Source organism: Mastigoproctus giganteus, chromosome 6, assembly GCF_048544385.1.
Source record: "Mastigoproctus giganteus isolate SK-2022 chromosome 6, ASM4854438v1, whole genome shotgun sequence".
Classification (NCBI taxonomy): domain Eukaryota; kingdom Metazoa; phylum Arthropoda; class Arachnida; order Uropygi; family Thelyphonidae; genus Mastigoproctus; species Mastigoproctus giganteus.
This window is the reverse complement of record NC_143580.1, coordinates 193,107,123-193,395,480: the sequence shown is the minus strand read 5'-3', so window position 1 is coordinate 193,395,480 and position 288,358 is coordinate 193,107,123. Positions and strand designations below refer to the sequence as shown.

General features: G+C 36.2%; 3 protein-coding genes across 4 annotated transcripts in view; 1 reads left to right on the top strand and 2 right to left on the bottom strand.

Annotated features, from left to right (window-relative positions):
- The window catches only part of Past1 (putative achaete scute target 1), a 17,306-nt gene extending 2,912 nt beyond the window's left edge, over positions 1-14,394 (bottom strand). The window contains exon 1 of the mRNA XM_090375585.1: positions 13,370-14,394. Within this exon, the coding sequence (XP_090231711.1) occupies positions 13,370-14,284 (915 nt within the window). The 5' untranslated portion in view covers positions 14,285-14,394. The remainder of the gene's footprint in view (positions 1-13,369) is intronic.
- Positions 14,395-24,614: 10,220 nt separating this feature from the next.
- LOC150084841 (protein yippee-like 5) lies at positions 24,615-56,998 on the top strand. 2 transcript variants are annotated; one of them, XM_090375584.1, is made up of 3 exons: positions 24,615-24,807; positions 48,816-48,984; positions 56,495-56,998. In XM_090375584.1, the coding sequence occupies exons 2-3, from the start codon at positions 48,824-48,826 to the stop codon at positions 56,691-56,693; spliced, it is 360 nt and encodes a 119-aa protein (XP_090231710.1). In that variant the 5' UTR covers positions 24,615-24,807; positions 48,816-48,823; the 3' UTR covers positions 56,694-56,998. The 2 variants fall into 2 exon arrangements, with proteins under 2 accessions (XP_090231710.1, XP_090231709.1); XM_090375583.1 differs by having other exon boundaries at positions 24,616-24,807; positions 48,811-48,984; positions 56,495-56,997.
- Positions 56,999-105,742: 48,744 nt separating this feature from the next.
- On the bottom strand, positions 105,743-271,522 carry LOC150084840 (uncharacterized). Its single transcript, XM_090376367.1, has 14 exons — positions 270,970-271,522; positions 181,151-181,818; positions 158,315-158,415; positions 157,200-157,316; positions 154,067-154,124; positions 148,898-148,990; positions 147,127-147,288; positions 146,488-146,643; positions 140,512-140,607; positions 140,113-140,242; positions 137,220-137,345; positions 132,367-132,437; positions 123,910-124,086; positions 105,743-108,355 (listed from the first exon to the last, which is right to left on the bottom strand). Exons 1-14 carry the CDS (start codon positions 271,115-271,117, stop codon positions 105,857-105,859), a joined length of 4,602 nt encoding a protein of 1,533 aa, XP_090232493.1. The 5' UTR covers positions 271,118-271,522; the 3' UTR covers positions 105,743-105,856.
- Positions 271,523-288,358: the final 16,836 nt, after the last annotated feature.

Sequence of the window (288,358 nt, the reverse complement as noted above, 5' to 3'; positions counted from 1 at the left end):
AGCAGAAGAATCCTTTTTGCGAGATATAAGACAAGACTGAGTTTTAGAAGGGTTGAAATCAACTAAGTTGTCTTTGCCCCACTGGAGAATTACCTGAAGATCGGCATTTAAGGAATTAGTAGCAGATTTTCGAGAAGTTGAAGCTGATTGAGCAGAACAAGGTTTCTCAAAATGGAAAGTGGAATGCGATCTGCTATCATTGGCAAAACTATGGATAGGATTTCCAGTCAATGGAAGAAGGTCATTAATATAGAAGAGGAAAAGAGTGGAGGAAAGAACTGAACCTTGGGGGGCACCGGCATTAGTGGAGAAGTTAGAAGACAGAGAGCCATCTACCATCACCCTCAGTGAGCGATCAGAGAGAAAACTGGATAACCAATTACTAAAAACAGTTGGCAAACCATAAGATGGAAGCTTGTTTAGAAGACCTTTATGCCAAACACGATCAAAAGCCATTGAGATGTCAAGAGCAACTATTTGTGTTTCACCGAACCTTTCCAGTGAATTAGTCCATAAATGGGTAACATAAGCCAGAATATCACCCAGTGGATTGACACTGATGGAATCCATACTAGCGATCGTTGATCAGACGGAAGGTTTCTAGGTAGTTTAAGAGTTGGCGGTTAATTGATTTCTCCATTACTTTAGAAAGAGTAGAAGTAATTGCAATGGGATGATAATTGGATGGGAGGGATTTGTCACCCTTTTTTAGGAAATGGCTGGATATGAGTAAATTTCTAAGTAGAAGGAAAAACACCTTTGGAATAAGAAAGTGAAAAAAGGTGGCAAAGAATGGGAGTAAGTTCAGGAACACAGGTTTTGAGAACAAGTGGAGAAATACCATCAGGACCTGGAGCTTTCTTAGCATCAAGATTCATCAAAATCCTTCTGATATCCTTTTGACGGAAGACCACAGGAGGCATTGAATGGAGCATCTTGGGAATGGTGGGAGGTGTTTTACCAAGATCATTAATACATGAGCAGGAAGAAAAATGGGATACTAGCAGGTCAGCTTTATCCTTGGCTGAAGTGACAACAAAACCATCTAATTTGGACAGAGGTGGGAGCAGAGATGGGCAAAAGTTGCGGCCAATGGCTTTGGCAAGAGACCAGAATGCTCGGCTACCATTAGGGCAAGAAGCAAGTTTTATACTCTTAGCCTGTTCAAACTCTAGTTTGGACTGATTAATAACTGCTTTACAATTGTTGCGAGCTTTGGTATAGGCAGAAAATGAAACTGAAGAATTAGAAACAAGCCAATTATGATATGCAACATTCTTCTCTTGAATAGCCTTAGCACATTTATTGGAAAACCAAGGTTTAGATAAAGGACGAGATTTTAAAGTGGAGTGTGGGATAAAGGATTCCATTCCCGCAAGAATAATTTCACTGACACGATCTGAGCAAATGTTTACATCAGAAGTTTTGAAACAGTAATCCGACCAAGGAAAAGAAGAAAAGAAATCTCACAGGTCATCCCATTTTGCATTCTTGTAATGCCAAACAACACGAGGTTGGTAATAGCCATGAGATAAAGGCTCCATTAGAGAATAGACAATCACCAAGTTGTGATCTGAGGTGCCTGAAGGACCACACTTTGACCATGTACTTAGGATTGTTTGTGAGAAAAAGAACAAGCATGTTGGCTGTATGGTTAGGATTGTCTGGTATTCTTGTAGATGGTATAAATGAACAATCTGTGCTAGGCCATTAGTAATTGCAAAAGCCTCAGCATCTCAACCAGCTGGGTCGGTGTGACTAGAAAACGGAAGCCAGCTGGAGTTGTGAACATTAAAATCACCAAGGAAAATTACCTCACTGTTAGGAAAGTTGGAATGGAGAAAGTCAAATTGCAAAGAGAGGAAGTCAAAGAGCTCCAAGTGATTAGTGGAGTTGGGAGAATGGTAGAGACAACAGATGAATTTTACACAATGAGGTAGAGAGATTTTAAGCCAGAGAAGATCAAAGAGAGGAGATTCCAAATTGCCAAGTCTCTGACAGGGAATATCAGAACGGAAAGATGCACAAGTACCACCTTTGAGGCGAAAGGAATCATACAGCAAATAATTTGGGCATCTGAGATGAGCAGTAGTTGAATCAACCGATAACTGAAATTCTATCAGAAAAAGTACATAGGGTTTGGCAGACTGCAAGTGGAAATGGACATCACTGAGATTAGAATTGAGACGACGGAAATTTGTGAAATGAATTACGAAGTGCTTGGGAGGTTTAGATCTTTTCGCAGATAAGCTTGCTCTATTAGTTTGACAATTCATGGTGTATTCAATAGTAAGAAAAAGTGAGTGGGACATGCTGTATGAAGAAATGAAATTTTTGGATATGGCGTACACGTTGTAAGAATATAGCCAAATCCTTGACATAAAATAGCCTCGACAATGCTCCCCGTATACACACTACTAGGACTCCCTCCAGTCACTATCTGGCAGAGTAGAGGTAGCAAGATTATACACTAGCTGATCCGGAAGCCTCCTAGAGAGTTACCAATAGGTTCGGTCCGGTGTACTAACAAGCGGCCGGCCTGCGAACACCGTTTTAGAGCTGTACCCTCGAAATGTAAGGAATATTGGATCTCGCCACGACATTCATCATAATCTCAAAAGTCATAAATCATCATACTGCATGATGGAAGAAATAGGGAAGGGTTGACTGAAACTTAGCTCTAGGGCCTAAACATGGGTTCCACCACTTCAAGCCTCCAATAAGCAAAGTAGTGGTATTTCACCGGTTGATGAGAGTCATTTACTACCTAGTACTGCCTGGTAACATAGAGGGGCGGCGTTCCTCCATGTGGTGTGGGCGCCACACCTCAAACCCCTGCTTACGTTGGTTCACACCTGGGTGGTCACCCACCATGTACTTGTGCATGGAGGTTATACCTAGGATTACGAACAGTCCCACCATTGTGAAGGTGCAAGCAGAAGATTTGGCTGTCACAGACCGTCCGGATTTCACCGAAATTGGGCACTTGAGTTGAGTGTCACCCGAATATCAGTTCCATCAGCGTTTTAGACTCTCAGGTAGCAAGTACAGCTTGTCTGGCATATCTGAGAGAATGTCGGTGACAACCTCAAGGACCATGTAACATCAGCAAAAAAAAAAAAAAAAAAAACAATTTCATATATATGCATTCCTTCTACATGTTTGTCCAGTTCCTCCTTGAATTTATTTAAGCTATCAACTTCCACAATGCCAGATGGAAGTTTGTTCCAGCAATTAACCACCCGCTCGGTAAAGGCAAATTTCAGCATATCTATTCTACAACTGTCTTTATGTCCCCTCAGGTTCGTAATCTGAACAAGCGAAAGAATCCCATCAGAATTCAGCGTGCTCAACCCATTCAAGGCCGTATACATCTCAATGAGATCACCTCACAGGTGCCTAGTCTCCAGCCACTGCAATTTGCAGAACTTAAGCCTTTCTTGGTAAGAGGACCCATTCGTTCCCTTCACCAATCTTGTTGCCCTTCTCTGTACATGCTCAAGCAACTCTACATCCTTCCTAAAATGAGGCCTCCAGACCTGTATGCAGTACTCAAGGCATGGCCTGACCATTGCCCTATACAAAGGGATAATCACCTCCTTTTCCCTGCTAGCAAAATTCCTGTATATCATTGACAATACCCCATGACCTGCTCTTGCAGCCTGTCTGCATTGCTCAGAAAACTTCATATCTGACTGCACAATTACTCCCAGGTCTTTTTCCTTTTCTACCACCCTAAGTGTAGTACCACACAGTTGGTACATTTCTCTGGGGTTACTTCTACTCATATGCAGTACTTTGCATTTGTCAATGTTAAACTTCAGTTGCCACTTCTCAGCCCATTTGCCCAAATTTTCTAGATCCTGTTGCAGCAGCACACTGCCATTACTGTCATTATCAACCCTGCCAACCTTCGTATCATCTGCAAACTTCAACATTAAGCCTGATATACCTTTATCAATATCATTGATAAATATACAAAACAGCAGTGGGCAGAACACCGAACCCTGTGGGACTCCACTAATAACATTAGTCCATGAAGAGCAGTGCCCATTGATTACCACTTTGTCTTCTCCCACTCAACCATCCTCTTATCCATTGTAGCAACTTACCCTTAATACCATTCTGCTCCAATTTGTACAGTAGTCTTACATGTGCAACAGTGTCAAAAGCTTTCCTGAAATCCAAATATATGACATCAAAATTATTTTTTGCATCCAGTTCCTTTGTAACCACATCATAATATCCAATCATATTTGTCAGACAAGACTTTCCCTTAACAAACTCGTGCTGTTTCTGAATTATTGCTGTAGTCATCTAGATGATCCTGCAATGCATCTTTAACCAGTGACTCCATTATTTTACCTGGAACAGAAGTTAAACTAAGCGGTCTGTAATTACTCGTGTCACCCTTCAATCCCCTTTTGTGAATTTGGGATACATTTGCACATCTCCAGTACTTTGTATTTATCAATGTTAAACCTCAATTGCCATTTCTCAGCCCAACTGCCTAATTTTTCTATATCTTGTTGCAGTAGCATACTGTCACTAACTTTGTATCATCTGCAAACTTAGACATTAAGCCTGATATACCTTTATCAATATCATTAATAAATATAGAAAGCAGAAATGGGTCCAGCACTGAACCCTGTAGGACTCCAGTGATAACTTTAGTCCATGAAGAGCAGTGACCATTTACAACAACTGAGTTTGCCCAGCCAACCATCTCTTTATCCATAGAAGTAACTTGCCCTTAATGCCACATTGCTCCAATTTGTACAGTAGTCTATTATGTGCAACAGTTTCAAAAACTTTCCTGAAATCCATGTATAGGATATTAAAATTATTTTTTGCATTCAGTTCCTTTGTTACTGCATCATAATCCAATCGAATTGGTCAGACAAGATTATCCCTCGACAAAACCATTCCGTGACTGATACTTCTATTGATCACAAAAAGAGAAAAAAAATTGTGATAATTTAAGAAAAAAAAAAATGAAACCTGCCTAATATGCAATGCATACATTAATTTGTTTTTTTTTAGTAAGCACTTGTGCGTCAGTAGTCTAATGTAAGCAATAAAATAATATTTCCCAAAACCTGTTTTAGAGGGATAATCCTCTAAAACATGGGTGCATCACTGTCCAGAAAATACAGGGGGTCATAAAAGATTTGTATTCACCCAGAAAGTTGTGATAGAAGGTTTTATCAAGCACCATGCATTATATTTTTTTCAACATAGTCACCACACAATATGGCACATTTTTGCTGCCTCTAAATACACTTCTGCAGGCCAGTTTTCTTGAAGTCCTGTAGCTATCCTTCAAACCACAACACTCAGCAGCAGAAATCACCTCAGCATCAGGAGCAGAGTGTTTTCCACAAAGAAAGGACTTCAGGGAAGAAAAGAGGAAGGAATCTGAGGGTGCAAGGTTGGAAGAATAAGCAGGACATGGCAATATTTCAAACCCACATTTGTGGGAGCACCTCGGCTTTCCCCATCTTTTTTTCTGTTATAGCAGCACATAGCTTTATGAGGAGGTTGCAATAGCATTTCACTGTCACAGTACAGCCCTTTTGAAGGTAGGTAATCTGTTAATATTACACTACACTGATCCCAAAAAAACTGACAACATTACCTTGCACCTTTGCCTTTTGGAATGGTGATTTTGCATACTTTTACTGTTTTGACATTTGTTTAGTTTCAGAAAAATAGTGATGGATATTTGATGACTAACCATGGAAAAAATTCCTTTTGCTTTTCCTAGCACAGTGATGTTTCATGTATCTTTTCCTTCTTCTGGTAAGGGATCAGAAGTCTGGGAACCCATCTGGCAGACACTTGACTCATGCATCTGTCAATGGATAATGTTCTCCACAGACCCTACTCTAATTTGGGACTCTGCAGCCAGTTCTTTGATGCCTGAATTTTTGCTATTAATGTCTCAATTTTTGCAACATTTTCTTCTGTTACAGCAGTTTCGGGATGCCATGGGATTCCTTCATCATGCACTGAGGTTCTTCCACATTTGAGTTGTTTATGCCAATGTGCAACAACACTGTAACCTGGGCAGTCTCCTTTATAAACAGTGATTCTTTCTTTATGGACTGTTTTGATGTTTCCCCTTTCAGAAAGAGGAACTGAATCACTGATCTGTATTCAACTTTATCCACTGTGAACTAAATTCAGCACTGCAAAGAAAAAAAAAATGAATTGTCAGACTGAAATCAAAATTTAGGTGGCTGCTATAAAGATTTCAAGGTATCAACCGAAAAATATTATCTTTCTATCATAACTACTTCTGGGTGAATACAAATCTTTTTTGAACTCTCTTTATTGATAATCTTAATGGTTCAATGCACTCTTGCCAGTTCCTTCAAAATTACTGGCTATATGCCATCAACTTTAGGAATCTTACTTGCTCTTACATTCAAAGTTTTTATGATAAACAATTACTGTAATTTCAATATCACTAACTGCATAGTGCTCAGCTTCATTTGCATAGTTTCTACTTTCTGGATAGAAAAAAAAAACTTTAAAGATCAATGAAAAGTACCTGTCCATCAGCTAGGTTACCTTGTGACTTTTCTATATCCATTACACAAGCGTCCAATTTAACCTTTTCTTCATTTTATTCAGATACATGAAAATCTCCCCTGTTCTTTGTCACTTACCCAATGATTTCTAACAATCAGCCTTTGCCAACCTAACTCTTTCTGTGGCACTATTACTGATCAGCATATAGATGTTGCAATCTTCAATACTTTTGATTGTTCTACAAGTCAACCACACGACCCTTTCTGTTCAATTAAACTGGCCAGCTCAGCTCTTATTTATCCATCCCAGTATCCAACTCGTGCTGTATTTTCTTAATGGTATATATGAATTAGTGGCTTTTGAGAGTGAATACTTTAAAAGTATTCCACAATTTTCCCCATATTTAGTATTAATAGTGGCAAATCATGCAAGAATGCAAGCTTATACAGCATAATCAAAAAAAAAAAAACTTCCCACATCATCTGTCCAACCCTCTAATAATGTTTAGTTCCTCCTTAAATTTATTCAAATTACCAGTTTCCATAGCACTAGATGGAAGTTTGTTCCAACAATCAACTACCCATTGGCTAAAGCAAATTTCTGCACATCAATTCTGCAACCATCTTTACTCAATTTAAATTGATGCCTCCTCACATGTTATCTAATTGAGGTCTTTAAGGCTTTGAATGTACAGAGTACGCTAAATACTTATCAGTGCATCCTCTTGTTTAGAGGACACTTATGAGGGGAGGCAGGTGGCTAGTTTCTAGATACTGCAATTTGCTGTGTACTGAAGCCATTCCTGACAAAAGTACCCCTTTGTTCCCTTCACTAATCTTGTTGCCCTTCCCTGCACCCATTCCAACATCCTTCCTAAAATGAGACATCCAGAACTGTATACAGTATTCAAGATGTGGCCTAACCACTGCCTTACACAATGTAATTTGAATAAATTTAAGGAGCATTCCTGTTTAGAGGCTCCTGCATTACTTCTTTAACCAGAGACACCATCATTTTCCCTAGTAGAACAGAAGTCAAACCTTACAGGTCTATAATTACTCACTTCACCCTTTGATCCCTTTCTGAAAATTGGGCAATGGGGGGGAGGGTGCTTTGTTTGTTTGGTTTGGTTTTTAATGGCGCATTGGGGGAGGGTGCATTTGCATATCTCCAGTCCATAGGGAGTTTCCCCGAATCCAATGTGCTCTTATAATTATGGCTAAAGATTTGCTAATCTCTTTTGTTGCCTATCAATATAACTGGATAAATCTCATCCACCCCAAGTACCTTATTTACATTTAACTTCATTTCTCCTCTACTTTCCTCTCAGTTATCACAAAATCATTCAGCTCCCTATAATTTGATTTACTTCTGGCACCCTCTGAAAAATTCCCCACATGTGAATGTAGATGCACAATATCTGTTCAGTTTATCAGCAACCTGGACATGATCAGCTGTTATACCATTCATATATAGCATCTAAGGACAAATGTAATTTATCCCTTTGCTTCTAGGGTAAAGAAGTCTTTGCTATTTTTCTTTGCCAGAGACTTCTTGTACTCTGCCTTGGGTTGCTTAACCCACTTTGACTCAATTGCAGAATAGTTAACCAATCTGCCCAGTTAACAGAAGAAGCCAGCCATGTAGCATCTTAAACTGTCATAGTCCACTTTCCTGAAATGAAAACCCATGCCTTTAAAAACTGCTCCTCTTTCTTTATCACCAAGCTTAGAACTTTTGAGATTGTTCCCTGCTAAGAATCGCTGTATTGTCAATCCTGTGATGCTGTCTGAATCATGGGTGATGTTCAGATCTAAAATTATTCTTGCCTGTAATACCTTCTCTAACAAGCTGATGCAAATAACAGTTGTCTAGTTAAATTAAAATTTTCACTGATTTAGTCTGCTGTCACATGTTCCAATCAATAAGGGCAAATTGAAATCACCCAGAAGGCATTCATGGATTTCACACATTGCCCATCCCATCTGTACATAGAGGCTCTTGTCATATTCTCTATTTTCTGATCTGTAGAATACCTCACTCATTGCTTTCGCTTATCTTACACCATACAGAATTTATTCTGACATGTGTAAATTTTGAATATGAGAATGCTTTTGTTGCACTCAAGTATTACAGTTAAAAGTAAACAAGGCACCCAGTGCTGATGGAATCCATCTAATTTAACCCCAGGGGCTCACATTTGGTGAGTATGGGCTTGGCACACCCAGGGTCCTGAGCTGGATATCATCATTCTTCTCTTTCTTGGTGATTCCTTTCTACCACTCTCTCTCTCTCAGGGTAACTTGGGAATTTTTTTTTTTTTTTTTTTGACTGGTGTAGCATAAGCCTCAGGCTTCCTTGCACCATATAGCTAATAATAATAATAATAATAATAATAATAATTACATAAAAAGTAGCAGTGGAAGAGATAATCAAACCTTTAGTCATAATAATGAGCGAATCCTCAGATTTAGGGAAAGTCTCTTCAGAGTGAACGTATGAAAATGTCTATCCTATTCACAAATATGGTTCAAAGGGTGAAATGAGCAACTACAGACCCGTATGTGTGATTTCTATGCCAGGAAAAAATTATGCAGTCCTTAATTAAGGATGCAGTACTGGATTATCTGGACAGGAATAGAATTAAAGCAAAATCACAGGATGACTTTGTTAAGGGGAAATCATTGATTAATTAGATATGATAGGTTGTTACTAATAATTTTTGTCATTTATTTAAATTTCAGTTAAACTCTTAATATCAGTCCCATGAAAGATTACTGTATAAACTGGAGTAGTGTGGCATTAAGGGAAAGTTACTATTATGATAAGGGATAGCTAAGTGGACACAAATGACAGTAGTTATAAATGGCCACTTTTTCAGATTTGTATAGAACATAGGGACCACAGTCATTTGAAGTGGCTTATTCTGCTTTGAAATTGTCACCGAAATGCTGCAAGTATGGTGGTCATTGAAATCATGTGATTTTCACCTGAGGTAATGGGACACCACTGGTAGCCTGTTTTTTCTCATTTGTTTAACTTTATTTTCTCTGCAATTTATTCTGTTTTACCCATGATATATTTTTGGAGATGGTCTTTTCATCACATTTTTGTCTCTCAGTTTTTTTTTTTTCCCTGCACATTTAACTTCAAATGCTATTTTGAAATACCAAATGTTATTTCAAAATAGCATTTGTTTCTTTCTAAGTGAAATGCAGTTTTTTGCAGATCCCCATAGTAAATCAAACTCAATTTGTGGCAATTTTCATTAACCTATTTTAAGCAAGACAGTTCTTCAACAGGCCTCTTAATAATATCTTGTAGCTTCTAATCATTTTCAAGCAGTATAAATTTGTTTTACCAAGTATAACCATTAAGTAGTCCCTAGGCAGGGATCACGATTCAAGTAGTTAAGTTAATGAATATAATCTAGTTAAATGACTGTTTTAGGAAATTCAGATAGACCCAAGTTTCAGTTAACTTCATCTCTCCCCTATCTCAATTCTTTCAGTTGATATCTTTGTTGACTTCTTTAAAATTTTATTGTAATTTTTTTTAAAACTGGTTCTAGTAATCCTGTCTTATTTGATCTATTTTGCAACATGCATGCAGTGCCAGCCACAAACATGTTCATCTGTTTCTGTCGAACAGGGCCTGCACTCAAATGGTCTAAATAATATCATCTGCATCTTTTCCGCATTTCTGTCAATGAGCCTACCGCCATCTCAATGTCTAGTTACACACATTATCATCACTCCAAGAGTGCTGGCGCAAGTCAACTTGAAAATTGCTAGAAGCAGAGCATATACTTCATTCTCAATGTGTATATGTTTCGTATGATGTCGAATGTAGGATGTTATTTAAAAATGTAATTATGTTATACTCACTTTCAATAACTATATTGTTTTTGAGATTGATTTTAATAAGCCCCATTACAGTGGCATTGAATGAAAGATCCCATTCCAAGCTAAAAATAGTTAAAAATTATTTAAGGTAGTCCATTTCCCAGGAAAAACTAACTCCAATATCAATTATTTTCCTCGAAAATGATGTAGGGAAAAAAATTGGTTATGACGACATCATTAATGACTTTGCAGCCAAAAGGGCTAGAAATATTTTGTTATTATCTAAATAATGTTTGTATGCTTTAATTATTTAATTAAAGCACATCTAAATTAAAGCAATAATTTAATTATTGCTTTAATAATATGTAAATGTGTGTGATTATTGGTTATTATTATTATTTATTCATGTTCCTATTTTTATGAGATGACTGCAATTGTTAAGCAATATTGTTGATTAATGTATTAAATATTATTCGTATTTAAAATTTTTGTTCAGCACAATATAAAATAATTTAATTATTTCTTGGTTACTGTAAAATAAGAAAAATTAAAAAAATCACTATTACAAAAACACACCATATAAGCTTTGCATAGGACCCCATGGCCCGCAAGTAATTCTTGAACAGGGCCCCACAAATTTGGGGCTGGACCTGCATACATGCTGTGACGTAAGTACCCAAGGAACAGGATCCCATGTACAGTAACCTTGTTTTCATCATAAAATTTTTAATCTAAGAAGTGTAGTGTCATATTTATATACAAATTAGGACCTATGCCTACAAGAGACCAGTGCAGCATTTTATATTAATACTTTGCCAATTTTTTATTACTATATCAACAATATAGCAATAAATCTATAGTTCTTGAAGGACTATTTCCATCTGCAAGTATGTTGTTTGCTTTAACAGTGCACCTGCGCTCAGGAGCAAAAGTCGTTCTTTTCTTAAGTATTTTTATGTGTTTTTCAAAAAACCAACATTGTTATATTTTGGTTTTTTGATGTTATCAAAGACAAAACCCCATTCTTCATTTATAACAGCCTTGAAATGTAAATATGTGGTTTAGAGTATTTTTTAATTTTTAGCCACAGTTTAAAAGTATTGAGATATTAATAAAACATAGTCATTGAATTAATATTAGCTTATAATTTTTTTTGCCTCTTAAATCTAGTTGTAAGCAATACAGATCCCATTTTTATCCGTTTATCTGATAATTTATTTAGAGGTACTTCATACCACCCCAACAATTTATTTTAATGTAAAATGTTAAAACAAGTGATGTTTCTTTTAACTTTGTTTCCTTATCCAAATTTAAACACATATAGGTTGATATTTTTATTTGTTTCCTAATTCAAATTTAAAGTTCCCACAATACTACTTTTTTTTTTTTTTTTTTTTTAATGCTGTGCTTGTAGTTTCACTGCCTTCAAATATCTCTTGTATTGTTATCAGCAATTTATTTTATATAAAATTTTGATGGTCTCAGTATTAACAAATCTAGATTTACACCTTTAATATCAGCTGATACAATTCTCTTCTCTAATGTGAGTTTTTAATTGTTTGATGTAGTTTTTGGTTTTAGACAAACTTCAAGATAATAAAGATAAGATAAGATGGACTTTTTGCAACAATCACACATTAATTTGGCTTTTAAAAATTATTTTAAAATCAATACTACAATTTCTCATAAAAAGTGAAATCCTACCCAAACTCCTCAAATAAAAGTTTTAGCACAAATGCCAATTGCACAACAAATTCTTTATGAGTATCTGATAAGGCAATTAAGATATTTTAATATTTCTCATAAAAAGTTTAGGAAGTTATTATTACTATTAGCCATATGATGCGAGAGAGAGAGAGAAATCACCAAGAAAAGAAGAATGATGATATAAAGCTCAGGACCCTGGGTTTGCCAAACCCATACTCACCAGATGTGAGCCCCTGGAGTTTTCTTATTCTCATTTGTATCAAGTGATATCCATAACTACTAAGCCCCAGAGCAAATCTCATTACAGATAATTATTCCACCTGTACCATATATTTTGTAAGACAATGTGTAGTGAATGTCTAAATTCACCACTGATACCCCTCTTCCCTTCAGTGCTAGTTACAATGGAAACTAATCCCAATCATTCTTGAAATAGCATGTACAAATTTCAGAAAGTTTTACATTACTCCAGTATTAATCTATACTGATTTACTTCTTTTTTGTGTAAAATAATTTCATATTTACATTCATATATCATTGTTGATGAAATTATCAACATGATTTTGTTTGGTTTCCAATAAGGAGAAATTTAAATTTAAAAAAGTAATTAATTAACATTAACTATTCAATTTAATGAGTTAAACTGGGTAGGATTTTTTTTTTTTTTTTTGCTTGTTTGTTATTGTTCATTAATTTGACAAACCAAAAACTGCAAAACTGAGTTTTCGATATATTGTACATATCCCTAATACTATTTAATCCATTACGAAACTTGAGGCATTTAGTTAACAAATATTTTGATTATTCCACTCAGTTTGAGCCACGCTAAACAGGAAACCTTATGTCAGACGGTAATGAATTCCACATGTCAGCCCTTTAAAAAAAATGAAAAGGATTCAAGGATCAGATTTCAAAATAAGTCATATGGAAAGTTAAAAAAAAAAAAAAAATTACAACCACTGTTCTGGGGAAAATATTCTGGGATGTACAGAGATGAATATCACACGGTGCTGTGTATGTCAATAAAACCACGTATACAATCCAGTATTTTTAATAAATTACTTTTCTGACAGCTAACTTTTTTTTTTTTTTTTTGATTGAAGCTCTATATTTTTAAGCTGGCGTTCTTGCATCATTTGCCACTACTAATACTATCTCCCATTAATCAACAGTTCGATTAATGGGATAAACCGAGGATTATTTCAACTGACTCCCATTTCTTTTAAATTCTTAGTAACTAACACATATACAACTTGACCTTAAAAAGAGCTTTTACTTACTTTTGCTAACCTTGCCCTTTTAATTAGATCATTTAGCTTCCTAAGTGCTGCATTCCTTGGTAAACTTTGCAAGTCGTGGAATAAATCCTGTTCTTCTGCCTCAAACAGTTTTCTGTTGATATCAAAAGACAATGGCTTGTCCCAAAATGATCCTATATACACCCGTGCAACTTCAGGGGTGTTTAATACTTTACCTAAAGACCACATCAGTGCTCCGTACACTCTCATCAACTGCTGATGGTCCACCATATCGGCCTTATTCAAAACAATACGAATTTTGTCGTCATGACCTCGTAAGGCTTCAATACTGCGCCGAAATTCATCAGATATGTCAAGTTTATGAGCGTCAAATAGCAGAATAATTCTGTCAACTCTTTCGGCAAACCATTCAAGCACACCGGTAAAATCATACCCTCTGTCTACCCTTTGTTTTTCTCCGGAGAGTATACCTGGAGTGTCTACGACAGTTATACTTTGTAATACTGCAGAATTCACGGTAGAACACTGAAATCTATTAAGAAAAGCATTACCGAACTTAGACAACGGTCGAAACTGCCTCTTTGGATCTACAACGAGGGCGTTTCCTGGAATCACACCTTCTTGTTCACTAAACATTACAGCGATGAACCGATCTGTTGTTGGTTCCGGACCTATTCGAATACCTGGGAAATCTCTTTCAAGCAAATATCTAATGAAAGTAGTCTTGCCTGTAGAGTACTGGCCTACTAACAAAATCATCGGTTTGGCATCAAAGTCGGGATCATCAAGGGGTGGAGAATGGAAGTCGTGGAATAAATAATGTTCCTCCAACGGTAAAATTTTAACCTTATATATCTTTTTGAGTCCTTCAACGACACTATTGTAAATTTCCGGTTGTTTTTTTCGATTTTCATCTCTACTTAACCAACTGAACATTTTGTATTTAACCCTATACACTAATAATTTTGAACTAACGAGAAATGAATTGCCTAGGCCGAAACAAGCTAAAGGTTTATTCTCCGAACACCGGAGTAGAGTGCCCGTTGTAAGATATGACGGTTTTCCTGTTTATGTGAAATCAAACATAGCGCCATCTATAGAAAGGGAAAATGTCCTCTCACTTCTGAAAACGAGATCAAGAACTGTACCAATTTATTTCAAACAGTATAAAAACTTGGACTAGACAAGTCATTAATTATATAAAAATATCTGTTTCTATTTACAAAACATGGACGAAGAAATACAGCGATCAAAGCATACGGCAAATACCCTAACATAATATAAGTTTTAGAATGCTATCAATAAATTTAAATGGCAAGTTTTTAGTGAAAATAGTAAACAGATATTGAATTTTAAGTGTTATCAAGTGTAAAAAAACAAAAGAAATACTGTATAGGGCCATTTCGAGCAGCACAGTGGTTATAATCCCTCTCCCGACCAGTTAAAAAAAAAGCCTGCGTTCGAGTCCCGCCAATCACGCAAGAAATTTTTGCCCCTTTTTCACAGTGACTTGTACCAAGTGTGACGGGAATACAAATGCATCAATGTTTAAAAGAATATCAAGTAAATAACTATATATAATAAGCAGCTTAACAATTTATAAACCTTACAATCACTATTGTGCTATTTCATTAGGCACCTCTTCAAAACAATGCAACAACCCTCATTAACTTCACCATGTCTGTCACTAATTACACACCAATTGACTGAATGAATTCTATTATAAAAAAAAAATTAACATTAGAGGGACATCAGTGAGAAAATTATCATACTGCCACTGCGAGGACTCTGTGGGTCAGGCGATTCAATGGCTGGATTTGGTTCATTGTTAACTATCACGTGAGGCTATTCCACGATCTGGCCATTTATAGCTTCGCCTCAACTGAACAAGAGTGAGCTGCATTATGTAACCCACTCTTCCATTTTTGTAAATACTGACACGAGCTTATTTGCATACTGTAGCGCGCTTCTTGATTAGACCGGGGTTCGAGCCCGTGACCACCAAATACGGAGGATGCGGAAAAGTCAGGGAATGACCACCATATATCCCAGGAGCAATATGGCCTCAGTTGCTATTGCTCCTGAAAACCAAATAACAAAAAAAAAAAAAAAAAAAAAGCATACTGTAGATGGCATCACTGAACAGAAACATGATAGATTACGCCATAAGCTTCGCAGTTGAGAAGTCTGCTGTCTGATTGTATGCTGAATATGTTGAAAGTACAGCAACTAGATGTTTCATTATCCCGACAGAGATGAGAAAAGAATTAAATAGGCCTGTTTTTTAGTAGTTACATGAAAATTTTATGCAATTTTAGAAGGATGTTTTACGGTGATTTTCCATGAAATAAATATAAAGGTTATTTAAAACTCGTAACACCGTAAAACCATATCAAAATGGACATCATGCAAAAACGGATGATAACCATGTATGCAGTGATTATCATCAGTTACTGATCGAATCTGTTTGCAACACTGTATGTCAACGCGAAACCATCTGGCAGTTTTTTTAAGATGGCGGAATCCTTGCAGTCATGCACTGAGATAGAAATAAGATATGGTATATAATCCAATTTTTGACTGCAGAAGAAATAAAGCGGTCTAATTTATCGCAGAATATTGGCTCAGTAAGGTGAAGCGTGCATTAGTTAACGGCAAGTCAGCAAGTGTATGGATAATTTTAGGAGGTAATGAAAGTGTTAAGGATTCTCCTCAACGAGGGGAAATACATCGTGTCGTTACGCCAAAAGTCAGAGAGGTATTGGAAGAACGTATAAGCGAAAAGCTTTCTTCTTTAGTACTGTAGCAGTACTATAGAAGAGATTACCATGGCGGGTTGCTTCAACTCACACTATCGTCAGCGAGGAACTGCACTTTTGAGAAGTGTATGCTCGATGGATTCTCGACATATAACATCACAAATCAAAGAACAGCGGCTTAATGTGTGTTCTGTGTTGCTTAGACGGTATGAATGGAAATAAAACCCCTTCATAGTACCTGGAGATTAATTTCGGGAAGCAAAAACAGTGGGCAATGCTAAATACTATGATGCGCTTCTAACCAAGTGAACCCACCGATTTCAATGAAACGTAATGATTTGCTGTCTTCGGGTGTGTGTGCTGTAGCATGATAACCGCAGTTCTTACATCACCCATTCTGCAGTAAATAAGAAAGAAATGATGAAGTTTGAACCATTTATCCCATTCTCTCATCTCATACCCCAAAAAATTACCAGAATGAGCTGCATGTGATTATCAGTTTTTTTGGCAACTAAAAGATATATTAAAAGGACATCACTTCTTCAGATACGAACGGACCTAGCAAGTGGTACACAAATCGCTCCAACTCCAAACAAAGAACTTTTCTCGAGATATCCAGTTTTTAGTATATCGAAGGAACAGTGACTACGATGAAGATTAACATCCTTGTTTTTTGTGAAATACAACTTTTATTTAACATTTACGATTTTCATTTTAATGACCTTTTGAATGTAGTAAAAACATTCTCAAACAGACCCAGTGCCCATGTAACATAAAATTTTCATTTTATGTTACAATTTTCATTTTATGTTACATGGGCACCCTTAAGTGGCACTTACTCAATTTTATTAGAATTTCAGCTTTATTAAAATTATATAAAGAAAGCAATCAAATAATATGTATTGTATATCGATTCACAGTCCAGTCACAACTGACAAGAATTTGTAATGCATAACAGCATATTAAAAAAAGATATAGACTCGGGAGCATTGAGACGTTTGCTCCATTGAACGGGCAATGGAGCAAACACACAGGCCCATCATCCCCCTGAAGGGCCTGGAAACTCTGTTCCAGTCCCAGATAAAAAAAAAAAAAACTATTGTATTAGGCTACACGAATATTTAAATTCATATGCCATGCTATGTGTCTTATGTCTGCTAATTGCGTGTGTTCTATGATCGATTTGTCTGTTTTGCTGGCGAAAAACCTCAGTTACCGGGGGAAAATCCTCGCTATCTATGCCTGGACAGACTAACTCAGTCACTGAGTGAAAAAAGCCCATAAACGTTCCTTGCGTCATCGCGGACGGGATTCAAACCCGGGTATTTTCCGCCCGGTGTGAGGACGGTGACGATACCACTGTGCTACCGCGCAGACCCAGTTCCAGGTAGCCTTATTTGCCCTTCTAACCTACCCTCTCTTGTCACTTCTGTATAGTATCATGCATCCTTGTGGGTAGCACAGTTGGTAAAATCGCAGTGCCCCCACACCGGATGGTAAAGAACTGAGTTCAAGTCCCGTCGAGGATATTAGTAATTTTTATGGCCCTTTTCACAACGCGGTTGAGTTAGTCGGTCTCAGGCGGGGGTGGCATAGTTTTTTGGGTAAGATGAATGTACATTCAGGGTGATCCTAGTGTGACACTTTTTTCGTCTTAATACCATTAGGAACATCTGGTAGGTAAACATTTATTTAAATTTGACCTGAATGGTACTGCTCACAAAGCCACTTTATGTCATTTGATATTTTACCAATTTGCATTATTTGTTAAGAATATTCGAGGTACCACCAACTTGTTGATGAGACAGAAGCACACGAAGAAATTTCTAAAGTAAAGAAATATTTTACAATACACTAAGTAGCCATTTTATTAGAAAGAACAATCTAATAGCAAGTAGACTCAAAAGATGGATTCGTCTTTACAAGGGCTTAACGTATCGAAAACATGCTACAAGGACGTTGTTTCATGTTGACGCAATTGCTTTTCACAGTTATTGAAATTTGGGTGGTTGTAGACCTGTGCTCTGAAGAGCTTGTTCTACTTCACACCACTGATGTTAAATTAAATTATGATGCCTGGGGAGGCCACCACACTAAGCTGAATTCACTCTCATGTTCCAGGAACCAACTGTGTACCATTCTGACATGGCTCATTATCCAGTTAGAAGAACCCATTCACAGATGGATATATTGTAGCCATGAAGGTAGGCACTTTGTCATAAATAATTTCCAGATAATTTGTGGTATCCAAATGTTGCTCCACTGGTAACAAGAGTCCAATAAACAATATGAAAACGTTCCCACATCATTACCTGCCACAATGGACATGAATTCATTCTGTTATTGCCATATTCTCTTCCCCCACATCGGGATGAAACTGCAGGAAACAGGATTGTCAGAACGATTGGTATACTCAGGTCTACTTTAGCCGTACCTACACTTGTTTTTGGCTAGTAGGTGTGGAACACGGTTCTGTTGTCAGCTGCGATATTCTGTTCGTTATAAGAACCGATGACTTGTGAATTCTGAAATGTCGCTTTCGTCATCATTGTTTTACTGAATTGTTATACTATGATTGACTGTAACCTTTCAATTACTCTGCATAAAAAGTCTTCTCGCTCTACATTGACCTCTCAGGTCAACAAGCTTTTTCCGACTACAGATCTCTGACTGGATTTTATTTGGTTATTGGAGTACTTTCCGCGCATTCAACACAAAATAATGCATAGGAACTCCAGCAGGATTACAGTTTACAAGATACTCATATCAGAACGGCTTGCATCGACTACGGTACCACATTCAAACTGAATTGAATCTTTCGTCTTTTTGCACATATTCCAAAATTTACCATTATAATATACTAGTACTGATCAAAAAATATCAAGACCGATGCATATCTCCAATAGCTCAAATGAAGTCCAATAGCACTTTCAGGTGTTGTTGCAGCTTATTGCTTCAGTTGTTCATGCTGTGTTTGAAGTGAGAGAGAGAGATTTTGTGTTGCGACACACTTAACTCAGTCTGAGAGCACAAAACGACGTTTAAGCATTAAATTTGTGTTAAAATTAAGAGTTGCAACCATGAGTTGTGTCCTGGGTTTTTGAGTGGTTCCATTGTTCAAAAATTTATTATTGAAAGAAACGAGCAGTCTGGATTCCATTCAAGCAGTAGAAACAATTATTAGCTTAAGTTGCATAATTTGGTATAAGATAAAAGAAGATTGAATATTCATGAAATAGATAAATTGGTAAGCACAGCTCTAGGCACAAAAGGCTCTTCCACGTTTTGGACTGGTCTAGATTTTCAAAGCTTTTTGTTTAGTTTTGAAAACATAGCACTTAAGTCTATAGTTGTACAACCAAAGTATTTATTAAGGTCATCCGTAATTGATTACATCTACCCATGTGTTTTGTGTGTTCTCTGGTCGATTTGTCTGTTTTGCTGGACGATAAACCCAAGTTTCTGAGGAAAAAAACTTGCTGTCTACACTCTAGACCGACTAACTCAGCCACGGAGTGAAAAAAGCTTTGCGTCATCGACGGGATTCGAACCCGGGCTGTTTCCACCCGGTGTGGGGAAGACGGTGGCGACACCGCTGTGCTACCCACGCAGACTTTATAGTTGTACATGATGTTTATATTCCTAAAATTATATGTTTTATTAGTTTTACTTATGTTTTTTATAAAAAAAAATCTTTTAAATTCTAATCGCCATCCCCACACAGAGATTATTCCTAGTCTCACAGTTATTTTGTACTTAATCCATATACAATTCAGTAGCAAAAATATCTTGACACATCATTTATTATGATACCAGTCAAGATATTTTTAATGAAAATTTGAAATGAAAAGGTCAGCCAGTTTCGTTTCATAACTGCTAATAGAGATGGAGAAACTAAATATAGCAGTTTTAGCTAAAAAGCGTGCCACAGGTGAAATAGTCTCCATAGATAAAAGATATTTCTCCTTGTGACTTATTTTTATTTCTCAAATTTGGAAATGAAAAAAAAAAACTTTGAAACACAGTTTTTTTTTTTTAAACTTAGAAATGTAGAAATAATTAAATAAAATGCTTTATATCTCCTTTGGGGGATTCCAAAAATGGAGTTCGAGATGTGCTTCCAACATAGATAGCAATGAAATAAGTGCACATGCTGAAGGAACATTTTGAAGAGTTCAACTTCTATTAATTTCCCAAAATAATTAAATTTTACGTTGCTTATGAACAGTTTAACATTGACAAATGTAAAGTACTGCATATGGGTAGTAGCAATTGTGTGGTACTACACTTAGAGTGGCAGAAAATGAAAAAGAACTGGGAGTGATTGTGCGTCAGATATGAAGTTTTCTGAGCAATGCAGACTGGTTGCCAGAGCAGGCCATGGAGTATTGTCAATGATATACAGGAATTTTGCTAACAGGGAAAAGGAGATGGTTATCCCATTGTATAAGGCCACGCCTTGGGTAATGCATACAGGGCTGGAAACCTCATTTTATGAAGGATGTAGAGTTGCTTGAGCGAGTACAGAGAAGGGCAATAAGATTGGTGAGTGGAACGAAGTAGTCCTCTTACCAAGGAAGGCTTAAGTTCTGCAAATTTCAGCCTCTAGATACTAGGCACCTGCGAGGTGATCTGATTGAGATGTATAAGGCATTGAATGGGTTGAGCACGCTGAATTCTGATAGAATTCTTCCGCTTGCTCGGTTTACGAATCTGAGGGGGTTTAAATTCAAATTGAGGAGAGAGAGATGTACGGAAATTTGCCTTTAGCCAGCGGGTGGTTAATTGCTGGAAGAAACTTCCATCTGTCATTGTGGAAATTTTGCTGATGCTACATAAGCTCATACGCTTGCTTTCTTGCGTCACATGCCTCTATTATTACTACTACATACAAATACATACATACATACAGGAATATATACAAATTAATGGGCGACATGGAAGCCTATGATAGATATAAGTTGGTCTGTAACCAAGTCACAAAGGAGATTAGGCAGGCAAAGGCAGACTACGAAAAATCTTTGGCAAAGGATGCAAAGAAAAACAGAAAAGAGTTCTTTACCTATTTAAACTCAAAAAGGAAAGGGATGAATCAGATTGGTCCACTGGATATTGATGGTTCAACAGTTGAGGATTTTGCTCAGGTGGCTAACAATCTAAACGAGTATTTTGCATCTACATTCACGCATGAGGAGTTATTCAGGAAGGAGAATGACGTAGGTAAAGTAGACATTGGCAGTGAGCTAGATGATTTTGTAATAAATGAGAGGAAAGTGGAGGAGAGATTGTTGAGGATAAACATAAAAAAGGCACCTGGGGTGGATGGGATCTATCCAGTTATATTAAAGGAGGCAGCAAAGGAAGTAAGTAAACCCCTAGCCATAATTATGAGAGCTTCTTTGGACTCAGGGGAGGTACCCATAGACTGGAGATGTGCAAATGTAACCCCAATTCACAAAGGAGGATCAAAGGCTGACACTAGTAATCATAGACCTATTAGTTTAACTTCTGTTCCAGGAAAATTAATGGAGGCACTGGTTAAAGAAGCACTGCAGGATCATCTAGACAAGAATTCAGTTATAGCTCAGACGCAGCATGGTTTTGTTAAGGGCAGGTCTTGCCTGACCAATTTGATTGGATACTATGATGTAGTCACAAAAGCCCTGGATGCAGGGAATAACTTTGATATTATATACTTGGATCTTAGAAAGGCTTTTGATACTGTTGCACATGGAAGACTGCTGCACAAATTGGAGCAGTGTGGCATTGGAGGCAAATTGCTGCTATGGATAAGGGGATGGTTGAGTGGCAGAAGACAGAGAGTGGTAATCAATGGACACTGCTCAACATGGACTAATGTTATTAGTGGAGTTCCTCAGGGTTCAGTGTTGGGTCCGTTGTTGTTTTCGGTGTTTATGAATGATATTGATGATGGTATATCAAGTTTAATGTCCAAGTTTGCAGATGATACAAATGTTGGCAGGGTTGTTAAGGATACTACTGACGCTATGCTGCTGCAACAGGATCTGGAAAGGTTGAACAGATGGGCTGAGAGGTGGCAAATGAAGATTAACATTGACAAATGTAAAGTACTACATATGGGAAACAGTAACCCCAGAGCAACGTATCAACTCTGCGGTACCACACTGACAGTGGTGGAGAATGAAAAGGACCTGGGGGTAATTGTGCAGGCAGATATGAAGTTCTCTGAGCAGTGCAGACGAGCTGCAAGAGTAGCTCATGGTGTCTTGTCAATGATATACAGCAATTTTTCCAGCAAGGATAAGAAGGGTGATTATCCCCTTGTATAAGGCAATGGTCAGACCATACTTTGAGTTCTGTATACAGGTCTGGAGGCCTCATTTTAAGAAGGATGTAGAGCTGTTGGAACGAGTGCAGAGAAGGGCAACAAGATTAGTGAATGGAACAAAGGGTTGCTCTTACGAAGAAAGGCTTAAGTTTTGCAAATTACAGAGTCTGGAGACTAGGCACCGGCTAGGTGATCTGATAGAGGTGTATAAGGCTTTGAATGGTTTGAGCATGCTCAATGCCAATGTGATTCTTCCTCTAGCTCAGAAAAATCACCTCAGAGGGCATAAATTCAAATTGAGGAAGGACGGATGTCGGATAGATGTGCGGAAATTTGCCTTTGGCCAGCGGGTGGTTGGTTGGTGGAACAGACTTCCATCATTTGTTGTTGAAGTTGATAGCCTAAACAAATTTAAGGCTCAACTGGACAGGTATTTCGAACGAACGGAGGGGTGAAATGGGAGTGGTGTGTTTTTTTTTTTGGCTGATGCTGCATAAGCTTGCTTTCTTGCATCATATGCCTCTACTAATGCTAATGCTAATGCTACTACTACTACCACCACCGGAAGGGCATTTCAACGTTCATTCAGAGCCGTCATAACCATTAGTATGCCATCTATCCATTCATCCATCCAATGAAACTTAAAATCCATAATGTTTAAAACGAATATCATCATTCTGTGGCTTCGACTGATGCATTGATAAAAATAAAGAAAGAAAGACAAAAACATTATGCACTAAAATTACGCGACCAGAAGTTGAAATACCCACTGTGTGTGGGCGACTAACTGCACTACGGTTTGAAAAAAGTCCATAAAGGTTCCTTGCATTATTTATAGGGTTCTGGTTCACGTCTTTTCTACGGTATATGAGAGTATGGTGATTATAATCAATGTGCTACCTGTCAGAGCTATTCACTTATATAATATCAGTTTCCATAAGTTCCTGTCAGAAATAATTTCTCACAGAGACGTTTCGATTGTTCTTCAATTCAGTCTCCTGTGCAACGATACATTTTTATTGGTTCAAGGATGCTGCTTTGAAAGAAATGTTATTTAAAACTTATTTTTAGCGGAAACTACAATGGGACACTTTTGCATGTGCTATACTTCATAAGCTAATGGTAGGCTCGCTATTTGAGACTGAATAGTGACTGATCTGCTCCAGCCGTTTATAGGTAAGGTCTTATCTTTTCAATTTTATTCATTTGACACAGGTCAAGAAGGTTAAAATCAAGGTAAAGCTCCATAACGTTAAATACAATTTTCACAAGGAATGTAAATTGACTTTTTTGTTTCCTGAATTGGTAATAATTTAATTTTTAATATTATTGTTATTATCGGGTAGGTGCAGAAATGTGATCAGCAGTTAATTGTCTAATAATACTTCCTTGTCTGCCAATAAATCTTCCCAAGTTTCTGGGGAGATTTATTTACTTGATCCCCTCCCCTATTATCATTCAAATTCTTTTACTAATCATTTGAACCTTGAACGTTTCCATAACCCCTTTTATCTGTGGGAAGTGTGGTGGACTTGCGTTCTGTAGAAAGCACTGGCCAAGGGAGTGTAGTCGCAGCAAGGACGAAACCATCCCTTGGAACAATCGTGTCGCTTATGCCTGTCGTGAGAATAAAAGTTTAGAGGCTACTAGATCTGTAAGTTCAAATAAATAAAGCTACTTATTTAGTTTGCATTTGTAATCATGTCCTTTATTATTATTATATTTATATGTAAAAATATTTTAGAAAAACACAAATGATAGTCTCCTACACAGAAAGTTATCTCCAATAAATCAAATTGGAGAAATAATATTGATCAATTAATTACGTGTATTTTTACTATCTCGTTGCACGTGTATTGAGTATAGGAGAATGTTTTTAAAAAGGTTCGAGTAGGAATTTCTGGATTGCCCAAGATCGCAACCTTCCTTCTCGAATATTTAACTGTATGGGTAGAAAGGGTCGGTTGGCTATCCTAAATTACCTGGATTATAGAAAATTTTACTCGCGATAATATAAACAAATTTCTAAACTGTTACTCCCCCCCCCCCTCACTTCTCCCTCTGTTTCACCTTTCGTCTTTTAAACAAATGCGATCTCACTGTACACGTGTGCAAGATCTCGTCACCATAGGTGTCTCCCAAGTCGAACCAAAACATTCTTACAAAGCAAGGACATTGTAGAAATTTAACAACAACAAACTTTGAGAGCTTCGTGTTGTTGTTGGTTTTTAAAGGTTTAGGTTGTTGTCTCTTGAAGTCAGCAATAGAATTTGTTTGCAGGTTATAGAGTGAACATCAAACGTATAGAAATTTTCTGCCATAACTTGAGAGATTAGTAGTTTCGTATTAAAAAACCGTAACAAAACCAAGACTGCTGTTTTTGAATAAAGGTATGATTATACATATTCTATATTTCTTAACATATGGAATGTCTTGTAGTGATATGAGCTTTATAATATTAAAGAAACTTAGAATGCAAAAAAAGAGAGGCGATTGTTAAAAATGACATTAAAATCGATTGAGTGTTTGTTCTAATAAGAGAGGAATATTAATGTCGCTCACATTAAGGATTTAAATGTATTTAAACTGGCCATTTCATGGGTCTGTGGTTCCTAGGTGATGGCGAAGCCTGTTTACAAAAACAGGCTAGTTTGTTTTTCATGTTTTATGCGTGCATATTAAGTGCGAAGTCGAGACAAGTTATGACCAGCTATTTTTGTAGACCATATAACGCTGCAGAGCTAAGCTCCGTCTGAGAACATAGAAAAAGAAAGACTGTAAACCAAATGTTTAGTTTCAACAGAGAGAGGAGGGTGGACGAGTGGATTAGGAAGGTGCTACCTTTTGTAATTGACATAAGAACATTCGGTCGAGATTCAGTATCGGGTACACCTTCTAGACTGCTAGGGATACTGCGTTATTAATTTCGAAACATGCACGAAAAACAAACACATTCTTTTATAATGGTCATTTTTTTAAAGTTTAGTGAAATATTATTCAGTTGAAACAATTCAATTTGCAATATAGCAATTTTTGAAATAATTTATTTGAAATAATAAATGTGAAATTTAAAACTGATTAAATAATGTTGTGGCAGTGTCTACTTTGCTTGTGTAGATATATTTATTATTATTATTTTTTGGGACTTCAGAGTTGCATTACTATTATGGTATGAATGCAATGACCTTCAAATCAGTCTTCTTACCAAATATCTCTTGACATTGCAAAAATTTTTTAGATGTGAGGAAATGTTCCAAAATAAACACATATTTTCCTCTTGCAGATGAAAAAAAAACCTTGTTATGTACTGTACTAATATATATATTATATTATATTATATTATATTATATTGCACATCAAATAGTACTGTCACACTGACTAATACTACCTTTTGTCACCTCTCTAAAAATGTCTGACTCCATATCTGATGACATTGTTTTGTCACCATAGTTACTTAAGTACATGCTCTTGACCAATGGGTTGTGTATATATGTTAAATAAATGGATGAAACTATACAAGGGAAGTAAGTACCACAAAATAGTTATGTAGGATCAAATTTGTGATTGCAGTTATTAATTTTGGTATCCACATCTCTAAAAAGATGGGAATTTTTTAAAACTGTTTTTAGTTATGTCCAGCAATTCAATCTAATATAGCCTTAGTTTTCATATTTTAATATCTGTTTGGTATTTTTGAACTGGATAAATTTAATAAGGACCATTTCTGGAGAAATAATATTTTTAATATACTAAAATAACAGCAGTTGCAAATTGCTAGTCTGCAAACATGCAAAATTTGGATCAGTACTAGAATTTTGACCACAGGCATACTTGTCACTTCTGTCTTTAGAAAAACTCACAGTAGCAGTTTATATCCTCTGTACGCTATATCAGTAATTGCATTATCTGTTTACTTACGATTTGAAAATTGAAAGATACAAAAACAGTACCAAAGAAATGAATTAAGATTCTGTAAGTGTGGCTGTATTTTGATATGATGTGGTCCTAAGCCAAGGCCCCAGCACTGTCTGTAAGTTTTTTATTTTTCTTTGTAAAATAACTGACAGTTTTCATGTTCCTCCTGTCAGATTGGAGGAGCATGACAATTAGCAATTATATATAAATCCTTGTTTACAAACATGAACATTTTCGGCATCAATTATTAGCAATTAATCATATCAAAAGTCAAACATTTGTTTCTTCAGCTTGAATCATTGTTTGTAAAACATCCTATTTGTCACAAAAAATAAGCTTCAGCCTTTTAGTAATAGCATTGCATGTTTTTCAATTGCAATTTTTTTTACAGCGTGATTATAAAGTTTTAAATGGTTGTAAATAATTTTACTGTACAATAATAAGTGGATTTATCAGTGCAAACAAAGATGCTAAACGGCTTCCACAAACATGAGGCATTGTGTGCAGAAATAACTAGAGGGTGCTACCATTTCCATACAGTAGTACGGGCACCAAGATTGTAAGTAAAGCATGAATCACGTGCACAGTTGCTCAATGTGTCATCCTTGTTTCTGTGTACTGTGCTGCAATCTAAGGCACACTGTTATGCAGCATCTTAGTCTGAATCAATAACGCCGTGGCATTTGGCCATTTCCATATCAAAAGCTATGGAGATTGTCTTGTGGTATATTCTCTCCGTATATCCTCAAAGGCAAAAATTGTGTAGGGTAAATTCCATTGATCAGGCCACAAATGTCCATAATCATGGCTCATAATCTGATCCTCACCAAAAGTTGAGAGAAGAAACTCCAGATGTGTCCTAGTCTGTGTGACAACACACTGTTCTACACAAATATTATGCTTGCAAAGGTGTGGTACAACAAACTCCTTCAAAGGATGCATATACCATTCACAACAAGTGTATTGCTGCTTGTGCAGAGCTATCAGCACCATGGTAGGTGTGGATAGCTATCTCAAATGTGTTCTGGTCAGAGACAAGTGGATCATGTCTGACCAGAACACATTTGAACAGCCACTTATCTTCATCTGTAATTTTAGAGAGCATCCAGTTTGCATAATTGTAATGTTTCAGAATGTCTGGCACTGTTAATGCCTGTAGACATTGGATCTTGTATGACCAAATGATGTGGTGTGATGGGAAGGGAATTTAAAATTCAGATTATTTTAATGGCACTGGAGCTTACAGTTTGTATGTGTGTGTTCTAGGACTGATTTGCATATTGTGCAGGCTGAGATCTGCTAATTATAGCCTTGATTGAAGAGGACTTTAGAAATTTCTCTAGTTTTTAATGGAAATGAACCCAGACCTCATCAACAAACAAGAGGCAGATGGTGATGTTTCCATTACTTGATGCTTGCCATGGAGGACTATGAAGAGAAACAAATAGAATCTTATGCACTATGCTGATAGATATCCAGAGCAGAGTCCTCTATGGTAGCTTGGTTGGTATGATACCTTGCCATCTGCCACTTGTTCAGAGAGATTCTTTCAGTTTCTACTGATGACTGGAGGAATTTCTAAAATCCTCTTCAATTGAGAGTGTAGTTGGTCAGTTTCAAGCAAAAGGAATTAAGTTTTTCTCCCCTGGAGTTCTGGATTTTTCAGCCTGCACAACATGCAAATCATCCTATGAATATACACTTCTACAGACAAAAAACATTGTACAGATATGAGCCCCAGCTCCAGTGCCATTAAAACAATAATTTGAATTACGTCCGAAAGCAGCACACTTTGCTATCTATGAGGGCACTGCTCTGAGATATTGATTGCTTCAATCACTGTAAATCCAAGCAAGACCAAAATGGTGCTGGACCTCAGGCTGCCCCGCAAGTTAGTCTGTGGGGTACAACTCCCCATTGTCACACAGACCACTGTGCTTGGGGTGGTTCTTGATCATAAATTAAGCTTTCACCCCTCCACCTCACCCATCTCAGCCTCCAAGATGAAAAGATTTTCAGGTGTAATCATCAAAATCACCAGGAATGAATGGGGCCTGTCCAAGCAGTTGCTTCAGTTACTATAAAGCAGTCTTCCTTCCGATCATGTTGTATGCTGCAGGTGTTTGGTTCCACTGAGCTAGATTGGTAAAAATGATAAGCCAATTACTCTATACAATGGACAGTGCACCTGGCATACCCATAGGGTATGCAGGACAGTATCCACTGCTGCCATCCAGGTCTTAGCTAGGACCCTTCCACTGGACCTGTATGTAACCTTCCATGGCCTGACCTTTAGAATCAAGAAGAAAATTCTTACCAAGATCTTGGACATTAAGCTAAACTTGGACACTGACCCTAAGGCAGAGAGAACATGCTGTTATAATCATATGATAAACATCGGGCAGACAAGATGGGACACTTCCACCAAGGGAGCAGTTACAAGGAGATTCACTGGATGTGACTTTCCCATCCTCTAAGTCAGCCCAGAAGTGGCTGTCTCTAACTCTTGAGACATCATTCCTAGTCACTGGGCATGGCTCACTGAATGAGAAGCTCTTCCAACTCTGCCTAATACCCATAGAAGTTTGCTACTGTGGGGCCAAGGAGAATTGGTTCCACCTTCTCTTCGAGTGCACTCTCTACGAGGACCTGAGGCAAGAGCTAGCAAATACCATCCCTGTCACTGAAAGCCAACTGGACATTCTGCTACAGACACCAGAGAACCTTCTGGCTGCCTTCCAGAACTCAACACAAGTATTCACGTGTAGGAGAGCCTCCTACAGGACAACACAGGCTATGACTGGGGATCCCGAGAGAACAGTTAAAAATTTTATTTTATTTTTATTTTTTATTTATTATTATTTTTTTATATTTTTCTCATTTTCTCTTCGTGCTCTGCACTAGCATATTTTTTTCCCCCTGCTCTCCTCTAGTGTAGCATCTCTCTCTTTTTTATTACACCATGTGATTTTTTTTTTTTTTTTTTTTTTTTTTTCCCTCTTGAATGGGCCTCCAGAGGAACCTAGCTCATCTTCTCATGGTGTGAACAAGTACCCAGAATCATCTCTACAGGTTACTGATGCTTCTGGATAGCCAAGCAGCCAGAAAAGAACAACAACAGAACACGCACACATAATACACACAAACCTATGTCACTTGCATATGTGGCCCATTTGTAGTGATACTGTTCTTCACAGAGATAAGAGGCAGAGTTGAACAGACGTTCTAGGCACCACCCTTTACCAAAACATATATCCAATCACTATCCTCCCACACAGTGTGAAAAGGCCTGGGTTCGAATCCACAACAATGGTATAAGGAACTTCTTATGGGCTTTTTTGCAATATGACAGAGTCGGTCAGTTTCAGGCAAGGGTAGCAAGTTCAACCCCCCCCCCCCAAACACTCCCCCCTAGCAAAATAGGCAACCTGACCAGAGAAACTTGCAGTTTACAGATAAAATACACTTAGGTGTTATGACATACTGTTTGGATAATCTGTAACTTAAATGTTTCTATTTACAGTTTAATTATAGTAGTAGTAGTAGTGGCATTGCGATGCAAGAAAGCAAGTGTTATGAGCTTATGTAGCATCAGCCAAAAAAAAATCATACCATTCCCTCCAAATGCCTGTCCAGTCCTCCTTAATATATATACTCAGAACAGCATGAAGGTTAATGTATCTTGCAGTCCTACATTAACATTCTGATGCCAGCTGTTGAGTGATCTCTGCTACCTGTGCTACACTTGTTACTAGTGTTGGATTTCTACTTCACAGCTGATCTACAACACTTCTGTAGTTTCAAATCAGCAGACAAGTGCCAGAAGAGTTGAATGTATATGACCCTTCTGTAAAAGTTTTCTGAAAGAGTAACAGCATCATAATACCATTGCTGTACTTTACTGGGAATGGTAAAACAGCTTTATTAGGGGGACTCTCTTGTCTTTTAAGATTGTTGATAGACCTGAAAATCTGTTTGTTTCCTGGATGTTTGTTTAGATTGCAGATGCATTTATAGTTACAGATATCCTGTTACACATGCAGTGCATCTTTCATGGCAGTTTAATCAGTATGATTCATTGCAATCTGTAATTCATCTGAAGAGTTCTGGGTTTGAACCCCTTTTATGACATTGGAAGAATTTCTAAAGTCCTCTTCATTCAAGGATGTAGTTAGATGATCTCAAGCAGAGGGAGTAGGCCCCCATGGATTATTCTGGGATTTTCAGCCTATACAGCATTCAAATCAGCACAAAAACACACTTCTACAGACAAAATACACATATACAGGTATGAGAAACAAGCTACCATCACAAAGATAACACAGTAGCCAATGTATGTAGTGCATTACAAAAAAAGTATAATTTTTCATCAATTTTTTTTATGAAGACCCCAAGCACGAGAGGTATTGGAATCTATTGTACAGCTGAAACCCATCATAACACGATGCAATTGTGGTTCCCATTTTTAGTCACTGAACATATTGGATTCCTTGTGAACACGTGGTGAAATTTTCAGTTTAACATGAATCCACGATACGCATTATCCTTTGATTTCTGTAAGAACAATAATAACTGACTTGTAACTTTACAGCAAAGTGTTTGAATATATATTCACATCAATTGCCAACTGTCAATTTTTTTTTTGTTTCTCAAATTAAGTTGTATATTTTTAATATATAAATTTAAAGAAATGTGTGAAACTTCAAAAAACGGAAGAAGTTTACTATATAAGAAAAAAATTACTCCTTGATAGAATCAAGTCCAGGGTTCAGCAAATGCAAGTGGCTAGAGACCTTGGAGTGAATGAATCTACAGTGTGTGGATGGAAGAAAGAAGAGGAGAAACTTCATGATGTACCTAGCCAAGTCTGTGGAAACGAGCGATGGACTGCAACGAAAATGCTTGCAGCAACCTCAAGATGAACAGTTGGATAAAGCTGTGTTCCAGTGGTTTTTTTCAAGGATGATCTGAAGGCACACCTCTATCTGGACCCCATCTGCAAACCCAAGCTAAAAAATTCCACAATGATCTTCGTGGAAATGAGTCCACAGCATTCACTGCAAGTAATGGATGGCTTACACATTTTAAAAAGTGGCATGGAATAATAACTGCTATACCAGGTGAGATGTTCTGCTGATGATTAAGCTGTATGCTCTTACCCTGCCCAGCTTCTGAAAATAATTGAAGATGGTGGCTATACTGCAGAACAGGTATATAACTGTGATGAGACTGGATGTTTATAAAATGTTACCCAATTCCACTCTGACTTTTAGAACAATGCTCAAAGGACACAAGGCTTCAAGAAAATGAAAGACAATCACTGTACTTTTCTGTGTAAACCAAACAGGAAATCACAAACTGAAGCCACTTTGCATAGGAAAGTTTAAATCACCACCATGGCCTCTATGCCATTTGCCTATGACTTCAGCAAGAATGCATGGATGACTTCCAGCATTTTTGAAAACTAGTTTCATAAGCAATTTGTACTTGATGTATATAAACACTTATGGCAACAAGAGGTGGATACCAAAGCTCTCTCGCAGCTGGATAACTGCCCTACGTATCCTCCTGCTGATAATGTAATAAGCAGCGATGGTAAAATCTGAATGAGCTACTTACCAAAAAACACCACATCAAAGATATAGCCTCTGGATCAAGAGATTATATTAATGTTTAAATGAACTTCCGTAAGACTTTAATACAGCAAATAATCAATAGTGAAGATTGTTACCTCATTTTAAAAGAAGCTGAACTTTTTTACATTGGTGGCGAAGCCTGGGAAACTGAAGAAATGGTGTATTTCAAAATGTTGGAGAAACATATTGGGTGCAAGTCTGATATCAGATAACTCCCAATTAGCCAGTGACAGTGATGAAGAGAATGACTTTGAGGACTTTATAGTGGAAAATGTTGCTGCTGACGAGTTCTTTAGCATTAGCAAGGGCACATGATGCAAGAAGCAAGCTTATATAACATCAGCCAAAAAAACACCCTTATTTCACCCATCCAATCGCTCCAAATTTTTGTCAAGTTCTCCCTTGAATCTGTTTAAGCTATCAACTTCTACGACAGATGGAAGTTTGTTCCAGCAATCAACCACCTGCTGGCTAAAGGCAAACTTCCGCACATCTATCCTACAACTGTCTTTCCTCAATTCGAATTTATGCCCTATCAGGCGATTTATTCTGAGCAAGAGGAAGAATCCCATCCGCATTGAGCATGCTCAAACCATTCAACGCTTTATACACCTCAATCAGATCACCTTACGGGTGCCTAGTCTCCAGACATTGTAATTTGCAAAACTTAAGCCTTTCTTCGTAAGAGCAACCCTTTGTTCCATTCACTAATCTTGTTGCCCTTCTCTGCACTCATTCCAACAGCTCTACATCCTTCTTAAAATGAGGCCTCCAGACCTGTATACAGAACTCAAGGTATGGTCTGACCATTGCCTTATACAAGGGGATAATCACCCTCCTTATCCTTGCTGGAAAAATTCCTGTATATCATTGACAAGACAACATGAGCTACTCTTGCAGACCATCTGCACTGCTCAGAAAACTTCATATCTGCCTGCGCAATTACCCCCAGGTCCTTTTCATTCTCTACCACTGTCAGTGTGGCACCACAGAGTTGATATGTTACTCTGGGATTACCACTTCCCATATGTAGTACTTTACATTTATCAATGTTAAAACTTCATTTGCCATCTCTCAACCCATCTGCTCAACGTTTCTAGATCCTGTTACAGCAGTGTACTGTCATTAGTGTTATTAACAACCCTGCCAACCTTTGTATCGTCTGTAAACTTGGACATTAAGCCTGATATACCATCATCAGTATCATTTATAAATACAGAAAACAATGGACCCAACACTGAACCCTGAGGGACTCCACGAAAAGCAGTGTCCATTGATTACCACTCTGTCTTCTCCCACTCAACCATCCCTTTATCCATAGCAGCAATTTCCTCCAGTGCCACACTGCTCCAATTTGTGCAGCAGTCTTCCATGTGCAACAGTATCAAAGGCTTTTCTAAGATCCAAATATATGATATCAAAGTTATTCTTTGCATCCAGTTCCTTTGTGACTACATCATAGTATCCAATCAAATTAGTCAGACAAGACTTCCCCTTAACAAACCCATGCTGTGTCCGAGCTATAACTGAAGTCTTGTCTAGATGATCCTGCAATGCTTCTTTAGCCAGTACCTCCATTAATTTACCTGGAACAGAAGTTAAACTAACAGGTCTGTAATGATCTGTCTCCCTTTGATCCTCCTTTGTGGGTTGGGGTCACATTTGCACATCTCCAGTCCATGGGTACCTCCCCTGAGTCCAGGGAAGCTCTCATAATTATGGCTAAGGGTTTGCTTACTTCCTCTGCTGCCTCCTTTAATATAACTGGATAGATTCCATCCGCCCCAGGTGCCTTTCTTGTGTTTATCTTCAACAATTTCTCTTCGACTTTACTCAAGTTATTACAAGATTATATAGCTTACTGCCAAGTTTAATACACCTCTGGCATTCCCCTCCCTGAATAACTCCTCATGTGTGAATGTCGATGCAAAATGTTCATTTAGTTTGTTAGCTACCTGAGCAGGATCATCAAGTGGACCAATTTGATTCATCTCTTTCCTTCTAGAGTTTATATAAGTAAAGAACTCTTTGCATCCGTTTCCAAAGATTTTTCGTAATCTGCCTATGCCTAACCTCCTTTGTAACTTGGTTACAGACCAGCTTATATGTATCATAGGCTTCTGTGTCACATGTAAATTTATATGTATCCCATACATTTTTCTTCTCTGTCACATGTCTAATTAATTCATCTGACATCCATTTAGGCCTAAATCTTGAACAATGTTTCTTTGTTGGTATGAAAAGCCTAATAGCTTCCAAGATTAATTCTTTGAATGCTTCCCATTTTGAATATGCTGTTGGTAACAACGTCAGTTCGTTCCACCGTCTAGAATTTAAATACTGTCTCAGACCACCGTAGTCACCTTTATGAAATCAAAAACCCTTCCCTTTACCCTTTATGGTAGTTACCTCTTTGAGTAAATCCCACTTCAGCACACTGCGATCACTGCCACCTAGTGGTTCCTTTATCTTCAGATTCTTGTTGCACGAAGAATCACTACTGATAATCAGATCAAGAGTATTACTTCCTCTAGTTGCCTCTCAAACATGCTGCTGTAGAAAACAATCATGCAGAAAGGTCATGGAATGACCACCGCAATATGGAGCAATATGGCCTTAGTTGCTAATGCTCCTAAAAAAAAAAAACCAAATAAATTATAAAACAATAAAACAATCATCTAATAAATCCACAAAAGCCTTGCTAGTATGTGAGTGACCAATCCACACATTCCAGTCAGTATCCAGGAAATTAAAATCCCCCATTATAAGACACTCTAATTTACTGGCCCGCTCTATTTCTCTGCACAATTCCTCATTATACTCATCAGATTCATTAGGCCTATAACACACACCTACTCATTTTTCCTTTCCCAGTGCTTATGTCACACCAAACAGACTCAACATTGCATTGTCCACCCACATGAATTGGATGCACTTCCTTAGATTTTGTTTCTTAACTAACAGCATAACCCCTCCTTCCTTCTTGTCCTGTCTATCCTTTCTGTACACATTGTACTCCCCAAATTCCAGTTCTGCACTGCTTATGTCTCTGATATCCCAACAATATCTGCCTTTGATGTCTTGACTAGCACTTCAAGCTCATTGAATTTATTAACTATACTCCTAGCATTGGTGTACATGCAAGTATACATGCACCTGTTTCTACTCTTAGTTACCCTAACACAGCCCATGTATTTACATGTTCACTATGACTCCCAGTAGTCCTGGAAATTCCCATTGCCTTGCTTTCCAGGCTGCTGCTCAATTGCATTTCAATAGAAGTAGTGCAAGAATCACTTTTACCTCTGCTAGCGGCTACTGTTAATCTATTAGTCCGTGTATCCCCTCAAGCTAGCAGTTTTCCGACCCACCTAACTCTGCCTCTATAGCATCAGCAAATATTCTTGCACTCTTTCTATTTAAGTGTATCCAATCCCTGTAGAAATATTCTCCTGTTAACAAGCACAGACCAGGCTGAGAAAAATTCTACCCCTTGAGCCTTGCACAATCTTGTAAAGATACACTAATGAAGGCCTGACAGAAGATGTGGCCAATGCCGAGCAAATACTGGCACAGTTCGTTGACAGAGAGAAAGATGAGCCACAGTAGAATGTTGGATAGATGGGAACAACTGTATTACATATGAGCATGACTGACTCAGAAATAATCAAAACCATTACTGGCGAAAGACATGATACAGATGCAACCGAAGATGAGGAGCCAGAGCCATGACCTAAGATCGTGGATGCACTTGCTGGTTTGCAAACTGGACTTAAATTCCTTCAAACAGAAAAGGTAGATTCCCTTTCAATTTTACTGTTAAAAAGAAACAGAGATGCAATGAAACAGTCAACCTTTGATGCAGTTTTTTTAAGAAATGGAAGACTTGAAAGTAACGATTAAAATGTGCAAAAGTTTGTTCACTAACGTCTACTTAGTAGTTGAAAGAACACAGAGTGCAGTATGTTTTCTATTTTCTCCCAAATTTTTGACTGTTTGTTCATTTAAAAACACGAATATAATGGTCAATGCGACCACGTCTAAAAGCAATTTTTGTGAGTATTGATTTGTTTTTGTGACAAAAGGTGTGCGTTTATCATATGTATGTATATTTAAAACACGAATATTGGTTTTTTAATTCTTTATTGTACAGTGAATTAATAAAAGTTTGAAACAACACAATACGTAGTATTGCAATTATTGCACAAAAGACTAGCAAAATTGATAGTATGTATGAAGTTTGAATGCCGAAAAATGGCTAGAATTTTCTAATGCAATCCCACTTATATTGCAATGTGATTCTTTGGACTATGAGAATCACATTATGATGGTTTCACCTGTACTTAGTACCGTGCATGGGAGGAAGGTTGAGAAGATGAAAGAAGATACTTGTTGATATTAGACTTGAATTTCTGTAGATTGTAATTTTTAAGAAATACTTGCGAATGGAGTTTGTTCCAGAAAACGGAAGTTGAATGAATAAATGAGGAAGAAGAAAAGTTGGTTCTGTGAATTTGAAGTTGGACAGTAAAAGGATGTTGACTGGTTTCAGTATGTGTTCGGACTGGTTTGGAAGAGAGAGTAGGAATTATAGAAGCCATTTCAGAAGATTATTTGGTTTTTAGGAGCATTAGCAACTAAGGCCATGTTGCTCCAGGGATATGCGGTGGTCATTCCCTGACCTTTCTGCATCCTCCGTATTTGGTGGTCATGGGCTGTAGCTCAAATCTAATCAAGAACCGTGTGCTATGCACTGCTGCTCCTGCCCACCTGGCTACGGAGGCACCTATTTCAGAATAACAGTGTCTGTGGAAGTGTCTATAGAAAAGGCATGTAGCAGAAACAGAACATCTGTGAAATAAGAGTAGACTGTGTTAGAGATGAGTCATTAATTAACCTAACTGTCCTCTTTTGAATGGAATCTAAAAGCCTGAGGCTTTGGGATATTGCCCCACATGCGAGGACAATATTCCATGCTAGGGCAGATTTACAATTTGTACAAAATGAACAGCTGTTTGGAAGAAAAGTAATGCCAAAAGCAAAAAAGAAAACTTAGTTTTTTAGATGTGGAGGAAGCAATATTTGTAATGTGCTTATGCAAGAGAGATTAGAAGCCAGGGTAATCCAGGGTAATCCCCAGTAGAGAGAGAGAGAGATGATCTTGCCTACAAATCGGTGTCATCGAAGATGAGCATAGGAGCAGAAGACTCCTTTTTGCGATATATAAGATGGTACAGAGTTTTAGAAGGATTGAAACTGCCTAGGTTATCTTTGTCCCACTGGAGAATTACCTGGAGATCAGCATTTAAGGAATTTGTAGTGGATATTTGAGAAGTTGAAGCTGTTTGTGCAGGGCAGGGTTTCTCCAACTGGAAGGTGGAATGCAATGTGATCTTATCAGCAGAACTATGGATAGGATTTCCGGTCAATGGAAGGTCATTAATATATAAGAGGAAAAGAGTAGGAGAAAGAACTGAACCTTGGGGAACACCAGCATTAGTGGTGAAGTTAGAAGGCAGAGCATTCCCTACCACCACCTGCAGTGAACGGTCAGACTGAAAACTGGATACCTAATTACAAAAAACCATTGGTAAACCATAAAATGGTTTGCTTATTTAGTCCTTTATGCCAAACATGATCAAAAGCCTTAGAAATGTCAAGAGCAACTGCTTGAGTTTTACCAAACTTTTCCATTGAATTTGTCCATAGATGGATAACATAAGCCAGAATTTTACCAGTGGATCAACACTGATGGAAACCATAGCGAACATTGATCAGATGGAAGGTTTCAGATAGTTTAAGAGATGGCGGTTAATTGATTTCCCCATTATTTTAGAAAGAGAAGTAAGTGCAATGGGACGATAACTGGATGGGAGGGATTTGTCACTCTTTTTAGGAACTGGCTGGATGTGAGCATATTTCCAAGCAGAAGGAAAAACACCAGTGGAATAAAAGTGTAAAAAGCGACACAGAATGGAAGAAAGCTCGGGAGCACAGGTTTTGAGAATGAGTGGAGAAATACTATCCAGAGTCATGGAGCTTTTATAGCATCAAGATTGATCAAAATCCTTTTGACAGAAGGGCACAGGAGGCATTGAATGGAGTGTACTGGGAATGGTAGGTGGTTTACAAAGATTAAGAAATATTGTTCAAGCTTTAGGCCTAAATGGTTGTCAAATGAACTAATGAGACTTGTAACAGAGAAGAAAAATGCATGGGATGCATATAAATTATCAAGCGACTCAGAAGCCTATGGCAGATATAAGCTAGTCAGTAATCAGGTGACAAAGGAGGTTCGGCAGGCGAAGGCAGATTACGAGAAATCCTTGGCAAAAAATGCTAAGAAAAACAGCAAGGATTTCTTTACTTATATAAACTCTAAAAGGAAGGGGATGAATCTGATTGGTCCACTTGACATCGATGGTTTGACTGTTGCTGATCCTGCTCAGATAGCAAACAAACTGAATGAGTATTTTGCATCTACATTCACACGTGAGGAATTATTAAGGTTTGAAAATGGCAGAAGGTTATCAAATTGTAGCAGGGTGCTTAATGATTTTGTAATAACTGAGAGCAAAGTGGAAGAGAAATTGTTGAAGTTAAACGTAAGAAAAGCACCTGGGGTGGATGGGATCTATCCAGTTATATTAAAGGAGGCAGCGAAGCAACTAAGCAAACCCTTAGCCATAATTATGAGAGCATCCTTGGACTCGGGAGGTTCCCACGGACTGGAGATGTGCAAATGTATCCCCAATTCACAAAGGGGGATCAAAGGGTGACACGAGTAATTACAGACCAGTTAGTTTAACTTCTATTCCGGGTAAAATAATGGAGTCGCTGGTTAAAGATGCATTGCAGGATCATCTAGACAAGACTGCAGCAATAATTCAGACACAGCATGGGTTTGTTAAGGGAAAGTCTTGTCTGACAAATTTGATAGGATATTATGATGTGGTTACAAAGGAACTGGATGCAAAAAATAATTTTGATATCATATATTTGGATTTCAGAAAAGCTTTTGACACTGTTGCGCATGGAAGACTATTGTACAAATTGGAGCAGAATGGTATTAAGGGTAAGTTGCTACAATGGATAAATGGATGGTTAAGTGCGAGAAGACAGAGGGTGGTAATCAATGGGTGCTGCTCTTCGTGGACTAATGTTATTAGTGTAGTCTCACAGGGTTCGGTGTTAGGTCTACTGTTGTTTTGTATATTTATCAACGATATTGATGAAGGTATATCAGGCTTAATGTCGAAGTTTGCAGATGATACAAAGGTTGGCAGGGTTGTTAATGACAGTAATGGCAGTGTGCTACTGCAACAGGATCTAGATAATTTGGGCAGATGGGCTAAGAAGTGGCAACTGAAGTTTAACCTTGACAAATGCAAAGTACTGCATATGGGTAGAAGTAACCCCAGAGAAACGTACCAACTGTGTGGTACTACACTTAAGGTGGTAGAAAATGAAAAAGGCCTGGGAGTAATTGTGCAGGCAGATATGAAGTTTTCTGAGCAATGCAGACAGGCTGCCAGGGCAGGTCATGGGGTTTTGTCAATGATATATAGGAATTTTGCTAGCAGGGAAAAGGAGGTGATTATCCCTCTGTATAAGGCAATGGGCAGGCCATGTCTTGAGTACTGCGTACAGGTCTGGAGGCCTCATTTTAGGAAGGATGTAGATTTACTTGAGCGTGTACAGAGAAGGGCAACAAGATTGGTGAGGGGATGAAGGGATCCTCTTACCAAGAGAGGCTTAAGTTCTGCAAATTGCAGTGGCTGGAGACTAGGCACCTGCGCGTTGATCTGATTGAGGTATATAAAGCCTTGAATGGGTTGATCTGAATTCTGATGGGATCCTTCCACTTGTTCAGATTACGAACCTAAGGGAGCATAAATTCAAATTAAGAAAAGACATGTAGAGTAGATGTGCGGAAATTTGCCTTTAACCAGCGGGTGGTTAATTGCTGGAACAAACTTCCATCTGTTGTTGTGGAAGTTGATAGGTTGAATAAATTTAAGGAGGAACTGGACAGGCATTTGGAGAGAATGGTGTGTTTTTCTTTTTTTTTTTTGTTGGCTGATGCTGCATAAGCTCATACATTTGCTTTCTTGCATCACATGCCACTACTACTACTACTACTATTATCAATACATGAGTTAAGAAAAAAAAGTAGGATGCTAGCAGGTCAGCTTTATCTTTAGCTGAAGTGGCAATAGAACCATCTGGTTTTGAGAAAGGTAGGAACAGAGATGGGCAAAAGTGTGGCCAATAGCTTTGGCAAGAGACCAGAATGCTGGACTGCCATTATGGCAAGAAGCAAATTTTCTACTCTTAGCCTGTTTGAAATCTAGTTTGGACGATTAATAACTGCTTTACAATTGTTGCAAGCTTTGATGTAGGCAGAAAATGAACCTGGAGATTTGGATATAAGCCAATTGCAGTATACAACATTCTTATCTTAAACAACCTTAGCACATTTATTGGAAAACCACAGTTTAGATAAAGGATGAGATTTTAAGGTGGAGTGTGGAATAAAGAATTTCTTCCCTACAAGAATAATTTCACTGACATGATCTGAGCAAACATTGATATCAGAAGATTTGAAACAGTAATCCAACCAAAGAAAAGAAGAAAATAAATCTCGCAGGCCATCCCATTTGGCATTCTTGTAATGCCAAATAACAGGAGGTCGAGAATGGCCATGAGAGAAAGGCTCCAGTGGAGAAGAGACCATCACTAAGTTGTGATCTGAGGTGCCTAGAAGGCCACTCACCTCAACCATGTACTTACAAGGGTTGTTTGTGATAAAAGATAAAGCATTGTTGACTGTGTAGTTAAGATTATCTGGTATTCTGGTAGGTAAATGAACCAACTGTGTGAGGTATTAGTAATTGCAAAAGCCTTGACCAGCTAGAGTTGTGAACATTAAAATCATCAAGGAAAATTACTTCACTGTTAAGGAAGTGGGACTGGAGAAAGTCAAGTTTCAAAGAGAGGAAGGCAAAGAGTGCCAAGTTTTTAATTTATAAAAAAGAGAGAGGCAGAGGCAAAAAGCAATGACTTTTTTGCATGAACTGAGAAAATTTAATTTTTGCACATCACAACATTGACCATTCTTTTCTCCAACCAGCACATGGCAACAAACATGCATCCAGTGCCTCAGCTATGATATGCAGTATATGGATAGCCTATGTGGTATGTATGAAAAAAATAAATAATAATTGCTGGATGTCTGTTGCTCTGATTTTAATGAAATTTTGTGAATTTGAAAAAAGTAGCCTGAAAGCTGATTCACTTTACTTTGCAGATAGATCACCTTCATTTTCTTCAGTGAGAGCTGCTTAATGCATAAAAAAAAATTAGCTTATTAGTTTTAAAAAAATCTTGAGTTATCTATATAGCTGAGGTAGTGGGAGTTTTGTGACAGCATGCTGATTGGAGAAATGAATAGGCAGTATAGCAGATGTAATGAAAAGAATTTTCAGTTTAAGCACAATCTATTTGATCAGTTGCTCTTCTTTTGAACAGTATTTTTCTTATTAATTTAACTGAATATATAAATAATGAATTATTATAATTTTATTAAAATTCAGGATGAATTTTTGTTGATGTATGCATTGAAGTGAAAAAACTTGTAATAATTAATTGGTGAAAAGTTAATTATAGTGTTTATTTTTCACTACTATTAACCATGGAAAAATTTTCTTTTAATGATAAAAAAGTGTAGTGTAACATGTACATTACTTAACTTTTCTCTTGCCAATTGCACTAGTCCAAAATGCCAGAGTTTGTTTGGTATAAGTAGTATCAAAAATATTTCATATTTCCTTAAACTATGGAATTCTGTGCCAATGAAAAGTATTTAATTTATTGATATACTGAAAGCAAAGTTATGAACCTGGTACTTTCCAAACTATACAAATAGCATTTCAGAATTCAACTGAGGAATTCTGTCATCGGGTCAAAAGGTGGATGTAGTATTTTGAGTAGAGTTTTCTCTATTAAAAATTTGTTACATATAACAAATAATGAAAATATTATCTCCATTAATGTTCTAAACAATAATCAAGACAATACACAGTTTTTGAAAGTGTAAATCATGACAATACTATATATATAGTACAGTTTATTTTAGTGCGGTGTGTGTAATTTGTTGTTCCAACCCTTGGCCCACATGCGGTACCAGAATACTATAGGTGTCTATGCCTTTTGTGTCTGGAGTTGTCATAAAAAAAAAAAAAAAAAAATGTTTCTTTAGTTGTTAGCATATTTCCATACATAAGCACCTGTTGTCTTCACCATGTCCATCTATCTATCTGTCTGTCTATATATAATGGCTTGTCTAACCATTGCAAAATTTATTAAAATTGCACAAATATGGAAAAAAAATTCAAAGATTAAACGTGGTTTTTAATGCAGTACTGTATTGTTAGTTGTAGACAGCTTGTGCATGTATTGCTATGATTCTGATTGTGGTGATGTGTGTGAAATATGGGGGTGGGGATTAAACTGAATAGCTACATTTAGAGAATTTATAACCATAGAATTTTATTAAATTTTATATGAAGTTTTTTATATTTTAGTAATTAATTGATAAAATGATAATTACATTTACTTTTCACTTCTGTAATCACAGAAAAAAAAAAATTTAACATGCCTGAAATGTAACATGCTGCATACTTTACCTAGCTTTTGTAGCCAAGTCTGTTTTAGAAAAATAAGTCTTGAACAAGCAATAAATTATATAATTGAATTAGTTCTAAGATTGATTTCTGAACCTTAGCCACAATTCTCTTCACCTCATTGACAGAGTGCATTAGTTTGCTATGTTGTTTCTACATTTGTATTTCATAAATATTATTTATCTAACTGAAATTGCCCATTTAGTTGTATACTGTTATTACTGTCATTGGTGTTTTTTTTTTTTTTTTTGAATCTTTGTTAGTCAAAAGTCATTTAAGGTGATTTTTGTATTGCAATTTAATGAATATCTGGGTGTCTTTTTGTGAATATATGTAGGCATTATCCTGGATTAAAAAATGCATAGTAATAATTGTGACAACTTGTTCATTATAATATTTTCTGATTTGTATTTTTAAGATTTAATTTCTTTTCTGACCTAAATCTTTCTTCATTAATTAAATTTAATTTACATCCATCATTGTTTTGTATTCTATTTGTTACATTCTTTGAATCTGCTCATAAATATTGGGTTTCAAATAATTAATTCATACATAATTCTATTTTTCTTGAAAAATAGATTTACCAAAAGAAATTTATAAATACCAAAGCACGGTAATGTCAAGACAGTGTGCATGTTTTGCATGGTCTTTTGTGAATTTACTGATGAATTAGACTAATGAAGGTGAATTGGTAATAGTTACTCTGTTACACAGTATATCTTAGAGTATTCTTGCCAGTCATGTAGATTACTTTCTAAATTCTCAGAGGAAGCTTGCAGAATTGCATAAAATTTCATCTATTCAAACAGTTTTGCTATGAAAAATGTGAAAAATGTTTCACCAATATGACAGAAAATTGGAATGTGTGTGTGTTGGTAGATTGAGGGGAAGAGAATAAGAAATGAGCTAGCAAAATGGGAATTGGAACTACAGAGGGTACAAGAAAAAATAAAAAGTACTTAATGCTGAAAGTCTTATGATTTCAATGTCTTTGTCAGTGGTCAACCGTCGAAACCACTGGAAAAACAGTAAGAAGCGAGGCCCCGTGTTTCTTACATGGAATATATGTAGAACATGGTAGAATCGGTAAAGCAATTTCAAATCTAGCGGAAGCAGGGGTAAAGCATACACATTTCGTGGCTGACCTGACAGAGGTGGAAAGCAAAAAAAAGGTTAAAATCAAAAGGGAATAACTTACTGAAATTGAGATGGTATACAGACTGAGGAAAGTGTCCGTACTTTAGAGGTGTGAAGCCAAAAGGTTTATTCAAAGTACTGTATTGTATATCATAACGACCCAATGTGTCAGAAATCAGAGACAGTAAATTAAACAAAATTAAAAATTACAAATTTATGTTGAGAAATTGGCATTAAACATGAAATAGTACATTCCAGGATAGAAAAGAAATAATAAGCTTACAAAGTAGTGGTAAATAATTGCTAAACTTGTTTTTTTTTTTTTTTTTTTGTAGGTGAGAAAAATGTGTTATAGTAGAAAAATAGCATCACAATATTGTGTTCGGTTAACTAATGGCTAATGAGAAATAAAAATATAGAGTAGCAGGAAAGTGAAAAGAGATCAGAATAATAAGAGGGAAATAGGTGAGCTCAGGCAATCTGGTATTGCATTTCCTGAACATAGTTCTGGGAGTATACTTAATGTGTTTAAGTCAGTTATGTATAAAAAGTTAAAGCTAAATTAAGATTAAATTAATATTTAAAAACCTACACTCCTTTGGTAGCCAGTCTGTGGGTACAAATTTGCTAGACTGTAAGAGGCTGGGAGTATAATCTGTACAATATGTACAAGCCTGTTAGCAGTAGAAAATCAGCTTGCTACCAACTTATATATCCATTATGGTTGTTGGGTTCATTCTGTGAAAATTAAGTGTCCCTAGTCCATAAACCATATAAATATATTATAATACTCCTCTTCAACTTCTTATAAATACTATGTGTATATGTATATGCACCTGAACTTTCTATTTGTGACTTATGTATGTCATTTTCAGTTACTACATTCTTCTTAATTTTTTTTTTTTTTTTCCCCCTGTTTGTATGTTCCTTATGCCTATTTATAAGTAATTTTTACATAGTTGCTGTAGGAAATGTACTGTTTTGTATATTTGTGAATAAAGAAATTGTTAAGATTAAAAAAATTATTTGATTGATTGTTTTTGGTTATAATAAAAAAAAATTTTTTACACACACACCCCAGGAACCAATGCAACTAAAGAGTTGAAGTTTAATATATTATGGTAGTTAATGTTAAAAGGCAACAATTATAACTGTACTCTATATAAATATAAAGAACATTGTCTTTTTAATTATGAAGCCACTTGATAGCATCCTTCAACTCATTTTACCATGTCTGAGTGCAGTGCATTCAGGCAGGGCCGTTTTAAGAACTCTCATGCCCGCTGGCAAATTTCCAAATGTGGCCCATATTAGGTTTAAATTTTGTTTTAATTTTTTTCTAGGTCTCTCTTAGTTGCATTCCTAACCCTACATATTAAAAGAGCATACTGGAAACTATGCTCCATCACCATGCGATAAGCTTTGCACGGAGTGTAGCGACACTTAAAAAAAAAAAAAAAAAAAATATATATATATATTATTAATTTATAATCATAAGGGAGAATTAAATTTTAAATTATTTTTCTAAATATTAATATTTTTGGCACTTTAAACTATTTAAAGAAAGCCAAAAACATTATTCGTATATATCATTATGTTCAATGTTTGCTGTGCTTTCCACCACAGTGTAACATATGGGACAGAGGTCTTTTAAAAAATTATTTAAGATCAACAAGTAAGGCCCCCCTGGTGTCTGCTGGGTGTGCCCATGCTTTAAAATGACCCAGCATTCAGAGCCTTTCTTTCTAGCTGGCCTTGTAACATACCTCTCAAAGATTTGTTAATGCTTCTCATTAGCACATCTTTCTAATTCACTTTAGTCAGCTCCCATACAATCTAATTTTCCCAATTTTTTTTTTAAAAGAATATCTTGTTCAGAATATTTTTGTCTTTGAGATTAGGCTGTCACTGAATCATTTCTGTCAGTTCCTTTTAGTCCAGATATTTAGCACTGCATTAGGTCTAGAATGTTTTCACGAAAATGAATTGGTTTTAGCCCATTTCTGCTCTTAGCTGTGCTGTGCATTTGAAGAGAAGCCATTGACCACACTCAGATTCAGCATTCTGTGTTAACACAAAGATATTCTAGGGATTTAAATCTGTGCTCTGTGCTTGCCAGCTTGTTATGGCTCTGGGAATAATGTTAATCCATCAGTTGCTGTTGATTTTGAAAGGTTAAATGAAGTGTATTAGTGCACAGTAACTAGCAATTTATGTGGCATCTAGTAATCAAATCTTCTTTACACTCTAAGCTTTGCTTTTGACTTGTACTAACTGTTGCTGATATATGCTGCTTCCGCTTTGCTGACTAGCCAGACTTACTTCATTAAGTATCAGAAGGGTGTCCAATGCTTCTGAGAGTATAGCCATATATACATGTAATGGCCAATAAATTATGACCACCCAGTCTTGTGTGGAGCTACCTTTTTTGCTTTTGGGGAATGAAGATGACAAGATTCCAAAAGATACAGATACTTATAGCCATGCTGACTATGGAGCATCCATAATTGTTAACTGGTGAACAGTCAGCAAGTTGAACAGCTCATTCCAATTTGTCCCACAAATGCACATTTGGATTCAGGTCTAGTGAATTTGAAGGCCAGTAGGTATGATTATTGGATCAACATTTTTATTAATTTGCTTTTTTCAATTACTGTCTTACCACTTTTCACATTTTAACTGCTGATCTAACTGTGTGTGTGTGTGTGTGTGTGTGTGTGTGTGTGTGTGTGTGTGTGTGTGTGTGTGTGTGTGTGGTGAAAAGTAGCACAGTTCATGTTCCTGATGGAACAAGCTATCTTGACTGGGAAAAGTGATTAGCATAATTGGATGTAAATGATCTGCAGGCATGTTCTGATTAATGTTCAGCATTCAAATGCTATTCCAAACATACCAGAGGTCTTGGAGCATACCAGCAGAACACTTCTCAGACCATTGTACAACTACCTTTAGCTTGGATACCTGCACACTCCATCCATTGCCTTAATTTTTTCCTAAATGTAGAACTTGCCATTAGCCTTATATAAATGCTACACTGTTTTTTATAAACAAGACTCTTGTAACTAAACAGACTTTTTTTTTTTTTTTTTTTTCCTAGTTTTCTGCTGCATTGTTGGCATTCTTTACCCCATGATAGCTGCAGTTTTTGGTGCCAAGCAGTGAGGAAGAGTGGCAAGTTAGTCATATGTTATACACCTTAGTTGTCAGGTTTAAACACTTTCCTCATAAAAATCTGCCTAGAAATCCCCACCTGTACTTGGACAGTCATAGTCCAAAGAGTTATTTGTTGGCTTGCACCAGACTTTGTACTGTGTCCACCACCATAGCATTACTGCCCACTACCATCCATGGTTCAAAGGCAGAGATGCCATTGTTTTTCCTGAACTCCACTCTGCTTATCCCTTCCCCACTGCAGGTCATGAACAGCCCACTAAATGTGCTCCTAAAGGGAGAGCTACATGGATCTTTCAGATATTCAACACTACATCTAGAATATTTTCAGGAAAATGGGGCGCCTCCGTAGCCAGGTGGGAAGGAGCAGCAGTGCGTAGCACACGCTTCTTGATTAAACCGGGGTTCGAGCCCGTCACCACCAAATACGGAGGATGCGGAAAGGTCAGGGAATGACCACTGCATATTCCCGGAGCAATATGGCTTTAGTTGCTAATGCTCCTAAAACAACAAACAATAAACAATTCAGGAAAATGGATTGGTCTGCCACTGTCCCCCCCCCCTTAGAAAAACCCAGACAGCTGTTGATTTAATGTATCCTTAACTTCCACTTTTTGGCATTTTCATGTCAATTAGTGAAAGTAGTAGATAGGCTTGCTGAATGACATTTCATAAAAATGTCAAAGGAAAATTTGGCACAAAAAAAACTGATTTTGGAAACAGAGGCAGATTATGGTAAGAAATATTAATTTAAAATATTAATGGAACTAAATTGAAACTTTAATCTACAATGTAACTTAAATTTTTTTTTTTGAGGAAATATCTTTCACATCTAAACAACTAAGGGGGGAGGGGGTTGAAAGATTGTTTCAGAGCATGAGGGGGGACTTTCCGAACTGCTAACTTTGAATGCTCCACTGTTGCTGAACATTACTGGGTTGAGCAACATAATCTTGATCCCCGACATGACATTGAGATCATAGATTATTCATGTGATTATCACCAGCACTCGTGGCATGAGGCACTGAACATGGTCAACTGTAATAGTATTATGAACCATAATAGGGAGTACATATGCACCCCATATGGAGTCTACCATTCTGCAGCGCAATGAGCACTGGCATTCGTCACATTTACGTAATCTGCATTACTGACACCAGATTCATGATCATGCCTGATCAACTCCTTACTTCCTAACATATATATACATGCAGTACACCATTCACTGACTAGCTGAAGGGACACCTCTCCCCAAAAGCTACTATTTTATTTTGTTTTATATATTGTATTTTATTGCTTTTTACTTATATATATATATATTTTTTTTATGCCTTTATTTTAATGCTTTTATTTTATATTTATTTTATGTATATATTTTACTTATCTTAAAGTTTGGCTAAAATCAGTTTTTTGGTCATTGATAGAAAGTATACAGTGATGGACTGTCCAGGTCAAAACTGGACACCTGGCAACCATATATGCTACCTAAAGAGTTGGAGACAGATTTCTCTTTTGAAAATCTGTTTAATTTCACTGCTTGCCCATTCTTTACACAAACAGTTAATTATACATGTTTCACAAGACTTAATTCTTGAATGCAGACAGCTGGCACACAAATTTTATTTTAATTTCTCTTGCACAGCCCATTTTCTACTTGTAGGATTGGTAGTCCATTCTTTGGTTAGCCAGTATAATTTATATAACTTGGATGCTTTTACTTTTCAGAGGGCCATGGGCATATAAACAATATGAAGAGCATTCATTGTAGGTTTTGTATATACTTTTAGTTTATAAATATATGAAGATCTTCGATATATGTGCTTTTTTTATTTTGTACTCATTTTATTAGAATAGTTGCTGCCATGGGTAGGATATTTCTTGACCATATTGGTGGATCTCGTTTATTTTCATGTGCCAGCTGCGACACCATTCTTACAAACAGGAATGAGCTAATTAGCACTCGGTTTACTGGAGCTACAGGACGCGCTTTTCTTTTCAACAGAGTTGTGAATCTGAATTACAGGTATGCTTATTTTTAGTATTTATAATTTGAATATGAATTATGTATTACTAATACTTTCCAACAGGTAGTACTAATCTTGCCTGATACATTTCAGTCCATTTCAACCACAGTAGTATATTTTAACTGTAAAGTTGATAATAAATTCATCTCTTCTACATCTCAAGTAGAATAAAATTGAATAAGGTTTAAATTGTTTCTGCTTTTATTTTAGCATTAGAAGAGGCATATGATGCAAGAAAGCAAGCTTATACAGCATCAGCCAAAAAAAAAAAAAAAACTTCCCATTTCACCCATCTATTCGCCCCAAATGTTTGTCTAGTTCTGCCTTGAATTTATTTAAACTGTCAACTTCTGTGACAGATGAAAGTTTGTTCCAGCAGTCAATCACCTTCTGGCTAAAGGCAAAGGCAAATTTCCCCACATCTATTCTACAACTGTCTTTAGGCATCTCAGTAGCCAGGTGGGAAGAAGCAGCAGTGTGTAGCACACGCTTCTTGATTAGACAGGGGTTCGAGCCCGTCACCACCAAATACGGAGGGTGCGGAAAGGTCAGGGAAGGACCACCGCATATCCCAGAGCAATATGGCCTTAGTTGCTAATGCTCCTAAAAAAAAAAAAAAAAAAAAAAAAAAAAACAAATAACTATCTTTCCTCAATTTGAATTTATGTCCCCTGAAGCAATTAATCTGGGCAAGAGAAAGAATCCTATCAGCATTGAGCATGCTCAAACCATTGAAGGCCTGGCACCTCCAAGTGGGCAGGAGCAGCAGTGCGTAGCACACTCTTCTTGATTAGACTGGGGTTAGTCTATGACCACCAAATACTGAGGATGCGGAAAGGTCAGGGAATTACCACCGCATATCACCGGAGCAATATGGCCTTAGTTGCTAATGCTCCTAAAAACCAAATAACAACAAAACATTCAAGGCCTTATACACTTCAGTCAGATCACCTAGACCTCCAGACACTGTAATTTGCAAAACTTAAGTCTTTTTCCTAAAAGCAACCCTTTGTTCCATTCACTAATCTTGTTGCCCTTCTCTGTACTCGTTCCAGCGGCTCTACATCCTTCCTAAAATGTGGCCTACAGAGCTGTATACAGTACTCATGGAGTGGCCTGACCATTGCTTTATACAAGCAGATAATCACATCCTTTTCCCTGCTAGAAAAATTCCTGTATATCATTGACAAGACACCATGAGCTACTCTTGCAGACCATCTTCAATGCTCAGAAAACTTCATATCTGACTGCACAATTACCCCCAGCTCCTTTTCATTCTTTACCACTCTGTGTAGTACCACACAGTTGATATGTTACTCTGGGATTACTGCTACCCATATGCAGTACTTTACATTTGTCAATGTTAAACTTCATTTGCCACCTCTCAGCCCATCTGTTCAACCTTTCCAGATCCTGTTGCAGCAGCATAGCGTCAGTAGTGTCCTTAACGACCCTGCCAACCTTTGTATCATCTGCAAACTTAGACATTAAACTTGATATCCCATCATCAATATCATTCATAAACACCGAAAACAACAATGGACCCAACACTGAACCTTGAGGAACTCCACTAATAACATTAGTCCACGTTGAGCAGTGTCCATTAATTACCACTCTCTGTCTTCTGCCACTCAACCATCCCTTTATCCATAGCAGCAATTTGCCTCCAGTGCCACACTGCTCCAATTTGTGCAGCAGTCTTCCATGTGCAACAGTATCAAAAGCCTTTCTAAGATCCAAATATATAATATCAAAGTTATTCCCTGCATCCAGTTCTTTTGTGACTACATCATAGTATCCAATCAAATTGGTCAGGCAAGACCTGCCCTTAACAAAACCATGCTGCGTCTGAGCTATAACTGAATTCTTGTCTAGATGATTTGCAGTGTAATAATTTCATTTTCAAGTAATATTTTCTCCATGTGAAAAATCTGTGTGGTTTTTTTTTTTTTTTTTTTTTCTGCAATTTGTTTCGTATCTAAGTTGACATTAAATGGATAAGAAATATATTGAACAATGTCTTCAATTGTTTTAAAATCACCGAATCTGGTTTCAAAATCATCCACAACTTTCTCACTGTTAAATTCAAAAACAGGATATTTTTGCAAATGATCTTGCATATTTGCAAAATGATCGTGTGTGTATATGTGTGTGTATATATATATATATATATATATATATATATATATATATATATCTGATAATTAAAATAAATATGATATTTAAAATAAAAACATCAGCCAGTAGTACGGCAATAATGCAGAGCGAAACGAAACGTAAAATAATAAAAAATAAACAAACAGGGAAGGGAAAGTAGCGGTAGTAGGACAAAAGGTAGTCGATAATTCCCTGTATAATTTAGTCATTAAACCCAATTAATAAAACATGATATAAATTTAAAATAATGCCAATTATACATAATTTAGCGGAACCCCCTCGAAAGGTACCATTTCCAAAAGACGTGAAATATCACCAAAAAAGGGTTAAAGAAACTACCAAAAAACTAAAATATCAAAATAATAGACTGACCATCATGCCCCATATCGACAGAGGACCACGAGGCCAATAATGGTCATGGAATCGCTGCATTTCAATCGTCATACAAATCATCGCAAAGGCGGAAATATCGAAGAACCAAACCACACCTCCATTCTCCGATAGATCAACCAATGCAGAGGATTTGCATGGCGGTGGTCCTTATGCAGCGAAAAATCATCATAGAATCCTGGGTGGTTCGGTTCTTCGATATTTCCGCCTTTGCGATGATTTGTATGACGATTGAAATGCAGCGATTCCATGACCATTATTGGCCTCGTGGTCCTCTGTCGATATGGGGCATGATGGTCAGTCTATTATTTTGATATTTTAGTTTTTTGGTAGTTTCTTTAACCCTTTTTTGGTGATATTTCACGTCTTTTGGAAATGGTACCTTTCGAGGGGGTTCCGCTAAATTATGTATAATTGGCATTATTTTAAATTTATATCATGTTTTATTAATTGGGTTTAATGACTAAATTATACAGGGAATTATCGACTACCTTTTGTCCTACTACCGCTACTTTCCCTTCCCTGTTTGTTTATTATTTTACGTTTCGTTTCGCTCTGCATTATTGCCGTACTACTGGCTGATGTTTTTATTTTAAATATCATATTTATTTTAATTATCAGATATAATTAGGCATCATGTGGAGGATGTGCATTTGCTGCCTCTAATGATAGCTACATAGCCATATTTATTTATTTTTATCACTTTTGCCCAACTTTTATCTCACATAATATATATATATATATTTTTTTTTTTTTTTTTTTTTTTTTTCCTTTGATATCCTTAGCCATTGCCAAAAATTGATATTTATATGCAGAAATACTACTAATCATGTCACCCACATTTTTATTTTTTCCTTGTAATTCCAAATTCAGATTACTTAATTTACTGGTAAAATTTACAAAAAAGCCAGATCACACAACCACTCTGTATCTTGTAGCTGCTGATAATCATCTCCCCTTTGATCAACTTTTTTTTTTTTTTTTTTTTAATTTCATTCAGCAAATTTCAAAATCTCTGTAGAAACGTACTCGTGACTTGGCCAGCTCACATCTGTGTGTAATATCAGATCTGGTTCATTTTCGTAGAGTTTCATTTTGAAAAGTCTCCTTTGAAGAGATTGTTCCCGGATGGAATTCGCGATTTTGAAAGCTGTCATAACACTTTTAGTATTTAATCTTTCGCTGGCTAACACTTGTTGGTGGATGATATGGTGGTAACTCGAGAAATCTGGTAATTCATTCTTTTGGCACAATGTGATGAATCCGTTAAGATGCCCCCGTCATCGCTTTAGCTCCATCTGTTGTTATTGATAAGAGTTTAAATAGTGGTAATTTAATTTTTTCAATAAAATTTTTGAATGTGTTAAATATATCAAGACCTCTGGTTCTTTCTTTTAACGAAACTATACCCAGCAGTTCTAGTGGCAGAATCATCAAAAACCATACGAATAAAAACAAGCAATTGAGCTGTATCACTGACATTTGTAGATTCATTCAGTTATAAAGAAAAGGACAGACACACAATTAGCAATATGAGCACGCAATTGTTCGCTCACAATTTTACTTATTTTTACGATGCGTCTCATCACAGTGTTTAGAGATAATTGCAGATCTTGAACACCACTTTTAATTTCATTTTTGTTCTTAAAATTTTCAAAAAATTTTTATGCATTTTTCTAAAAATGCAGCTTTGATGAATTGACCATCAGAAAATGGTTTGCATGTTTTTTGCAAGATGATTCACTTTATATGATGCTACAGTTACTGCTTTAGATCGTAAATTAATGGTCACGATTAAATTTTGTTGTGCGAATAATCTGGATTTAAGTTCTCTTAATTTATTTTTTCTAAGGTCACTATTAGGCTGAAAATCTGATTAATATTACCATGGAGTGCATTGAAGTGCCTTTCTAAATTTCCTTTACTGGGTATAGCCACAGAAACATTACAAATCAAACAACAACATTTTTCTTTTATCATTACAAAAAAGTATTCTAGTTTCCATTCTTAATGAAAATGATACATTTTATTCTTTTTCGTAGTATTCATTTTAAATCAAAGGGTATTAAATTAATGGTATAAGTACTGTCCGGTTATTAATATTAAGTAAGCTAAATAAGAATTCGATACATACACTATGCTCTCCACAACGTAACTGCGTGAATTTTCACTAGACAAGCCTAGCAGCTGAGCAGCAACAAGAGTAATCACGTGGTTCGACGGATTTGTAATAAGCATATGTAGTGGGGCGCATAATAAGATTTAGATTTTGACTAATCCATTTTTTATATATATTAAAATTCGTCCTGATTGACCAAAATTAAAGCCACGATCAACTTGTTGGCCACCCCTGTTCTAAGACATAGGTGCAATATGGCGGTTGCTGCCAATGCACCAATAAATTAAACAATGAAAAAATTCTGAGAAAAAATTAATATACTGTCTTTCTTTAATAATAACTGGTTACTTTTAAAGATTTTCTGATTTAAAGTCTAGAAACACCGTATCAATGCCATAGTTTAAGACAATGGTGCACAACCTTGCAATTGTAATAGCTGTACAGTTCTTCTTTCCCTCCCAAAAACTTACTTTTTCCTTACAATACATTGTAAAAAGAATATTAATGTTTGTAATTATTTCGGTAAAAATAATAATTAATACCCAAGATCAAGTTTCATACTGAGTTATTTGCTTATTTTTTCTGTGGTATAAAAATAAATGCATGTGTTTGAAGATTTTTGTAATGATTGAGAAAAAATCGACAAGAAAACCAGATGCAATAAGAATCTGCAAGATTAGTGTGGAGTACAAAAAAAAAAAAAAAAAAAGTTGGATGGGGTTGTGGATTAAAAAAAAAAAAAAAAGTTGGCTAAGGTAAAAGAAAGACAAAATGAGAACTATGGGAAATTTACTGGACAAACTGGTTTGCAGCTACCACAGTTTCTCCCTGCATTTTCGGTAAACAGACTGTGTGTGTTATTGGTAGTGGCAGTAAAAGTCGAACGATATATTGATTGACAAGTAGGCATGACAGAAAATGTAATGATTAATTTTTTCTCATTATTAAAAATAGATTATTGGAGTTTTGAGTGCTTTCACGATTGAAAAAAAAAACCGCATTACTGATTTTTTTTTTTTTTTTTTTTTTTTTTTTTCCTTCTATGTTTTTAAGGTTATGTTAGGAAAAGAGGAAATGGTTTACTGGTTTTGGCAAAATTCAAAACAGGGTGCACACTCCAGACTATTGCCATTTTTTAAAATTTTTGGCTGGTTAAAAAAAAAGTTAGATTGTTATGCTGGAGTGCGCACCCTCTTCTGAAGTTTACCACAGTTTCTTTATTTTTCATTATATTTCCTAACCTGACTTTAAATGTTATGTTAGGAAATAATAGGAAAAGAATGATTCTTTATATATATGCATATCATAACGTCAATCAATCACTTAACTCTGATGTTATTGTCTGTTGTGTTCAGGCACCAATCAGTGTATTGTCTGTTATGCCTTCATTCTACTGCCACTACCGATAACATGCACCATCTGTTTACCGAGAATGCAGGGAGAAACTGTAGTAGTCGCAAACCAGGTTGTCCGGTATGTTTCCTGTAATTTGTCGTGGTTCTCGTGTTGGCTTTCTTTACCTTTGCCAAAAAGTTATGCACTGCTGGTTTGACATTGTAGTACACGATATGGGTATTAAATAGTTTTGTAAGCTGCATGCATTCTAAAAAAATCATAACTTAAATTGGAATGGAAATTTTATTTTCTCAACCATCCCCTGACCTGAAAACATTTTTCAAAAAACTGAATATGACATACACGTGTACTTAAATCCTCAAGAGGTGGGCAGCTTGTAGGCTTCAATGCATTATTTCTGTAAATTGCATCTATTCTGAGTGGGTTTTTTTTTTTTTTTTTTTTTTTTTTATGAAAACACCAGGTTTTCCTTTGGGGAAAAAAATGTAAAAATCTATTGAGACTGACCTCTCCTGAGACTAATTTGGCTACAGCTTGAAAGAGGTTTATAAAAATTGTGCCCTCCTGTCTTGACAGGATTGGAACCAAGTACTTTTCCATGCTCTGTGAAAGGCTAGCAGCCATAACCACTGTGCTACTGTGATTAAAAATTGAGCTGCAAAATTTTATTTAAAAATATTACGTGTTAATTTTGTTTCTTCGTTTGTTTAAATGATTAAATACAATTTATCCAGTACCTTGGAGCTTCTACCAGATTTCTTTGATCTACTCCATGGGTGGTCTTATGTCCTCTTCCACTGACATAATTAAAAGTGATTTCCAACATTTTTTTTTTTTTGGGTTATAGTTGATTGTAATAGATTTTTAATTAGAAAACATTCTTTTGTGATTCACTTGAGTTTAAGCCAATCTCAGTAAATATTTGTAAGCAATATATAATTTGTGTGTGCAGCAGAATGAAAATTATACTTGTATATTATTTACACTGTTGCACTGTAATTATATCTTCAGCCTTAATTAAGTTTAGTAACATTAAGCATAGTTATGAAGTAAAATCCCAAAAATTGTCAAATGTTTTGTATTATAAGTGGCTGGAATATTTTATCACCAACCCTGTAACCATTATAAAATTAAAATATAATTTTTGTAAAAGCAGTAGCTGCTTATTCTATTTTGTTTTTTGTAGCTTAGGTGGCCAAGCATTCATTTTCATAACCAAAATTTTAGAAGCCTATATATCTTTTTTTTTTTTTTTCTTCTGTTCAAGGAAAAAGTGTGTAAATAAATTTTAATTATATTTATTATTATATTATATTTTTGGTCAGTTAGAACACTGTTGCCTCTCTAAATAAAGATTAAGAATTAAGTTCTTGTGTTAATTTTTATTCTTACTTGGATTTAGCAGTCTCATTATGAAACTTTACAAAGCATACATTTTTTTTTTCTTAATGTTTAAATTACATACAAAACATTTTTAAACTTTTTAGCGAGGTTCAAGATCGTGTTATGCTGACTGGAAGACACATGGTGCGTGACGTTTCCTGCAAAAATTGTGATACCAAATTGGGTTGGATGTATGAGTTTGCTAAGGAAGAAAATCAGCGGTACAAGGAGGGACGAGTGATCTTGGAGAGGGCACTTGTTACAGAAAGTGATAGGATTGATGAACCAAATGGAGAAGATTGATAGCAACATTTTGATGTTTTGGGGGATTTGCTACAACTGGCAATTAAGTATACTGACAAATGAATTTGTCATCCTACTATTAATAGTTGTTTTCATTATTCTGATGGATGGATTTCTGTCACCTCACTATTAATAGGTTATGCAGGTGTTCCAGATTGTGTAAAGGGTATTTGCCTTGCCCTCACTAAATGCTGTTGTTGCGTGCATTATAGAGCAGTGTGGCAGTTTCTTTGGAAAAATCTAAATTATCTGATTAGGAAATTGCATTCAGATTTTATTTAAACTATACAAAAAAAAAAAATTACATTTAAATTTTTTAAGTATATTAATAATAAAGAAAGAAGCTATTTTTGGTACTTAGAAGTTATGACTAATTTTTTAAATAAAGGATTAGATCTGATAATCTGAGAGTTCAAAAAAATACTATAGTTTTTAATAATTACGAGGCACTTATTTGTTTGTGTATATTTCTTGTGCCGAATTTACATTGTTGATATTGTTTTTATATGAAGATGCTATATCAAGTTATGAAATCCCTCCTTTTTATCTCCATATTTGATAGTAGTGCAGATAAGGTTAGTAGTATTGCACATCTCATTAAAATTGCTTGATTAAATGGATAACTACTAAAGAATTATTTTGAAACTTTACTTTTTTTTTAGTTTTTGTGAGGTTAATTGTCTTGTGTCCCTGCACATTGCACTAAATAAAACTAAGCTTTAATCTCCCTAGCTGCATTACAAATATGGTGTATATTGCTTTTGATTTCATATTTGGGAAATATATCATAGTATTTGTTTTGTTTGTAACAAAGTTGTTAAATTCTATAACTGTGTCACATTTTAGTACATGTTTATGTATGTGTGTGTATGTTCATCTTGAAGTGGTGGAACTATTCTCTGTGCGTCCGAGTGCACAAGTGATTGTCTGTCACTAGATATATTATTTTAAAAACAAACTCAAAGGCAAAATGACTCGCATTCAGAGTTATTTTTTTTTTTTATTGCACAGAAAACTCTCTGTGAGATTATTATTGCAGTCCTCCTTATAAATGGCCATTGGTATAGCAAAACAAAAAAAAAAGGTAATTGCACTGTTGAATTAAATTTTTAAGCAAAATTTATTAATCCTCGTTTAAAGATTTGTGCAATATTCATTTATTTTCCAACAAGGGATTACAAATTGGTATTTTATTACTGTTGAAGAAACAAAGTAATGTGGTTTAGATGTTCATATGAACATTTCAGTTAGAAAATTATTTAATAAATTTTGAATGAATTATAAAATTGGAACTCAATTTTATTGTGATATTGCCAGAGATTAACTCATTTCATATGTCAAATGTCCCAACAGATGTTTAAAATTTATTTAGAAACAAATTTCTTAGAATTCTTATTGCGATGCAGATTTATTGCAAAAAACATTCTGTTAGGCTTTTGAGACTTTAAATGGTTCTAATGAAATTCTAATATGATATAAATCATTTATGTGAAGACTTTTTTTTTTTTTTTTTTTTTTTTTTTTGGAACATGATGAAAAACAAGAGTATCATTTCAGGAACTACTATGGTTATTTGGCAGTACTTCTTGATTATATACTTGTATAATAAATTTTTAAATTGCTATGGAATATATTAAGTGGTCTTTTCTCCTGTTAAAAGTGACTTGTGTAAATTATTTTATCAGTGAATTTGGTAATTTTTGATATTCTACCCTAGTATTGAAAAAGCTTAAAGCTATAGGTATTTTAACTTATTGTGCATCTCTTTGCTTCAATTCATCATTTCATGTCCATAGTGGGATGTGTATTTCAGAACTGTAAAACAGATCTTATTTCTGAAGACAATTAAAATTATTCTCATAGACAACTTTTAGTGAAAAACATGTTTTTTTTTTTTTGGGGGGGTACACAAAATATAATAGCATTTAATTTTCCATATACAATTATTTGTATTAGTGAAGGGACAGTTTCCAATGGATAGTCAATTTTTCTCTGTTACATTATAACAAAATACTAGTTTCCTCCTAAGTAATTTTTACATATACTAACTTCTCTCTAAATATAGATAACCACCAATTTTGAAATTTGTTGCAGTTCCCGACATGAACAAATGGTTGATTTTACTTCTCTTTCAGCCACCATATTAAGTTAATATCTAGTTTATAATCTTTACCTGAAATTACGAGAAAAAAAGTAGAGTAGGTAATCACTGTTTTCACCCACAACTAATTTTGCAATTTTATAGAAATCATTTTATATACTCTTAAAGACTTTTTTTTTTTTTTTTAGGACACTTCATAATTCAATATTTTTTACATTATTATGGTGAAATTTTATTGAGGAAAAGTTGCAAATAGTGAAATTATATAAAAAAAAAAATTAAAATATTAGTATTATAATTCCCTATAGGAAGCAAGGCTCATACAATACCAGTCAAGAAAACAAAAAATTCATTTGCCCATTGCTTCCAATAATTTGTCCAAACCTTCGTTAAATTTATTCAGCCTTCCCACCTCTATAACATTAGGTGGAATTTTATTTATTCCAACAATTGATTAGTATTAATAAGGCCCAAATGATGCAAGTAAGTAAACTTTTTCTGAATCAAATTAAAAAAAAAAACACTTTGGCTGAATGAAAATTTCTGCACATCTCTTTTGTAGCCATGCTTAATTTATGCTCCTTAGTGTTTTTCACCCCAGTTTGCTTAATCCTTTTAAAGCAGCCTTATACACTTCAGTTAAGTCATCCCACAGATGCCTAGTTTTGAGAGACTGCAATTTAGTCTTCTTTGGTAAGAATATCCTTTTGTGGCCCTCATTATCTTGTTGCCCTTCTCTGTGCCCTTTCCAACATCTCCACATCCTTTCTAAGTTAGACTTCTAGACCTGCATGCAGAATTCCTGATGAGGCCTAACCATTGCCTTATACAGTGAGATAATCACCTTGTCCTTGCTTGTCCTTGTCAAAATTCCTGATTGAACCCTATAAAACTGTCTCAGCAGCTTGTTTGCAATGCTGCAGACTGTACAGTTTGTAATTGTACAGACTGTACAACTACCCTTAGATCTCTTTCAGACTCTGCAACATTGTAATAGAATAACAAAAATGTATTATTGTTAAAGCTCAGTTGCCATTTTATAGCCCACCTGTTTGTATCTAGATCCTCTTGAAGTATCATATTCTGATCACTATCTTTAACCACTGTGCCCAACTTTGTATCATCAGCAAACTTAGACATCAAACATGAAATATCTACATCAGTGTCATTAATAAAAATTTAAAAACAGTAAAAGGCCCTATGCCAACCACTGTGGACTCTTCACATCAGTGTATGTGAAGGACAGTGGCCATTAATAGCCACTTTGTCTTCTGCTACTTACCCATTCCTTTATCCAATAGTATTAACTTTCCTCTAATGTCACATTGCTCCAATTTATATAATTGTATATGTGGTACAGTATCAAAGGCTTTACTGAAATCTGAGTAGATGATATCAATTATTTTTTACATCCAGTTCCTTTGTGACTACCTCATAATGGTTAATCAGATTTGTGAGGCATGATCTTCCTTTGACAAACTCGTGCTATGATTCCACTCCATCAAGATATTCTTACATTATTTCTTTAATTAATGATTCCATTATTTTACTTGGCACAGAGGTTAAACTGACAAGTCTATAGTTATCCATTTCACACTTTGAACTATACTTGTGAATAGGGGATACAGTTTGCACATGTCCAGTCTACAGTACTTATTCTGAATTTAAGGTTGTTCTCGTTATTATGGACAAAGGTTTAGCTACCTCTTTTGCAGCTTGTCTTAATATAATTGGGTAGATTCTATCAGCCCAGGTGCTCTGTTCACTTTTAGCTATGGCAGTTTCTCTACAACCTCACTTTCTGTTATTATGAATTCATTTAATTCTAAGTCAGTATACGATAAACTTTTAACCTCATCTTTAAAAATATTCATGTGTGAATGTAGATGCAAAATATTTATTCAGTCATAACATCCATATCCAGTGGACCAATATGATTCATTCCTTTTCTTATAGTGTTAATGTATGCAAAGAATTCCTTACTGACTTTCTCTACACTCTTAGCCAACGACTTTTCATAATCTGCCTTAGCCTGCTTAACAACCCACCTCCCCCTGCCAAATTAATTGGTTGCACCTGCCAAATTACTCGGTTTCTGTATCCCTTGAAAATTTATAATTGTCCCATGAAAAATTTTTTTTCTCTCTTCTCTGCTACTAAGCTCGTCAGTTCATCTGATGTATATTTTCATCTAAATATTAACCAATATCTTTTAGTATAAAATAACTAATGGCTTAAAGATTATCTCTCTAAATGCTTCCCATTTGGCATTTACATTTTTTAACAACATTAGTTGGTCCCACTGGAATCTCCTCTGCAAAACAAAATTCCTTCTCTCTACCATTGACAATAGTTATTTCTTTTAATAAATCTCTTTAAAACGTATGTAATGGTCACTGCCACCTTAAATTTAAGGATTCTTAATGTGATGAATCACTGTTGATAACCAGATCACTAACATTGCTTTCTCTTGTTGCTTCTCTGACATGCTGCATAAAAATCAGTCATCCAACAATTGATATCTAGGAACGTATCCCTCATGATAAGACATTCTGATTTGCTGGTTAATTCTGCTTTTCTGTATAGTTGTTCATTATACTGATGACAATCACTGGGCCTTTGACAGGCTCCCAACTCTCATTTTTGTTTTCTCATTGTTTATGTCACACGACTGACTCAGTATTACACTGGTAAGTTGTGTCTACTGGTTGTACTGTTTTAGTCTATATGTTTCTTGAGAGAGAGCATAATTTCTCCATCCTACATTGTCTCAAATTCTGCATCCCAAAATAAGAGTGACAACATGTTTCTGTTATACATATAATGTCAGCATTTATTTTAGACTTTTCAAATTCATTTTTATTTTGTTGAACAACTTATAAAGATGAAATGTAAAAGGCAATGTTAATCCAGTATTTTCAAGATTGACAGTTTACTTAAAAATAAAAACAATTATTACACATAAAGCTAATATTGGTAGTCTAAGTGAAGCCATTTTAAGAGGTCTAAGTTGATTTGGGCAGAGTTCAGTAATTTAAAAATAAGAACCTGCATAAGGATCTTAATATACTGGATTCAAGCCTTTACTTACAGATTACTTCAGGCCCCCCCCCCCAACTAAGATGATGTTAACAGACATATGAAATTTAATTTACAAGAAAGTTTCATGCAATGGGTAAAAACAGCAATTTTCTTGACCAAATTGTTTTGTCTGAGGCAGTTTTTTTCAAATTAAGTAGATATATTAATTACCACAATTGTGTGTATTGGATGGATGACAATCCTGGTGTTCAAATTTAAAAAAATTAAATCTCTAAAGTTTGTTGTCTGGGGAGATATTATTTAAGGGAAATGGCAGAATTGGCATCTAATCATGTTAAATGATTTTATCTATCCATAATTTCAAGGAAAAGATGTTTATAATGTGTAGGACTGTTACTCATTATTCTCTTTGTGTGTGTTTGTATGTACACTCGGTGATCACTGGATTATGACCACCTACCTGATACTCTATTGGACCACCGTTAATATGGATAACAGCCACTATTCACCTAGGCATTGACTCCACTAGATATTGGAAGCAATGCTGCCTGCAAGGCTTTCCAGTGTCAGAATAGATGATGGTTGAATGTCCATATGCCTCACTTCCATTTCAAAACAAATTAAAGGTGTTCAGTTTGGTCGAGGTTAGGCAAATGTGGAAGCCAATCAAGATAGGTGATATCTTCACTGTGTTCCTCGAGCCACTCATGCATACTGAAGGCCCAATGACATGGTGCTTTATAGTCTTGGAAAAATGCAACATGGCAGGGTGAAAGTAGGCTCCTAAGAGCTGCTGGTAGACCTTAACAGTGAAATGTTGGTCCATATGCACTAGTTCTCTTGCCAGCAAAACATGCTCCATATTAAGCAACCACCGTCACCTGCCTGCATAGTGGACACTATGCACTGTTGGTCCATGGACTCTTGTTGCTTATACCACACGTGAAGGCATCTCTCAGCATGTTGCACCAGGTATTTAGAAGAAGAAGAATTCTTTATTATATACAGAAAGCACATTGCTGTATACAACTCCCTTCACGGCTACAAGCCAGGGGTTACTGGCTTGTAGCCGTGAAGGGAGTTTGTACTTATCTGACCAGCACACTTGTTTTTCAGTCCTCCAAAGCCCAACTGGCATGTTGTTTGTTTACACCACAGCATTCACCATCGACGATTATCAGCAGTGAGGAGAGTGTCTCTTGCTTTGCCTACTGCAGAACTCCATACAACTGAGTGTGACTCGTCATAATTTCAGATATTTTCCTTGCCGCTGATCATCATCGATGGTGAATGCTGTTGTGTCAAGAACATTCCAGTTGGACACTGTGCCAAGATGTGCCATTTCGGATATGGAGGCACCCAATACACGAGCCCCCACAATCATTCCCTTTTGAAACTCTGTGATATCTTTTACTATGTCCCTACCTGCTATTTTTATCACTTTGGCTTGCACGACCAGGTGTGAATTACCACTGCTCTAGCATCCAAAGCTCTTCAGCTTTTTATACTGTGAACAATGCAGCATACCCCATTACAGATGAGTTGGTCATAATTCGGTGATCAGAGTGTATGTGTACACACTGGCTAAAAAAATGAACCTTTATTCAGTATCAAATGGGGCTGCCTCTGTTTTGAATAACAGCAAGTATGCAGCATAGCATGGATTCATTTTGGTCTAATTCTAACTGTTCTTCCAACAAAATATCGCATAGCTATGATAAAGTTGATGGAAGAGGACTTCATTGCCGAACAGCTCTTTCCAGCATATTCCACACAATTCTCAATAGGATTGAAATCAGGTGAATGTGGGAGCCAGGGAAAATGGTGGAAATCCGTTTCATGTTCTCTGGACCATTCTTATATGATTCTGTCATGATGCACTGTTGCATTGTCATCCATAAAGTGGCCATCACCTTTGGGATAAAAGTGTAACATTGCAGGGTGCAGTAGATTTGATATAATATTCAGGTACTCCCTGAATGATTTTATGTTCCATCAGTATTAATGGACCCAGTCTTTGCCAATAAAACATTCCCCATACCATGATATCACCTACAGATGGTTGGGTTGTCTTTGAGGCAAGCAAGGTCCATTGCTTCATGAGGTTGTTGCCACACTTTCTACCTACCATCAGTCCAAAAGAAAGTGTATTGTGATGTCTGACCACATGACTTCTACTGTTCAACCTTGACATTTTGCCACCACTGTGGCACCTCCGTAGCCAGGTGGGAAGGAGCAGCAGTGCGTAGCACACGCTTCTTGATTAGACCGGGATTCGAGCCTGTCACCACCAAATACGGAGGATGTGGAAAGGTCAGGGAATGACCACCACATATTCTCAGAGCAATATGGCCTTAGTTGCTAATGCTCCTAAAAACCAAAATAACAACAGCCACCATTGCAAGCAGATTTTTCTGTTTTTTCTCTGAAACAAGTGGTTTCTGAATAGGGAGGTGACTGCCAGTACCCAATTTCTTCAATTCACTGTGCATGGTATAGGTTTAAATAGGGCATTTCTGGGCTTGGTTGAATTCAGATATTGTTTGCTGCACACTGGGTGTCTTATTTTCTGTACATTCCTCCTTAGAGTAAGAAGACTTTGCTTTTGAAGTATTGTTTTTCTGCCACATTTATGCCCTTGAGATGTGGAAGAACCGCTTTCTTTCCAGTCATTAAAAACCTTTGAGATAGATGCTTTTGAGAAACCAATTAGGTCTTTCATTTCTGGAATCATGACTCCTGCTAAATGTGCACCTACAGCAGGACCTTTTTCAGAGTCTGATAGGTTGTGCATTTTCCCCATTCTGGCTTCAAATTACTGCAGTCAAACAGTCTGTGCAGTCTTTATGCTCAGTGAGTACACACTTGTGAGACGAGGGTCTAGAAGAAATGATTGATAATACCTCAAAAAATGATATTATTGTACTCCTTGGAGATTTTAATGCAAAAATTGGAAAATAAGATATTTTCAGACCAACTATAGGAAAACAAAGCCTACATGAAACCTGAAATGGACTCAGACTTATAAATTTGGCAATCTCAAAAAATATGATACTTTATAGTACAACATTCATGAGAAAGAACATAAATAAACAAACCTGGAAATCACCAGATGGTCTAACTTTTAACTGAATAGATCACATCCTAATCAATAGAAGACAATGAAATAATATTCAGTCCATAAGAAGCTACAGAGGAGCAGAGTGTCATACTGACCATTTCTTAGCCTTTTTGAAAATAAATAAGGCATTTTTCCCAAGAAGTACGAAACAAAAGGAATTTAATATAAATAAACTAAATTTAACAGAAGTTAAAAAGACCTACATAAAGAGAACTAGAACAAAAACTTAATGCTCAAGGAAATGGTATGGGTCAAGATGTAGAAGAATATTGGAATTACGTTAAAAGTAGCATCCAAGAAACAGCGGAAAATATCACTGGAATCCAAAGAAAGCAGAAAAATAACTGGTTTAACAATATCTGTGAACAAGCTGTGAATAAAAAGAAAGGTGACAGACTACAGTGGCTCCAAAATCCATTAGATATTGAAGCTGAACAAAGAGACAGCTGTAAGGAAAGAAACCAGGAAGGTAATTAGACAACAAAAAAGACAATTTAAACAAGACCAACTGAAGGAAATTAAAAATCAACACACTTCAAATAATCAAAGGAAATTCTATCAAGCAATTAAAAAATATATATATCAGGAACCCAAATGCTGACTACTATAATCAAGGACAAAAAGAACTAGATACTATGACACAATTGCTGGAAGATGGAGAGAATACTTTAGTCAACTGCTAAACTGTGAAACACCTACTTTAACCTTTGAGCAGAGCCATTTATATATTTGTGATGTAGAAACACCCATACCTACTTCGGAAGAAATGCAAGAAAACATTGAACTGTTAAAAAATAATAAAGCTCCAGGCCTGGATGGAATTGCCTCTGAATTAATTAAAAATGGAGGGAAAACTAACTAAAAAACAGTATGAATTAATCATATTAATATGGGAAAAGGAAGAAATACCAGTGGAATGGAACGACTCACTAATTCTACCAATTTATAAAAAAAGGAGATGTACAGGAATGCTATAACTACCGAGGAATATCACTATTCTCTTCATGCTACAAAATTCTGTCAAACATCCTGCTAAAAAGAATTGCCCCATTTGCTGAAGATAACATAGGTGAATACCAAGCAGAATTCCAAAGGAATAGATCTTAAAAAAAAAAAAAAAGTTAAAGTGCAGCCATTATCAACCCACTGCAGGATCGAAGCCTCCTCAACAATTCATGTTGAGGGAAATGGACCATAATCTGCCACGCTGGTCCAATGCGGGTTGGCAGATCGACTGTATTCAGCAGTCAGGGACTTGAACCCCGGTCAACTCAAAGAGCGCGTGCTACTGCACTCTTGCTCTGACCACTCCGCTACAGAGGCCTAAGAAATAGATCTACTATAGACCAAATCTTTATTTTAAGACAAATTTTGGAAAAGAAATGGGAATACCAGTACATAACCATTTTATCAATTTTAAAAAAGCCTACGATTGTATCCATAGAGAAAGCTTATGGAATATTCTAAAAGGTTTTGGTATTCCACAAAAATTGATAAATCTGAAGATGTGCATGGATGATAGTAGGGGCATTATTCTTTCTAATGGAACCAAATCAGAAGCATTCAATATCACAACAGGTTTATGACAGGGCGATGCCCTTTCGCCAACCCTTTTTAATCTTGCTTTAGAGAAATGTATCAGGGAAATAATGAGGATACAGGTAGAACAATGATCCTAGGATTTGCAGATGACTTAGATCTAGTTAGTGACAATCTGGAAAAAGTAAAAAATACATTTAAAAAATTTGGTTATTTTCTTAGTCCATCTGTTATCTTGTCTTCATGCTATGTGTCCTGCCCAAGACCATTTTAGTTCTTTAGTTTTGATAAGAATGTCCTTTACTTGAGTTTGCTGCCTAATCCATGTGTTTATCTTATCTAACAGTCTGATTCCCAATATAATTTGTTCCATTCTTCGCTGTGTAGTTCTCAGCTTCTCTTCCATTCTTTTGGTGAGTGCCCAAGTTTCACTTCCATAAGTCATGGTGGGGAGTATACATTGGTTCATTATTTTATGCTTCAGACAAATTGGGATATTGTTCCTCAGTATGTGACTATATTTCCCGAATGCTTTCCATCGAAAATTTATTCTTCTCTCGACTTCCAGCCATTTATCATTATTACAGCTGACTTGTCCCAGATAAGTATATGACTCCACCTTTTCAATTACTACTCCTTTCATCATTATATCCCTTTCTGTGGCATACTTGTTCATCATTACTTTTGTTTTAGCCATATTCATCTTTAGTCCAAAACCCTTACTAACTGTATAACTGATTAAGATTTTCCTCTAATTCTTTGGGATCATGGCTTATGAGACCACAATGTCATCTGTAAATGGTTTAGGTACTTTCCATTCATATCGACTCCTTTCTGCAACCTGTCTAATCTTCTGAAAGCTTCCTCAAGGGCAGCAGTAAACAACTTTGGAGATATTGCATCTCCTTGTTGAACTCTTTTCCCAATTTTAAATTTGCTACTATCTTTGTCTAGTCTAATAAAGGAGGTAGCGTTCTTGTATATTTTCTTCAAACTCATAATATATGGGGTATCTATGCCTTGTCTTTCCAGTGCCCGAAACATTGCCTTATGCTGTATGGAGTCAAATGCCTTTTCATAATCCACAAATGCCAGGCATAATGGTGTTTTATATTCATTTGCTTTCTCCATTAGCTGTGATATTACGTGAAGGTGATCCATAGTTGAGAATCATGTCCTAAAGCTGGCTTGCTCTTTCAGTTGATTCTCATCAAGTATTCTTTCTAATTTGTTAGCAGTGACCTTTGTGAACAACTTGTATAGATGTGGGACAACAAGCCAATTGGTCTATAATTTCTGATTTATTTCCTTTCTTATGCAGCAAAACTGATTGCATTATTCCATTCCTTAGGCGTCACACCTTTTCTAATGCATTTTGTGAAGAGACTTGCCAGTTTTTGTGTCATGTCTCTTCCCAATTTTAACAACTCTACAGTAGCTTCATCTTCTCCCAGGGTTTTCTGATTCTTAATTTTCTTCAACACATGTTCTACTTCATCAGGAAGGATATTGGGTATGTCGCATGTGTTACTAATTTGCTATCCATCTTCCCCAGTGCTGGCATCATTCCCTCGCTCTTTGTATAATTCTCTATAGTAGTCTTCTGCTATTTGAATTATGCCTTCTCTACTATTTATAAGTACACCATCGCTATTCTTCAGTTTCAGTATCATTTGTCTTTCTGTATTACTGCTCATGGCTGCTGATTTAAGTCCTTTTTTTTTTTTCCCCTTTATGCTTGTTCTACTTTTCTTGTGTTAAATCTACTTATGTCCTCTCTGAGTCTTTCTAATGTCTTTTCATAACTCAGTATACTCGATTTTCTCCTTGTCAGTGTTTATCTTGCTCTTCATTTGTCGTCTGCAGTTCATCATGACAAGTGTTTCTTGACTAATTTTTTCTTCTTTGGATTTCTTTTTACTTATAGGTTTTTTGGGTTTTATCACTTTCAGAAAGTTGTAATATTCCTTGTCAATATCTTGGTCCTGAGCAGTCTGCAGAAGCTCAAACTTGTTCTTAAGTTCCAGTGCATACTGCTTTTTCTCCTCTTCTGTTATCTCAAAGACCTTCGTATTATTTACTCGAGTCAGTTTTTTCAAGTACATCTTACCATTCTGTGATCACTTCCAACATTTACCTTCTTCAGGATGGTAACATCGTTCACGATATATCTTCTGTTAATGAGAATGAAGTTGATTTCATTAGTTGTTTATCTAGAAGACTCAATTTCTTCAACCTCTTCATCATCATCATCATCATGACTCAATGTTAGTGCATAAATCATTATAACCTTTAGCTTGTACCTCTTAGAAATCCTGAGTAGTAGTCTCGATGACACCCTTGGTGATGTAATTTTGAATTCCAAAATGTTGGTTTTTATATCTTTATGGACCAGAGAGCCAACTCCACTTTCACTTCTTTCATTGTTTCCATTGGTGTACAGCAGATTTTCACTTGATAAACTTATAAGTGATTCATTTCTTCTTGTTGTTTCAGCCAAACTGATGATATTCCAATTCACATTTTCTAATTCCACTTCCAGCTCCAATGTTCTGTCTTCACCGATGAGTGATCTTACATTGTAACAGGCCAAGTTCAGTTTCCGTGCTTGGCAGCCTGGTCATACCCAGAGATTCTTAGCACCCTATGCTTCCACTCTGATCCTCTCACTGCCGTAAGAGGGTGAGTGAAAGCCACTGGGGACTGAGGGCCATTTGTTTCGTCGTGTTGTCATGTGCTAGAGGGTTTGATCTTTTCCTCTTCATGCTGACCAGGTGTCTTGAAGAGAACCACTCTACATGTTCATTGCCACCTCTGTGACGTAACAGGGCTTACCATCGAGAAGGTGTGTATGAGTGGATTTTAGGGAGGCAGGCCAACCGGACTTCTAAATCTTCAGAAATAGAAAGATATTGGATCCATCGGTGTTTTAGACTGAGTGTCTGATAACACACACAATGCCTGTTCCCCTCTAAGCCCCCTTGAAGTGTATTAGTAAGGTTCAAGTCATCATCAGTCAAACCGATGATATTCCAATTCACGTTTTCTAATTCCTCTTCCAGCTCCAATGTCCTGTCTTCACCAATGAGTGATCTTACGTTGTAACAGGCCAAGTTCAGTTTCTGGCTTGGCGGCCTGGTCATACCCAGAGATTCTTAGCACCCTCTTTAGTTGGCAGATAGTTTTATGATGAAGATTAAACAGGAACTGAGATAATCATACTGACCAATTAGACACTGAAAGGGTACGATAAGTCACATCAAGGGGAATAGGTATATCACAAATGTGGGTAGCAACAGCTTCAAGTGAAAGTCATACTAACGGTGGGAGATGATAGGGTAAGCCATAGAGGAGAACAAGCAAATGCCATCACCCCATTGATTCATGGATCTAGTATGAAACTGGAAGTTAAAATTGTCAGCAAGAGTGCCCAAGTGACTTTCTGGTATAAGCTGCAGCTGTGCAACTGCATTAAAACTAGTCATCATTAGCAAGTTGATGCAGGAGAGCAACCTAGCTGCAACAGAGATTGATCACTAATGGAAATGAGAATTAACCCTGTGGTTGTCAGAGTGTGAATGATGTCAAAGAATCCATCAGCACATCTTTTTTTGCCTCGTGATGAATAGAGCCGCTGCAACTTAGCTGGTACTCAATGTGTCAAGTTGAAGCCAGTAGGCTCTGTCATCATAACTCAGATGGCAACACATTGTTTTATTAAACTACACAGACTAAAAGGTAACCTTTTACTCAATATAGATTTGATAATATGACCAATATAGCGATAGAACCTATTCTGAAATATTTTCCAGGTTTGTTGTCAGATTTAATTCCTGCAGGTTTTTTTGGGGGGAGGGATATTATATAAGAGGTAAATTTTAGCACTGTAAACCTAGAACTGTAGAAATATTAAAAACAGTTATAGAGAAATTACCAAAAATCAATCCAGTTGTATGTACGAATGTTCCCCAGATTGCGGCAAAAAGATTTGTTATATGTTGAGACTAATGGTTACTGTTTTGAGCATTAATCATGTTAACTTTGGATTATTATACAATATTAGTAAATGTTTTATAGATAATTTGTAGTCAACTGAGTTTTGCTGACATTAAAGTATCACATAATGTGTGTCCATCCTTTCATAAGTTTAACGTGACCAGTGAACTTTGGTAATATAGTGTATATAATCCTGACAGTAAATACTTTTAGCATTAGTAGAGGCATATAATGCAAGAAAGCAAGCTTATACAGCATCAGCCAAAAAAAAAAAAAAAACATTCACTCCAAAAACTTGTCCAGTCCTTTAATTTGCTTATGCTATAAACTTCCACAACGACACAGGAAGTTTATTAAAGCAATCAACCACCCGCTGGCTAAAGGCAAATTTCTGAATTTCTATTCTACAACTGTGTTTCCTCAATTTGAATTTATGCCCCCTCATGCATAATCTGAACAAGAGGAAGAATTGAGCTTGCTTAACCAATTCAAGGTCTTGTACATCTCAATCAGATCACCTTGCAGGTGCCTAGTCTCCAGACACTGCAATTTGAAGAACTTAAGCCTTTCTTCATAAGAGCAACCCTTTGTTCCCCTCACCAGTCTTGTTTCCCTTTGTATTCATTCCAGCAGCTCTACATCCTAAAATGAGGCCTCCAGCCCTGTATGCAATATTGAAGGTGTGGCCTAACCATCACCTTATACAAAAGGATAATCACCTCCTTATCCCTGCTAGCAAAATTCCTGTATATTATTGAAAAGACCCCATGAGCTGCTTTGGCTGCCTGTCTGCACTGCTCAGAAAACTTCATATCTGACTGCACAATTACTCACAGGTCTTTTTCATTTTCTACCACACACTTGGTACATTTCTCTTGGATTACTGCTACCCATATGGAGTACTTTGCATTTGTCAACGTTAAACTTTAGTTGCCACTTTTCAACCCATCTGCCCAACTTATCTAGATCCTGTTGCAGTAGCACACTGCCATTACTGTCATTAACAACCTTGCTAATCTTCTTATCGTCTGCAAACTTGGACATTAAGCCTGATATACCTTCATTAATATCATTGATAAATATACAAAACAAAAGTGGGTCCAACACTGAACCCTGGGGACTCCACTTATAACATTCGTCCACAAAGAGCAGTGTCCATTGATTACCACTGTCTTCTCCCACTCAACCATTCCTTTATTCATAGTAGCAACTTGTGTATAATGCCATGCCGTTTCAATTTGTACAGTAGTCTTCCATGTGCAACAGTATCAAAATCTTTCCTGAAATCCAAGTATATGATATCAGAATTATTTTTTGCATCCAGTTCCTTTGTGACCACATCAGAGAGAGTATCCAATCAAATTGGTCAGACAAGACTTTCCCTTAACAAACCGATGCTGTGTCTGAATTATTACTGCAGTCTTGTCTAGATGATCCTGCAATGCTTCTTTAACCAGTGACTCCATTATTTTCCCCTGAATTTGTCAAAATTCAGTTAGGAAGTTAAACTAACTGGTCTCTAATTACTCGTGTCACCCTTTGAATCCCCCCTTTGTGAATTTGAAATACAATTGCACATCTCTAGTCCGTGGAACCTCCCTCAGTCCAAGGATGCTCTCTTGATTGTATCCAACAAATCTTGAAAACACCAAGAATCATTCATTCTACTATGATTGCAGACAAGTTCTAAAATTAACTGAATGTTCAATTTACAGTGAGGCCCTTCTAAAAAAATTCTTGTAAATGAATGTTTTCTTTTTAATGAGAAATTTCGGTTGGATCATAGTTTTGCTGTGTACTACGGATACTTTGTGTCTCGCAGTGTTTGCCCTATAAGTTAAAATGCTGCCTGTCTATATAGCTCGCCCCTTTTGATAGAGGAAGCTAGTGCACTCCTGGTTATTGTCTAGTTTAGTCCACTTATAACATCAGTTTGTAACACTTTAAGTTTGCTTTAAAGCTAACGTGAGACAAAAATTCTAATAATATAGAAATAAATTACTAAAGAAATTTAGAAAACAAAAATACACTAATCAGTGGTGACAATAAGCATTCTAAAAAAAAAAAAAAAAAGTAATTTCAAATACAGTATTAATGTAATGACAGGCATCTGGGGCCCAAAATTATTATTATTATTATGACTAGCCATATAGTGCAAGGAAGCCTGAGGCTTATGCTGCACCAGCTAAAAAAAAAATTCCCAAGTTACCCAGAGTGTGAGAGAGATAGAAGGGAATCACCAAGAAGAGAAGAATGATGATATCCAGCTCAGGACCCTGGGTATGCCAAGCCCATACTCACCAGATGTGAGCCCCTGGGGATATGACTTCCAATTTTTTTTCACACACAAACTATTCTGTTTGTCCACTTGTAATTTTTTTCATAAAAAGGATTTTTTTTTTTACTTTTACACAGTTCCTTTTAAAAATTCAAAAAACATCAATTGAATAGGGCTAAAATGACCCTAAGCGAGGATAATGGCTCAGATAGCTGATAAACTGAATGCGTAATTTGCATCTACATTCACATGTGAGAAATTCTGTAGGGAAGTGGAGAACAGAAGCTTATTAAACTCTAATGGGGAACTTAATGATTTTGTAATAACTAAGAGCAAAGTGGTGGAGAAATTGTTGAAGTTAAACATAAAAAAGGTACCTGGGGTGGATGGGCTCTATCCAGTTATATTAAAGGAGGCAGCAAAGGAAGTAAGCAAACCGTTAGCCATAATTATGAGAGCATCCTTGGACTTAGGGGAAGTCCCCACATACTGGAGATGTGCAAATGTATCCCCAATTCACAAAGGATGACACGAGTAGTTACAGACCAATTAGTTCTGGAGAAAATAATGGAGTTGTTGGTTAAAGAAGCATTAAAGCAAGCATCTAAACAAGACTGCAGTAATAATTCAGACACAGCATGGGTTTGTTAAGGGAAAGTCTTGTCTGACAAATTTGATTGGATACCATGATGTGATTACAAATGAACTGGATGCGAAAAAAAAAAAAAAATTTTATCATATACTCGAATTTCAGTAACATTTTTGATACTGTTCCTGAAATCCAATACCATACTGCTCCAAATTTGTCACCTAGGGTGACAAATTGGAGCATTATGGTATTAAGGGCAAGTTGCTACAAGGGATAAATGGCTGATTGAGTGGTAGAAGACAGAGTGGTAATCAATGGACACTGCTTTTGGTAGACTAATGTCATTAGTGGAGTTTCCCAGTATTCGGTGTTGGGCCCACATTGTTTTGTATATTTATCAATGATATTGATGAAGGTATATCAGGCTTAATATCGAAGTTTGCAGATGATACTAAGGTTGGCAGGGTTGTTAATGACAGTGTACTACTGCAACAAGATCTAGATAAGTTGGGCAGATGGGCTGAGAGATGGCAACTAAAGTTTAACATTGACAAATGCAAAGTACTGCATATGGGTAGAAGTAAGTAGAGAAATGTAGCAAATATGTGGTACTACACTTAGGGTGGTAGAAAACAAAAAAGACCTAACAGTAATTGTGCAATCAGATATGAAGTTTTCTGAGCAGTGCAGACAGGTGGCCAGAGCAGGTCATGGGGTGTTTTCAATGATATAGAGGAATTTTGCTAGTAGGGAAAAGGTGATTATCCCTTTGTATAAGGCAATGGTCAGGACATGCCTTGAGTACTGCATACAGGACTGGAGGCCTCATTTTAGGAAGGATATAGAGTTGCTTGAGCGAGTGCAGAGAAGGGATACAAGATTGGTGAGGGGAACGAAGGGTTCCTCTTACCAAGAAAGGCTTAAGTTCTGCAAATTACAGTGTCTGGAGACTAGGCACCTGCGACGTGATCTGATTGAGGTGTATAAGACCTTGAATTGGTTGAGCAGGCTCAATTCTGATGGGATTCTTCCTCTTGCTCAGATTACAAACCTGATGGGACATAAATTCAAGGTGCTCTGTAGCCAGGTGGGCAGGAGCAGCAGTGCGTAGCACACGCTTCTTGATTAGACCGATTTCACAGGCTCGAACCGGGGTTGGTTGGAGCCCGTGACCAAATACGGAGGATGCAGAAAGGTCAGAGAATGACCACCGCATATCCTCGGAGCAATATGGCCTTAGTTGATATTGCTCCTAAGAACCAAATAACAACAATAACAACAGCATAAATTCAAATTGAGGAAAAACAGTTGTAGAATAGATATGTGGAAACTTGCATTTAGCGAGTGTGTAGTTGATTGCTGGAACAAACTTCCATCTGTCGTGAAAGTTGATAGCTTAAATAAATTCAAAGAGGAACTGGACAAACTTTTAGAGGGAATGAATGTATGAAATGGAGTTTTTTTTTTTTTTTGGCTGATGCTACATAAGCTTGCTTTCTTGCATCGCATTTCTCTACTACTACTACCTGCCAGCAGGTTAATTTAGAAAGTAAGCCTACCCCAGGTAGATATACAGGTAATTTTGGCTAATCTAATACCCTTGAGTCCCAGGGGGTGCAGGTGCCAGATTAGCCGAAAAGTCGAACTATCAAACTTTTATCACATCCACTTAAATTTTTGAGCCTATAAAATTGTCTAATTAAGAAAAATATGCTTTTTTTTGATGCACCATATAAATTAAATAGGCTCTTCAACTATTTATTGAGACATAAAGTACTAAAATAAAACAAAATCCCTCCCAAAAAAATTTAAACAAAATGATAAAAATAAGTCATTGGAACACAATTGTAGAGATAGTCTCTGCTTTGAACACTTCAAAATACTGTATTAAATGGGCACTTTGCAATGGTTATTACTTAAAAAATTAGGAATAAAAAATAAATATTAAACTTAAGTTACATATATTGCTGGCTGATCCCTTTCAAAGGATTAGCAGTCACAATATGGCCTTACAGCCCTTGTGCCATAAAACAACATATCAACCAACCAACCAAAAGATTAGCAGGCTCTTTGCAGAGAGCAGGTCTGTTTGTACCTTTCTTTTGTTGGATGAAATCTTTAATTTCAGGCTATACCAAAGCTTTCAATCTGCATTCTTCAAACTTGTACTACCCAAGTACCAGATGCATCAACTGAGCTTGATCATATGTTGAAGAGTTCCCCAAAAACTCAATGTATGTATCCAAAGCATGAGCAGCTTTGACCCAAGTAATATTTGTCTTGGCCACTGTCTTCTGTGACCAGTCCATCATCACCAATAGCCTCTGCTTGTTGGCCTTTTACAGTCTCTACTGTAATTTCATTTCAGATTCAATAGGCTGATTATTATCTACTGACAGCCTAATTCTTTCTTGAATAATTCTTTCTCTTACAGATCTTTTTCTGCACTGTCCTGAGGGGCACTTTTAATGATAGAAACAAGTGGAACAACATGTTTGGCTCTTCTCTTTTTCTGAAATCCTTCAAAGTAATCTTCATTGTTGCTATCATCAAAAAACATAGAATCCAGCCAGAGTTTATGCCAGCACCTCATCATTGTCTCTTTCTTGACATAATACAATTTGAAGATTGCATTTTTAAATATTAAAACTTTTCTGAAATGCAACCACACAAGTTCTCATTCACCAATGATTGCATAAATAACTTCCTGTAATGCATTTTTAAGATGTTGTGATGGCTGGAAGAAAAGCTGTAGTAATACCATTCACATCAAGAGAGAATCATCTGCTATATGAGCCCTGCAATTATCCAAAATGAGAACAGCCTTTGGATATTGTTCCCTCTTTTGATGCTGATGATCTCTCGTGCTGGGAACAAATGAATTCTTAAATTAGACCTTGAATATTTCTACATTCATCCAGGCAGATTTTTGGTTCTTGTAGGCCACAGGTAGACTGACTACATTTTTAAGGGAACAAGTCTTTCTGTACTTTCCAATAACAAGCAGCTTCAATTTATGAGTACTTGCTGCATTAGCACACACTAAAACTGTCACTCTGTTTTCCTTGAACCCACGAGGTAAGACTTCATTAGAACCAGGTAGTGTAGTCTTGGGTAAACACCTCCACTACAGTCCAGTTTTGTCTTCATTATAAATTTGCTCAGGTGTATATCTCTGTCCAATGTCAGATGCAAAATTCTGGACATATTCCTCTGTTGCATCATGGTCTTAGACCAACTCTCACCTGACATGACCAACTTATGGATACCATACCTCCTCTTGAATGTATTGAGCCATTATGGAATTGTTGAGCCTTCTCACATAGAGGGGAACCTTTAGCATGCTTGGCTTTGAACCACATATACACTGCTAAATGACATCACCAGCAACAGATGATTTTAAGGTCTTTCTTTGTGGCAAGACCTGTACCTTACAATTTGGCTTGGCATCATATTCTCGAAGCTTGTCTGTCTGCTTCACAATATCTAAGGCCATCATTAATCCTATGCAATATTCTTTAGCCCCTTACTTCATTTGTTCAATGACTTCCAGCTTTTGAGCAATGCTCAGAGTGTGATGCTTCCTCTTATAGGTCTGAGATAATTCAGGAGTAGAATTTTAATGATTGTCAGCCATGGTTAATAATTAAAAAAAAGTATTACTTGAGAAAGTACAAAGGAGCGCTGTTCTTAGTTAAGAAGCACGTAAAGGCCGTGCAATGTTGATTCAGTTTGGTGTTATATAAGGTGGGAAAGAAAAAAATGAGAGTAGGTGTATATTATAGGTCTAATGACCCAGATGAGTGCAAAGATCAGCTCTAAACAGAAATAGAGTGGGCTAGTAAATCAGAATGTCTTATAATTAGGGGATTTTAACTTTCCAGATAATGAGTGAAACTTGTAGGTTAGTCACTCACACACTAACCCCTGGCATGGTGCCATGAAGGGTATTGTAGAGTCGTGGTACCTGCGTGTACCAATGAACCTTACAATAAAGATCTTTTGTGGATTTGCTAGATGACTGTTTTCTACAGCAGCATATTAGAGAAGTAGAATAGAGAGTAATACTCTCGATCTGATTATCAACAGCAATTCTTCATGCATTAAGAATTTGCAGGTAAAAAAAAAGCTAGGTGGCAGTGACCACAGTGTATTTATGTGGGATTTACTTAAAGATGTAACTACCATAAAGAGTAAAAGAAAGGATTTCTGCTTTCGTAAAGGTAACTACAATGGTCTCAGACATTTTTTAAATTCTATACTGTAGGACCAACTGATATATCACCATCAGCAAATTCTAAATGGGAAGCATTCAAGGAAATAACCTTAGAAGCCATTAGGCTCTTCAATACAAACGAAGAAATACCATTCAAAGCGTAGACCTAAATGGATGTCAGATTAGCATTAGCAGAGGCATATGATGCAAGAAAGCAAGCTTATTCAGCATCAGCCAAAAAAAACCCTCTCCCATTTCACCCCTCCGTTCGTTCGAAATACCTGTCCAGTTGAGCTTTAAATTTGTTTAGGCTATCAACTTCAACAACAAGTGATGGAAGTCGGTTCCACCAACCAACCACCCGCTGGCCAAAGGCAAATTTCCGCACATCTATCCGACATCCGTCCTTCCTCAATTTGAATTTATGCCCTCTGAGGTGATTATTCTGAGAAAGATGAAGAATCCCATTGGCATTGAGCATGCTCAAACCATTCAAAGCCTTATACACCTCTATCAGATCACCTCGCCGGTGCCTAGTCTCCAGACTCTGTAATTTGCAAAACTTAAGCCTTTCTTCGTAAGAGCAACCCTTTGTTCCATTTACTAATCTTGTTGCCCTTCTCTGTACCCGTTCCAGCAGCTCTACATCCTTCTTGAAATGAGGCCTCCAGACCTGTATACAGTACTCTACGTGTGGCCTGACCATTGCCTTATACAAGGGAATAATCACCTCCTTATCCCTGCTAGAAAAATTCCTGTATATCATTGACAAGACACCATGAGCTACTCTTGCAGCTCGTCTGCACTACTCAGAGAACTTCATATCTGCCTGCACAATTACCCCCAGGTACTTTTCATTCTCCACCACTGTCAGTGTAGTACCGCAGAGTTGATACATTGCTCTGGGGTTACTGTTACCCATATGTAGTACTTTACATTTGTCAATGTTAAACTTCATTTGCCACCTCTCAGCCCATCTGTTCAACCTTTCCAGATCCTGTTGCAGCAGCATAGCGTCAGTAGTGTCCTTAACGACCCTGCCAACCTTTGTATCATCTGCAAACTTAGACATTAAACTTGATATCCCATCATCAATATCATTCATAAACACCGAAAACAACAATGGACCCAACACTGAACCTTGAGGAACTCCACTAATAACATTAGTCCACGTTGAGCAGTGTCCATTAATTACCACTCTCTGTCTTCTGCCACTCAACCATCCCTTTATCCATAGCAGCAATTTGCCTCCAGTGCCACACTGCTCCAATTTGTGCAGCAGTCTTCCATGTGCAACAGTATCAAAAGCCTTTCTAAGATCCAAATATATAATATCAAAGTTATTCCCTGCATCCAGTTCTTTTGTGACTACATCATAGTATCCAATCAAATTGGTCAGGCAAGACCTGCCCTTAACAAAACCATGCTGCGTCTGAGCTATAACTGAATTCTTGTCTAGATGATCCTGCAGTGCTTCTTTAACCAGTGCCTCCATTAATTTACCTGGAACAGAAGTTAAACTAACAGGTCTATAATTACTTGTGTCAGCCTTTGATCCTCCTTTGTGAATTGGGGTTACATTTGCACATCTCCAGTCTATGGGTACCTCCCCTGAGTCCAAAGAAGCTCTCATAATTATGGCTAGGGGTTTGCATACTTCCTTTGCTGCCTCCTTTAATATAACTGGATAGATCCCATCCACCCCAGGTGCCTTTTTTATGTTTATCCTCAACAATCTCTCCTCCACTTTCCTCTCAGTTATTACAAAATCATCCAGCTCACTGCCAATGTTTACTTTACCTACACCATTCTCCTTCCTGAATAACTCCTCATGCGTGAATGTAGATGCAAAATACTCGTTTAGATTGTTAGCCACCTGAGCAGGATCCTCAACTGTTGAACCATCAATATCCAGTGGACCAATCTGATTCATCCCTTTCCTTCTCGAGTTCAAGTATGTAAAGAACTCCTTTCTGTTTTTCTTTGCATCCTTTTCCAAGGATTTTTCGTAGTCTGCCTAATCTCCTTTGTGACTTGGTTACAGACCAACTTATATCTATCATAAGCTTCCATGTCACCCATTAATTTGTATGTATCCCATGCATTTTTCTTCTCTGCCACATGTCTCATTAGTCCATTTGACAACCATTTAAGCCTAAACCTTGAACAATATTTCTTAGTTGGTATGTAAAGCCTGGTAGCCACCAAGATTAGTTCCTTGAATGCTTCCCATTTTGAGTTTGCTGTTGGTAACATCATCAGTTGGTCCCACTGTATAGAATTTAAATACTGTCTCAGACCATCATAGTCGCCTTTACGAAAACAAAAACCCTTCCCTTTACCTCTGATGGTAGTTACCTCCTTGAGTAAATCCCACTTCAACACACTGTGATCACTGCCACCTAGTGGTTCATTTATCTGCAGGTTCTTAATGCATGAAGAATCACTACTGATAATCAGATCAAGAGTATTGCTCCCTCTTGTTGCCTCACGAACATGCTGATGTAGAAAACAATCATCCAATAAATCCACAAAAGCCTTGCTAGTGTGCGAGTGACCAACCCACAAATTCCAGTCAATATCTGGGAAATTAAAATCCCCCATTATAAGACTCTCTGATTTACTGGCCCACTCTATTTCCCTGTACAATATATTATTATACTCATCAGAGTCATTAGGCCTATAGCACACTCCTACTCTCAATTTTGATTTCCCTATGCTTATGTCACACCAAACTGACTCGACACTGCCCTGTCCATCGATGTCAACTGGCTTCACTTCCTTTGACTTTATGTGTTTCTTAATTAATAGCATAACCCCTCCTCCCCTCCTGTCCTGTCTATCCTTTCTATATACATTTTATTCCCCAAATTCCAGTTCCGCATTACTTATATCTGTGTGACACCACATCTCTGATATCCCAACAATATCTGCCTTTGATGTTTTGAGCAATACCTCAAATTCATCAAATTTATTTACCAAACTCCTAGCATTGGTGTACACGCAGGTATACATGCACCTGTTTCTATTCTTAGCTACCCTAACACAACCCATGTGTTTACTTGTAACGCAATGACTACCAGCAGTCTCTGAAATATCCTGCATCTTGTTTTTCAGACTTCTGCTCATTTGAATAGAAGCAGTGCAAGAATCACTTCCGCCTCTGCCAGTGGCTACTGTTAATCTATTAGTCCTTGTATCCCCCCCAACTAGCAGTTTTCCGACCCACCTAACACTGCCTCGACAGCATCAGCAAAAATTCTTGCACCCTTTCTATTTAAGTGTATCCCATCCCTGTAGAAGCAATCTCTCCTGTTAACAAGTACAGTCCAGGCTGAAAAAAATTCTACCCCTTGAGCCTTGCACAATCCCTCCAGGGCCGAATTGATCGACAAAGCTCTCATCATATACTCCCTCCTATCGTGTCTGGGCAGAATTGCAGACACTTTCAAGTTCAACCCTAATTCACGGCTTTTTTTCAACAGTGACCTGTACTTGCTAAGTAATTCCGCCGGTCTCCTACTCTTAATATCATTAGTGCCAACGTGTACAACTATATCACCTTTTGTGCCCTTAAAAGATGATATCCGCCCTACAACGTCATCAACCTTTGCCCCTGGCAGACATACCCTGGTCCTATTCCACCTATCCTTTTTACAAAGCATGTTCCCCGTTTCCCTGACAATAGAGTCACCAAAAACTACTAGTTCCTGTGGGACCAGCGCAGTCTGCCTAGGGGGCTGCCCCTGTGTTGCCTGATGACCAAGTGCGAGCTCTGGCATTGATGTGGGCAGCTGAGAGCTTGATGGGCCCCTCAATTTATTTCTTTCGAGGGCATCCACCCTGTCCTTCAAGGTCTCATAAAGGCCCATAACAATGCTGAGTTGTCGCCTGATTTCCTTGCACTCCTTACATCGTGCACACACAAAGACATCCCCCTTGGCAGTATCATGTCCCGTATCCGACTGCTCTGCAAACATCAAGCAAACAGTGCATTTTAATAGACTGTGATTCAGAGGGCAACTGCCCCCCTCAGTTCTCCCCTGAACTACAGCACTCCCATTAGCTTGAGCCTTTTGCTTTGCTGCTCTGGTCAGAGTCATGATTCCAATTTAATTCAATAAAATTTAAAACAAAAATTAAATCCTTAAGTTATATCCCAAAATAGTTATGTTATATATATATATATATATATATATATTTTTTTTTTTTTTTTTTTTTTTTTTTCGGTATCTAGTGTTCCCTTTATACAACTTCCGTATCACGTGTACCACTACAGTTATGTATTAATTATTTGTTACGATTAAGTCGTTATATATATTTATAGAGTTAAAAATACAATTTAATTGACAATAAAGTTTATCAAGATTAATAGATTTACTGATTAATTGACAATATTATATTATGCAGTATACTACACTAAGCTTATGCTATCGTGTAAAAATGGCGGGAAATCACGAACGGTATTTCTACGGACTCGTAAGTATTGATTAGCTTCGAAATCTCGCTATCTCAATTTAGAATAAACTAAGGATCCTGACTAGGTCTATAATCTACTTATAGAAGATAATTTGATATAACAATTGGTTAATAAATCGACTAAATTTGGTTAAAAGACCTCTCGTTCAATTTGTGACACGTGGATTTGATACCGTTACCGATACTAAGTAATATCTACGAAATCTCTGTCTAAGTTAAACTTTAAACTGATGAGATAAACTGATGAGACTTGTAACAGAGAACAAAAATGCATGGGACACAAATTATTAGGTGAAACAGAAGCGTTTGGTAGATATAAACTAGTCTACAATCATGACACAAAGGATGTTAGTCTTAACTAAGACGGATTATGAGAAATCTTTAGCATAGGATAAAAAGAAAAATCGCAAATACTTCTTTTCTTATGTAAACACTAATCACATATGTCTAATTGTTACTGATGGTTCAACTGTTGATGATCCTGCTCAGGTTGCTGACAAGATGAATAAGTATTTTGCATCTACATTCACACATGAAGAATTTATGGGAATGAATGACAGAAGTTTATCAAATTTTACCAAGGAGCTATATTATTTTGTAATAACTGAGAGGAAAGTGGAAGAAATTGTTGAAGCTAAATGTAAGAAAGGCATTAGGGTGTATGGGATCTATCCAATTATATTAAGAGAGGTAGCAAAGGAGGTAAGCAATCCAAGGTTGCTCAAATGATTATGGCAGTTGAACCATCGATAATAATTAGACCTATGTGATAGTTATACTATTGATAACAATTAGACCTACCCAAATGACGAAGTATTAGTACTTGGAATCTAAAAAGGTGGGGATGTGGGCACTAAGAATGGGGTGAATAATTAACTTTGGTCGGTTATACCTCAGTGGTGGGAAGGTCATGGTCAAGAGTGTATTACAGGATAATCTTTAGTGTTATAATATCCTAAGGGTCCCAACATGGCTTTTTAAATGAAAAATCTTGTTTGTCAATCAAACAAACTACTATGAGATGGTCACACAGAAATTTGATAATGAGAAACAATTTGGACATTATATACATGATCCAGGGAGGTTGAGACCACAAGTGATTCTTCCAACTGTGATACCTACGCCCTTGTGCGTAGCGCAGTTGGTAGAATCACTTTCCTCCCGGGGAGGGGGAAGACAAACTAGAATCCCGTCAATAGCATTGGGTATTTTTATGAGCTTTTTTGCAATGTGGCTAAGTTAGGTAGTCTCAGCCATAAGGCTAATAATAAGCTATAACATGTAGGAGGCCCTTCTCTCTTACAGTTCACCAAGACAATATTCAAAATGGATTTTTTAAGCTAATGTGAGGCCCTCGGCTGTAGCTTGTTTAGCTTAAAAATAAATCCGGCACTAATAGCATCAGCCAAAAAAAAAAAGAAAAATCCATCACGCTACAACAACAGAGATACGTCAAAAATCACCTATCAGTTACTTTGTCACTATCACAGTTAACGATATCTGTGAAAAGTCTCTGGTAACAAACGCGTGCTTGATGTTCGTTATGAGTAGGAATATGCGCTACCAGCTACCAGAATTATCACTCAGTGGTAATACAAAACGATTAACCTACAGTAGTTAGGTAGTCCTCCTGTGTAGGGTCATGGTCACGGTTACCTAGCAATTCACCGTCAGCTCCGACCTGGAACAGTTTCGATTGTCACCGAACCTGTAATTCTGACAGAGCATGCCTGGCGCTCGCTGAATTAAAAATAATGAAAAATAATAAGATCTTTCAGTATTTTTTTTATATACAGTACTTTTAATCTCTTTACAGAAAGAATTTGATAATTTTCTACATTTTCAATAGTTTTTCTATAATTTTCAATAATTTTCTACATTTTCAATAGATGCAAAATCTTGTTTGTCAATCAAACAAGCTACTATGAGATGGTCACACAGAAATTTGATAATGAGAAACAATTTGGACATTATATACATGATCCAGGGAGGTTGAGACCACAAGTGATTCTTCCAACTGTGATACCTACGCCCTTGTGCGTAGCGCAGTTGGTAGAATCACTTTCCTCCCGGGGAGGGGGAAGACAAACTAGAATCCCGTCAATAGCATTGGGTATTTTTATGAGCTTTTTTGCAATGTGGCTAAGTTAGGTAGTCTCAGCCATAAGGCTAATAATAAGCTATAACATGTAGGAGGCCCTTCTCTCTTACAGTTCACCAAGACAATATTCAAAATGGATTTTTTAAGCTAATGTGAGGCCCTCGGCTGTAGCTTGTTTAGCTTAAAAATAAATCCGGCACTAATAGCATCAGCCAAAAAAAAAAAGAAAAATCCATCACGCTACAACAACAGAGATACGTCAAAAATCACCTATCAGTTACTTTGTCACTATCACAGTTAACGATATCTGTGAAAAGTCTCTGGTAACAAACGCGTGCTTGATGTTCGTTATGAGTAGGAATATGCGCTACCAGCTACCAGAATTATCACTCAGTGGTAATACAAAACGATTAACCTACAGTAGTTAGGTAGTCCTCCTGTGTAGGGTCATGGTCACGGTTACCTAGCAATTCACCGTCAGCTCCGACCTGGAACAGTTTCGATTGTCACCGAACCTGTAATTCTGACAGAGCATGCCTGGCGCTCGCTGAATTAAAAATAATGAAAAATAATAAGATCTTTCAGTATTTTTTTTATATACAGTACTTTTAATCTCTTTACAGAAAGAATTTGATAATTTTCTACATTTTCAATAGTTTTTGTATACTTTTAACCAGTGGTGAGCTATAGTGGGCTTGCGAGAGCCCATTGTTAATCTTTTTTGAAAATTTGCGAGCCCATTGTGGAGAGACGATCATTTATTTTACAAATAAAATCCTGAATGCAATTATTGAGTATCCAGAGCTGAAACTACGGTGGGGTGAGTGAGGCCCCATTCCCAGCATTTTAATGGCTCAATCGATCAGTTATGTATTTTAAAATAGCTTCATATTTGATTTAATTACAGTCGGATTTATGTTTAATGAACTTTATAGCGAATTTTTTTGATTCCCCTTGGTAATTACATTTAAAATAGTTTCCATTGAAGAAAATTTCCATGTAACGAACGGATTAGGAGAGACAACTTTGTATGCATTGTTATCACCTCTAGCCTTTAGGTAATTAGAAAGTGAATTAAGGGTGAAAGGGACTACCGTTTCACAATGTTAATAGTGTCTGTAAAACCTATGCAGTCACATGTTTAGTCTCTAGAGCAAAGTTTCCGGCATCCCCCTCCCCCCATACTTCTCCTTCTACCCATGCACGGTACTAAGTACTATAGGTTTTGATACCTTTCGTGTTTGGGGTTTTCATAAAAAAAAAAAAAAAAATACCGAGAAGTCACACTAGCCAATATACTTTCCATAGTCAGTCAGACGATTAAGAAGATTCTCGACACGGATTATAGCCTCTGGTCAACCTGTGTTGTGGTTCCCCTTTACTCTGAAGTCTTTAAACTGAAGTTTGGAATTTGTGTACGACAGGGCAATTTCATATATCTTATTTGGTGACGCGGACGTAAAAACTGACGAATTTGAGTAAAATCACTGATAATTTGATGATTTCAAAAATGATCCACATTGATTCATTCCCTTTTCTGATTTTTGACCAAGGGTTTAATATAATTATTAAAAATAATAATTATATTAAAAATTTTAATTATTGTTATTTTCAAAATCTTTTCTTTATATCCATGTCGCTAATATATATATACAATAAATGAAAATATACTTGGTGCAAAAATCCCCACCATCCACTCTAACACTTTTGGTAAAGTTTGTGTGAACCCCCCCCCCCCCTATGAACTGTGAGCTCCAAGGAACTTTCCCGTCCTAGTTCCACCACTGATCCTATATCTGCATCTACAGCATTTTATAATTCGTCTTTGTACCTATTGTATAGCATGAGTGGCTTGATTCTAGCTTTCAAGTGATACATCCTTTTAGTGAAGCTCATAAAGTGATTAACAAGTATCTTCTGATGTCACTAACTCAGCAAAGACTAGCCCTTGCATCCTGAAGAACTTAATCTCTAGCACACTTCCTGCATTGTCTTGTGAGGGTATATTAAATTGGCTTGGTAATGCATAAAACTTGCCTGCTTACTGCCCTTGCATTAGTACTGAATTCTCTCAAATAGCATGAAATATCTTGTTCGGTTTATCCTCTTGCAGTTCTGTAGGGATTGGCATGTTGTGATTGGAACCATTCTAGATGTGCCCTGCCTGGAACAGAAAGAATGAGACAGTCACTATAGTTGCCTCAACAAGGCTCTACTGGATATATGAGAGTATTTCATATCAATAGTCTGCCTGTATCGAAGCTCTACAGATGAGAAAAACCATCTTTAGCAATGATCTCTAATTTAACGGAAAATAAAAGACACACCGCTACTCTCCCGGTCCTAGTAACCACTACAGCAGACGGTGGTGGTAGATTTATTTTTATTGCAGAGATTCTCCTCGAGCGAAGGTTTGCGAAACTTCGGTAGGGAAGAGCACTCTCGTTCTTGCTCGAAAGATTCCGTATCCTCTTTCATACTCTGGCCGAAATAGTCGGGTTCGAATGAGGGTAACATGGTTTTGTACACCTCGGTAACTCAGATTTTTGTGTCTGGTTAACAGTCAAACTGGCTAAAGGACAGACGTAATTTACAAACAAGATATACACTGAGTGATCACTGAATTATGACCACCCCTATGAAAATTGAATGCCACCTGTTGACCAGGCGAGGTACGAGAGCACGGAGTTAGTCGACCACTGATACCTTATCTATGCTGAGTAGCATAGGTAAGGTGTTAGTGGTTCAGCATGTAGTAAACTTTCGAGGTGATAGGTAAAAGGAAGGATTTATCGGACTTTGATAAAGGACAGATTGTGGGCGCTCGACGAGCTGGTGCCTCGATTTCCTAAACGGCTAAACTGGTGGGAGGGTTCGAGGGCCACCGTAGTTAAAGTGTGTCAGAATTGGCATCAAAATAGTCAAACAACGACCCGACGATAAAACTGTAAAGGTCAGCAAAAGGTTGATATTAGAGGTGAGCGCCGCGTCCGACGACTCGTACAGGCGCAGCTCTGTTGAAGAGTTGACTACCCAATACAACATGGGCCAACCCGGAACAATATCTGGCATGACCATGCGTCGCACATAGGGGCTATACCAGCAGACTACCCCTACGGCATCCTCTCCTAACTAATTTTCATCAGCGTTAAAGACTCACCTGGTGCAACCCCAGGGGCTCACATCTAGTGAGTATGGGCTTGGCACACCCAGGGTCCTGAGCTGGATATCATCATTCTTCTCTTTCTTGGTGATTCTCTTCTACTTTTGTCTCTCTCATTGTAACTCGGGAACTTTTTTTTTTCCTGGTGCAGCATAAGCCTCAGGCTTCCTTGCATCATATGACTATTAATAATAATAAAAAAAAATAAAAAAAAAAAAAAAAAACAGAGCATGCAAGTTGGACGTTAGAAAACTGGAAGGTGTGCTGGTCGGAAGAGTCACGTTATTTATTCCACACCGTGGATGGTCATGTACGGATTTAGTGTCAGCAACATGAGGCTCTTGATCCATCATGCATGGTATAAATAGTGCAGTCCGGTGGAGGCGGTTGTATGGTGTGAGGCATGTTTCACTGGCAGGAACTTGGACCCCTGGTGCATGTGGAATAACGTACAGTGGTCTCCGCTATCGTCAACTGCTTGCTGACTGTGTACACCCCGCTATGTTACACTTTTTCCCGAATGGCGATGGTGTCTTCCAAGATGACAATGCGCCGAGTCATCAGGCACTTGTTGTGCAAGAATGGTTTGAGGAACACAGTTTTGACTTCCAGCATATCGATTGGCCTCCGAACTTCTCCTGATGTCAATCCCATACAGCACTTGTGGGACACTATGGAAAAGCATATCAGGTGTCTGGATACACCAATCACCTACTTAGTATTAGTAACGGCCGCATGGTGCAAGAAAGCCTATGGCTTATGCTGCACTAGCCAAAAAAAAAAAAAAAAAAATCCGAACAAACAATGATAAAAACAAAAAATAAATAACTAAATAATAATAATTAAAAAAATAAAATAAAATATAAATAAAAAGGAAATTAAACCTATCATCCTATGCGCTTCCCTTACCCGAAAGTACTATCCAGATGACCTTTGAATTTCCCCAAACTTGCATTGCTGCCTGCATTATACACAGCTTGGTTGGCCTTGCCTCCCAAACGCTTCTGACATCTTGTTGAATCAATGCCACATCGGATAGCTGCTGTACTATACTCTCTCTCTCTCTCTCTCTCTCTCTCTATATATATATATATATATATATATATATATATACACGAGTTACTTACTCAGAAAATCAAAATCGAAAATGTTTCTTTTTTATTAAGTGACAAGTCCAATAGCAGATTAGTCAACATAATACACCACAGTTTGCCACTTGTTTAGAGTTCTGGCTTCAATTCCTGTTGACAGTGGATGGAACTTGTAAATTCCCCTTATTCAAGACTATAGTTATTATTATTATTTTTATTATTATTAGCCATATGGTGCAAGGGAAGCTTATGCTGTGCCAGCAAAAAAATTCTGAGTCACCCTGAGAGAGAGAGAGAGAGAGAGAGAGAGAGAGAGAGAGAGAGAGAGAGAGAGAGAGAGAGAGTGTAAAAAGTAGTAGGGAATCAGCAAATAAGAGAAGAATGATATCCAGCTCAGGACCCTGGGTGTACCAAGCCCATACTCACCAGATGTTGAGCCCCTGGTTAGCAAATATTGGATGGAGTAAGGGTTTACAGCTCTCACGACATGCAAATTGGAATTATTTTAACGGCAACAGGCTCTGCTGCTGTTATAACAATTTGTATTAAATGTCAAAAAGTTCGGTAAGTCCTCTTACGATGCAAAACGTTTTTTTTTTTTTTTTTTAATTTTTATGAGAATTGAAATGTGCAAAATTTCAACCATTTTGGAGGGCATATGTAGTCCACAACCATCATCAAGCGACCCTACTTATAATGCGCCCTATGCGCATTTTTGATGGGGCCCCATTGAATGGATGCATAAAGCTTGGACATTCAGTTCTGCTGCTCTAGCATCAAAATTACGTAAATAGGCAATGATGCGTTATTTGGATTTAGGACAAACGTGTTTCATACTAGGAGCAATATAGCACAATTGTACAGACTAGGGTAATAGCGTCCATATTTGCACGTACCAATGAGCAAACCTAATTTACCATGAAATGTATAAATCTGATAATGTCAATTACATTCACTACGAGTTGCCTCTGAATTGCACTCGCAATTTAAATAAAAAAACACTGCTCCAAAGGGTGAAGTATATTGCTATTTATTTTGGCATGTGTTTCAAATGGAGTATAGTCTGACTTTTGTAAAAGTGTTTTTATTTTTTATTTTTTTAAATTAAGGACACAGGGCCTCCATAATGAGACTGGTGCATTTTATAGCAAACTTAGTTTGCTCTTAACTAAATACAAACCTGTGCGAGATTTTTTGGTGCTCCCTCTCCAACTTCCTATTAAGTTTATGCATTATATTTTTACTACTGAAGAATACTTACTACTTTTTTTTTATTTTAAAAAAGAAACAATGTATGAGAGACGCTGAAGGATAGAATTAAATATATTATTTAGGAAATAAATAAATTAACCACATTTTGTAATCTTATAACGTTATTTATTATAATATAAATCGTATCAACGAATAAAATAGTATAATTATTTAATATAAAACCCAACAAATTGTTTATAATTCTGTATAAAAATCGATAAGTTACTAGTAAATACTCAAAGATTCAAAAATAGGATGACATAAATAGCTATCTACTAAATGAGTCAAAAGTAAATTGATTAAAGAGTATTAAAATGACTCAAAATAAGATTAAGAAAAATTGATCTTTTAGCATTAGCATTAGCATTAGTAGAGGCATATGATGCAAGAAAGCAAGCTTATTCAGCATCAGCCAGAAAAAAAAAAAAAAAAAAAACACCACTCCCATTTCACCCGTTCGTTCGAAATACCTGTCCAGTTAAGCCTTAAATTTGTTTAGGCTATCAACTTCAACAACAAATGATGGAAGTCGGTTCCACCAACCAACCACCCGCTGGCCAAAGGCAAATTTCCGCACATCTATCTGACATCCGACCTTCCTCAATTTGAATTTATGCCCTCTGAGGTGATTATTCGGAGCAAGAGGAAGAATCCCATTGGCATTGAGCATGCTCAAACCATTCAAAGCCTTATACACCTCTATCAGATCACCTCGCCGGTGCCTAGTCTCCAGACTGTAATTTGCAAAACTTAAGCCTTTCTTCGTAAGAGCAACCCTTTGTTCCATTCACTAATCTTGTTGCCCTTCTCTGTACCCGTTCCAGCAGCTCTACATCCTTCTTGAAATGAGGCTTCCAGACCTGTATACAGTACTCAAGATGTGGCCTAACCATTGCCTTATACAAGGGAATAATCACCTCCTTATCCCTGCTAGAAAAATTCCCGTATACCATTGACAAGACACCATGAGCTACTCTTGCAGCTCGTCTGCACTGCTCAGAGAACTTCATATCTGCCTGCACAATTACCCCCAGGTCCTTTTCATTCTCCACCACTGTCAGTGTAGTACCGCCAGAGTTGATATGTTGCTCTGGGGTTACTGTTTCCCATATGTAGTACTTTACATTTGTCAATGTTAAACTTCATTTGCCACCTCTCAGCCCATCTGTTCAACCTTTCCAGATCCTGTTGCAGCAGCATAGCGTCAGTAGTGTCCTTAACAACCCTGCCAACCTTTGTATCATCTGCAAACTTGGACATTAAACTTGATATACCATCATCAATATCATTCATAAACACCGAAAACAACAACGGACCCAACACTGAACCCTGAGGAACTCCACTAATAACATTAGTCCACGTTGAGCAGTGTCCATTGATTACCACTCTCTGTCTTCTGCCACTCAACCATCCCCTTATCCATAGCAGCAATTTGCCTCCAGTGCCACACTGCTCCAATTTGTGCAGCAGTCTTCCATGTGCAACAGTATCAAAAGCCTTTCTAAGATCCAAATATATAATATCAAAGTTATTCCCTGCATCCAGTTCTTTTGTGACTACATCATAGTATCCAATCAAATTGGTCAGGCAAGACCTGCCCTTAACAAAACGATGCTGCGTCTGGGCTATAACTGAATTCTTGTCTAGGTGATCCTGCAGTGCTTCTTTAACCAGTGCCTCCATTAATTTTCCTGGAACAGAAGTTAAACTAACAGGTCTATAATTACTTGTGTCAGCCTTTGATCCTCCTTTGTGAATTGGGGTTACATTTGCACATCTCCAGTCTATAGGTACCTCCCCTGAGTCCAAAGAAGCTCTCATAATTATGGCTAGGGGTGTGCTTACTTCCTTTGCTGCCGCCTTTAATATAACTGGATAGATCCCATCCACCCCAGGTGCCTTTTTTATGTTTATCCTCAACAATCTCTCCTCCACTTTCCTCTCAGTTATTACAAAATCATCTAGCTCACTGCCAATGTCTACTTTACCTACGTCATTCTCCTTCCTGAATAACTCCTCATGTGTGAATGTAGATGCAAAATACTCGTTTAGATTGTTAGCCACCTGAGCAGGATCCTCAACTGTTGAACCATCAATATCCAGTGGACCAATCTGATTCATCCCTTTCCTTCTTGAGTTTAAATAGGTAAAGAACACTTTTCTGTTTTTCTTTGCATCCTTTGCCAAAGATTTTTCGTAGTCTGCCTTTGCTTGTCTAATCTCCTTTGTGACTTGGTTACAGACCAACTTATATCTATCATAGGCTTCCATGTCGCCCATTAATTTGTATGTATTCCATGCATTTTTCTTCTCTGCCACATGTCTCATTAGTTCATCTGACAACCATTTAGGCCTAAACCTTGAACAATATTTCTTAGTTGGTATGTAAAGCCTGGTAGCTTCCAAGATTAGTTCCTTGAATGCTTCCCCTTTTGAGTTTGCTGTTGGTAACATCATCAGTTGGTCCCACTGTATAGAATTTAAATACTGTCTCAGACCATCATAGTCGCCTTTATGAAAACAAAAACCCTTCCCTTTACCTCTGATGGTAGTTACCTCCTTGAGTACATCCCACTTCAACACACTGTGATTACTGCCACCTAGTGGTTCATTTATCTGCAGATTCTTAATGCATGAAGAATCACTACTGATAATCAGATCAAGAGTATTGCTCCCTCTTGTTGCCTCACGAACATGCTGATGTAGAAAACAATCATCCAATAAATCCACAAAATCTTTCTCGCTCTTTTCATAGCAAAAGTTTAATAGCAATTAATTCTAATTTAATAGCTAGTGAACTCAACCTTTCTTGTGACATAGATGAAATTTAATAAAAACTTATATTAGATCAATTTTGAGAAGCTTCTCTCGCTAGTAACCACAGAAACTGTGGTTAATAAGATTCTTAAAGAAACCCATACGTTAGGATACAGACCTTCCAGCTTCATTTTCTTAATAAAATTCAAAATGTTGAGCCGAGTTGGATTATCCAGGTTCTTTATTCAAACTTCTGGATACGGCTCCCATGTGGAAACCGTTTCGACCCGTGGCCCTTACGGTCACGGGCTCCGTGGGAAACGCCAGTGGCCCGTTTCTGGTGAGTTGAGCGACACGTTTATTCATTCGAATGCACGACTGAGATGCGCATGCTTCCGAATTCCTTGAATCGGAACGTAAGATTGACTTCATATCGCGACTTTCGGAAGATCACGATTTGAGATTTATAGCAAATCAGTGAATTTGCGGGAAATTTTGCACCCCTGAACCATACAAAACTGGGCAATTTTCCCAAACCTTAACCCTTCCTGCACTATTTTTATACATATAATTCTTGCTATTTCGTTTTTTAAAAATTATATCTGTACTTTCCATCTTGAATTATGACAACCCCTATGAAAATTGAATGCCACCTGTTGACCAGGCGAGGTACGAGAGCGCGGAGTTAGTCGACCACTGATACCTTATCTATGCTGAGTAGCATAGGTAAGGTGTTAGTGGTTCAGCATGTAGTAAACTTTCGAGGTGATAGGTAAAAGGATGGATTTATCGGACTTTGATAAAGGACAGATTCTGGGTGCTCGACGAGCTGGTGTCTCGATTTCCTAAACAACAAAAGTAATGGGAATTTTCCCATTACTTTTGTTGTTTCCCCCCCTCCCCCAAATAATAAAAGCATACAGTAGAACCCGGATAAGTTTTCCAAGGGATCGGGGGTTTAGAACTTCTGACGCGGGAAAACTTCTTAAAAGGAAAATGACCAAAGGGTAGTCAATATTAACTACACACACAAAAAGAAAAAAAAATCTATGCATACATAACTAAAAGACAATTTTTAAATACTATTTCAGAATTTATAAATGGGAAACATTTTTAAATTGAGGATTTCGAATTGCTTAACATTCTGTTGAACTCCTTACCAAATACTCACTACCAGGTTGGAACAATGAGCTCCTCTGGAGTTTCAGCATACCTTAAAAGGTCACAATTACAATAAGACAGAAAAACAATCCACGAATTAATTCAGAACTATCAGAACTTAACGGCAAATGCACCACTGTGCTTCTTGTGGCCGATGCTATCCAATTAATGATATCGATGAAAACAATTGTAATATGTCACTTCCATTAAATCAAAATGTTTATACTGAAAAGGTTTTAGCGTTGAAAGCCCCAGACTACGGGAAATTCACTAATCGAACAAGTTAGTGCATAGCATCATTTTAGTTTGTAGTAAATCACCCGAGTAGATGAAATGGCATCGTTTGTTACATCTCATATTGAGAATGCCTTCTCAACGAGTTGCCGACATTGAACTACCTCGAATAAGCAACGCTTCGACAGCGGCGAATACCACCACCCCTGGGTGGTATCCGTGTAACATTAGTCTTCTCCATTGGCCAAGCGTTGCTTATTGGAGGTAGTGCAATATCGGAGCAACTCATTGTGAAGGCATTCACAATATGAGATGTAACAAAAACGATGCCATTTCACCTATTTCGGTAATTTACTACAAATTAAATGATGCTCGGCACTAACTTGTTCGATTACCAAAATGTTTAATATATTTTTTTATTAACTAGAGGGCTCCAATCCCTGCTCACCAACCCTCTCACACGCTTTTCTACGTAATATGTAGAGGTCTGATGGAGTAAGTCAAATCATTACTACATAAAAGACACACCTGTCGAAACTCACTGATCGATATCTAATCAGGAAATGATCTATGTAATTATTTACCTGTGCATTTGTAGTGCACAGCATTCTCAAGGTCGAATAAATATCACTATGTAATTATTTATCTGCGTTTATATAGGTCACTTAGGAAAAGGCCTGGTAAAAATTCAGACCTTGGATAACACTCCATACTTCGACAAAAAGTCAGGAAGAAGGCAGTGATTGGGGTGTCGCTCACTGTTTAGCCCTGCCCTCTTTCCTCCTAGGTTGACATGCCTTGGGTGTTTATCCCCACCACTTGCCGCTGTTTTCAAATCGATAACTCGTTTTCCGATTTTAAAACAGCGATATGGGGGGGATAAACACCCTACCTAAGCTAAGCAGCCCCCTCCTAGACATAAAACAATCAGAAACAAAATGTTTACAATATGCATTCACAATAATCACCCAATCACAGAACTCGATGGTACAATCACTCCATTCTACGACCACACCCACTGTACCGAGACAAGTGGTACCCAAATAATAGATTTTAGACAAAGGCCTTTTGCCTAGGGTTCCATAACGCATGAGGAATATTGTTGCATACGAAAGAGCAGGACTAAAATATTTAACTGAAATAAATAGTGAACTATTTACAATACAATATTCATTTATATACAAAAAACGTTACAAAGGAACATCAAATTGTTTGACAGTGAAGCACGTGCACAAGGTTGGTGAATGTTATGGAGGCAGTTGTCAATAATTAATTGCATTTTTAGTGATGTAATTGCCTCACCCTCTTCTCCCATTGGTTCGAATAAATATGACTAGTAGAAAAACTTTTTTAATGTATAGAAAGAAAATAAATAATTTGTATATTTAAAAATCCTATTAAGTGGGAAAACATCATTATAATAATACACTGTTTATTCTTTATCACAAACTTTTTATGCGGGGAAAACCTTTTACCTGGGAATAACACATTGCAACATATAGAATTGAAATTGAGACTTAAGAAACCAAACACAGTAGTACAGGAGAAAACTTATGCGAGAATTTCTTATACCATTCTACTGTATAAATAAAAACATTTATTTTGCATATTTATAACCCTCTGATATGTTTTAGCAAATATTTTTTGTGCTAGTTTGAAAATTTTACATATATCCCTCCTATTTAATGAAAAGTTTAGGTGTGTAAACAATGTATAAACAGGAACGCAGCGCTACTGATATAGGTGAGTGCAAATAGTCAGGCATACCAAGAATTGACAGATAGGAAGAAATTTCCTGAAAACTGAGTGATGTTCCTCGAAAACATTCAGATGTCCACAAGAACATAAGTGCATCCAGTCTATAGGAACCCTTGCAGGTAGGACACTTGGTAGAATTGCTGTTCTCCCCATATGGGTTGGAAAAGATTCCTGGTTTAAGTCCTGTCGATGACGCGAAGAATTGTTATGCTTTTTCACAAGGTCCAGGCGAGGGTAGCATGATTTTTTTTCTCCCGGAAACTTGTGTTTCATCCAGCAAAGAGAAAATCAACCGCAGAACACATGTAATTTACAAACAGTATACACGGAGCAATATGGCCTTATTGCTGATGCTCCTAAAACCCTACTGCTGTTGTTACTACTGGTAGTCTGTAGGGAGCTGCATAGCATGGCGTTTCATCCTGAGGTGCTACCCAAAGCTACACATTTGCAATATCTAGTGCCAAACATCATTTCAAGTGGTGGCTAGTCTGTTGTTCTCAAGCCATGGAGCAGTGGAAAGCATTCTTAGGGAGTGAGAAGTCACATTAAGCTTTAGGACAGAGTTGTGTAGGTGTGGAAGATACCTGGGGATCATCACCTATGCAGAATATTTGTGTATACAGAAAGAATTAAAGGAGGCAGGGCTACATATAGCATTTCAGACCATGATTGGTTGCTGTAGTGCCAAAAATGCTGAATCATACACTGCCATTTGGATAATTCCATGGTGCCTGCACTGTGGCATTTCTGTGGAAATGAATCCTCCATCCCAGCATAATAATACTCCATCCCATACAGCAAGTAGTGAAAAAATTTTGAAGAAATTAAGTTCAATTCACTTGGCTGCCTAGTCCATACCAGAATCTGAACAAACACCATTGTGGTGGCATTGCACCAGTTGATGTCATCTTCCTAGTATTTCCTGGTAACACAAGTGTGGAATTCTGTCGCTGATTGACCGGATTTTGCTGAAATTTGACTACTTGACTTAAGTGGCCAAAATATCAGTTCTATCAGTGTTTTAGACTCAGTTAGCAAGCCCTAGCTTTTCACACCTGAGAGAATATCTGTGATATCCTCAAGGACCAAACATATTTTAATAACTAGGAATAGTAATTTTATTATTGTACTTATTACTAAAACAGATTTACAAAGGTGCAGTGGCACAGCTGCTCTAGAGCCCCAGAACAACACAATTACTGTTAAGTCTAGGACTCTTGGCAAAATTTTTAGGCCTATAAAATGTGTGCCAATAGTTCAGACTAAAGAAATTTGATATTGTAATAGCAGTATAGTATCCAAATATAGAGCTGTAGTTTTTTACTAAAATTATATCTTGCACTAGAGCAGTAAAGCATATGACTGAGAACAGCAAGGATTACTTGACTGGGGGGGGGTTGAATTGAGGAAAAAAAAAACTCTAGAGGCCTTACTGCTTGCAGTATATGTTATATATGCAGAATCAATGATAGCTGCACATGGGAACCAATCTGACTAGTTTCATATGGTTGTCACAAAGATCAGATGCGGGTATTCAGGAATCTAAGAGGTGCAAATTTATAGTTTCAACTATGGCCACAGGAGATGTCGTCATGTGTTTAAGGTGGGAAGAGAGGAAATTAAGCTTGAAATTGGCATTTTGATGAGCAAATTTGAGTTTGTGTGCTCAAAAAAAATTAAACCAGGGGGACTCACAACCTACTCAGCTCCCCAAATCACCTCTAGTGCATACTCTTGTGCACCTGTCTGCATGGTGCAAAAAGCAATGGACCTACAGGAGATAGTTATGCTTGCCTATTGTTAAGAGAAATAAGGATTGCTTTATGTAATAAGAATAGGCATTCTGTATATCCTTATTACATAAAGGGTATGCCTGGTAGGAGCAAAAATATCCCTTTACAAGGAATGACAGCCAGTAGCCCCATCCAAGCATCCCTGTTGATGGCATGGCTGCCTGGTCTGATGAATTTATTTCCAGCTGCAGTATGCAGATGGACAGTGTGGCATAATCAACATGAGGCTCTAATCCCTCTGTATGAAGGAAGTTGTATAAGCCAGCAAGAGCAGCATGATCCAGAGAACGTTTGGATGCAAATATGCCCAACTCATTCAAACCCACCTCCCCAAAGAACCTTTGATCATTGCCTCAATGGAGACTCATGCAAGTCCATAATTTCTGTGTGTGTGTATCCCTTTTATGGTGACCATCTTTGCAAACCACTAAGGTCTCTTTAGAAAAGACAACACTACCACAAGGCTGCAGTGGTGTTTGTTTAGGTCAACGGGAATTCCAGAGAGTTCTCTATGCTGCCATGCTCACTCAATTTCAGCCAAATTGAACATGTGCAGAATGTCATGGAATAGGCCATTTGGCTGAATCCAGCAGTACTGAACACAGACACTGTGGAAAGCAGTGTGGTCATTGCTTGCCAGTTTAATATTGAGTATCTGATATAGGCATCAGGAAAAGAAAATGAAAATAGGAGTATTAGTAAGCCAAATGGCCAATGGTTAGTACAACCAACCATACAAATGACTATACAGAGTAGACTAGCTAATCAGAAAGTCATATATCATGGAGAATTAAATTTTCCAGATATTGATTGGAACTTTTGAGTTAGCAGCTCAATCAGCAGTAGACCATTTCTAGATTGGCTAGAGGACAGATTTCAATATTAAAGAAACAAGACGACATATTAAAGAGACAAGAGAATGCAAGCCTTGATCCAATTATCAGCAGTAATTCATTATATGTTAAGATCATCAGATAAAGCAACCACTATGTGGCAGTGGTCATTGTGTACAAATGTGAGATTTAGTCTAAGAAATTATTATGATGGTCTTAGAAAGTCATATATCATGGAGAATTAAATTTTCCAGATATTGATTGGAACTTTTGAGTTAGCAGCTCAATCAGCAGTAGACCATTTCTAGATTGGCTAGAGGACAGATTTCAATATTAAAGAAACAAGACGACATATTAAAGAGACAAGAGAATGCAAGCCTTGATCCAATTATCAGCAGTAATTCATTATATGTTAAGATCATCAGATAAAGCAACCACTATGTGGCAGTGGTCATTGTGTACAAATGTGAGATTTAGTCTAAGAAATTATTATGATGGTCTTAAGGTATTTTTAAAATTTGTTTCAGTGGCATAAACTGATGTTAGCAAATACCAAATGAAAACTGTTGTTCGGGGGGGGGGGGGGGACTAATTGTACAAGCTACTACAATTTCATACTATATTGTTCAAGGTTAAGATCAAAATGGACATCAGATGAACTGGAGTTTTTTTGTGTAAAAATATAAATGTATAAATGTAAATATATTGACATTAATTCATCTTTCTAACCCTAAGCACATGCCTTTAATTGTAGTTTAAGATTTTATACTTGAATCATAAGTTGACCTAAAAAATTTAGGTCATTTTTTCAATATTGTGACATATTTTAATAATAATATTTCGACGAAATACTAATAATTATCAAAAAAAAAAAAAATATTTGTACAAGGAAGTGGGTTTAGTTATGATTTTTTGGTGTTCAAAGGGTTCAACTTATGCACTAGCATATACAGTAAGTATAGAGCAGCGTTTCCCAAACTTTTTTAGTCATGGAACACTTTTCATCTCGCAACTTATTCACGGAACACTTTTCATCTCACAACATATTCGTGGAACACTTACAAAACAGAAGTTTAGCGGGAGCCAAAAAATGGTTGCTAATATTTTATTACATATGATGCGCTGTGAGTCAGGAGCATCTTTATTTCCAACACATATAAAGCCAAAATTCAAATAACTGTCATTATACTTTCGTTTTGGTCTTTTATTAGTTGGTTCCTATTTTTTCACTTCGAATTTTTTGGGAACAAAAGACAGCGATTGTTCATCCTCACTTTGAAGTGTGACAATATTGTGACATATTTTAATAATAATATTTCGACAAAATACTAATAGTTATAAAAAAAAAAAAAAAAAAAAAAAATTTGTACAAGGAAGTGGGTTTAGTTATGATATTGGTTCGCTTCCTCCTCTCCTTCAACCCCTGTACTCCAGACTGGTAAATCGCATACAAATGGCATACTATATCACCACATTGCTACTTTTTTGTAAATGTCATTACCTCTATGCATACTTTGCATCTCTATGCAAAGTATGCGTTTGCATCTCTAAGCCAGTGAAAATAGTGTTCCACGGTCTATTTGATTATTAGTCTATGTCAGTATATTAATAAGCGAAAAAAAATTGTGTTAAATATTATAATGATGCAAAAGTGGTGTACATTACGAATTCATTTTATTTTTTAAAATTATTAATTACAATTTTTTGCGGAACACTTGTTCACATCTCACGGAATGCAGTTTGAGAAACGCTGGTACAGAGCATCTCCCAACTTCAATATTTTCACGATATAACTCATTATTTTAAGCTCACTTTAAGGAAAACTGTACTTCTTTATGTAAAAAAAAAAAAAAAAAAAAAAAAAAAAAAGGCAAAAATTCACAAGTACACAAGTAATTTATTGCATTATCTTTACAAGTAGAGCTCATCCTCCATTTGAGCTTGATTTGTATAAAGTAGACATACCACAGTCATATTCTTTCTACAAGACATTTAGGCAAAAAAAAATCTCAATTATATGCTTTGTTACTCTTAGATAATTCTAGTAAAACCATATTTTTGAAAATGGTAATAATGTTTAAGCTTGTGTTTAGGAAGCTAGTAAAAAATAAGGTAGGCCCTCAAAAATTCTCACTAGAAACTGTAATAAATACAGGATAACGTTATAAGTTAATCTCTCCCCTCCCACCCACGATCCAACTAAAAAAATTACTCAAATTATGCTAGAATTCCAATAGGAAGGAAGTTTGAAGAATATTTTGGCATAACATTTCATTCGTTAAATACAAAGGTATTTATAGAATTTTTTTCCCTCAGTAGTTTAGCAAAGCTGGGGCAAACGTAGAAAGAAAGAAGAAAAAAATAGTAGATTAATAAAGTTAGGTATAATCAATTTTAATGCAATTATTCTACTGAATTAAGCACTAAATAGCTAATAAGAGACCATATCAATGAGATCTTTGTGTGCTAAAAACTCTTGTAATACAACTTAATATCTAAATAAGTATTGGTCTAACGAATTAAAAAATAGGACGGATCTAACTGTGAAGAAAACACATTGAATTACTAAAAGTAAATTTTATCTAAAGCAGAAAAAAGTAATTTGCATATAAAACCCTATATAAATCTCAAAGGTTTATATAGAGATAACATAAAAGCAGATTTTACAGCCAGTGTTTCAAAAGGAAAAAAATATGTAATATTTATATGACTAGTTTTCTAGCAATACTAGGTACCCACCAATGTTTGACATGATCTTGAGGGGGGGGATGCACCATTACCAAATTAGGAACTGAACCTTCTCCAGACACACACTCTCTCTCCCTCTCTAATGCAATTTATTGAGGCCTAAAAAGGGCATTTTCTTGGAGTGATTACTCTAACGTGGCAGAAAGAATACAAGTGTAGTAAAATTAATGTGAACAGCTTTTCTTTACGATTTCTTTTAATTTTCTGATTTCTATATATGTTCAAAAAATTTTAATTGTTGCATTTCATTTACCAAGAGATGTACCTTAATATGGAAAAATACTTCAAGCAGAACACACCAAATATAAGTGATACAAACGTTAAAAGAAAAACGCACAAATGTTTACTTCTGATTTATTCAAAATCACAGTGCTTTTGAATAGCAAACTTCATTCAGCATGCTTGGGAAGATGGTTCAGTCGGAATTATTTTAATAGGCATAGAAGATATTTTAGCAATACCAATATCTAATTTTTTATGATACACAAGCACAACTTTTAAGGAAAGATATTACACTTTTCCACAGATGATGTAAGGTATTAATGAATCTGGACGTATGAACTGTACAAGAATTATGATCTACTAATATTTAATCTTTTACAATCACCAATGGAATCAAAATGTTATTCAGATAAATGCTCTATGTAATGCTAACGTTTCTTCCTTGTATTTTAAGAATACTGACATTCTTTTTCAAAGGAGGTTTAGGGAATATAGGTATGGATGGATGGTGTTTACTACATGTACACCCAATAATTTTACAACTATTATGAATGAAGAGCGGAAAGTATTTTAACTTATTCCAATGAAAAATACAGCAAAGAGAGCAAAACAAAAAACTGGTAACATCATAAGGATTTAAATCTAGTGCTTATTTTAACTGTTGTATTTTCTTGAATACCGCACATCCATGAATAAGTCACACACCTCATTTTTTAAGACATGCACAATAAAGGGGGGGAAGTGAATTTTTATTTCTATCAGCAATGTGATTTATAATTTTTTGGTGTCTTGAATTATTTTCTGTCTTTTTTGCTAACTGAAAGATTGTAACCGCATGCCTTTAGTGCATATGTTCAGCAGACATACACAATAACTTACAAATTAAATTCACTAGTTAAGAATGCCAAACTTAGAAAGAACCCTGAGATGCACAAAGTGGGCTAGGCAATTTCTATCATTGGTTAAGGAAGGTGACAAATCAGTATGCCTTGTTATCCACTACTTTTCATTTCCACTGAGCTATATACAGTATTGGTCTTGTTATCTGTTTCGGTTTTATCAAAACTCACACAGTTCTAACATTGAAATGAATCACACATACTGCTAAGAAATAAGAATATTCATTTTTCAAGGAGAGAATCTAACTTTTTATGCAGCAAAACATTCCATGTTGTGTTTTAATAACTATTGGTAATAAACAAACTGTTTCTTTTATGATATGGCCAGATGGATGAATGAAAAAGCTGAAATTAAAACTATTGTAAAAATGCTGAATTTATTAAAAATACAGCATTTGCATGGTTCTAGCCTTAAGAGGAATCTCAAGCTTTGGATTAAACTCAAAAACACATTATGCAACCAAATTTTTGATTCTATTTTTATGGAAGAAAAGTACATGGGATATTCAAGAAAATATATGCAAAGAAAAAGTAAACTCATCCAAAAAAGACATGGAAAAATGTCAAGAGAGATAGGGAAAATGTATAATGAGAATTTGTGAGCCTAACTTTTTGTAATATTTTCTTTTGATAATAAACCTGCTAGGTAACTCTCAGAACAGGATAAAATTTATTCATGATTATATCAAAAAATTAAAATATATTAATAAATAAATTAACTTCTGAATGTTTCTGTACAAGCTGAAAAAAATTAGTTTATAGGGTACATTTCATTTTTTTTGTAACATTTTTAAGCACAAAGCCAAAAAACTATTTCTAATGAAAATATATTATCATTCGGATTATTTACAAAATTAACAATAGCACTAATTTTTATAGTAGATATAACCATCCAAGCTGTCAGCTAATGTTTAATAGGCTCTAAAAATATAAAAGAAGCATGTTTTCTGCTCTTTTTTTTTCCCCATTGTTAATTTAAAAAAAAAAAAAAATTTTACTATGCTAATTATACAAAATATGCAGGGCATTTTTTTTTTAAATGTTCAACTTCAGTGCAAACACATGAAAAGTTCCATATTTTTTAGCTGAAGTGTGGCACTTTGTCTTTTCTATTTGGCAGCTGTCTACAGCAGTGCTTCACAAATTTTGCCATAGTGCTACACAAATGCTACACACTGGCATTTGGAAGAACACAGCATGAAGTCAAGATTGTGGGAATGAGCAAAGATAGTGTGATGAAGGAAATTTCCATAAAATGGCAGTATTCATTAAATGCATTTAAATGTGATGATTAATGTCTCTCCCTCCAACTGTCTGATCTGAAGACTATTACACAGTCATAAGATCAGACACAGCTAAATATGGAAGCGGTGAATGACAGAAGAACATCAACTACCATAGTGCATTATGCTTACAGTGAAGTTTGTAGGAGGCAGTCACGGTATAGGCAGATTCCAATAGTTCAAAATCATATTGTTCGTTTTAGTGCAAAAATACATTGATGCCAAGTTGTACACTGCATCCTGGACAATTCTGTGGTATTCACACTTTGCATTTCTATGAAAATAGGTACTACATCCTATGTTGCTTGTAGTGTGGCGCCTCCATAGCCAGGTGGGCAGAAGCAGCAGTGCGTAGCACATGCTTCTTGATTAGACCGGGGTTCAAGCCTGTGCCCACCAAATATGGAGGATGCGGAAAGGTCAAGGAATGACCAACGCATATCCCCCAGAGCAATATGGCCTTAGTTGCTAATGCTCCTAAAAACCAAATAACAAACAGCTTGTAGTGTAAAAACCTCCTTGAGGAAAACTGAATCTAACAACATGCCTGGCCAGGTCAGAGTACAGACCTAAATAAACCAAACACATTCAGGATGAACTGGAAAGTTGGATAAGGGAATGGCCACTATTCCTCTCTTCTGCTGTTGGTTTTTTGACTTGTTGGCAACTTAGGCCATATTATGCCATTGTGTATTGTCTGTAATTCATGGATTGTATCATGAAGACTGAAAAACAGAGAATAACTTATAGGAGAACCATACTCCTTCTGCTTGAGATCAGCTAACTACAGCCCTGATTGAAGAGGCCTTCAAAAATTCCTCAAGTCTACAAGAACTTGAGGAATTTTTGTATACAACTATTATTGTATACAAAAGGCACACTACTGTACACAATACCCTTCACAGCTACAAGCCAGGGGTTAAACTTGTGTACAAGTGGTGAAATGACTATACTGCCATGGAGGACCCTCTCTTTGCAGCCAAAATTGGCAATTGCACTGAAGGAGGAATTGATACAACATTTCTGATGCCTGCTACAAGGGACTGGTTGTAAATATTCCACAAAGGATTAATGTTTGGAAACAACTCAAGTTTTGGATACTGTCCAAATACTTTTCATAGGGTAGAGTGCATGTCGATATATATACATTATTGTAATCCCATTTCATGGCACATCTGGACTCTTGCAGCAGCACTTATGTGCCATTGAGTATCAGTTGAAAAACAGTCAACTACAGTGATGATAACTTCCCAGTTTTCCAAAGTATGATCTATGGCAAAACAAAAAAGTGAACAGTCAGCTATTGCCAAATGGAAAACAAGTTTAGCTCCACAGCATCTGCTAAGAAACATACATAACACAATATCTGCACTGGAGTTGTGCAATAAAAAAAAAAAAAAGACAATCCTGTATTTTCAAATGTTTTCATCTTGAATCAAGCAAACCAAAATTTTAGGCAAAAAATTAACTAATAGTTTTATTACTGTTTAAATTAAGTTTTTTAACACATTTTGTGATGTTTCCAATTTTTTCTCATATAAATAAATGACTGTTTATAATTACAGCAATACATAGAGACTATTCCACATATTTCTGTTAATTTTATAATTCACAGATTAAAATTATATATATGCATCCTGTACATATATCAAATCAAAGTTTACATTCCAAAAATACATATACAACATGCCCAGCTTATCAAATATAAATTATGAGTTTAATATTTCTTTTAAAATTATAATAACTGATAAACAAGCTAATCAAATCAACAGTATCATTATAAAAGTATGAAATGCCTACAAAATACTAGTATTTAACAATGAATGTAAATATACACATGTATATATACCTCTATACTGTATGAAAAACTGTACCAAAAGCACCTACAATCACATGAGAAGTTGAATATAAATGGCCTGCCCTGACTAGAAACGAACCCCTACTAAACTGCATGTTCCCAAAATAGCTCATTTTAATTCTGTATAACCAACACGGAAGACAATACGAGCAACTGCTTATTTGTTTTAATAAAAAAAATTGCACCGAAATTAACTATTATGTATATATATATATATATATAGAAAAAAAAAATGCTACCATGAAGGATGAGACTGAAGCTGCCTAACTTTTTAAAAAAAAATTGGAAATATATAGATGCAATGCACTAAAGGTTAACTTGCAGTAGAGGGAAGGTATTTACAATTGTCAAATGAGATTTGGTATCTCAGTTTCCTCAAAGAACTACATACAATATATAAAATTCATTTTGTACATTAGTTGCACCTGAAGAAAAAATGTTTGTATGGCAATGTGTAAGACACTAATTCACTTTGCTATTTAGCATTGCACAACAAAGGAAATGTTTTGTAAAAATGTTATTTTCCATTTATATTTTAAGGAACCCATGATATTTTGGCACTTTGCAATTCAGCTACAAGAAGTATAAGGCACTGTACAACTGGCAGTCGGAAGTGTTAATTGTGGCTGAATATTTCAATTACTGTATTATGCCTGGTTTTCTCCTTGAAGCTTATCTACAACATGCTTAACCCAACCTTTTATCCTGGGCTGAGTTTTACCTGTTACACAGATATTTTTGACATCACCAGATTCCATAACTGTGTTCACTGTTGAGGCAGAATGTTCAGAACTAGTTTCACTCTCTTCACATTCGTGACTACCCATCTGTGAAGACTTTTCTAACTGTGTTTGGCACTGTTTAAAGTTAGTCAATCCTTCTGAAGATAGTCCTACTATGTCTTCTTTCTGAAATTTCAGATTTTCTTCTAGAATTCGCAACCTGTCAATGATTGCTCTGTCCACTCGGCGTACACAAACAAGTTCTAGGTGTGAGGAGGATGGTATTTTTTTATTAGTTGCTACAACAGAATTAGAGAGGGAATTGTTCATATTTTTGCCAAAAACTTTTTCTGTTTCGTTTCTTTTTTTTGAAGGATATTCAATAGCACTTAAGTCTGCATCTTCTGGATCACTGTATATTGCCGAATCCCTAAACATATCCTCTGCTAAAGCACTTTCAATTGCATCAAAAGTGCGTTCATAGTAGCTATCAGCTGATGATTCACTGTCATCAGACTGGCTGCCATCTGCATCATTTTCTTTTGCTGCTGTTTTAAATGCAAATTCTGCTGTTCTTGACTTATCACCATCACTGGAAGAAGTAGCATTTGATGACTCTGAAAACAGGCTATCTGGCCTCATTTCTGTACTTTTTGCACTTTTATTGTTACGCGACGGGATGCAGTTTTTTGGTATACTATACTCAGATTCATAAGGGCAAGCCATTCGTGCCCCAATAACTGAGCTTCCAGACTTATAAACAGGAACAGTGACATTGATATTTGCAAGTGATTTATTATTTTCTTTAGGTGTATCAGTCTTCTTTAATCTGTGTTTTATTACTGAAGAATACGCCTTTGCCACAGAATGTACTAATTTTGCAGTAAGAACTTTAGGGCTGAGATCTTTTTCACTTCTGATGCTAGCACGACTACTACAACGGCCTAAGAGATGTTCAGATCTAGAATTTTCACTTTCCATAGAAACATTTGAATACGAGTCTGTATGGTCTAGAGACGGGCTGTATAGTGCTTTTAATCCTGCTAATTTCGAGCTCACATTTGTTAGTACATGTTTCAGCGTTGAATATTTGGAAGCAACCTGATGATAAATCTTATGCTCAGGATGTATGGTACTTACATTTTCCATACTTACAGCAGGAGTATTGGTACATCCTGTTGTTGTATCCTGTTCATCATATTCTTCTCTACTCACTGAAAAACGGTATGAGCACTGCTTACCAGGAGAATCTTCAATATATTGTTCAAAATCATCAGAAAAGTCAGCTTGGGTTGGCTTGTCTGCAGCAATGGTAAACGGTCTTTGTTCACTATGTACCCTTACACGTTTATGGCAACTGGAGGCTTCAGTAATTAAAGCTGCACCAATATCATCAGTTGATGAGGAAGAAAGTGGCTCTTGACCCAGCTGGAAACTACGTGGAAGAGAACCACATTTTTTAGTACCACTTGCAAAATGCTCTTCTTGCATCTGAAGCCATGCAGCAGTAGCAATTGGACTTTCATCTTCTACATGTGAAGGTAGTGATGAAGATATGACTGGTGGAACACCACAGGATTTTGTACTCTGCTGTTTTACTTCTCCACTTGGAAGAGGTGATTGTTTGAACGATAACGAATGATGAAGAGAAGCAACTTTGGCTTTTGCCATTCCTGTGAAAGACTGGACCCGTCTAATTGCAGCATTCTGTTTCCACAAAGAAGACATACTACTGCTATTGCTATTACTACTACTGAGGGTCTCTGCATCCTTTAACCCTTTATTTTTTTCAGTCGATGAACTAGTGCAATACTCAACTACATTATTATCAGAATTTGATTTATGTTGTGACTCTGGTCTTCTGGCTTTGTTTGATCCTGTTTTTATACCATTATGTACATCACAGCTTCCTGTTCTGGAAAAAGTGCTTGGTGTAGAAACATCCATATTGCATTCATTCTCCTGTTTATTTGTGGCACCATCTGTCAAATTAGATGTCCCTTCCTGAGTGTGCATGTTTCGAGTAGCATGTGCATGAGCAAAAAAGAATGTGACATACTCTCCTGATAGATCATTTACTTCTTTTCTTGTTTTAGATCTCAAAGTTCTTGGAGGTGGACGGTATTCTAAGAGCCTACGAACATCAATATGATCAGTTATCTCCTCGTTTTCAGTATCAGTTGTTTCTTCAGGGAAACTCTTCCACGATTTCCAGGGAATTCGGCAATGACGCTCCCTGAAAGATGATTTGTGTGTGTGCGATCCACCTGGGGTAGCTTGTTTTGTCCTGTTCTCTAGATTTTTTGGTATGCTGCCTTCACCACCATGATGTTCAGGAGTAGAGTCTGGAAGATGAGACAAAGATTCTTTACTGGAAGATAAACATCCCACTCCTTGGCTGTTTTCTTGTTCCATATCCATGTCCTGCAACAAACAATGACTTATTAAAATGTTATTTGTACATTTGCTGATGTATAAAAAGAAACTGTTTACTGTCATACAAATTCATATATAGTGCTTGTCATATTAACATTATCCCTTTTTAATGGGATAGTGGTAATCTGACAAGATTGTAAAATTTGAAGGTAGGAATGCATTTTAGAAAATGATGGCCAACAAACATGATTACCAGTGGTTGATCTTTAAAGAGCATGTGATGATTGGGAAGAGAGAATACAATTCTGCATTATGAAAAGAATGAATCTGAAGTTGCACAGGTCAAAAAATGACTGATGAATATGTAATCAATGTATTAGCAAAAAATATGTAGGCCAAACACAAGCACCAGAAAGTAGGAATAATGGCTATTGAACATGGAACTTGAAAGCTTTTTCACAATGTGTGAGGATAGAAGTAATGCTTGTTAGTTCATAACCTCACTGCTAGGTAGTGTAGAAAATTCCAACTAGGTTCCCCATATAGCTAACAGTTCATAGTTAGTACATGTGCAGTAACATTTCTGTTTGGCAGTTCATTTACAAGTTGTTTTAAATGGAAGCACCTTTGAACACACAGCTCAAAACAACATGCAGTTATGAAGTTTCTTAAATTTTGAAAAAGGGACCACAAAAAATTTATTCCCGTACATTGAGACATTGGGCAAGCTCGAAAAAAAAAAAAAAAAAAAAAATCGAGAAAAACGAGAAAGGCCTGGCATAAAGCAATGCAGTATTGCCCAACCTTTCTCAAGACAACGTGTGAGTTCGTCACAGCCCATGCAACATTGACAAGAATTCTTTTGCTGGGATTTGAAGTTGTTCCACATCCTCCATGGCTCTAGGTGACTTTTTTTTTTTGTTCCCAAAGCTTAAAGAATATTTCCCAGATAACATATATGACTCTGACTAAGAAGTGAAAGTAGTACGATGAGATGGTTGAGCTCTCAGCTGAAAGAATTTTATTTGAATGGCTTGTTAAGCAGCAGACAAAATGTACTGAGTTAGGTGGGTTGTACGTAGAAAAATTATATATCGCATTAAAAAACTTTTTTTTTTTTTTATCTCTATTCCTTCAAACACTATGCAATAATAAGCATTACATTTCAACCAATCCACCTAGTGACCACTCTCAAGTCACTAATAGATATACCAGTAAGTATACCCTCATTTTCATGAAGGGGGGGGGTTAAAAAACAAACACAGACATAACACAAAATGTTAAACTGACACAGAAAACATATTTAAACAGTAAAGTTGCTAACATGCTGAAATTTACATTAAAACACATTTGCACAGGATATGCATATGTGATAAAGATAATTGTTGTTGCTGTTCCCACGATGATAGAATGAAGGAGTGCTGGTGGCTGTTATTGAAGTTCATTGTGAATGAAAGGTTGCACTGATAAGGTGGTGGCCTACTGTCCACTAGCTTCTTCATCTGTTGGAAAGGTGAAACTCATCTGAAGCTTTGATTTACTCTGTGTCTGACAAAATTTATCTGGGTTCCTTTGTTGCTGTTAATGGTACATTTAGCATTGAAAAGATTTCTCTTCTGTGTATTTCAGTAGAGAATATGCAAGTGTAGCCAAAGTAAAAGGAGTGACCCCTTCCCACCCATGCATGCCAATAGTTTTGGACTTATTGGCTATTCTGCAACATTTGCAGTCACTCCTGTGCTCTTGCAGCCAATAGGACAGTTGTATCCCTGACAACAGAAATTTCATCATACTAACAAACCAAGCCAAATATAAAATCCCCCCACTCATATTAATGAATATATTATTGGGAGAATCAGTCAGTTGCATAAATTTGGAGTTGTTTTGAAAAAGGTTTTGATACAAAAGATAAGAAAATGCCTACTATGAAACAGGGATTCCCTATGCTCAAGCCAGATACTTTAGTGCAGTGGTTCCCAAACTACTGAGATCTATGGACCCTTTCAAAAATCAAAAAAAAATTTATGGACCCCTTCAAAAATCAAAAAAAAAACTTTGCAGACCCCTATATATAACGTATGCATCTGTTATGTATATATGGTCGACCACTGTTTCGTGGACCCCAGTTTGGGAAAAACGCTGCTTTAGAGGAAACAAATTATTATCTTGGAACGTGATACAAACTCTACCTTGGCAGTTGTATTGCAACAATATTCTAGCTACTGATGACTTGTAAAGTCCCCCATCCTCTTTTTCTTTTTTCCCCACTAAACACCAGACAATTAGATAGAATAAGTGCTGTTGTTTTTTTTCACAAATATCTGGTTTGGGCATTGGAAACTCCTTGTCTGTTCTTAGCAGATATTTTTATATCTGCTTTGAACTTCAAGGCATCAATCAATACTATCTGAAGTCTATGCTTTGGGTCTACAAACATGTCCTGATTACTTTCAAAGCTTTCTTCAATCCATACCTAAAAATCATACTAACATCTCCTTTAAGCTTTTTTACTAGAGTACAACCACAGATTTCCTTCTTAGATATTCTGATAATCAGTCATCCAGCTTTACTCAGATTTTCCATATACAGAAACACTACTGACATAGCAAAATTTTTCTCTTTTAATTTAACCATCCTGCAGCCAAACTGTATAATGAAATCTGCCACAACCAGGGCTCCAGAGTATGCAGGTGGTGCTGATCTGTATAAAGAACTTTGTTACTGTACAAGTTCCATCAGATATAATAACTATTCTACAAGTTTTATGAAACAGATTATAGGAAAAAAAGTTTAACTTCATTTTGCTTTTCTGGATGCACCTACTGGTGAATATCATTAGAAAGTAACAAATATTAAGAAAACAAAGTATGTTTTAAATCAAGACTGAATTTTTAAGAAGTTAATAAAAGTGCTTTCAAAAATAATATATTTTTCTATAAACTGTTTATCCAAAATAATTTTTTAAATTAATTTTTCTTTACACAGAAGTAGTATTTCTTAATTAAAAAATAGAATACGTGTAAAGGAATTAAAATTCAAATTAATGTCTATTTCAATGTTAAACTAATATGATTGACAGGAGATATGTTCATTTGTTATAAAATTGGCTGCCATCACAAACGTTCACTACAGAACGTTTTTCTACAGAAAGAGCCTTTTTCACAGTGGCACGAGGGAAATTAGAGAATCCATTACAAATAAATACCATATGCAGTACTGGGAGAAGGTTTAAGAGCACTGAGTGAAAATAATTTGTACAGCTTAAACAAAAAAAATAAATGTATTTCAATCAAATTTTTATTACTCACTTATTTATTTTGCTTTATCAGAAGAAATTGGCATTCTTTTATGAATTACATATATTTTTATATTCTTAACATCAGAAAATGATTTAGAATTCTAGCATTGCACTTCTTTTATGAAAAGTGTTATTTATTTGGAGTGAAATACTGAAGTGAAGTGCATTAATGGCTTATTATGGTAAATTTAGCAGAATACTTCGATAACATTTTTAGTATGTTTCGTATTAGAAATTTACGTTAGCTAGCAATATTTCAGCAATTCTTATCTCCTGTGGGGCTAAGAATAGAAAGGAATTTGTCACAAGAAAAGGAGTAGACAGTGAACTTACTGGCATGTTTAGAGTTAAAAAAGTTAAAATGCATATGGGTAGCAGTAACCCCAGAGTAACGTACCAACTGTGTGGTACTACGCCGACAGTGGTAGAGAATGAAAAGGACCTGGGGGTATTTGTGCAGGCAGATATGAAGTTTTCTGAGTAGTGCAGACGGTCTGCAAGAGTAGCTCATGGTGTGTTGTCAATGGTCAGGCCACACCTTCAGTACTGCATACAGGTCTGGAGGCCTCATTTTAAGAAGGATGTAGAACTACTGGAGACTAGGCACCTGCAAGATGATCTGATTGAGGTGTATAAAGCCTTGAATGGTTTGAGTATGCTCAATGCGGATGGAATTCTTCTTCTTGCTCAGAATAATCGCATGAGAGGGCATAAATTCAAATTGAGAAAAGACGGTTGTAGGATAGATGTGTGGAAGTTTGTCTTTAGCCAGCGGGTGGTTGATTGCTGGAACAAACTTCCATCTATCGTTGTAGAAGTTGATAGCTTAAATAGATTCAAGGCAGAATAGACAAACATTTGGAGTGAGCGAATGGGTGAAATGAGAAAGGATTTTTTTTTTGCTGATGCTATATAAGCTTGCTTTCTTGCATCTAATGCCTCTACTAATGCTAATGTTAAATGCTTTTTGAGGCTGATTTAAGATCCACACTGCAATTGTCTTTCTGACAAGTACTATTGAAAGCCACTATAGTGATTTCTGCTGCTAGTCAGAAGGTAGATATATACCCCTGTACCTACATGAGATGTTCTTATTATCAAAGCACTTCTTTGCCTCCACCGGAGAGAAACAAACTATAGTGAATGGCATGCACCTCTGTGTCACAGCTGGATTCTAAGAAGGTTTAAAGCACTGCCCAAGCAGGAAAGGTTCGTGATGATATTTTAGACAAAGTAAAGTTAACTTTGTTGTAATATAAGATTTTTTTTTTTTTTTTTTTTTTTTTTAGAAAAATTTAGAATTCTTACTTGTATGATGATTAAATAAACATGAACTGTTTCATTTCGCAGTTGCCTTCACCTTGTTAGCAAGTTGACTATATACAGATATGCATAACTAAGGATTGGTTTACATATATACACCCAGTCAGTTTGCGAAAAATCAGAAAAGGTAGGCTTGCATGCATCTTCATTGCTTTCGTACTGCATGTGCAAGGGCATTGCAATATGAATGAGCAAACAAAGTTGCTGTGTCCATCTGCAAAACACCTTGTCACAAATTTTCAACATTGTGTCTGTTCATTTCTCAAAGTGTGACATCCTTGGCACTTATGTGATATGCCTGAACCAGTTGGTTGGCTGGTTTTGGCCTGAACCAGTGAGACTATACATATATCGATACACTTGTGTGAGGAGAAGATATGCTGCATCCTTTAATGGCTGTTTCAGAAGTTCCAAAGCAATCTCATTCTATTTTTTGATATACAGGGTGTCCACAAATGATTACCCTGATTATATTTTGTTACAAAAATTTTATTACTATTGGGAGGTTAACAAAATTTAACCAAATTGTAAGCTAATATTAAAAGTTTTTATCAATACATAAGGACTTTAAAGAACTTCAACGTGAGCGCCTCTTGTGGCACGTAGAATATCAAGGCGATATTCAATCTCTCTCCATACATGTTCTAACATCTGTGAGGCGATGCATTCGAACGCATGTGTAATCCACTCTCGTAATGTTTCAATATCTGGAACAGCTGTCGCATACACCAAGTCTTTAACATATCCCCAAAGAAAGAAATCCAGTGGGGTTATGTCTGGTGCCTTGGGGGCCATGAAATCGGTCCATCCCTGCCCATCCAACGGTTTGGAAATGTCTTATCCAAAGTGTCATGAACAACTTGAGCCCAATGAGTGGGTGCTCCATCCAGCTGTAAGATAACTGTAGGCTGCCTCTGTTCCAATTGGGATATGGCATAATTAATGAGCATGTCTAAAAACATGTTTGCACTAATCGTGTTTTCGTGAAAGAAAAAAGATCCAATAATGTAATCATGTAATAGGGTGCACACATTGATTTTGGGACTGTTACGAATATGCTCTGTTACCACATGTGGATTTTCGGATCCCCAAATATGAACATTGTGTCTTTTGACTACACCACTAACATGAAATGAGGCCTCATCCGAAAAACAAACGTTCTACAAAAACTGATTATCATCGTCAATTTTATTAAATATGAGGTTAGCAAATTCCTCACATTTACGATGATCCTTTGGTTTCAACTGCTGAAGTATCTGAACTTTGTAGGCATATAGCTTTAGATGTTTCCATAACACTTTGTGCACTGTAGACTTTGGTACTTGGAACTGCTGTGAAGCTTGTTGCATGGATTTACTAGGTGATCGCGTAAAAGCATCTTGAATTGCATCCACTGTTTCTTCAGAAACGGATGGTCTGCCAATGATTTTCCCTTTCTCAACTGACCCAGTTGCCAAAAACTTTTCCACCCACGATTTAATAAGCTTTACGTCTGGAGGATTTCTACTGTACTTGGCTCTAAACATTCTCTGCACAGTCACAGGAGATTTTGTTTCAGCTAACCAAACAACACACTGAGCTTTCTCTTGTACAGATGGCATCTTTGAATAGACGCGACAGCGCTACTAGCAGAAACAGCAATAAACTTAACTCACTGGACTTAAAACTCTATAATTGTATTGATAAAAACTTTTAATATTAGTATGCAATTTGGTTAAATTTTGTTAACCTCCCAATAGTAATAAAAGTTTGGTAACGAAATGTAACCAGGGTAATCATTTGTGGAAACCCTGTAGATTCGAGCACATATTCAGAAAACAAGTATGTACCCAAAGTAATAAGTTAATTGATGTGTGCAGTGCATTACACTTTTTTTTTTAGCATTAGTAAAGGCATATGATGCAAGAAACCAAGCTTATATAGCATCAGCCAAAAAAAAAACACCTTTCTCATTTCACCCATTCGCTCGCTCCAAATGTTTGTCTAGTTCTGCCTTGAATCTATTTAAGCTATCAACTTCTACAACGACAGATGGAAGTTTGTTCCAGCAATCAACCACCCACTGGCTAAAGGCAAACTTCCGCACATCTATCCTACAACTGCCTTTCCTCAATTTGAATTTATGCCCTCTCAGGCGATTATTCTGAGCAAGAGGAAGAATCCTATCAGCATTGAGCATGCTCAAACCATTCAAGGCTTTATATACCTCAATCAGATCACCTTGCAGGTGCCTAGTCTCCAGACACTGTAATTTGCAAAACTTAAGCCTTTCTTCGTAACAGCAACCCTTTGTTTCATTCATTAATCTTGTTGCCCTTCTTTGTATTCGTTCCAGCAGCTCTACATCCTATACTTCTTAAAGTGAAGCCTCCAGACCTGTATACAGTACTCAAGATGTGGCCTGACCATTGCCTTATATATATATATAGCCGACCGGGCTAGCCAGGTGGGTAAAGTGCCTGCCTGGCAACCCAAAGGTCACGGGTTCGAATCCCGCCTCGGGCTTGGATCAAAGTACTGCAAAAACCTTGGGAGGTGCATTATGGCCACAGAAGCTGATGTGCCAACAACTACCAAAAAAAAAAAAAAATTGCCTTATACAAGGGGACAATCACCTCCTTATCCCTGTTAGTAAAATTTCTATATATCATTGACAACACACCATGAGCTACTCTTGTAGACCGTCTGCACTACTCAGAAAACTTCATATCTGCCTGCACAATTACCCCCAGGTCCTTTTCATTCTCTACCACTGTCAGCGTAGTACCACACAGTTGATACTAACTTTGAACCTATAGCCAAAGCTATTTACCCTATTGAACTTAAACTAAATAAAGAAAACTTCACTAATCAGACAGCCAACTTCCTTGACTTCAATATTACTCTTAGCAATGCTTCACCACCATATAATATTGACATATATGATAAAAAAAATAAATTTAACTTTCATTTCATTTACCTTACCAACTGGCATTCCAATATTTCCAACAAAATACATAAAAATATAATTTGTACTCAAACTATCAGATTAGCTAACATATGTAGTAACCATCTACTGTTCACCAAAGCTCTACAACTACTTTACAACAAGCTAGTTAATAATAACATCCCTATCTATTTTGTAAAATACTGTTTCAATATATTTTCCCATTTTATCAGAAATAAATTCAGTTATAATTTACTTAGATAGTATGAATCAGAGCTGAAATACTCAATATGTTCTACGTTGATAATAATATTAGTAAATTAATAAGAGGAGTTTACCTCAATATATAGTATGTGGAACACTTCCGTATGATACCCTCCAGAAATTAAAACGGAAAAAACGAAAAAAATCGACAACTTACCGGTACATTAAAGTAAAATATAAATAATTAAAGTAAAATATAAATAATTAAATAATCAATTTAACACAATTCAAAATCAATTCAAAACAATTAAAATTCAAATTAACGCAATTAAAATAATCTAACGAAAATATTCAAAACGATTTTCCTTCCTTAATTACCCATGCTGAGTCTTTGTTGACATTTCCTATTTTCTTTTCAGGTACAATTTATATTATATGTAGAATCTGAGGAAGGAAAATCGTTTTGAATATTTTCGTTAGATTCTTTTAATTGCATTAATTTGAATTTTAATTGTTTTGAATTGATTTTGAATTGTGTTAAATTGATTATTTAATTATTTATATTTTACTTTAATTATTTATATTTTACTTTAATGTACCGGTAAGTTGTCGATTTTTTCGTTTTTTCCGTTTTAATTTCTGGAGGGTATCATACGGAAGTGTTCCACGTACTATATTGAGGTAAACTCCTCTTATTAATTTACTAATGTTATAATTTACTATAAACTGGTCAGGTTAATTGTATCTGTAAAATTGTAATATAATCTGGTGGAATTCCATTACTTGGTAAGTAATAACTATTAATGATTTCCGATATAATGATTTTCTTCGGAATGATTATTTTGTTTCTTTACTCACTAAGTTTCTACTGTTAAGTTTTCACTTTTCTCATGTATTCATTTGATAAGTTTTAATAATCCTTCAAGAAATTACTTATAATTCATTACCCATGCTGAGTCTTTGTTGACATTTCCTATTTTCTTTTCAGGTACAATTTATATTATATGTAGAATATGCTAAAATTCCTTTGGGTCCTGGATTTTTCAAGCATTTTATAACATACTATACCTTTAAAAATCCACTTCTGGATTTTCTTCTGAAATTGTATTGCTGCCTTTAGATTTTAGTGACTTGTTTTTGCTACTAATCTTTGTATAAATTACTTTATACGGTCTCCTAACTCACCACTATTTGGTCTAGATACATCCAATTATTTGTTTCCTTAGAATTGTTCTTCCTTCTTTGGATTCAACTGGTTTCATGTCCTTAGACTTATTCCAGGTCTTTCATAATTGGATTCTTAACTACACCACCATTGGATCTAAATTCAACAAGTTAATTATATCCTTGGAATTATGTCATATTCTTTAATCAATGAATTTAAACTAGTTCTTTATCCTTGGATTTATTTACCATTCTTGCAACATTGGATTTTTACTACACCCTTTCACCTTTGAATTTACACCTGAAACTACCTTTTGGTTCAACTGGTTTCATAACTATGGACTTATTTCCTGTTCTTTCATACTATACCTTTGAAAATCCACCTCTTGATTTTATACTAAAATTGTATAGCCAACTTTAGAGTTTAGTGACTTGATTTTGCCACTAATCTTTGAAAAAATTTCTTTCTACAGTCTCCTAAGTACACCACTATTAGGTCTAGAGACATCCAATTATTTGTTTCTGTGGAATTGTTTCATATACATGGACTTATTTTCTGTTCTTTCATAATTGGATTCTTAACTACACCACTTTTGTATTTAAAATCACGAAGTTATTTATATCCTTGGAATTATCTCATATTCTTTCATCAATGGACTTAAACTAGTTCTTCATCCTTAGATGTCTTTACTATTCTTTCAAAATTGGATTCTTACTATACCATTTTGGACTACAGATTAAAATTATTAATCTTTCTCTATCTCAGAACATTTTGTGATTCTTTACATAGTTCCTCCTTTCTAGGTTTATTTTTGTAATCTGTATGACTTTATACAGTAAAGTCCTACTATTCCAACTGCATTTCTTTTTCTAACAACAGAGGTCACTACTTTCCCATTTTTTATATTTCTTCACAGCTCACTATTAAATCCATTATGCTGCTATAAATTGCTTTATCATGTAGATATATTACTAATGTGATTAAGGTTTACATGCATTCATCTACTCTACTAAATATGTGCGCTTCATTTTCCCGCCTTTTTCCTTCAGCTATGTATATTTTCCCTGCCAGCTTATTTCAGCTACACATTACTTGAAAACTCCAGATATCATTCACTTTCTTATTATACTTTCGGTTTCGTTTTTTAAGTTCGTTTCCCAGCATGTTTTGAACTACTTGGAAACTCCAGGTACTGTTCACTTTGTTATTATACTTTCAATTTCTTTTTTGGTTCATTTCTCGGCATGTTTCAATTTACATATTTTTACGCCTGTCTTTTCCTTACAATACAAGCATTTTGTATTAGCTCCCTTTTACACTAATGCTTACAAAACCAGAGCCTTTACTATAAGGTTGGCCTTAACAACCCCAGCTAGCTTAGCTTAGTGTTATTTAATAACTTTTTCTTTGCTTTTTATCTTTTTCTTTCTATTTCTACCATTCTTCCCATTCGTAAAACTATTAATGTATACGAGGGTGATATGAATGTTCCTACTATCCTACTTCTATTGCTATTTTTCGTCTTTATTTATTTAAATACTCCTTTTTCCCTTCCCTATCCTCAATTTAATATCTCACCCTATACCACGTGCTTGTTCCAAATTATTGAATTATCATATTATTGGATTCCAATCTCCACAAAATTACAACTTTCAAATCCAACACAAAACACTACATATTTATATTAACCATATCTTATTCTAACTTGATCCTTATTTTACCTTAATAAATGACACTGCGTCAAGACTACCTTATCCATACTCTATTAGAAAGTGCTAATTATATTTTTGTTGCTTTTTGGCCTTTCACCTTTCTTCTACTACTATGGACAAGCATAGAAATGCAGTTCATGGTCAGGTGTAGTCCCCCAATGAAAATACCTGACCATGTATCAATATTTGCTTCAGCTGACATCAAATTCTGCACATCTGCCTTACTCATATTCGACCATTATCCAAATGTTTTTCCCTCCACATCTGATGACAGCTATACCACTTTTTATTTTTGTTTGTATTTTACTGTACTTGTTTTTTATTTTATTTGTATTTTACTGTACTAATTTTACTTTACAGTTCACCCACCTTCTATTGGCTATGTAATTCAGCCCATAATTTTCTTAATTCATCATAACTTTTAGGATATTAACATTCTTTCACCTTTCACATATCTACTACACTTCCTTTTCTACTATCCTCACCCTTCTAGTTTCTGGCCCTCTGTGTAATTTTCACATCCATTTATGCATACTTTATTCAATATATTAATACAAACATATACATATACAAGGTAGCCATAATTAAAGTATCCCTATTCAGAGCTCTCTGTAGCTCTAAGTAATAAGTGGAATGCCACCAAAATTAGTAAGTAAGCTATTCAAGGCATGGGGAGAAGGATCCAGCGGAAAAAAAAAAAAAAAAAAATTAGTTCCAAAGTCTGCCGACAGGGGATAATATGGGGCTGAAAAAGTACCAACATATACATAACTAAGACAAACCTTAAATGAAATTACAAATATTTATTTGTGCTCTTTACAAAAAAAGCAGAAACTGAATTGCACTAAAGTTTTAAATCCAAACTAAAAAATAAGATGCCTAGAGAGCAGAAAATTTGCATAAATCTCAGTTAATTTAATTTTCCCAGCAGCAGAGAGCTATAAAGGCACAACGCAAGCATCGCAAGTGTATTCTGTAAGTTTACCTTTAACAGTGCATCTCACGTGGCCTGATTGCACTTTAATTGCGAAGTTCTTCTACATTAATGGATGTAATGCATTACTGCATTACATCATGTCAAAGTCCTTTATCAGCTGTGGAAATTAGATGGACGATTAACAAATTTGAGGAAACTGGGTCCTTTGTTGTTAAGCCTGGAAGAGGAAGAAAGCCTGTTTCACCTCAGGTAGCAGAGGAAGTTGCAATGGCTATCGTCGACTGATCCATGGATACAGCTGCTGGAACTAGTAGCAGCGCATGGAGAGTAGTGAGGCAACTGGATGTCCCATATTCCACTATGTGGAAAATTCTTCAGAAACTAATCCACTATTATCATTACAAGATCAGTAGGCGCCTCCGTAGCCAGGTGGGAAGGAGCAGCAGTGCATAACACACGCTTCTTGATTAGACCGGGGTTCGAGCCCGTCGGAGGATGCGGAAAGGGCAGGGAATGACCACCGCATATCCCGGAGCAATATGGCCTTAGTTGCTAATGCTCCTAAAAACCAAACAACAAACAAGATCAGTCGCCAGCAGTAGCTGCAAAGAGATAACCTGAAAAACGAACAGCATTTGCTCTAATGTTTTTGGTCAGAATGGAAGTGAACGATGCCTGGCCATGGAACATTCTTTGGAAAGATGAGGCTCATTTTTATCTCAATGGGACTATCAACACTCAAAACTGGTGAATATGGGCTTCGGAAGCACCACATGCTATTCAACAAATCCCATTGCACTTGCCGAAAATCACCGTCTGGTGTGGTGCAACTTCAAATTTCATCCAAGGGCCATACTTGCACCCAGATTGCCCAGGACAAATTGCACCCAGCAGAAGCAACCACCTGTTCCATTGCATCAGAAAGATATCATCACATGCTGAGCAGTTTCATTATTCCTCAACTGCAGCAAAGAGGATGCCTGGATGAGACAATTTTTATGCAAGATGGGACTCCTCCTCATATCACACAACCAGTGCGGCAGCTTCTCTGGCATCGCTTTACTGCACCTGACCTTACATTGTGCGATTTTTGGCTGTGTGTCATCTCAAGGCCAATGTCTATCGAGGAAGTGTACGTAACCTGGCTGTCTTAAAGGACAACGTAATGTAGCATGTGCAGAACATTACTTCAGAGATGTTGCATTCTGCAGTTGAGCACACTATGCAATTTCTGGTCCAGAACAATGGTAATCACATCGAAAACCAACTCCACCATCAGTGACATAATCGACCATCGGAGGGTCGATTAAAATAAAAAGAAGGGTCCTTTTTATTTTTTATTATGAAATATTCCGTTTTCCAACTATTTCAACATTATTTAAATACATGTATAATTATGTCACATGATAGTATTGGGCGAATTGCTAACGCTGCGCCTGTACTGCCATCTATAGTTCATTATTCGTTTATATAAACGGGTTAAGTTTACTTTTGTCAGTAGTGTGGCTTTGCACTGGAGTGCTCATGTCTGTTCTATTTTTGATTTTTGCCGCATCAGGACTACCGCTATTCAATTCCCTGCATTGGCGGTTCGATCTGGGGATCGGTGTGGCGGACTGATCTTACGATCGATTCTCCTTTGCGGCGAGTTGTTTAGCGTTCGAAATGCAGCGATTCCCTGACCATTATTGGCCTTGTGGTCCTCTGTCGAGATGGGGCATAATGGTCAGTCTATTTTTGTTTTGTTTTATTGTAGTGGTTTAAATCTCTGTTTGGTGATATTTCACATAAATTTGGACCTGGTGCCCGTCAGAGGGGGCACCGTTAAATTTCTATTTAATTGGCTTTTAAATTTCAAAGAATTATTATTCGTACATTTAGATTTTCTAAATTAATTTAGAGTTTCTGCTGCAATATTTTTACTCTTGTTACCCCTCTCTTCCCTCCCTGCATGATTTGAATTTAGGTTTAATTTCGCCTTTTCCCTCTTGTCTTGCCGTACTGCTGGCATTATTTTATTTTAATCCTTATTCTAATTTATATGGTTATATATATATATATATATCTGTATTTCTTCAAAAGTGACATCACATTCATGAGTCTAACATAACAATAGTTATGTTACTCATGTCAGATTATTGTTAACTACGCTTAATCTATGAATTTCTTTTTTCTACACAATTTAAATAGAAAAAATAAATATTAATTTCCAATTCTATTGAACTGATTTTAATGAAATTTGGAATAGCTTGGCAAATATTTTTAAAGGCCCAAATATAAAAAACCTGTCCACTGGGTGTGTTTCCTGTTATTGATTTATTTTTTTACTTTGGAATTCTGACATTATTTGAGCATTCTGCTTTTCTGTTTAATGGGAAATATGAATAAGTGAGAACTGGACAAACCATTGGAGGGAATGAATTGGTGAAATGGGAAGTGTCTTTTTTTTGGCTGATGCTGTATAAGCTTGCTTTCTTGCATCATTTACCACTACTAATGCTAATGAAGCCCAAGCAAACTGTTTACATAGTATGATTTCCAATACCTAGCTACCTGCAAATTTTTTCCTTGAAATTTTTAAAACTGCTTAGTTGTGCTGACATCTACAACATTCTACAAAACAAACAATATCACATATAAACAAGATATATCACACATAAAACAGCCAAAAGCCTCATCATTCTAAACCTTGGGGGGGGGGGGGTTACAACTGAATCTGAGTTTCCTGGCCAGTAAATGCTAGCCGAGTGGTCAGGCGCGCGGGTGAATAAGTGCACGTGCTTTGAGTGACCTGGGTTCAAGTCTGTGACTGCTGCATACGGTGCTGTTTCTTGTATGAACCCCGGGGGCTCACATCTGGTGAGTACGGGCTTGGCAAACCCAGGGTCCTGAGCTGGATATCATCATTCTTCTCTTTCTTGGTGATGCCTTTCTACTTCTCTCTCTCTCTCTCTCTCTCTCTCTCTCTCTCTCTCTCTCTCTCTCTCTCTCTCTCTCTCTCTCTCTCTCACACACACACACACACACACAGGGGGTAACTTGGGATTTTTTTTTTTTTTTTTTGGCTGGTGCAGCATAAGCCTCAGGCTTCCTTGTACCATATGGCTAATAATAATAATAATAATAATAAAAATATCACTGTAAGCCTACAACTCTGTGGAATTCTCAAGCCACTCAAAGATCAATATAATAAACATTTTCATACTACTAAACTGTAGAAAATGTTATCCCATTATACACCTAAATTCTATGTATAAAATGTCCCTGCAGTCCCAGCTATATCCATGTACTCACATATTGCCTCATTTCTTATTTACACATGTAATACTATTGTTCCTTATAAAGTGTAAAAATTTTGCTAATTTCTGTCCCTAGCTACAAGTTTGCAATGGGACTACCTGTATTTTTGACAATAAATGATTATTTATTTATTTATTTATATTATTAATGCAATCTAATCCTGTTATCAGTAACAGAATTAAATGAAAATAAATGGCAAAAAAATGACCAAATATAACAATGATTTCATTTTTGGAATAACCTCATCAGCATGAATAGACCTCATGCTGATGGGGTCTATCATTATTATTATTAACATGCAAGTTTAGATAATACAATAATTAATCAGCATGATCCAATTGACCAGTATTTAAGTAATACTGTTTATCACTGGTTCCACAATGAAATGCCTACTGTTAAATTAGAGTGAAATTTCCCATGATCTATTTCCCAAAGTGAAGTAGCAAAGTGTATTTTTAAAATTAAGCTCCCTTGGACCAGAATATAGTTATGTAAAATTTTTAACAATTCTCTTTCTTTTAATAATGTGGACCTTGCATGATAGAAAGATAGAGAAACAAATGAAGAATTATACAGGTAAACATTTTGTAGCCTCTGTGTCATGTACTCCTATAAAATGTAAAATTAATAGATTCTAAATATGAGTACATGAAGCACAATTCTAAACACGAGTACATGGTGTACTCATAAACAAATATGTGGAGGGGGGCATAAAGGATGCTTTCAAATATGCTTACATGTTGTGCTGTTGAACTGAAGCTGGCACTGGCACTGCTATCTTTAGAACAAGATCTGTCTAGGCTTACAGTATCATCACTTGTTGGCCTACTAGTTTCTGGATGCACAGGTTCTGTGTACATGGGCAAATCTGGTTGGTCATTTAAACTTCTATTCCTTCGATTAACAGCTGGTGACTAAAAAAAAATTTTCTTATTAATTACATTCTATTTAGCATTATTAACTTTCAAATAAAAATATCTATAAAACAAGATTCTCACCTTTAATTATAAATCTCTTAAGTTACACAAGCAACCAATTATAAAAAAACTATAAACTAGAAAAAGAATGTAAAATAAAAATATTGAGTGGTACATATTTAGAGCCAGACATCCCAGATTATGCAGGACAATCCCAGATTTAAGTCATTTTTGCCACATTGCAAACTGTCCCGAATTGGACATGTAGGCCCCATAGGAAAGTGGGCTTTTTAACAAGATATCATATTTAAAAAATTATGCTGATGATTCAAAAATAAAAGAATGCCAACAGATATGACATGGGTTGAAATATTTAAACATTTTGACATACCATGCAGGAATTTGAAAAGAGTAAATGGATTTGGATTATGTTTGCAAGGAACCAATGGTGCAACAGAAAGTTTTTTCGGTAGTAAATAAATTGTGGATGTCAAAAAAAAAAAAAAAAAAAAAAAAAACACATCTGACCGTAAAAACACCGAAAGCAATACTACAAGTTAGGTGTAATTTTGCTAATTCTTGTAAAGAAGTTTATGAAGAAATAGCAAATAATAAGAATTATTAAGAAAAATCCACTCCATGGAAAAATATATTTAATTATATTATTTAATTTCTATTGTATTATTTATTAAAAGAAGTATGGATTATTATTACAGTAAACCCCCGCTATTCGCGGGGGTTACGTTCCTGAGAAATGTTGCGAATACCGAAAACGCGAATACTGAGTTATGGCTCCCATAGTAATAAAGGGGTTCCGTTCCAAAGTATGAAATATATAAGAAAAACTAGTCTAAAATTTTGTCTATGTATGTATTATATGTACCTTCGTAATATGACTATGTACATAGACAGTACATAGTGAAATGCAAGCATATGGCATCGAAATGAAAATAAGAAACAATTTAATATTAAATTGTAATATTTATTAGAAATTTCAAACAAATCTTTCAAACCAGCGCCTTTGCTTGCTAGCAAAAAAAAACATCACGCCAGTGCTATCACCAGTTTCGCTAAAGTGTTGATAAAGGAGTTTTGCCTTTTCGCGAATGATGAGTGAACTTAACGGAATTTTATTTTGAGTTCGGTCTTCTATCCACAGATTTAAAGCTTTTTCAATTTTTTATAATTTAACATCACGAGTTACAGAGCAAATTTTTGAAACAATTAGCGCGTTTTCACGGACACTACGGCGGATTTTTCTTCCGATTTCTTGATTGATCGTACCGTTGACTCGTTGATTTTATAATGTTTTGCCACTGAGGAGACACTTTCACCATTAGAAATTTTGTCTAATAACTTAATTCTATTCGCTAATGTCATCACCTTCTTTGATATTTTCACATTTCTCTTTTTATTCGTAGCCATATTTTTGTAGGGGTTAGAAAGAACTTGTCCACAATAAAGTCACTTTCTTCGTTAATACACTCGAAAAAGTTTGTTTTACACTGCAAAACGGTAGATTTATCATTTTTGTAAGCATATCAATTTATAAATTGATAAATTTATTCAATTTATAAACATATAAATTAAAAGCAAACGACGAAACCTTCCATGACAAGCGCATAACACATACTGAACAAGGATTAGCGAGAAACATCCACGCTCGCGATTTTGTCACCCCTCTCCCCCCACCCACTGAGCGCTGTTTTGACCGGGAAAGATAATTTTAGCCACGCCCATGTTTTTTATGGTGGAAAATATTCACGGCGCTTTAAAATTCACATATTTTAAGGTTTCATTTTATATTAAATCGGCGATCGCGAATCGCGAATACAGATACCGCGAATAGCGGGGGTTTACTGTATTTCACAAAAATACCTATATGTATAATATAGGTATTTCTGTAAAATAAAACAAATATATGTGGGAAAAAAAAAAACAAGGCTATATTTGTTTTATTTTTAAGAAGTGTGATATTTTATTTTATAAGTTTAGTTCAAAGAAGTATAGGTATTTAATGTATATTTTGTATATGAATATTTTTTTATAAATAAAAATTTTTTAAAAATATGTGTATACAGCCACTCCCCGATTAACGTAAGGGTTGCATTCTGCGAAACTCTACATAAGTAGGATTTTACATAAGTTGGAATTTCCCCATGCTTGTGCAGTACCCACAACTGTGGTCGCTGAATTGATTGAATCAAAAAAAAAAAAAAAAAAATGTTCGACAAACATGTGAATAGAATTATTTATTGTATTAATTAAATTTTTTATTTCATGCGCAGGAAAAATTACAAAAGCGTGCAATTTAAAAAATTTTAAAATTACAAAAAAAAGAGAGGAGATAGGCATAACACCAGCATAATATCAGCATCGTTGATGTTATGTATGCTGCTACAGAGGTTGAGGGCTGTGAAGATTTAGAAAGGGACAGCCGCTCAACCTTATGAAAGAACATATTAATAGATGACTGGATGGTGGCTTTTTTCTTTTCATCGTAGATGTCTTTGTAGTGAGGAAGCAAGCATATCATTCACCCCTCTGTTAACTTTGAAGAATCGTTTGCTGTCAGGATCCATCTTTTCAAGCCTTGCCATTGCCAATGCAATTTCGTGAAATGCCATTGCCATCTCTCTGGTGATGAAGTGTTTCAGCTCTTCATTTGGTTCATCTTGAGCTTCATCAGCATTTTCTTCTTTCAATAAATTCTTCGTTACATAATTCCTTCTCTTCTTCCTCTATCAACTCCTCCACGCCTTTGGCAACAACCTCCAACTGAAGTAGCTCTGCAACCTTTACAATCTTATCTGTAACCTCTTCATATGATTCATCTTTTTCAAACCCTTTGTAGCCTTTTACGTGCCATGGGCATATTTTCTTCCATGCGCCATTTAAACAACTTTTTAGTAATTTCTGCCCAGGCCTTATTAATGTTTAAGATGACGTGGTAAATACTGTAAGATTTCCAAAAGTCTCTTAATGTAAAATTTTTTTCACGTCTACGGCAGACAATGCCTGAGCAAAGGTTGTGCGTAAATAGTATGCTTTTAAATTCGAAATAACACCCCGATCCATAGGTTGGATGAGTGAAGTCGTGTTTGGCGGTAGAAATATGACTCTCACATTCAAATTGAAATCATCTAGTTGCGTAGGATGTCCAGGAGCATTATCTAACAGAAGCAAAATCTTGAAAGGAACGTCATTGTCTTTACAATATTCTTCAACCTCGGGAATGAAGGTTCGATCGGAAATACATGGGTAGGGTGGCTTTATTGATGCCCTTAAATGCACGAGGATTTCCAGAATAAGCAGTAAGGTACATAAGCAGTGGTATTAATTTGTAATCTTCCACTGCATTAGCCCCAAGCAAGAGTGTGGCCCTATCTTTCTTGAAGCCTTGAAACTTGCCATTGTCTTTTCCTCTTTGGCAATGTATGTTCAATCCAGCATTTTTTTCCAATACAGAGCAGTCTCATCAACGTTAAAAATTTGCTGTGTTGAATAGCTGCCTTCATCAATAATTTTTTCCAACACATCACAAAATTTCTCTGGAGCTGCAGAATCAGCACTGGCGACTTCACTGCATACTTGTTTTGGAAACCAGCACGTTGCTCGAACCTATTAAACCACCTATTGCTTGCCACAAACTTGGCTTGGGGTTTTCCGTACTTATCCTTAATACCTTCATAAATACTTCTTGCTTTTTCTTGAATGGCCATTGGTCTCAGGGGCACTTGCTTCTGAATCTGATTGTCCATCCATGTTATTAATAGCTGTTCCATCTTCGATATAGCACCTGAACACTGTTTTGTGATCACATGTTCGATATAGTACCTGAACAGTGTTCAGGTGCTTTATTGAACATGTCAAAGGATCTTAAGTTCGTTGATCCTTTGACATGTTCTTTTATATGCGCACTGCCCTTTGAAATAGTATTTACTGTTGAAGCAGCGAGACCTAATTCCCTTGCAATAGATGACAAACTTTGTCCTGCTTCGTACTTCTTAATCATTTTCATCTTCATTTCTAAATCAATTTTGTTTCACTTCCTGGCACTGCCAGCACTTGCACTTTCCATTGGCTCCTTTCCCTTCATCATTGCAATACGTAAATAGGAATGAAGAGAAGTTTTGAAATTTTGTTTTTTATAGGATTGAAGATTTCAGTGAAGGAAAACACATTTCACCATAATATCGTAACATAAAAACCAACAGAATTCCAGTTATCAGGATTATGGAAAATGCAATAAGATCAAGTTTACTACCCGTTTAAAATAGGTTGCGCTTACAAAGCGCAATAAACCGGAAAGTGCAAATTGTTTTTATTGTTTTTTGGTCATGACCTCCAGAAATGTGCTTTAGAAAAATATCACAAAGGTGTTCAAAATTGATTCTTATAACAGGAACGTATGATAACGATGAAAGTGTAGTGCAATTTCCATTATAAATATGACTTTTAGAGATAAATAGCTTAGTAATATAGCAAAATTTACTTCCAAGGACTTAGAACAAATTACAAAAAAAAAAAAAATATATATATATGTTATTGGGTTCACATTATGATATTTTCACAATACCTCCATTTATCCCTACAGAGGCAAAATACATTTCCATATTTTTTTTCAGTTTGCACCGGCCGGCAAAAACTTATGTAAAGTTGAATTTGCATAAGTCGAGTATTACTTAAGTCATGGAGTTCCTGTATTTTTGGGGTGGGGGGGGATTGTAAAATTGATGTCCTACATATTACGTAGGAGATTAAATAACATCTTAGAATAAAATGCAACTAAAAGACAAATGTAAAAATAAAAAATAAAAAAAGTTGCAGTCAATCCAGCAGCTTTCTCTAAGGTAGTAGGGGTCAAACGTTTCCTGTAATATCCTACATATTATCTGAAAAATGTATCCCATGCCACCTTTTGATAAATCCAGAAGCAACCAAAGACAAATTGAAGGAGAAAAAACACATCGCAGACAACAGTATATTTAAGAATTCTCTCACAGCATTTCTACAAAAAAGTTAAAAAAATCCCATACAATCCAATGTTAACATAAAAAGTTAAAAAATGCCATACATGCTGAACTACATATTAGTGTTACATGATTTAAAATGCTATTTATTTATTTCTTCTTGTGATCATAATTTGGCTACTGTTCTCTAAATGCTTATATTTACATCACTTCAATAATAGCACACGTGCTCTAGTATTTGTGCAAATGCATAAGGGAAAATTTCTTTGACTTGGCATTGGTATGTTTCTGTTTGTCATTTGACTATTATGAAATAGTAGGGGGAAACGATGAAAGAAAGCAAGCTTATAAGACATTAGGGGGGAAAAAAAAAAAAACTTTTCACAGCACCTGTCCATCCACTCTAACAATTTGTCTACTTTTTCCTTGAATTTATTTAAGTTACACAGCTCCACAACACATGGAAGTTTATTTGCAGGAATCAACCACCCACTGGCTGAAGGCAGTGGATGGTTGATTCCTGCAAATATATTCTGCATCCATTCTTCAATTTATACTTCCTCATGTGTGCAGTCTAAGCAAGAGAAATAATGCCATCAGCATTGAACTTGCACAAACCCTTCGAGGCCTTAAACACCTCAATCAGATCACCTTGCAGGTGCCTAGTCTCCAGACATTACAATTTGCAGAACTGAAGCCTTTCTTGGTAAGGCTACTTTTCGTTCCCTTCACTAATCTTGTTGCCCTTCTCTGAATCCATTCCAGCAGATCTACATCCTTCTTAAAATGCGATCTCCAAACCTGTATGCAATACTGAAGATGAAGCCTGACCATTGCCTTATACAATGGAATAATCACCTCCTTATCCTTGCTAGAAAAGTTCTCAATCATTGACAAAACACCGTAAGCTGTCCTGGCAGCCTGTCTGCACTGCTCAGAGAACTTCATATCTGATTGTACAATTAGCCATCCCCAGATCTTTTTCATTTTCCACTAACCTGAGTGTAGTACCACAAAGTTGATACTTTACTCTGGGATTACAGCTACCCATATGCAGCACCTTGCATTTTTCAATGTAACTTCAATTGCCATATCTCAGCCCATCTGCCTAATTTTTCTAGACCTTATTGCAGCAGCATACCTTCATTACTTTAATTTAATTGGGGGGGGGGGAGTACATCTCTGGTCCACAGTAAGCTCCCTCATATCCAAGGATGCTCTCATAATTATGGTTAAGGGTTTGCTTACCTCCTTTCCTGCCTCCCTTAATTATAATTGGATAGATCCCAACCACCCCAGGTGCCTTTTTTTAATGTTTATCCTCAACAATCTCTTCCACTTTCCTCTCGATTATCACAAAATCGTTTAGCTCGCTGTTAGATTTTGATAAACTTCTAGCATCCCCCACCCTCTCTAAAGAATTATTTGTGTGAATTAAGATGCAAAATACCTATTCAGCCTGTCAGCAACCTGAGCAGGATCATCAACAGTAAAACCATGGGCATCAAGTGGACCAATGTGATTCGGCCCCTTCCTTCTACTGTTAATATAAGTAAAGATATCTTTGCTGCTTTTCTTGGCATTCTTTGCAAGAGGCTTCTCATAATCTGCCTTGGCTTGCCTAACCTTCTTTGTGACTTCATTACAGACTACTTTATATCTACCATAGGCTTTTATACCACCTGATAATTTATATGCATCCCATGCATTTTTCTTCTCTGCCATGTGTCTCAACTTATATCCATTTAGGTCCAAGCCTTTAACTGTATTTCTTAGTTGGTATGCAAAGTCTAGTAGCTTCTGTGATTATTTCGTTGAATGCTTCCCATTTAGAATTTGTCAATGGTAACAACATTAGTTAATCCCACTGTATAGAATTTAAAAACTACCTGAGACCACTGTAGTTTCCTTTACGAAAGCAAAAATCCTTCTCCTTACCCTTGATGATATATATCTTTAAGTAAATCCCACATCAACACACTGAGATCACTGCCACCTAGCTGTTCTTTTATCTGAAAATTCTTAATGCATGAAGAAACACTGTTGATAATTGGATCAAGAGTACTGCCCTCTCTTGTTGTTTCCCTAACATGCTACTTTAGAAAACAGTCATTCAATAAATCCACAAAAGTCTTATTAGTGTGTGAGTGCCCAACCCACAAGTTTCAGTCAATATCTTCCATTATAAGACATTCTGATCTATTAGCCCATTCTATTTCTCTGTATAGTTTTTTGTTATGCTCATCACAAGTCATTAGGCCTATAACACACTCCTACTCTTATTTTTGTTTTCCCCATGCTTATTTCACACCAAACTGACTCAATATTACACTGGCCACCTATATCGGCCAGATGAGCTGCTTTAGATTCGATACACTTCTTATCTAAGAGCATAACCCTGTCAGGACGCCTCCGTAGCCAGGTGGGCAGGAGCAGCAGTGCGTAGCACACACTTCTTGATTAGACCGGGGTTCGAGCCCATGCCCGCCAAATACGGAGGATGCGGAAAGGTCAGAGAATGACCACCGCATATCCTCGGAGCAATATGGCCTTAGTTGCTAATGCTCCTAAAAACCAGATAACAACATAACCCTGTCCTGTCTGTCCTAACTAGTCCATATGCTCTGGCATCTCCTAGCCTCTTCAGCTTCACATATCTTAGTCTTACAGCATGTGAAATGTACTTTACTTTCTAGTTGTTCTTATTTGGTTTTTAGGAGCATTAGCAACTAAGGCCATATTGCTCCGGGGATATGCAGTGGTCATTCCCTGACCTTTTCGCATCCTCTGTATTTGGTGGCTCATTGGGCTCGAACCCCGGTCTAATCAAGAAGCATGTGCTATGCACTGCTGCTCCTACCCACCTGGCTACGGAGGCGCCTTTACTTTCTAGACCACTGCAACAGAAATGACTACATTTAATGGCAACCTCTATGCTATGCACGAGATGATTGTTGCTCCACCGAAACATCTTACAGAATCACAATGTGACCAGTCTGAGAACTTGTCAATTTTCTCTAATGACCAGGTGCAATAAAATACCAAGTATTTTATTGTACCTAACAGAAAATTTTCACGGCATATAGCATTTTAAATACATTCTGATTAAAAATTCACTAGCCATGAAGATTTAAATGTATACTATTTGTATCTAAAATCCAAATGGTAATTTCATTATAAGTTTAATCAAATTTTATTATTTAAAAAGCATTTGATAAATTTTTTTCAAAAAAAATAATAGCATTAAAAATGTATATATACAAAATTTTACCTTTCTGTTGGACTATAATTTCATATCACTTACTATATACTTCCAAATAAATTTATATAATTTCATTTTCAACCAGGCATTATTAGAAAGACAACTTTGACATCCTTACCTTCTTCATTCCTAAAAGAAAAAAAAGAAAAGAAAACTCATATTAAAAAAATAATAAATAACATATATGTTCTCTAAATTAATTCTTTAAACAAAGACCTTTCTCTACACATTACAGAAACCATTATTTTCATACTTTGTTATCTTTACACACATGGCAGCGTCCGTCAATTTGTAAATATTAAAATTGATAAAAATTACCCATTCAATTTCTAACTTTTTTGAAAAAAGTTATTAAACTAATTGAAAGTTAGAAATGTCCAGTTGATTCCACAAATTTTCATTATTAGAATTCCATTTAGCACATGCAATGTGTAACAAATTTACATGACTTTTTTATATTAAAATTTAAAAAAAATTCTTTTAACCATTTTTCACCAAACGATATGGAGTCTTAGTACAGTAGTTTAATAATGTAAAAAAAAGTAGTTTAGTATTGATAATTCTACATTTAGTTATAAAATTTATGGCAGGCAACACCATACGCTGTAATAATTTTCCACAAAAGGCTTCTGTTGTCTTGATATGTGCCTAAACTATTAGAATAAATTTCAGTTTTTGCTGTTTTATCTTTCAATTAAAATTTGTGAAACCAACTTTGTAGAAGCCTTCCTCATACTCTAGTTTTCTGTCAAATTGTAATAACCATTTTTTTTAGTTAACTTTTCAGCAATTAAGTGTAAAGCCCTTTACACTTGACTGAACAAAGTTTAAACTATATGAACAAAGCAAACCTTTCATTCTTTAAACATTTTCATCAGATATACAAGTTCAAAATGTTCGTTTGAAAGAATCTTGCTTGTGATAAAACCTCATTTGCCTTAGTTTAATATCTGAATTATTTTTCTTCATATTTTCCAACTTAATAAAAAAATTAAAAATTGATTCTTTCTTCGAAATGGTGATGATTCATTTTATGACACAAAAAAAATAAACAAATAAAATAATCAGCACTTTCCACTTCCATAGCTAGCAGCAGACTAATTCAATTCTTACATGAATATTGTTAATATATGATATATCCAATTACTCTGCAGAAGTCACACAATAAAAGCAGATTAACATCTTCACTGCTGACTTTTCTGATGACCTTTTTGACTTGGGATTGAAAACCACAGGATTGAAATGGGCAGACACATTTTTGGGCTTCCTTATCACTATGACTGAATCAGCCTGGGGGTGAAAGTTGCTTGAAAAAAAAAATTTTTTTTTTCTTCTGTCAAACTGAAAGAAAAAGTTCTAAAACCAGGGTGATTTGTCTGCAAGTAGATTAAAAACCTGAAGCTGCATATTTGTGCAAGGAAGCAGCAAACATGTTAACTGTTTTGTGGTTGCACCTCACTGCCTAGTAATTTTAAACCTGCCAAAGATTTATTTTAAAACAGTGATAGTAACAGATATAAAAAAAAAAAAAAGAAATACTGGGTTTTTTTGGAATTTAAGCATATTTACTGCTAATGAAAACAATTTTTATAAATTATAATACATTAGATTTTTTCAAAGCATAATGAGAGACACTAAAAAAAGTCACTTACATTAAAAATTCTGCGAATCACAACAGTACAGGAAACGTAAGCTATCTTTCCTACCCATTTCTTAAGACTATTTACTTTTTATTTCCTTGACCTTAGATTCAAGGTCAAGGTTTAAATTTAATAAGCAATGAGGAGCAACCATGTTACTCTGGTCAGAGTGTGCCAAAATATGGTACTTCAAGTAATCTTTATCATGTGTGTGTTATGTCTGTACAGTGTATGCTCATGGGCTGATTTGCAAACTGTGCAGGCTGAAAAACTCTCCCTGAGATTGGCTAACTACAACTTAGCCAATAGAGGAATTCGTAAACATCTCAATGAAGTGGATCTTTAAGAATTCCTCCAGTCTCTGATGGGATTTAATGAATCCTGATCTTTCCAAACTAGTGTCAAAAGGTGAACCCACTATACTGTTACAGAGATCATATTCAAATGTACTACATATAAACTCTTGGTTCATATTCAAAGCAAGAAAATCAAAATAGAATTGATTAAATTATATAGCATCCAGTTGTTGACAATACCATCTCTATTCTCAGGATCTGATAGAAAATTATAACTACTCTTAGAGAATGAAAATGTAAATCAACTATCATCCTCAGTTGAATGACATTATAGCTGAAGTAAACTGAACCCCCACTGACCACTTGAAAAAAGTAGTATTCAGGACTGGTTTGCAACACAGGCATTACTGAATCAGCACAAATAGGTAAAATCAAATTTACTTCTGTCACAAGTTATTCAGTGAATCACTGTGTCATCTAAAAGTAACAATAGATGCAGGTCTGATAATGATTATAAATAATTAAAAAACATTTTAATTGGAATAGCAAAGACAGAAAGCAAATAATTTTAAATACACTTTTGTATGAAATATTTTCACTGTAACAAACAAAAAATGTACTTAATCTTAGATCCTAATTTTATTTAACTTAATCTTAAGTCCAATTAATCCCAGATCAGAACATTTTATATTTCATCCAGAAAGTACAAAACTACAGTAAAACCTTGTAAATCCAGCAACGTTTGTTCTTAACTCTTGTTGGATTTTCAAAACTTAGTACTGCATAGGTCTGATGCTAGTAAAGTGCACAGATCATCAACTAATGTACAAAGTTTATATAATGTTCCAGAGCAGTGAAGTAATGTTACTGCCATGAAAACTATTCCGAGCATGTTCTAAGCCTTTAGCTATGCCAATCAAACTCGCACTATGATATGACTGGGAAGTTCAAAGGTAATCAAACTCCTCCATGATGCATCTCTTATGGCTTACTCCTAATCACGAATGAGAGCTACTGTTATTGAACTGCACATCACAAACTTTTAAAGTGAGCAGTTTAACCCCCCCCACACACACCACCACCAAGGCTCGCAATATGATGTTCAAGAAACTTTTCTCTGGCCACTCTCTTCAGCAACAAGGAGAAAGTTTCCCAAAGTGAGTAACAAACTAAATTATTTTTAAACTGCCAGCCTACAACTGAGAAAATAATGCAAAACAAAGTTAAAGCAATTTCTGTCATCACATTAAAAAAAATAATAAATAAACTTGCTCACTTTCCAAGTTTGTATAACATACAGTTTGATCAACAGTAGCTGTAAAGCAAGAATAACAAATGAGACAGATCACAAGTCTGATTCATGTTGGGGTAGTGTGCTACTTCAGGAAGTATGCAAAATTTCCTAAGGTTATATGTAATTTTAAAAAACTGAAGTGAGCACTTAAAAAGTTCCAGATTTTTAAAATTTTATAAGATTTATATGGATATGATATGTAAAGATAATAATAAAAGACAGACTGCTATGAGAATAATCTGCATAAAGAATCGTACAATACCATGCCAAAATAAAATTAGCACATTAAGGGTGGAACTGCATGGGCACCTAAGTGATTCCATCAGATTTATACTGTATGTCATCACTCAGTAATCTTAAACACCTGTGTTGTCTGCTTTGCTCCATAAAATTGGCACATATCAGTCCAACATGGCAAAGGTCATTGTGAAATTACTCTTTCTCATAGTAAGAAAATGGTATAACTTCTAGAGATCATTCTGGACATGTAAGTAGCATTATAATATGAAGAAAGAGCCCTGATGTAGGAGTTCACACAAGGGTCATCATTAGAGCCTTGGCATGGTGCACATTTGATTGTACCCCCAGTGACTGATCCATCTTTCAAGGAATGTTTCAGTCAAACAACTTTGCATGATATTAGTATGGTGAGGGGAGTTTCATCTTGCATGAGAAATATATCTTTTAGGTTAAGTTTGGATGCAATAGCTGGGACTATATTCTTTTTTAATGGACAGCTGTTGACTTGTCCAAATAACTTTCATCTATGAATGTTGGGGGGAGTGTAATGACACCTTCTGGCCAAAATCAAATTTTAGACTATAAGTTATTCCTAGTATGTCTAATTTCTTTGACAGTGTTATATGTGTACTCTCTTAGACACAAATAAATAAAATTATGTCTATTCACCTGCCCATTTAATTTGAATGTGGACTCATTAGACCAGAAAACTTTATCAAACATTCTAGGCTATTCTTAGCACTTTTATTTGAATGTTAGAAAACTGCATGGAAATTTATTCAGTTCATAAAAATCAGTTGAGAAAAGGAAAGATAACTTCTGCAAATTTCAATATGTGCTATGATCATCTTCATTAAGGGCTTACACTAATGTGGAATAATAAATCTTGAATTGTAAAAGATTTATTATCCTCGCAACATTAGTCCTGGAAATTCTGGGTTCAAAAGCATCTTCTTTTAGACTTTCTGGGACGTTTCTCCAAGCTTTTTTATATGTTATGCTCATGCTAAGTGAAGTAGGAAATGTCTGTGATCTTCCAAGGGTCTTGAAAGATCATGGCCACTTACCACTACATCAGATTTGCACATAATCATGAGAATTTTTCTTGTGTGCTTAGTTTTCTCAAACGTTTTCTTATATTGATGGGTAATCTTTGCAGCTTGATTATCTGCATTTTTCTTCAGTTGTTAGCTTGGATGTGAAACTCATTGTTGTCATTAAAACAACCAAAGAAACTATTAATACACTAATTTTTTTAAAATATTTACAATTTTAAGCCTAATATATGTTTCCTGGCTCACCCTACATAATGGGAATGTTCAATGCCTGTCCTATTCTGAGAGGATACTGTATATATAAGGCAATAGCAGCTATTTTAAACATATAAACAACAAAATACATAGGATTATTTGAACATAGTCATACCTTTCTTTATTCTGAATGCTCTATTTAAACCAATTTCTGACTTCCTCCTTTCCTGTTTTCTTTTTTCCAAATATTCTGGAGCAGAAAGTTGCCGCTTTGTTGTGCTTTTTTCTGGTGGACCTGAATCTTAAAAAATATCATGCTAATCAGTGGGTATAACAATAGTAATAGTATGGAATATTCAGATATTCTGGTACTAGGTAAAACTTCATCTATACATATTATTTAGAAATTATAATACATGATAAAGTTATTTCATAAATTATATATTATATAGCGTATCATTTGATACACTCCTTATGCTTATCATATTTTTAACTAAAAAGTACAAAAAAATCTATAAGTTATATCATAGGGGAGTTGTTACCCCTGAGTAGGCACCTATATTTCCCTAGTTCTACTGAAAAGTATGCATGGATCATGGTTTGCACACTTTTCAATATTTTTGGATAAAAGGCAAGAAATTCTTTTAAATTACAGACATATTAAAAATAATGAAGGCCAATACAATGGAAACAACGAGTATTTTTTTTCTCACAAAAGTAACAACTCAGTAACAATTTAAGTAAGACCTGAGTAATAAAATTGTTACTCAAATCTTACTATAGAATTTTTGTTATTCATCAGAACTGTTGTCATTATTCATGCTATACTTTATTATTTATACATTTTTTTCTTTTATACCTTCAATGACATACTAAACTGTTAAGTTTATTAATTACCAAAATGATTATCATCATTCAATAATTCTGTAATATTTTCTTGTGCAAGGATTTGTACATTTGCCCATACTTGAGGAATTCAGTGTTGCTGGTGTCAAAATTAAAGTAAATTAGACTAACAGTTATGAAAACGGGGAAATAAACAGAAGAATCATTTGTTTGCTATTCAAAATGACAAAAGTGAAATTTTATCGATTATACTTTAAATTGTCAATATCTCATTACCATTTAAATTATAAATAACGATAATAATCTTAGTACAGGCAACCCTTGTATAACACGGTAGTTAGGTTCCTATAAAATGTCGTGTTGTATGAAACTGTGTTATATGGGACTAAGAAAAAAGTACAAAAAGGGGGGTTATGTTCCAAAAACTAACAAAAATACACCATTCTAGATTTCTTGTATCTTCTACTCTCTTTAAAAAATCAGTAATCTGGGTTTGTTTGCTTTTGCTTGATAAATCTTTGTGAATTTCATCATATGGAACTAAGCATTTTTGAAGCTCCCTTTTGAACTTTGGTCTCCTTTCATTCAAGAATCTGCATTCAAAAAATAAAATTCTAATTGCTCGGCTAACTTTATGCCTTCCCGTATGCTTTTTAGTGTAAAATTTGGAAGTTTAGCATTTTCATCTGCACTATCATCTTCTGAATTGATTTGGTTTTACTTCTGATGCCATTTCCACCAAATCTGCTTCACCAGCCTCTTTTTCTACCAGTAACTCTTGAACGTCTTCAGTAATCATATCTTTTTTAATTTTTTTTAGGAACATAGGCAACTAAGGCCATGTTACTCTGTATATTGTCTATAAATTGTGTGTATCTTGAGGTTGATTTTCTGTTTTGCTGGAAGAAATACCCGAAGTTCTGGGAGGAAAAACCATCCTACCCTCTCCTCAGCCCGACTAACTCAGCCACGTTTTGGAAAACACCCAGAAAAATTCCTCCCATCATTGACGGGATTTGAATTCAGGTCTTTTCCACCCGGTGTGGGGGAGGAGAACGATTCTATCAACTGTGCTACCCACGAGGACTTCAGCAGTCATATCATCAAAACCTTCCCCTCCTACCAATGTAGCAGGTTCTACTATCGCACTGATTCCGTTTTTGCCAGTTCGACCATATTTCCTGAATGAACTGACTCTGGCCATCCATTTTTCCACACGCATTTAACGTTGACCATTTTACTTCCTTCAGCGATAAAGCTATGATTCTGATACAGTCCACAACTGAGAAATATTTCCATGCCTTCAGTACTTCAATAGTTCAGAATAATTTTTTTCCAAAATCCACTGTAACGATTTTCTGATGTAATGAGTTTTAAAGAAGTTGTATTAACTTAGTACAACTGTGGTGGTAGGAACATAACTTCAATGTTTGGATGACAAATCTTTTGGATGTCCTGGTGTGCTATCCAATAGTAATAAAACTTTGAAATCTAGATTTTTCCACAAGTTCAAGAAACATAAGATGAACAGCACAGAATGTAATAAGGGGATTTCCCAACAAAATAAAATACAGGGATTTCTCAATATTTTTTTTTTTACTAGCGAGTCAACAGCGGGGATTCAAAAAGAGTGGAAATTTTGAAAAATTACATCCAACATAATAGCAGGGTTTTCCCCATACAAAAGCTTAAAAATACCCCGTTATGTGAGATTTACTGAAATTCTCTAACCGTGTTATATAAGTGCAGTGTTGTGTGAGAATTTCCGCAATTTATCAATCGTGTTAGAGCGAAACTGTGTTGTAGAAGTACCATTAAATGTTATACATTTAATTTTATCACTTGTATATTTATTTAATATCTTACAAAACTTTCTGCTCTTTCTTTTAAAAGATTTACATATTCCTTCTTTCAGAAAAAGTCAAATTCATTTATTTACAAATTAAGAATTTACAGTTTAGGTGCATCCTATGTTTAACATAGAATTTATAATTCACATATTCACACTTTAATAATTGTACTGCAAAACACTTATTAAGGATAATCTTACTGTTTTATAATTATATAATTTTTCATGTTTTGCTAAAGGAAAGTTAAGCAAAATTTTCTACAATGCATATATTGTATGTAATCCAAATTTCAACCATGTTGATAAAGAAACTAAAAATATGTTAATGTCATAAAAATACAAGTGGTAAATTGATAACAGAAAAGAAACATACCATCATGCCTGTTCTGTCCAAGCTCCATGACAAGTTGCCGTGCATGGGAAGGAATGACAGCATTATAATTCTCCAAAATTACTCGTTTCAACTGAAGACACCATTCTCTCTTCTGCTCCAGACTGCGGGCCTAACAGACAGCATTACATTGTTTACATTTCCACTTCTAATCTACATTAAGTCATGATTAAATTTTTTATGATGTTTGATTTCTATCAACTTAATCACATAGCTATATCAAAACACTGATAGCAATTATATTTATTTATAAAAGAACAAGCTGTGAAAAATTATGAAGCCAGGAATTTGAGTTATATTGAAAAAATTAATACCATGCTTTAACTTTTTCGTAGCACTCATTTAAATACAAACTTTTAAACTTAATCGGATTCTTCTTACCTGGAATGTGTACTGATAACGAGGATTATCAAATGGTATCACATGAAAGCACAGTGGTTCTCCCTGAATGCTTTCTATAAGCATCAGATTTGAGCACTAAATATCAAAGAAAAACACACATATATATATAAAACACAGACACATATATATGTATAGTACTTTCAAATTACATACCAAACATTCCAGAATAAAGTCAACCTCATTTTTTATCTTGAAACTTTGTGCTTATTCATATAAGCCAAACTCCCCCATTTTTTGAAGTGTCTTTCAAATCTTGTGTAGTGGTATATTACAGTAAAATCTGCATTAAGGACTACTGTTTACTTTTTAATTATTTCTTTAAATTAAATATTTTAATCATTAAAATTCTTTTTCTGCTTTCATTTAAAAAGTTTACATTGTGATATTTTATTATACTGCACAATAAATTATAAAGAAGTAATAAACATACTTCCTTATGGAAAAGGTAATGAAGCCAAAATTTATAAACATAGATGATGCAAAGTTGCACTTCTTGATGCTATTTGTATACATGGAAGGCTTTTACTATATAACCAAGCTATTCCTCATTGCTTGTTTAGTGCTATATTGCAAACTGGTTTCTCAGAAAACAATACCACAATAACAATCTCAAAAGTTTACTTTTTGAGAACATGAAAAGTAAACCTCAATATGTAACTCCTGACAAATTCTTAGGTTTTAAAAGGTGAGCAATGATATTTGTGTATAAATATACGTGTAATAAACTGTAAAAACATTAGTATTAATTCATTCTACCTAACACTGAGCACATGCCTTTAATTCAAGTTTAAGACTATATATATATATACACCTTGAAAGTTTAGATAATTTTTCAGCACTTCAAAGGCTGAGTTATATGCCAGAATATATAGTAGTTACTATATATTCTTTTTTACTAATTTTTTACTATATACAGTCCATTCCAGTTATTTGGGACACATCAGGACTAGTGCATTTTGGCCCGATTAAGCGACAGCCCCCAATTATCGGAAGTTTCACATAGTTAAAAATACAATTCCCCCCCCATTTACAATTGGTTCACTGTACAATCAAATCACGTTATGACGAACTCAACATAGTAAAGTACCATTCACTATACAATGTGCAGTAAGCACCGATCATTGTGATCACGTTTTTGAATTGAATTTTAATTCTATTAAACAGCGATTCTAATTAGTGAAAATAGGAGGAATATTATCCACAAGCTATAAAAGCAAAGATATGTTAAGCACAAATTTACTCTTTATTACCTTACCAATTAAAAAATTAAATGATACGTGAAAATCGGAAGAATATATGTGATAATCGGAATAATTAATACATACTGTAATATGTACATATGAAGTAGTTGACATTTCTGTTCACTGATATTTGTGGGCGCGTGGGGGGGATAAAAATTTAAAACAGTAAAAAGATAAGCAATCAATAACAAAGAACACGGCACACAAATTGCACATAACACAATACATGCAAGTGAGAATGGAGTAACAATTACAAAGCTTTAAAAATAGGAATGAAGAGAAGATCTGAAAATTAATTTTTTATATGATTGAATATTTCATGGAAGTGTAAACACATTTCACCATAATAACCCACAGAATTCCAGCTGTTGGTATTATCGCAAATTCAGTAAGATCGAGTTTACTGTCCTTTTATGAGAGATTTCACTAACAGAAAAGCCCAATAAACAGGTGACTGCTAATTGTTTTTATTGTTTTATGGTTGTGACCTCCAGAATTTCAACCGAACCACGTGGTACCATTGGAGACAATCATAGGGTAATCTCCAGTGCTGCAGTCTCCTGCTCCGATTAAATGGCATGCTGTCCCAATTAAGCAAAGTAAACCCTGGCTATTTTCTCGATTGGTTTCTGTTTTTAAGATTTGCCCCAAATAAACGGCTGCCCCGATTAACCGGTGGCCCAAATAACCGGAATCCACTGTAGTAGTTACATAAATGGCATTCAAAAGAAACTAAATCTCTAGAATAGAATGTTTTGGTCCAAAATATGTAAAAAATTTAAGGGAGGTGGAAATTTATATGACAACCGTTGTCTCTATTACAGACAATGTAATAAGTCTTAAAAAGTTTTAAAACCTCACACATAAACAATTTTTATTTTAAGACCCTTGATTTTTGTGTTCTGTTTCTACATGAGAATTCCATTAATTCATCTTGTGCCATCCCCTTTTGTTCCATAGACTCCACTCAGATCCCCTTCCCAAGATGCTTAGTTACCAAGCTCTGTAACATGCATCTTCGTAGTCTCTCCTCATATGGATATACCATTGCTAGTCTCAGCAGATGAATCCACTTATCTTTGTATTTAGAATCAAATTAGTTTATATTATATATGACCTCTCCCAGGAAGAGATCTTGTAGATGAGCCATAAAAATATAAAAATGAACACATTTAAATTAAATTAACATCTTTTAATGTGGTGGGGGTGGAGCAGAAAGCCTGCTTGGATTTTCTAAATGAACTTTCAGATTAGATCAAAAACAGTAATGGAATATCTTTAATGTCTTCAAATTACAATGAACAAAATAACCCAAAATAATAATCTCTAAGGATTGAAGGAATTTCCCTGAAGACTGAAGGAATTCCTAAGAAACAGGATTGTACAACAGACTACCACTGGCAGATTAAGGGTTTGTGGGGACCTAAGCAATATTTTTTTTAAAAATTAAATTTAAAAAATTATTGTATGTAGGTACTGTAACTGATTTTTATGACACAAAATTTTTTTTTTTGTTTCCAGTTAATCCACAACCTGGTTGAACAGTCCCCGGATAATTGAGAATGTACTGTAAATGATTTTCTTTCCATATAAGAAGTACCAAAATTTAACTGCAATTATATATCCAAAGCTTCAATTTACAACAAAATGTTTTAACCACTTTTAACTTTGATTAGGTTTCATTCTCTCTCTCTCTCTCTCTCTCTCTCTCTCTCTCTCTCCATCAAAGCTGCTCCACTGTTGCAACAGCTGTCTGTTGCTAGTGGATTGTGTTTGCCATTAGTCTGCATGTCCAATGAAATTCCAATGCTAAGCACAATGCAAAGGTAAACTAATCTTGGCAACTGGTGGTAGAAAGCATGTAACATTCATATGTATAATTCTGGTCATAGCAGTGAGATCTCTTACTTAAAAAGGCAGTGTTCAGAGAATAAAACCAATAATGCACAAGAAAATGTAAATATAAACTATTAAAGATAAGTAAACAAACAAGTAAAGAAAATAATTCCTGAAAACAATTGATTATATTTATAATGTTCAATTAATTATTAATGACTAGATTTAGTTCAAAACTCACTTTCTGCAATCACATTAACATTCACAGATCTTAAGATGCTACATGGCATCTATGAATTGGACGAGCTCTAGGGGGAGGGTAATATTAAAATTATGGAATACTTTAAAAGCAATAATCACGAATGAATATATACCATTAAGAAAATACAGCACGAGGAGAATGCTGGGATGAATGAATATGGAGCTGCCCAGCCTAAAAGAGCAGAAAAAATGGCATGGGAAAGTTACAAAGTGATGAAAAGTACTGAAGCCTCAACAGCTACAAGTTGATCTGTAATAGTCCCACAGAAAAGGTTAGGGTAGCCAGCCAAGGCTGAATATGAGAAAGCACTGACTAAGAGAGGATTAGAATAGGGACAAGGAATTTTTCATGTAAGTGAACACAAAGTCTTAGAAAACCCAGCTGATGTTGCTGATGAATACGTACTTTGCATTGATCTTTACTGATAAAAGGCCCTTCATGGTGAGGAGAGACTATGCAGGTGACACTAGAAAGAATGAAATGAAATTAATGATACTGAAATTACAGAAGGTTATTTATGGATGGCATATACCCAATAATTTTGAGGCAGCCCAAGAGAATGCATTGAACCACTGAGGTTAATTATTATTGAAGTGCCAGCATATTACCAATGCATAAATGTGGTTCTAAGAGTAAAGTTGGTAGCTAAAGACTGGTTAGTCAATGGCAGGTAAAATCTTGGACACAGTGATTAAGAGTGCAATCCAGGGACATTTAGATAGAAATAGCATTCAAAAGGACAAATAACATGGTTTCATTAAGGGCAATCATGTTTAACTAATCTGGTAGCTATTTTGACACGATTTCTCAGGAGCTGGATGTAGGGAACAATTGAACATAGTTTATTTGGATTTTAGCAAGACATTTGACTCAGTTCCTCATGAGAGGTTGCTGTATAAGCTGGAACATGTTGGAATTACTGGTAAGATTCTAAGATGGATTGCAGGGTGACTGCAGGTCGGAAGGCTTGTAGCCATCCTGCAAATAAACACTTTGAGGGTTGTGATTAATGGATATTCTTAAGATTGGTGTAAAATTAGAAATGGGCTCTCCCTTGGATTGGTTCTTTCTTGGATCACTGTTGTTTCCGATTTTCATAAACAACATTGACAAAGGGAGAGAGGGCATGATGTCAAAATTTGCAGATGATGTAAAGGATGGGAGATTCATTAATGATCAGTGCCAAGCAGTGTTCCTTCAGGATGACTTCAACAGGCTTCATGAATAGTAAGCAAAGTGGCAGCTATGTTTTAATGCAACAAAATGCAGGGTCTTACACTTGGTAAACAGCAACCCCAAAATTACATAAATTGGTGGGGTGGAATTAAAAACAATAGAAGAAGAAAGGGGTCTGGGAGGTATGATATGGTTGAATATGAAGTTCTCTGAGCAGTGTAAGCAGGCAGTCAGGAAAGCCCATAGTGTCCTGTTGATGATTTATTGAACAATAGGGAGATCATAATCCCACTGTATAAGGCAATTGCAAGACTGCATTTGGAATAATGTGTCCAAGTATGGAGACCTCATATGAAAAAAGACATTAGTTGTAAAATAAGCAACCCACATGGTGAGACTGGCAAAAGGGCAATCATATGAGGAAAGACTTTATGTAAGCTACAAAGCTTTGCAACCAGGCACCTTAGAGAGGATCTGATTGAGGTTTATAAGGCTTCCAGAGGGGTTAGTAAAATGAATAACTGTGAAATTTTCACTGTTATAGAGGATTACAGAACAAGGAGGCCATAAACTCAAATTATGGGAGAAAAGGTTTAGGTTGGATTGCAGACAGTTTTCTTTTAGTTAGCAAATTTTTGATTACTTAAAAAGTTACCTCTGTGGTTAGTTAAGCTGGCAGTTTTAAGAAATTCAAAGGTCACCTGGACAGTTACCTACATGAGGGAAAAATGTATAATTAATCTATTTTCTTATCTACTTTTACTACTTCTTTTTTTTTTTTTTTTTTCCCTTGCTGGTGCAGCAAAAGCCTATAGCTTCCTTGCACTATATGGCCAATACTAATACTTATCTGTTATGTGACAGTTTTGATCCTTAGAAGATTACTGGCATACTGGGTTTCTAGAAATTAATGGGCAGCAAATTATAATAAAATTAATGAAAGGTGGCTGGTTCATGGCCTTTTACTATGTAGTAACATTCCAGAAATTTCATGTGTGAAATCACACCAAAATCCTGAAGTTCTCCTTAAAACAACTTTTGCTGTTACAATTCCTTTTCTTTTACTCAATGTTTTTTCCTCACCTCTTTTCATATTTTCTATATTTTCTTTCCAAATCCTATTTGCGAACACAAATACTTTTACTGATTCTTCTCTCACCTTTTCTATACTTTAATCCTTGATCCATTTTTTTTAAAAATGCTAACTAATATAACTATAATTTGATAATAAATGCATAACAACATATGGCAATAACCATTTACAAGTTCGAGAATCAGAGTTCCCCTAATTGCAATATCAAATATTACCATGAACACATGCCACCCAAGCATAATGAGGTTCAAAAGAATTATGTTATTTAGAAATTTCCTATTGTTACTACAACTTCAAATCACTATGTGCAAATTCACTTTTCATGTCTATCTAGATTATTTACTTACCACAATGTGTGTTTTATAACTTAAAATTCCTTCCTCTTTCTTTTTTGCTATAAGCAACATCTTATCAAAAAGGAAAAGATGTCGCAATGCCTTAGCACGAAACATCCTAAAAGCACCTTCTGCAACCAGCTCACCATATGTCGTTAAATCTTGACCCTGAACAATAAATAATTTTTAATTTTAGAAAAATGTCAACATTCAATTATTGTGATGTAAAAATTATGTTGAAGCCATTTACATTTATGAAGATAAATAAAAAGTATATATTTATTTTGTTAGAAACTGTAAGAGCAATAAAAAAAGTTAGCATTTATGGGCCTAATTAAATTTTCATGATTAATTTAAACAAATTGATAGAAATGCTATATTTCGCTCAGTATGAATAAACACAGTGCTGAGTTGTCATCAGGACTTTTATAGGTAAATAAAATTTAATAATTTATTTATGAGTATTATATTCATATTAAAGAGTGAATATCGTTACTACTATCACATTATTAATTAAATCTTTTAATAAATGAATCTGCATTATTCTTATAACTTAATCTAGGAATGAAGTTTAATTAAAACTTGTGAAATATACCCTGATATATAAGATTTCCAAATCTTACTAATAAATTTCCAATAAGATAATCATACCTCCCATCCATACAAAAGACTCTGAATTTCTTGGACACGTACAGCATGTTCATGCTTTCTCTTCATTTCATTAATGTGATATGCAATGCCTGTCATTACAGATAATGCATTTTTGACATCAGGATAATCTTCACTCTCTTTACCTGAATGTTTTACTATATTCTGAAATAAAAAATAAAAAGAACCCATCATGGTTTTAAGAAGGCTTTTTCATACTAGCTATTTCTAGTTTTGTGAGCTAGAACCAACAAACAGTAGCTCTAGACTGAAGTAAATTAAAACAAAAATTAGTATATTCAACAGCAGAACATTACTCTTAATCAATACTATAATTAGAGAATGTAACCTTAGCCATTGGCCCCAATTCACTGTTGGCACTAATTGAAGGTAAGGAAGAGGATCAGAATAAATTAATTTATAATTTATTTTAAAAATATGTTTGCTATTACCTAAATCAATTACTATAAAAAATGGATAATTTAATAATCATTATTTTATAATAACAATTATTAAATTGAATTAGCCATTCTTTAAAATGAAGTTGTAACCTCCTTTGGTCTCTTGGCTGTCTAAAGTATAAACGGAAATTTATTTATTAATAATTACTTGTACAGCGAAACCTCTCTTTAATGGACTATACGGGGTAAGGCCTGTCTGCTAAATTTGATTGTCTGTTAAACTCAAAAGAAACCATGACGCAGGAACAAAGGAACTGGATGCAAAAATTAATTTTGACATCGTATACTTAGATTTTGGAAAAGCTTTTGATACTGACTGCTGTTCAAATTGGAGCAGTGTGGCATTAGGGGCTACTTACTGCTATGGATAAAGGGATGGTTGAATGGAAGAAGACTGGTTATCGATGGGCACTGCTCTTCTTGAACTAATGTTATTAGTAGAGTTCTCGAGTTCAGTATTGTTTTCAATATTTATAAATGATATTGATGAAAGCATATTAGACTTAATTTTTAAGTTTGCAGATGACATAAAAGTTAGCAGGGTGGTTAATCTCAGCAATCAGGGTGTGCTACTGTAAAAATATCTAGAAAATTGAGGCAGATGAGATGAGAAGTGGTAATTGAACTTTGACATTGACATTGCTTACAGAATGTCATGTCATGTCAGACATGAAGTTCTCTAAGCAATGCAGACAGGCTATTAGAACAGCTCATGATGGAGTTTTTTCAATGATATACAAAAATTTTTCCAGCAAGAAAATGGAGGCAATTATTTTGCTGTATAAGGCAATCATTAGGTCACATCTTGAGTACTGCATACAGGTCTGGAAGCCTCGTTTTAGGAGGGGTATGGATGGATCTATAAATACCATAAAACTAAGGAATCAAAGAGACAGAGAGAGAAAAAATTTCTGAAAATGTAGAATTATTTGCACTATACAGTGTTGAACTGTCTAAAACAAAGTTTAATTACTATAATAAGACTCCTTCCTGCTGATATTTTCTGACTTTCTGATCAAAATGGTCATGAAACCAATCAATGGCAATGTCCTGTATGAACCAAGCATTTTTTCATTTATTTAATTCATTTAGTTTTATCATTTATTTAGCTTAATATTTTTCACAATATGTGAGCAAAAAAAATTAACTGAAAATGCTCCACAACAAAAGGTAATTATCAAAAAAGTAAAGTGAATGAAGGTGAAAATCAAACATTAAATGCTGATATAATTTTAATCTCTTAAGATTAAACTTAAGATTAGACTTACTGCAACTAAAATATATGTTTTTAAAAAAAAACAACTTTAATTTACCTGCAATAGCAAGTGATATTTCAATATCCTCTGAACAGGTTTCAACAAGTAAGATCCTAGTGGCAGGCTGTGCTGTAAAGATGTCTGCCTTTCCTTTGGTATAAAAAATTAAAAATCAATATGTAAGCAATAAGCAATAAATATTAAGGATTGATTAATATATTATAATTGAGATAACAGTAGTATTTGTCCATAATCCAAATAAAAACTGTTTTAATTTTTAAAAAATTAAAGGAAATAAAATAATTGCAAAATACTGTATCAGAAATGGGAATAATTCGCAAATTATATAAAATATGTAAATATGATAGGAAGTGGTCGTAACATGAATACCATTTAACAGTTCTTCATAAAGAGTAAATAAATAATCTTTATTATCTGTACTATATGGGAATGAGGGACATCCAGATCATGTGAAGGAAATTCAAGGAAAGAGGATATTTAAAAGTAAATAATTACAAGTACTATAATTGCAGTTACCAGTTAGTCAAGTATCTACAGGGATGGTTCTAGTGTTATGGTGCTTTCAGTACTGAAATATTACAGTGAAGAGCCTACTTGTAAAATTGTGCTTAACATGAATTTTAAAGAAGCAACTAACTGAAAGAAAGTATCAGTGTTAAGCTAGGTATCTTTGAATTATTTTCGCATGCAAGTTCAAAATGTAATAACACAATGAGGTAGTAGTCTGCAGCTTCAAAAGATTGAAAATCAAAATTCATGTCCCCAGAGACCAGGGGTTGGGCAACCTTTTTTGAGTGAAGAGCCATTTTTGATCTAATTAAAAAAAAAGAGAGAATCTGAAGAGCTGCACCTCAGCTCAAGCTGGGGGAAGGGGTGAGGAAGTTTATGAAGAAGTATTAATAAATAATATTTCAAAATGTATTTTGAAATATTATTTATTATTTCAAAATTTAAAACAGTAAAATGATAAGCAATCAATAACAAAGAACACGGCACACACAAATTGCAAGTAACACAATATGCGCAAGTGAGAACCGAGTAACGAGTTACAAAGCTTTAAAAATACGAATGAAGAAACGATCTGAAAATTAATTTTTTTATATGATTGACGATTTCATGAAAGTGTAAACACATTTCACCATAACAACCCACAGAATTCCAGCTGTCGGTATTATCGCAAATTCAGTAAGATCGAGTTTACTGTCCGTTTATGATAGATTTCACTAACAGAAAAGCCCAATAAACAGGTGACTGCTAATTGTTTTTATTGTTTTATGGTTGTGACCTCCAGAATTTCGACCGAACCACGTGGTATCGTCGGAGACAATCATAGGATGCTGCGGTCTCCTGCCCCGATTAAACGGCATGCTGTCCCAATTAAGCGAAGTAAACTCTGGCTATATTCTCGATTGGTTTCTGTTTTTTAAGATTTGCCCCAAATAAATGGCTGCCCCGATTAACTGGTGGCCCAAATAATCGGAATCCACTGTATTTTCAAATTTATATACGTGTACGGTAAGCTACTCCATGCATAAAACACAATTTGGTCTTGCTTTTTCAACTCATCTATCACCATCCATTTGTGTAGAATTGCAAAGGCAACCATTTGTCTCTCCAAATCCCCAATTTCAGTTTTAAGGCATTTTAGTCTTGCACTCCACATATCCTTGATTTTTAAGTCGTTGCTGCATTTCAAATTATGCATGAAAAGAGCTGCAGTTACATGCTCAAAGAGCCTCATGCGACTCACGAGCTGCAGCTTGCTGACCCCTGCCATAGGCGGATTTAAGGTAGGGGCTCCGGGGTATGCGCCCCATTGTTTTTCAGAAAATATAAACCAATCATTTCAATTCCCTTTAACTATAAAAAAAAATTTTTTTTTTTTACATTGTTAATATAGGATTTTATCTATTTTTGGCTTGTGGCTACAGTTGGCAACACTGATGCTGATGTGATCACCATTCTAGTTCGAGGCATCACACAGTTTGGTTGTGCGTAATGTTTATTTCAAAGTAGTTCTGAGTTTAGCTGTGTGCCTGTATCCGCCAGTCGCAGTATGTTTGAGTGTCGTATTTGTTTTGTTCTGTGCATTATTTTGTGCCTTGTTTGTGCACAAATAAGGCACTGTCCCCCCTGTCACAAATGGTGCCACCCCGGTCATTTTTTTCTGGATCCGCCAGTGCATGTCCCTATACAACAGTTTGTTCCAGCAATTTTCAAGAATTCTAAGTTTAACCTGGATCCACAAATATTTAGTTATATATACTAGATTTGCAGTTTTTTATGCTTTGTAATGCTTTCTTCCTTTTTTGTATTTTCAATCCACCTTCACTTTCTATCAGCATGACCATACTTTATTTAAAAATGATCTCTTGTTGGCCATCATAGTATCTACTTCTCTAATCCATGAGTTAGATTAACTGAATACGTGCTATACACAGCATTTTAAATGTCGCCTAACACTGCCCTAATGAGATTGCAAATCATGATATGGAAAAAAAAAAAAAAAAAAAAAAAAACCCAAATGGAATGACAGTTAATCATATAAAAAACCAGCTAAGGTAAAGAAAGCCTGCATGAGAATGACAAGAAACATCAGCTAACTTATGCGGAAAATTAGTTTCCCAACACCGGACTCTAGCGCTGCTCGCTTGGTAAACAGACGGTAGGTGTTATCGGTCTGGAGCCGAAATCGAGGATATATTGATTGACAGGTAGGCGTGGCAAACAATGAAATGATTGGCGGTGGTGGGCGCGACAGACGACAAGCTACTGTGTAGTCATTGGTTGGCATTATGATGTGTATTTACCAGTAAAGAACTGGTGCATAATAGTTTTGTAATGAACGGTGAACAGGTAATAGTAGCGATGAATCTTTTAAGGTGCTGATTGACGTTATGATATGCGTGTATCTGCACGAGGGTCTTTAAAAATAAAAGTACAGTAATAAAAAATTAATATTTTGTTAATACACAATTTGTGTTAGCCCACCCATGATTCTAAAGAAAAAGGTTAGGTTACCCCCTCCATTTCCGGAGGGGTTCAATCTCCCATGGGATTCAAGTCGAGGTAACCTGACCTTTTTTTACCATTATGAAATACTGTAATGGTAAAAAAAAAAGGTTAGGGCATGTGCGATTAGGACAAGTTACCATTAGTGATACTAAAGTGATACTAAACCGATGTTATCGTGTGTTGTCTTTGCACACCAATCAGCACATCGTTTGCCACGCTTACCTGTCAATCAATATATCATTCTCGACTTTGCTCCAGATCGATAACACCTACCGTCTGTTTACCGAGTGAGCAGTGCTAGAGTGCCGTATCGGGAAACTAATTTTCCACGTAAGTTAACGTTTCTCGTCGTTCTTGTGCAGGCTTTCTTTACCTTCGCCAAAAAACCTATAAAAAAAACTATATATCAGAAACTGAAATCCATTAATTCTAAATAGTGTTTTGATTATGCAATCCCAATCTGAAAATGATTGAAATCTCATTCTTTTACAGATGCTAAATGGATGCTTCAATTCAAGTTTGCAGTAACTACTTCTTGTTTTGCCAGCATATAGCTACATTTAGACTCCCTGATTTGCAATACAAGATATCAGATTGCACAAAAACCAAAAAAAAAAAAAAAAAATAATAATAATAAATAAATAAAAATAAAATAAATAAAGTAATCTTTGTATCTAAATTCCATTCATAAATTATTTCAAGAAATTTTATACAAGTTGTTTGTTTGTTATTTGGTTTTTAGGAGCATTTAGCAACTAAGGCCATATTGCTCCGGGGATATGCGGTGGTCATTCCCTGACCTTTCCGCATCCTCCGTATTTGGTGGTCATGAGCTCAAACCCTGATCTAATCAAGAAGTGTGTGCTACGCACTGCTGCTCCTGCCCACCTGGCTACGGAGGTGCCATTTATACAAGTTGCTTCAGCTAAACAATGTTATAATGATAACAAAACTAATAACACTTTACCACGTGAAGTAATTAATTAGTTTATTGGAATGAGAGGACAATTATTACAATAGACCCAAACAGTCCCAATAACCAAATAAATTTGCTGCATTTCAGATTTATGGGTTGAAATCCATCTTCTGGCATGGTTTTTGGTTTAGGAAAAGTTTATAACTCTACCATGGAAGAACACAATGTACTCCAAGAGATACCAAGCTATACCACCAAGAAGACCCTGTTGTACCACATAAACACCACAATGTACCACACAAAGGTACTGGTACATTGGCATGGTGCAACAGGGTCTCTCTGGTGGTATAGCTTAATATCTAATGCAACACATTTTGGCCTTCCATGGTAGAGTTATAAACTTATCCTAAACCAAAAATTTAGACCCGAATTCAGATTTCAACACAGAAATCTGAAACGCAGCCAATTTATTTGGTTGTTGGGACTATTGTAATAATTAGCATTAGCATTAGTATTAGTAGAGGCATATGATGCAAGAAAGCAAGCTTATGCAGCATCAGCCAAAAAAAAAAAAAAAAAACCCACTTCACCCCTCCGTTCATTTGAAATACCTGTCCAACTGAGCCTTAAATTTATTTAGGCTATCAACTTCCACGACAAGGGATGGAAGTCTGTTCCAGCAACCAACTACCCGCTGGCTAAAGGCAAATTTCCGCACGTCTATCCTACATCTCTCTCCTCAATCTGAATTTATGCCCTCTCATGTGATTATTCTGAGAAAGAGTAAGAATCCCATCGGCATTGAGCATGCTCAAACCATTCACGGCTTTATACACCTCTATCAGATCACCTCGCTGGCGCCTAGTCTCTACACACTGTAATTGTCCTCTTGTTCCAATAAAATAATTAAGTACTTCATGTGGTAGTGTCTTTACTAAACCTACTTAGTAGTAATTCTAAATAATTTCCTTCTCGAGCATAATTAAAACTATTAACAGCCATATCATTTTTAAAACATCAAAATCCAAGTGATGTCTATAATTCCATACCCATAAATTTCATATTACTTTTAAAGAAACCCTTCATTTTGCATAAAATCTGTTTAGACTCAGAATAAAATATAAAATTATGGCACTAAACTAGGAAAAAAAAAAAAACTGCATAAAACTGCACCAACCTAAGCTTAATATTTGGAATTTAGAGGGTTACTTCAAAAATTTCGTTATATTTCACCACATAAACATACTTCATGGTACTTAAAAATGTAATCCTACCTTAAAAACTTCTGCAGTCTCAAAATTTCTCATCAACTCTGTTAATACTGACACTGTTCTGTAAAATAAAAATAGCTGCCTGTCACAAAGTGAAAAAATAATAATTAATAATAAAAGTAAAATAAAAATGCATTTACTATAACCATGCATTTATTTGAATATGTGTTTTTTCAACATATCAAATAAAGTTTTTACAGTATAATATTCCATTAAGAATATGTAAACTGTAATTAACATTACAGTTTACGTATTCCAAATGCAATAAAAATCGTGCTAAATCTGAGAATAAAATAGTGTGACATACTGGTGTTAACTGAAATGCTTAAACATTTCAAAGAGAACTTTTTACTCTTAAAAGTTCTCTGATCTTAGAGAATTACATAGTTCTGGAAGAGCTTCACTTAAAAATTAATAATTCTTAAGAATAATCTTTGGAGAATATTCTCAGAATTTCTACAGAACACTCTCATTCTCCAGAATATCTTCTATTCTGGAGTGATAAATCTTTATCCAGTTGTAAGCTGGATATAATGTTATATAATGCCAGTGCTGGTTAGTTACTGTATATATATATATATGTGTGTGTGTGTGTGTGTGTGTGTGTTTACAATTTTCATTTGTATATTCCTTTTAGAAGAATTTCTTAAATAATGGTGGTATTTACTAAAATGAATTATTAATAACAGTGGGATTTACTAAAATTAATTATTAGGAATATTAACAACTGAAACACACAGTTAACATAATTGGAACAGAAATATAACAAATCATGATATTAAATTATTACAAAACAATGCATTAATGCAATTATGAAGTTGCATTTTTTCACAACAGTGTTAATGTTTGGCAAAATGCTTGTAGCTATTCACAAGTTCTTCTGGAAATTGTTTGCTCACTTTTAGTTTCTTTTTTGATTTTATGTATTTCATTTTTGTAAACAGACACTTCCATTGTCCGTTACTACCACTTAGAGATATTTCTGAGATAGTAGACTGGATAGATTACATTGAAGGGTATAGTTCCATTCCAGATTTAGTAAAAAATCTGTCTAATATTCCTTTAATGCAAATTTATAGAATGTTATCATTTTATTATACAGCTCCAGCCCAGGTTCTACTGAATCAATTATGTCATCTTCAGAAGAGTGTGTGTGTGTGTGTGTGTGTGTGTGTGTGTGTGTGTGTGTGTGTGTGTGTGTGTGTGTTTGTTTTTTGGGGGAGGGGTTAAGCTGTCCCCTAGTCCAAACATGGCATCATGCACAGAGCACATGGACTACTTCCATAAATTATAAAAGGGATTAGAGGGGAAAGGTAAACCCAGTGAGGCTGTTTGTCCTGGAGAGCCTGTTCTGGCAGTTGACACCCTTGCATGTAAGCAGTTGATTTAGAACAGAATACATATACCATTTATTAAATAAAAACAACCTCAGATTAGTGAATTATTATTTGAAAATTTTTCCCTGAACTTCTTCTGTAGAGAACTACAAGGAGTGATCATTTAATTTGCAGATTGGTGCAAGATCTTATCTTAATTGTCATCATCTGAACCTTCTATGGATTTCTCCTTCTTGAAATATTCTCCCTTGAACTTTATATACACTTTCACCACAGTTGTACCCATACATTAAATGCTTCTTGCAAGACATTTTTTGAAAGACTGCAAAGTGCTTCCATTGTGGCTCTGCAAGCATCATTGTTGGATGTGAAATGTTTGCCTTTCAGAGCTTTCTTCAGACATGGAAACAGGAAAACAAAAACACACGGGACTGAGTCCAGTGAATGGATGGGGGGGGCAGTACCTCAGCATTTATGCACAATATTATTTTGCATAAGCACTGGCTACACATATTAGCCGTATGAGGCCTGGCATTGTCTTTATGGAGAAACCACTTTATACTGGAAAGTTCTTGACATTTTTGACGAATGGCACGGTGAAGTTTTATTCTGGGAACCTCAGAGTATGCTTCCTTATTTCACGAGGCACAAAACGTGTTACAAAAATGCCTTTAATGTCAAAAAATACAAGAACCATTTGTTTGTCAGCCGAATGAGAAGCTCGACATTTCTTAAGTCTTGGTAAATCAGAATGCTTCCACTCGCTTGACTGTTGTTTTGTCTCTGGATCATAATGAAAAATTCAAGTTTCATCACAAGTCACTATTTTATTTAAGAAGTTTTGACCTTGTGTTTCAAAACGATCAAGCATTTCTTTGCACAGGTCTACTCTCCTGTTTTTGTTCTGTAGTCAAATTGTGTGGAATCCAGGGGGCACATATTCATGAAATTTTCAGGTAATCTTTCACAATATTGTGAGCGCTACCATTTGAAATGGACATTCTAACAGCTAATTCATGAAATGTAATTTACCTGTCTTCGTCCAAGATTTTCTGGGCTTTTGCAATTTGCTTAGAAGTTGTTGAGGAGGAAGGCTGACCAAGTCTTGGGTCATCTGCAACAGACTCACGGCCTTCATCGAATCGCTTGTGCAATTTAAATATGGCCATCCTACCAAGACACTCACTACCATATGCTTCATTCATCTCTCTAATTGTTTCTGATGCATTTAAGCCCCAACTGACACAATAATGAACCACATATTGCTGTTCAAGTATCATGACAGACATACATATGTATGTCTGTCATGATACTTGCTTCAAAACGATTGTCAGTGACATGCAGCAAAAAAACTCTTCGTACAACACTAGCTTGACAACTACTGTCATGCGCACACAGTCTGCTCAGTAGTGATCAAGGAGAGCACCTCTAGCAGCAGTTATGGAAAGTTCGCATAGCAAACATAAAATCTTGCATCAGTCCGCAAATTAAAATGATCACCCCTTATATATAAGGATATATTATTTAGAACCTGTGTATGTTTATTTTGTCTAGGACCAGCAAATTTATAAATATGTTCTTGAGTTTGGATGCATACAGTAATATAACAAATAGCCAGCATTAATTATATGAACAATGGCATAGCGCAGAGATGGTTGATAATATTCCTTAAATTAATATTGCATTAATATGATTAAAATTAACATAGCTTTTACTATCATAACTTCTACATATTCTTCACAAAATCAAAATAACAACTTCAAAATGTAAAACCAACTGGTTATCCAAAATTAACTTACCTGGGATAATTAGTGCAATACTGGGTATAAATTGTAAAACCATTGCTATTTTTTACAAAACATTTTGCTACTGCAACAGGATCTAATCCACATTTTTCTAGCTCTTCTAGAAATAAACTGAAAAACAGAATATAATATTAAAAATAAAAAATTTTTCAATTTTATCAAATGGAATTACTATAAATTAAGTTAACTTTTTAAATTTATTAAGCTGAAGTAGAAAATGCAATTAAGAACTCTCCTGTCAAACTTTAGGAGCATGATGGTACATTTGAATTTCTCAAATTTGGCAACTCTGGGACCTGATCCTTGCTGGATCTTCGAATTTTCCTGACTCCAGGTGGTCATATTATTATCATAATTAAAAAAAAAAAAAAAAAAAAACACTGAAAAATATTGCATTTCTATACCTCAACTTATTGCATATAGTACTGTGCGAGTGTAGCCTTCCCCCCTCCCAGAAGAGAGGGAAGTAACAGGCAGTATACAGAGAAGGAAATATACAGTACAGTAAAAATAATATTATTTTCACACCATCTCTTCACTGAAGTCTCAGTTTTTCTAGCATCTCAAACAAACAATACAATTTTGTATTGTTCGAGTATGTGTTTTGAAAGGCCACACTTCTTTGGGCTACTTAGTTTTCTTTCAGGCTGCCTAGGGCAAATACATATAGATGAAATTTGTGTTGATATTGCTTGGAAAGACAATACAAGTTCTAAAACGTTCATTAAACAATAAATGCATTCAACAAATCTTAACCTCAGCCTGCTGTTTCACATATGAATCGTAAAACTCAAACTACATAATCCAAATGACCAAGCTGAGAACTAATTTGCTGGTTCTTGGGTAGTTTTCCAGATTCTCCCATTTTTGTAAATGTAGCCAGGAAATAGGGCTGAATAATGAATTATCAGATTTGGGAGGTTTGACTCTAAGTAAGATTCAGTGATTTGACATGAAATTTATAGTTTCCAATTTCTTTTAGAGAAATGAACTTCAGAAGCTTTTGCTCAAAAATGTAAAGATCATTTTTTATCTTGGGCATGAGAGTGTTAAAAACTAATTTTATAATTAATATGAAACTAAAGAGATGTTATTAAATAGTATCTCACCTGTTAAAGTTGTGAATATCTTCAATATTGCTGAACAGCTCTTCTAAATTTTGATAACTGACTTTGCTATACTCAGATCCAGATATATGGTTTTTATATCCCTTTGAAAAATACAAAATATTTAAATCAGTCATTTCTACAAAAAGTATTAATAATTCTTATATTTATTTGAAATGTTAACAGCTTTGACAATTAAATTAGATAAATTTTAAAAAAATATTTCAAATCATTTCAAATTTCAAATTCTTATTTTTAGTAAATAAGAAAGGAAATAATCTGGAGGGAAGGTTTTTTTTTTTTTTTTAAACCTCTTATTGACTGTAAATAAATAGTGTACTTTAAATATTTTGCAGCTTCCCTTCAATTATTCTTCTGCATTTCATTTTGGTCCATAAACACCTGATAATGGAGCAATACAACCTCAACTTTTCAAATGCTTCTGACATCTGTAACTTTTTTGAGAGAGGAGGAAGGTTGTTGAAGAATTAGATATGATAGAACTTTAAAATGCGATATCTCATTATTATTTTTTTTTTAAAGGAAATTCCCAATGCCAGTGTACAAAGTATCACACTTCTTAACAGATGCCGTGCTCATAATCACACTTCTTCACTGTGCAGTAACCTACCCAGAACAGGCATAGATTTTTTTTTTTTTTTTTTTTTTTTTTTTGGCCCCATTCAACAATCATAAGTCAGTTACTTCAAACTATGAGCAAAACTGAAAGCATGATGTCACCTATGTTTCAAAACAAATACTGTAGTTTCAAAACAACAAACAAAAAACATCCTTGTGTAATACCTTGAGCATTGAAACTTTTTGCTGCACACAATATATGCACATGCTGTATTTAACCCTTCAGTGACAATTAAATTACAAGGTAGCAAAAACTCCCTTTATTGTATGGATTGGGTATCTTAGCCGATATGAAAAAAAAAAAAAAAATGTATGGTAGAAATGAAATAAAAAATTATAAAAAATGAATTTCTATTAACGTGGTAGATGACTTTCATCAACCGGTGAAATACCACCACTTTGCTTATTGGAGGCTTGAAGTGGTGAAACCCATGTTTAGTCTCTAGAGCAAAGTTTCCGGCATCCCCCTCCCCCCCATACTTCTCCTTAAACCCATGCATGGTACTAAGTACTATAGGTTTTGATACCTTTCGTGTTTGGGGTTTTCATAAAAAAAAAAAAAAAAAGAACAGAGGGGTGAAGTGGAAGTGGTTATTTTGGAAAAATGCATGAATAAAAAAAATTAATGAAAAAATGAATAAAAAATGCATGAATGAAAGTTACAAGTTTTTTTGCAATATTATTCAAAAGCACTAAAGTATTTCAAACAAAACAGTACCCTTCAATTCGTGGTATTTATGTTCACTATCAACAAAGTTATTCCATGCAGTCTGCACAAATAATTCTAGCATTGGCCACATGGAGATTTTTTTGCATTTTTACTGCAAAATTACCAAGTAAGGACACATTGTTCAATGAACTGCATCATTTAAAATTGCACAAACAACTCTCACTTTTACAAGGTGTCACTATCTGGGTTAGGTCTCATGAACCACAACAACAAAGAAAAGTACTCGTGTATTCCCTAAGCCAAAGACCACTGAAAACTAATTTAAACAGCGAAAAGAAGGAGAAAGAGTAGGAAGATACTAGAATTACCAACAGAATCCTGTATAAAATGAGTAAACATAAATATACAAATGTATGGATCTGTCAGATCCAACCTACATCGCAGGGTTAAGATGATATGCTTAGGTACCACTCTGAATGTTCATCTCCCCAAAATGCAATAAATATTATGCATATAATTTTTTTTTCTTGCAATAAAGTAAACTTCTGAAAATCTCAGTGGTCTCTCATTAGATAGCACGTAGTCTCTACTGACAATGACAAATCATACTTATTTTGGACAGTTCACACAATCAACATGAAAAATGTGCGAATAGTAATGTAAATTGGTATTCTGAAGGTGAAAGAGGTTACTTTATATGCAAACTGGATGGTGAAAACTTTGAGAGCTTAAAGCTGGTGCAAGAGATGTGAAATGCAGTCTGTCCAACTATTCAAAGTGGGCTTTCAACTCAAGATGGACAACAATCCTTGGTTAAAAATTCCTCAATCATGGTGGCTTCTTCTTCATCCTCTCCAATGGCTGGTGAACAGGTTTCTGCAACAGTTGAGTCTCAAGATTCCATTAACTCACATTTAGAACATTCTAATGAGGTTCTTTCTGACTCTGTGAAGAGAATAATGAATCTAGTGCAGGAGCACAAGACAACTGTAGAGCCATCTGCTGATACAGATCAGGTGAGTACACTGTTAAAAGGATGTAAGCTCAGTAAACTAAGAAAACTGTTCAGTGAGGCTTTACATAGTCACAATAATGATTTTCAGAATGCAGTTACTTCCACAACAGTTGCAAAAGTTGAAAATACTGTGAAACCTATCTGTAGTGCTGAAATTAAGCATATTCAGTTGGAGGAATCTGGATCATCACTATGTACATTGAAAGTTAGGAAGATTAAGAAGTGTAGGGGCAGGTAATCATGGAGGATGGTACATAAGGATGTTCAGTTGCTTGAATCCAATGTATGTTTAAAAAAAATTAGGCCTCTCTGTAACTAAGACTTTGAGACCACCACCTCATATTATTTTTGATGTGAATCAAGATATTGAAGGGCACGAATTACTGAAAGAGTTATATGAGTGGAATTTACTTGAGTATGGCCTTGAAGGAGTTTTCTAAAGAATGCAGAGTTTGCTTCTCAAGAGTTAGTAGATATAATAATACTAAAAATAATAATAGATATTGACTGTTAGTTTTAGGATTAAAGATTTTCTAGAGCATTCTCAGCATATTTACTTGGGTTGTAAAAGTCACAAGTTCAAGAAGTATTATTTAACTACAATGCGCTATAGATTTCTTCACTACTGGACATATGGTGGGACGTTGTTATGTAAACAAAATAATTTGTTCTATTGTTCAAGGAGCAGACACTTATCAGGAATGTTCATATAAGAACATGAAACCCACTTGTGTGAATTGCTCAGCTATGAATCGTTCTTCGTCACATTCTGTTCAAAGCACTTTGTGTCCATTCTTGCAAGACATTTTTCCAGAACATGCTGCAGTTGGTCATGAGCAGGACAGAGACTTTTTAGTTTTTGCTTTGGGATACGTGGACTTACTAATTGCTGTTGCTCCAAACTATGTATTGAATTTGTTTTCCTCTCCTACTTCTTTCTTCTTGTACTTTCTTTTCTATTTCCTGTCTTGTTATTCTTTTCTTTATTTGTATTTATTGTATCAGTATGCAGATAGTGGATTCGTGGCTGTCTCCACGTGCCAGTGAGGATAGCAACCAGCTAGTGGCAGTGTATGTTTGATATCTGTACAGTATTGTAAATAGGTGAGCGGGATTTCCAGGAAAGCTGGCTGGGACCACCTAGTTTAATAATTAAAAAACAAAACAATGACAGAGGCAAAACAGTTGTGAAGTTGTTCAATGTGAGCTGCCATGCACACAAAATCAATTTTTAAAGTTGTAATAGTTATCTGCTGAAAGTATGCAATACCAGGGCAACTTGTTACAATGGCAAATTTGTTCTGCTGTTATAATTAAGATCATTGCATTATCTATACAGTTTAAGTCCTGTTGGCTGCAAAAACAATTAAATGACAAGACACTATAGTGTTCTTTAAAACCTGCTCAACTGATAGGTATACCTCTCTAAAATCCAGCACCTCTCAATCCCCAAAGGTGTGGGATTTTATAGAGTTTACTGCACTTGGGAATTTATCTTTGATTGTTGAAACTGTACTGTATTAAAGTCTCAATATAGTTCAATTTTTTTTTCAAAAATAAAAGCAAAACTATCTGTATGCAGGCAAAGAAAACATCTTATATTGTTAAAGCATAAAACTGGAATATTTTCTTACTTCTGAAGACAATTTTTTTGTTTAAGCATTTGTTTACAAAAAAAAATTCCTCTTTGTCTCACTCCCCCCTCCCCTCTCTCATGTAAAACAAGAGCTATTTTTACAACAGTTACTATGCAAATCAATTCTAGGAATTGCTACTAATTTCCACAGAAGGTATTTTTCTCTTCTTTTTATACAAACACCTATTCTGTTGCACAAACATCTAAATATTTCAAACATTTATTATGTGATGGCATCTTCAATCATTTTGCAATATTTCATTCCAATCTACAGTATATCTGAAAATGTGACAATGCAAATTAAACTTTATAAATGCTCCTTTAAGCCTTTTAATGAAAATTTTAAATGCTGTAGTCATAAAATTCCATTTCTCATCACACAGGATTTTCTCTATGTGTCTTATGTCATATTATTATTATTATTATTATTAGCCTTATGGTGCAAGGAAGAAAGCCTGAGGCTTATGCTGCACCACCCAAAAAAAATTTCTGAATTACCCTGAGAGAGAGAGAGAGAGAGAGAGAGAGAGAACAAGAATCAGAATTAGAAAGGAATCACCAAGAAAGAGAAGGATGATGATATCCAGCTAGGGACCATATATATACTAATGGAAAAATTAATATAACGATAATGTAAAGTGCCTATATATAACCTAAAATTTTAAATCTGATCTATGAATTTTATTAAAGGCCCCCAGTATGAAACTGAATAAAAATCTTTTCAGCCAGAATGTTGTTGTTATAAGCATATGGACAGGTATGGTAACAGTAACACACACCATGAGTGGCTGCAAATCCTGCCTAAAAAAGGAGAAAGCACACAAGAGTAAACAGAACATTAATATCATCCAAAAAACAATTTTTCTGTTTGCTCTCAGCAAAATGTTTTATTGGCATTACATGAACCTACCAAAATATTCCCTTCTTCAAATTTACACAAAAAGATATAATCATCTATAAGCATGTTCATAAAATATTACTATATGATATTTTTAAGTACAGTATATATCCTTCTCAAATACTGTAGCTTAACTATAAAATATTAGCAGGTTGGTAAAGCAATGTATAAACTACTGGTATTAGTAGTGGTAAATGATGCAAGAAAGCACATTGTTGCTGAAACTCATCAATCCAACTGAGTATGTTACCCTTCACAAAGTTTACCATGACCTATCTCCTGCACTTGAAATACTGGCTTAGTCTGCTCGTCTGCATAGATGCTACCTTTCCTTCTTTTCACCCCTTGGAACTTTTCCAATTGCAAGCCTCATTAAGCAGCTATGTTAAAGAACCGGCATCTTGTTTTTCACATTCCTTTAGGATTCGTGGGAAGATTTTATCTATTCCAAAACTTCACTGGGAAGCCTCAGATAGAATGCATAAATAGCTCATGAACTTCTAATTCATGATGATATAGTATATCATGCATTCTCCCATCAGCTTGAGGAACTGTAAATATCTTTATTAGTATGCAAAACATCCCCAAAATAAAAATTTAAATTGTTTCTTTTTCTCCTTTCATGCAACTACTTTCCTCCATCACCATTCTTCTGCAATATTTTTTTCCTTATTGTGGTTACTAAATTAAAGAATCTTCTGAGATTTTCTGCAACATTCAGTGCTAGTTGATCTGCCTGAGGCAGCTTATAACTCAATCACAATCACATCTGAAGGGGAACCATAGTCAAAAAAGGAACCCAAACCCATGAAAGATAATTTTCACTGGGCTCTGTCCCTATCTATACAGCAAATTGTAATATTACAATATTATTTTATTTTCTTTGTCCTGAATTTTATAGGCGCCTCCGTAGCCAGGTGGGAAGGAGCAGCAGTGCGTAGCATACGCTTCTTGATTAAACTGGGGTTCGAGCCCGTCACCACCAAATACGGAGAATGCGGAAAGGTCAGGGAATGACCACTGCATATCCCGGAGCAATATGGCCTTAGTTGCTAATGCTCCTAAAAAAAAAAAAAAACAGAAACCTGAATTTTATTCCTTTTTTTTTTTTGTATTCTCACGTCTAAATTAAAATGAATATTTATTACATAATTTTTCCTTTTTTTAAACGATTTTCAACTTTCAATTACTTCTTGGCCTTTGGAATGCTCCTTTCATCATGTTTTCAAAAGTCCCAAATACAATTCCTTAGAATTCAAGGTAGGTGATAATCAGTTATTTTATTTGGAACATTTGAAATATTTAATGTTTTCAGTTTAATATGGTTGAACAATATATACCACTTTTCATTTAGGACACTTTTTAGTTCTTGTTTTAACATGGTTTGCAGAAAAGTACACAAATAAAAGCAATATAATTTTTTTATTTGATTTTAATAAATTATTTTTCTGAATTTATTCTTTTACTGATTTTGATAAACTTAGACAAAAATCATACAGCTGGTCAAAACATTATTATGTCTGCAATCTTATCATGATACATGCTATAGGAGATCACATGATGAGAGCTTTGTCAATTAAATCTGTGAGAGGTTCTAGATGACTGGAAATATGCAAATATCTCTCCTATACACAAAGGAGGTTCTAAGAGTAATCTGGTCAGACAAAGGAAATGGATACCGAGAATGGTTTAATTCATTTACAAAATTTTAAAAAGGCTTCTGACACGGTTCCACATGAACATCTTGTGCATTAAGTTGCAGAAATGTGGCATTGGGGGTAGGGTGTTGCAGTTTATAAAGGCATGATTAACTAGCAGAAAGCAAAGAATAGTAATAAATGGACAGTACTCTGAATGCACAAGTGTTATGAATGGAATTCCTGGGTTCCATGCTAGGGTCCTTATTTTTAACTTTCATTAATGATACTGATGACAGTAACAAATGTTTCACATCAAAATTCATAGATGATATTAAGTCAGACAGGATTGTTAACAACAAGAATGTGGGAATGTTGCTGAAACAAGATACAAATTATAGCTGGTCTGAAAAATAGAAATTAAGCATTTATGATAAATGAAAGGTTTTACATCTGGGACATGATAATCCCAAGTTAAATTACCAACTGAGGGAGTAGTAAACAACACTTCTCAAGATGAAAAGGACCTTGGGATTGTAATCCAGCTGTAAAAATCAGCAGTAAAATCACATCTCAAACACCATATCTGGGGATGGAGGCCCTAATTTCAGTAAAGATATTAGCTTCTTTGAAAGAATACAAAGGAGGGCAACAAGAAGATGACCGTAGTGCTATGTAAGAAAATTTGCCTTCAGTCAAAGGGTAATCAATTATTGGAACACATTACAACCAAGCCTTGCTGAAGCAGAGTACTTATGTGGATTTAAAAGTGGAATTAGATAAATATCTGGAAGAAGTAAATAACCCTATACTAAGTATAAACTACTCTATAATCAAGTTAAGAAGCAGGTTAGGCAAGCTAAGGCACATTGTGAGAAGTTCCTGGAAAAGAATGCAAAGAAAAGTAACAAAGACTTCTTTAATTATGGTAATACTAGAAGGAGAGGGATGAATCATATTGCTCAACTAAATACAAAATGGTATAACTGTTTATTTTATTTATTTATTTCGGATGATGTGATCAATACATGAAGGAACCAGTTTTTTTCTTGCTTCCTTCGTGTATCGTGGCTGGGATATCCAACCAACCGGTTGGTTTGGCACCATCGTGATATCCAGCCCGAGGCGGGAATCGAACCCGCGACTTTTGGGTTGCCAGGCAGGCACTTTACCTACCCGGCTAGCCCGGTCGGCAAAACTGTTGATGATTCAGTTCCTTTTGCTCAACAGGATCACCATTCACATGTGAGCAAGTTTTTAGGGAAGGATATGCCAAAAGAAATCAAATTCTAACAGTGATTTTGTGATAACCAAGAGGAAATTGGAAGAGAAATTGAAGCTAAGAATAAATAATACACTTGGGGGCAGATGAGGTCTATCCAATTACATTGAGGCAGCAAAAGAGGTAAACAAATCTTTAGTCATAATTATGACTGGTTAAATTTTTGAGTCTTATTCTTTTTAAAATACTTTAATCAAACACATACCATTTCCTTGCTATGTTTGACACTCAAGAGTTTTTCTTATAGTCTATTTTGTTTTCCCTCTTAAGAAACCAGCAGTAAGCTCCCATCATGGTAGTATCCTAGCAACCTTGTTACCATTCTTCCATCATGGATATGTCCTGATAAAAGCATTTCACTTTCATCCCCAAAACTTTGAGGGAAAAAACAGATAGGAATGAAGGTTCAAAGACATCTGGCAGCCAATTACAGTAAAGATGACACCAGAGGTTAATAACTATCTTTCTTCCTTCTTCCAAGAAATCCAAGTGCAAAGCTTGTTTGAAGCAGTTCTTAAACTGCTTTAAACAAACTGCTAGTTCAATATCCTGTAGATTTGTTTCAAATACGTCATCTTTGAGAAGTTTCTTTATTTGAGGCCCAATGAAAATTATTTCATTCAGTTTTGCATCTTAAATTGGGAAACACTTCTCTTAGGTAGTAGAATCCACTTCCTTCTTTATCCAGAGCTTTCTTTATTAATCCAAGTTTTATGTGCAAAGGTAGAAGAAAAACCTTTTTTGGTTCAATGAGTGGAACATTTTATATTACCTCTCCCTGATAAATATTTCTCCATCTATTCCCACTACTACACAAATATGTTTTTCTGTTCCATTACTCTCTCACAAACATAGAAAATAATAGTATTTTGTGAAATTTCTTAAGATACCTGTAGACATTCCAAGCAAAGTCACAGTATTTTATTACATTCAGGATCTTGGACATTCTTCTATATGTTTCTTTAAAGCCAACATCATGAAATTCAGGAACTGATGAGAACGCATTTCCATTTTGCAGAAAAACTACTTTTAAACTTAATTTTGAGGTATCAATAAATATAAGCCATTCATTAGGATTGTGTTTGTTCAGAGATCACTAATAACTTTGCAGAAGTGCATACTGTCTTCCATAATGAAATATTCTGAAAATACTTCTTTACTTTTTCAATAGGCTGCAATTTTAGTTACTGCTTCAAGTAATTTCCACCGTTGCAACCTAGAACCAAGGAGTTCTGCTTGAAAAGATTAAATCACAGACCAAGTCAATCAGATCTTCTTGCTTAATTAAGTGTGGCACATTAAGTTTTTTTTGTTTGGTAGTCCAAATCCATCAAAGTGGACAGTCCAGCAACACAAGAATCCTCACTATATTCATCATTGCTTCCTTTATCCCATGATTTTGGAGGATCTTCATTATGTGGGCTCCTCAGGAGGATCTTCATGTCGGCAGATCTTCATTATGTGGAACAGGCTTTACTGCAGATGATATATGTTAGGGTATTTGATGCTGTGATTGCTTTTTTGATATCCCTGATATTTTTGTCATGCAGAAATAGGAATTGTTACCAGTGGTTGTGCAGGAACAGCATAAGGCATACTTCTAAATTTTCCAAGTTAGCAACGTCCTGAGATTTGCAGCAGAGGTAATACCACACACATGTGGAGCTCAAGTTTTGTCCTGATCACCAGTGTTGCAACCAAGTACAAAGAATATGCATGGTTAGTAACAGCATAGATTTTTTTTTCATCTGAGTTTTTGATGTAAATTGTCCACACATCTAACAGAAACTGTCAAGAAGGTTCAAACACTTCCTTTGTTTCTGATTTAACATTTTAACAATACAATACTAAGCAAAACACAAAAGAAACAAATAATAATAAAATAATGCAGATAAACTGTACATGGAATCACACTACACATGTCCTTCCATTACTGAAAGAGAGAGAGGTGGGAGACATTCTTCCATATGTTGACAAGGGTTAACTTGTTCAACAAGGTTAAACAAGTTAACCCTTGCCAACATTACTGCCATCTATGAGCACATGTAAATATTATTTGCAGGTAATACAACAGATCAGTGTCATATCTACTTACTCGATTTAAGGAAGTTATACAGACAGGGTGATCCAAAAGTCAGTAAACAATCAAAGAATCAGCATTTCAATGAATTTTTGACGTATGGTAACAAGATTAGCACAGAAATGCATAGAATTAGTTGGGGTTTTTTTCCCGAAAGAATGTCAAAATTATTTCCAAATACGTCCACCAGGTGGCACTTGATCTGTAACACCACAAAGCACCTCATTATAGTAAATGTTCAATGTGGCGGCCTTCGTCGTCCAGCACTGCCTGAATTCGAGTAACGACATTATGGACAGCATGAAACCAGCATTTCTGGAGGTATCATTGATACCTGCCGTCGTATAGAATCTTTTAGCATTGCCAATGACATTGGGTGAGCTCTGTAAACCTGTGACTTCAGTTAGCCCCATAACCAAAAATTGCAGGGCGTCAGGTCTAGAGACCTTGGTGGCCATTCATGCTGAAAGTGACAGCTTATCACTCGATTCTCTCCAAATGCTGAGATGAACAGTTGTTTCACAGGAGAATCAATATGGGGTGGTGCACCATCCTGCATGAACGTCACAACATTCAAAGCTTGCTTTTCCCCCAGGCTAGGGATAATGCAGTTTTATAACAGGTCAGCATAATGCTGACCTGTGGCAGTGACACTTTCAAAACCAGAGCCACTGATTTCCTGAAAGAAAAATGGCCCAATAACAAAAGAAGAGGTGAATCCACAACACACCGTTACTTTTGACTGATGCAATGGAGTTTCCGTGTAAGATTGAGGGTTTTCTGTCGCCCAAATTCTGCAATTGTGTGTTTACAGTGCCATTGAGAGTGAAATGGGCTTCATCCATCCATCCACAAAACATTTGACAGCCAGTTGTCACATTCTTCAATTCGCTGAAAGAACCATAACGCAAATGCTTCCTGCTTTGCAAAATCGGGATGCCTAAGTTCTTGAAGGTGTTGAATTTTGTACGGATATCTACGGAGGACTATTCTTAGTGCTTTCCACACACTCCCATATGGGACGCCAGTTCGATGTGAAACTTCACGAAAGCTTGCTTCTCCATGCGATGATGATGCCATTAGAGTATCCATGTTGATGGCATTAGAGTATCCACAACTGCAGCTGCAGTTGTAGCACATGTTGATGGTCTTCCACTTCGTGAACAATCTTGTAATGAACCAGTTGTCTCACATTTCTTAATCATCATCTTTAGGTCCTGCAACAGTCATTGCTCCTTTACCACATCGCATACCCTTCATGACATTTCACCAACAGTGCTTTATTTGGTAATGATAACATGACCACTTAGCTTCTTTTCTTTTTCTTTCCCACATGTTCACTAAACTGCTTAGCTGTTGTTCTTGCAGTGCCTTTATAGCAGACACTTGTGTGATGTCATTCATGGTACAGTGGCATCTGGCGGACATATTTGGAACTAATTTTGGCATTTGGGGGGGGGGGGAATGTAATTCTATGCATTTCTGCACTAATCTCGTTACCATACATCAAAAATTCACTAAAATACCGATTCTTTAATTGTTTACTGACTTTTGGATCACCCTGTATTATGGGTAAATACAAAAATTTATAATGTATATGCAGAAATTGTGATGATGTCAAATTTTAAGAATTACTTTTGAAATTTACACATAAAAATTGACTGCAAACAGCTGATATATTAGTGGAGGTAAAAACAATGATGGCCAGTTTTATTAGAGGGGATGAATAGATTGTGCAGTGGGAAAGTTTTTTTGTTTTTTTTTTGCTGAAGAGCTAAAAATAAAAAATAAATAAATAAAAATAAAAAAATGGAGAATGTTATTATTTTATCTCATTTTTATTTTATTATAATAATAATTTGTTTCCATGCAGTGTTCTGCTCAGTGGCGGATTTCTGTACAGGCACACGAGGCGCGCGCGCCTCGTGTGCTCCCTGTACAGAAATCCATCACTAGGGCCTCTTAAATCGAGGGGGGCCTCAAATCTCGGGTCTCAAAAAAATAAAATTGTTTCATTTTAAATTTTTACACTCATCTTTATTACCGTTACTGAATAAAACTATAACTTAATATGAGAAGTTAGTAAACTCTTATGCAAATATCCCTACATATTATATGAAATATCTATGCGAACCAAGTGAATCTGAAGTAGAATACATATTATCATTAATGCTTAAATTAAACACTTTCAGTTTTTTCCTAGTCGAGGTAATTCCATGAGTGAAGAACCCTGTGACGATATTTCTCAAGAAATGATATTAAATTTGTTCGCAGAGGCAGTTAAAAACTATTTACAACTAATTGGGAACCAACAAGCAAGCGCAGTAGTCTTTTTAAGCCTCTGAAATCACTACTGCGCTGGCTCACATGTAACAGAGCATCGCCTTTTTTAATAGCTTTCGGAACTAACATTTCACTCACGAATCTGTTACAAATTACTAGAGTTTGGTGTGGTTGGTGTTTTAGTGTAGGAGTATTTTTGTTTTGTTATCAAGTAAGTATCTGTAATATCTTATGTATTGTTGTATTTATCAAAACTGAATTGTTTGACGAGGCGTGACGTTTATAGCAAGTGATAATCGGGAATTAATTTTTTAATTCCCAATTAATAAAATATGTATGAAAGAATTGCGCAACCAAAATGATTAAAACCGCAACACCAAATCTAGAGTGCGTGCTATAGTAAAAATGTGCATGTAGAATGCACACTGTAGCGGTACCGAAAATATTTAGAGTGGGGCCTCAAAATTGAATTGCACCTGGGGCCTCTTAAGTGCTAAATCCGCCACTGGTTCTGCTATTTTAATACTAATAAGGAGGCAATTATCCCATTGTATAAGGCAATGGTTAGGCACATCTTGAATGTATACAGGTCTGGAAGCCTTATGTTAGGAAGGATGTGGATTTGTTGGAATGGGTGCAAAGAAAGGCAATGAGATTAGTCAGGGGTAACAAAGGGTACTCTTATCAAGAAAGGCTTCTGTTCTGCAAATTGCAATGTCTAAAAACTAGGAATCTGCAAGGAAATCTAATTGAGGCATTTAAGACTTTGAACGAAACTGAGTAAGCTAAATGCTAATGGCATCCTTCGTCTTACTCAGACAATGCACACATTAGGGAACATAAATTCAAATTAAGGAAGGATGGTTGTAGGACAGATGTGCAGTAATTTTCCTTCGGCCAGTGGGTAGTTGATTGTAGGAAGAAGCTTACATGTGCTGCTGTGGAAGTGGATAGTTTAAATAAATTTAAGGAAGAACTAGACAAATTATTAGAGAAGTTAGACAGGTGATATGAAAAGTGTTTTTTGGGGGGAGGTGATGCTGTATAATCCTGCTTTCCTGCATCATTTGCCACTACTAATACTAATATCTATAAAAATTGGGTAGGTCAGTGAGCCATATAGCAGACCATGAGACTGCACCTAAAAAAGGACATATCCAGACCTGATACAATATTCCAAACCATTGCCTTGTAAAGAAGGTTAATAAATAACAAATTTCCTATTTATATTACAGGATGACCACACAGTCAGAGGAGTTCACAAGATAGAGAGAATACAAGAAACAGCAAGGTATACAATGGTATCCTCCCTGACAGAAAAGGATTTATTAGTTATAGGCAGAACACCATGTGCCTTCCCAACTGCCTGTTCACATTGCATGGAAAATTTCATGTTGGATTGAATCATAATTTGACATACACAGTACGGCAAGAGAGTTCCCAGACTGGTGCAATATAAAGAAAACAAAGTGAAGGAGCTCAAAAATAGTTATATTTTTACTCAAAGTAATCACCACCTGATTAAACACTTACTACACTGTTCTAAAAGTTTCTGAAAAGAATCCGCAAAGGTGGCATAGAGAGATGATGTTCAGTTTGGCAGTCACATTTTTCTTTATGCCCTCAACATCCTGCAATCTCTTTCCTTTGAAGGCAGGGCAGTTTTCACCTTAAGAGGAAGACATCCGCTGGTGCTAGCTCTGTTTATAGAAAAACATGATTGGCATTGTCTTGACCCTGGACTTCTGTAAATAAAAAACTTTTTGGGCCTTGGTGATGATTTTGAATTCCAATGCATGCTCTGACACTTGTCTCTGGGTCAACCAAAACAAGCAACACCCATCGCCAGTGACAATATAACCCCAGGGGCTTACATCTGGTGAGTATGGGCTTGGCACACCCTGGGACCTGAGCTGGATATCATCATTCTTCTCTTTCTTGGCGATTCCCTTCTACTTTTTTCTCTCTCTGTCTCTCTCTCTCTCTCTCTCTCTCTCTCTCTCAGGGTAACTCGGGATTTTTTTTTTTTTTTTTTGGCTGGTGTAGCATAAGCCTCAAGATTTCTTGTACCACGTAGCTAATAATAATAATAATAATAATAATAATATAGATGAGGAAATTAGGATTGTCTTGAAAAGTCTGGATAAAGTCTTCGCATAATGACACTCTTCACTGTTTTTGGTTATCCATGAGGCTGTGCAGCACAAATTTTGCACAGACATTCCCTTTCTCTAAATCTTCATGCAGAATTTGACGAATCATCTCTTTATTCATATCTATCTCTTTATTCATATCCAACATCAACATCAGATTCTGAGGTCAAATGACAGTCTCTTGCCACAATTTCCAAAATTTTTGCAACTCTGTCCTCATTTTGAGAGGTTGATGGGCAGCCACTTCATGGGTCATTGTGAATGTTCTCACGTCCATCTTTGAACTACTTATACCATTCAAACACACTAGTACAACATAACGTTTCATCACCATAAACATTTTTAACATTTCATAAGTTGCAGATTTTCCCAGTTTAAAGCAAAATGTGATAGTCATTCATTGCTCCCTTGAAAAATTGTGACACAGAATGTTAATACTACTAACAAAAAAAATTGTTACTTGCAACTCAGCCTACTGGACAATCTCTATACAACAATCTGTTTTGGTGGAAGTTTGAACAACATACTACTTTCACTTATTTTCAAGCTCATCATACATAACTGCAACAGCACCATGTCTGGGAACTTGCCATGCATCATATATATTCAACACTTAGTTATTTCGGTTTTCAACTTTACTTCAAAATATATTTCAAACTTGGTGCACATCCGAGTGTGCAAATCTTCAGAGAGTAGAGAGTTTCCTGTTCTTGTCTTTACTGTGTGAAAACAATAATAAATCTTACAAAAACAACAAGAGTAAGACTGTGGATGTTTACTGAATTAGTGGGATTGGAAAAACAAGTAAGTGAAACTATAAACAAACACAGCATCAGTGCTTGTCCAGTAGAATGGCACTCTTCTAGCAAAAAAGCTTGGCACACCCAGGGTCCTGAGCTGGATATTATCATTCTTCTCTTTCTTGGTGATTCCCTTCTACTACTTCTTTCTCTCTCTCTCTCTCTCTCTCTCTCTCTCAAGACAACTAGGGTGTTTTTTTTTTTGGCTGGTGCAGCATAAGTCTCAGGCTGTCTTGCACCATATAGCTAATAATAATAATAAAATAATAATGATAATAATAAGTGCCAAACAGTTGCAAAGGCAGTGGTGGAGCACGTGACAGGTTCTCACATGCAATTTCTGTTTAAAAACCACAACAAAATCACTAATAAAAAGTGACTATATTTAGGATGGTAGAAACAATTTAACATTTTTAATGATCGATTAACAGTTAACACTGGAACGTTATTTTCAAGAGGCACCTGCTGGGTGACTGCTGGAATACTTTAAGGCCTTTTTACCACTGCTGGAATACTTTAAGGCCTTCAATGATCTGAATTTCTCAAAATAAATGTAGTTGCGAAATTACTATAATGCTAGGCCAGTAACCGCAGGTGGGAGGATGGAAGAGTCGGGGAGACCTAATGGCTCACTTGGTATCGTTGAAAAATATCACATGGGAGAAGTTCGGTTAGGAGGAGGGGGCCCAGAACTTTGTTTTGCAACTGCATAAATGGCTGTAAAAAAATAAAAACAAAGTCAGCGTCGGCTTTTCATCACAAAAGAACAGTTCATAAAAAGTCACCTAACCCCAAATGATCGCCCCGGGCGACAGTTTATTAATCTTCCCCTCATTCCTTTCTGTTATTACCTAACTACTGTCAAGTCTAAATGTTAGCTCTGTGTGACTAGCTGTTTTCCCATTTACAGCAGAGATGTAACAACAAATTCTGGGCTACAAAGTGAGATCTCAGAACGTACCTCTTTCCCTCTTTTATATGATACCAACCATCGAACCCTTTCCCTCTTCGAGTACCAGACATTTCCCTCCTACAGGCGTTCAAAGTGGTGCTGTTTAATTATAACTACCAATGTACATGTAATCTTATAATCAGTATTAGTAATTTGCAGTACAATAAAAATATTACAGGAACTTCCCCTGAATTCAAGGATGTGCGTTAAAAAAAAAAACAGCCATTCTCAGTTACAGCAAACTCTTCAACAAAAACAATCACAGAGCACGGGCGCACTGTCTAAAACCATGGAGTACGCTTAAAATAAAAGCAATAAAGAGTGTCAAATTTAACATTACATTAACATGCATAATAGCAAATAATGCATTTATTAACCTTGAATCCTTAAACCTTACTTTCATGCAAACAGTAATTTGATATAAATCGAAACTGAAACTGGATCAGAGGTCGCAATTCTCAAATTAGTTTATGCGAACAGTCACGCCTTGCAATTTTGCATACTTAACCTGATGTTCAAAGAAAGTGCATCGCCCCTTAAAATTGTAATTGTAGTCAGAATAACGTCAGATAAGATTGACACGCGTAGGTGATGACGTAATATTGAATCAGCTTTTACTTTCAGCTATATAAGCATGCTCTGCAAGAGTTGCAGCCATTCCTTGCTTGTGTCAGGATGGCGAGTTACGTGCAGTGTTGACACTACGAAGAAAGAGTGCTATTGTTGCTTTACATGAAGAAGGATGTTCTTCCCATCATATTGCTTACAGAGTGTCTTGTAATCAGTGAGTAGATTTCTTTCCAAACTCAAGAATACTGGTTCTGCTGATAGGAAAAAAGGAACCAGATACAAACGAGTCTCTACACCAAAACAGGACTGCATTTTGAAGCAGTTATGCCTCAAAAACAGTAAAGCTTCTTCGTCTGAGCTGAAAAGAGAATGGGAATGGTAGCAAGTGCAGTAACCGTCAGAAGATGCCTCTTGAAAAATAGACTTCTAGCCCGTCGTCCTAAGAAAAAGCCACTCCTCACACAAAAAATGAAAAAGGCCCGATTAATTTGGTATAAGAACCATGTCTAATGGACCCCCGAGCAGTGGAAATCAGTTATTTTCTCGGATGAGAAGAAATTCAACCTGCATGGCTCTGATGGGAGACAAACGATTCATAGACTTAATTAAGAATACCATCCAGACTGTATGGTATCTACAGTGAAATTCCCTAACAGCCAAATGATATGGGGTTGCATTTCATATCACCTGCACTTTATAAAAGGTTCCGTAAATGCCAATGGATACCTGGCTATATTGGAAGGCAAATTGCTGCCAACCATTTAAAACTGTCACGTAACTGCATCTTTCAGGATGACTGCTCCTTGTCATCGGGTGAAAAGTGTCAGTAGGCACTTCTGTAGTTATTTTAGCTTCATTTCTGCATTAGAGGTTCCACAGTAATGTGTTTACATTTGTTACAAGTGAAAAAAATGGTTGGAAGAATGGTCCATTACAACTCTTAGCTGGCCAGAAAAGAGGCCCAGACCTGAATCCTATAGAGAACTGTTGCATAGTGTGGAATCTGCAGTTGCCAGAAAGAAACCAAAGACCCTTCGTGAACTTCAGGAAGCCATAATTGGTGTTTGGAACCACGAACTATTGGTTGATTATCTTCAGAAACTGATCTTGTCAATGCCTCAATGGTGTGCTGCTGCCATCAGGGCCGGAGGCTGTTCAACTAAATATTAGTTTGCACCTGGTGAACTTTTCATTTTGTTTTCCATTTAAAATGATAAACTGAAGCAATTGAGGGCTTCTGATAACATTTCAGCCATAATTGTTGTGTTTACCAAAACTGTTGTATAAAGATTGCAAATGCTCATTTTGGAATATTTTGAGAGCACCTGTCAAATATTACTTAACTTTGCCTTAACTATTTAAATATCTTTTGTTTATATTTCTATTTGTGATGCTAGTTATACCATCGCGAAAAAGGGTTAGAAATGTGAAATTCCTAGGTGATTCACTTTCTTTGAACACCAGCGTACACACCGAGATATGACTTCTTTTTTTTATAATGGTCACACGTCTCCAATTCTCGCATAATGATGCACATCGAAAACCAAGCCCATACAAAGTAATACTAAAACCGACATTATTCTATACATATTTTAATTTTTAAGTTTAATTTTTTATATTGAATTTGGATAAACAGTGTCATCCTCTGCTAGTGACATTTACTTTACACCACATTATGTTTTATGTTTTTACAACTGAAACCCTGTTGTATAACTTGCACAAAGTTGCAGGTTGTATGTGTGCTGTACCTATATCGAAATTTTTTTTTTTTTTTTTTGGTTTAAGTATACATTTATTTACTAATTATGTAATTACACAGTTTACAGATACTTATATCTTATTACACATAAAATGTAGCTATTATTACGCTACTTGATTATAAAAAAAAATTATCCTTAGTGACATTAATCCAAATTTTTCCAAGTTTCAGGAACATGACAACGACTTTACACACTTTTCCTGGCCAGAACAAACTTCAGATTTTAACCCAACTGAGCAGATGTGGAATGAAATGGTTCAATCTTCATGAACACATCCTTTTTGATTACCTTTAACCCTTTTATGAGTGCAAACACATATATACATTTTGTAGGCTGTTCCAATGCAATGTCAACAAATTATGTCTGTACATGGCACAGATTGTCATGAAACTCAATGTGGTGCTATCAGTGCATTTATAAGAATCCATTTTCATCTCTACAAAAGTTTTGAAAATCGGCATGAAGGGCAAGCTTTCAACACGGTTTGAAACAATTTATGCCAACATAAGCCATAATTGAAAAACTCTAGAATTCAGAAGTTGATGAAACTGAATCTACTAATACATATACAAATGTGGAGGATATTATATCAACAACGAAAAAAAATACTGACTACTCTTTATAGTCATGATTTTTTAAACTTTTTTTAAAAAATTCAATGTTGATTTTATTTTTGACAAACTATAAATTCAAAATAGGGAAAAATATTTAATTTTTAAATATCAAAAAAGCTTACTACAGGTAGCCTACATGCTGTCCAGAAACTCACTTGTGAAAGGGTTAAGAATCTTATAAGCTTTATGGCAGGAACTGTCAGAGCAGTAATCAAATGTGCTATTAATACATGCCCCTAATAAAATGGCAACCCAGAGCTTCTAAAGTTAAGGTGTTATAAAAAACTTAAAACTTAAAGTGTAATGTTTTAGTATGTGTTGTAACCAAGGCAAAAATTATTTCTTGCATAAGATCCATCAAGACTGAAACCTTGTATGATGTTTCAACGGAATATCACTTTAACTGAGGGTATGAAACCAAACAATTGTACTGGTGCAGTACTGGTTTTTTTTGTTTTTTTTTTGGGAGAGAAATTTAACTTGTAGTATAATCAAAGTAACAGCATACAAAACCATCTTATTTTCATGTTGAAGCATATTTGAAAACAAATGAGAAAAAATTCAGCAAAAGATTCTGTATTAACCAATTTTTTGATTATTCAAGACCTCAGAAAAGTAACTGAGAGAATGGCATATGTCAAATTTTGTTACTTTAATTAAAGGAACACTGAAATTTCAGCAGTTATCGATAGCTAAAAGGAAGAATTTTTATATCAATTAAGACAAAGAAAAAAAGGAAAAAAAAAAAAAAAAAAACCTTTCCTTCAATACAAATGCACACAAAATGGTTACCTTCCCAGAAGTTAATAATCTAGATAACATTTTTTTTTTTTTCTGTTATGCTTAAAAATATAAAATTTCATGATTACAAAAGTTTCTTGTCATAAATTTCCTAACCTAAAGAAATCACTCATTTTTTTTTTATAGCTAATGACCTTAAAAATATATTCTGTACATATTCCACTATATTTAAAAGGTAACGTCTATTTAGTAACTCAAAATGCTGAAAATTTGTGGCTTTTGAAGATGAGTCAACACAAGCCCTATATTACATTTAATAACCTCCTTGTTCACTACTATTTGTCAAATTATAACGGCTGCAAAAATCTTAGTGCATTCTTTTAGATAATTTGGATACTTTGGAGTTTAACTTTAATGAATGACTGAAACCATAAGTGAGTGCATACTGCAAGTAGGATTAGCTATCAATTCACTTCTTGCATATTTTTCAGGATAAAGTTTCCCTGAAGTGAAATCTTCTGTTGTGTTTGAGTAGATGTGGTGACCTTGAAAATGATTTTGCACATGTTTTGCAAGAAAATAGCTTTTCAGGAGTGTGAGACCTTTTGTGGTCCTTGAGATGTGTTGAAGATGAAAATGACCTGCCACATAAATCACAAGTAAAAGGTTTTTTCATTTATATTTAAAAGCCTAATAAACAGATATCTGATTGCTAGCGGTATCATTTTATCCTGAAAATTTATTTACTACTCAAAAATCATTACATCTAATTTCCCCCTTAATTAAAATTTCGTACGCTGATAAATAATATGCAAAAAAAATTAGACATAATTCCAAAATTTTTGCTGATACAATAAACAAAGAATGATCCCATTAAAACATAATTCTACCAATAATCATGCGAGTAGCTCGCTTTCCTGTTGCGCATGCCCATGTGTTCGCTTGGTGAACATCACATAAATTGAAAACAAAGCACATTGCATTCTTCTCAATGTTGCTTTTTTCTTTTTCTTTTTTTTTTTTTTTGAGTTAGGTTTCTATCAGCAACTAACTTTTTGCGTGAGATCTTTTCTTTACAGTATCTACTCTATACGAAATGTCGAGGGGGGAGTTAATCTGGCTAATATTACTGTATTAACTAAATTAACAAGGAAACCGTCAACAAGCCAAGAAAAATACATACACTCTTGGGAGGGGGTAAGTAACTGATGCCTTTTGATAAACAAACTTTCATCGCATTTTGAAGAATACATAATAACTCTATGTTCTGTATGTTACAGATATAGCATATATACAACCCATAACTATATGAAAACTATTTGGGACGCCTTCCTCCTAGCGCTAGCTACATAATAGGTTTGTGCGTAAAAATGAATGTTATCTGCAGCAACTCACGAACCTCCTAAAAGAACCCGTTTCGTCGATCAGGTCATTGACATGAGGGAATTATCTATTATTACTGAATAATCGCGAAGGACAAATGGAAATTCTTATTTAACCAGACTACTCCTAGCATATACACATAATACTAAAAAAAAAAAAAAATAAAAATAAAGAAAAAAAATAATATTAACCAAATTAAACTAATTATGCTAATCGACACGGGCAGATTATTGATAACAAAAGAATTTTGTTATTTTCACCTTGATCTCTCTCATACATGCGGGCTGTAATCGTAAAAATACCACAAGGTCGGTCAATATTTTATAGCATGCACTACCAAGAACTGACGCGACACCACCGAAGGAAGCCTGAAGTACAGAAGTCTACCAAAGCATATTTATCATTGTTTAATGAATGTAGTTTTGTCATTAAAATTTCAATCTTTTAAATCCTTTCAAATGAGTCAAAATGAGAATATACACGTCAATCTAAATTATTTAAACCCCCAAGGGGGACACAGTGGTTTTATGGCCCGTGTACGATTTGTACAATTTTACAGTAGTCGGAAAAGTTCATTAACATCTCATATCAATTTCGAAAATCAATACCAAACAGAGTCATGTGATGTTTTCTCTTCATTACGGGGGTTTAGCTGTAATAAATGAGGAAGAGGGAAAGATTATCGTGAGTTTGGAGTTCGGCAGTGAATGGATGATGATGCCTTTTTTGTGACACGTGTTTGGAAAAAAGTAAAGGAATTACAGATGAAAAGCCAGAAGAACAGTGCCCACAGAACGTCTATGAAGCAGAGTGGAGAGACTTTGTCGGAGATGGGTCATTAATTAACCTAACTGCCCTCTTTTGAATGGGGTCAAAAGCTTGAGGGAGGTTTGGTGACATGATCCCAGTTGTTGAAACAATATTCAAGGTAGGGCGGATTTGAGATTTGTGCAGAGTAAGGAGTTGTTTAGAAGAAAAGTAACGCCGAGAGCGAAAACTTGCCAAGAGTGATTAAAAGTCAGAATAACCCCTAATAGAGATATGTAGTCTTGTCTAGAAGTCTGAGTGTTGTCGTAGATAAGCATAGAAGCACTGAAGTTTTTTTTTTTTTTTTTTTTAGTTTTAAAAGGATTGACGTTAACTAACTTTTCTTTTCCTCATTGGAGAATTTTACCTGGAGATCACCATTTAAGGAATTTGTGGTGGATATTCAAACCATATAATTTAAACTTCATGAAGAATAAAGTAAGAGAAAGGAAAACTTTGAATACATTATATACTATAGAAACAGAAGCACATAGGTGCACTAAGTCCTCCATTTAAGACATAACTAATGAACAAACTAACGTGTCAACAATCTTTCACAGCATTTAAAAATACAGCCAAACGTTACAGAATTCCAAAGGAAAATAAATTTCTAAATTTCAAAACACTTGATTCATTAATTCTAATATCACATACATTACATTTCTCAACTTCTGTCCTCTTGCTATTTGGCAGTGAAATTAATATGACCAATTCGAGTATTAAACTAATGCTTCAGTTGGACAATGTGTTTTTTTTTTTTTTTTTTTTAAAGCAAAAACAGAAATTGAGATAATAAAAATGACGTGTAAAAAGTCTGCTACAGAAAGTTTTAATATACCAGATACTTATCAGTACTGCAAATATCTAATTTGAAAAATTATGACACAAAGATCAATAACAGTTAATTTGATTTACATACCTCGATAATCTCATTGAGATCTCGGACGTACGTTCGTTCGGTTTCTACAATCTCTATTACAACACGATCTGTATGACTCAAATTCGGGTCGCACCATCTTGGCTTTCCTGGCAAGGACGTGGAGGAATTGTTAGTAATATAACTCTGGTATCCATTCTCTGATATCCGTCCGGTGTTATCCCTGTCCCGCGATATTAACGAATGGTCAAGACGACGAGAATCCGATACACCTTCGCCATCTTCGCTAAACTCATCGTCATCCAGACTTTCAATGCTGGCAAGGTACGACTTCTTAACGTCCATACCATTACGGGGAAGAGAGGAAGAAGACGATGACGATGATGAAGACACGGAACTAGTACTAAGAGGACGTTTCTTATCCTTGAAATAATTATTCCTGTCGCTGAAATTCCTCTTGGAGTATTGGGTATGGGAAGGAGTGGATGTGCGACATGTTTGCCAGTGATCACCTTTTTCACGGTCAGATGTATTATTCCATACATGTCCACCGACTTCCTGGCGGTCCGAATTATGTTCATGCGGATGGACGGAACATCGAGAAGCTTTGGAAATCTTTAAACCCTCATGAGCTTCCTCAGTAAATTTGTTTTTGGCCACCAGGGAGTCATACATGTCTAGCAAAGCCGACGTTATATCCACCGACGTTCCTAGAAATAATAAAAATAATGAATTTTAAATTAACCAGTTGAAGTAAACTTGATAACTATATGAGAGCATCCCTGTATTGTACTTGTTATTAAAATCACTTAATCACTATTTATTTGCTACAATTAAATCTGTAATCATGAGAGGATATATTATATCAAATGTAACTTGTAAATGTTCAGTTATATTCTTAAGTTAGCATTTCACAAATTAGCAATGTTCCTTCAACCACTGCATACTAAAAATCGCAGTAGTTGAAGGTAATCAAAATTACCTTCAACTACTGAAAATGATGACAGAGAAAGAGAATTTGAGAATGGGTGGTTCACAAGCTTCCAGTCGAACTCCCTGTTTTGTAAGAGACCGAAGACAAATTTTCTCCCACCTGCTTTCCGTAAGAGCTATGGAATGATGGTGGGGAGGGTAAAAAATATCAGAATTAGAAGAATATACAATTCTTAAATATAACAATTATATATTTTTAAAATAATATATTCATTTATGTTTTTAAATTTGCACTTTCATTTAGTATCAGCTGTATTACTAGGTGTAGTAACCGTATAATACTTGTTACGAAGATAAACTCTCAATCTGGATGAAAGAAACATTTCCATCCAGAGCTGAAATCAGACATTTATCGCATTCACGATAAGTAAATTTGGACTGGGGCCAAATAATTCGTTATATTTTTAAATAACTGAGGAAGAAAAATATTAATAGCTACCTGGGACTTAGTGGCTTCTGGACTCTTTGCAGCTTACAAATGACACATCGCGAATTCCATGATAACGTGTGTTAAATTTTCAAATACTATTTTTATCTAAGAGAATAAACGACGTCCTTACAAAGTAAATGAATGCCACGTGGAATTTCACTTACAGTACTTGTACATATTTATAGTCCCATAATTCTTTATGTTCGTAACATTGATACTCTGGGACACTGGTCACGGGTTAACATTTGTTAACCCGTGAATTAATAATGTGGTTTCTGCAATAAGTTATGGATTAGTTCAAAATTTTTCGAAGGCCGCAAGGGGGAAATCGACTTTGTTATAACAACCAAGTATATTTAATCAGGATCTTGTCATACTTTATGTTAACATCATTGCTAAGGTCTACTACAAATTTTTTACTCTCAGCTTTCACCTGAATTTCCAAATTAACCTTTGTCAATGAGCTGATATTGAATTTCGTCCAAAGAGAGAGAGAGAGAGAGAGAGAGAGAGAGAGAGAGAGAGAGAGAGAGAAACGTGAAGTGTTTCAAGGGCGCCCATTATTTCAGCAGTAAGATTTATCACTTTTAGAAACTGATTCTTCAAGTTTTGACTGTAAATATAACACTCTTGTATTATATTTACAGTCAAAAACAGAGAATATGGAAAAAGGGGGTCACTTTTCCTTGAAAACGGTTAGCTCTGGGGGCCTCATATTCACAAAATGGGATGCTCAGAGTTGCTTTAGAACAGACTGCTATATAACCCTGAAAATACTCTGGTATTTTCAGGTAAATTACAGAAGGCAAAAGATGAAAATTCCCTTAACTGATCACTCAGAAATAGTTTAGGGGGTATACAATTATTATTTTCAAAAAATAAACTTCAATTTGTATATGAATTTTTCCAAGGTCAAAGCCATTTTGGGAGATTGACATGATAAGTTGCCACCTAATCACTATAAAAAGTGAAAATTCTCTTCCCTTCATAGAGTTAAAATTTATTATTTTCTATATGATGTTTAACTACATAATTCTAAATACGTGTGCGTGAGGTATCAATGAACAAATTAAGCAAAAGTTCTCTGAATGCCGAGATGTTTTGCCTAATTTATCAATGGATAAATTAGGTTTGGGGGACAGAAGATTTAACAGAAGTGAATTTTTTCATAAAGTAATTTAATTTATGAATTATTTGGACACTACATCTAATTACGGCGTTCGTACTCAGGAATAATGCAATAAGTCATTGAATCACTCATATACAGATGAAACATACGGGATACAGTATTACAGAGGGCCTCTGCAAGTAATTTTTAGTAAACCCTATCAATAATAAACATGTTTACAGTGCAGAAAATCATCTTTTTGAAGACTGCAAATGGATAGGGAGCAACAAATCATGCTTAATCTTCTTTCAGTTCAACGACAGAGTTTGTGGTCAGGAGAATGTGCAATGAACTCCTTTAAAGGACTGAATTCACTCAAGAAGGATAAATTGTAGTGATGATGCACAATGAAGTTTGGTACTGTTGCAGTCTCGGGCAAGGATGGATGGGGTTTTCGTTCAGCAAATAGCAACCCGACAGAACAATGACAGGTACTATATGTTGACGCCTCCGTAGCCTTGTTTTGGCGCTTAACGCACACGTTGTGGCTGTCTTTCTGTTCGTGTAGACCGAGACTAATTTATTTGTTTCAGTTAAAACGAAAGTCAGTCTGTTGTCACATTCTGGACAACTTTCTGTCGCCTGCTCTTATAGGATTAGGGGCCTTTTGCTTTCGATTTCAATACGGCAACCCTGATACCAGGCATTATGAACTTTTCATGAGACCAACAACGGAAAAGCTGCCTTGGGCGGAATAAAGCCCCAGCGCGAACCCTACTGGGTACCGAAGGCCGACTGGAAAGTTTTAAGTTAGCCTTGATGGGCTCCTCTGGGAATTGAACCATCACGAAATCGTACCCAACGAAACCATGGTCTGACTATTAGTTGTCGCGAAGTTTCTAGGAGTGGCTGAAACATTCTTGAAGATGTACCGCAAAGGACTGAAAGCAGAATCGCCGCCAAGGACGACCTTACCCATTGTTAAGGGTAAAATCACATTTTTTCTTGTGAAGGTTTACAATAGACAAACCTTTTTCTACTGAACTATGGTACCAGAATGACTTTGGTAAGTTCAGTTATCATAATTCAAATATTTATAATCGTATTTAATATACCTTGTCGAGTAATTTATGAAACTTCCAAATGCTGTAGCAACAAAAAAAAAAAAAAAAGAAAAAAAAAAGAAAAGAAAGAAACACAAACTTTCCACATGGAAACAAAATAATAATAAAAAAAAAAAACTAAGTGTCGTGTTTTAGTGACTAACATATAGTGGTTTGTATACTTTGGCTGGCGACTCCAATGTTATTAGCAAACGGTTCAGCAGCTTATCAACTACACTCACAAATATCAACACTACTTCTGGCAACAAATAGCAACACTCTGGAGGCTCGCTTGAGGGAGGGATCTCTCCGCACAAGTGGCAAAAGAAAAGAAAAGAAGACTTTATGACATGCTATGCAACAGGCTACTGGTACGTTTACCAGTTTTTTTCCCCCCCCCCCAAGTATAAATGTGTTTTCCGATAATTTCCCGTGCATAGTGTGTCTTATACTCCAGCATGACTTGTTAGCAGACATTGTTGTTGAATAGTCTGCCAACAAACTATTGCTACTGACTTAAAGATTACTGAGAATGTTTGAGATATTGTTGTTGAGAAGTCATTTTATAAACTGGAACGAGCTGAGATTACAGGGAAGATCCTTAGCTGGATTGTACGCTAGCTGAAAAAGAAGCAGAGAGAGAACAGTCATAAATGGAAATTCTTCCGTGGCCTAGTGTAACACGTGGAGTTCCTTAGGAGTTGATTCTGGGTACTTCTCTTGTTTCTAGTCCTCATCAATGACACTGATGAGTACAGGGAAAGTTGTACGAGAGAAGTTGTCAAAGTATGTCATTAATTCGAATGGTGGGAGATGATTAACGACCAGCGTGTTGTTGTTGTAGATCACTGAAACAAATTACCTGCCAAGGTGGTCGAGCAGGAGAGTTATGATGTTCAAAGCGAAATTGGCTGATCACTTTTTTGGCGATGGGAGATGCATGAATGAATATATATATATATATTTTTTTTTCCCTGGCAGATTTAAAAAAAAAAAAAAAAGAAGTCTGCTTCCTTGGTCACTTAACGATTCAAATACTAATAATTTGTGCAATAAAACTCCATGACTCTCTAGACTTTTTTTTTTTTTGTGTGTCCCGGTGAGTATTTTTGACTATTTATGCTTTTAAAAAATCAGATGTCTGTTACATTAATCTGACCTGTGCAGCATTATCTGAATAATTCCTGTGGTTCCCAGTTTCATATAATCACTTCACAAATTAAGAATCATTTCGAAGAATGGTAACAAAATATTGCAGTAAGACAAAAAAACGCACAATCAGAATTAATACACTCCGCGTTTTTATCATTATTGTTTTCTAACTTGGCAACAAAACTCAAGGTTAGGAGGTAGTTAGGCGATTTACTTTAAAAACCCTTTCAAATAAACAAATTTCAGACTAAAGTTGCTGAAAACAATTTTTGTGGCCTATTTTTGTCAATGTCCTTGGCAGCTGACAGTCCGTCATTCTGCCATTCATTATTACTCCTTGTCAGGATTCTTCAGTTTTTTTGTTTTTTTTTATCCCTTTACTTTGCCAAAGTTATTTTAGTCTCGCTTACTCACAGGAGTGAGTACTTTCACCGTAGCGCCCAAACGCTGTCGACTAACGGGCCAAGGCTACACGATGCTAGGTTAACGAACTCGGTATAAAAAAAAAAAAAAAAAAAAGTCTTTAGATTTTAGTATTAATTAAAAGTTAATTTTGTATTTTTTTTTCTTACTTGAATCAAATGTATTGAAAGTGAAAAATACGAATATCATCTGTCGCTATTCCACAATTTTTCTTTTATTTATCTATTTCTTGCATTAACAGCAAGGTGGCGTGCTTTTCTTGCCGGAAGTAATTACAGTATTGTATTACATATTTGTTTATCCAATTTTCGAGTAATTCTGTGTTTCAGCTATTCGTCTGTTTTTATTGTGATGTCTACTTCTACGAGTTTCTCTAAAAAGGTAACGTATAAGAATAGTAATCTAGACTCGTTTTATAGTTCAAATAATTGCTTATATCAATTAGTTTTATCTCAAATAAATAACTTGTAAAATTATTTCTTTATCCCAAGCGCGGCATACTTTGTTAGCGTCTGTTAAGCTTTTATTGTGAATGTGTTTAGCGAATTCATAATAAAGAATTTGTTAAATACAGGATTCCTCCCCTCCTCCTTCAATTCATGCTTATAATTTTATTAGCTGTATCTTCGTCGCACATCTAGGTTCGGTTCATAAACACATGATAATGTGAGAAGTTTAAAAAAAAGCTATCGGCATACCTAATAATTCATGCTGGGCGGGCACTTCATTTTGACAGACCCCTTGCTTGCTATTCGCAGTCTATACATTTTAATCAGACTATAAGCTGCTCTCTATAAGATATGAACTAAACATTATGTTTCAATATAATTAATTACAATAATTGTGCTGCTTAATCTCTTAAATCTAAAGCTCTGAGAAGCTTGTCTGCCTTGAGCTTTAATAGAAATGATGAAATCACGAAACAATAATACTCGCAGATAATACGTTGAAACTTTGGCCTTGAAAATAAAATAAATCTATGGTCGGTTAGAGAATGTATTATGACTTTCCTGTCACAATAATCACTTAATAGTTACCTAAATTTTGGATGAACGCCAGTTTGAAACTGTTCGTTGGTTTACTTCATGTGCACTATTTGAATTGGAGGTTTTGTGCATACATTTTATGGATATTTTTAATATGCAGATTAACCTAAAAGTCCATTGATACTGACCCTTTTCAAGATTTCAAGTTGGGAAAAAAAAAAAAAAAAAAAACTGCGAAGCTTAGAAAGTGACATAGAAAAGTTCAATCGGCTTCTTGCAGAACGTTGAGGTTCCAAAAATGGATCTCAGGTGGTTCCGCAAATGTTTTATATATGCATGTTACTTGCTGTTTGTAAATATATTGGAGTTCACGAAAATAGAATAAAAGAATTGCAGTGGTTCAACCTTTTTTGAGTCCATTGCCCCCAATTGTGTGTACAAATTTACAAGTATTTTCATAATGCATGAATTTTTAATGTATTTCTGTCGAAATAAAACATGTATAACAATGTTAATCTAAGAACTAAACGATATTCTATTTAACGTACGTACATTCCACCGAAAAATTAAAGGAATTCATTGATATTACAGATTTAATCTCTCTAGCAAATAAAACAGAGGGATTATTTGTAGGTAAAGAAATATAAAAATTTGTTTTGGGCCTCTGTTAGTCGTTAGGGGCATGTTGCAATTTTAATGTTTATGCTATATGTTGCAATAAAGAGATTAATTAATGTGTATTTATAATATAAATGTACATAAATGAGATAAATATTATATTGTATACTGTAATATGATTTTATTTTTTACCGTATTTGCTTTAAGTAACTTAGTAATCTCATCAGAACTGCTTGTTTAAAATACAGTAAATAAAATCATATTACAGTATATAATATTGATTTCCTTTATGTATACCTACAAAGGGTAGCGCCCCTTTGTCGGTATGAAAACAGATCGTCCCCACAAATCTGAAACGCATCCCTAGAGGAAAAAGCGTCCTCGTTGGGAACTACTGCGACCATGGCTGCAACCTTTGTTCAACTACTGTCCGGTGTTGTCTCCCATTGTGACAAGGTTCCGTGGAAGTGTTTTGTTTTAGACATTATTTGCCATTCCATTTATTGAAACTAAAGTTTACACCTGTTTAGTAATTAACACCAATGTATTTAATTTTTCAAATGATAAAAGATAATAATAACAATAAAAAAACTGATTCGTGCATGTGGTATTGTAAGATCAATAGACTTAAATCCTTTTATTTACTTTGTCTTTATAACCAAGATTTTCTTCGTCATGCGAGAGACACGTGACTGAGTGACAGGGGTTCAAGCCCCATGACTGCTAAATATGACGCTATTTCTTGTATTCTTGTGAACTCCTCTGACCGTGTGGTCGTCCTGGAGTATAAACAGAAATTTTATTTTTTATTATCTTGCTAAATAAATAAAATTGTCAGAAACGATCATCTATTCTATTAGTTCTTTCATCAATATGTTTTACCATTTTCTGTAGCGAATATGTTGAATACGTCGATTTATGTTCCTATTAAAAAGCGAATTATAGTGGCGTCGTGTACAATAGTATACTTGCAACTTGATATCCGCGTCGCGTGCAGCTCGCGCTGACCAGTCGGCTGCATACTGTCTATTTCTTTGTTTGCATGTGAAGTAGCAGACGACTTTCACGGAACAGGTAGCAAGAAACGCACAAAAATGCGTCAGCACAGCTTATCAGAGTTCCTCACGAATTCGTTATACGTGATTTACTTCCAAAATTAAAAGATTAATATCGCACGTGATAAAATAAATGCCGTGCTTTGCGTTTTTTTTTCCCATGAACTAATCAAAATTACAAATAAAAATTAATCATTCTTTCAGAAACAAACGAGAAATACATCTGAATTCAAAAACTTACCACAGCTTTCTGCAGCACGCTCTCCTACAACATCCGTGATATGCTACTGACCAGATAATAACAGAAGCGGTCACTTAACGACAGGAAGGACCGCCGATAAGTCCGTGAGTGGACGGTGCACTGACGTTTCAAGCCAGTCTCCGGCCGGAGATAAGCCAGGTGCAGCCCAAAACCCTCCCCTCTCAACCCCGACTCGTTCGCTCCTCTCAGTGCCTCTTTTTCGAGCGATCGTGATAAGAAAGAACAGTCTGCCAGCTGGCACGTGCTGTTATTAGTCGGACAAAGACGTCTTGGGCACGTGCTCTCAGAACGCGCCTGTTCGCCACCTGCCTTCCGTGGCACGCGTCTTTGCTGAGTCTTAGAATGCCGGTAGAACCCTAGACCACGGGTTTTTCGCCCTCAATATTACTTTGCCTTGGGGGAGGAGCAGTGCCAGATGTCGTGATATACTCGAAAAAGTTGAAGAGGGAAGAAAAATGAAGGGAAATGGAACTAAGATGTAAGGGACCGGAAGTTTTTTTGTCCTTGTTTTGGTATATGTGGATGCGTTAATGTCAGTTTAATGGCCTTTTCTAATTTAGGGTTATTTCATATTTATTTTAAAAGTAATTATGTTGGACATGCCAGTTTAGTCAGCAAGTCCGTGCAACAGAAAGTTCTGGATCCAAAACTCATATCACATTGCATTTTTTTTTTTTTTAGTTTCTTTTTGCGTTGTGAGCTATTGCGATGTGATAGCGGAAACCTTAGGGACTAAAAGGTGTCGACGTATGGAAAATTCCACTGGGATAATCGTTTTATGGCTTAGCAGTAAGTGCATGTGGCTAGGTTTGTTGAAAACACGAAAGCGACCTTGACATGTTTGAAAATACGTGCAGTTGAGGATTAAATCTGATTCGTCGATTTGTAACTTGTACTCATGCGCACTAATATTTCATCATTGTTGGTCGTCATAAATTTATCAACATGTTTGTCCATCTCCCTGTGTCCTGTATCTTTTGAAGTAAGAGCAGTATGGATTGAAACAACCTCGTATGGAACCATATATTCCTTTGTTTCATATGCCAAAAGAATCATTAAGCATTTGCTAAATGATTTCTGAACTTTTTCTATTATTCCTTTTAATGTAACCGTCTTTTGAAAGGAACCAGACCTCAGATGCGTACTCGAGAATGGAAACAGTGGTCACTTCATAAATTATAATTAAACATTCTGTAGCATAGGAGTCCCTCATAATTCTTTATTAAATGTTATCACTGGATGTTAATAGCTGTTTTAAATGTTTCAGGAATATTCCATTTGTAAAATAAATAGCAATAAATTACCCAAATGGTATCTGGCAGATCGCTTTTTTTTTTTTGGAACTTCACATTCTTCCGCAATTAAAGAAAAAAAAAACTATCTGCATTTCTAGCAGCATCAGCAGTTTCTTGAAACAACTTAGCATCTTAAAAGTTCTCTGAAATGTAAACGCCCTTCTGATTATGTCCTTTAGCCACGAGTGGACTCTTAAAAATCAGGTCTGAACTCTTAACGCAACGCTTCTGTTACAGATTGGGTATAATACGTGCTATTGATCTTGTCAAACAAGTCAGAATTCTTTAGAGACAAACAGGTTCAGAGTAAGGCATTTTGTTACCTTAGCGAAATTTAAAAAGGTCGTTGTTTCTTATTGCTGTCTACTCAAGACTTATTGTCCGATTATTACTTCAGTGCATCTTGCTAACGTCGTTCGATTATCAATATGCGTATATCAATGACGTTTTGCTTAACTACACTCTCCTTAAACTTTTTGACGTCACAGCCTTCGGAACAAAATCAGAGATGAACTAGATTGTAAATCTGGTTTTCGTCATATCTTTCGGGACCCACATCACGATTTCAACTACATCTCAAGACTATTAAAGATAAAATTAGCCTTCTTGGCATGATAAAATCGTCGTTCCGACATTTTAGAACTGCTGTTGTCTCTAAAATGTTAGAAGAAACGTCATCAAAGGATTGTTTACATTTCCAAAGGAAAACACTATGTATTTCCAAATCCATTTACACTACTTTTAAACCCCCTTCCCGTGTAATTAATGATTGCCAATATGGATTCCTTCACTGTAGGTCCATAGGAATACTTGCTTACGTCACTAGTCCTTCAATCAAAAACTGTTTCTTTTAAGATCTGAAGCGTTTAGCCTAAATAAACACCCAGCTTTGATTTGCTGTCTGCGTTTTGCAGTTAGGTGTCTTCTAGCTAACTCCAGTCGTTCTAAAACCAAGTCCGATTGCTTCTTTAGCAATTGTTTGGTCAAGTTATAACCGTATACACCCATCTTCTAACTCAACCTTGGAAGATGGGTGTATATGGTTAGATAAATCTAACTCAAAGTTGTTTCAGTAGTGCAGTACTGAAACAACTGGTGTGACCGCTGATATGGGAAAACTAAACCCACGTGAAAGGGTTTTGTTTTTGAAATTCTTCAGTTAGCAGCAAGCCAAGAAAATGTTAAAAAGGAAAATACTGTACTACTATTCCTAGTTAAGTCAATTCTGTCTTATTTCTCTATTAAGAATAATAATAATAAAACAAATCCAATGTATATTTTCTTTAAAAATACCAGATTTCTAGATCAAATCACTATATAGAATGACAACCTCTATCAAGAGCCCTAGCTAGCCGATTTTGCTTCCTGTGCTGCGAAGGTCGAATATTTGAAAAGGGAGCAAACAATTCTATTTTCCCTTCTTGTCAGTTCCGGTTTGCGTAGGGCACACTTACACAGCCCTTGCCATGTAAGTGCTGCCCTAAGCACGACGGAACTGACAAGAACTGCTTTGACTATGCTCGCCGGAACTACTCTGCTTCAAGCTTACCCCAACTATAGTTTCCCCCTACATTCCAAGTAGGGCCCGTCTTTAGCTCCCGGCATTATTTTATTTTATCTGTTAACACTATACAATTTTCAGATTTGTTCTCACATGTAGACAGATTTTCAAATTTGTTCTCACTGTCTTCCCAACTGGGATGATAACCTCTCTGGCCTAAAACATCTCTAATTTTCTGCCGAATGCCTTTTCCATAGATGATATTGTTCTTCCAAAATGTCATCTATAACTGTCTTTTCACGCGGTCAACTTTTATCCACGCTATGCCAAGCCACTTCACCTGAGGTGTAACAGGAAACAACGGTTGACGGTGGCGCCGCTCACTGTGGACTGTCTGAAAGAGTCCATTGTTTCCTATACCTCAGGTGGATTGACGTGGAGCTGACCATGTGAAAGGGTTGTGAATCCAATATCCCCCTCCCCCTTTAAACCCATTTGTGCGCGTGCGTAAACTAGTCGGTATCTATTCACGATTCAACTTAACTTGTAAGACTAACTTTTTTCTTCTTCACTGATTCCCTCTACTTCCGTTCTTTGAAAGGACCCTCTTCCTTAATGCATTTCCTGAAAATTCAACCTACAGAAACTCAATACGAGCGTTAACAGGTTTCTACTGGCTTCCAGCCTCTGCACTGACCCACCCACGGGATTGTTAGTTTCAGCAGCCGTTTGGGATTACCATAAAATACTGTTAACTTGACTTACACATTGCAGTTCGTTAACCTGTATAAACAAATTAAAATTTTTCAATCTCTGAAGTATACGAAAAGGTGTGCTTCATATTAAAAAAATATATACTGTACTATATATGTAAGTTACACTTGCCATATGCTGCTATGTATAACAGTATGTTTTTCATTTTATTCTTTTGCAGTATCACTTCGATATAAAATGTTATGCGTTTTTTCACGTTTTCATAATCTTTGATAAAGTAATCAACAGCGATATGGCACTAATTCAGATATTAATCAGAAAATAATGTAAACACTAGTTATTTAATAATATTATTATTATTTTGTTTATCTCTTTGGAAAAAAAAAAAAAAAGAGAACTAGCAGAGAAATTCTGTCTGGAATTTTAAAACACTCGTAATTTCGGATATTTTCAAAATAAATTGATATTAACGAATCACAATGAAGTAACACATTTGGCCAATTAAGCTATATTGAAATATAAAAACTTAAAATTCCTTTTGGATATCACCAAAAATAAAATTCCCTGTTGATGCATATTTGGGATTTTGGCTGTTCATCATTTCAAAGAGGTTTTAATAACCCTACATATAAATCAGGTACTTAAGATATTAAGAGGTAACTACAGGTCCATTTCATTATTAAACTGACTTGCCAAAATTTTATGGAATCTATAATTCAAAAATAAATGATGTAGTTCCTAAAAGTCAGTGATGCACAGGTGAATTTTACAGTCAACTGTAACTCAAGTTATTGATATGACAGAGGTTTCCAAAAAATCAATGCAATTGGATGAGAATTCATAGATCTGGATTCAGTATATCATAACTTGGCTGAAGTTTTAAAAGTATGAGATTATTATTAACCATATGATGCAAGGAAGCCTCAGGCTTATGCTGCACCAGCCAAAAAAAAAAAAAAAAATTCCCGAGTTATCCTGTGTGTGTGTGTGTGTGTGTGTGTGAGAGAGAGAGAGAGAGAGAGAGAGAGAGAGAGAGAGAGAGAGAGAGAGAGAGAGAGGATGATGATATCCAGCTCAGGACCCTGGGTTTGCCAAGTTCATACTCACCAGATGTGAGCCCCTGGGGTTGGTGAAAGATGATTAAAATAAGTTTATTTCAAACGATTATTCCATGCACAGGCGCGTCACAAGGATCAGCTTCGGGCCAATTATTTTTGAAAAGTCCATTACTAGTATGACGTGAAATCAGCTATATAGAGCATTATTTAATGTATAGTCAATTTAATAACATCAAGGATTGGCATCATCTACTGTAACTATGGGAAACGTTTTGCTATATTATGCTCTTAACTGAAGTAATAACTGATTTTCTGTTTATGCTCCGGGACGACCACATAAGGTCCGAAGTTCACAAGATATGATACAAGAACATCGTCGTATTTAGTAATCACGTAGGCTCGAACCATGGTCAGTCAAATGCGTGTACTTTCGTACCCTCGTGATTGAACCACACAACTATGGCAGTATTCCCCACTTTAAACTAATTTTTAAAAAATCTGAAACAAGATATAAAATGACATTTCGTAAATTAGAAATTTGTCTAATAAAGTGTGAATACTGTACTTCTTGTTTATACTCTGGCACGACCACCAGGTCAGTGGAGTTTACAATAAATCGTCAATACAAACGTTAATCGTATTTAGCAGTCACGGGTTTGAACCCCGGCCCACTCAAAGAGTGCGTGCTACTGCACTCTCGCTATTGACCACTCGGTTACGTCAGGCCTGTTTGTACATATTCAAAATAATTTCGACCTTTAATTCGATTTATGCCCATACTGGTTTAGAAAGAGGTTTATATATTTTATGTGTTGTTAAAATAAATTATATGGAATTATTATTTTAACACATTTGGTCCATGCTAAAATAATATAACCAGAATTATGCGAAAACAAAGTAAGGAGAGTCTATTACAGCTCTTTTTACGAGTTGTGTTCTCCATCTTCAAGAGGGCTCCTACCGCTTAAATTCAGTAACTGCCAATTATTAACATGTCCTTGAAGAGTACTAAGTGTGGTATATCTTCTGCTACAATGAGGCCACCGCTGCCACCTGAATGCTCCTATTTACGAAACATAGATAATATCTGTGGGTCGTAATTACTTATAAGCAGTTACATAAGTCATTCTTTTAAGTAATTATTACATAAAAGGAAGTGTGTGCAATTAATCTGAAATAATAATCATGGCCTAAAGCTTTCGTCTGTTTGAGGCCGGAATGCAAGCGGAAATAGCTTTATCAGTATCTTCGCAAAGCTATGATAAGAATTATATGGATTCTTTAGAAGTAGGGCCATGTCAAAACTTTCAAGCGCCTGGATGCAAACAGGATACCCCTCCTTCCAGACATGCGAACTAGCAATGTTGCATTCGTCTTATCATTCTTAACCCCTAAACATTAAAAAGGTTTACGTTCACTTTGCCGTCTCTGATGTGGCGACTGGATACGACTGCTTTGAGGTTTCTATGTTTACACGGCTCTCTTCAGAAGCCTTATTATTTATTACTCTTGGGGTGGGTTAAAGTCAAACTTTTAACAGTTGCTTTGGATTCTCACCGAGGATCCTGCAATAGTATTTTCCCCACTTCTTTGCTTTCAGTTGAATTCCTTTTGCACTCAGTTCCAAAATGGATTATAAGGCTGAAACTATTAATGAATTTTATTCTGCTGCGGCTTTATAGCTAACAAGAGTCGGATTTTTAAAAAGTAAACTATCTGCCATAAATTACAAAACATGCAATGCTGCATTTAATCAATTAGTAATGCTTTAATCGGACGATCAACCGGTTTGAATCACATCAATGAAATCAATGTCTGTCGAAGAACCAGTCACACTAATTTCAATACATATAATTATTCTTCCTCTCTCCCTCCCTCTCTTTTTTTCTCACATGCACAACATCAAAATAATATATGAAACATATAAATGACTTTCTCCATTGCTTTGGAAAGATTGAAATAACAGCAAAATAATAATTGAATTGATAAAGTGTGTAATTTTTACAAGTGCAAGGGTTGTTCTAAACGTTTCGCTTTGGCTACTAAGGATTTCAGATATTTTTGTAATGCGTTCTGACCTCGTGTTGGAAAGCTGCAATTATTGAATTTTGTTCTTCTGCACTCTTTATGAAACGTCTATCGCAAATCAGTTTGTTAAAAACGTCAACTATCTGCCATAGATGGGGGGAAGAGGCCATGCCGTATTAACGTGAGGTATGAGGCGACGAAATTTTTAGTATGGTACGCACGAAATAAATATATTCGATCCCACAAAGTGTAATCAGTGCCTCAAAAGAGTCAAGTTACAGTACCCGTATTATATGTTAGAAGAGATAGGGAAAAGGTCGGGGTGTGGTGCCCACACCTTGACCTCTGCCTGATTTAGTTTATACCAGGGTGGTCCCTTTGAGTATACGAGATGTTGATTACTTAACTTCTAGTATACTACGGGAATGAGAAGAGACAGAGAATATATCTAGGGCTACTAACAGCAGGTGAGGTGTAAACAGAGGATTTGGGTGCCACATACTGACTGCAGCTTAAAATTCCACAAACAGATCAATGAAACTGGTGAGCCATGAATGTAAACCCTGTTAGAGTTTTAGACTTCCAACTGGAAGCCTGTAGTGGCACCGTTACATGGAATACCACCGTGGCAGTCTGTAGAATAAATATGCAATGCTCCTAAGAAGTCCAGTAAATAAAATGGCAAAATCCTTCATCTTTAAGCCATCTTAAAGGCTAAATACATTTTTAGCGTGCATATTTAATATGAATTTCCTATCCACTATTTTTTTTTTTTTTTAAACCGTGTTTACCAGGATAATTCTCATCCTATGGCTAATTTGTAAATCGTTATTTTTTGAATCGATAAATTAACAATATTATCCTTTCATGATTACATTTCTATCACACATAGGACTGAAAGCAGGAAGAAATTAGAAGCTAGTTAGTATTAAAGAAAGGCATGATGGACTCGAGAAGTTTTTTTTTCACTGTTCTTGGAGGTTAGGAAACCTTTAAGAACTACTGAAAGTGGCCACTTTAATTCCCTCTCCTTTCCTCCCCCTACACACTTTGATCTCTAACGAACACAGTTTTGTGGATTATTTTATAATACTGTTTATAATAATTTCACAATATGGAGAAAGGCAGAAAGAGAAATGACCTTTATGGAAAAGAGCTGAAGGAAGGTTGACTCCGAGATGATGTAGTTTTCATACAACACCATTGGCCCATATGGGAAATGGCCATTTAGGCAACAGCCTTAAAAGACAACACCAGCATGTCGAATGAAGACAAAGTATGCAAAAAGTCTTTTCTTTAGAATTTTTTTTTTTTTTTTTTTCGTCTTGCAGTTTGCATCGTCAGCTAATTTTTTAGCTGACGATGCATGTTATCCTTTCTTTACAACAAGGGTTCAGAAGGTGTGGCCCGCGACCAACTTTATATCGAAATTTACTGAGAAGTGTTGTTTTCTAACGTGTATATTGCGCAATGTATATACATATCAGTGATATCACAGCATTAACCCGATATACAGCCCACCCACAATCTACCGTCCTATTTTTATCAGTATTGGCCCGCTGAAGAAAAAGTTTGAGAACCGCTGCTTTACAGTATTTACTCAGATCCGAAATTTCAAAGGGAGAAGAGAGAGGTCAACATGATGTTGAAAGTTTCCTTTTTAGCACTCTTGCAAGATATTAATGTATGCTCACTTGAAAAGACACCAGAAGCTGCAGACACTCAACCCAGTATGTTGAGTATCTTATCATTATTCAACAGCACTTTGTACCAGGGTTTTATACCGAAATTGAAAGAAAAAAAAAAAAAAAAAAGATATTTTCTGAATCAGAACTCAATATGGATAAAGAAACAAATTTTAACTTTTTTTTTTTTGGTAGTTGTTGGCGCATCAGCTTCTGTGGCCATAATGCACCTCCCAAGGTTTTTTTGCAGTACTTTTGATCCAAGCCCGAGGCGGGATTCGAACCCGAACCCGCGACCTTTGGGTTGCCAGGCAGGCACTTTACCTACCCGGCTAGCCCGGTCGGCACAAATTTTAACTGAAAATTTAGGCATGAGAAAAATGTGTGCCAAGGTAGTGGTAAAAATTTTGAATGAAGATCAAAGAATGAGAAGACTCCAAGTTTGTGAAGATGTTTTGGGGAAAAAAAAATTAAGATCCAGACTTTCTGAGTACCGTGATTTCTTGCGACGAAAGTTGGCTGTTCTAGTACGACCAAGAAACTAAAAAGACAAGTCAATGTAATGGAAGACAAAAACATTCCCCCAGACCAAAAAAAGCAAGAATATCAAAATCATTATCCACTGTCAATCAAACATACTAAATTGAAATTCTGACAAGGCTGCATGAAAAATTCTAAGAGACCTGAATTGTGGAAGGATAGTTGGATGCTCTATCAAGACAACGCTCCAGCACACAACGCGGTCTCTGTTCGCCAGTTTTTGGCCAGTAAACAAATCCCTGTGTGCGAAAATGTGCCCTATTCTCTAGATCTAGTGTACTTTTCATAATTCTGAAAAGTACTGAAGACATTCAGAAAAGAAAAAAAAAAACCCGAAGTGTTAACAGGGCTTAATTAAAGATGGCTTCCAGACATGTTTCTGTGCTTGGAAGAAACCCATGGAACAGTGTGGGAAAACTTGTAAGGTATGAAATATTCCGTTATATTTATTTTATTGCAACAGTCTCGTTATTTAATAGCGCGCGCGCGCGCGCGTGTGTGTGTGTGTGTGCTGTTCCAACTTTGGCACGACCACTATGTCAAAGCAGTTCACATTTAATCATTTTTACAATGAATTCAATAGTTCACGGTATTTAGCAGTCACGCAGGCTTGAACCACGGTCCACTCAGACGCTTGCGCTGTTTCACTCTCGCACTTGAAACTCGGTTACCAGAACCTAAGATTTCACTCCTTTTTTTTTTTTAAGTTATTAAAGAGTAAAAGTAATATTAACATTCTCAAAAATGATGCAAGGAAGCAAGCTTATAACACCTTTAATGCCCTTACCTCCAAAAAAATAAAAATAAAATAATAATAATAAAAAATACTCACTTTATTGCAGTGGATCGTTTATAATACAAAAGACCCGCGCCTAGGAGTTCCAATGTTTGGAGGCCTCAGAATTTGATATATACAACAAAAAACAAAATTTTGTAGTAGAAAAAGCCCCAAAATCCTACAGCACCTTAGAGCTCAAACTGATCTAAACTCGCCACTGTTCATTTGCCTATTTCTTTATGGGTTTAGCTGTGTAAGCGAAGGAGAATTTTCCTGACATGATAATCATTTAATGGAGTGGAAAGATCAGACAAAATCGGTTAACCCATCCATACCCGAGTCAGCTTGCCGCTGTGTTTCGGCTGTTCCAGATAAAAAAAAAAAAAAAAAAAAAAAAAAAAGTTGTAGAGTTTTAGGAGCATCAGCGATTAAGGTCATATTGCTCCATTAAATTGGTTGTAAATCGCGTGTGTTCTGCATTCAATTTTCTGTTTTGCTTGAAAAAAGCCGAGTTTCCGGGAAAAAAACCATGCTGCTCTCACCCAGAGACCGACTAACTCAACCACGTTGTGAAAAAAGGCCCTTAAAAAGATTCCTCAAGTCATCGTCGGGACTCAAACTCGGGTCTTTTCCGCCCGGTGTGGGGAGGACAGCGGTTCTGCCAACTGTGCTACCCATGAGGGCACTCTGTGCCAGAAACTCAAGTCAATTGTGAAATGGACTGGAAGGTTCGAGGATTTTGGTGCCGAAATTACTTAATCCTCGGCAGTCAGATTTTCCTTCCAACAAGCGTAACACTAATTTTCTCCTCACAAAGGACTACTTGCACTGACGTAGTGAGTAAATAAGCAAACTTTAGATAAATCATAACCGTTTTCGACTAAAATATAAACTGATAATGCAGCCCGGCGTATCAGTATTGCTCTCGAAGTATATTGGATAACGATTCAAAACTTGCAATCCGGAAGGAAGAATGACATAATAGACTAGTCATCCTTTTAAGTGATAACCAATTCAATTTTCCAACATTGATATTACAGTACTTGTCCTTTTACTAAATTTAATCTGCTTTAAATAGAAATGATTGGATCAAAGTTTCTCGCGATGCGGTAAAGTGGAGATTACAATTATATTGATTTAAGAAATCGAGTACTGGTTTAGTATTCAAATTTTCTGATATTGACCAAGTCAGCCAGTAATCTGGGCAGTCTGCAATAACGAAAACTCGCACTTCAAAACAAACGCTATTCTGGCATATGCGAGTTGTCTTTATTGGAGATACTGCAGTCCAGGTAGTTAGTTTACTAAAAGGTTATGCTAAAAATAATATTAGCCTGTATTTTCGATCCATATTAGCATTAACTAATTTAGCAAAAATTAGTATTATATAATTAACGTAATTAATTTCTAACCATCCTTATCCTGCTATCTTTGCACTCACTGATGAAGTGGTACAAAAAGTAGCACGAAACGTCTGGAGAGTATCTATAATTATTCCTAGCAAGAAATAAGGACACTTTGACTCTATGCAGGGTTAAAATTGAATATGCGTCAATGTATTGCGTGCCTCTGAACTGGAAAATGTTAGGAGAGTGGAAAGCAGGTGAAAACATTTTCAATATGTAAATTTATCGGTACCCAGAACGTTCCGAAATCATCTTTGTAAGGTTCTATCACTCTAGCAAGAGTTTCTTCAGTGATGCTGTTTATAGTTATTGAAAGAAATGTCTTGTTTCAGTTCTCCAACGTTGTACTGATCGTTTCTTTAAGCAGTAATCTGTTGGAATCCTGTTAAAACGGGAAAGGGGGAGATTTATGGGCTTATTTCACATCATGACCGAATTAATCGGACTCGAGCTGAGGGTTGTACGGATTCTTCCCTCCCGGAAGCTGGGGTTTTTCATCCAATAAAACAGTCAAAGTCTTAGTTGCTTTTGGGAGAGAAAATAATAACATATATATAAAATAAAAAGATGCACACACAAAATGTATAAAAAATCGATTAGACAAACCCCTGTTGGGAAAATGCTTGCTCGGATCTTCCAAGCATAGCATTTATTTATGCGGTTTAATCCCATGTTGAAAAAATGTTTGATCAAAATTGTCAAAACAAACACGCCTTGTGGAAAAATTGTATAAGTTGTTAATAGAGACGTAATTCCTGAGTTTCTTTTTTTGATTTTTTGCACATCTACCCCCAGAATGGCTATTTCCGCCTAAGATGTTTCGAGAGTGCAACCTCAAGGGAACAGACTACCAATACAGGAGAAAAGTTTCTGCCCTGGGCCAACCGGTTTCGGTCTTTCAGTCGAGAAGGCTGGAGGAGATCTATAATATATCAGCTGTACAGACTAGAGAAAGAATTTTCGTTTCAAGACTGGGTCCCTTGACGCAAGCAGAAAGTATCAAGACACTCTTTGCCCATGAGCATGGGGTTAAGATTGATGCAAAGACTATCAAAACGAGATTTCCGACCTACTCTTACTTTATCATCTTCTGTCCAGCGAATGCAAAGCATATCATCTTGGATTCTGACTGCTGGCCTGTAGGTACCCTCATTAAGGCGTTTCAAGAGAGAAGTAGGCCGATCGCTTACAACAGACCCAGACAGGACATACAGCCATAGCAACAAAAGGGCCACATGCAACCAGATTCGTACGACGGCAAGCTTCTTTGGTTCATGCAGAATGTAAGCAGCATAAAAAATAAGCTTCACTCCCTCCATACCCTCCTTCTTGACGAGTTTCATATCATTTGTCTTACTGAAACATGGCTATCGGCGGATAGCAGCTCGACCTTGTGCCTCTTAACACCCCCCCCCTTGTAGGGGGGTGTTAAGGTGGAAATCCTAGGAACACCAGACGGGGTGGTGTAGAAATCTTTTTTTTTAGCAGTCGTTTCCAGCCAATAAGGACAAAAGTTTTTTTTTTTTTTTTTTTTTTTATGAAAACCCCAAACACGAAAGGTATCAAAACCTATAGTACTTAGTACCGTGCATGGGTTGAAGGAGAAGTATGGGGAGAGGGGAATGCTGGAAACTTTGCTCTAGAGACTAAACATGGGTTTCACCACTTCAAGCCTCCAATAAGCAAAGTGGTGGTATTTCACCGGTTGATGAAAGTCATCTACCACCTCCATAAGTCAGTCAGTCGAACAACTTTGATGCAATGTGTACAACGCGAGGAGCTCCCTTATCCAAATCCAATGCTGCCAGGTTTATATCCCTCCAGATCAGTATCAAGACTCTAGATCTGAGCTTCTCATCTGGCTGGCAACAAATTTAGTGCCTAGAACTTCAACTGTAGTCGTGGGTGATTTCAACTTGCCGATGCCTAAGCATGAGGATGCTCTTGTGGGCTTTGAGGTAATCCTTCGAACCTTTGATCTTACATTTGTTCTTGGCGCCGGCTACTAGAGGAGGTCAAGCACTTGACCTAATATTCCATAACCTATCAGGCATCCAGCTCCTGCCTAGCAATTTCCAATTCCAATCGGATCACCTGCCAATTGCATGTCAATTATCCATACAGGGCAATTCCCGTGAGTGGAATTGGATGAGTATGCCGCTGAATTGCCTAGGTTTGCCTTCTCTACACTAAATATCTGAAGCCGGACATCGTTTTACAGTGCCTGAACGGATTTTACTTCGGGCGCCTATATTCTGAGTCCATAGACCTAGAGGATGCCATCACAGTCTTGTCCAAAAAATTGAAGTTAATTGCACTCTGTGGTTGGTGCAGCCAAGAAGGTCAGAATTTGTAGCAGATCGAATCGGTGTTTTAATAAGGAAACCAAGCTGGCCTTCATCAGGAAGCAGAAGGCCTACCGGAAATGGCAGAAATCACAACTTTCTTCAGACCTTACCATCTTTAAGAAAGAAAGAGCTTACTTCCTGAAACAGAACAGGCAAGTTCTAAACCAAGTTGTTCTCGATCGGTTGAAGAGGGATAGAAGGATTCTTTCACGTCATACAAATCATCATGTCATTGATCAAAAACTACAGGAACGGGCACAGTGCAGTTTCCTGCAGGGAGATTGTCCCGATCCAGATTCCTCTCTCTCGCACTGGTTACCTAGGACGCGGATGAATGACATAGAAATATCTAGAGAGACCCTGATTGATGTCATTAACAAATTACCTAGTAAAGCTACTGTAGGACCAGACAGTTTCCCACTATTCATAGTAAAAATATGCAGCACATACATAGTTGATCTTATGCTTCACATTTTCAAACGAATCCTACAATCTTGAATCGTTCAATCAATTTGGAGATCCTATCTTGTCAAGCCCATTCCAAAGATTAGGAAACCCAAATCTCCGAAAGATTTGCGACCAATCTCCATCAGTTGCTCTTTACTTAAAATCTTTGATAAAGGGATTCAGCCAGCAATTGCCCAGTACTGCTTTGATCACAGGCACGAGTACCTTCATACCATTTTGCACAAGAGATCAACAACCACCAGTCTTCTAGAACTCTCCTCAGAATCCAACAAGCCGTCAACAGCAAATCCCAGATCGACATCATCTTCCTGGACATTAAATCAGCATATGACAGAATATACCTTCCAGCTGTTTACTCTTAAGCACTGTTTCAGCCTGGCAGATACCTTGCTACAAATCTTGAAGTCATTTCTACTTCGCAGACATCTGTCTGTTACCGTCAGTGACATCCAGATACCTTTCAACGTCACAAGAGGCATCCCGCAGGGGAGTGTGCTTTCAACTATCCTCTTTGCATCTGTTTTGGAACCTTTACTAGCATGTAACTCTAACTTTCTTTCTTATGCCGACGATCTGAAGTTCTACACGAGTTCAAATCATCCTCATCAGGTTTCTGATATTAACTAACATGTATATACACAGATAACAAAACTGGAAAACTACCTAGCCACAATTGGGCTGCAGCTGAACCCTTCCAAATCTGCTCAACTACCGTTAACCAAAAAAAAAAAAAAAAAGATGTTCGAATCTTCGTTAGCGGGGAAAGGGTAACTTCCCATACAGACCTAGGCCTCATCTGGGATGTTGGATTCGCCTTCCAGCCTCACTTTGCCGGGATGAGACAAAAGACGTACGCCATTTTGGGCAGTACGTCAGGAGCTCGTTGGCGTGCATCAGCCAGCGCTGCTTGTTCGGCACATCCTGAGGCACATTACCCTATCCCTCTCTACGCATCTGAAATTTGGTCATCTGCTCCTGCCTCCCACCTAAAAAAGTATCTCAGTCTGGAATATTGGTTACTCAGATGGATGAGGGTGGTGGGCCATCCTTTTACTATCTCCAGATCCATCTTCCAAGCTAATCTAGGCACCACTCCCTGGAGATTTCTCATCACGCTGGCTCGGCTTATCACAGGTCGAATTGATGCTCCGTCTATATCTCCATTAATCTCTGGGCCAAAGACGACAAGAGGAGTACATTCCGATTCCTACCTCCTTCTGCAGCTTAACCTTACAAACAGTGATTCTCTTAGGGACATGTTCCCGACCAATTGCCTTCAGATCTACGACAAATTAGGCATCCACCCTGATGAGTTCTGAGGACAAGCTCTACAGAAAGGAAATACTTGAGAACTGTTACCAGCTATTAAATCTATGACGTTCACCTACACCTGGACTTTTTTGCCTGCTGCATTTATCTTGTTGTTTATTACAAACTTTGCTTTTATTTCGAGCTCTTGTAAGTTCATCCCTGTAAATATATCAGGTCGAGCACGCACATACTCTTCTACATGTGGTTCCTCACACCTTAGTATGTAAATTTCACACCCTCCTGGCACATTGCCGTCCAGGGGTGTCCCAGTTTCCTGGGGTAATAATAATAATAACTTTGATTTATGGAAAGGCAAAAAAAAAAATTAATAAAAAAGAAATAATAATAATATAAAAATTACTAGTGTGCCTTTCCAAATAAAGAAAATCTATGTGGAACAGCTAAAAGTTAAATCAATCTTATCATAAACCAGAATCTAACAATAACATATTCAGTTGATGTCTATTAATATCAACTGTTTGGCATCTAAAGTCAGTTGCAAAAGTATTCTCGATTTAAAAAAAAAAAAAGCAGAAATTCTACAATCTAATATTAGAACAAACACTCCGTTACCATTATACTGTCATTACAGCGAATCCAGCGTAAACAGAAAGTCCTTTGTATACGAAATGGCGTCAGGAGTTTGCGGTTACTACGCGTTCAAGTAGCCACGTGCTTCTCAAAATGAACAAACTGTTGGAAGTCCAGTGTACTGCGCAATAAATCAGACTGACGTCAATCGTTAAGTATCGCTTAAGACCCGAGACGACCTTGCATATTAGAACAAATCGGTGGTTAGCTTTCGATACGATAGTCGGCAGTAATAAGGGTGATACGAGGCTATGAAGTGATGTCACCTCACGTGATAGTCCATTTATGTTGGGGGAAAAAAGAAAGAAAAAAGTGAAGGAAAAAAGGAGCCTAGACCTTGAGGCAAAGTGGTTGCTGGCTTTTCATCCACTTTAAGCATCTGTTAGATTTAACTAATTTTCTTTCGGAGATCCTGTTTTCGGGAACTAGTAATGAATAGATTTACTGATATGAAGTCATCTGTCACTTTGAAGTGACAGATGAAGTTACATAACAAAAATATTTCCCAAAGACATTCAACTTTAAAACGCAATAACCGCAAAATTTATCTTGTTCAGCTTTTTTGTAATGCGCAATTACTGACCCGGACTTTTGTTTGTTTCTCTTGATGCAAATATTTTTTACTGTACCTTGTCTTCGAATATTGCCAAGTTTTGTGCCAGTTAGAAACAGCTTGACGCTCAGCTGATCGTGCGGACTCTCAGATGTTTAATTTATATACTGGCTGCGTCGCATCTTGCCACGTTGGAAGATGAATATCTTTGCCTCAAGGGATTGGTACAGGTACTGCTCTGACAAGGTTTACAACATCAAAATGATCAAGGTTATGCGTTTCACAGGTGTCTAAAACTAAACGGTCAAGCATTATCGAATATATTCAATTGCATTTAATTTGAAAATTACGAAAGTTATGCGAGTTTTTGATGTTGAAAATGTTTTCAAATGTGATTAACGTTTATTTTAAGAAACCAACGCTATAAATCAAAATGTGTTTACGATGCCATTCGTTTATAGCTGACAACAATTGTTATTTTTAACCCTTATTTACAAACACAGAAAAACATGAAGTGATTAGATAAATTATAGGTACAACTCAAAATAAATAGGCTTCTTCCCGGACATTCATCATAATTTTATAGAAAGCTGTTTCACTCTTAAATTTATTTCGTTAGTACACAGAATTCTGCAACCGTAATCTTAGTGGGAACCAACGAAATGGGACCAGTAAGGAAAAATCCGTAAATTCGATTGTTTATAAAGGAAGTACAAGATCTAGTTTTTCTTCAATAACTGGACCCGTGTACTTTTGAAGATTTCTCCTATTTTTACTGAAAAATTGTCGCTTTCTCGATAAGCCGAAGATCTGAAAAAAAGTCCGCATAACTCAAACTCGACAAAAAGGTTAGCGTCACCCATCGATAACTAGGTTACATTTAAAGCTATGTTTAGAATCTTGTTCATTCGCGATCACACAGATTTTCACTTTCCCACAATTGTTATGAAGATTAATTGTCCCACTTAGAGAACGTTGCTCATTCTTGTTCGAGGATGTTACAGCTATCAATCTAGATCAGTAATCCGTCACAACCTCCTGGATTGTATCGTGGCTAAACTGATTGAAATTAAATTTAAAGTAAATAGCCAGTAAGGGTGAAATCTTCCCGTTGCCGACAAGAGTGTGACATCTCTGAGTGAACTGCAAGGCACATTGAACTAGTGAACCAACAGCGGGTGATAAAGCATCGTGTACATTAACGATGGATAACTATAATGATACTGACGGAGCTTTGAATTGGCATCGCCAGCAAACTACACTTTAATTATCGTAATTGAACCTTAAACTTATGATTACACTGGCTACATCAAAATTCGGCGTCGGTGACTGGTAGAGTTCAAGTGAGATCACCCTGAGTGAATTGGCATTACGCATGCGTAGAAGAATTTGGGAAATAAGCGTTGTAAAGAGCGCTGTTAATTCTCTTAGGATGCTTGAAATATTTTATTTTCGAAGATTCAAATGTCTTGTAATTCGATAGTTTCATACTGTCCTTCACGACCCATTCTGTTATGAATGCGAACCGCCCAACTTTTTTTTTTTTTTTCCATGTGGTACTCTTAATTCATAAAATTTTCTCCCTTCCGGTGGAGTCGCTCCGGGAACTGCGCTAGCTTTCATGTGACTTGTTAAATCAAGAATATTTCATCGAACTAAAGAATTGTCCAGTACATTTCTTTACATTCATTGCTATTATATCTACTTAGCTCTTTCTAGGAAGACGCAGTACAGGAAGTGATGTTAGAAGATGGCCTAATTTGTGCAGGCATTGGAAACTCCTTATACAGACAAGTAATAAAATAAAACGTCTTACCCTTAACTCCATTTTTTTTTTTTTTTTTTTTTACTCCTCGTCTTCATCTCGGCAGCTGTGATTGTTATATATTAAAAAAAAATGCAAATATTATTCCGGAAGTCCTATAAAATTAATATTTATCTTCTTGAAGTATTCTAACTGCTGATCGAAAATCTGCTTATAACCAAGTATAATTCAATTGCTTTAATTAAAAAAAGTGGAACATAATCTTCGCATAGTTCAGTCGCGTTTAATTGCTAAGGAGAGAACTGTACAATTTACGTACTTGCAAATATGCAATCTTACCTAAGATAATATCTGATATTGTCCTTGGAGGGGGGGGGGGGGGGATTATATCCAACGCTAAATAAATTACCACTCTAACACCTTAGAAATCCAACCAAAAAGAGCACTTATCCAGGAAGTAACTAAGTATAACGCATTAGGCATGTTCGTCAACTGTGGTTAATAGCCATCTGTTCTCTTGCTCACAAAGCTGGTCCTAATTTCTAGTTCGAATGGCACCTAGAGGGAGCTGCTACTGTTGCCCTACTAGTTGGCCGAGGGCTGTCTGTCCATGAAGTGGATTTATGATTTGAGATAAGCAGTTACTATCGGACTAGTTTGACGATAGTGAAACCATGCTTACTGATGTGTACAGATGGGAAGGGGGAGCGAAAAGGGGGAATGTTTCGTCATCCAAACAGATAGCATGTACTTGGAATAAGAAATTCGTCTGCTCACTACGATAACGATGCCTTGTTTCTTCACACTTTTTTTTTTCCTTTTTTTAGGAAATGGAATTTCGAGCACCATGACCTCGAGTGTGTACTTCCGCTCGGCTCATCTTCACGTCTAACCTTTAGATTCGTACGCTTATCTCAGATTGCTTTTAAAGCCGAAGAATCGGCAAAACATGCCTTGAAAAGGAAGCACCGTTCGCTTTTAAGATATTGTTTCTTATACTGCTGGAACTTTGTGATAAGGAAGTACAATTTCTTGACTGGATGCGTTTTTATGTGAATCGCTATTTTCAAAATGTTTTTGCAGTTTGTTTTATTTTGCCCATCGTTAGGTTTGTCAGTTTTGTAAGTGGTGGGGGGGGGGGGTGATTCTTTGCATGCATCACAGATGATGAAAATCAATTGTAATTGACACTTTGTTCTTATGAACTGGCAAATAAAATAAATAGAATACATAATTTTTATGATGAATTAATAACATAGCAGTTTATGATATAAATTTGAAAAGATGGCTATATTTACAAGTAGGGGTTTCTTCCTTTTGTATTTTATTTTATTTATTTATTTTTTTTCTTGTATGACATTGTTCCTTTGAATAGGTCTCTACAACTTCTATACAGTGAATTTGGATGCTCATCAGTTACTATGACAACGAAAGACTCATGAAGCATTAGGTTTGCTACTCAGTAATTACCCCCTTGGTGTTCCCTGGTGTGGATAAATTATTATCTAGAGCAGTGGTCCGCATCCATTATTCCCTTCCCCCTTCGCGCATTACATTACCGACCTCACACTTTTAATTGGAAAAAAAAAACAAAACCACTTTCTCCCCAAACATTTTGGGGAGAAAGTGTATTGTTAAATATAATAATTAATCGTTATTGTACGTAAAGATACCATACAATATACCCATCACGGCATGCTGCCAGGGGTCTTACATTTTATATGTATAAATATAATAAATATTCTGTTTATATTCCGGGACGACCGTACATATCCTCAGAAATGTTCACAAGATAGAGAGAATACAAGAAACAGCACCGTATTTAGCAGTCACGGGCTTGAACCCCGGTCAGTTCAAAGCACGTGTACTTTGCACCCCATCGCCTGACCACTCGGCTACGGTGGCTTCCAACATACAGCATACAATAAATGCAATTAGAAAAAAAATTCTCCTTCCGTAATGATATCGATCTCTTTTAAAACGTCTTTACGACACATGGCGTATTGCACAACTTCAAATAAATGGCGAGGGCTGTTTTTTATTACCGAAATGATAGTGCAGTACCAGGGAGTGGTGATACAGGACCAGGAGAAGGTTAAGGAAAGGTGGAAAGACTATTTTAAGAAGTTATTAAATGAGGAAACCCAAGAGCATTATGCGAAGATGGAGAGACGGCCGACCGGGCTAGCCAGGTGGGTAAAGTGCCTGCCTGGCAACCCAAAGGTCGCGGGTTCGAATCCCGCCTCGGGCTTGGATCAAAGTACTGCAAAAACCTTGGGAGGTGCATTATGACCACAGAAGCCGATGCGCCAACAACTACCAAAAAAAAAAAAAAAAAATGGAGAGACGAATGAAAGAGTAGTGGAAGGGCATAAGCAGGAAAGAAGTAGAAAGTGCACTCAGAAAAATGAAGAGGGGAAAGGCAGTAGGTGCTGATTAGATACCAGTAGAGGTATGGAGAAGTATGGGCGAAGAAGGGATCGATATCTTATGGGACCTTATGGAAAAACTGTGGCAGCAGGAGAGGATACAAGATGAGTGGAGGGAATTTTTGGTAGTTGTTGGCGCATCGGCTTCTGTGGCCATATTGCACCTCCCAAGGTTTTTGCAATACTTTGATCCAAGCCCGAGGCGGGATTCGAACCCGCGACCTTTGGGTTGCCAGGCAGGCATTTTACCAACCCGGCTAGCCCGGTCGGCCAAGTATACTTGTGCCAATCTATAAAGGAAAGGGTGATGTGCAGGAATGTGGGAACTACAGTGGAATAAAGTTAATGTCTCATTCGATGAAGATCTGGGAAAGAATTGTGGAAGGAAGGATAAGGAAATAGGAGAGGAACAGTTCTGTTTCATGCCGGGAAGAGGAACAGATGCGATCTTTGCCTTAAGGCAGGTGATGGAAAGGTACAGGGAGATGCAAGTAGAGTTGCACATGGTGTTCATAGAACTGGAAAAAGCATATGATAGAGTGCCCAGACAAGAGGTATGGAGATGTATTAGGGAGAAGGGTGCATCAGAAAAGTACGTAAGGCTTGTGAAGGAAATGTACGAGGGAGCGGTGACTCAGGTTAAGAGCAGTGTAGGTATGATTGAAGGGTTCTCTATAGTAGTTGGACTGCACCAGAGATCAGCTCTCAGCCCATATCTGTTCGATCTGGTAATGAATGTGTTGGCGAGAGACGTGAAGAGTAGAGTACCATGGAGTATGCTGTTCGCGGACGATATAATACTATGCGAACCATCCCAAGGAAAGGTAGAGAAGAAATTGGAGGAATGGAGGAAAGCGTTGGAAGAGAGAGGCATGAGAATAAGCAGAACAAAGGCAGAATATATGGCATTGAATGTAGAAGATGAGAGTTCTATAAAACTGCAGGAGGAAAAGCTACCATCAGTTTCGAGATTTAAGTATCTTGGATCGAACGTTGAGAGGGATTGAGTGCAGAAATACAGCATAGAGTACAATGTGGACGGTTGAACTGGAGAAAGATGAGTAGGGTGCTGTATGATAAGAAAGTAAGTTGCAGAATGAAGAGAAGATTGTATAAAACTATGGTTAGACCGGCATTGATGCACGGTGCTGAGACATGGGCGATTACAAGAGCCCAGGAGAAGATGGAAGTGGCGGAGATGAGGATGCCAAGATGAATGTGTGGTGTGATGAGGAAGGACAGGATAAGAAATGACTACATCAGAGGTACGGTTAAGGTGGGGCCTCTGAGTAAAAAAATGCAGGAATCTAGGTTGAGGTGGCTTGGACATGTGGAACGAAGAAGTGAGGAGTATGTGGGGAAGAGGTGCGAAAAGTTGGAGGTGATAGGGAAGAGGAAGAGACCTAAGCTGAGATAGAAGGACAAGGTGGCAGAGGATTTAAAAGAGAGAGGATGGAGGAGAGAGGAAGCCTAGGACAGGGAGGAATGGAGGAAAAGAATTAAGGATGGAAACGCCGACCCCATATAAACGTGGGAAGAAGGCGAAGATAAAGAAGAAGATAGCGCAGTGCCGAGACAGCTAATTTCCTATAAAAATTATGAATACATTTAATTTAAAAATAAGCTTTTAATCTCATAGGAGCCATGGTTTTGAAGCCTGGCATAGCGAAAGGACCCATTTTTTTTCTTTCTTTGCCATTTATACAAAATTGCACATTTTCTGCTAGGCTTATGCCTTTATTAATAGAAAATTTATTATTTTTTAATTTATAGTTTTTCCAGGCATGAAACTTGTTATTTTAAATCATCTAATAATAAAATCTCTGCACGTCCAGTTGAATATGACCTAGAAGTGTTGGCTTAAAATTATTATTATTTTACACAGATCAACTCCACTATTTACGAGACCTCTCGGGAGCGAGCCACCAGCTGGCGACTATTGTTTTAATGCAGGTAATGCGTAAGCTGTCTATAGAATGCAGCTAAGTATGGAGATGTGTCAAAATGAAACTCAGGGCTGAGCTAAAGGACAACCGCGATTCTTACCTAGTCTGTCGAGTCCGAAGGACTCTAGCGAGGCCTGTCAATGCATTTCCTGGTATTCAAGCTACATTTTATGTAGCCAAGGAGAGCTGTCATTATATATACCCTTCTGTTTCTATAACGGTGGAGGCGTACTCTAGCCCTTATGAGTTTCTAGTTGCACAACTTGTCAATAGGTAGTGTCTAGATTTTTGGAATCCAAAACAGAAAACCTCATGATTTAATTCCTTTCCCTTATGACGCGAACACGTTATAAAACTCAAACTACCACTGTTTCTTTATACACTGCTCTACCAAAATATTAGTGAACATACCTAATAACATATAAGCCCATCGCCACTTTGAGTGATTACAGCGACAATATCAATGTTTTCCATTTCTATTTGAGAATGTACTTTAGATCCGTCAGATTTATTGGGTGCTAAGACTTATTTCGGATGCTCCTCACATATTTCGATGGAATTCATGCCCAGTGAATGTGCTGACTGTGACAGCTGTTGCATATCTCTGGAATGCTCTGCGTACTTTGTGCCCTGTTGGCTGGGTCATTGCCGTCAGCCACCGTGCTTGTACTATATCAGCATGTGGTCATATCTGAACATTTTTGCCGACCTCGCAAATATGTTCAGATCCATTTTCTCAATTGTTTGTTTGTTCGGTTTTCAGGAGCATTAGCAACTAAGGCCATATTGCTCCGGGATATGCGGTGGTCGTTCCTTGACCTTTCCGCATCCTCCGTATTTGGTGGTGACGGAGGTGACAGTTGTGGAGTGCTACTTTGCTAAGAAATGTTTTACCTGGGTTTAAAAAAATTCTGGAAATATGAAACTAACGCCTTTTATTTCTTTAATTAATGCTCGTAAAGTAGGATTAATTCTGAACCTATCAGCAACATGACTCAGAAATTTATATATCCTTTGAATAACACCGTTAGGATTTCATAGCCTTCGAGAGAGTTCGATGGACCTCTAATGTGAAAAGTTCATTTTATGTTCATGCTAGTAAATACCAAGAAGCGCCTCTAAATGACAAATTTAATCTTACACATGTACACAGGGAGCTGCCATCACTCTTCAGTGGTGAGAGAATAAATGGTCCCCCAAACTCTTGGTGGTTTTCTTGCGAGTAGTTATTATACCCCCGAGGGCCTTACCAACCTCTCCCCGTCATCTGGAGGGCTATTATCGTTAATGAGTTACCTTTAATGTTAGAGCAGATCAACGTAGTTGGGCGGGAAGGACTGCCAATGTCCTTGCTGGTGAGCAAACAGCAGTTTTCCCTGTTCGGTTGTGTATCTTTGTTAAGTCAGTGCCCATTAACTTGAGCGAGTGCATAACAGCTTAATGTCGTCATTCTAGACGGCAGTAATGCATATACAGTAGATGCAAAAAACTTCAATTATAGGTGATCCTTATAACAAAAATATAGTTTATTTTTCGTTCTATTACGCATTCCTGAATGTACAAAAAAAAATTCAGATAAAACGTCATCCACATGTGAGAAGGACATGATACAGTCAGATGTACGGAAAAGTTGATGCGATGTCTGGCTTTGCCAGATGCTCGGTTTTGGATGGTTTATTTAGTCCGTTGTGCGATGAGCAGTTGGCTTCGGCTAATCACAGTGACAAATCATTCTACTGTGTAGGTGATGCACCTGCACAGTAGAATGATGGACTTTCCAGAGCACTGAGCTCATGGAAAGTCCAAAAGGAAAAGACATAAGACTGTAGACCAATGGAGACATATTCTGACATATTCTCAGATATACTCTGCATAATGCATCTGTCTTCCCACCATTATCGCAATTCTCAAAATCACACAACCTCCGCAGTAAAAGATCCAACTGGACTCTCAGATGCACGCAGACATGTCGAATGGACGCACGGCATTCAAATACAGAATGTACTATAATGTAATGCCAAAGGAGATGAACTATGTGATTTCTTTTCTCTTTTGTTCTTAGACTACTATTTTAAATCTCCTAACTTTAACAGTTACTCTGGTCGCTCCACTGAAATCATTCATGTCGAAATGAAATTCAAAAAAAATATCTAAACTAGTTGGAGTTACTCTTCACTTTCTATCTACCCTAAAGTTCGAAATGGTTATAAACAAGTCATTAATTAATTAAAAGTCGGTTTTCATAAGTCCAAGAATAGAAAATTAACTCTTGTACAAATGACAGTGCTTTCTGGTACTGTCGCTCCACAAGAGATCTTTTTTGCTTATGCCACTCATCTTTGGACAAATTCTGAAAAGAAATGCTTAAAAACTAAATACAGTAATATTCTAGATGGCTCAAAATACGATACGTGTGTATTCTTACTTCCGATTCTTTTGCATCCCAACTGTCCCGTTGAAATTTATCTAAAAATAAAGTTGACCTCCAGTACTATATCCTACTTTTTTCTATGCTTTCTAAATTAATGATCTTGGTAAATCCCCCTCCTCACACACCATAACAATTTAAACACACCTTACTCAGTTCCTCCTTTGGCGTGTTTTTTTTTTTTTTTTGTCCCCTCCAGAAAAAAAAAAAAAAAAAAAATTCAGATGAATCTTGAACGGTTTTAATTAAAGAAGTTTTTCGGGTTTTCACATTTCTCCAGTTGCTCCTAACCTGTTTCAGGGTTTGGTTCTATTTTATGTAGCCTCTTTATACTATTTTAGTCTTTTTTTTTTTTTTTTTTTTTCCCCTGTTACATAAGAGAGATTCACCCACATTTAATCTGTTCCTGAGAAGGGGAACAAATTCAGGCTATTCAGTTATTCCTCACTGCTCATACCTTTACCCTTTCCAAAGTAATGCAGAAATTGTATTATATAAATTAATAAGCACCACACCATGCCGCATGAATTAACCAATTAGTTCAGCTGAATCCTGCGTAACTTTCTGTTTATACTTTGGACACACAGGATCGGAGGAGTTAAATGATACAGAATACATGAATATCACCGTATTTAGCAGTCATCCGAACTTGAACCGCCATCAACACAAACATGTGTACAAGTGTATTCTCGTTTGAGTCGACCATGGTTCAAATCTGCATGACTACTTAATACAGGGATGTTCTTGTATTCTCATTATCTTGTGAGCTCCTCTGAAACTGTCGTCGTACGAGTATAAACATAAATTTCATTTATTTAATTGCTTAGAGTAGGCATAGGAGACCTTGAAATAACTTTAATCTCTGATTTTTCTTTTGAGCCTTGTACCGAGCTATTGATTCCGTACAAGTCTCAAATCCTTCTTACCATCGAATATTATTCTCACATCTGGGAAAATTTCACCCCAAACGTTCTAAAAATTCTCAATTGTTCAAAAGAATGGAGTTAATCAGGTATGCCTCCTTTCACAAATGCATCTATTTCCCCATCCTATTCGTAAAAATTTTTTTTTTTTGTGCCCCATGTCCTTTGTACAGATATTTTTACTAGTTCCGTTCTAATTAGCATCTTTAAAAACCACCAGTTTTTCTCAATTTTGAGACTCGCCAAACTAACTCTTCCGTTTCATTCATTCTCTCTACTGCCGTTCTTAGTAAAAATAAATAAATAAAAAAAAAAAAAAAAAAAATCCTTCTTTTTGTATGTGTCTAACACCTAAAGACTACCTACAGAAATTCACCATTCATGTGCAGGATCAACAAGTTTCTTCCTGCTTACTAACCCTCAACATCAAAGGTATAACAATACTATAAGCTCTATGTTTAGTGTTTGGATTCACCATAAAATGACTGTCCATGATATTTTCCGTCAAAAACTGTAAGGAGATGCAAGCATATGCCACGTGATAACAACCCTATCTTATGCAATTACTGTATCTAATGGTGTATATATATTGGTAATTACTGTATATACTGAGTGATCACTGAATTATGACCACCAACCTAATACTTCGTAGGTCCTCCTTTTGCCCTCAGTACAGCAGCTTTCCGACGTGGCATTGATTCAACAAGATGTCGGAAGCGTTCGGGAGGTATGGCCAACCAAACTGTGTGTAATGCGGTCAGCAATGCAGGTATGGAGGTGATTGGTGTATCCAGACGCTTGATATACCTTTCCTTAGTGTCCTACAAGTGTTCTATGGAATTGATACCGGTGGAGTTCGGAGGCCAATCGATATGCTGGAAATCTCATAACTGTGTTCCTCAAACCATTCCTGCACAAATGCCCGATGGCTCGGCGCATTGTCATCTTGGAAGACACTATCGCCATTCGGGAAAAAGTGTAACATAGCGGGGTGTACATAGTCACGATAGCGACGACCACTGATATGTTGTTCCACATGCACCAGGGGTTCAAGTTCCTGCCAGTGAAACATGCCCCACACCATACAACCACCTCCACCTCCACCGGCCTGCACTTTTGATACCATGCATGATGGATCAAGAGCCTCATGTTGTTGACGCCAAATCCGTACACGACCATCCACGGTGTGGAGTAAATAACGTAACTCATCCGACCAGCACACCTTCCAGTCTTCTAAAAGACCAGGCGAGTCTTTTACGCCGATGAACCTTGGTTAGGAGAGGATGCCGTAGGGGGTCATCTGCTGGTATAGCCCATATGTGCGAGCGTGTGACGCATTGTCCTGCTAGATATTGTTCCGGGTTGGCCCATTGTTGTATTGGGTAGTCAACCCTTCAACAGTGCTGCGCCTGTTCCCGTCGTCGGACCCGGCGCTCACCTCTAACATCAACCTTTTGCTGACCTTTGCAGTTTTGCCGTCGGGTCTTTGACCAATTTGACGCCAGTCCTGGTACACTTTAACTACAGCGGCTCTAGAACATCCTACCAGTTAAGCCGTTTGGAAAATCGAGGCACCAGCTCGTCGAGCACCCACAATATGTCCTTTATCAAAGTCCGATAAATCCTTCCTTTTACCCATCACGCTCGGAATTTTACTACCTACTGAACCGCTGACACCTTATCTATGCTACGTAGGTCGACTAACTGCGCACTCTCGTATCTGACGTGGTAAACGGGTCGCATTCAGTTTTCATAGGGATGGTTAAAATTCAGTGATCACTCAGTGTATATTGGTAGTGGGGCTTAAGAATCGGTAGAGATTCAAAGAGAAGAAATAACTGTTATCGAAAAAATATTCTATAAAATCATAAATGTCAGAAATGAGAGTGAGAGCTACAACCCTTAATTAAAAATGTTTATTATGCCGAGCCTCGCGTGCTGGACGTGACGGGCACCACCCACCTTCCGCTAATGCTCGACAAAACCCGATACAGTACTTTCTGCTCTACCATTGTCACTGTTTCGTCGCCTGCTACGTGAAATATAAATTTTTGTAATTCAAAACTTTTACTTTCTGTTCCACCAGATAGAATAAACTTCAGACGCAGTCAATCTGCTTCTTCCTTCCGCTACAATGTCCTATCACAAATCACTTATACTTGACCTGCGACAGTGCCTATCGCTTCTTTTTCCATATGAAAGCACCATTTTGGAGGTCAAACGAAAGCAGTTTTTCCTTTTTGTTTTGTATGCTTCATTCTTTTTTCAGTTATTACTTTCTATTTCGGGTTAGGTGAGCGTGTGTGTGTAAATCGTATATCGTGTTTGTAACTGTCTGTATACGGTACTTCGGTTTGCTGGATGAAAAACTTGCCTGAGGATCAATTAACTCAGTCATTTTGTTAAAAAGCTCGTAAAATTCCTCGCATTTTTATTTCGGAGAATTTTAAATAAACTATGCGTTTATAGATCTGTCATTTTCGCTTTGGCACTTGACTTTCTATTTTAAAGCAACTTTTATAGCAGTTAAAACTGTAACTGTTATTGTAAATTTTATATAATACAATTTTAGTATTTCAAATATTTAAAAATTAAATAAATATTTGTTAAGTTGTAAATAAATTGTTTATTTATTAAATGATCGTTTGTCGTATATTTTTAGTGTATTTCTATACTGTACACTAAATAGTTTACATTAAAAAAAAACGCGGTACAGGAATACTGGTTGTTCGTCGTATTCACGTGCAACTACGACAGCGAACGGAACGAACAATGGGGCCGTTCGACCCCTGTATGTATTGATATGTATATGACATGTACTGCACGAAAGTTCCAAAGGGGGGGGGGGATATATATACACACGTAAAAAAAGTGCAGATGTTCTTTAAGACCGCAATTATCACTTTAATAAAGTATAAAAATGTTACTAAATAGAAAAACAAATGGATGCTAATTCCTTCTCACAGCGTGTGCGTTTTTCCTTTTCTTTCACATAATTTGTATTCTCGAGCCGCTAACTGTTTTTCTCCTTAATATAAACTTCATATAATGTAAGCTATAAATAGACAAAAAAAAAAAAAGTCTATATATTGCTTACATTATTAAAATAAGGAACTGATTTTATTTGTAAAAGTTCTTTGTAACAGGAAATTACATTTAAGGCGATCATATCATCCATAACTAGCATTAATTCATTCTTTGTTCGCACTTTCGCCAATTCCTTGCTTTACACGCATATGTAAACTTCATTAAAAAAAAAAAAAATTTAATAGTAAGATGTGTCTTTAAACATCTTAAGATTTTTTTTGGCTTTTTAAAATTATTCTTGAGAATATTTAAACAATTGAAAGTAATGTTCAATGAAACTTATGAGGTTCTCACTAAATACAAAACAGTGATCCTACACCAATATGGACCTATGTGAGCTATCACGTACGGTGGCGTGCACCTGATAGACAAATGCCGATGACTTCCAGTACAGTATATCTCTAATTGAGAGAGATCACAGTCTTAATACACTTTACGTTTTATTATATGCTGATTTGTTTATATCTTTAAGCTGTATGTTGAAATACAGATTTTGACAATTGAGCGCGCGTAATAATTACTCGTATTTTCTCGAATTCTTCGTGTCCTTGAATAAGCCTCATTTTTCAAGACATCAAAAATGAAAATAAAATACATGTGCATTTATTTTGTACCAGAAGCACGATTTCAGGTTTTTTTAAGGCTTTACCAGACCAATAACCGCATGCTTTTTGGTACTCATGTACTCAGTACTCTCGAGCTGCACCAAGTGGAGTAGGCGATTTGTGACGTGGTAAGGAAATGTGACAAATGAACATGCTCCATTACCTTTCATTTCCACTGAGGAATAAGCAACACATCGGTGTTGCTATCTGTTTCAATTCCATCAAAAATCACACGATCCTGATATTTTAATGTATCTTTGCTAGGATACAGAATGCTCATTTTTAAAAGATAAAATTAATTTTTTATGAGCCGTAACATTCCAAGTATAAATATTTAAATAAACTGTTTTTTTTTGGAAAAAAAAAACATGTTCAAGTAACTGCGATATTATATTATACTCAAATTTTAATGTTATTATAACAAATTAATTAACTGACAACTGTCGTTCCAGAAAAACAAATATACAAATGGTGGAGAAGTACTTCTTCTTGGATAGCCTTTTGTTGCTCTAAAACACAAACATCCTCAAATGTCAGGTAGGCTTAAAATAACGACTGTCTTGCATAATTAATATTTTTATTTTATGTTATATATTTACATATCCAAATCTATTTTGAATTATAATATCACAGTTATATTATGAATATTTTATTATAGTTTATTATACTGTATATAAGTTACATATTGTATTTATATTATTGTTTTATATACATTTTAATAATCTATATTTTAATAATTATGAACTCCTAAATATTAAGAAGAAACTATGCATTAACTTTTATAAAAGTTTGAACATTTTTACTCTGTCAGTAACATTCACAGTAAAGAATTAAGTTGTTCCACGAAATTTATAATTGCAACAACGCACCTGCCTCTTTAAGTAATTTTAATGATTTCGTCATACATACATATGTATATTGAGAAGTGAGCTGGAATATATAAAAACTGGTTTATACTACATATTTTCGTCCAGATGCCTGAAAAATTCCAGTGATAATTTTCCATGAGCTAATAACCTCTTTGCTGTATTATAAATGGCCTTGCAATTTGCATTTTTCTGTACATGTATAATCCTGCATATAAAATAACATAATGAAGGAGACGCTTTGTGAATTTTTATGACCGATAGCTAAGCGTGCAAGAAGCTGATATTTTATTTATGAATTGAAACGGCATGTTGTAAGCCATTAATCATTCGAATGTCGTACAATGATATAGCCACTAGATGGCGCTACACGACACTTCAAGTGCTCGTATATCTGGTTCCTAAAAGCCCTAGATTTTTCTAGAATGACAACGAAGCTTGTGTTTAATAATTTTATTTTAATCCAATATGAAATGAGTTTTACATTTAATGCTTATAGCAAGATTTTATGACCTAGCTTGTCTCGAATTGTTTACGTAATTGTGTCGCACGCATCAAAAAAAAAAAAAAAAAATTCTATCGAACACGCCATTTGTCATTCTTATTTAAAGCTTGCCACATGACAAATGCAAGGTCTTGTCTTCCAGTTGATGCGTTAAGTAATCGAACTGTTTACGGAAAACGATTTATCAAAAAAAAAAAAGAAAAAAAAACTAAAAAATCGAAATTATTGTAAACAGAGCAGGTCACTGAGGAAAGGCACAGAATATATTATTGTATTGTATATTATATTTCAGTAAATATTACAATACAATATATTATTGTTTTGTATTAATCAGTTATTCTAAAACTAGTACATTAATACCGTGGACATCAATATTGCGAACGAGATGTCACTTTTAAAACTGACTCCTCAACTTTTTTTTTTTTTTAAATGTCTGAAATTAAGTTCCTTGCCCCATTTTCGGTCGCCAAAGTGGGAACATTAGCACCTTTCTTCAATTTTTCAATGACATAAATTTTGTCATTGATGGATAGCTCTACACATTCACGTTTCGTGGATGTTTCTGCAACACAATGGATGACTCGACACGATACATTTCATCGGTCACAAGTATAAATAGCACACTTCAGTACAGGGCGACCAGAAAAAAAGAAGCAAAGGAGAATATCAATGTGGCACCGAATGCATTAAGCCCAGTTTCCGCTAGAGCAAAATTTCTAATCTTTACAGGAACTTCTCACAAACACAATTCCGAACATTAACAAACACACTTACCCACGCTATAAATTAAAATATAACAGCAGGAATTGCAAACTACTTATTGTATAGACCAGCGGTTCCCAAACTGTGCGCCGCGGGATATTTTAAATTTTCGAGGGAAACGCAGCGATACTCGACATCTGTCGGACACTGTGCGAACTATTAGCTCGAGGTAGTTCACAGTGTCAATAGTATCAGTTTCAACATTACTTATTAAGTAGTTTGGACCTAACTCCTTATTAACTACTTCCCATTGCAATTGTTAGGTATTTCTTTTGGCTTAGGGGTGCTGTGAAAAAATTACTGCGACACTAAAGGCACCAACCGTGAACCGAGAAAGTTTGGGAACCCCTGGTATAGACCATTTCAAAAACAACTGCATCACCAGTTTTGAAAGACTCCGAAAACGGTGCAGGATGGAGGGCTCCTCAACAATTCATGCTGGGGAAAATGGACCATAATCTGCCACGCTGGTCCATTGCGGGTTGGCAGATCGACCGTATTTAGCAGTTAGGGGCTTGAATCCCGGTCTACTCAAAGAGCGGGTGCCACTGCACTCCCGTTCCTGACCACTTGGCTACGGAGGCCATTCGTGACGGTATAGGTTGTTCATAATGTATCACTCATTTGGAGAAGTCTGGATTCGAATCTCATCATACTGAAGGTTGCTCTTCAGTTCGAAGTTGCTATAGTTAGCCGATCTCAGAGAAAAAAAGTTTGGCCTATGCGGAATGGTGCGCCGTCAAACGTCAACAGGGCGAGAGACTTTCTCTTGAACTTATTCAAGAAAACAAAACTCTACCATGGTCTGAAAAAGTTTTTTTTGTTTGTTTGTTTCCAAATGACATTTAAATGTCTGTTCCATAACTTTTAATGTATTCTATCAAAAGAATATGAAGGAACAGTAGTGGCCTCTGTAAATCGCTAACAGGACCAGATCTAGTGTGTCTGGGCTCTCGTTGGTCATGCATTTCTTTAGATTTCTGCAACATCTCTAAGAACATTGCTTTTTTCCTGTGCGGTTGCCTATCCTTAGATCCGGTTCCGACCTTTGGAACGTACCATGTAATTATGGATCTGCACGGTGTGAATATCAGTCAATTTTGCAGTTTTTAGAAACGGACAGGAAAAAAATAAGCAATTTTGACACTGGCAATTACAGTTCACCAATCACAATAGAAGTCATCTTAGTAGATTTCAAATATAGCTCTACTTTTATAAAGATTGCTGCATCGGACTGAAGTGGGCATGTAATATTTATAGCGGCAACATCAGTTCCACAAAAAACACTCTCGCACATGTCACTCGAAACGGAATTGCGTGTTTCAGGTTGCCGACCTCAGCTCTAAGTAGTCCATATACTGAATTTTCCGTTCCTCCATATCCGTGTTATAGGTGCCAAACAGCCAACCTCCATTAAGCTGGGGTTTTGGAAAATTTACTAAAATCACGCTTACTTTAGAAAGCACATATATCACAAAAGATTATTCCAAAGAGGTGTGGTTGTGGTGCCACGCAATCATGGCCCATTCTCTGTACTTTCGTATTTCCGAGGAAAAGCTTAATTTATGGTGCTATCGATTTTCTGAAGTCAAAAATGTTAGTTGCTGGAAGATTTCCAATTTCAGACAAAAATAGCTTCTGAAGTCCGTGCTAATTTAACACAGGAAAAAAAATGAAAATTTTATAGTAAGGTTTTATTTCTAATTTTCTTCATTGTCCAGTTATTCTTATGCTTGCGAGGACCTGGAGATGCACGGTCTTGCAAAAGGGGAAGGGAACTGCACTGAATGAGTCACATCGATGGTTTGACATAGAAGAGGTATCCTAAATTTCTTATTTCTTAAATGGTAAAAACAGTTTAACAAAAAAAAAAAAGGGGGAGCCCCAAAAACCAACAATGAAACCGGGCCTCCACATCATCATCGCACCATTGCACGATCATGAGTGATTGCAAGCATTATTATCTGTTGGTTTAACTAACCAAATAATGAGACATGCTTTTGTAGTTTCCACCCGTTATTTAGAAATTTAACAGTATTTTTTTATTTTTGAATCAGTAGAAATTAAGTCACGAACCGATCTTAACACTAGCGATTGGGAACCATTTCCCTTAAACGCTATTTTATTTAGTCTGGTCGATGATTTTCATCTTTGACATTCCGCAATACTTCGCTGTGCGGCTGACAGGTAAACAATTTTTACCGTATATGCGCAAAAGATTATCACTTAAAGAGCTACCTAGAGAGGGTGGAGAAAAAACAGGTCAAGGACAAGATATCTGGGTCTCGTCTCAGCAGACAGTTGTCGCTCATGGGAAAAGAATAATCATACCAACAACAGAGGGCGCTTTTAAGTGCAGTGGCATCCTGATAACTTACGGAACTCGTTACCTATGGTTCAACATGATTTTATGCAGTACAAGCAAAAGACTAGGAAAGGGATAATGACTAAATTGACCCAATAATGGGCTTTGATGTGAAGTACGAATACTGTATAAAATCTCCTGATGAGCTTTCACTCTGATTTTATCATACGCAATTGAAATAAATGTCTTGATTCCAACATCTTCTTGTGATATTTAAGGTTTGGTCACACGAATTTGGGGAGAGTTGTGGAGTACTTTTTTTTTTTTTCAACTGTATGAATTATGAAGATCTTTATATCGTTTTTACATTCGCCAGATATTAGAGGAATTGTTAAAGACATTTTCAATGGGCGATATACTTAGCTGACCATAAGCGGCTCGTCCAAAGGAAAATGTAGTGAAGGGATATTTAACCTCTACTATACTTTTTGTACAGTACAGTTTTGTTTTGTAAAATTACTGTTGTTACTACGATATTTTCTTTATTTTCTTGCCAATTAGCATGACTAGCGCACACTTTTATTAGATCACAAATGACAATTCAATTTAAGTATTTATTCAGCATTATTTAACAATGTGCATAGTACAATGATTGTTGTAAAAAGATATATGTATTTATATATACACTGAGTAATCACTAAATTATGACCACCTACCTAATACCGTGTTGGGCCACCGTACGCATGGATAACAGCCGCTAATCGCCTAGACATTGACTAACTAGATGTGTGAAGACGTCTCTAGGGATCTGGAGTAACGCTGCCTGCAGGGCTTTCCACAGGGTCGCAATAGAGCCGGTTGCCTATCCATATGCCTTCCCATTCCAAAACATCCCACAGGTATTCAATTGAAGTGAAGAAGTCAGGCGAATTTGGAGGCCAATCAACATGGTTTATATCTTCACTGTGTTCTTCGAACCACTTGTGCACAATGCAGGCTCAATGACACTGTGCATTATCATCTTGAAAGATACCGTTTCTGTCCGGGAAAAATGCAATATGGAAGGGTGCACATGGTCTCCTAAGAGCTGTCGTTTGACGTCACAGTGAAACGTTGGTCCATACTTATCAAGGGTCCTAGTTCTTCCCAACAAAACATGCTCCATATTAAGCAACCACCGGCACCTTCCTGGATAGTGGGCGCCATGCACGATGGGTCCATGGACTCGTGTTGCTTGCGCTACACACGAAGCCGTCCGCCGGCGTGTTGCCCAGGTATTTGTACTCATCCGACCAGCACACTCATTTCCAGTCCTCTAGTGTCCAACTAGCGTGATGCATCACAGCATTCGGCTTCGACGATAAGCGACGGTGTCTCTTAGGTCTGAGTGTGCGGCTCATCGTCATTTCGGATATCGTTTTTGCACTCCCCATATTGCACAACAGTTGTCATCGCCGATGTCAACTGTCGCACAGTGATTTACGGTTGAGCCAGTACAACGCGCTGCACACTTCGCTTACCACGAAAATCTGCCTTGCGTAATGCTTTACAGTTCTGCCGGCCCCATTCGACACCATTCTTTGTACACCTTAACCACAATGGGCTGAGCGACTGACAAGATATGGCATTTCCGATATGGAAGCACCCAACGCACAAGCTCCCACAGTCTTGCCATTTTGAAACTCCTAACAAAATCACGCCTTACCACCATAGGAGACAATTCTAGAAATATGAAAGGGCAGAACTTTCTGTCTGTCCGTTCTTCATCAACTCGGACCTCATAAGAGCCAGTGCAACCAAAATTTGTTTGTGGATATTATAATACTAAGTAAGTGATCCGGCAGAGCTTTCGATCAACTTTTCATCAAAAAAATGTTTAAAAATAGTAAACGTTTTCCCAAGAAGTTACTCCAAAATCATTTAAAATTTATTCAATGCCTTTAAACCGTTTTTATCACATCACTGCCAAAACGTCACACAGAATGGCCCGGGGCAATACTAGGTATGCTGTAATGTCAGCACACAATTATCAAGATAAAAGTATCTTACTCGATAATACCACAACGCAGATACTATAGTTACTAAGGGCAAATACAAAATGAAAATGTTGGAGGGCAAGTCATTTTAAGTGTAGCTAATTTTGTAGTTGCTATACTTGAATCTTATATTTAGTCTGACACGTATAATGCTTCCCGTACAATGGGTGCTGATTAGGGTTACAGTTACATTGGGGAAGTACTTGTCCGGCTTCTTTAAGCTGTTAAGAAAGGATGTTTGACAAGACGTTTGTCTACTTCCGGTCTGGGAATTGACTACCCAACCATTTCCCATATCTGTGAGTCAATCACACGATTCACAGCCAGGCGAGTATATTTGATAGATGACAATTGGTCTCTCTCTCTCCAGAGCGTGGTGTACGTTGTGAAAGATTTGGCCTGACGTAGCCGAGTGGTCACAAGAAAGAGAGAAGTAGCACATGCTCTTTTCAGTAGACCGTAGTTCAAGCCCGTGACTACTAAATACGATTAACGATTGTGTTCATGATTTATTGTAAACACCTCTGACCTGATGGTCGTGGTGGAATATAAATAAGAACATTTGGATATTCAGTTTGCGCAAACAGTTATTGTTGTTATTTGGTTTTTAGGAGCATTAGCAACTAAGGCCATATTGCTCCGGGATATGCGGTGGTCATTCCCTGACCTTTCCGCATCCTCCGTATTTGGTGGTGACACGCAAACAGTAACCATGTTTATTGTAGGCCTCTGAGGATCCAGTATTTCAATGCATAGATTATTTATTACTTTTTCGATGAATCCTTGTAAAGCTGGACGCAAATTGCATCCATCTATTCAAAATAGATATTCTACGATCCTTGCGCCGAGACGTTAAATTATTTCTTCCCCCTCCTAAAAAAACGCCTTTCCGAGTTTCTTGTTAATAATAGCCTATCATTAAGAATTTCATTAACTAAACTATTTACAAATGTGCATTTATAACGTTAAATATTGTAATTAAATTCCTATAGATAACTAATTATGATTAATATTTCGACTTAAGTTTCTTTATCCATGAAAAATATAAAAAGCAAGCCGTTGTTGAAATAGAAAGCATCTTTGTGGCTAATTCGCGTTTTACTCTTGTTTTTAAAGGTTATGAATACTCCTGTGAAGTAGAGCTCTTCGACTGATTGCTTGGCTGATCACATAGAAAGTTAAAAAAAAAAAAAAAAAAAAAAAAAAAAAGTTACTGTTGCAGAACCAACGAAATCTGTCTGTGCACTCATTATCGCGACACTGTCGCCAAGAGGACTGTAAATGTTATCCTCTTCATCAAATCTGAACCGCCCCTGTGTGATAACAATACGAATTTATTTTTCTCTCCATTGTTATCAGTGAACTTTGTAAGAGAAACTAATAAAGAAAAAATATATATAATCAGGAGATTAATGCACAGTTCCAGAAACGAGTTTGACATATTTCCTAGAATTTAAGGTACTCTCACATTTCCGGCCCTTTTTGAATTTTTTTTTTTTTTTTTTTTTTTTAACAACTTTATCCTTGCCGATGCTTTCCTGTTCGCTGAAATACTTGTACTTTCCTTTATCTTATGCGTTAAATAATGGTGGAACTAGGCAACTCTGCGAGTTATTTATATTTAAACTAGAATACCCGTGGCGAATATTTCTCCAAAACTGTAACGGAAATTTTGAAAATTAGTCCGAAAATTTTACAGCTAACTGTTTTTTTTTTTTCTCTCAGTTTTACTGCTAAATAAAATCTATTGAAAAAGGAATCGGGTCAAGAGCTTATTTAGTCGTTCAGTTAAAGTTCAAAGAGCGGTCCGGACAGAGGGACAAGCAAATTATTATATAGATAACTCACGGAGTAAAATTAATTCTAAGAAGCTGTTAAGTGTGTTTTCAATGACATGGCGATGCAACATTCATCCTTGAGAAAATAATCATCCCGCGAAATCTGTCGTGTAGCAACCGAAGTAAACAAGTAATGGTGGTGTTCATGTTGACAGTACGTCCAGAAACCAGACCTGAAAATGTGTCCAAATATAGTTAATTGGGCACATATGAAGACTGCCATAGCCGAGTGGTCATAAGTACCCGGGTGCATAAGTACACGTGCTTTGAATGACAGGCGTTCAAGCCTGTGATCTGCTAAATGCGGTGCTATTTCTCGTGAAACTCTATCCTGTGAAACTCTTCTAACCGTGTGGTCGTCCCATAGCATAAACAGCAAATTTATTTTCGGTTACGACCAGCAACACAGTTCACAAAATAAATCAACAGACACACACTGCATACGTCATTATTTTGGATTCCTGTGTTTTTCCGTGTTCCAACCCATTAACTTCTGGCACAGGATTCCTCGATAAGTGCTGAATCATTTGCGGCTGGCAATAAAAGCCAAGAGTTGTAATCATTAATCTACGTTTTATGTAGTTGTGAACCTGTTAACATTTACACCAATGAGCCAAAACATTATGACACCTACCTAATATGATGTTGGTCCTCCACGTGCAGCCAAAACAGCTCATACCCAGCGAGGCATGGACGCTACAAGATTTCTAAATGTGTATTGTAGTATCTGGTACCAACACGTAACCAACAGATCCTTTAACTCCTCTAAGGTCCGTGGTTGATACGCCGCAGGTCGGAGTTGCTGTTCCAACACAAACCACAGATGCTCGATGGGATTCATGTCTGCAGAATTTGGAGGCCAGGGCAATACCTGGAAGTCTTCCTCATGTTTCGGGAACCAGTCTCGAATAGTCCGGGCGGTGTGGCATGGCGCTTATCCTGCTGAAAGACAGCACCGCCAGAGGGAAAGACCTTTGCCATGAAAGGATGTACCTGATCAGCAATGATGTTTAGGTATGTATGTATGTGTTTTATGTAACGACGGCTCCTAGAACAAAGTTCATCTCCGCATCGTTGCACTGTTCATTTTTACAGACTCTGTTAAGGTTAGGCCATATGTGTTAGTGAAAGAGAGAAAAAAAAAAGTTTTTTATCCCCACCCCGGAGAAAGTGATAGGATCGAAAAAATTTTTGTTAGTGAGCTTATGTGTGTGTGTTCTGTAGTGTAATGTGTGTTTTGGCCTTTTCGCTACCTAGAAGCCACAATTACCAGGACAGCCGCTTCCAGGTACTCATCCCTAGCCGCAGAAAGGCAAAGCCTGCCTTGCTACTAGCTCGTCCTCCCCCTGAGGGAGGGATTACTTACTGGATGAAGAGGAAAAAGGGTGATGGATGAAGGATGAGAGAGGAGGGAACCTCTCAGCCCAGAGGGGTCCGGTACCAGGGTGGGGGGGGGGGAAAGAGAGAGAGAGAGAGTGGCTGTCCAGAACTGGGGAACCCCAGTTCATTGCAGAGCGCGAGAAAAAATAAAATAAATTAATAAATAAAGAAAGAATGAGAATGTAGCTGTCCAGAGCTGGGGAGCCCCAATTAATGGCAGAGCGCAGGGAAAAAAAGTGTTTAGTGTGGCAAGAGGGCCATAACATTGATATTATCTGCTCCAACTACTACTTCTTCAGTGATTGGTGTCTTCTTAGTTATTGATATTCGCTGCCAGGTGAAGTCTTTTTCTTTTCGTAAATACATCTTTAGCAAAAGTCTGGAATGCTACAAGGGTTTGTGGAGTTAGAAGTAGTTGTCCAAGTGTGTCCGGGGTGAGATTGGAAAAACTCTCTAAGTAGCCGTTCTCTGTGATCACAATACTCTGGGCATGTGAAGATTATGTGCTGCCAGTAACATTGATCCTTGTTAAGCACACCAAGATGATGAAGTTTTGCATTTATTGCTCCGTGTCCTGTCACTAAAAATGAGGGTTCAAGGGATAGTGAAAACCAAGAGTTTGCTGTTCTGGTTGTTTTTTTTTTTTTTTTTTTTGATTTGGTAGTTGTTGGCGCATCGGCTTCTGTGGCCATATTGCACCTCCCAAGGTTTTTGCAGTACTTTGATCCAAGCCCGAGGCGGGAATCGAACCCGCGACCTTTGGGTTGCCGGGCAGGTACTTTACCCACTCGGCTAGCCCGGTCGGCTGTTCTGGTTGTTGTGAACTTCACATCAGGGAGGAACCTTCGCGTGACAGCTCCCGTCGTTGACGCATCCCATCGCTCTTGCCACCTCGTGATCAGCTCTGTGCAGCATCGAGTTCTTTCTTTCTTGGTGTCAGCGTCCCAGTCTGTACTTATCTCTAGCAGTGTGGTAGGATTCTCTTCTTAATTCGGTAGCAAAGTCTTCGAAAAATGAGGTGCAGGTCAAGGGGCAGTACCCCAGCAATTACTTGTATGGCTGCGGTTGAAACAGTTCTGCAGATGCAATGAGTGGACAGCAGCATGGATCTCTGTATTGAATTTAGTTTCCCTCTGATTTTGACATTGGTCGCCCTGTGGAACCAGGCCCCAGCTGAAAAGGTAACAATGGGGGGGGGGGGAACTGCTTTATAATAGAGGAGTATTGTTCGTCTGGATAGTCCCCCAGTCGTTCCAAGAAATTCTGAAGATGGAAGCCGAAAAGTTTTTGATTTTTCAAGACAGGTGTTGAAGATGTTGGAGGAATGAGAGCTTATGGTCGATAATGACACCAAGGACTCTGGTTTGTGCTACCAACGGCAGCCGGCCCCTGTCAGTTTTGATCTGGGGGGCCTTCTGAGGTCAAGGCTCGACTTAAAAACCATCATATTTGTTTTCAAGGGATTGATCTGGAGTTTGTTCCTCTTTGTCCAATCTGTTGGTTATCAGTGATTCTCTGTGCATTAGCCTTCAGCTTGGCCCTAGATTGTCCAGCAACTACCAGTGTCAGATCGTCAGCAAAAGCTGTGATTTTAGAATTGTCAAATGAGTTTTTCAATCAATCCTGCAGTACAATATTCCATATTAGGGGCCTCAGTACAGATCCTTGTGAACATCCCCTGGTGACGTTTCTATTGATTGATTGATATTTGGATTTGACTATGATATGCCTATCTGCAAAGTAATCTCCAAGGACCAGTAGAGATTTGCTGGGAAGTCAGCAACTCGGAGGTGCTCCAGGGCGCTCTCCCACTACACTCGATGTAAATGGCCAGTTCATATTTAGAAGCGGATGTTTTGATATGCGAGACCAGATCTGACAGGGCATCCTTGCAGGACAGCCCTAGTGTAAATCCATACTGTGATGGAGAAATCATGTCCTGTGCCTGGAACAGGATTGTAACTAAGGGCAATTAGCCTCTCAAATATTTTGCCCATGGTGGCTAGCAGGGCAATGGGTCTTACGAATTTAGGATCGGTTGGCAACTTGTTTGGTTTAGGTATCAAGTGGATCATGGTAATTTTCCAAGCTTTGAGGAATGTGGAATGCATTTTTTATAGAGCTTCAATAGGATTTTTGGTCTTAGTTTAAAAAACCTGATGATGAAGGCACTTTCAATCAGATCCATTCCTGGACACTTCTTGATGTTGATTTTCTTAATCACACCTTCGAGTTCTTGCAGTGTAAAAGTTCTGTCTGGTGCGGTGGGTTGTAGGTTGCATTTTTCTTCCTAATTATCCCGTGCTCCAGATGGTCCTCGGTTAGGTCATCTGAGGGAAAGAGCTTGTCTAGGATAGCGTTTATTGAGTCTTTCCGGCTTGTTGTCTCTCCTTGGTCTGTTTGGATTGAGCTGCATGCCTCTGTGGAGTAGACCTTATTTCTTGCTATTTTGTAGAGTAGTCCCCATGGGTTAGCATTGCCTGATTCCTGGATGAACTTCCTCCAAGTTTCTCTTTTCCTGGTGGCTATGTCTTTGGTATAGTGATTTTTCTTGTGGATATAATCTGCGTGGAGCACCTCAACATCTAGAGGGGGGGGGGGCAGTCCCGATGGTTTTTGTATTGCTTTCTGGCTCTGTGAACGTCTTCATGCAGGTTTGTGAGCTCAATATTCCACCAAGCACAGACTTTGGGAGAGAATTTCCTCTTCCTGGCTGATCTGTAGGGTGCTTTGATAATTGCATTTCAAATGTTTGTTCCTAACTCCTCAGGAGTGAGCAGTGTGAGGGCTTCGATATCAGGTTCTGGGAAGTCCTCCTTAATGGATCTGTCAAAGAGCTGCCAGTCCACCTTCCTAAGGGAGAACCTGATGAAATATGGGATTTTCCCCTGTGTTGGTGGTGTCATGCAGTGGTGGAGATGATGTGAAAGAAAATGACCCAGTGGTCACTCAAGGTCCAATTCGGTATTATGATCCAATTACTAATTTTGGCTTGTAGATTTTTTGTGGTTGCTGTTATGTCTATGTTTGATTGCCCAGTTGAGCTGCTATATGTGGTCAAGTTGCCGGGTTGATTGTGTACAATGAGGTTTTGGGTTGCTTTAAAGTCCTCCAGGAGTCTATATGGCGGAGCCATTGTGAACGTATGGTGTAACAACGGGCTCAAACTGAAATTTATGAACATCCATAATTTAGCTTTGCCTTAGAAGTTTTCCACAAAAATAACAACAGTCAACTCATCGACCTAATACGAATCCAGGACTTGATATTTTTACAGAAAAATCCAAATACTGTACACTGCTAAATTTTAACACTTTGAAGAGCACTGAAAAAAACGTGCATCTGGCCAGTACTTGATCAGCGCCACCTGTCATGATGTTTAGGTAGGCGGTAGACGTCAGAGTGCCCGGCACATGGATGACTGGACCTAAGGTATCCCAGCAGAACAAAGCATGACACCACTGCAACCAGCTTGTTTTCGTCCTATGGTGCATCCAGGCACCATCACTTCCCCAGGTAAACGATGCACACATACCCGGCCGTCCACATGGTGCTACAGGAAACATGATTCATCGGACCAGAGAGATTCTTCCAATCACTCAAGGTCCAGTTTCGATGCTCGCATGCCCATTGTAAGCACTGACGCCGGTGAACCATGGTTAGCATGGTCACTTGGAGCGGCCTGTGGCTACGCAGCTCCATTTTCAGCAGGGTTCGATGTAGCGTATGTTGTGACACATTACTCCCGTCACCAGGATTCCAATTACTAGCGAGTTGCAACAGTCGCCCTTCTGTTGCAGCGTACCATCCGGGAGAGCTTTCGTCCACCTCGAGCATCGATGAGCCGTGGTCGTACAACACCTCGCCGGTGGTTTGTGGGTTTTCCCTCCTCGGACCACTTTCACAGTAGGTACTACCCACGGCTGACCGTGAGCATCTCACCAGCCGTGCCGCTTAGTATATGCTCTGACCCAGTCGTCTGGTCATTATAATTTGGCCTTTGTCAAACTCGCTCAAGTCCGCTGCCTTTCCCATTTGAAGAACAAGAGTAACACTGACTAACGGAGCTTAGTATTGGGTGTTTTTTATACCGTGTCCCGACCCGCGCACGCTCCGTAGTTCTCCTGTAATTGCTTCGATTTGCATAACGACTCGCTGGTCATAATGTTTTGGCTCATCGGTGTGTATACAAGTCCTGATAAATCTCTGGCTAAAACAAAAACAAAACAAAAAATTCACATGCTTAAGGCGGTAAATGTCATGGGACGAGGAATGTGTCGTGATTTTGAGTGCATCTACATTACTTCTGGTTGAAGCAAATACACAGTACATCCGACACGTTGCGTGGCTGTTTACTGATTTTGATTCGTATAGTTCGTATGGTTATCGGTGTCGTTACTTCGTGAAAGAAAGTATCGTACCTGTCTTCCTACCAATCTGACTGTTTTACAAGAGACCATTAGCCCTTTTCTAACCTTTTTCTTGATTTTAATATATGTATTTTATTTGTTTTTTATGGTTTGTGTGGATTTCCAAAACATTATGACAGATTAATTTTTATTGATGACTTTCTCGAAGAAATATGGACAATAAAAGTAAAGTATTTTGTATTGCTTGATTTTGACTTTCTTTCTGTCCTCTTCCACCTGTTTATGTACACATTTCCGCTGAGTAAACAAAACTGAACAGCTAAATTCTTGTTCAGCTAAATTCTTGTTTCTTCGATATACAAAATGTAATTCAGAAAAGTCAAAGTGGGGAGTACCTCATACAGTTTGTATGAGCGGATGTGGTGTAACTTGTCAATTCGACCTGTACAGACCTGATACAAGAACCTGGAGCCAGATGTAAACGTAGCTTAAGGAGCACTGTTTATGTAGTCACTTTAATGGGTTGATAATTCTTGAAGCAGTGGGGGAGGGGCATGGATATTGTTTTTCTTAACACGTTAACTGTTTCCATATGTGTATTATTTTATATCCTGTGAATCAAGTTACATTATCCTATGGTAAAATAAAGCCGCTAATTTAAGCAGTGTCGTATTGCGCGATTGTTTTTTAATGAAATCCCAACGAAATGTATTTTAGAATATATAGTAATTAGTAATGTGTATAGGTTTAGATATTTTCGCAGATAAATTTGTTCTATTGGTTTGACTATTCATGAAGTATTCGGTAGTAAAGAAAACGTGAAGGAGAGGTTGTTATTTGTTATTTGGTTTTTAGGAGCATTAGCAACTAAGGCCATATTGCTCTGCGATGGTCATTCCCTGACCTTTTCGCATCCTCCGTATTTGGTGGTGACGGGCTCGAACCCCGGTCTAATCAAGAAGCATGTGCTATGCACTGCTGCTCCTTCCCACCTGGCTACGGAGGCGCCGGTGAAGGAGAGGGGAATATGTTGTATGAAGTAATGGAAATTTTGGATATGGCATACACACAGCAAGAATATACCTAGCGTCTTGACATAATGAGGCTTCAACAATTCTCCCTGGCATCATACTACTCGGACTCCTTCCAGTCACTATCTGGCAGAGTAGAGACAGCCAGATTATACACTAACTGATCCGGATACATCCTAGACAGTTACCAATAGGTTCGGCTGTGGACCACCTAGCGACTGGCCTACGAACACTGTTTTAGAGCTGTACCCTCGAAATGAAAGAGGATTGAATCTTGCCATGATTCCCGTCATAACCTAAAAAGACATCAATCATACTGCATGATGGAAGAGATTGGGGAGCAATTAAGCTTTGGCAATCTGGCAAAAATGAAATAATGATACTTGTAGTATAAGCCCACCTTTACACGATGACCTTTACAAAAACCGTAAAGGCTCAGCCCTAACAATTTTGAGAAATGTTCTTGGTTATTATTCAATTTACACGAAAATGATTTATTTGTTAGTATAAGGGGTTTAGAACCATCCACTGTAGTATTATTTTGTATTTTTGTATTATAAAACATGTTTTGTTATTCTCTTCAATTGCATGGTGGTGATATGACATCCATCGCTGTTCTTCCCGAGCTAAAAGCATGCACTGTAATACCAAAAACAGTAATGGGAAATTAAGTGAAAACAACGATTTACAATCAGATTTTAAATGGTGTGGAATACATCTCTTTGGCCTGTCTGTAAAGAGCACGTAATATATGTTACAAACACTTCAACTAATATATGATACTTTTTTGACTAAATGTGTTGTCCATTCCTCTAGTAAAGCAGGTGTTCCTTAATAATGGCAACTGATGTTAGCCACCACGGATGAATCCATACACATCTTTCCAGTTCGTCCCACAGTGATTCTTTTGAGCCGAGATCGGTCCATGAGTGAATAAGTCAATCGATGTTATGTTATTCTTTCCAGTTTTGTTAACCTTTCGATCAACTTCGAAGATAAAAAACCACCCGTGGACCATTTATCGTGAATCACTGTCCGCTTGCGATAGCAAAAATTCAACTGTGTGGTACCACAACATAACTGATCAGAAACTTGCATTTTGAAATGGCCCATGGACCATACTTTGGAACCATTGCTTTAAGCCGGTCATACAAACAATATCGTGCAAAGTACCCAAGGATACGCACGCGCAAGTAAGCTTAGCGTGTTCACTTTCGTTGAAGTTTTCTTAGCAGAAGGTTGGCTTAAGTGTTGTTTAGACACGGAAGACATCTTCACATTACGGCCAGATTTTATTACTTAATTTTTGCTCAACGGGCGTTTTCCCCAGTCTGGTAATTACTCTCACTACTCACATCTACAGTGGCAAACTCGGGGTTTAATATCGCCATGCCGCAGACGTCAATTGGCACATAATTCTGCAGTGGGTGAAAGAATTTCTTTGGAGTGCACGAATGTCCTTGAACGTGAGTCAGTGGCACGACTAAATTAATTAATTATAAAACCGATTTGACAATCTTTCTTGAGCGTATATGGCCAGCATCAAACAACAGATGGCTGTCTATCCAAAATGCAACGTACTGGCCACGGTTAAAAATCTTGTAATAGAAATAACCTCTTTCTTAGAAAACTGGACGATCACTTATAAAAATTGATAAGGGGTCATTCCGCCAAATGCCAAATTCTTTTTCGAAGGAAGCATATTACAACTTCAGAGAAAAGGGTGAAATATCAAATGGGCACATGCGCAGTGTAACCAGACGCCCACCAAATATGCAGCTGGCTGTCCGATGACTAAAGCAGTATAGGTGTAAACAATACTTCAGATTACAGCGTCCGTGACTGTTCCTGCCCCCCCCCCCCACGTAATGGGATACAACACATGCTGAGGTGTGACCTAATGAAAAGGTCATGATATTAATTATATTTGCTCCTTCCACAGCGTAATCAACTCCTGGAGGTCACAGGGTATTTGGGTGCTGCAACCTTTAACGATTATTTAATCGCAGTTTACACAAGCGTTTATGAAATGGTCCCAAATTGCAGAGGTCGAGGTCACTGATAAGTAAACAATCCATCCATAATTGTTCGTTTGTGCTATTGTGAAATTTATGAACATTAAATGCTGGGATGCAAATAGCCACTGCAGAACGTTATTCCTAGTGCCCTAACATAAATAATAATGGTTGCATATTCATAACACGTGATTCCAGGTACTGGTCCTACTATCTACGTGACAGCATGCATCATGCTGTGTCATTGTGAACTATGAAACTTGGTACCCAACTGTCAGCTCCACGTGGGAGGGGATACAGCTGAATGGACGAGGAGGGTTGGGGAGGGGACGAGTTCCCAGAACAAAAACCAGTGGATCAAACCAGCTTTGATTGGTTAACTCATGTCAAAAGATTCGAACGTGATTCCTGCTAAAAAGTCATCCGACCCTTTTCTGAAGTAAGAGACCAAATTTACCTCCCTGCAGTAGAGTATTGACTTTGGACTTCGATGCGTAAAGGTGTTTGTTTGTTCTACTAAACATAGAAGGCAAATAAACACTTCAGATACTTTCCAGTTCGAGGTCAAAATGAAACTAGGGCTCAGTTGTCGGTCCGAATTGAAGGTGGGTCTGACCTGTTTAAAATATTACTTTCGAGCCCGATTCATGCTCGCTTCCACTGTTAATTAATCATTTAAATCAACCGTTTAAAACGAATATCCTATACCACAGCACGGCAGATAAATATGAAACGAAATTATCATGCTAATTGAATTAGTGCTGTATAAGTATACATTATTTCTGTTATTAGAAAGTGACATTATCAAAATTATTGTATTTATAACCCAAATTATCCAGCGGGTAAAAAAAATTAATATAGCCAACGAACTATATTTGGTGTCCTTCAGCAAACTGCTGAAGGACACCAAATACCAAATTTCAACAAAGGAGGCCGCTGTTACATGAGTGTGGACGGACAAAGATATAAGTGCCTCCGCATCGTTGAGACGCAGTTAAAAAAAAATAAAACTAATAAAAATATGTACACACACAAAAATGCAATTTTAAAAACAATGCTACCCTTTCTTCTTTTCAGTTATGTAAGAAGTGTGTTCTCTTCAGAAGAAATCAGTTTTGCTTCATGCACCACACTAATCAGCCACTGTTATTTTGGTTTTTTTTTTTTTTTTTTTAGGAGCATTAGCAACTAAGGCCATATTGCTCCGGGATATGCGGTGGTCATTCCCTGACCTTTCCGCATCCTCCGTATTTGGTGGTGACGGGCTCGAACCCCGGTCTAATCAAGAAGCGTGTGCTACGCACTGCTGCTCCTTCCCACCTAGCTACGGAGGCGCCAATCAGCCACTGTATTTTACATACATAGATCTCGGTTGCTGAAGTCTTTCACCTAGCCCCGAGGCCGAAATAATTGCTCATCGCTGATCCAGAAATAGGAGCTCCCAAATTACTAACACTACAGACTGGATAACTGTTCCATGTGGACTCATCTAAATTACTATTGTAGTGTCCAAAGTATCCATGTTTATCAACTTTAAAATAAAATAAATAAATTTTGTGTTTATACTTGGACGGATACACGGTCAGAGGAGTTCACAAAATATATAAGAAACAGCATCGTATTTAATAATCACGGGGATTTGAACCTCGGTCACTCAAAGCTCGTGTACTCATTTACCTCTCGCCAGACCACTCAGCTAAAGTACTTTTCTACACTTTCCTTTGACATCATCTGGCGGAATAACTCGGTATTTTTCAAGATCCGCGCAAATCTCAGGTTTCCCCCTCCCCCATTTAAGTTTATAGAAGCAAGGATCAGGATATAACTCTTCCTGATCCCAACTCGCTCCGCCCTATCTTTCCAAGTGGCGATATCTTTCAGCAATCCATTGATGGTACATTCCACACAGCGTAATTCCGAATACTGAATGATCCCTTATCTTTTGTACGTGTCGACTTTCAGCTGTCTGCTTTGACATGGTTTAATTCGAACAGTATCAAAGTAAACAGAAAGTTACCATCCCTCAGATCCATGTGGAATTGTCATTAGCATGACGTTAAAAATTATAATAATTAAATTCTTAACCATAAAATAGGCCATACACTTGAAAATAATAAAAATGGTGTATCAATAAACAAAAAAGATTGGAATGAACACTAAACGTAATAATATTAACAGGGAATATAGACTGAGAAATACATAAGAAATAACCTTGGAAAATCTAGAAGTGTTTAAAAAATCGAGAAACAGAAAAAGTTCAGGTATAGATCGTATACGCGTATATATTCAGGTATAGATCGTATATATCGTATACTATTTAAATATGGCAGCCGTTGCTTAAAAGAAAAAACTATTAATCTTATTTAACAACATTATGAAATCTCAGCAGATTACAAAGTTCTGGGGAAACGAATAATAATAAGCATCCATGAAAAAAAAAAGGAATGATAATTGTGAAAACTATAGAGGTATAACATTCTTGACAACAGCCTCCAGATTATGAGCAAACATTTTAAAGAATAAATTAAATGCAATGAAATCACTGTTGAATAATTTGGCTGCTTCACTGTTCCATTTTTCATTGTTGTGTCCAAAATGGATATCGGATTCACAAGATAAAAGTATACAGTAACATCACTGTAATTAGCATTCACATGCCTAGAATCACGGTCGACTGAAATGCGTTTAACCATTCGGTTACGTAGCTGTGAATCTGGATAGTAAACAAGCAATTTTATTCTTAGGAAGGACCACAGATGAATCTGAGTTCAAAATATAAGGATGGGTTCCTGTGAAGGATACTCTGATAGAATAATTTGTGCGAAAAAGTTTGTTTAATATATTGTTGAATGTTATTTCATGTTAACATTTTTTACGATATTAACCGTTTTCTAGGAAATCAAACAGGCATAAATACAGTTCTGTCTATTCCTGTTAAAACAATTTTCTGAATCAACGTTCATACACCATTTAAATGTATAAAATAAGTGCTATTTCAACACAGTGTATATACTGGCAAAGCAGCTCATATACATACAATTGTAATCGATTCCAACTGATGTCGCTTAATAGTGAGTGCACTCAGCGGGCGTTAAATATTCTTTGGCGATCGGGATGGTGATTGCTATCTGCAAATTGGTGACTCATTAAAAGGTAGGATGTTCAGCAGGCTCCATATGGCGGATTAAATAAACACCAGCACTAATAAAATAGTGCTGATACAGGTAGTATCAAGGATTACGAACAATCCATCTTTCCTTGAGGAAGAAGCGATAATATAAAATATAGGGGAAAGAGGAAAGGATTAATAGTAAGATAAATGAAGAAACGAGATAAAGAAAATGAAAACGGTAAGGGAAACTTCTGTTTCCGTTCCGGAAGCGAAAAATCAATTGGGTTAATGGATCACACAAAACGGACATTACGGAAAGGTTAGAGAAAGTGTGGTAATAAAAACTGTGCAAAAAATGGAGGATCCTCTTTCTTTCTTTCAAATATTTTCTGTTGCACGTTTGGGAAGAAGTGCAAGTCCAACAGAAAACTACTCCACCAACAACTGGAATCTCCATATTTCAGGCCATGGAAATTCAAGGACGCTAATTAAGATGCAGGCTTCTTTAGTAGATTATAATTACGTTCCGTGGGATGAACGCAACAGGAGCATTCTGACCAGCAGAGTACAAGGGTGGATGGGCTATACTGGAATAAGTACCGAGGTCATAAAGCATATACCTTATTTGTCGGCTTATAAGACGCTGCGACGTGGAAGATGCACTCTAATTTTGGAACGGTAAATTTAAGGGAAAAAAAAAAAAACTTTTGAAAAAAATTTATTGTTAATACAATGGAAATTTAAAATTCAATAAAAATAAAACCCAAAAGCCAATAAAAAAGGTATAGGGTTATTACTCTTATTATTTTAGTATTATTCACCTTCAGATTCATTACCGATTTGATTATCATTATCCTCAGCATGATCATAATCATCACCCTCTTCACTAGTATCACTGTCAACTCCTATACAGTAAATGATCTTCAGTGCCATCCATTGCATTACTTATATCACATTTTCAAAGGACTTGACCACAATTTCAGTCTTACCATCATGCCATGGCTTCAGCACTCATTCACAAACTTGTGCTATTTATGGACATTTCATACTTCCCGTAGGCGTCGTATCATGGTTCACCTCTATCATCCATTTATTCCATTGCTCCCGCATGTTATTCTTGAACGGCTTATTGATGCTGAAATCTAACGACGGCTGTAACTGGGAAGATAAGCCACCCGGAATTACTGCCAATTCTGTGTTCATCATTTCGGCCAGTTGTTTGATGTTTTCAGTCCAATGTGATCTAAACTGATCCCATACTGGTAGTGCATTTTTACGCAGTAATCCACCAGGACGCTTGGACGAAACTTTTACAAACTTATCCTTAATACAGTCTTTCTTCATCCATCCATCCCTCCCTTCGCTTGTACAAGTACGTGAATCCCATTTGGCAGTTTATCTTTCGATAAAGTTTTTCTTTTCATGAAGCGATAACACCAAGGTTCACTTCCTCTAAAGTCGTGTATCCTAATATTAGCTGCTCATTTCCGTGCTTCTACTATTATCATTTTATTACTCATTGCAATACTCACGTCTCTAAGTTCCATTATCCAACTACACAAGTTTCCTTCCAAATTTGGTCGTTTAGGTGGAATTTTACAAAGGTTGTGACTTGTTTTATCAGCTTCTTGTAATAAAACTTCCTGCTTCCTCCATTGACGAATCATCTTCTCAGTAGGCGGCGGTCCGAAATTGCGTTCTACTGCTGTTCCAGCATATTGTACTACTTTTAGCTTAAATCCGATAGTATAATTTTGCCTTCTTGGTGCCGCGGGAACCTTCCCCCCCTTTTAAATACGCCGCGGACCCCCCCCCCCTTTTTTTTTTCTCCTCTGGAGTAGGCCCCAGAGGAATCTAGCCCACCTTTTGGCAACATCAGGTGGGTCAGAGTCTCGAATTCAGACATCACGAGTACTATTGGGACTGGTCCACTTTCCCGTAATGTGGACGAGTATCCAGAATCATCTGTCTAGGTGACTGATGCTTCTGGGTAGCCAAGTGGCCAGAACAGAACAACAGAACACACATATCTGGCCCATTTGTAGTGATACTTTTCTTCGCAAAGATACGAGGCGGAGATGAACTGACGTTCAAGGAGCCGCCCTTTACAAAAACACATGTCTTCTTGATGCGCCTGCCATTGATTAGGGCTTAAATGTATAACTGGAATTCACTTGTTACTCCAACAATAGCCTGGTAATTACTGAAAAGTGTACTAAAGTATAGTAGTTAATTATCCGTTAACTCTCTGATTTTGCATGTGCTGTATTGTGACTTTCGGCTTCAAAGACGCAGGGCGATTTTATAAGGGAAAAAAAATGCGTCTTATAAGCCGACAAATACGGTAAATTGCATGATGAGAAAAAATTTTTCAGGAAGAAAAAGCCTGCAATACTGTCATTATTGTATTGTGAAAAAGCTGAAATAGCTTGTAAAAAATGTATCCATTATCAGTAGGTTTAAAGCAGTGGCCGACAACCTTTTCACTATAAACTACAAAAAAAAAAAAAAAAAAAAAATCAAGGTCTCGAGATCGACCCATCACATTTTTTTTACAAGTGTATCTTTAAAATTAAAGACAGAATTATTATATTTTTTTATTATATAAATACATATAGTAAACTTAAGAACTAAATTGGACAAGTAATTAATGAGATTTTTGGCGTCGGTTTTCTCCTATATTATAAATTTATTTCTGTGCACCGCAATCGACCAGTGGATCGCGATCGATCGCTTGCAGCCTCTAATTTAAGGCATCAAATCGCTGTGGATGGTATCAGTATTAAAGAGTCAATGTTACTAATTGGTAATCATTGTTGGTAAGATATGTTTTTCCAGTCTCGTTCTTTAGGCAAACTAACGGGTCCCATACGAGAATACGCATTCTTCGTCGATTTTTGTGTGTGATGAGTACTGATTTTTATCAGGTTTTTTTTTAATTTAATTTTACCACGCGAAACGCCATTTCATTCAAAACTATTAAATCATTTGTATTTTTTTTTAAAAAAATGCTATTCTGCAAATTTTAAGAAGAAAGTATTCTGTTATTTGAAAAAGTAAAGAAAAATACACACATTGCGAAGGAATAGTATTTTGTGGGGGAAAAAAAAAAAAATGCGAGTTCCATTTTTTCTGTGTTTTAAACGTATAGAGAGGCTGCTAACTGTTTTTTCTGAAATCAACGCATCGATTAATGATTGCGGAACTTAAGGTCCAGATTGGCTCCATATTTTAGGCCAAACAAGCTTTCAAAAGAAAACATCTGCGAAGAGATGCTCCCGCTCGACACTACATTTTGTGATGCATTTGACATACTTAGGGCAGAAAGCTCCGTGGCAACATGAGAATAGCAAAAAATGTCGTCTCCATAAGGGCAGCAATTCAGTGTGGTCCCCGTTTGTTAGACTAAACCAATTCACCACATGCTCCATTAAAGACTTCAACTTCCACTTCTGAAATTGGCAAACGGGCATTGAGTCTGTTGACAATTGATGAAGCAGATTTCCAAAACAAACACTGGAAAGTTCTCTATAACTCATAAGAAATCTCTGCATTTCCATCATATAATTGTCTTATATATGGTGTCATCCCAATGTATTACTTGTCCCTACGTTGTTATGGAGGAAGAGAGATAACAGGATGATACAGTGACGATTACTTCAGATCATTATTTGTTTACGCCGGAAATCTTCACTTAGAAAAATGTCCGCATGAACTAATGATTCAAAAACTTGTGCAGTTACAACTTATTTTCGTGCAACTACAGTGGGCCTTGCCAATTGAGTTAAAACATACTTAGTTTTAACTTTATTGATACTTAATACTTTATTGAGTTAAAACATATTTATAAATTTTAAATTATTAAAATATAATTTATTAAAAATTATTAAGCATCATCTAAGTCCATCATTTGGAATCAGAAGTGTTTTACTATTTTATTTATTTTTTTTTTTTCACTCACTTCGTCAGCAAATAAAACCAAGATATAAATATTATGCTTATTATTTCCGGTTTGTTTTATTTCAAAGGGCAAGTTCGTTTCAATAAAGCATACTATTTGCATTGCCCTTTTATACTATTAAAAGTGTTCTATTTATGCTAATTTAAAGAAGAGAATTACATCCTGTCTTTGCTTCTCCTAGAGATAAATTTAATAGCTCTCCTTTCATATATCAAAGCAGATAACTGCACTGCGCTCCATGGACTTGAGTGGTGTGTGTTCATTGAGAAAGATAAGAATAGAACTAGGCTTACGCAATTAAACAACTCAATTATGGCAGCGCATGTGGGGTATGTTAATGACCGCCTCTGTCAGATAAGCAGACGTGGCAAGTAAACTGTGAAACTACCCGGCATTCCATTGGTGAAAACGAAGGGTTGCATATCGCTATGAGTGTTCTTCAGATTCATTAGTACGAAATAATGAGCCATTAATAAATAACATCAATTATAAGTAATAGACAAAAATTATTAGCTAATTTGAGTATGTAAATTGTACAGTCATGGTAGGAAACCGTTTAATGTCGAAAAGAAAAGTTTAAAGTTCATGGACTCTCCTCCTACAATATTATTATGCGATTAAATATCAATTCATGCAATGTTTAATTACTATTTTACCATAAGAATTTCCCCACTAATTTTAATTCAGTTCCTCAAATCTCTACAGTTCAACCCCTTAAATAGTGCACTTTCTTTGTTCTCTTTAAGCTGAATTCTCTATTGATTGAGATCTGATGACTGGATCAGAAAGATAAGGAAAGGGTCGCTATCATGCTCCTCAAACCACTCCTGCACGAATATGGCCCCGCTAGGAAGGCGCATTAACCTGTTGGAAGTAGAGCTTCTGGGTAGGGAGTCGCATGATGGAATGTGTCTGGTCCGTGACAATGTTTACCTAGGATTTACAGCCCAGGCGTTGGCCCACGGGCATCAGGAGTCACTGTAGCTTCTGACAGAACATTCCTCACACCACATCCAAAGTGGTCCGCAGTGCGTCCATCTGATTTGACCACACTGACTTTTCCGGTTCTCAATCTTTTGTCTTTAACCCTTCCGACGTGGCATGACTTTTCATTAGTTCGGTGGATGACTGTTGTCATCCAATTTGAAATTCATATTTTTAAGATGTGTATTCGTATTATCTATTTTATACAGATTTTAAATTCCTGGGAGAAAATGCGCTGCTATAATCATATGATGTTCAAGATTCATAGAATAATGAATACTTGTATCGATAATTATTATCTATCAATCAATAGAATATTATTGATAGAATGTTCATCGGAATCATCTGATCATCAATATTGATAGAATATTTGTATTTCATCCGCGTTTGAGCAAAGATATTGGTTTCCATTCGTGGCACTCTGAATTAATTTTCGGCATCATATTTCCTTCTCTATGTCTCATCTCCTCATCTCTTGACATTGCACTGTGTCATCCAGATATCTTATTTATCAATTTCTTATCCTACAGAATTGCGCTTCCTTATGATTGGATAAAAAGTGCTATAAAAGTATATAGAATAGGGCTAAAAAATTTGTTATATTACTAATAGGTGCAACCAATATTTTTTTTTTTTATAAAATCTAGAAAGTACATCTTAAAAAGAAAATTACAAAATGTATAATAAGAGTTCTCTAAGTCTCTGTCTAGAGCTCCGCTCCCCACCTTCCGATCAGTTCCGATCGTCTGAAACCTTTCTGTTCATTTCAAATTATCAAAGAAGCCAGAAATCCTCTGGAGAAGCCTTTGCAAAAATTACTTCGTCTCCTTAGATGTAAAGGATCTCCTTACAGGTGTAGCCAGTTGCTTTATTCAAGGCAAAGGAACCAGACCTTTCTCCAATTTTGACACCCCAAATCTGGAGCATAGGTTCGAACAAATTTTAAACTTTTCGCAGCGAGTAGCTTGTAGAGATTATACTGCGTACCAGGACCGTAACGCAGAAATTAAAAAAGGGAGTGATTGATCTGTTAAAAGAGGAATGAGAGATCTACTAATTAGGATTATCAAGTCTCTCGTTCACTGTAAGCTTGAGCTGGGGGATTGAACCCCATGAAACCCCCTCCTGCTCACGGTCCTACTCTGTGCTGCTTATTGAAAATATTAAATACCTTAATGTATTATAGATGTGAGCTATTTTTAATTAGCTAAGGTTGCAAAGGTTTCTGTTTAAGTTGAAAAATTCAACCTCTAAAAAATTTCATTCAAGAAAAGCTTCTCTCGTCCACTCTATGGGACTGCTAAGTTACTTCATGACACTTCCAATAAAATGAATAGCTTGTTTATAGCATTAGCAGTTCAGAGTGCACCCAGTCATAGACCTCATCTGAACAACTTTTCTCTGGTGGTAATGTTCTCCACAGGATGCTCTGAAGGCAATTATTCACTTATAAAAGAACAACTCTGTAACCCTTCCTCTCTGTTTTTAACCTCAACCCTTAATTTAAATTTACGTGGGCGTACGTACTTTCTGTGGACCAACTTCCTAGTTTTCTGTTTCATTGTTAAACTTCTGAAGATGTTTTAATGACTTCCTTGCAGTACTTTTTTATTGCAGATTCTCCTTCAGTGCGATGCACGTACATATTTATAGGTTACTTATAATATATTACTGTACTTCAACGAAAGTTACTTAAGTTTTCATAATCTATTCCAGTTTCGGCAGAGGAGAAACTATAAATTTCTGACTCCCTCATCCCGTCCTCAGATTGTCGAACGATCAGATTAATCACCACACCAAATCATCCAACTCCTCTCTCGGGATGTCGGCCTGGGCAGTATGACAGTTTCGTTGACTCTTCAGATGGATAGAATAAGTTGCAATTACGGTAATAATAAAATAATAAGAGCATGGGATGTACCGACTAGGATACTAGAAACCAACATTCGGTTCCCCGTGAAGCGCTCTGCCAGAGGTGCGGTAGTGTGTACCTTGTGTGCTGATTGCGTATGTTGAATATGTGCACAGGCGGTTTGAATGTTTTGAGGACTGAAAAACCCAGAATAACTCATTGGAAAACCCTACTCCTCCGCCTGAGACCGGTAACTATAGTCCTGATCGAAAAGGTCTTTAAAAATTCCTCCAGTTTATGAAGATCTCTCGAACTCGAAGTAGCAAACCACTATACTGTCACGGAGGACAATTTGTGTCCCAGCGTCGACAAATTAAACTTCTGAAACGCGTAAATTGAGACATTAATTGAGCCGAATGATCGTTTCGAATCTGCCTATTATAATTAACCTCAATATATATTTTATATTTATTTATTTAGATCTAATTTCCTTTTCCTATTTAAAAGGAAAAGCATTCCATATGCTTTCAATTTTTAAAATTTATCAAGTGATAATAAAGAGCGAGAGAGAGAGAGAAGGGGAAAACTTGTGTAATAATCTGTTTATTTCACTTCAGGTAGCAACTGTATTACACACAGAAAGCATCAAGCGAAATGGCCTCCCTGTTACTAGCATTTATTTACATCTCTCATAACATCTTTCCCTTTAAAGGAAAATTCTTTAAAGGTGTGTGAGAAAGTTTAACCCGCTGTGTGTAGGTGGTGGTCACTGACGGGGGGGGAACACAAGTACCTTGACTTATTTCAAGAATTCTAGGGTTGTTATTAGCGGTATTTTTGATGGTAACCGAAGCCGTTTCCAAAACGCTTCGAGCAAGTATTTCCTCTCAAGCGAAAATGGGAAGCGAGATCGGAACAAGGGGATTACTTCACAATGGCGTGTCGAATTTATTGTCCTACATTCAGCAAACGCTTCCTAACTTGAGCTGACTTCAAACAACAGTGCGTTAAACCCAAGCGCCTTAGTTTTTAGGTTTAATCCAATAAAGATTCACTTCACCTTCATACTGGTAGTCGTGACAAGAGATTTAGTAAAGGCGTGGTTAACAGATAAATTGAGGGTAGCTAGGTTTATATGTTAGTTGTTGAAAATTATCTTTAAATTGATAAGACTGAGGTAAAGTAAATTCTTCATGGAGGTGTAGTATTCCAACTGAGTAGCGGAAGAGAAAGCTGATTAAATTGCACATTAAGAAACAATATGACATACATATTATTTTATAATTTTTGCTTTTCTACCATCAGCATGAATTGTTGAGGAAGCTTCCATCCTGCAGTGGGTTGATATTAGCTGCACTTTACTTTTTTTTACCATAGTTTAAAAAATTCTATTAAATTCTTAGCTTAAATTAAGCTAAATAATTAAATTAAATTCGTAAATTATTATTCTTATTAAAATTATTTAGTTATATAATACACATAGGCAGATTCAGAATTTTTTTTCTGGGGGAGGGGAGACCAAGTTCTCATGTCATTTATGATAGTTTTCTATGACGTTGTTTCTAATTCCAATTTAGAGGGCACGTGCCCCCTTAAATCCGCCTATGTATTGCCAAGGAATTTTAATAAAGGTAAAAATAGCTCAGGGTAGAAAAATACTGGTCTAATACATTTTTCTAGTTATGTTTCTCTAATCATGTTTAAGTAACTGTTTTTAATATCAAATGAGGTACAGTGACTGTGACTGTCAAAATAACGGAACATAACCAAACATCCTATCGGCACATTGAGATAGTATGTTCGAAAATAGCGCAGATGTTTTGCAGTGCTGAAAAAATAAAATGGAAAGTTTTATTTTTGATTGGTGTATTTGTTTACGTTCGCCATTTTCAAAGTGAATTCTGTAGTGGTGTCACGGATTATACCGCTGTTTTACATTTTTTTTTTTTTTTTTTAATTAAAAGCCCCTCACTGTGGCTCCTAAAGTTAATAAACCTGTAAACCTCATACGGAAAAGAAAAGAAGAACATTAAAGCTTAGTGACAAACTTGATATAATCCAAACTATTCTATTAGGGTCACCCGGAAAGTTAATTCACGTACCCATGTGTATTGTGTTTGTAAATTGCATGTGTTCTCTGGTTGATTTGCCTGTTTTGCTGGACGAAAACCCCCAGTTTCTGGGGGAAACCTTGCTACTTGCGCCAGAGACCGACTAACTCAGCCACGGAGTGAAAAAAAGCCCATAAAAGTTCCTCGTCCCATTGACGGGTTCGAACCGGGTATTTTTCATCTAGTGTGGGAAGGACGGTGACGATACCACTGTGAGCGGATGCGCAGACTAAACTTGATATAATAAATAAAATAGAACAGGGCGTAAGGAATGTATTAATGGCAGAATATAACATTGGATCGTCAACATGTTTGTGTTTTTTTATGTGCAGTTAATAAAATTGCATTCTTAATCTCTCTATTTCTTATTTTGCCTCATTATTTCTGCATTAAATATATTAAAAAAAAAATTTCTAGATAACGAAAAAATCGAAATAACAGTACCTTGAATTCCCGAAGGTGCCGTTATTCTGAAAGTTTACTGTATATAACTTTTCTTAGTTTTGACAAGACGTTTGATCCTTATGTTAAATGAGGCATATGTGATGATATAATAAAAATTCTGTTTTTCAGAAATGACTTTAAAAGAACTTAAGGATAACAGGCACTAGGAATTGTTTTAATTATTTAATTTATTTTCATTAATAGTTCATGTTAGCAAAATAAAATTATTTCACTTACATTACGGTATTTAACATAATGATGTATTTGTACACAATTATGTTTTCAGATTACGGTGTATCAGTAGCTTTAAAAATATTTTATTAGGAAATTTATTTAGTAAATTCCTTCATTTACCAGTGTTAACATTACGGTGTATTAATAACATTGAAAGTGAATTTAAATATCAGAATAGTATTGAGGCATTAGAAATATCGAAGTGTAAAGGCAGGTTAACTTCTACTCGTCCGAACACCATTCTTTATAAAAATTAACTTAGAAATAATTGACATAAGCACGCACGCTTTGCAGAGAGCTGTCCTAATTATTTGATAAGCTATAATTTTCAAAGACCTGTTGTTATAAATCGTTTTGATAAAATCGTACATCTGATATCACACCACGCCGAAAAGATGGGGGGAAAAAATGGTCGAACACATTTAAAATGTCACAAGCATGTCTTGACAAGCTACTATAAAACTTGCTGTCCCCAACGACTCTTGTGGTCAGTAACCGGTAACTGGCACACAGGTAAGTATTCTTTAGTTAAACAAAGACAACTGAGCTCTGTAATTATATCTTTCGCGCTAATCAACTGCTTCCTGTAATACTCAATCTAACGTCTCTTTGAACGTTTGCTGTCAGGCTAATTTGGGTTGTACACGCTTAAATTCCTTCAAAAAGGGACAGTTTCTTCTGGAGTTAAATATAGAGTTTCCCTATTGGATACATCTATTACTTTATGCCAGTAATATCTATATATTCTCTCGGTGTGCACCTTTTAATTTTAAGCCATTCTCACATGACAGGCAGCATGGCCATGTTGCGGTTACTAAGCAACACAAACATCAGATGGGGGGAACCTCTCAAAACGCTTGACTAATCTCTCACCCAAGCTCGGTTAAGTTCCGTGACTGTAACAGATGGTGACCATCTGTTTCTGAGTCGACTTACTACCAAATTGATTAACTTGTAATTGACAAACAATGTTGGAGGAACTTTTTTTTTACTAATATCTCTACCCAATACAGAAGTTAATTTCTAAGTTCACTCTTAAACTACCAGTTTTACAAGAATATAGAGGAGAAATTTACTTCCATTGATATAAAACTTCAAGAAATTTAGTTGACCCTTGTTTAAATTTACATCTGGAACTTCCACTGTTATTTTACCATTTCATATGTACCACAGGCATGTAATCTGTTCCTTACGTTTTACTGAAATTGTAATTAATCATATTAATCGCAATTACAGCAAAGCTTAATAAGTTTTACATAACATTTTTTTTCTTTCCTGTAGTACCAGGAATCGAAATTGAAAATTTTCTGAAACGTTAATATACAGTACCATTATTAATAAACTATCATTAACTTATAAATTATGATTAATATACTAATGGATTTTTAAAAATCAGGTATGTATATCACATTACCGATGCCTGTTCTTGTACCGAGAGAAAGTACTGTATTTAGAAAATAACAATAATTTAAATTAAATTTTATTTCTAAATTAACATATCAATATTTATAACAATTATACAAAAAAGTTACTGTAGTGATTTATGCGCAAAAAAATCGCATTTGCTATTACTTTTTTATATACATTTTATATAACAAGTCATGTGAAATACGTAAATAAAAATTTATATTGAAATCAGTAAAATCGATAATTAAAATCGTTTAAGAACTGGTGGCCCGTAAGGGTGGTTAAATGGGACCTCAATTGAAATGTTCATTTACATGAATTGTTTAAATAGTGAATCGGTAAAAGTCACAATGATCGTAGAGCAGTACTGGATTTTGCCCTTTTCGAATTGTAAGCAGGAATACCTTCGCGAGCCATAGTGTTAATTAAAATAGTTACGTATATTCATTACAGTATAAGAAAAACAAACTGGCACCTACGCTCAACGTCTATTACAAGTTATGTTGTGTATACCTACTTGCTCAAAACATTTTTTTAATTTTTTTTTAATAAATAAAATTTAAAATACATTGAAGTGAATATCTCAAAATTGTGGCTGCTCTTGAGAATGTACCATACATAAGTAATTCTGGTGGTCTTGAGTTGTGGCCGTATGTGGACGCATATTCTTGGTGAAGGGAATATCTTATCTCTTAACTTCATAGTATTCACATCATTTCATGCATTTAAAGATTATATCAGTGGTAATGACATAATCTTTAAATTAACTTGTAATGGGAGAAACTAGAAATTGCGTCTACACTCCCCCCATTCCACCACCATAATGGCGATGGTGGATTTAGCCATTAGTAATAAACGATAAATATTAATGGTAAATAGGGAGGAAAAGCATGACTGTCCTTAAAAGGAATGGTCAAGACCTCAGTTAAGATAAGTTTGAAGTACGTGAGTTGAATGCTGCCCGTCTAATTGTATACCTGAGAGAGGGAAGGAAAAAATCGCGACTAACATAATTTTATCAACTTCAAAATAGTAATCTAAAATGACTGACTGAAACGTGTGCAGTGTATTTAAATATATATAAACAACATGAGGTGTTGGAAGGAAATGACTTTATCATTAAAGCTTCCAGCAAAGTGAATCTCACTTGCTAAATTGGTAACATTTTTAACAGCGCTCCTGGGATGGTGAATGAGGCCAGTACAGTGTAACTAGCCCATAAAGAAGCAAGATTTTCTCTCTCTCTTTTTTGCTTCGTTTTCGTGGCACTTTTTTTTTCCGGTTATACCAGTAAAGGGGAGGGGGGTTCTCAGTGCGACCTTAATTAGTTTATAGTTGGTACTGGTTATTCAGCTTGCCGTGACCTTCAAAAGGTTATTTTTTGACTCTTCAATGGTAGCCAGTCTATTAATATACTTTCCAGTATTTGGTGAGAGATATCAAATCTCAGTCTGCAGCAGTTCAATACAACTATTCTTGTCCACCAAGCGACAATCTCCACTTGTTTCCTATTTAATAGTAGGCTAAACTTTGCTGCTATCTTGGGGTCGTCTACTCCAAGGTCGTCTTCGGATTCAAATAAAGCCTCATTTGAAGTTCACCACGGAGTAGCGTTCACTTATCCCTGAAACCACGGGGAGGGGGCACAATAGTGTGAAATCATGACTACTCTCGGTAGGATCCCCCGGAAACAGTAATTCGTCCAACCTTTCTCATCACAAATAATAATAATAATAATAATAATAATAAATAAAATTAAATTAAAAAATGATAATTAATAAATAATTTTTTTATTTTATATTTCGGATGTCTCGGAATAAGCTAGTCTGAAATGTACTGTCTATAAATACAATCAGCAATCCCTCTCAGAATTACATTAATAACGTAACTCGAAATATAAAGCAAAATGGCCACTAATAAATTTATTTATTCAGTTTAACTCGCATTTATCCATTTCTTAATTTGGAATAATTAATAAATAGCAATATTTAATTAAACCCCATTTAGATAATTAATTTTTCCAACTTCCACCTAAATTGTTATTAATAATCATGTCGCTGGAGTCCATTAAAATTTCAACACCAGAGAGCACGACTCGTTTTCGTTTGAGTTACATTTAGCAGCTACGTAACACGGAACTAATTTATGCAGTCTGCCAATAAAGTCAATTTAAAAGGAAGTCACAACATACATCAGAACACATGATAGCACTTTTTCAGCTAAAATGGTTAAAAACATCCAAGCATTGCCTGAAGTTTTCATCGGCTTGCAAATGGAAATGCGTTATGTGATTATATAGTCAAACCTCCCAAGTCCGGCAGTCCATTATCAGGCACTAGTAATTTTCCGACTATGATTAGGAAAATGAGTACATCGATAAACCACATTCGAAAATAGGCAAATGTAGTTCCTGGATTGGCTAAAGCAGTACATTAGAGCTGATTGTATGCACTGGAGATTTCACCTCAGAGTCCTAAGAATTCAGTTTTTCTGTTTCGCAAATTTAAGGAAACTTCCGTCCGAGAATACCTTTGACCTCAGTTCTCACTACGAGAACTGAGAGAATGTGTAGATATTTATGGTTTTGGGTCATTATAGCCTCTGTTGCCGATATACTCAACACAGGTTGAGAAACACTAAGATTAAATTGAGTAATTTAAAAAAAAAAAAAAAAATATTGTAACACCCGATCCAACTTTTATAATTATATTATATATACCCTATTTTATTTTTATCGGCTTCAGTTCATCGCTAAATGTAAGCAATTATAAGATTTTATTTTGTTATCTGACCTTTAACTCTTAGTAATATGAAATTTCGATTAGTCACCTTTACTTTAAATTTTACAATTCAATTCAACCTTACATTTTAATGAAGTTTGTTAACTTAAAAGAAATTTTAATAGGAAAAGTGCACTTGAAAGCATAAATTGACATATTACTCTGCTTTCAATATGTCTTTAATGAATCTTGGGAAAAAAAAAAAAAAACTGTTTATTATAGAAGACAAAGCGTTTGCTTAAAATTTTGTGAAAAAAAAAAAAAAACACTTCTTTATGTGTAAGTAATTGAAAATACGATTTTGTGCTTTCCCATATAAAAAAAAAATTGTTTTTCTTTAAATTTCTTCCTCGAATATTAAATATATTACTATGAATGCCACTAGGGGGCGTTGTGGGTGCTTGCTTTTCACTGTATTTTCAGCCATTTTACTGAGATTTATAATTACATCTGCGAGCGTTATCCCCGCAATGACCATACACGAATTGTTCAGTGCTGACTCACTTTTGACCCTTCATTGCTCCGCTTCCAGGTTCCCTGATGTTCAACATCATTCAACGCTTCTGCATATAAAACTTCCACAGCCTCCTTATTCATAATTAAGTAAGCATTTTCTTTTTTTATTATGTTAATGAGTAATCAGTATCTCAAGGCTAATACGTTGTACTTTGGGTTCTCCATTACTTTTTCCTGGAAGTCACAATGTGTAAGCGATTACTGTAGTTGCGCACTATTATGAAGTTATTTTGCCCTGTTTACATATGAGTGTTTTCTGATTACTACAGCTTTAGAATGCCACTTTATCCATTTACATGAATTAGTTTAGATTTAGCTTATAAAAACAAATAGGCAATTAAAAAATAATATTTAATTTCACTTTTTTATTATTGTGTGTATTCTTATACTAACTTTCCCCCCTTCTATGAACTTTATTTTGGAGAAGCGATCTTTTAAAAACAGATGGGTCCAATCGTAGTTTGTGTTATTAAAGCATTGCATATAATAAAATTATTATTTCAAATAGCCTCATCAATAATGCTTCTCAGCGTTGTCTTTCAGTGGTCATTTCTAAAGAGCTTAATTCCAAGCGCTGTCACCGTTACTGGAGGAACAACAGCGTCCTCGGACGGTCGACAGAAAAGCATTATACACTAAGGTGAGACTATTTCAATGTTAAATTTGCATTTAACCAGCTTTAGGTAGCGTCCCCTTTCTTAGTATATCGTAAAATTATTATTATATACAAATAAATTTTATAGTATGAATCAGCTGTAATACTCAATACGTTCTACGTTGATATTAATATTTGTAAAATAATAAGAGGAGTTTACCTCAATATAGTACGTAGAACACTTCCGTATGATACTCTCCAGAAATTAAAACAAAAATTTTTCGTTTTAATTTCTGGAGAGTATCATACGGAAGTGTTCTACGTACTATATTGAGGTAATCTCCTCATATTATTTTACAAATAAATTTTATATATATACAGGGATAATTTTATTTTTGAGGAGGAGGAGGAGGAGGGGGGGGAGTAATCTGTGCCCTTACTTATAGATAGGGACGCCCTCTCGGTGCTGAAAATACCATGGGTTATATGTCGAAATCCCTCCCGAAAACGTGCCAGAGTAAAATACCAGTTCATTATTAGCCCTTAACACTCACCTAGGTAATCTTTGTACTGTGATTTTAAAACATTCTTTTAATAAGTCATTCTAACGGTCTCCAACGTTACTTAAGGACTTGTGCAATAGTTTCAAACGGAAACCGGAAATGCTTGGGCACACACAAAACCTGAAAATTAATTCAGTACATACAACCATATTTTAACGGTTAACGTCACTGCTAGACAGTTGAAGGCCCGAAAGACACATAGCTTGTCCTTAGAGTGACCCAAGGAATCAAATTCCAGCAAACAGAAAAAAGTGCATAGAAACACACTGTTATATAACGTTCTTGGTATTTTAAAAAGGAAATGGAATGCTTAAAAATATACCAAAGTAATAATGTAAAGGAGATATGTAAAATAAACAATATGTAATTAATTAAAAATACCCCAAAACAGTCAAATGCATACTTTATTCGTTTTTTAGCACTGTAGGAAGTTTAAAGTATTTCGAAATTTTGCTGGGTTTTTAATTAAAACTATTTAATTTAAAAAAATACTTTATATAAAAGCCTTTTATCTCCTTTTCTATGTTTATAGCTGCTAGAATTTATTGTAAATTACCTAATTAATGCAGGAGTCTCACAGTAGATGGACTTCACCTTTATCACGTTGCCTTGGTATTGCGGTAAAAGGTAAACTGCAGCTATTATCAACCCACTGCAGGATGGAATCCTCCTCAACAATTCATGCTGAGGAAAATGGACCATAATCTGCCACGCTGGTCCAGCGCAGGTTGGCAGATCTACCGTATTTAGCAGTCAGGGGTTGACCCCGGTCTACTTAAAGAGCGTGTGCTACTGCACTCTCGCTCTTGACCACTCGGCTACGGAGACCGTATTGCGCTACTTTTAAATAAATCGAATTTATTTTCTAGAAACCCTGTCTGAGAGATTAGTAAATACTGGGCAGTTATATCCTATTTGCCACAAAAAACAAAAATTAAATGAAATGCCCTCCTCGTGTTCATAATATTGAAGAGGCTAAATAGGCATATGCTATTTTATAACTTCTTCCCCCCCCCCCTTTTTTTTTTTTTTTTTTTTTTTTGCAAATTACCTCTGAACGAAACTGCGAAACAAAGATAACGAAATCAGAGCTAACGCGACTTGGATTATTGGGATATTTCGTTAGTTTTCAAATGCATTTAGTAAACTAAGTAGGGAATTGTAAATCTTTTCATATCCGTAATAGATGTAATCACAAAAACATAAAAAGCACAGCATCTGTTGATAGGACAAATATGCCTGAACAGAAAATGAAATACAGTATGCTTCAAACTAAATTTAAAAAAAAAATTATATATAATTTTTACAATATAAATTATATACATTAATATATTATGCATATTAATATTCCATTGACGTCATGTGTGGTCACTACTAATCTTAGTATTCCAGAAGAAAAAAATGTTTTTCTGGTAAATTTATCACCGGATAAAGAATAAATACAATTTTTTCCTTAATCTATTTATGATGTGTTCTGGCGAACTAATCTGATGAAGGACATCTCTGCCCGACCTGGTGGCAAGTAAATGGTGAGGTTCGGTTACCTTTTCAGCGTGTCTTTCAAGGCGCGGAACAGATTAGAACGGGTGTGGCAGCGGCACTTGTAGAAGACGGCGATTTATGTCGAAAAAGAACTCAGCAGAAGAAAGAGAAACGCATTAGCGTTTATTCCTGTCTGAATTCGCCTCGCAGATTACTTTAAGGTGGGAGGGGGGGGATGACCTCCCTAGTGGATTCCAGCGCCGCTTTTGAAATTTTTAGGTAAGTGCCTCAAAGTTGATATCTAAAGACAAAATTACTTTGTGTAATACAATGACATGCCTTGACCTGCCTATCACATCAAATACTGTATTAGAAATTCACCTTATTCGGTATGCGAATGTCATAGTACGATGGCTTCCACGTGTAAAACTCAGCTGAGATTAATGACTTATTTGAAAGTTCAACAGCCAGTGGAAAACTGTTATGAATTTATGGATTCCGACCTGAACCTTTTTATATTAATCTTGTGCGGTACATTACGAGGGCAAATTTGATACAGTAATTAAAAGTGAATAAGATCGATAGCTCTTTTAAGTCATTAATTAAAAAGAGTTAAATGACTTCGTATTTAAATTCAAAAATTTTAAAAATATATTTCAACTTTCCAATTTATATAAAATCTTCAGCATGCTCGAGAAAATAACCATAGAAGCATTTATTTGATTGTCTTTATTTTAGTATTTTTTAATAAGGTGATTGTTTGGGGATTTATTAGGCGCATCGGCATCTGTGGCCATAGAACGCCATTTTTAAGGTGACTTGCGCGCATTACAAAACCTGGGAGACATCACACAAAAATAAGCCTATTCTTATGTTCTTTGGAACATAATTTGTATGGAGAGGGAATGGATCTCTTCCTCGCTACTGCAATCTGCGAACTCGCATTCAACCAAATAATGTAAATGATTCAGTTTCAATTAATTATATATATATATATATATATATATATATATATATATATATATATATATATATATATATATATATATATGGGTGTGTCAAAAATGAAAGTAAAATAAAAAAAAATAGATGGAGAAGTTATTAATCACAAAATTCCGAGCCTAGTTGAAGAGAAAAAAAGAGAGAAAGAATGTTAAGAACCTATAAAAAAAAAAAAAAAAAAACCATTAAGTAGAATTAAATCTGAATTAATGCCGAATTAACAGGCTAATCATATGTACAAAAGCTGAAAGAAAAAGAGGGGAGGGTAATAGAGATAAAATTCAAAAGTAAAAATTAAAGAATTAAAAATTGATTAAAAATTATAAAATTCAAAAATAAAAATTAAAAGTTATAAAAATTATAAAATTTATAATTTTTATAACTTTTAATTCTTTAATTTTTATTTTTGAATTTTATCTCTATTACCCTCCCCTCTTTTTCTTTCAGCTTTTGTACATATGATTAGCCTGTTAATTCGGCATTAATTTAGATTTAATTCTACTTAATGATTTTTTTTTTTATAGGTTCTTAACATTCTTTCTCTCTTTTTTCTCTTCAACTAGGCTCAGCATTTTGTCATTAATAACTTCTCCATCTATATTTATTTTTATTTTATTTGTGACACTTATTTATTATACATGTATCCTGTTTTGCTGCTTGGCGCATTCAGGTACACGTACTGTTTTTCCTATTTTTTTTTTTTCCCCTTCCACTTCTTCGTTTTCATATATATATATATATATATATATATATTGGAATTATGTCTAATGACCATTAGATTTAAATATTAAAGTTTTTTTTTTAAAGTTATTTTAATGTTATTTGGGCTCACTACAAACCTTAAGTATATATATATATATATATATATATATATAATTAAAACTGAATATAATTGAAATAAAGGTGTTTATTTCAATTATATTCAAAAAATGAGCAAATAGCGAATTCTTTAAGCGATATTTATGTTATCCTTTTATATTTATAAGATACAAAATTTTATTTCATAATTTGAGTTATTTATTTACTCGTCCTAATGCATGGGTTATATGAACAGTGTACTCAAAGTGGCTTATAGCTTAAAAAAAAATTGTTTCACTTCTCACATAGTTACATATTCAGCTGACCTTTGAAATTGTTTAAGCTGTTGGTATGAACTTATGGGGGCCGCTTATTCCAATAATACCAGAAAAGAAATTAAGTTTTTGATTTTTGCCCCTCCAAAATATGGGTTCATTTCATGGATTTTGTGAACTGGATTGGAAGGCAGATATTGCCTAGCACCCACCAATATAACGAGGAATTCAGGTTACACATTGAAAATATTAATGAAATTTTAACAATATTACAGAAAACGGCATAAAAATGTAATCAATCCCCCCCCCCCCGGGTTTTTTTATCTTTTGTAGCCACTCTGATTTGATGTCCAGCAATAGCCTGCCCGCGTACTGGACTTCCATCTTCCTTGATAACATTTCTCCATCGTATCAATATTGTGATGAACACGTTAACTGTGTTTGTCATTAAATCTAAATGGGTATGGAGGAAGTGATTTTTAAAGATATATTGCAACCGAGATTTTGGCAGGCTTGTAATAAATTCTCAATCAAGATTTTGTAGTTGCGTGTTGTTTCCCCATCACTAGCTTTCTTGAAGGAATTCCAAGTTTCCAGTTCAAAAGGATTTAACACTCAAAATGTTCATCTTTCAATAATCCCCTAATCTATGGATCGACGAATACACCTTTGCTTTTGGCATCATTAATACAGGAAACGTTTAGTTTTAAAGTTTTAAATATTTATATATCTTTATTGTAATACTCAACACAACAGTAATGCTAAGGGTTATTATGAAAATGCTATTACTATTGAAAGCCATCTGTGTTCCTTTCTGTAGCTTTTACGAAATTCTTCATTAGACCCAACTTTATGCGAAGCGGTAGTAAAAACATATTGGTTTGATCAACTGGTGACTCTTAGGTGACATTTTTCATTCCCAGTACAAGATTCGTGCAAGGGAATGAAATCATAGTTTTGTCTCGACTGACCCACTCCCACAAAAATAAACGATATAATAAACGATTTTTAGCAAAAACCTGCTGACCGCCATATTTCAAGTAATTTTTTTCATTGTTTTTCCGGGTAATTAACAACTTTCTGATTAAAAGAAAACTCCTGCAATGCAACACAGTTGTTCCTTAAACTGAGTTTGTGGCTTCCTAGTAGTTTTACCATCATTTATAATAGTGAAAAAACACCTTCATTCATTTTACTGTCCCTCTCTCTCTCTCTCTCTCTCTCTCTCTCTCTCTCTCAGATCCCTTCTAAGGTGCCTAGTCACCACATACTGTAACCGATAAATTCGTAGTTTTTCCTCTTGTAGACTCTTTGCCGAACTCAACAGGCGCGTCACCCGTCATTGAACCTTTTCAATGTTTGGTGTCTTTTTTTAATTTTTTTTTTATTCCAAGTGCAGTCTCGCAGATGTCTTACACGGTGAGATTATAATCTCCCTTCTCTACAAGAAAATGTGCAATAAATCATCGACAGGACACAATAGTCCTATTTGCTGCCTGCACGAAGAACTTCACGTATACCTGTTTCGTAATTTCAAAATCCCTTTCTTCCTCTACTGTTTTTAATTGAACCCCACAAAGTGTACAAGTTAATTTTTGGTCTGTTTCCTAAGCGTAAGATACCCTACACTTTTCTGCATTAAAACCTAACTGCCGCTTTTCTGGCCATCCCTGAAGTCTGTTTAGTCGTCCCGAAGAAGCACTGCATGGCACTTTCGTTCTAATCTTCACACCTACAAATTTTGACGTTTCTTTATCTCTTCGTCAGTGTCGTTTAACTTTGACCATCAGAAACAGGAGCGGTCGTAGCACTGATTCCTGATGACCCTTATTTTAAGCAGTAACCATTAATCGCAACCTTCTGCTTCCTACCATTCCCTAATCCAGCTAACGATCTTTGACGTGATCCTAACGTGTTCCAGCTTATAAAGCAGTCTCTTGTGAAGGAATGAGTAATATGCTTCTCTAAATTCAGATGAACGATGTTAAAATTATTTCCTTCATCCAGCTCATGAGTGACACTTGAAATAGCTAAACAAGTCAGTTACACTACTTTGTCCTCTTTATAAAATTTCACTGTGTATCATTGAAAATACTATTTATATTTAGAGCGTCCCTGCATATTTAATTCTTAATTATCACCTCCATGATTTTCCCTGACACTGACGTTAGGCTGACCTGCAGTTGCCACTTTGCTCTTAGAACTACTTTAATGGATTGGCGCCAGGGCCGTGAAATGGGAGGAAGGGGTGCATTGGATGCGGCGCACCAGAGCCCCCGATCTAGAAGGCTCAATCGAGAGAGCCATTAAAGTTTCAACATAAATAAATGAGGTCCCTTAACCCGGTTTGCATCCGGGCTCCCAAGCACGTTTGCACGGCCCTGATTGGCGCTCTTCTAATCTAGTATCATCCCTACGTCCAGTGACGTCCTCATAATCTAAATGTCTTCATGCATAGTCGATATTTTATATTGTGACTCTACAATATTGTTTTGTTGCACTAAAAAATTATCATCTCTTAAAAAAGAGAAGTGTAATATTATTCGTAATTCATACTGTCACCCAGATGGCTGTTTCAAAGATTTTTTCTCTTTTATCAGTAGGCAAAATCTGCTGTCCAGTGATGATTAAATTCGCATATGAGAGATGCCAAAAAAGGATGACGTAGTACTGGGGCAATTTGAGTGATTATCTCGCAGTGAAAATACTGCCAATGAAAATATTGTATTTTCTATTATTAAAATATTATTTGCCCAACATATAAATAAACCTTCAATATCACAAATTTTCGTGCATTAATCGCTTATTGAAATACCAATGCTTCTAAGAACTCTAAAAATTCTAATTACACCTCCGAATAGATAATTTACTCAAAAAAATTAATTAAACTAATAAATTAATTATTTCTTGTAATAGAGGAATCGATAAAATTAAGGTAATTAAAATACCGATCTGCTATTAATGTATCATCGTAAGCACGATTAATTAATTGTGATAATCATATAGTAATAATTGAAAGTAAACACTAACTTAAAGGAATGAAACATAAAAGGTTTATTTTTTCAAGTAATCAAATGAGCTTAAGTTTTTCCGGGTCTTCCAGAAGTCCGCATGTCATTCATTACCTTTTAGTGAGTAAGTTAATGCTGCATTTATCTGTGTAATTAGAGTTATTTATGACCTACGTATCAGTTAAGTAACTTAAGACATTGGCAATATCTTAAACAACTAAAGAAGCGACGACAAACATTCAACTGGCAACATCGTTACGGTTCAGAGGTCTTATCGAAACATAAATAAAAACTTATCATTGGAAGCACCAATTCATCTGCGTCTGATGAGATAGATTGTCTCGTCTAAATAGCACTTGCTTTGGTATCGACGACCTCAATTTTACTTCAGGGATCTAATAGTGACCCCCCCCCCTTCCCGGAAACACAGAAATGTCTGAATTTCGACTGTATACAAACTCGTATACCCTGTGGATAGAGGAAATATTTTCAACTTTTCAACAGCTTATCTTTCCTTGATCGCTTAGTAAAGCATTACGTAATCATTGTTAGACACGACTGGGAATAAGGGTTTTCTTGTTTCAATTTCGATGTGAATCGTTTCTAGATATATAATTAAGTTATCAGTGAAATCATATAAAAGAAAACCAAGTTCGCTGATTGTTATCACAGAATTTTTATTTTGTACTCTTTTGCAATAGAAGACTAGCCTCTGGTCGCCATGACAACTAAACCAGCGCGCTTCAGTTGTCATGGCGTGTCATCTCTCTCCATTTAAAATTTAACTTCGTGACTGGTAAGTATAATACAGTACATGTATAAGCAAATGAAAAGCTCTGATGAATAATGAAAAATTATAAATTAACAACTTTTTTCCGCGAAGGGCATAAACCCTGATAAAACTCAGAAGATAAAATGGTTAATTATGGAGAAATATATTTTTTTAATTTTAATTTTTTCATGACGCACTATAACCTTGCTGTTTTTGCGCCACAAAAAAGTCAAATCAAATCAAAAAGAGAAATATAAAAAGATACCAGTTACGTTCGGCAAATACTCCCACTTTCTCTTCGCTAACCGCTTGAGCAATAATCGTTTTACGCAGTGAACTAAGTTTATTTTAGAATGAAAGTTTTAATTTTTATATTTTTTAACTTTTCTATATTTTTAATATTTAACTAAATAATATTAAAATATAACTAGTAAAATTTCTCATAAAATACAAAAATTTCCTCTTTCCTTTCATTAATAAATTGGAAGGAATCTAAAAATAACTTTAGCTTTTTTACGAACATTATCCATATAAAAAAAAGTGTAAAACATTTTTTTCAACAAAAAAAAAAAACTTAATAAAACTGTTTAATGCGTTATTAACGTAGTTTCCCATTATCTTCGGAACTGCTACTTGAATTAAAACTACTCTTTCCGATCCAACCACAACCCGACTGTAGTCGTAATTACTTGGGAAACGCCATCTTGGAAAGTTAAAAAAAGTGTTTGAATAAACTTTAATTTCATTCATCCGCAATTAATATAAATTTCAAATACTTTGTAAAAGTTATGGCCAAAGCGTCTTATTCAGCAATACTTCTTATTTAAAAGCGAACTTTATTTTTATAAAAAAAAAAAAAAAAAAATGGCTTGAAAGATAGTGGACATGCATGTGATAAGTACAGTGATTTTTCAAAAACAGGGTACACGGAATGAGGACTTTCAGTAGTCTGGCAGAGATAATGAGTGTAAACAATCTCTAGCAACACTTCAAATCCAAATCACAGAACTAAATCTAAGTTAATATTATAAAATGTTCTGTGTCTAATAATCTTGATAATCCCAGGCAAGCGGGTCCAGGGTGAACTCAGATTATATGGAAGGGTAAATTGTATTTTGTGATTTTATTTATATTAAATTACTAAAATCAACCCTTTAAACTTGAAAGAAAAGATAAAGTTATGTAATTAAAACATAACCAAAATAAACACTAAATTTATTCTTTACTCGTACATAGCTGTATAGGAAATTATGCAAATAAAGTGCTTCAAAATCTTTCCAACCAAATGCTTAGGCAGCTTTTAATGAAAAATGGTTCAATTTACGTATTTTATTGTGATACATGTGCGAATCACGTGATGTTATAAATAGGTATAACTTCAAATTTGTGAAAAGTAAGTACACTTTTTCATACTGTTTTGTGTTTATTGTGGCTAGAAAATTTAAAATATCCCCAGTAAATGCAACGGTCTTGATGCCGACAATAGAACGGACTTCCTTTTCTACGAGTTGCCTTTGTATTGCATTAAACATACATAGCCTCTAGAAACCACCTACTTAACATCATCCCAAGCTTTAAAATCTACGAACAGATACAATTCGATTTGACAGAAATTTCATTCTACTGTGGCATATCTTGTTTGAATTGAAAATTTTAGGACATCGAGCTTTGCTGCAGTATAACTGTAATTATCAATCGGGCCCTCACGAGTGGCATAGTGGATATTGATTCCTTCCCACACTGAGTGGAAAATGCCCAATTTCGAATCCCGTTAGTGACGCGGGAAATTTTTGTGGCCTTATTTGTACTTTTTTTAACTATTTTTTTATAATATATCTTCGTAATTTAATGTGTAATCTTATTAACCCTTATATGTGAAGAAAAACTATAAAACATTTGGAATTTTTCCTGTATTGAATGAATAATAAAAAAACTAATAGAATAAATGCGCATTAAATTTGTAGACCTACAAAATAATCACGTTTCTTGATTTGAATAAAAAAAAAAAAAATTGAAATACAGTACATAAGAATTGATCCATGGAGGAGGGGGGACAAGATAATGAAAAAGTATGTACTATTTTCATTTGTAATAATAAAATATTATATTTATGATGAATTAATTGAAATTATTCAGTTAGATTCTAGTTCCGTTCAATGGCCACTGTTGCTATGCTGAATAATGGTTTATTTCGAGGTGACTCAATGATTCCAGTCACTCCGTACCAGCTCCGATTTATTTGGGCGATTCGACCAAGTCAGAATCACTCAAATGACTCTGAGCTGAGTGGAATAAACTGCTGCATCGAATAGGAAACTAATGGCTATAAGTTATTAGTACCGATTCCCTAATTCTAACAGTGGATTGAAAGTTGATTGTCTAAACTTTTACTTTGTTAAGGCAAAAGACTATTGCAAATACTCTTAGAGGTTCTATTAAGAACCATACCAAAGGATAAAGCAGTTGCTGAGAGAAAACAATATCACAGTCAGAAGCCAGTGCTAAAATCCAGGATAAATTCCTCCCTGGGTTATAAAAAACATTCTTTTTCAAAACTTTTAGTAAACCGTTGATCGGAAACTATGATCGTCATTGCCTTCATGTTCGCCTGACCGCTAATTTAACGCCAAATATATTAGCATAGAATAACGGATTGGGGTTGTCTTTTGTAAGATTTAGGAGCATCAGCGATTTAGACCATATTGCACCGTATGTAATATGTCTGTAACTTGTGTGTGTTCTCTGGTCGATTTGTCTGTTTTGCTGGACGATGAACCAGCAAAAGGTTCATCGTTCCGGGAGAAAAAGCCATGCTACCATCGCCTGAGTCTAACTCAACCACGTTGTGAAAAAGGTCCATAAAAATTCCTCACATCATCGACGGGATTTGAACTTAGATCTTTTATGCTCAGTGTTGGGAGGACGGCGATTCTACCAACTATGCTACGCTTGAGAACATGTGTGTGTGTGGGTGGGGGAGGGGGGGTAGTAAATATAGTACACCGGAACCTATTCACAGCAAACTCTACGTGTGGAAAAGGTGCGACTACTTAATTCTGCGAAAACTGGTGAGAATGCTAAGATTATGGTTCATATTTACGAAGGTAAACAAGTTTATCGTACAGCATATCTGTGGACTGGGCAGATGTAGAAATATGGGACGCTAAGCGGATGAACTTTTTGCTAGATGGGGATAATGCGATCGGAAATCGATTTTTCATTTTAATTCAGAACACTTTAAATTGACGCGAACTATATCGCCATAAAAAGTTGCCAACTACTGTTACAAGACTGTCGAACGGATAGACATTGGCTCTAATAACATAGGTCCTAAGGCCCAGATAATTTTTAATTTCAATATTGTGGAATTGTATGTAAAATTTGTAGTACAGTACTAAAAACTATTGTTTTTCAGTAGTTGGTGATTAATTAAAAAAAATAATAATTAAAACTTTTGCAATCAAATATCTAAAACTTTGGATACGGTTCTTTCTCCCTCTCTTAATTTATTTATTTATTATTATTATTATTTTTTTGTATTTCTGGCTTTTTATGGATTAATTTAAATTTCTGTCGCGAATGGAGCAGCGTTGAGGTAACTTGTGATTTCGTTTACGTAAACAATTTGAGTTCGAATATTTTAGATAAATGTATAAATGCGCTGTTAACACGTTGTCCAGATCTTTTAGTTAAATGCAGTCAACTACATTATATAAATAGCATCCTCGGTTTAGTGGCTTCGCCACTTGCTAACAATTTGTAGTAGCCTGTGTTCCAGTCCCACAGTTCTGAAGGAAAAAGCATTCCTCGGCTCAACTATGAGACTCGAATCCAGGCTTCTACAATCTGGTAAAAAGCGGCGAAGCCACTAAACCGAGGATGCTATTTATATAGTAGACTGCATTTAACTAAAAGATCTGGACAACATTTACGTTGATGATTGTCGTACAGAAACCCTAAACTAACTGACTATACAGGGAGTGAACATATGATGCATAAACAAATAGTAGCAGCAAAGGGAAGACTTACCATTGATATACAGTTGTTGAAAATCTTAAAAAGGGTTCTTGAAACCAGGAACCTGAATAAGATATTCTTTTTAATGGGGGGGAGGTATATATATAACTCAGTAGTGTCAGTATAATTTGTGACCCAATGAAATTTTAAACTTAATGATAAAAATGGATTACTGTGTTGCACTTTGTATTTAGAATTTGTGGGTGACTAAGTGTAGAGACTTTCATCACCCATGGACTAATCGCCAAACTGGCTCACCCCTATTCACCACTCTGATAACCATGTTAGGGACGTTGTAGAGGGAGGTAAAGCTCTTTATACTACGCCGCATTCTAAACTTTAAATTGTTAACTGGCTTGAGGTGGTAATTATTTTACCCAAGCTGGCTCCTGAGCGCAGCTGTTCCTAAAATTTCCGTTACAAGCGCAAAATTCGATAACATTATACATATAGTGAAAAGGGATTTTGCGTTTGAGTGTGCCTGTCACCTCTATAGAACTTATATTATTGTCCGAACCTGTACCTTCCTCCGTCAAAAACGTTTGGTATTTTTATCATTTGCCAATTTTAAAATGTATTGAAAAAAAAAGTTCCGGGTATATTTTAGCTGAAACTTAATGACGAAGTATTTCAAGCCGTCGGAACTGCGATTAGTTGATGGCGCCTAAAGAAAATCCATGCTAATTGCCAAGCACAAAAGGATAGATTTTATGAATATGAGATTCATCTGCATTTATGCATTAGATGAAATATTTAAGGAATGTGGTAAATGTTTTCAGATAACTTTGAATATTTTCAGCTAAAATCATTCCATTTGTAATAACTACATTAACTACTTTTATGTAATACCTTGTTCGATCGATTCTTCATAAAAATATTTTATTTCAAGTACTAAAAGTTTAATTGAAACAGCAATAATTATATTTCTCAGAGTAATTTATCCTTTAGATTTTTGCCACGTGACATGCTGCTCAATGCACAAGCACTCTAGTGTACAGCATATTGCGAATGTAGTGTTTATGTATGCACAAATTATAAAATTATTAGGGATTTCTTTGATAAACGCTTCAGTGCGTTACATTTTTCTGTCTTGCTGTCACTATAGGAAGCTATGCGTCCTCCAGTGACAGCAGTGACTTAGTGGATTTAATTCTGACAGTTCAACGCCACTTAATGGCCCTCGTGGGTAGCACAGTTGGTAGAATCGCCTACCTCCCTACACCGGGTGGAAAAGGCCTGGGTTTGAGTCCCGTCGATGACGCGAGGCATATTTATGGGTCCTTTTCACAACGTGACTGAGTTAGTTGGTGTCAGGCGAGGGTAGCATGGTTTTCTCCCGGAAACTTGGATTTTCGTCCAGCAAACAGAAGATCGACCTCCGAATACACGCAATTTTTCAGAGAGTATACACAGAGCAATTATGGCCCTAGTCGCTGATGCTCCTAAAACCAATAACAATAGCTACCTAATGACATTTCAGCTTGACAGTATAAAAATAAATATGAAATGAATTTCTCGCTAGACCAAACCTGTCTTAAATTAATTATAGTTTTAAAGAAATCAATAAATTAATATTCTAAACTTGCTTTGAAATTATTAGTTAAATTTAGTACAGTAATACTGAATGAGTTGAAAAAATATCATTAATTTTTCAATTTAAATTCACAATCTTGATATGTTTGATTAAACTATGATTGCGTGACACGATATATGATTGCGGTTAATTTAACTTCATGAAAGTAGTTTTGCGAGTGATTAAGGGAAAACTTTTAAGGATTTGCCAACGGAATATTAGTCTATCTGCGATCCGTAACATTTTTATTCAGTGGCAAACGCAGCGCGTAAGCTATTTACAGAGAAAAGATGAACTTGGCACAAAATTTGATTTTCACCCTTCATTTTCGCGTGTCTTTATTTACCGAAGCCGGAGGGGAAGGTATCCTTGTATTATTAGTACTTTCATCTACCAAAGGAATTAAAATAGCCTAAGCGAACCTAAGATATTTTAAGAATAAGCCCTTTCGCTTTCTAAATATACCTAAAACCATATAACAGCATTGCAAACTAAACTGCTTGCTGCTAAAGTTATGTGTTTTAATAAATTACTTGTTTCGTATGTGCAATAGTATGTATGAAAACATCTTCACGTCGCTGTGGGTGGAATAAATGCTTGATCTCTCGGCTTACCCTGAAGGGAAGGGGTAGTGATGCAGAGTATTAGTATCTAGTGGAAATGAGACACGTGGGAGAGCTTTCCATCTCAGTTATTCAATAACCACCTCTCCGCTAATGGGGTTTTTAAAAGCGCAAGCGAGCGAGTTCACTGTGAGCAGGAAGCTAAGTTTGTGACAGATGGGCACAGAGAAACTGAGGCTTTAATTTTATCTTACTTGCTTCATCCCCCTTAGCAAGTATAGCATTTTATGTAACTGAAATGGGTGATCAGATGCAGTTACCTTGAACCTAATGTTTAAAAATGTTGTCGCTTGAATATACGTCAAAGTATATTCAAAGTATAATAACGTCAATACAAAAGTATATTATACGTCAAAGTTTAATTACGTCAAAGCAGTTAGATACACCAAAATGATGAATTAACAGATATTGGGGCATGCGTAGTTACTTGTATACGTCTAGAATTCACTCTTGTGGACTTTGAAGAAGGACAAGTTTCCGCCCCAGTCCCCTAATTACTGGTGTCGCTATCACACGCCTCCAGTGTCACAGGGTTAGGTCAAAATGACCCCATCAAGTGCCTCTTCAGTGATTAGCCCAAAGTAAGGGCGAACCTGTGCACACACCCTACAATTTGCGTGTAGGAGTGTGTGCGAGTCTAAATCACTTTGAGGATTTCTGGATGGAAAAGCAAAATAAAAAAAAAAGGAAAAAAAAAAAAAAAAAAAAGAAAATGCAACAGTCACAGACCAACTGTGTTAGTTATGTACTAATGGAGCTATTACACAGTTTCTCTAGGTCGAGACGACTCTAATGATCTCAGTCTTGGCCTTTTTTGTGAAAAATCCATCCCAATTACTGGCCTTTAGGCAAGTGCAATGGGTTGAATCAAGAAAACTAGGTGGTCCCTTCACAATTGGTCATTATCTGGTAGAGACGTGGGGGGGGGAAGAATGTCCGTCTTAATATAGAATGAATATAAAGCTTTAATACTCGCATATTTATACATATCAAACAACTTCGTATGCTTTTCTTTATTTCTAGCGGACATCTGAAGAATTAAGATAAAGTGTCTTGTAAAATTATGTACTGAAATAACCCATCTAAATTACTCTTCAAACATCTAAGACAAATATGGAGGTTTTAATTTTTTTTTCTTATGTAAAGCAATTATTTTTATAAAATTCGCAATGTCCTGCAATTCTTGTGCTTTATATCAGCAGCCTCCAACCTTTTTTAAAAACAAGACCAACTTCACCTATTGACAGAAACCTAAAAAAGGTTTGTGTACCATCCTGTATATATATATATTACACTGTGTACTTTTCGCGAACTACCAGATGGGGACCCCTACTTTCGTAATTTACGCCTGCGTTTATAATCTGGGTCATGGCATAGGTTTGCATCCAATAGTAACTACGTATAACTTTAGAATTCAAATTTTGTTACAACTCAGCTAATCAGAATGGAACAAAATGAAACGGTTTGCGTGGCTTTCGAATACGTATTCTGTTTAAAAGAATCCGAAAGTTAACGCATTCTTTAATTAATCAACATTAATGAAGAAATAAACTTCTGGTTTGAAGGAAATGGTTAGAGAGGCGATCCATCATAAGTTCAAAAAATAATACATTCACTGAAGTGCAGATAATGATAGCATTACATTTTGGATGGAAAATTAATCGTACAACCAATGTGACAGAAATAGCAATAGTTCACCTTCCGCCATTTTATGTATGGTTCTTTGGTTTCTACAGTTCATATTTATATTTGAATAGAAATTAGGGATAAAAATTCCGTAACGTGTCAGATTTAGAAAAAAAAAAAAAAAAAAAAACGCTGTCTGAGATGCATAATTAAGGACACTTGCAGACATCAGAATGAAAGTAACATTGGGTCAATACGGGGATATTAAAACGACCAGTTTTCCGCTTTTTCATACTGTACCCACAGAAACAGCTCGGAGAGTAAGGACCATTGTCAGCGCCTGTATAATTTTTAATCATTCTTCTGAATGATGAACCACGGCGTACACTTAAATATACCCTTGGAAGGAATAAAATAAATACGACTGTAGTAATAATACTCTAGCAGATTACTCCCGAGAATAAAGCGGGGCGAACCTAAATCGATAATCTAGTTGTATGAGGTATAGATCCACTAAAGACCCCCGTCTTCCAGTAGCCAGCAACAAAATTGATGTTGCTAAGAAGAGTGGTGGAAGTATTGATCTTTTCTCCCCAGTTCCCTCGAACAAGAATGGGGTGGAAAAGTTTCTGAACAAGAAGGTAGAAAAGAAAAAAGCTCGATATCTAGTAATACATAACGACACGCATAGTTTCACTGAAGGTAGCATATATATTTTCTTTGGCATTATAGCGAATATTCGGGCAATTCTTATTATGCTAACGCTCGGCATACAGTATTTCAGCTATTAAAATAAATTATGTTTGGATCTGTTTTTCTAGAACAACGTCTAACTGGCTTAGACTTATCCTCTTTACGGTAACAAACAAATACGGGAATACTCGTAAAAAGATCAAACTAGGTGCATTCCCCCGAACTTTGGAAAAAAACATGTTTTATACTTTGTTCATAAAGTGTGTATTCCAGAGGAAATTTTTATGGTTTGATTTCAGGTATTAGCAAGCCGTTATTCCTATAGAATGTTTTCAATAATTGTAAGTTTACTTTCCCCCCCACAAAATGTAGTCACTATCTCCGAATTTAAATATTTCGTAGTGTCACAGAAATTCGATTTCGTACACCACCTCTTACCGCATGAACTGACGTTATGAGCACATTACTAGGGCACCAAAAATCTTCAAACGACACACTCCTCGTCTGAACTGGTTAAATCGATAAGCCTTTGCTATAAGTAAGTAAGCAAGCAAACAAACAAACAAACAAACAAAATAAAATAGCGTATGTTTATTCATTCATACATGCCTAACTGTTATGCAACGTTACCTCAGTTTTGTAATACGATAACCCATTTAATATCCTGCCGATATAGAAGACATAAACAATGAATACGATTATGGAATCTTTTCCAGTCTAAAGAAATACTCACCGAAGAAGTCCTCCCAATTGAGCGAGTCGTCTGAATCCAAATCCTGACCAAGCTGGACATCTTTATGCTGTAAGAAGGAAGGATGGCACATAGCAAAATCGGGGCTTGGGCTTTGCGATACACCGGACATACAGTGCTTGTGGACCATAAGAAGTAACTTAACTTCAATGCTCACCACTGAAGGTACCCAGAGTCAGTTAAGGTGCTGCCCTATGACTAAGACGAAAGTGTTTAAGGAACACCCTACAGCTTTGTGCATGATGTAGCTGAAAAGATGAAAAGCAACTCCGACCGCTGGTCTCACCGAACAAACAACAGAACGGGCGAAATTATGGGCCTAACGTAGTGTCGTCTTCCGTACTTCGGTGACAGGTCCCGCATCCGGAAATAAGAGAGGGACCCTGTCATCCTCCATTGGTTACCGAGGAGATGTTGATTGTAGAAGAAACGAATCTGGCTGGACATGCGCCAATTTGCTTTGATAGCTATCCCGTAGAATGTTTCAGTACTCCGGCGTTCGGGTGTCTAATCTGACATCCACGAGAAGTTTACGAACGCGTGCACGCCTGTCTAGCAGCCAGCAGGCTGCCTTCCTTACACACACACTGTTTCAGGCGGGAGTAGACAAGCCCATTGAACCTGGAGGGGTGAGAGCGTGTGCGGTGCACATTCACCAGTTAACAGAAGTATTTTCACCAAAACACGTTTCCTCTAATAGTAAAAACCAAAGTTGTTTATATGTGCACGTTGTAGATTAAAATCTGATTAATGATGTTCAAAAATTCATTCGTAAACCCGGCAATGTAGACTGCTTTTGGCAATAAACGATGACGCTTGTTACAAAGCCTGTAGTGGGAAAAACCTGTCATTGCAGTGGTCAGTGGTCAAAAACGACCAGTATGGGAGACAAAGGACGAGTTCGGCAAATGTTAGACGAAGGTCAGCACTCCCTTAGCGACAAGCAGCGCCGACATACGAGCTCACAGAAACATCAGCCTTTATCTGCGAGTCATAAGTAGCGATGGTTATTAAAACGTGCAAGTGAAAAACTTGCCCCGAGTACACCTGGCAATCAGGTACATTCGATAACCTGTTATTACCCTTATCTGTCGTAAGAAGTCGAAGTGCGGATGACGAAGGAACTAAGTACCTCCTGAAGGCAAAATAAAAAGAAAATAAAAATAATCTTTTATGGCTGAAATGTTTCTACTTAAGGAAAACAATAAAATTGTTAGAAACATCCCAAGTTTATTTTCAGTGTCATTTCAAGTGATTAATAGCGAGTATTTGACTTACAAAAATGTTGTCAGAGCACCAAAACTGCGGAATATACAGCTTCACCTGAAAGAGAAGCTCCACCCTTTTTTTTTTTTGCTAACTAATGGGTGTTCTCGAAATCGGCGTTGAAGGAGTTGTGGTTGTTTTGGGATCGGTTCCAAACCGGTGCTCATTAGCACTACTTCCTGATTCCTCCATCTATTGACACTATGCTATATACAATTGGTTACTTGACAGTTTTTATCTATCTGACGAGCAAATTCATAATAATTTTGCGCCCTATTCGTCGGTTATTTTACAACCTCAACAACAAATAAATCTCATGAATTAATTTTTTTTTGTATATTTATATCTTTACATTTTAATTGAGCATTATTAAAAACAAGAGTCGATATAAAATAATTGAAAATATTCAGAAATGTAGTATTAACATCACCAGGGCCGAACCTAGACTTAGTGTCACCTAGGCGACTACGAATATGGCACTCCATATTCTATGAATATTATTTATTTATAATTGAAACACTTGGCTCCTTTTTCAAGTGGTGTTCTGAAGCGGTCGCCTTGTCGTTTCGCCTGTGGGCCCGATCCTGTCTTTGGGGGGCTGGTGATAAAGTTCCCCCTGTCTGGAAATTGCGTAGAGGGACTGGAAATTGGAGTCCGGATTCTTTGTCAGGAAGGCCGGCCGGTGTGTTAAGTCTGTGCCCCAGTGCCCGTGCTGGCTTTCGGTCCCCTGCCTGGCTGACGCAGAATTGTTCGAACATGTCTAGCAGGTGATCAATCAACATTGAATGGACATGCGTGCGTTTGACTCTGCTCAGAAGACCACGTGTGTGTATGTATGTATCTTCATTAGCCTCAGACAGTTGTTGAGAAAGTGGAATGTGACACTGTGTGTATAAACAGATGAGATTTTTAAATAAACCGCTACTGATCGGTATCATCCCAAGGATGCATAAGACATGGAGCGAGATATGTGATGCTCACCGATCAGTCTGACTTAATGATTCTTGACAAAATAATTCGCGACCGTCATGTGAATTCAGCACCAAGATAAAGATGTAGTAAGGTAAGCAGTAGCCATTATCAATCCACTGCATGATGGAAGCCTCCTGAACAATTCATGTTGAGGGAAATGGACCATAATCTAACTCGCTGGTCCAGTGCGGGTTGGCAGATCGACCGTATTTGGCAGTCTGGGGCTTAAACCCCGGTCTACTCAAAGAGTGTGTGCTGCTGTATTCCCGCTCCTGACCACTTGGCTACGGAGGCCTAAAGATGTTATAATATGTCATAATATATAAAGATACAGTACTATTATGTTATAATATCTAAAGACTAAATTTTGTAATTTTCATGGTTTTGCATACCTTGAAGTTTGGATAAAGTACCATTTAGAAAATGACTATCTTTACATATCTGTGTGGTGATAAAAAAAAAATCTATTAAAAATTAAAATTATTCTTTAATTTAAGCATTCCAAGCCATCGTGTCGACATTAACTCTGTGAAATAAGAATAACAGCGATATATGTATAGTTCCTCTGACCTCATGTGGCCGCTCTGGAGTATGTAAATAGGGCTGTTACGTTACACTCTTCGACAGTTAAAGTATGTCTTTGCTTATAACTATGAACCTTGGTTTCAGAAGATGGAAATTTGTCGTTATTCTTGTTACGCCAAGTATCTAATAAATCCAGTACTGTAATCTAACTTTATTAATGCAGATTTTACTGTTTTGATTTTTAGATGCACAGTTTTGCGCATTTCTATAAACTGTGAAACCAGGCCTGGTTCTTGGAAGGGTGGATACAGCGAGCGCAATGCACTCTAGCATTGCACAAAGTCCCCTTCCCCTCAATCCAGGAGATGAACTCCTCCTTGCTGTTCCTTCCCCAAACATTAATTCTCGCATCCGGATTGTCCCAGCAGACGTTGAAAGACTTGTACACTTTTTGGGTCACTGCCGATTACCCTTTGCACATTATACAGATTACGGAAGAGAGGGAAGGAATATTTTTCAATTAAAAGAATCTCTCCTATTCTATTTCTTCCTTTATTGATTAACTTTATTTTTCATTTAAAAAACTTTCAATTTTTAAGTTAATTGTGCATATTATATTATCTTATTTTTATTAGATAATATGATATAATCTTATTTTATTTTTATACTAAATGCAAATTTACTTAGAAAATTTACTTTTTTTTTCTGAAATAGAGCTTGTAAATATTGTAAGCTATTTCTTTTTTGTCCTAGGAGGGGTGGATACGGCGAGTATCCACGATCGTGTGTTGGGAGGGAATTTACTTTGGTTCACATGTTAATATACTAAGTTTATTAAAAATATTTTTAAAAATCGTGTTTTAAAATAAAGTCCTTGACCTAAAACTCATTGGCTAAGAACAGCCTTATCAAACTGTTTTCTTAACATTTTTTTACTGAAAACACAAAAAAATTATCACTAAACGAAAAACAAAATGGCGCCTGCAATCTAGTTTTAGACTCAAGTAAAAAATGCTAAAAAAAACTTACGCAAAGAAGTGTTTTAATTGCTTAATTTCTTTTAGTCCATTAGTCCATTAGCTGTCATTGCCACCTCCATTTTTTAGTAGTAATTCTATACATTGCACAGTTTAAAGCTTCCACATGATTACTTACTAAAACATTTCTTCAACACAGTAAATTGTGAAATACCTTTTTTACACGTTTCGTAGAGATACAGTAGCGCCGCCATGGCTCGATTCTGAGGAAAATTAGAATTGGAAGTTCTCAATAAAATTTAACGACCTTACAGATCAGTCAGTTTGATTTTTAATGCGTCGAAACGTTTTAAAAATTAATTAAAATAACGAGGAAACAAACACTGACAGACCTCAAAATAATTGATGTATGTTCTCTCATTTGAAGTAAACATCACCCAATGCTTCATTTCTAACCGACAGGTGTTTAAACCTCTATTAACATTCAAGGTGATTCAAAAAGAAGTAAACACTAACTATGCATAAAAAACAAACAATTACATTAGGATCACCTGGAAAGTTATTTCATATACCTATGTATTGTGGTTGTAAATTGTGTGAGTTCTTTGGTCGATTTGCATGTTTTGCTGGACGGAAATCCCAGTTTCTGAAAGAAAAAAAAAAAAAAAAAAACCTTGCTATGTACGCCTGAGACCGACTAACTCAGCCACGGAGTGAAAAAAGCCCATAAAAGTTCCTCACGTCATCGACGGAACTAGCTATGCATAAGACAATAAATTTCCAAATACCAAACGATCGACAAACTTTGAAATTTATTTTAATTCCTGCCGGAAATATAATTTTCGTGACGTGTCAGGACAAACAGGTTAAAATGGCGCCTCGACGAGTAAAGCATTTCTTGTCACCCAATTTGCAAAGAAAAAATAAATGCTACAAATGCTACAAAAAAAAAAATAAAATAAAAAATAAACCACAACACAAGTCCACTTACACTACCAGCTGAAGACCGGTGAAGAGACTGAAGCCATGACGGAGGAAGAGACATACAAATACCTATGTATATCTGGGAATGATATCCTGGAAATATCTGGGAATGATGCTGGTTCACCAGTAAGAACACAAAGAGATCAAGGCCCACCTCACTGAGAAATACCATCAGAGACTGAGAAGCCTGCTAAAATCAATGCTGAATAGCGGGAACATGGTCACAGCCATAAACACTTATGCAGTCCCAGTGCTAACGTACTCTTTCGGGATCATAGATTGAATCAACACCGAGCTGGAGGAGATTATGAAATCGACTAGGATAATGATTGACCAAGAGAAACACTGATAATAGCCCAAAAGGAGGGAGGGGATTGACTGGTCTCATTGAACAAGAGAAGAAGGCAATTAAAAACCTGCGGGATTACTTCCAGGAAAACACAGCACCAATCTACCAAACCATAAGAAAGATAGACAAACCGCACATAACACTCAACTTCCGCAAGGGGACCACACTTGCATAGAGAGAAGAAACAAAGACAGAAAGATGGGCGAAGAAGACACTACAATGACTTCAATCAAGGCTACATAGATAAGATGGCTTCCAACACTCGGCTCACGAACGGAAGGCTCTTCCCCGAGACCAGAGGATTCATGCTCGCCATCCAAGACCAAGTAATCAACACTAGGAACTACAGGAAATACGTCGCCAAGGACCCTCGGAGTAACAAATGACACATGTCGACGATGCCACCTGCCCCCAGCAACAATCCAGCACATCACCGCAGGACAGTGTGATCACCCAGACGGAGTACACTTACACCACCGGTTGCCAGATAATACATCAGAAGTTAACGCAAAATTACCAGCTGATCAAGAAAGTGTACCGTATTACAAGTGCGATCCTCGGGCCGTACTAGAGACCTCTACTTACGGACTATACTGGGACCGTGCCATCATAATGGACAAGACGATCCCGCACAACAGACCAGATATAACCTTCATCGACAAGAAGGAAATGGCTACCTACATGATCAGCATAGCGGTGTGCAACACAAGCAACCTCCAGAAAACGGACAAGGAAAAGATCAGGAAGTACTCAGACCTAAGACTGGAAGTCAAAGATCTGTGGATATCGAACAAGTAATGACCATCCTGATCAACGTGTCAACCACTGGAATGATGGCAAAAAGCCTCCATAAGAACCTCGCAACAATAGACCTCCCAGAGAACATTTACACGGAACTCTAGAAAGCCAAGATCCTGAACACCTGTAGGATAGTAAGAGTGTATCCCGACCAACAGCAACAAAAACAAAAACAACAACAACAACAATAATAATAATAATAGTAGTAGTAACCGGAGACAACTAACTACCCCTATGCGCTTGGTACCAGTAAATCTTTATTGCAACTTGAAAAAGATGGCGACAGAGCACTGAAAGTTGCAACACCCGTCATGGGGCGGAAAAAATCTCATAAAAAGGTGAAAATTTTTTGTTAGTAATAATAACAATAATAGAATTTTTTCAATTTCTGATTTTTCGAAATTGTTTACCTCTCGTTGAATCGTCCTCTATAAATAACCTTTTCAATCCAAAACAAAATAATATAAAATCTAAGTATTAATTCAATTAATTAAATCGAAATGTTAATTCTATTCACAATAAATAAATTTTAAAAAAATCATCATAATGCTGCTCCATGAGAATATGATTACAATCCTCCAAATATAATACTTTATGATCATGAATCTGAACAACTTATTGGGTTCTTTTAATTAAACCACTTTTACATAAGTACTTATAAAATTACATTATTCAAATATAAAAAGAAAATAATACGTTAAAATATTCCTTGCTAAAATTTTAACATTAGCATTTTAGTGATGCTAGCCGACACCCTGTGTCGCTTTCACGATTCGAAAATTTGGTCTTTTTTTTTTTTTGTATGGAAAGATAAGTAGATATGCTTATAAGGTAAATATTGATCCGGTGATCGCAGTATATTTATCAATATGAATTTTCAATATATCATATGACACCAATATCGATGCCCCTATCAGAAGTGCCATTCTTCTAAACTTTGGTAATAATTCACCAATTCGAAAAATTTCATTCCAGTTTCTGATATAACGCACACTTATGATCAGGACTTAAAGGAAATGGCTACCTACCTGAGAGTCCGGGCGGAGGGATAGCTTTGGTCCCTTTTTTGTTTTTTTGTTTTATCATAGTTAACTTTAACTATGTTATAATTATTTAAGAAACGTTTTGGGGGAAGTCTGTGTTGGAGTCCTTTTTATCACCAGAACTACTGAAATCCCCAGGATCTCAATAGTTCTTTTCCAAACATGTTCAATTTACCACCACTTATAGAATTAATTTTCATAATCTCTTTAAAAGCAACGGTTTCATCAAGTTATCAAGAACTTTTTATTTATTTTATTTTTTTTTCATGTTATTTGCTTAAAGACTTTCTGTTTCTTGTTTATGTTGGTTCTTATGTACGTGTCGTCTAATGTATCCAAGCTGCTCCATTAATTTCACTGTTATGTAGCCTACAGCTAAATTACTCATCCAGTGCTTACAATTGTAGGTCATGGCGTTAATTTAGTTTGGGGCTGGCTTTTTTTTTTTTTTCCTCCCCTTTTTTTCCTTATCTAAAACACAATGTGGAATTCCCCCAGCCAAATAAACGTCTTTTTAGTCAACTGCTTCTAGCAATTCACTTGCTTTTTGATATATCGTTAGCATCCATTTCGTTTCTTCATGGTTTCAATATTACACCTGTTGATGCGAATATTTCATACATTTTCTGAACAAAACGTTCCGGAGCTGTTCCATTTTTCAAATAAGGACAATTATTTTACAATTAACATCTGCTTAAATACGAGGAAGAAAACAGATAACCAAAGTTAGCGAACTTAGAGGAACTTCTGGTGCAACCTAGATACAGCAGGTCCTATTATGTAATCGTTAGCCGGTGGCGAGATGATGTAACAAAGCCTTCCGGAAAAAAACTGTTACTCAATCTACATTTTCATGCGAGAGGTATAGAAGAAACAAATCGGTTAATTGTCTAACACAAAGGTTTAAACCTTTTATATAGGCGCACCCCGTTTTTAACATTGCTAATCATGTGATATATATAGCAAAAACTGAGATGTATAATAAAAATATCTTATCACGTTTGATTTATTTATTTTAATTTTTGATTTTTAATAATTTATTACTTAAAATTTAATTTGCTAAAGTTAATTTTGAAGCAGTATCTTTTCTTAGTAGTTCTGGGTATCCCCCACGACCTTTCTAAGTATCCCTAAGGATAAGATGCCCTTGGTTTATAACTGAAAAACAGGGTCTGTAACCTGTGCTATGCGTGCCGATCTTGGCAAGCTTGACATATATAATTACAGGTTGCCCTCTCCCACATGTGAGGAGTTCCTCAGAAAGGCTGCGTAAGGATTTCCACATAATCCAAAGTTTACTCCTGAAGTCCTGAAACTGAAATATATAAAATTATACCTGATGCAGAAAAAAAAATCAAATGCATACAGTCATTCAAAGTTATTTATTAATTATATATCAATTCATCTCATGAAAACGCTTCAAATCAAGACCATGTTAAGTTAGAAGGAGTGGGAAAAATCACAATGTCCTGGCCTGGGTTTGAGCTCTGTCTCTTCCCCTCTCGATGCTCGTCGCCACAGTGCAACGTTCATATTGCAAAAGTGTTGTAAAGAACCAGAAGAAGCATACTCATTATACTCGTACAAGGCATAAACAATTTATAGAGACTTCTTGGGTTAATATAGACTGTCCACGAATCTCCTTTACGAAACTAAAATGTTATTGTGTAAATAGAGTACGTGATACAAACCTGAAAACTACTACCAGGTGATAGAGGATATTATCAAGTTTTTATTCACCAGCCGGAAAATGTGCGTGCTGCAGTAGATGACAGCATAATCGCAAAACTGTAATCCCTGAAAATGGCAAAATTTACCAACAAAATTCCATCCTCTTGGTTTTATCTTCGATCAAAGCCTCTGTACGAGTGTAAGTTGTATGCGTTCATCCACAGACGTAACACGTTACATAGTGTTGCCATACTGTTGACACCTTGACATGTTAAGATCACGACTAGTACGTCGTTTGGGTTTCCATTGGCTTTGCGTAAATATTCCTCAACTAACTCCACTGTTCCCTCACTGACTTTTGTTCGGCCGTCACCTTGGCTGGGATGATTGCACAATAGGCATCCTTCGTTAATTTTTCGTACAATTGAAGAACTATAGTCTACTTGGTGGTTTCTCTTTAAACCCTGTTAGAAATTTATGCATAAAAGGTTAGCACAGTACGTTTGTTGAATTCAAGTATGCACTGCGCCTTCTAGGGGTTGGTAAATTCCTCCATGATTACATTTTTGTGATTATGCTGCCATTTATGCAGCGCGCACATTTTCCGGTTGGCAAACAAAAACTTTAAGCTATCCACTTATCACCTGAAAGTGATTTTTTCGGATTTGTAGTATGTACCGCATTCGTAGCCGAGTGGTCAGGAGCGGGAGTGCCGGTCTACTTCTCTTGAACCCCGATCTACTCTTTGAGTAGACCGGGGTTCAAGCCCCTCACTGCTAAATACGATCGATCTGCCAATCTGCACTGAACCAGCGTGGCAGATTATGGTCCATTTCCATTAGCATGAATTGTTGAGGAGGCTTCCATTCTGCAGATTTTACCGCATTCACACAAAACTGTTTCAGTTTTGTAAAGGAGGTTTGTGGACACCCTCTATAGGAACCCTAGTAAGTTAAGTGACAACTGATATATACCTGTATGAGGTGTGAACCTCCTTACGTTTATTATACAAGTGCCATATAAATCTCTGGCTAAAACAAAAAATTCACATGCTAATTTGCCTATTTTCATTGGATGTAGAAAGTTTCGCATCACTTCTGGTGAAATTACATAAAAGAAAACTTTGAATTTATATGTATATAGGATGTTACTTTTAAATAAATGTTTTCAAGTCGGAAGTTTATTAAAACAAGAAAATTACTCACATCCAACATATGTGTATTACGATACAAATATGGTGAAAAGAACACAAAAATTCGGTTATTTAAAACAATAACTGTAATATTTCAAACGGTAATACTGTCTATAAATTACTGCTAAACGATAAGTACACGGTCCCTCCCGAATAGTGTTTTGTAGTTTTTTGAAGAAAAAGAATTTTTCTGTTGACTGTAGGTCCTGTATTGTATTGCCTTTTCGTTGTTCATGCCTCAATTTTCATTTGCGTTTCATTTTGCATTTTGAATAATTTTATTTCTTTTAACAAGTGATTGCGAAACCATTCTGAAAGACCTTCAGAACTGTATCATGAAAACCAGGTAGAGGGAAAATCTCCGTTCTGCATAAATAACACACACATATATATATAAGAAGAAGAAGAAGGCAGATGCTTTTAGAACAAGAAAAGAAAACATGAGAAAATTCTCCTTTATCGAAAAAGCTAATTAAATGTAGAAATTGCACATGCGTCGGTGTTGTGACTTTAGTGTATATGGTAAATCACCAGATCCAGGAAGCATCTCATGCATTCTGGAGAAGGGCAACAAGATTGGTGAGGGGAGCGAACGGGTGGTCTTACGAAGAAAGGCTTAAGTTCTGCAAATTGCAGCGTCTGGAGACTAGGCACCTGCGAGGTGATCTGATTGAGGTGTATAAGGCCCTGAATGGTTTGAACAAGCTGAATGCTGATGGGTTTCTTCCTCTTGCTCAGCCTACGAACCTGAGGGGGCATAAATTCAAATTGAGGAAAGACAGTTGTAGATAGACGTGCGGAAATTTGCCTTTAGTCAGCGGATAATTGATTGCCGGAACAAGAAGTTGATAGGTTAAATAAATTCAAGGAGGAACTGGGCAAACGTTTAGAGGGATGTGTGAAACAGTTTTTTTTTTTTTTTTGGCTGATGCTACATAAGCTTGCTTTCTTGCATCACATGCCTCTACTACTACTACATGTATCCAGATGTAAACGTAGCTTTAATACACAGTCCACAAAAATCAGCAGCGGTCTAGTAATGAGTTATTCATACCACAATATGGAATTCTAACGAACACAAATGAAGCTTAGAATTACTTCAGATCATAAGAGAAGAAGATAACGAAAAAAAGTTTGCAGTTTGTTCGCTGCCCTGCAATCTGAAGCAACTGCGGGATAAGATCGAGTTTATATCAGCATCCCTGTGGAATACTTTCGGCATCTCATGGAGTCCATGTCTCAGCAGTTTTACGCTGTTCTGAGAGTTAAAGGGGGTGCTGCTTGTTGTTAGGTCAACATTCTCAATAAATTAACCACTCAGTGTATATAGACCTCTTAGTTTTCAAAATGAATTGCTAGCACTTACAGGACCATACCAGTGTTATGCTGGCGCCCAGGTACAGTTGGTTGGTTTTGATCTTTCGTTATATCTGTCTGTCTTATAACATTTAGCAAGCGTTTATGAAAGACGCCCCCCCCCTCTCTTCTGCATTGAGACCCGGTAGTTTCACCCCCAGAATCCTTACAGTGAATTTCATACGCCTGAGCCTACATTTAAATAAATTTGGCACGGTACTTTTGAAAAGTTAACACTTTTCAAAACAGTTAATACAACGTGAAAAATATATTTCACCTTGTATTAACTGTTCTCGGAAGCAGTGTCACAGTAAACAAAAACAAACAAACAAAAAAAAATGTGTTCAGTGAGAGTCTAATGTTTCATTTTACGCAACCGCAACATATAAAAAAATACAAGTGCTTCACTATATACAGCTCTGTATATTTAATAGAGAGAGAGAGAGAGAGAGAGAGAGTAGTCCATTAGCGAACAGGAAAACAGATATTGAAGCATGATGTACACATACCAGTAAACCGGAAATGAGTGGTTCAACCAGCTAACTGATAACTATGCAGAGTGATTCCACACTCGATAATGTCAACAACGAAAAGTGACTGACTGTAAAGACCTGTATGCACCAACTACGTGTTATCCTAAAATGATCTGATGGATGGATGGTACCAATCAGTGACAGGTACTATGCCAGTTACTTTGCATTGACAATAGTAATTCATGGCCAGATGGACTTCACTCTTCGTCGAAGTCTCGCAGCATAATGATTGTTTATGCGAATTTGCGGATTCATGTTGACTAAATTTCATTTTTCGACTGTTTTGCAGTTACGTTAAAATTGGCTTTTCAGACTGAAAAATCATCGCGAATTTCTTTTAGTTTTGTTTCAACATAGCAAAAAAAAAAAAAAAAACTATATGAGAGTGAGTTTCGGGGAAAGGGATTGCGAAATAAAAAATTTCACGCATTACTGCAACAAATGAGATGCTTATCGGGACGAGGTGAGGCGCGACTGTCCACTGTTCCAAAGCTTTGTCAAGTCCCTCCCTTATGGTTTTTTACATATAATTTTCTTGGACAATTGAAATGGTTCTAGCGCGAAGAGCTAAGACCTATGCATCAGCCAGTAATACATGTACTAGTTTTTGCATTTGCATAAGAAGTAGTGTTTTTTTTTTTTTTATTTATTCCATCAGTAAAAGTAGTAATAAATATAACTTTAAATCTCGATACCGCATCTTCCTATCCACTGAAAAGTAAACTATCTACTTGGCCCTCGTTCTCATAAAACGTTCCTTTGCTAAGCACCACTAAACCCTCAGGCTTCAATAGAATGTAATACTGCATTGGTTAATTGAATGATAATATTTTGTAAGTCCCGATATTTTTTCATTTCCACTGTGCTTCCAACCAGAGAAGGGCGAGACCACAATTAGGTGTGTTGTTAACAATTTAACAAACAGAAAAGGCGAGAGAAAATGTAATATTTGTGTGCAGTTGTGGACAAACGAGGAAATTCTTTGACGTGACTATCAATACGAACGGATCGATACTTAGATGTCTTGTTTTAAAGGACAGAAAAAAAAAAATGGACTGGCAAAGACTTCAGTCTATCGCATTCATATATATCAATTATTACTAGAGAATTTTCTTAAGGTTCAGTGGAGATTTTAAAGAATAAACTGAGCAAGGGCCACTAAATATGTAATCTGAATAAATTGAATGTAAATTTTATTGTGTACAAAGTATTACAATAAATAAGTTAAACTCCCGCCTAATATAACGACTTAATAATGACAACGTTTCTGGAGTTCACATTTGAATCCTGTCATCAGGCCAAGTCAGGAAAGATTTGAAGGCAGTGACCAATTGTACAGAGTAGAAGATTCCTATTCTAGGAGTCTACTGTAGTTATTGATATAAAAACAAGTAGTGTTATTCGCATTTAAATTAATTAGGTAATCTGAAGTATTCAGTAATCTCTAAAAATTTTCGAGAGTAAATCAGACAGTCTTTTAACAATACAATATCACTATAAAATTCTCTATTAGGGTTGGTTGCGTATTTCATGCTCTTTTATATCACTTTAGATAATTTTGCACTAATGATTGGCTACCATCAGAAGTATACTCCACAAGTCCATAGGTTTTTCATCCCAAAAGGAATCGAACTCAGACCAAACAGCTGAAAAAAATAGGATGACTAGTCGTGAAAGTTTCTGATCCCTAGTGAACTCTCAATTCACGAATATGAGGTTTAAAAAGGGGGAGGGGAGAAAAAGAAGGCATACTGTATTTTTTGTCATTTTAGTGCTTTAATATGTGACAAATTTTTTTCAAACTCAAGGGGCTTAATGTAATAAGTTTAATTAATTAAAACAATACGTAAACACTTATCATCTATAAAATTTTTCAACAAAAGTTGCAAATACAGTACTATAGTTTAAAATTTTCATTTGTTTCAAGCATTCGTAACTCAAGATAGAAAGAAAAAGGCCGCCGTAGCCGAGTGGTAATGCGAACGGGTACATAAGTACATGTGCCTTGAGTGACCGGGGTTCAAGTCCGTCACTGCTAAATACGGTGCTGTTTCTTGTATTCTGTCTATCTTGTGAACTCCTCTGACCGTTTTGTCGTCCCGGTGTGTAAACAGAAAATTTATTAAAAAAAAAAAAAAAAGGTTTTCAGAGAAGTTCTCATCATTTAATGAAAAATCGCAACAACAAAAAAAATTAAATATTGCAAGTCAGATATTTCTTTATAGAGGTATATTTTAAAATACACTTCTTGTTTATAAATAAGAACTTTCTAATTAGCCAAAAAATGCATGTATTGATTATGAAGGGGACGCATTAACTGTTTAATTCACTGATCGAAGGTTGTTTTGGAATTTTTTTCACTGTGCAGGCTGGACAGTGGAATTTTTCCAACCTGTGCAGGCTCTACTGGAAAGTATTAAGACTTCGTCTAAATATAAACAAATAGGGCAGTTACTTAAACTTAGCAATTTGTTTACGTTTTCGGTTTTGATTTTTTGATTTCATCAGCTGTTTCTCAAATATTTTTAAGACGGAGTGGGAAGTTATTTGATTGGTTAAATGATGCTATCCCCTTGCCAAGAAGAAGCGAAAGTAGGAGAGAAGCAGACGGAAAACGGAACAATCAGCATTGTTTACTAACACCTTTTGCCTTCCAGCGCATTGTCTCATTCAAGCAACTGGTTCACCTTTTTTTTTTTTTTTCTTTACTTCAGAATCCTTATGTAAATACAAAGCTCATGCTTAAATAGGACATCAGACACTGCATTGTAAACGATGGTGGTGATGATAGCTGAAGGAGGAACCATCCTAAATAGGTCAATTCACGCTTATGTGTATTTCCGATAATGATAACTTTTGAGTGCCTCTTTTCTCTGTTATCATAATTGCTCTTTTATTAGAGGTGTCAAATATCAAATTAAAGGAATATATTCATTCAAAACTTTTTAACATCTTCCAGCGTAGTTGTATTAGATATCAAAAGCGAGTTGAGTACAGAATCAACAGTTTCAGTGGCTATAAGTTGTTTTATATGCAGTAAAGGTTATGAGAACTACGTACCATAACCGGTCATCCAAAGTTCAGGGTCTACGAAGCGATAAAGAAATATCAAACAAGGAGCCATCTAAAAATGCGTCTAGATCGCCCCATATTGATAAAGAGACGGACTCCGATCATCCGAACCATTAAAAAAAAAAAAAAAAAGAATGTCATCTAAATTCATACGAGCCTGTAAAAATTTTTTTAGCCAATTATCCTACTCAAATCAATTTTATCATTATTCTGCACCGTAGGATGATGAAAATGCGTCATTTTAGTGTTTGTTTATTTATTTATTATTATTTTTTTGTCAACTAACAGAATAACAATTATTCTGTTTTGTATACCTGAAGAAAATATTATCTAACGTTACCTATAATACGTTTCGTCAAAGATGAACGTGACGTCAGCATTCCTTATTTGGTCAAAGTCGATGGCTTGCAATTTGTAGCTGTCACTTCGATTGATTATCTAAGTGACACGCATTAATCAATAACGGATAATAAGTATGAACTTAAATGTAATGGTCGTGATTTTCATAGTAGAATGAATTTAATCTTTATAACGAGTTGCTTTGGTATTACACTACTACATAATAAATTAGTATTAGAATTCAAATTATAGGCATGTAAGGAAACTAAGCTTATGTAGCATCTTCCAAGAAAAAAATAATTAATAATAAATAAAAAATGTTCCATAGTTTTATATTTTGTGTAATTTCTCCTTAAATCGACATAATCTTTCTGACTCTGCGAAGAATTTGAATCTACAGTTGCTCACAAACAAACTGCATTACTTGTAAATTTTGCAAATACTGTAATGTGTTTTGCACTGCATTGCGGGTTGCAGAAATGTTCGAAATGCATTTGTTAGATGGGATATATATATATCTGTGAATGAAATCCAATAAAAGACTCCACCTGATATACCTAATTGCCATAAATATCTTCCCAAAGGGTAAAATGCGTAATTAACAGAAATATAAGAAATCATGCAGATGGCAATCATGAGAACCAAACATACATTTCATTGCATTTATGTGTATAAACTGAAATGACAAGTTAACGTAATAGTATTATATACCGTAATTCAGCAAAATAAGCCCTCAATATTTTGTCGTTCCTCCTCGAGCTGCAATTACAGCCTTGCAACGTTCTGGCACAGAGTTAATAAACTTCTGGATATACGGTTGCCAATTTCGTGGTAGCACACCCTTATGGTGCTCTCCTGCAGCTGAATCTTACTTGTTGGCTTCTTGTGAGCAATTTTAGACGACATTATGTACCAGAAATTTTCAATAGGGTTCAAATCTGCACTGTTGCCGGGCCATCCAACACTGTAATACCAGCATTTCTGAGGTATGACTGCACCTTAAGGGAAAAAAACGAGGGAAAACATTGGTGTATGTTTTAAGCCTTGTGAGACAAGGAGACAAACTCATCATTAAATCTAAAAAGCATAAAACTTACCAATTTTGCTGTGTGCCAAGGTGCTGAGTCCTGTTGAAAATTTCAGTTTTGGACGAGTGGGTGGTGATCCCTAATAACGGGTTTCAGGCAATCCTCAAAGATAGCAGTGTAACCGTTATTAACTATTAATTATTAACCGTTCCGTTAATAAATTTAATTCTCCCAACATCTTTGCTTGTTATCCATCTGACCGGCGGGGAACTTTACAGTCGGTGTTATGCAGTCAGGATGGTATGCCTCCGATTTTCGTCTTCTGAATTTCGATTCGGCAGAAAAGATGACGGTGTCCCATTGCTCTTTTGTCCATGAAACATGCGTTTCACCCCAAGCAAGACGCTTCTTCCTTCGCACCCGGAATACTGTTCACTGGTGTCAGCCTAGTTTATCAGCGATATCACCCGTAGAAAGCCCTTCCTGGGACAGAGCAACAGCTACACTTTTTTTTCTTGGTCAACTGAACGTATGGAGCCATGCTTACACCTCCGCAAAACAGGATACTAATGAGCGCGTATACCCTTCCAACTCCGTATTTATAGAAACGGCTGATGCAATACCTTGCAATCACTGTCTGATGCAATAGAAGCGTAATCTAACGCAATATCTTTGCTTTGCGACAAACAAAATAATTGTAATCAAACAATATCTTATACGTTTCACTACAAATGTTACTTTTTTTTAACGTGATGCAGTTCTTTGCCACTGTATGTTGAGGCCATCTTAGGAAAAGAAAATATGCTCTCTTCATTAAGTTTGCTCACTCTTTTAGGGATTACGCAGTTGCCTAGTTTCTAAACATTGCAGTTTAAGAATCATAGTCTCATGTTACTGTACCATTGTCTCTTATTGTTTGTACCATTTTTAGCCCTCGTGGGTAGCACAGTTTGTAGGAACGCCATCTTCCCCACACCCGAGTGGAAAAGACCTGGGTTCGAGTCGCGTCGATGACGAGAGGAATTTTTATGGGCCTTTTTCGCAACGTGGCTGAGTTAGTTGGTCTCGGGTAACGTGGTTTTTTTTTTTTTTTTTCTCCTGGAAACTCGGGTATTTCTTACAAGAAAAACATAAAATCGACCACAGAACACACGCAGTTTACAGGCTGTAGCAATATGACGTTAGTCTTTAATGCTCCTAAAACGCCATGACAATAGCAAGTCTATGTCTTTCCTAAATGAGGTTCAAGAACAACTGTGAACATTC

Bases quoted from the DNA above. Each gene is read 5' to 3' on its own strand.
- LOC150084841 (XM_090375584.1), top strand. From the start codon at position 48,824: ATGGGTAGGATATTTCTTGACCATATTGGTGGATCTCGTTTATTTTCA. The intron at 48,985-56,494 runs GTATGCTTATTT...TAAACTTTTTAG, and splicing joins GTTGTGAATCTGAATTACAG to CGAGGTTCAAGATCGTGTTA.
- LOC150084840 (XM_090376367.1), bottom strand. From the start codon at position 271,117: ATGGTCCACAAGCACTGTATGTCCGGTGTATCGCAAAGCCCAAGCCCC. The intron at 158,416-181,150 runs GTATGTAAATCA...TATTTTTCAAAG, and splicing joins ATCTCAATGAGATTATCGAG to GGATATAAAAACCATATATC. The intron at 137,346-140,112 runs GTATGTTTCTTT...ATATTTTTTAAG, and splicing joins TGGACAGAACAGGCATGATG to ATTCAGGTCCACCAGAAAAA.